This window comes from Mya arenaria, chromosome 1 (genome assembly GCF_026914265.1).
Source record: "Mya arenaria isolate MELC-2E11 chromosome 1, ASM2691426v1".
NCBI classification, from domain to species: domain Eukaryota; kingdom Metazoa; phylum Mollusca; class Bivalvia; order Myida; family Myidae; genus Mya; species Mya arenaria.
The window spans coordinates 14,232,585-14,520,942 of NC_069122.1; the positions used below are offsets into that span (position 1 = coordinate 14,232,585).

The 288,358-nt window shown below is 35.3% G+C and overlaps 8 protein-coding genes across 13 annotated transcripts; 4 read left to right on the forward strand and 4 right to left on the reverse strand.

Moving 5' to 3' along the window:
• Nucleotides 1-3,013: 3,013 nt before the first annotated feature.
• Nucleotides 3,014-49,365, forward strand: LOC128234323 (low-density lipoprotein receptor-related protein 2-like). Its single transcript, XM_052948500.1, has 11 exons — nucleotides 3,014-3,303; nucleotides 5,411-5,453; nucleotides 14,699-14,827; nucleotides 22,830-22,958; nucleotides 25,428-25,556; nucleotides 30,057-30,185; nucleotides 36,617-36,742; nucleotides 44,465-45,166; nucleotides 46,022-46,139; nucleotides 46,578-46,696; nucleotides 47,006-49,365. The coding sequence occupies exons 1-11, from the start codon at nucleotides 3,277-3,279 to the stop codon at nucleotides 47,884-47,886; spliced, it is 2,532 nt and encodes an 843-aa protein (XP_052804460.1). The 5' UTR covers nucleotides 3,014-3,276; the 3' UTR covers nucleotides 47,887-49,365.
• Nucleotides 32,663-61,983, reverse strand: LOC128234333 (uncharacterized). Of its 3 annotated transcripts, none has more exons than XM_052948520.1 (11): nucleotides 61,867-61,983; nucleotides 60,919-61,624; nucleotides 60,360-60,573; nucleotides 59,540-59,677; nucleotides 58,344-58,454; nucleotides 57,685-57,888; nucleotides 57,114-57,343; nucleotides 56,598-56,724; nucleotides 55,897-56,099; nucleotides 55,353-55,534; nucleotides 32,663-33,750 (listed from the first exon to the last, which is right to left on the reverse strand). In XM_052948520.1, the coding sequence occupies exons 2-11, from the start codon at nucleotides 61,621-61,623 to the stop codon at nucleotides 33,717-33,719; spliced, it is 2,148 nt and encodes a 715-aa protein (XP_052804480.1). In that variant the 5' UTR covers nucleotide 61,624; nucleotides 61,867-61,983; the 3' UTR covers nucleotides 32,663-33,716. The 3 variants fall into 3 exon arrangements, with proteins under 3 accessions (XP_052804480.1, XP_052804487.1, XP_052804471.1); XM_052948527.1 differs by lacking the exon at nucleotides 32,663-33,750 and adding an exon at nucleotides 49,640-50,527; XM_052948511.1 differs by lacking the exon at nucleotides 32,663-33,750 and adding an exon at nucleotides 50,537-51,602.
• A 7,816-nt stretch (nucleotides 61,984-69,799) lies between these two features.
• LOC128238310 (protein white-like) lies at nucleotides 69,800-111,668 on the forward strand. 4 transcript variants are annotated; one of them, XM_052954120.1, is made up of 18 exons: nucleotides 69,800-70,575; nucleotides 95,394-95,539; nucleotides 95,790-95,838; nucleotides 96,340-96,529; nucleotides 96,869-97,039; nucleotides 98,070-98,236; nucleotides 99,551-99,622; nucleotides 100,336-100,438; nucleotides 100,918-101,013; nucleotides 102,013-102,147; nucleotides 102,692-102,823; nucleotides 103,802-103,894; nucleotides 104,710-104,767; nucleotides 106,419-106,496; nucleotides 107,365-107,470; nucleotides 107,904-108,004; nucleotides 110,086-110,165; nucleotides 110,897-111,668. In XM_052954120.1, exons 1-18 carry the CDS (start codon nucleotides 70,370-70,372, stop codon nucleotides 110,999-111,001), a joined length of 2,088 nt encoding a protein of 695 aa, XP_052810080.1. In that variant the 5' UTR covers nucleotides 69,800-70,369; the 3' UTR covers nucleotides 111,002-111,668. The 4 variants fall into 4 exon arrangements, with proteins under 4 accessions (XP_052810080.1, XP_052810071.1, XP_052810063.1 ...); XM_052954111.1 differs by lacking the exon at nucleotides 69,800-70,575 and adding an exon at nucleotides 77,226-77,736; XM_052954103.1 differs by lacking the exon at nucleotides 69,800-70,575 and adding an exon at nucleotides 84,665-85,047.
• Nucleotides 111,669-118,149: 6,481 nt separating this feature from the next.
• On the forward strand, nucleotides 118,150-179,088 carry LOC128231151 (integrin beta-1-like). The gene is made up of 23 exons (XM_052943611.1): nucleotides 118,150-118,382; nucleotides 124,275-124,390; nucleotides 130,441-130,539; nucleotides 131,227-131,308; nucleotides 133,514-133,645; nucleotides 134,119-134,215; nucleotides 138,044-138,143; nucleotides 139,823-139,909; nucleotides 141,363-141,446; nucleotides 143,662-143,751; nucleotides 144,488-144,582; nucleotides 146,047-146,140; nucleotides 147,740-147,825; nucleotides 152,248-152,311; nucleotides 154,636-154,782; nucleotides 158,332-158,474; nucleotides 159,697-159,836; nucleotides 162,543-162,646; nucleotides 162,879-162,965; nucleotides 163,460-163,616; nucleotides 164,407-164,508; nucleotides 170,783-170,949; nucleotides 176,070-179,088. The coding sequence occupies exons 1-23, from the start codon at nucleotides 118,334-118,336 to the stop codon at nucleotides 176,142-176,144; spliced, it is 2,397 nt and encodes a 798-aa protein (XP_052799571.1). The 5' UTR covers nucleotides 118,150-118,333; the 3' UTR covers nucleotides 176,145-179,088.
• Nucleotides 179,089-197,154: 18,066 nt separating this feature from the next.
• On the reverse strand, nucleotides 197,155-216,995 carry LOC128207905 (integrin beta-like protein 1). Its single transcript, XM_052911132.1, has 16 exons — nucleotides 216,857-216,995; nucleotides 215,482-215,621; nucleotides 213,454-213,557; nucleotides 213,181-213,267; nucleotides 212,530-212,686; nucleotides 210,845-210,946; nucleotides 209,636-209,739; nucleotides 209,317-209,403; nucleotides 208,667-208,823; nucleotides 207,743-207,844; nucleotides 206,459-206,562; nucleotides 206,141-206,227; nucleotides 205,499-205,646; nucleotides 204,620-204,721; nucleotides 200,166-200,331; nucleotides 197,155-198,317 (listed from the first exon to the last, which is right to left on the reverse strand). Exons 2-15 carry the CDS (start codon nucleotides 215,516-215,518, stop codon nucleotides 200,171-200,173), a joined length of 1,539 nt encoding a protein of 512 aa, XP_052767092.1. The 5' UTR covers nucleotides 215,519-215,621; nucleotides 216,857-216,995; the 3' UTR covers nucleotides 197,155-198,317; nucleotides 200,166-200,170.
• A 1,492-nt stretch (nucleotides 216,996-218,487) lies between these two features.
• Nucleotides 218,488-227,313, reverse strand: LOC128223957 (integrin beta-7-like). The gene is made up of 4 exons (XM_052933527.1): nucleotides 227,078-227,313; nucleotides 224,293-224,408; nucleotides 219,266-219,364; nucleotides 218,488-218,568 (listed from the first exon to the last, which is right to left on the reverse strand). Exons 1-4 carry the CDS (start codon nucleotides 227,124-227,126, stop codon nucleotides 218,488-218,490), a joined length of 345 nt encoding a protein of 114 aa, XP_052789487.1. The 5' UTR covers nucleotides 227,127-227,313.
• A 31,519-nt stretch (nucleotides 227,314-258,832) lies between these two features.
• LOC128242497 (uncharacterized) lies at nucleotides 258,833-260,920 on the forward strand. Its single transcript, XM_052959699.1, has 3 exons — nucleotides 258,833-258,954; nucleotides 259,187-259,383; nucleotides 259,602-260,920. The coding sequence occupies exons 1-3, from the start codon at nucleotides 258,910-258,912 to the stop codon at nucleotides 260,653-260,655; spliced, it is 1,296 nt and encodes a 431-aa protein (XP_052815659.1). The 5' UTR covers nucleotides 258,833-258,909; the 3' UTR covers nucleotides 260,656-260,920.
• Nucleotides 260,921-262,519: 1,599 nt separating this feature from the next.
• LOC128224018 (uncharacterized) lies at nucleotides 262,520-264,915 on the reverse strand. Its single transcript, XM_052933655.1, has 3 exons — nucleotides 264,499-264,915; nucleotides 263,995-264,158; nucleotides 262,520-263,522 (listed from the first exon to the last, which is right to left on the reverse strand). The coding sequence occupies exons 1-3, from the start codon at nucleotides 264,913-264,915 to the stop codon at nucleotides 262,520-262,522; spliced, it is 1,584 nt and encodes a 527-aa protein (XP_052789615.1).
• Between the last annotated feature and the right edge of the window lie 23,443 nt (nucleotides 264,916-288,358).

Genomic DNA, 288,358 nt, shown 5'->3' on the forward strand with positions numbered 1-288,358 from the left:
ATGTTAACATTATGTTGAGGCATAACAAGTAATAGGCGAGGATTGTCATATGCCTTATCATGGATTAATGTTAACAATATGTTGAGACATAACAAGATATAGGCGGTTATTGTCATGTGCCTTATCATGGATTAATGTTAACAAGATGTTGAGACATAACAAGATATAGGCGGATATTGTCATGTGCCTTATCATGGATTAATGTTAACATTATGTTGAGGCATAACAAGATATAGGCGGATATTGTCATGTGCCTTTTCATTGATTAATATTAACATTATGTTGAGGCATAACAAGATATAGGCAGATATTGTCATGTGCCTTATCATGGATTAATGTTCACATTATGTTGAGGCATAACAAGATATAGGCGGATATTGTCATGTGCCTTATCATGGATTAATGTAAACATTATGTTGAGGCATTACAAGATATAGGCGGATATTGTCATGTGCCTTATCATGGATTAATGTTAACATTATGTTGAGGCATAACAAGCTATAGGCAGAAATTGTCATGTGCCTTATTATGGATTAATGTTAACATTATGTTGAGGCATTACAAGATATAGGTTGGTATTGCAAAGTGCCTTATTATGGATTAATGTTAACACTATGTTGTGGCATAACAAGATATAGGCAGATAATGTCATTTGCCTTGTTCTGGATTAATGTTAACATTATGTTGAGGCATTACAAGATATAGGTTGGTATTGCAAAGTGCCTTATCATGGATTAATGTGAACATTATGTTGAGGCATAACAAGATATAGGCGGATATTGTCACGTGCCTTATCATGTTTTAATGTTAACATTATGTTGAGGCAAAGCAAGATATAGGTTAGTATTGCAAAGTGCCTTATCATGGATTAATGTGAACATTATGTTGAGGCATAGCAAGATATAGGCGGATATTGTCATGTACCTTATCCTGGATTAAAGTGAACATTATGTTGAGGCATAACAAGTAACAGGCGAGTACTGACATGTTCCTTATCATGGGTTAATGCAAACATTATGTTGAGGCATAACAAGTTATAGGCGAGGATTGTCATATGCCTTATCATGGATTAATGTTAACAATATGTTGAGACATAACAAGATATAGGCGGATATTGTCATGTGCCTTATCATGGATTAATGTTAACAATATGTTGAGACATAACAAGATATAGGCGGATATTGTCATGTGCCTTATCATGGATTAATGTTAACAATATGTTGAGACATAGCAAGATATAGGCGGATATTGATATGTGCCTTATCATGGATTAATATTAACATTATGTTGAGGCATAACAAGTAATAGGCGAGGATTGTCATATGCCTTATCATGGATTAATGTTAACAATATGTTGAGACATAACAAGATATAGGCGGATATTGTCATGTGCCTTATCATGGATTAATGTTAACAATATGTTGAGACATAACAATATATAGGCGTATATTGTCATGTGCCTTATCATGGATTAATGTTAACAATATGTTGAGACATAACAAGATATAGGCGGATATTGTCATGTGCCTTATCATGTGTTAATGTTAACATTATGTTGAGGCATAACAAGATATAGGCGGATATTGTCATGTACCTTTTCATTGATTAATATTAACATTATGTTGAGGCATAACAAGATATAGGCAGATATCGTCATATGCCTTATTATGGATTAATGTTAACATTATGTTGAGGCATAACAAGATATAGGCGGATATTGTCATGTGCCTTATCATGGATTAATGTAAACATTATGTTGAGGCATTACAAGATATAGGCGGATATTGTCATGTGCCTTATCATGGATTAATGTTAACATAATGTTGAGGCATAACAAGATATAGGCAGATATTGTCATGTGCCTTATTATGGATTAATGTTAACATTATGTTGAGGCATTACAAGATATAGGTTGGTATTGCAAAGTGCCTTATCATGGATTAATGTTAACACTATGTTGTGGCATAACAAGATATAGGCAGATATTGTCATGTGCCTTGTTCTGGATTAATGTTAACATTATGTTGAGGCATTACAAGATATAGGTTGGTATTGCAAAGTGCCTTATCATGGATTAATGTGAACATTATGTTGAGGCATAACAAGATATAGGCGGATATTGTCATGTGCCTTATCATGTGTTAATGTTAACATTATGTTGAGGCAAAGCAAGATATAGGTTAGTATTGCAAAGTGCCTTATCATGGATTAATGTGAACATTATGTTGAGGCATAACAAGATATAGGCGGATATTGTCATGTACCTTATCCTGGATTAATGTGAACATTATGTTGAGGCATAACAAGTAACAGGCGAGTACTGACATTTTCCTTATCATGGGTTAATGTTAACATTATGTTGAGGCATAACAAGTAATAGACGAGTATTGACATGTTCATTATCATGGGTTAATGTGAACATTATGTTGAGGCATAACAAGATATAGGCGGATATTGTCATGTGCCTTATCTTGGATTGATGTTAACATTATGTTGAAGCACAACAAGTAATAGGCGGATATTGTCATGAGCCTTATCGTGGATTAATGTTAACATTATTTTGAAGCATAACAAGTAATAGGCGGATATTGTCATGAGCCTTATCGTGGATAAATGTGAACATTGAGTCAATGCATAACAAGCTATAGGTTGGTATTGCAATGTGCCTTACCGTGGGTTGATGTGAACATTGTGTCAAGTCATGAGAAGAAACAGGCGGGTATTCCAATGTGCATTATCTTTGGTAAATGTAAACATTGAGTTAAGGTATTCTAAGTAACAGAGGGGTATTGATTGATATATTTCTATCAATTTCATTTGACAAATTCTAGAAACACAAATGCAAAATGTCGCTGTTTTATGTCAAAATGGAGCAGTATAACATATGTAAACACATGAAATGTCTGTGTTATTTGTTAAGTCCTTCTTCGAAAGTATTCCTTTAAGAACGCTATTGATTAGTTTTAATATTGAAACATGTTAATCATCAGTGAAACCGGCTCTATTATTTTAGTCTTAAAATGGGAGCTTAACATTAAGTACATTTGTCTTAATACAATATTACATACTCTTAATGTTCTTCATTGAAATACGGATGTAAAAGCTAGATGAGAGCATCCTTTAATTGTTTGATTCATTTGCGTATTTAGTTCACTGTGCAACTCAGCTCTTTCAATAAACGGCTTGTGTTCGCTCTGCGCGTTCAAAGTGCCACAAAAGTTAAGATAATACAATTATTTTAAACTTGACAGGATTAGTGAAAGTTCATTCGTCACGATGGCTTGGATACAGTTTTGCCTCATTGTAAGTTAATTGACTATCACGTTTAAAACATTGTTTTACACAGGCACCTTAATGCTCCTGCATTACCGTCTAATTTTGCTTTACCCTGTATGTGTATGTGAATTGTAAGACTGAGATTAATGTATATGCATGGACGCCTCTATCGGTGGACGACTGTTGCCATGACTTTTCATGCAGACATCAAGTGCAGCGTAAAGCTATAGCAAAATTTGATGTATGTGGTCATTTTTGTACCACTTAGGCCACTTTGTGTTTAAAGTCATCTGCCTCATAGGTGTACGATCTATGACCATAAGAACACAAGCTATTTATAATAGGGAAAGAAGGACCTCATTTCGGGCAAAGTGCGGGTGTGTTTTAGGGCGTCATGCAATAGGTTTCTGCTCCATAACTTTAGTTAGAATTGATAAATAGTGATCGATATATAATAATTATTGGTTAGTAAGTATATGTTGCGACGTTGTTTGGGATTGCGTTTGCGTTCAGCATGCTTGATGTCAAGGTTGCCGTTGCTAAAAATATATAAACGCACCGCATAGTTATGAAACTCAGCGTGAAACAAGCCTATAAGAAAAGCTGGTGTCGTTTTTCGGATTGATGTGGCGAAAGTCAGGATCGGTGTAACTGAAAATAGGAAAACAGTTTCCGCTCAATAATTTGAATTTTGAAAAAAACGGTTAATGTTGAAACTTTTATTAAATAAGAAAAAATATTCGCTAAAAATTGGTTAGAATATACGTTTAGAAATTAAACTTATTGTACAGGTAACGTACGTGAAAACGTACGTTAGGCTTGATTATGGGGGTCAGTAGGGTAATGATCAAGGTCGGTTTTACAAAACATATCATTTTAAATATCATTATTGTATTGTGATGCAAGTTTCAATGCAGGTAAAACATATCACTGGATAACCTTTGTTTTTTGGCTTAAGAGTAAGGTCGGTGTTACTTAAAACGGAAATATATTTTCCGCACGATAACCTGAGCTTAGAATAACGTTTATCGACGGAATTGTATGTGAACAAATCTAATTGAAGACATACATAGGTAACTTAGGAATACTTTTGGAGTTTGTAGGTGCACGCAAAAAGATGTTACTAAAACATGGCTTCTGCTAGAGCTAGGAATATCTTACGGTGTTGAAATTTCTAAGCTTAAGTGCAGACGTACATTGGAATCGTAATTCGCGTTAGTAGACTCATGGTTAAGGTCGCTGTTACTGAAAGTAGAGAATGTGTTTAGCTTAATGAATTTTGTAAGAATTGACGTATAATGATGTTGTGTAGAAAGCATTTATGGAGACCTACTTTGTGATTGCATTAAGGTGGATGGGTTCAAGGTCGCTGTTTCCAAATACATAATATTGCTTCCATTCAATTACTTAAGACTATGCAATATGTGGAGTAAGAGTCAAGGTCAGGGATGATATACACTGGTTTACTTATGAACTGAGTTCAAACTTATATTAGGTAATAAAACTTACTGGCTTATATGGAAACGTACCCTGAGATCGGATTGTTTTCATGATTTGTTCAGGCTTTCACGAAACGTTACAGTCCCAATTATGAGATGATCGTTTTTGAAAATAGTAACAATAATACTATGTTTGAAAAGTTCACATTGAACACCGAAAACATAGATATGTATCAGGGTATTTTCTCATATTGTAGTAATGATTCTCATGATATTGTTGATAGATTAGTAAGAAGAGAGTATAACTTTGATGATAAAACTGATTCGTTTTCTAGTCTTTGATGATAAGGCATTTGCTGCAAGTGGTAAGAGTACAAACATTGGCGGTTCTAAATGTAATCGAAATTATTAAAATGTCAAAAGACATTCGTATTACATATAATAATAACCTCTTTTCGTCAATTCTGCATGAATAAAGCCGACACATTGTGAAACTATGATTTATTGTAATGATAATATCTGAATCTGTCAACATTGCAGCAAAACTTGCAAACATTGAAATGCTTTGTATAAAAGGTGATATGTGCATTCGTTGATAAAAATATCTTGTTGGAGACATTTTTGCTGTAAGGAACTTTTAAATATGGGGAATTTCGCTTCTTGTTTGTGACACTGTTATTTTTCTTCTGTTTCAGGTATTTCTTCTTCCCTGGATAGTGCAGCTATTTTACGACGCAGGTAAACTAAAGTTGCCTATGACATTTTTTTTGTTATTGATTCCGATATTTATCACAACGTTCTTAGGATAAGGCCATCAGTGTTTAATTAAATGATTTACAAACGCGCAGCCCTAAATTGATGCGAAAATAAATTAAAAAAGAGGTCATGAAATGTTTTAACTTCTAACTGATCCGCCGACATTGACAATTTGGAGCAAAAGAGAAAAAAATGTCACTATTTTTTTCCAATAAAATGAGTTAAAAATTATTTTTTTATTTGTATTTTTGGTCGTCCGCTCAAATTTATTCAAATATTGTAAATCATTTTATAAAATAAAGAAAGCATAAAAGATTTTTTTTGTTTTTATTTAATGTAGCGATAGTTGCAATAATACTTCGCTAATAAATTAACAGTGACGAGCCTAGTAGTGAATCATTTAACATTAAGTATACATCTTGTAGATTATATATGGTTATATTGTTTGTTTAAGGTAAGCTATTCATCATTAATACAAAATGTTAATGGTAAAGTTCTACTTTAACGTTACAAAATATTAAGTTTTTACTAAGACCTATTTTTGATACATTATGAAATTTAAGAAACAAAGTGATGCAAATGCGATATAATCATTAATCAAATTTGTTAAATCCTTCTTTCAAAAGTTCTCGGTCATGTTTTTTTTGTGCAAATTGAATGCACTTTTTTGTACCACGAAAAAAGTGTGGCAAATCATTAAAGTGTTAAAGCAACTGTGCACCAGATGACCAAATTGCAAGAAAAAAAAATGTTGAAAAATGACATAAACTTGATATTTTTGTGTACAATGTATTGAAACTTACTAACTGAAGTACCACATAGTTTACGATTTATATAAGATTAGCAGTTATTTCATACTTAAAAACGTTTACTGGGTATGTCTACCTAGTAGATTCATTCCTACTGCGTGATTGGCAAGTCGATGTTATTACGTGATATTACCAAGTTAGGTATATCAGCTTAAATATACCACTTGTTCAAAGTAATCCTTCGTAGCTCAGTGGATACAGCTCACGACTGCAATTTTGGCGACACGGGTTCGAACCCGGTTTCCGACACATTTTTGTTTTACATTTTGGTACTTTTTTACAATTATGATATCAAAGCGTAACACATTCTATTAAAGAATTGTCCTGAGATTCATTACAGAAAAAAAACTTTTTTGGTGCCAATCTGGTGTACAGTCCCTTTAAAACTAAGAACTCAAAGCTTGAAACTTTGAGCAAATGTTGATATTACTCCAATAACGTCTTTGAAGACCTAATCTTTCTCTAGCGTTAACATGTCACCTAATTTCAGCTTTTTTGTTGAATGATTGGTTGAGTGGCATTTTCTCGTAATGTTATCATTACATTGTTAAGAGATCAAATTAAGTACTATTTTTGTGGTTAAGTTTTGTGGTTGGTTTTCCATTTTTGTTTACTTAACTGGCGTGGGTTTTGCAACCCTCTAAAACAAAAATACTTGTTTATATTATAAATGTGTGTTTTCTGCAAAATCAATATCATACAGTAAACTAATGATAATATTAGTGCTTTCAGATGCATTACTGGGAGAACTAATCTGTGTCTCAAGAACATGAGCGAGTTCCTGTAATATATCGTCATAGTAGCGTCAATATGGTGTCATTCAGAAATGGTATCCATGCAAAAAAGATAAACAAATGTAATGGAAAACAATATAAAATAAAAAAAGAAGTAAACTTGACAAAAATGTGTAAAATTCGCTATCATATATTAGCATCCAAATGAAGGTTTGCAACTTTTATTTTCAAATTTAATATGTCGAATGCAAATTGGTAGGAAATGAACTACTGCAATTCAGTTGAGTGTGTATAATATGTGAATGATAACCACACAATAACATATTTGATCATTATAAGTTTCTTAATTAGTCAAAAGCGTTGAAATAAGAATTTTCTTAGAACATTCTTGATCAAAATCGAGGCTGGTATAAGTTGTGTTGAGTTGTTATAGTACCGTACAACCTGCTGCATGCGATATGTGGTGTGCGATGGATGGAAAATGTCGAACTTTTCTTCTTCATTGAACTTTTCTTGATGGTGATATCGTTATACGCATATAAGGTTATTGAACTTAAAATAAAAATTCTCTTAAGCCGTTTCACAATGAATATCATTGAAACCCGTCATGACCATTTGATCAGATGTGCAAGATATCGCCATTATTTTTAAAACGGTTAATTCTGGCGTTGAATTTATTGTTTCTATTTTTAAAATGGTTTATATTGGTTTGTTTAGTTTTATGTACCTTTTGGTTCAATATGATTGCTGAAATGTGAATGCATTATATTTTATTTTGCTCTTTTTTGTTGTTCGTTTATTTTTAATATGATTCATTTAATATTCGCATACGTATCAAAATAACTTGAAACGTTGCTTAGTCAAGCGGTTGTTGTTGCCGTTGTTGTTGTACGGAGTCAATTAAATATTAACCGTACGTAGTAAACAATCCTTTATGATTAGTAATACAATGATACCAACGTTTAGCTATAAATTTTATTGGTCAGCAGTTGGGTTTTCGCAATATGTTCGTCAAAGAAGGTAAATCAAACAACCTCCATAGTTATACACGAATCATTTTGAAACGTAGTATACATGATTACCATGGAGTTAACTAAAACAATTCAAACATAACGTGTCTTTTTATTTGTACTTAGACGCTATACATTAATATAATATTGCTTCGGTTTCCGACGGATGGCTCTGATATTAGTTTTACATGATCATCATGAAGCGAACTGTACGTACTATATGATTGGTGGCTCCGAAAAGTCGCTAAAAAGTGATACTCCGTTAAATCTCATACTTACCTGAGAGAAAGGTATCTGTATCAAACTAAATACAAGGTTTAAGGTGGCTTATCATGGAATTTAGTATGAATAAGACAGCAAATGTTTAGTCTTCGGTTTGTTAAGGAGGAATGTTTTAAGTGCAGAAAAATGTCAGTTTCAGAAGTAACCGTATATCATTCAAAATAATGAACGTTCCGTAAACGTCCGGATTGTAGTTGTACATATGCATACTTCAGACAGTTATTACCTGACATATGGTTGACACGACTTTAACACTTTAATCCGTTTTATACAGCTAGTCCAAAATATTAGATTTATATATCACAAATAATTTTCTTATCCGTTTTCGATCAATAGCAGAATGATACATGTGCCTAGGAGACTCAAAGCAGGTCTATTCATGTGCAGCGGATGACGCCTGTCGATTTTGAGGTCATATGGTCAAATGTTAGGGTCGTGGTGACATTGATCAGAAACAAGTTTTCGAAGAACGCTACGGCCCATACAACTTAAATTCGCAATTACCTTAAGCAGGAAAACGGAATCACCCTAACACCTGATAGAGAATAATGGATATGAGAATATTAATAATGTAGAACGTAGTAAATTATCAAAATCCGTTAAACAATTTACTGAATGCAGATCATTTATTTGATCATAGTTACCTTGGAAACATTCATATTCAGTACCATACTAACACTTTAAGGTGAAACGCCAGGATATTTAGTATGATAATAACTACGTGTATACGTTGCCAAGACAAAATATACCAATTATAATATTTACCGTTTTAAGTTTCGTTAACAAAAGACATATGTATAAATAGTGAACAGAAACAAGCAAACGTTGTCAAAAAATACTAAAATTTTCCTAAATGATCGACTTTAGAATACAAAATGTATTATAAAAAACAAATTGAACAGTTTCGTATGTAAATTGTGGTGTCTAGTAGAAAAAGACCAACAGCCTTTGAAGCGTTTCCGAGACATATGCCCGGAAATGACGGCACTATCCAAAGTCCCTTTTCAAAGAACCCCGTTAACCCACGACCGATGTCGCTAAATGTCAGCTGTCTGCGGTACAATAATATACCAGCATTGCCGGCTGTTTGCGGTTATCGGTTGTCCAGTGCCTGCTGTCTGCCGGAGCCCTCGGTATACAAACGACTGATGTCGTCAAATGCCGTCCGTCTGCCAGTGCTCTCGTATTTAAAGACTGATGTCGTCAAGGGCCAGCCGTCTGCCGATGCCTTCGAGTATCAACAACCGATATCCTCAAATGGCATTGCGGTGCGAGACATTGCTTTACTTTCCAACGTATTGATCTGAAATGTTGTTATACATGATCATTATGAAATGATCCGGAACGTAATATATGTTTGGTGGCTTCGACACAGTCGCACAAAAGTGATATTCCAGCTAACGTAAGATTTATCTGAGAGCAAAGTATCTGGAGCTGACTAAATATGCGAATTATGATGGCTTATCATGTAATTTAATTTTGACTAGAGCGCACAATGTCAGTTTTTTGGTATATTTTGTCGAATGTATTATGTGTAGAAACTGTTTATCATACAAATTATTAAATATGAACCGTATATCATTCAAAATTTTAAACGTTCCGTAAACGTTCAGATTTTGCAAATATGCATACTTGAAACTGTAATTACATTTATTATGGGAACACGATTTTAACCGTTGAATATTTTTTATATAGCCGGTCCATAATGATAGATATATATCACAAATAAAACTTTTTCTGTCCTCTTTAGAGTACAAAAATGTACTGTATAAAGCACTTATTAAACAGTTCCGTATGTAAATTGTGGTGTGTAGTAGTAATCGTCCAACTGTTTTCGAAGCTCTTCAGGGAAACATACCCGAAAATGACGCCACTATCCAAATTTTGGAAGTCAATGTTCAATGAACATCTTATATCCATGACCGATATCGCTAAATGTCAGCTGTCTGCCGGTGCACTCGTTTACCAACAGCCGATGCCGGCAAGTGCCGGCTGTCTGCCGATATCGGTTGTCAAGTGCCGGCTGTTCGCTGGATAACACGTATACAAACGACCGATGTCGTAAAGTGTCGGCCCTACGCCGGTGCCCTCGCTTACCAATGACCGATGTCGTCAAGTGTCGTCCGTCTGTCGGTGCCCACTTATATCATCGACCGATGTCGCCAACTGCCAGCCGACTGTCGGTGCCCTTTTATGCCAACGGCCTATATCGTCAAGTGCCGGACGTCTGCCGTTGCGCTGTTGGCATGCGATGTAACTCGATCTTGCGTCGGAGTTGTCAACGGGCATGTCTCGGTTTAGACCGGTCGTCGCTCTGATAACTATGGCATCACGCTCGCTGTGCGTGTTCATCCCGACGTCTACGTGCAGAACGTCTTACCCGACATAAAACGGCTACAGAATATGCTACATATTACTGCTATATTGTATATGTTCATCATGGTTTTTTTGATTTCCAACATCTTTAACCATGTTAATAACATAAGCAATACAATCAATATTAGCAAATACTTTGCACACACCACAGTATTTATAAGTACAATGTACCAAGTCTATAAAGCGGTATATAAATGATTTCCTGTATCTGGAACGAAAATATGCATTAAACTAACACTAATTCTTATATTATTTTGCCCTTAAACAATTTACAGTACCCTTATGAGTACAACCGTAAGATACCTGTAAATAGCAAAACACTGCCACTATCTGAAATTGTATTGTAAGCAAATACAGTATACCATTATCTTTTATGCTACCTACTCGCTTTTTAAATCTTATCAAAGACCGTATTTTTAAAGCAACAATTCATTTTTAAACCTCAACTAAAATTATTGTTCAACAGGACTTAATTACAACATTTTACATAAGAGTCCCCGTAAAGCTACACGCATAAAAAATATAATCAATACTAACAATGATTAAACCACGTCAATACTTATTGGAATTTAGTAAATTTAAAATTGAAATGCTTGAAATTATGAGTACAAAAATGATTAACAATCAATTATAAAAACAAGTCTCCTTTTTTGGATAATTTGAATTATCTACCAAAATTGTCCCAGATTAACATTACGTTTATTTGATGGTTATGCCCGAATGAGGCCCTGCAGTATAATTTACAAAAAAAACATAGTAATAAAGATTATCCGTGACACTGGGAATATGCCAATTTAGACTGACATCTTTTGTTTTTTCTTTTGTGTATTTATAATGATGATAATTCACTAGTACATCCCTGTCGACTATCGGATTTGTCGTCCTATTACTATTAATAATTCCGTGGATATTGCAAGTAATTTCAAATATACGAAGCAAAATAAATAATATCTTTTACAATTTTATTATTTTACTACTTAAGGTGTCACTGAATTTAAGACGGTACATTTGGGTTTTAACGATCGCACATAATGTTAAAAGTGAAGGGGTCATCTTGACCACGGTGAAGGTTGATTAAAATATAGTTATCATGACTTATCCTATACATAATATATGATTTTATATTCGACGGTTTGTAATTGTGACAAAATGTTTCAAAGCTGAAAGGTTTATCCTGAAACAATCAACGTGTTTAAGACTATCAGGGTCGTATATATGTAAAGACAATGTGTTTATTTGTGTTTTACATCACACAAGTATATTTCATACATTTGTGACATTCGATGGAACCATTTTCTTCTATATTACAGCCCTGGATGAATGCCTTGCAAAGGGCAGATTTTATTGCAATATTTCGCGGACATGTATATCAACGAATATCTGCCTTCTATCACTTATTTTATGGTGATAATAGTAATAATAATGTAGTGCGCATTGTAAACCGATTAAAAACAATAAGGAAGAAAAAATCCTATAGATTTATCTGATCATATATTATACTAGTATTTGCGACGGTAAATACGGTTTATAAATGGACGCAAAAAAATCAAGGTAAATGCTATATTTGATTATGCTTTTATATTGTTGTTCGTTTATTTTTAATATAAGGTATTTAATATTCGCATACGTATCAACATCCCTTGACATGTTGATTAGTGAAAATACACTCATTATGCAAGCAGCTGTTGTTGCTGTTGTTGTTGGTGTACGTTGTTATAAAAATATTAACTGTACAAAGCTCAAATCAAACACTCATGGACCATTTTTATGACTATTAATACAAAGTAACCATCTTTCAATGATCAAAATAGTACTAATATTATTGGCCGACAGTTTCTTTGTTCGTCAAAATAAGTGATGCAAACAACCTTTATAGTTATATACGAATCATTCTGAAACATTGTATACATAATAATCATGTAGTTTACTAATTCATACATAAACAATTGTAAGCTTAGGCAGAGATGTTAAATCGTAATGTGCCATTGAATTTGTTCTTGAAATCTATTAATTAATATGATATTGTGTAGCGAGCGATTGCTTTACATTCCAACGAATGGCTTTGAACATTTGTTTTTAATACGTCATCATCATGAAGTGAATTGGTACGTGATATATATTTGGTGACTCCGACAAAGTCGCCTAAAAGAGATGATCCCTTTAATCAAACACTTACATGAGAGAAAAGTATCAGGAGCAAACTAGATATACGGTTAAAGATGGCTTATTATCAAAATAAAATCACTAAAGCGCAAAATGCCAGTTTTGGGTATTTTATTGGAGAAATGTTTTAAGTGCAAAATAATGGCAATATCTATGGTATCAGTTTAAAACCTTAAATAATCACGGCAGGATACCAAAGCTGATTTTGTAAATCTTTTATAGGTTGTTCTTGAAAAATAGTACAGATTTTTCACCGCCTGCAGTTAGGATACCACTGCTTTAAATAAATGCTGGCCTGATCATCAGGCTAATGTTTCGAATCCGTTCAATATACAGTGAACATTATAAGGAAAAGTGAACCCGGTGCGGGACTCAAACCAAAAACCGCGAGACACTAGATGCTCAGCGCTCAAACAAATTGAGCTTTCAATATCTTATATCCTACCAAGATGTAGTTTATGTTGTTGAGAAACTTGTTTACACCACATTTTTTTAAACACGGAAATTATGGTGTTCCAAAAAGTGGATAAAATAGAACACTGTATACAAATGTTCATAATCTTCTACTTCATGGCAATATATGCATGAAGGACAGGTCATTTTTATCAGTAAACATATATGTTTTTGAAGTGAATCAAGGAATGGCTATTCAAGTATCTATGAAATAAATCAATAAAATGAAAACATGCATACACATTCTATAAAACATTATTAACCAATAGTATGAGCTAAAACTGAATCTTATATTATATTTATGGTCGTCAGCTCAATTCTATTCAAATATCGTAGATCGTTTAATAAACTAACGATAGCATTAAATTATCAAAGATTGAAAGCATTGCCTTCGTTCCTATTTAATGTAGCGAAAGTTCCAATAATACTTCGATTAAACAACTACAGGGACGAGCCTAGTAGTGAAATCTATATCAGTCGTGTAGATTAGATATGGTTATGTTCTTTGCTTAAGGTAAGCCATCACCCATTAATACAAAAAACTGTTAATGGTTTCATTTTAAAATTACAAAATGTTAAGTTTAAATGTGTTTAAAGTTTTTACCCGCTGCTTTTCTTGATAGACGCAATATGCTACTTATAAAAAACAAAGTAATAAAATTACGATAAAATCATCGATCGATTTTGCTAAATTCTCCCTTTAAAGGTACTTGCTCATTGGTTTTGGTGATATGCACTTTTTGGTATGACGAAAGAAAGTGTGGCAAATCATAAGAAGAATTAAAACTAAGATATTCAAAGCTGGAAACCTCCAGCAAATGTTGATACTTGCTGAAATGTCGTCTCTGAAGACCTTATCTTTCTCTAACGTTAACACGTTTAAAATCACTTTAATTCAGCTTTGTTGTTAAATGATTGGTTGAGGATTTTCTCGTGATGTTATCATTGCATTGTTAAGAGATCAAACTGTCTACAACTTTTGTGGTTAAGGTTTGTGGTAGGTTTTATAACTTGTTCTTGACTTAACCGGCGTGGGTTTTGAAACCCACTAAAAAAACTTGTTTTTATTAAAAATGTGTTTTCCTGCAAATAATGTAACAGAAACGGGGTAATCTTCAACACAGTCATGGTTAATTAAAATATATTAATCAAGACTAATCCTATACATAATATTTTATTGTATATTATACTGTATTTATGACGGTTCATACAGTTTGTAATTGTCACAAAATGTTTCAACGCTGAAGGGGTAATTCTGGAATGATCAAACTATTTAAAACCATTAAAATCATATACAAAATGTATGTCTAATGACACTGTGTTTTATTGTGTTAAAAATTGCATATGTATATTTAATACATTTTCAACATTCGATGCAGCTATTTTCTTCTTTATTACAGCCCCGGATAAATGTCTTCGAGGAGGACAATTTTATTGCAATAGTTCCCGGAGATGTATCCCCATAAGTTTTGTTTGTGACGGAGATGCTTACTGTGCAGGAGCTGAAGATGAATTACCTCCTGCCTGCTGTAAGTCATATCTGTCGACTATCACTTATGTGTTGGTGATAAAAACAATAATGTAGTGTGAATTGTAAACAGAATAATATTTATTAAGCAAGAACAGATCCTTTGCATGTATCTGATTATATATTATACTAGTATTTGCGACGGTGTATACGGTATGTATATGGACACAAAACGTTTCAACGTAGTGTGAATTTATTATATTTTATTTTGCTCTTTTATTGTTATCCGTCAATTTTTAATTTTAAATTTCTAAATATTCGCATCCGTATCAAAATCCCTTAAAATGTTGCTTAGTGATAACACACGCATGATTCAAGCGGATATTGTTGTTGTTGTTGTTATTGTTGTAGTTGTTGTTGTTGTTGTTGTGCAGAGTCATTTACATATTTACCGTACAAAATTCAAATCAAATACCTGTTGACCATCTGAATAATCAATTATACAAAGTATCCACCATCTTTCAACATGAACTCTAGAGATATATATTGATATGATATTGTGGCGCAGCGATTGCTTTACCTTCCAACGGATGGCTCTTAAAATTTGTTTTCCACCATCATGAAGTGTACTCGTGCATTAAATATGTTTGATGGCTCCGACAAAGTCACTCAAAAGTGACACTCCCTTCAATCTTACACTTGTAAAAGCAATATATCTGTAGCTAACTTAATACACGGCTTAATGAATTATAATGGAATTATTATGAATCAGAGCGCAAATAATCAGTGTTTTGTTTGTTATAGAGGAATGTTTTAAGTGTAAATTAATGGCAATTTCATTAGAAATCGTTTATTATACAAAATAATAAATGTCCCTTATACGGCCGGAATTTGTTTGTTTATATTCATATTCGGGACGGTATTTACCTGACATTAGATGAAGAGATTTCAACACTAGATTCGTTTTTTATACTGCCGGTCTAAAATTATTGATCATAACACAAGTTATTCATGACAAATGCCGCCTGTTGATTTTTGGTCATTAGGGTTAAAGTCAAGGTAGCTGTGACATTTATCTAATAAATTGTTTCCGACAAGTAAAATAAAAGCCGCTTCAGCCCATGAATCTCAAATTTGCGATGACCGTATGCTGAAAACTGGAATCACAGCTTTACCTGGCAGAGAGTTGATATGAGGATATGAGTAACTACGAGTATAACTTTTATTAAATCATTTATTGATTAAACTTTTCATTACAAAATATATAGTTAAAATAGTGAAAAGGAACAAGCAAACGTTGTCAATGATTACAAAAAAGGTTCTTAAAGGAGCCATATAAGGGTACATGATGTTTTAAATGAATCACAAATGAAACATTTCCGTTTGTAGATTGTGGTGTGTAATAGAAATAGACAAGCCGTCTTTTAAACAAGCGGCCTGGGACATTGAAATACTTTTTTTATATTATAAATGTGTTTGTTCTGCAAATTCGATATCATAGTGTAAAACGATTATAAAATTAGTGCGTTCAGATGCATTACAGGAAAAACTAACTTTTTTTCAAGAACATGAACGAGTTCCTTTACTATATCGTGATAGTAGCGTCAATATGGTATCATTCAGAAATGGCAACCATGCAAAAATAATACACAAATGTAATGGTAAACAATATAAAATAAGCATAGAAGTAATTTCGATAAAAATGTCTTAAATTCGCTATCATATATTTGCATCCAAATGAAGGATTCCGACCTTTATTTTCAAATTTAATATGTCGAATGCAAATTGGTAGGAAATGAACTACTGCAATTTAGTTGAGTGTGTATTATATGTGAATGCTTAGCACACAATAACATATTTAATCATTATAAGTTTCTTAATAAGTTAAAAGCGTTGAAATAAGTATTATTTTGTTAAAGCATTCTTGATCAAAACCGAGGCTGGTATAAGTTGTGTTGAGTTGTAATAGTATCGTACAACCTGCATGCGATATGTGATCCTAGACGGATGGAAAATGTCGACCCATTCTTTCACATTGAACTTTTCTTTTGCTGGTGATATCATTAAACGCATTAACGTTTCTTGAACTTTAAATAGAAAGCCTCTTAAGCCGTATCACAATGAATATCATTGAAACCCGTCATGACCATATGATAAGATGTGAAAGATATCGCAATTTTTTTAAACGATTAATGCAGGCGTTGAATTTATTGTTTCTATTTTTTAAAATGGTTTATATTGGTTTGTATAGTTTCATGTACCTTTTGGTGCAAAATGATTGCTGAAATGTGTTTGCATTATATCTTACTGTGCTCTTTTATTGTTGTTCGTTTTAGTTTTAATATGATTTATTTGATAATCGCATACGTATCAAAATTACTTGAAACAAACATTGCTTAGTCAAACGGTTGTTGTTGTCGTAGTTGTTGTACGGAGTCATTACAATATTAAAATATTAACCGTACAAGGTGGACCATCCTTCATGATTAGTAATACAATGTAACCAACTTTCAGCAATAAATATTATTGGTCTGCAGTTTGGTTTTCGCAATCTGTTCGTCAAAGTAGGTGAATCAAACAACCTTTATAGTTATATACGGATCATTTTGAAACATGGTAAACATGATTACCATGGAGTTAACTAATTATATTTTTCGAACATAACGTGCCATTTAATTTGTTCTTGAAAGCTATACATTAATATGACATATGGGTGACACGACTTGAACACTTTAATCAGTTTTATACAGCTGGTCCAAATTGATAGATTCATATATCACAAATAATACTTTGTCCATCCGTTTTTGATCAATATCAGAATGATACATGTGCCAATGAGACTCAAACGCAGGTTTATTCATGTCCATAAAACACAAACTTGCAGTTACCTTAAGCAGAAAAACGGAATCACCGTTACACCTGATAAAGAATAATGGTTATGATAATATTAGTCATGTAGAACGTAGTAAATTATCAAATTCAGTTAAACAATTTACTGAATGCAGATCATTTATCTGATGCTAGTTACCTTGGAAACATTCATATTAAGTGTAGTACTAACACTTTAAGGTGAAACGCCAGGGTATTTGAAGTATGAAGATAACTACGTGTATAACTTGCCAAGACAAAATTTATGAATTTCAATATATTTCAATATATACTGATTTAGGTTTTATTTACAGAAGACATATTTATTAATAGTGAATAGAAACAAGCAAATGTAGTCAAAAATTACTTAAAACTTTCCTAAAACATCGACTTCATGTGAGTACAAAATGTACTATATAAAATACTAGATTAACAGTTTCGTAGGTAGATTGTGGTGTGAAGTAAAAATCGACCCACCGTCTTTGAAGCGCTTCCGAGACATATGCCCGAAAATGACGACACTATCCAAAGTCACCGTTTAAAGTACCTCGTTAACCCTAGACCGATGAAATGTCAACTGTCTGCCGGTGCAATCATATACCAGCATTGCCGGCTGTTTTCCGGTATCGGTTGTTTAGTGCCGGTTGTCCGCCGGATCCCTCGGTATACAAACGACCGATGTCCTCAAATGCCTTTGCCGGTGCCCTCGTATTCAAAGACCGATGTCGCCAAGTGATGGCCGTCTGCCGATGCGTTCGTATATCAACGACCGATGTCCTCAAATGGCATTGCGGTGCGAGACATTGCTTTACTTTCCAACGGATGGATGTGAAATTGTGTTTTACATGATCATTATGAAATGATTCGGAACGTAATATATATTTGGTGGCTCCGACACAATCGCTCAAAAGGGACATTCCCTTTAACTTAACACTGAACCTGAGAGCAAGGTATCTAGAGCAGACTAAATATATGGTTTACGACGGCTTATCATGGAATTGAGTTTGACTAGAGCGCAAAATATCAGTTTTTGGTATTTTATTTTGGGATGTTTTATGTGTAAAATAATGGCAATATCGGCGGTAGAAACTGTTTATCATAGAAAATATTAAATTTTTTAACCTTCCTTAAACGTCCAGATTTTGCAAATATGTATACATGAAACTGTAATAACATTAATTATTTGGATTGATTGATTTTAACCGTTGAATAATGTTTATAAAAACCGGTCCAAAATTATAGATATATATATCACGAATCAAACTGCTTCCGTCCTCTTAAGAGTACAAAAATGTACTATATAAAGCACTTATGAAACAGTCCAGTATGTAAATTGTGGTGTGTATTAGAAATTGACCAAATGTCTTCGAAACGCTTCATTGAAATATGCCTGGAAATGATGCCACTATCCAAATTTCGGAAGTCAATATTCAATGAACATCGTATATCCGTGTCTCTAAATGCTAGCTTTCAAGTGCTGGCTGTCTGCCGATATCGGTTGTCAAGTGCCGGCTGTACGCCGGTTACTTCGTATACAAATGACCGATCTCGTAAAGTGCCGGCCGTCCGCCGATGCCTTCGTTTACCAATGACCGATGTCGTCAAGTGCCGTCCGTCTGTGGGTGCCCACTTGTATCAACGACCGATGTCGCCAACTGCCAGCCGTCAGCCGGTGCCCTTCTATGCCCAGGACCTACATCGTCAAGTGCCGGTCGTCTGTCGTTGCGCTGTAGGCATGCGCTGTAACTCGATCTTGCGTCGGAGTTTTCAACGGGCATGTCTCGGTGTAGACCGGCCGTTGCTCTGATAACTATGGCATCACGCTCGATGTGCGTGTTCATCCCGACGTCTGCATGCAGAATGTCTCACCCAACATAGAACGGCTACAGAATACGACACATATAACTGTTATATTGTATGTGTCCATCATGGACTTCTTGATTTCCAACATCTTTAACCATGTTAATAACATAAGCAATACAAGCAATATTAGCAAATACTTTGCACACACCACAGTATTTATAAGTACTATGTACCAAGTCTATATAGCGATATATAAATGATTTCCTGTGTCTGGAACGAAAATATGCATTAAACTAACACTAATTCTTATATTATTTTGCCCTTAAACAATTTACAGTACCCTTATGAGTACAACCGTAAGATATCTGTAAATAGCAAAACACTGCCACTATCTGAAATTGTATTTAAAGCAAATACAGTATACCATTATCTTTTATGCTACCTCCTCGCTTATTAAATCTTATCAAAGACTGTATTTTTAGAGCAACAATTCAATTTTAAACCTCAACTAAAATTTTCATATTGACCAATTATTGTTCAACAGGACTTAATTGCAACATTTTACATAAGAGGCCCCGTAAAGCTACATGTATGAAAAAATATAATCAATATTAACAATAATTAAACAACGTCAATACTTATCGGAATTTAATAAATTTAAAATTTAAATGCTTGAAATTATGAGTTCAAATATGATTAACAATCAATCATAAAAACAAGACTCCTTTTCGATAATTTGAATAATCTACCAAAATTGTCCCTGATTAACTTTAAGTTCATTAGATGGTTATGCCCGAATGAGGCCCTGCAGTATAATTTACAAAAACATAATAAAGGTTTATCCGTGACACTGGGAATATGCCAATTTAGATTGACATCTTTTGTTTTTCTTTTGTGTATTTATAATGATGATAATTCACTAGTACATCCCTGTCGACTATCGGATATGTCTTGCATATACTATTAATAATTCCGTGGATATTGCAAGTAATTTCAAATATACGAAGCAAAATAAATAATATCTTATACAATTCTATTATTTTACTACTTAAGGTGTCACTGTATTTACGACTGTACATTTGGGTTTTAACGATCGCAAATAATATATAGTTCTATACGAATCATTCTGAAACATGGTATACATAATAATCATGTAGTTTACTAGTTCATACATAAAAAATTGTAGGCGTAGGCAAAGTTGTTAAATCGTAATGTGCCATTGAATTTGTTCTTGAAAGCTATTAATTAGTATAATATTGTGTAGCGAGCGATTGCTTTACATTCCAACGGATGGCTTTGAAAATTTGTTTTTAATACATCATCATCATGAAGTGAAGTTGGTACGTGATATATGTTTGGTGACTCCGACAAAGTCGCCTAAAAGCGATGATCCCTTTAACCAAACACGTACATAAGAGCAAAGTATCAGGAGCAAACTAGATATACGGTTAAAGATGTCTTATTATCGACATAAAATTACTAAAGCGCAAAATGCCAGTTTTGGGTATTTTATTGGAAAAATGTATTAAGTGCAAAATAATGGCAATATCTATGGTATCAGTTTAAAACCTTAAATAATCACGGCAGGATACCAAAGCTGAATTTGTAAATCTTTTATAGGTTGTTGTTGAAAAATAGTAAAGAACAGATTTTTCACCGCCTGCAGTTAAGATACCACTGCTTTAAAAAAATGCTGGCCTGATCATCAGGCTAATGTTTCACATCTACGAATCCGTTCAATATACAATGAACATTATAAGAAAAAGTGCACCCGGTGCGGGACTCAAACCAAAAACCGCGAGACACTAGATGCTCAGCGCTCATACACATTGAGCTTTCCATGCTAGTTCTTACCCAAGGACATGACCAGCAAGGGTGCAGGCCAAAAAACAATGTGTTTTGCTCTCCCATCACAGATGCAGTATGTTTTATAAATAGAGTAGTAAATTTGACACAATTCAATATTGACGCAATAACATTTATTTTGGTAAATCTTATATCTTACCAAGATGTATTTTATATTGTTGAGAAACTTGTTTACACCACATTTTTTTAAACAGGGAAATTATGGTGTTCCAAAAGGTGGATAAAATAGAACACTGTATACAAATGTCATAATCTTCTACTTCATGGCAATATATGCATAAAGGACAGGTCATTTTTATCAGTAAACATGTATGTTTTTGAAGTGAATCAAGGACTGGCTATTCAATTATATATGAAATGAATCCATATAATGAAAACATGCATACGCATTCTATAAAAATTTATTAACCAATAGTATGAGCTTAAATTGAATCTTATATTATTGTTATGGTCGTCAGCTCAATTCTATTCAAATATCGTAGATCGTTTAATAAACTAACGATAGTATTAAATTATCAAAGATTGAATGCATTGCCTTTGTTCCTATTTAATGTAGCGATAGTTCCAATAATACTTCGATAAAACAACTACAGGGACGAGCCTAGTATATTAGATATGGTTATGTTCTTTGCTTAAGGTAAGCCATCACCCATTCATACAAAAAAATGTTAATGGTCTCATTTTAAAATTACAAAATGTTAAGTTTTAATGTGCTTAACGTTTTTACCCGCAGCTTTTCTTGATAGACGCAATATGCTACTTATAAAAAACAAAGTAATAAAAATATGATAAAATCATCGATCGATTTTGCTAAATTCTCCTTTTAAAAGTAATTGCTCATTGGTTTTGGTAATATGCACTTTTCGGTATGACGAAAGAAAGTGTGGCAAATCATAAGGAGTGTTAAAACTAAGATACTCAAAGAAGTAAGAAACCTCCAGCAAATTTTGATATTTGCTGAAATGTCGTCTCTGAAGACCTTATCTTTCTCTAACGTTAACACGTTTATAATCACCTTAATTCATTGTTCAATGATTGGTTCATGATTTTCTCGTGATGTTATCATTGCATTGTAAAGAGATCAAACTGTCTACAGCTTTAGTGGTTAAGGTTTGTGGTCGGTTTTATAACTTCTTATAGACTTAATCTGCGTGTGTTTTGCAACCCACTAAAACAAAATTACTTGTTTTTATTAAAAATGTGTTTTCCTGCAAATAATGTAGCAGAAGCGGGGTCATCTTCAACACAGTCATGGTTAATTAAAATATATTAATCAAGACTGATCCTATACATAATAGACACTTGTATGTTATACTAGCATTTGCGACGGTACATACGGTTTGTAATTGTCACAAAATGTTTCAACACTGAAGGGGTTATTCTGGAATGATCAAACTTTTTAAAACCATTAAAATCATATACAAAATGTATGTCTAATGACACTGTGTTTTATTGTGTTTTACATCGCATAAGCATATTTCATTCATTTTCGACATTCAATGCAGCCATTTTCTTCTTTATTACAGCCCCGGATGAATGCCTTCGAAGGAACCGATCTTATTGCAATAGTTCCCGGAAATGTATCCCCACACGTTTGGTTTGTAACGGAGATCCTAACTGTGCAGGAGGTGAAGATGAATCACCTCCTGTCTGCTGTAAGTCATATCTGTCGACTTTCACTGATGTGTTGGTGATGATAATAATAATGTAGTGTGCATTGTAAACAGATTAAATTTTATTAAGCATGAAAGCATCATTTACATGTATCTTATTATATATTATACTAGTATTTGCGACGGTATATACGGTGTGTGTATGGAAACGTTTCAACGTAGCTTTTGGTTTATCAAGTTTAATGAAATGTGAATGCATTATATTTTATTTTGCTCGTTCATTGTTAATCGTTTATTTATAATATAAAATATTTAATATTCGCATACATATCAAAATCCCTTGAAATATTGCTTAGTTTTAACACACCCATGTTTTAAGCAGTTGTTGTTGTTATTGTTGTTGTTCAACGTCATTTAAATATTAACCGTACATTGTTCGAATCAAATATCTGTTGGCCGTCTGTGTAATTAATAATACAATGTGTTCATCTTTCAACAAGATTATTTTTTAAATAGTATTGATCGGCAGTTTGGTTTCGCTACCAGTTTGTCAATATAAGTGACGCAAACAACCTCTATAAGTTTTATGGACCAGAGTGCAAATTATCAGTTTTCGGTTTGTTATAGAGAAATGTTTTAAGTGAGCATTAATGGCAAATTTGTTAGGAAGTGTTTGTTATACCAAATATTATCCGTATACGGCCGGATTTTGTTTGTTTATATTTATATTCAGGACGGTATTTTCCTGATTTATGATGACATCATTCAACACTTAATTCGCTTTTTTTCACAACCGGTCCGAATTACTGATTAATATATATATATATATATATATATATATATATATATATATATATATATATATATATATATATATATATATATATATATATATATATAAAACATTTTCCTTCCGTTTCCAATTACTAACGGAATAATACTTGGGACAAGGAAACTCAAACACGGGTTAATTATGACAAACAGATTGCGGCTGTTGATTCTGAAGTCATAAGGACTGAGGTCAAGGTAGCTGTGACATTTATCTAATAAACAGCTTACAACAGGTAAAATAAACGACGCTTCAGCCCATGAATCTCAGAAATACCTGACAGAGAGTTGTAGAGATGAGGATCTGAGTAACTACGGTTATAACTTGCAAAGACACATTATATCAATTAAAACACTTACTAATTTAAGTTTTCTTTACAAAATACATAGTTTTAATTAGTGAAAAGAAGAAAGCAAACGTTGTCAGTAATAACGAAACAGGTTCTTACAGGATCCACTTAACGGTACATAATGTTTTATATAAATCACAAATGAAACAGTTCCGTATGTAGATTCTGGTGTGTAGTAGAAATAGACAAGCCGTCTTTGAAGCGTTCCTAGACATTGAAACCCACTAAAACAAAACTATTTTTATTTATATTGTAAATGTCTTTATTCTGCACATTCGATATCATAGAGTAAAGTAATAAATTTATCATTATTAGTTTCTTAATAAGTTAAAAGCGTTGAAATAAGTATAATTGTCAAAAATTATTTTTGATCAAAAACCGAGGCTGGTATTAGTTGAGTTGAGTTGTAATAGTATCGTACATCCTAGAGCATGCGATATATGATGTGCAACGGATGGAACGTGTCAACCCATTCTTCCACATTGATTTTTTCTTTTTCTAGTGATATCGCTATACGCATTAAAAATTCTTGAACTTTAAATAGAAAGCCTCTTAAGCCGTGTCACAATAATTATCATTTAAACCCGTCATGACCATTTGATAAGATGACCAAGATATCGCCATTATTTATTAAACGATTAATGCAAACGTTGAATTAATTGTTCCTATTTTTAAAATGGTATATATTGGTTTGTAGTTTCATGTAGCTTTTGGTGCAAAATGACTTATGAAATGTGAATGCATTCTATTTTATTTTGCTCTTTCAACGTTGTTCGTTTATTTTTTAATATGATTTATTCGCATACGTATTAAAATTACTTGAAACGTTTCTTAGTGAAAATACACTAAACATGGAATTTATTATGAATCAGACCGCAATTTGTCAGTTTTCTGTTTGTAATGTAGGAATGTTTTAAGTGCAAAATAATGGCAATATCGGTAGAAACCGTATATACAGCCGGTCCAATATATCTATAATCTCTTAACATTAGTACCTCAAACCAAAGCATATATTGCACATATTATTAGCATAAAAGGGGTCATCTTCAAACAGTGATGATTAATTAAAATATATCAATCAAGACTAATACTATATATATAATAAATAATTGAATTTTATACTAGCATTTGCGACGGTTTATACGGTTTGTTATTGTCACAAAATGTTTTGACGCTAAACGGGTTATTCTGCAATGATCAAAATATTTATGACCATTGAAATCATATAAAAAATGTATGTATAATGGTATTGTGTTTTATTGTGTTTTACATCGCATAAGTATATTTCTTTTATTTTCGACATTTGATGCAGCCATTTTCTTCTTTATTACAGCCCCGGATGAATGCCTTCAACGAGGACAATTTTATTGCAATAGTTCCCGGAGATGTATCCGCAATGGTTTTGTTTGTAACGGAGATCTTGACTGTCAAGAAGGTGAAGATGAATCACCTCCTGTTTGCTGTAAGTCATATCTGTCGACTTTCACTTATGTGTTGGTGATGATAATAATAATGTAGTGTGCATTGTAAACAGATTAAATTTTATTAAGCATGAAAGCATCCTTTACATGTATCTTATTATATATTATACTAGTATTTGCGACGGTATATACAGTATGTGTATGGAAACGTTTCAACGTAGCTTTTGGTTTATCAAGTTTAATGAAATGTGAATGCATTATATTTTATTTTGCTCGTTCATTGTTAATCGTTTATTTATAATATAAAATATTAAATATTCGCATACGTATCAAAATCCCTTGAAATATTGCTTAGTTTTAACACACCCATGATTTAAGCAGTTGTTGTTTTTGTTATTGTTGTTGTTCAACGTCATTTAAATATTAACCGTACATTGTTCGAATCAAATATCTGTTGGCCGTCTGTGTAATTAATAATACAATGTGTCCATCTTTCAACAAGATTATTTTTTAAATAGTATTGATCGGCAGTTTGGTTTCGCTACCAGTTTGTCAATATCAGTGACGCAAACAACCTCTATAAGTTTTATGGACCAGAGTGCAAATTATCAGTTTTCGGTTTGTTATAGAGAAATGTTTTAAGTGAATATTAATGGAAATTGTGTTAGGAAGTGTTTGTTATACCAAATATTATCCCGTATACGGCCGGATTTTGTTTTGCTTATATTTATATTCAGGACGGTATTTTCCTGATTTATGATGGCATCATTCAACACTTAATTCGCTTTTTTCACAACCGTTCCGAATTACTGATGTATATATATATATATATATATAAATAAAACATTTTCCTTCCGTTTCCAATTACTAACGGAAGAATACTTGGGACAAGGAAACTCAAACACGGGTTAATTATGACAAACAGATTGCGCCTGTTGATTCTAAAGTCATAAGGTCTAAGGTCAAGGTAGCTGTGCCATTTATCTAATAAACAGCTTACGACTAGTAAAATAAACGACGCTTCAGCCCATGAATCTCAGAAATACCTGACAGAGAGTTGTTGAGATGAGGATCTGAGTAACTACGGTTTTAACTTGCAAAGACACATTATATCAATTAAAACACTTACTGATTTAAGTTTTCTTTACAAAATACATAGTTTTAATTAGTGAAAAGAAAAAAGCAAACGTTGTCAGTTATAACGAAAAGGTTCTTAATATAAAGGATCCACTTAACGGTACATAATGTTTTATATAAATCACAAATGAAACAGTTCCGTATGTAGATTGTGGTGTGTAGTAGAAATGGACAAGCCGTCTTTGAAGCGTCCCTAGACATTGAAACCCACTAAAACAAAAATATTGTTTTTTATGTTTTTAATGTTTTTATTCTGCAAATTCGAGATCATACAGTAGAGTAAAATAATGATAAAATTGGAGTTTTCAGATGCATTACTCGGAAAACTAATCTTTGTTTCAAGAACATGAGCGAGTTCCTTTAATATATCGTGGTAGTAGCGTCAATATTGTGTCATTCACAAATGGTATCCATGCAAAAGTGTATTTGCATCCAAATGAAGGATCTCAACTTTTATTTTCAAATTTAATATATCGAATGCAATTTGGTAAGAAATGAAGTACTACAATTCAGTCGAGTGTGTATCATATGTGAATGATAACCACACAATACTATATTTGATCAATATTAGTTTCTTAATTAGTTAAAAGTGTTGAAATAAGTATAATTGTCAAGAATTATTTTTGATCAAACACAAGGCTGGTATTAGTTGAGTTGAGTTGTAATAGTATCGTACAACCTAGAGCATGCGATATGTGATGTGCAACGGATGGAACATGTCAACCCATTCTTCCACATTGAATTTTTCTTTTGCTAGTGATATACGCATTAACGTTTCTTGAACTTTGAATAGAAAACCTCTTAAGCCGTGTCACAATAATTATCATTGAAACCCGTCATGATCATTTGATAAGATGTGCAGGATATCGTCATTATTTATTAAACGATTAATGCAAACGTTGAATTTATTGTTCCTATTTTTAAAATGGTATATATTGGTTTGTATAGTTTCATGTAGCTTTTGGTACAAAATTACTGATGAAATGTGAATGCATTCTATTTTATTTAGCTCTTTCAATGTTGTTCGTTTATTTTTTAATATGATTTATTAAATATACGCATACGTATCAAAAGTTCTTGAGACGTTGCTTAATAATAATACACTTATCATGGAATTTATTATGAATCAGAACGCAATTTGTCAGTTTTCTGTTTGTAATGGAGAAATGTTTTAAGTGCAAAATAATGGCAATATCGGTAGAAACTGTATATCATTCAAATAAACGTCCCGTAAACGTCCGGATTGTATTGATACATATACATACTTGGAACGGTAATTACCTGACATAAGGGTGACACAAGTTCAACACATGAATTAATTTTATACAGCAGGTCCAATATATATATATATATATATATATATATATACTTTCCCATCCGCTTTCGATCAGTAACGGAATAATACTTGGGCCAAGGAATCTCAAATACAGAGTATTCATGAGCAGCAGATGACGCCTGTCGATTTTAAGGTCATACGGTAAAAGATCAATGGCGCTGTGTCATTGATCTGAACTACAGTTTCCGACTCATAACGTGAAGACGGCTTCAGCCAATTAAACTCAAATTCGCGGTGACCTTAAGCTGAAAAACGGAATCACAGTAACAACTCACAGAGAGTAATCGATATAAGGATATTAATATGTTAAAAGATAGTTAATAGTCACATTTAATTAAACAATTTGCTGATCATTTATCTGATGTTAGTTCCCTTGGAAATATGCATATTTAGTGTTACACTGACATTTCGGAGTGAAACTCCAGGATATTTGAAGTATGATGATAACTTCGAGTATAACTTGCCAACACAAAATAAATCAAATGTTTACATTTACCATTTAAGGTTTTATTTACAAAAAGACATATTTAATAAATAGTAAAAAGAAACAAACAAACATTGTCAAAAAGTATTTAAAACTTTCCTGAATGATCGACTTAAGAGTACAAAATGTTCTATATAAATCGCTAATGAAACAGTTCCGTATGTAGATTGTGGTGTGTAGTAGAAATAGAAAAACCGTCATTGGAGTGGTTCCCGGACATTTGCTCGGAAATGTTTCGATCAAAACATCGGATGTCAAAGTTCAATGAACCTTGTATACCAACGACCGATGTCGCTGAATGCCAGCTGTCCGTCGGTGCACTCGCATACCAACAACCAATGTCGTCAAGTAAGTCTGTCTGCTAGTATAAGTTGTCAAGGGCCGGCTGTCTGTCAGTACCCCCGTAAACCAACGACCGATGGCGTAAAGTTGCGGCCGTCTGTCGGTGCCTTTAAAATCGAACGACCGATGCGGTCAACTGCAGGTGCCCTCGTATACCAACTACCGATGTCGTCAAGAACCGGCCGTCTACCGGTGTACTCTTATACCATCGACTTATGTCAACTACTGACGTCGCCAATGTCGGCAATCTGGCTGTTCCCTCAAATAAAAATGACCGATGACATGGAGTGCCTGCCGTCTTCCGGCTTAGATTAGAATAAATAGGCTTGAAATCATTAGCACAAAAACATGATGAATAAATATTTATAAAACAATAATTCTTTATCGATAATTAGAACAATCTAACAAAATGATCCATGGTTAACATAACGTTCGTTTTGTTGAGCATGCCCAAATGAGGCCCGGCAGTTAAACGTACACACCTATTATAATAAAGGTTCCATCCGTGACACGGGGCATATACCATTTAAGATTGGCATCATTCTTTTTCTTTTGTGCATTAATAATGATGATAATTCACCATCGACTATCGAATATGTCTTGCTAATACTAATATTAATTCATTGGACATTGTAAGTAATTAAAAATATACGAAGTAAAATATATAATGTATCATACAATGTTATTATTGTACTACTTAAGGTGTCACTGTATTTACGACTGTACATTCAGGTTTTAATGATCGCACATAAAGTTAACAGTAAAGGGGTCATCTTGAACACAGTTAAGGTTGATTGAAATATATTTATCATGAATAATCCTATACATAATAATATATGGTTTTGTTTTAAATTAGCATTTACGACGGTTTATACGGTTTGTAATTGTAAGAAAATACGCTGAAGAGGTTATTCTAAAAGATCAAAGTATTTAAGACCATTAATATAATATATATATATATATATATATATATATATATATATATATATATATATATATATATATATATATATTAATGGTCTTAAATACTTTGATCTTTTAGAATAACCTCTTCGGCGTATTTTCTGACATATATATATATATATATATATATATATATATATATATATATATATATATATATATATATATATATATATATATATATATCTAATGAAAATGTGTTTGTTTGCGTTTTATATGGCATAAGTATATTTCATACATTTGAGATATTCGATGCAGTCTTTTTCTTCTTTATTACAGCCCTGGATAAATGCCGTCAATCGGGTCATTTTTATTGCAATAGTTCCCGGAGATGTATCCTTACGGCTAATGTTTGTAACGGAATTAACAACTGTAAAGATGGTGAAGATGAGTCACCTCCGGCATGCAGTAAGTCATATCTGACGAATTAAACTTATTTGATGGTGATGATAATTATAATGTAGTGCATATTGCATACTAATTCAAATTAATTTAGCAAGAAAAATCCGGAACATTTATCTGATTTTATATTGTACAAGTTTTTGCGACGGTATATACGGTTTGAAGATGGACGAATAACGTTTCAACGTAGCTTTTGATCCAATATCATTGATAAAATGTGAATTTGCTTTATTTTATTGTGCTCTTTTATTGTTATTCGTTTATTTTATATATAAATTATTAAATATTCGCATACTTATCAAACTCCCTTGAAGTGTTGCTTAGTGAAAACACACTCATGAGTCAATCGGTTGCTGTTGCTGTTGTTGTTGTTTGGAGTCATTAAAATATAAACCGTCATAGTTCAAATCAAACACTCGTGGATCATCCTTTTTGATTAATACTATAAAGTAACCATCATTAGACCATTAACAATGTTGGCCAGCAGTTTGGTTTTGGAATCTGTTCGTCAAAGTAAGAGATGCAAACAACCTCTATATTTTATAGATTATTCTGAAACATGGTATACATGCTTATCATTGAGTTTACATATCATTTAAAATTTGGTAAGCTTCGGCTAATGACTTCAAAACGAATATGATTTTAAATTTTAACTTCAAAATTAAACATAAATATTTATGTGTTGCGAGAGCGATTGCTACACTTTCCAAAAGATGGCTCTAAAATTTTGTTTTACATCATCATCATGAAGTGAACCGTACGTAATATATGCTTAGTGGCTCCGACAAAGTCGCTCAAATGTGATACTCCCTTCTACCTTATACTTACCTGAGAGCAAAGTATCTGGAGCAAACTAAATGCAGACCGCAAATTTTAGTATTTCGGTTTGTTATGAAGGACTATTTTAAGTGCACAACTGGCAATAATGGTTTAAACCGTAGATCATTCAAAATTATAAACGTCCCTTAAACGTCCGGATTTTATATGTACATATGCATACTTGGGACGGTAATTACCTGTCATATGGGTGACACGATTTCAACACTTGAATATTTAATACTGCCAGTCAGAAATGATAGATACATATCACAAATAAGAACATTTGCCATCCGTTTGCGATCAATAATAGAATAATACATGAACCAAGGAAACTCAAACGCATGTTAATCTGTGTGCAGCAGATGACGCCTGTCAATTTGAAGTCATAAGGTCAAATGTTAATGGTGCGGTGACATTGATCGAAAAAAAACAGTTTCCGAAGAACGCCTCGGCCTATTAAAACTAAAATTCGAAGTAACCTTAAGCTGAAAAACGGAATGACCGTTATACATGATAGAGAGTCTTGGATATGAGGATATTACTATTGTAGAACGTTGTTATTAACAACATTTAGTTAAACAATTTAAGAATCATTTATCTGATGCTAGTAACCTTGGAAACATACATATTTAGTGCCATACTACACTTCAGGGTTCTACGAGTAGAACTTGCCAAGACAAAATATATAACTTTTAAAATATAGTGATTTAGGTTTTATTTACAAAATACATAATTATTTCTAATTAGTGAACAGATTCAATCAAACGTTACTAAAGACTTTTCTAAAGGATCGGCTTAAGAGTACAATTTTTTTATATAAATCACTAATAATACAGTTTCGTATGTAGATTGTGGTGTGTAGTAGAAATAGACCAGCTGTCGTTGAAGCGCTTCCGGGACATATGCCCAGAAGAGATTTCACAATCAAAACTTCGGAATTCTATGTTTAATTTACCTCGTATACCAACCGGCCAGCTGTCAGCCGGTGCACTAGTATACCAATGACGGGCGTAATTCAAGTGTTCGCTGTTTACCGCTATCGGTTCTGTAGTACCGACTCAGTACCGATTCCCTCGTAGAACAACGACATAATTATTAAGTGGTCAAAAGCTGGCCGTCTTCCGTTGCCCTCGTAAACCAACGATCGATGTCGTCAAATGACGAATGTCTTTCAGTTCCCTCCTATATAAATGACCGATGTAATCAAGTGGCAGCTGTCTGTCGGTTCCCTCTTACACCAAGTACCGGCCGACTTCCTATACCGCCGTATACCATGGTTCAATGTCTTCAAGGTTCGGCCTTCTGCCGATGCCCTTGTTTACTAACAACCGTTGTCGTTATATGACAGCCCCCTGCTGGTGCTATCGTATACCTTTGACCGATGAAGTCAAGTGCAGGCCGTCTGCCGGTACCGTCGTATACCAGCGACCACTGTTTTCGATCGCCAGCCTTCTTCCAGTTTCTTCGTATTCTAGAAACCGATGTTGTTAAGTGCGAGTCGTCACCAAGTGACCTCTTATATCAACGACCGATGTGGTTAAGTGTCGGCCGTTTGCCAGTACTCGAGTATCCAAACTAATGATGTCGTCAGCCGGTGCCCTCGTATACCACCGACCGATGTCGTCAAGTGCCGGGAAGCTGTAGATGCTCTGACATACCTACGATTGATGTCGTCAAATCCCGGCTGATTGTCGGTGCTCTCGTATTCGATCAACCGAAGTCGTCAAATACCGGCCGTCTTCCGATGCCTTTGTTTACCAGCGACCAATGTCGTCATGTGCCGGCCCTCTGACGGTGCCATTGTTTACCATTAACCTATGTCGTCAAGTGCTAGCCTTCTGCCGGTTCCCTTGTATACAAAAAAGATCTAGTTAAGTTCGGGACGTCACTCGGTGCCCTTTTATATCAACGACCGATGTCGTCAAGTGTAGGCCGTCTGCCATTGCCCTCGTTTGAGAATGACCGATGTCGTCAAGTGCCGGTCGTCTATCAGTTTCCTTGTATACGAAAGACAGATGTCGTTAAGTAAAGGCCGACTACGTATCCTACGTATACAACGAACGAGGTCTTCATATGCCGGCCGTCTGCCGGTTCCCTTGTATACAACGACAGATGTCGTCAGGTTTCCGTCGTCTGTAAGTGCCATCGTAAACCAAAGAACGATATCGTAGAGTGTCGGTCATCTGCCGTAGCCTTTGTATACTAACGACTGATGTCGTCAAATGCCGGCTGTCTGCCGGTTCCAACGTATTCAAACGACCGATGTTGTAAAGTGTCGGTCGTATGCTGGTGCATTCGTATACCCACGACCAAAGTCTTTAAGTTTTGATCGACTACCGCTACCCTCGTATTTCAACAACCGACGTCCTGAAGTGCCGGCTGCCTGCCGGTGCCCTCGTATTCCAACGACCGACGTCGTCAAGTGCCGGACGTATGGCGTTGCTCTCGTATACCGCACTGGTCAAGTGCCGGGCGTATGCCTGTTTGTATACAAAAGACATATGCTTGGACTTGTGTGTCGTTTGCCGGTGCCCACGAATACCAATGACCGAGTTCGTGGGCCGTGTATCGGCCGTCTGCTTGTGCGCTGTACCCATGCCCGGTAACTCGATATGGCCTTGGTAGTGTCGGCGTTGTCAACGGGCATGTCTCGGTGTAGACCGGCCGTTGCTCTGATAATAATGGTTTCATGCTCGATATGCGTGCTCGTCCCGATGTCTACCTGCCACACGTCTTACCCAATCCAGAACGGCTACAAAATATGACACATATTAACTACTCTATTTTATTTGGCCACCATGGACTACTTTCATCCCAACATATTTTTATTTCGTGAATAACATAAGCAAATACTTTGCACATACCCCGGTATTTGTCAGTACAATATAACATACCACGTCCATATAACGCTATAAAAATGATTTTCGTTGCCTACGACACCACAATTAACTGTCTTATGAGTATAACCGTTAGATATCTGGAAATAGCAAAAGAACTACCACTATTTTCAAAACAAATACAATATAAGATTATATTTTATGCTACCTCCTCGCTTATATAATTTTATCAAAAACCGTTATATTAAGCAACAATTCATTTTTGAACCTAAACAAAAAAACTTTCAATATTGACCAATAAGTGTTTACCAGGACATAATCACAGCGTGTTTCATAAGAGGCCCGTCAAGCTAGTAACATAGATCTTTTTAGTATAACAAGGTTAGCGTTAAACTTAACATCGTCAAAACTTAGGTCAAATGAAAATTAAAATGCTTGAAATTTTTAGTGCAACAAAATGATAAAAACAATACTCCTTTATCAATAACTATAACACTCTAGCAAAATAATCCCTGCTTAACATAACGTTTATTTTGATGAATATGCCCAAATGAGGCCCTGCAGTATATTATACGAAAATGTTATAATAAATAGGTTTCATCCGTGACACTAGAGCATATGTCAATTTAGAGTGACATCTTTTGTTTCTCTTTTGTGCATTAACAATGATGATAATTCACCAGTGAATCTCTGTCGACTATCGAATATGCCTTGTTTATACGAATAGTAATTCAATGGACATTGCAAGTAAATTGAAATATATCAAGCAAGAAGAAAAATGTATAATACAATTTTATTATTGTACCACTAAAGGTGAAACTGTATTTACGACCGTATATTTGGATTTTTACGAAAGCAATATTTACGGTTAAAGGGATAATCTTGAAAACAATGACGGTTGATTGAAATATATTTATATTGACAATTCATAACTTATGACATAGCATATGATTTTATTGCAAATTAATATTTGCGACGGTTTAGACGGTTGGTTATTGTCACAAAATGTCTTAACGCTTAAGGTGTTATTCTGACTACTACTTCTGCTGCTTCCACTACTACTACTACTACTACTACTACTACTACTACTACTACTACTACTACTACTACTTCTACTACTACTACTACTACTACTACTACTACTTCTACTACTACTACTACTACTACTACTACTACTACTACTACTACTACTACTACTACTACTACTACTACTACTACTACTACTACTACTACTACTACTACTACTAGTCCTACTACTACTAGTAGTAGTACTACTACTACTACTACTACTACTACTACTACTACTATTACTACTACTGCTACTAGAACTACTACTACTACTACTACTACTACTACTACTACTACTACTACTACTACTACTACTACTACTACTACTACTACTACTACTACTACTACTACTTCTACTACTACTACTACTACTACTACTACTACTACCACTACTACTACTATACTACTACTACTACTACTACTACTACAACTACTACTACTACTACTACTACTACTATACTACTACTACTACTACTACTTCTACTACTACTACTACTACTACTACTACTACTACTACTACTACTACTACTACTACTACTACTACTACTACTACTACTATACTACTACTACTACTACTACTACTATTACTACTACTACTACTACTACTACTACTACTACTACTACTACTACTACTACTACTACTACTACTACTACTATTACTACTACTACTACTACTACTACTACTACTACTACTACTACTACTACTATACTACTACTACTACTACTACTACTACTACTACTACTACTACTACTACTACTACTACTACTACTATACTACTACTACTACTACTACTACTACTATACTACTACTACTACTATACTACTACTACTACTACTACTACTACTACTACTACTACTACTACTACTATACTACTACTACTACTACTACTACTACTACTACTACTACTACTACTATACTACTACACTACTACTACTACTACTACTACTACTACTTCTACTACTACTACTACTACTACTACTACTACTACTACTACTACTACTACTACTACTAATGCTACTACTACTACTACTACTACTACTACTACTACTACTACTACTACTACTACTACTACTACTACTACTACTACTACTACTACTACTACTACAACTACTACTACTACTACTACTACTACTACTACTACTACTACTACTACTACTACTACTATACTACTACTACTACTACTACTACTACTACTACTACTACTATACTACTACTACTACTACTACTACTACTATACTACTACTACTACTACTACTATACTACTACTACTACTACTACTACTACTACTACTACTACTACTACTATACTACTACTACTACTACTACTACTACTACTACTACTACTACTACTACTACTATACTACTACTACTACTAATGCTACTACTACTACTACTACTACTACTACTACTACTACTACTACTACTACTACTACTACTACTACTACTACTACAACTACTACTACTACTACTACTACTACTACTACTACTACTACTACTACTACTACTACTACTACTACTACTACTACTAATAATAATAATAATAATAATAATAATAATAATAATAATAAATAAAGTAATAATAATAATAGGTGTGCAACGGATATTGCAGGTTGATTCATATTACTAGTATTTGCGACAGTGTAAACACATCGTATGTATCGAATGAAAATGATCTTTCTATTCTAACACATAAGTTTATTTCATGTATTACAGCCGTGGATGAATGTTTTCGAAGAGACCGGGCCTTATGTCCAAATGACAAGTGCATCTCCACTAGTTGGTTGTGTGACGGAGCTAGGAACTGTCCATTTGGTGAAGATGAGTTAGATTGGACCTGCGGTAAGTCGTGCTTGTATCGCATCTACTGTTTCTTGATGATGACAAAAATAGTGCAAATTATGATAACTAAGCTAAAATAAAGCAACACATATTCTTATAAAGTATACATAACATTATATTATACCAATACTACTATAGAAATTACTGTAGTATATGCGACGGAATATACAGTAACGGTGATTAATGGTCCCAAACATTTTGAGTAGAAATTGTAACCTTTATACATTCAATATTTACCTATATCCTCGCTGACTAAGATACATATTAAACTTTCTTGTTAAGATGTGGCCACAGAAACAATAATCGAACAAGACGAATACAACTTGTAGCTATTAGAAAAAGCTGAATTTATTTTACCCTCATGTTAAACGGATTTATACCTACATGTAATAACGATAACAAGACGATACTAACGAACAACTGATTTATGGGAATGAATTATCCCCCCCCCCCCTTAGAAAGATATTGGTTTTCTTTGTAGAAGAGCACCAATTCTTAATCATTAAATCACTTTAAGCGTATTCGAAAATATATCAAAATGATGTACGTTGTAAAAACTTCATAATAATTATTTATATATTAACAAAAACTAAAATTGGTGCTAATAAGGATAATATGGATCTTACTGATAATGATGATGATAATACTAATAATTGTACAATACTGGAAAGTTTTGCTCTTTCATTATTTCTCCCCAGAACGGTCACAAGAAGCAGAGCTCTGTAACGCCGCATAGCAGCATCGTCGCATGAACGTGTTTATTTCGTTTATGCGGTGATTGTCAACGCATAAACAGTGCGACCTCGTTTATGCGGCGACGCTCAACGCATAAAGCAGAAATTGCGTATATTGGGCGCAACTGTGCCTTTTGCCACAAGAGGATTAACTTAACCATTTATTATAAAGCTAAAAATAGTTTAAAGTATTTCAACAAAAACGATGGTGATGACGTCGTCGATGATGATGATGATAATGATGATGATGTCAAAATTGAGATATTCTTTTTTAAAAAAGTTAAGTGCTCGCATAGCTCTTTACCTACCAAACATAGATTCACCAAACTTTGCACAAATGTTCACTGGTATGTGAAGTTGTGCACACGAGTTTCCATTTATACATATATATCTATATATATATAAATGAAAGTGTTATGGTCCTTGACCTAGTCAGTAAAAAATTGTTTTATTGTTGTTTTGTGGCACACATTGCCCTTTTTTAATGTTGTGATGAAATATTTGGAAACAATATAACCTTCAAAAGTTTTCATTTCGTTGCCATGGTAACCAGAGATATACGCTAATGACCTAGACGTGAATAAATTTCACAATCGCACAGTGGTTCTTAGCTCATCTGAGCACAAAGAGCACATGTTGAGCTGTGAGGATTGTTGGATTTCTGTTGTTTGTACGCCGTTAACAATATACTTTTATAGAAACGTTTGAAAAGACGTTGAAAGTGCGCATTGTCAAGGGTACATGCCCGTCAGTCTGACAAAAAACGAGAATATATGTTACGTCATACGACGATTCAATTTTATGATTGTCCCAAATGACGGTGTTGTGCGTTGTGGTGACATATATTCCCGCCATTAGACGCTCGTTTATTTTTTTTTTAAATACAATCATGTATTCAATGTTTTATTACAAATCGCATGATATCAAGAAAAGGGTACCTCACCGAGTTCGTTTTTGCGCAGTATTAAATAATCTAACCACTATACCTGTTTCTTTTTCAATACGTAGTGTATTTAAACGTTTAGCATGACGTTAATCGAATTGTTTTTGTTTATTAAATGGAAAGATTAGATATCTTAGAGTGTCTGATCAGTTTTATGTTAGGGATATTTGTTATTGTTGTCGTACAAAGTATCTAATTCCACACAAGACGGGCGCTGAATAACCAGCTTTATAAATCAATGACTTAAATCTAGCGGCTATTTTAATGAGAGGCTTTCTTAATCATCAAGCAATCTCATTTGCCGAATTATAATATTTTGATAATGCACATCAATAATCGTTCCAATCACTATGCTATGAGCTGTGACTATGCTGATTAGTGCTTTGTTTTTTATATATACATCTAAAGTAATAACTCAACAATAAACGGTTCTATCACTTTATTAATTACCAATTTCTTTAATAAGTATCGGTAGAGATCTGCAGATAAGGCTCTAAACTAAGCAAAAGCATAGTAAATCCAGTGTGTGACACTCATTTCTTACACAAAATATAACTAACAAACCAAAAAATGATAATCGAGAAAAATCTGCATTGTATTAAGCACAAACGGATCTCGGCACTAGAGGGGGTGCAGCCCCCCCCCTTTAAATCATCCAAGTTTTCTTCTGTATGTCACTATCGTAGAAAAATGTAATAGTATACAGTTCTATAAATTACGCGACTATAGAGTTCAGTGTTTTAAATCTAAGTTTGATGTAGTCAATCGGTTATCGTTGAATAAAAACATATACAATTAATAAATTCCACTAATATTGGTAACCATATTATTGACTTAGTTTGGTAGTGAATATAACTCTTGAACATTTTCAACGAGGGTCATTTGTTACGCAACGGTTTGGAGAGGGGTGGGGGATGGTCAGTTCTTGGCGTTAAAAAATGTGGTCAATATAATTATAACGGGGTAAATCGGCGTTAATTTAAAACACACTAAAATTTTAAAGTGAAACTCTTATTCAAATCAATATTCCACATGTATAACAAACATTTATTTTGACTGATAAACCCTTACTTCTTATTAAATAATAAACTCATACAACATATCAATCACTGATTACAAGATTGTAACTGTTTATGTAATAGTAGAAAGCGAAAAAATGATTCATTTTTTGGTGAATGCTAAAGGGTTTACTATGGTCTCATATTTCTTTCAAATTAAACTCGGTATTCTTCATAAAAACCATTGTTTTCGAAATGTATTTATTCTTAAAGGCATATTAAAACAATAGTATTAGTTGTGGTAAATCGCATTTGTGTTTAATACTTGTGTTTGCACTGATTGTAAATGATCACATTGAATTGATTCTATTATCTCATCTTATTAAGGGTTGCTATAGTTCACACAAATGCACTCACATGAACGCACGTATACGCCCACATACTCGTACATGCACGCACGCCCATACACACGAACACGCACACACACACGCACACACACACTATGATAAAATATATGTTCCAAATTGCTCAAATGATGATCTTAAAGTTATGTTTTAGTGCATTAAAAGGTTTATGTTTGTTAATCAATGCATTGTTTGTTTTAATCCATAACGAGTTATTTTGTTTTCCTGACTTTACCACGCAATCAAAGCTTCTCGTGCGTACAAACAAATTCATGAGACAACTTTAGGCGATGCATTCAATGCCCATGATACAGAAGCCAACATAGCTACCTTATCCCGCACTCAATGTCCCTGCCGTGCGTATGGTACACGCGTGCGTGCGTGCGGGCGTGCGTGTGTGTGCGCGCGCGAGCGTGTGTACATACATGCCTGCGTGTGAGAGCGTACATGTGTGTGAGAGCGTGTGTGCGCGTTCGTGTGTGTGTGGGCGTGCGTATGATTGTTTGTGTGTGTGTGTGTGTGTGTGTGTGTGTGTGTGTGTGTGTGTGTGTGAGCGCGAGCGCGTGCGCAAATATGCATGCGTGTGCACGCGTGCTTGAGTGTGGGATGGTGTGTGGGGTGCGTTTTTACGCGTGCGGACGTAACTTTATTGTACGTCTTGTGCGTGTGTTTGTATGTAAGCTATAACAACCCTAAAAAAAATGAGCTTATAGTAATTATTTAAAGATGCACACTTACTCTCCCATCTCAACTCAACTCAATATCTTAATTTTCCCCATGGCTGGACATATTCATAATATATCCAATCATTGATAGACATAGAACATAAATAATATTATATACAATAATAGTACAGTTTAAAATTATAGCATATTGCAATCAAAATATTAGGTAGGATTTAGCTATATATAAGTATAAATAAAAAGCTTAAGTTCTACATGCAAATAAAATAAGTATATTTGACTTCCATGATAGTAAGGTCGTATGTGATCTGACGCTTGGATGCAGAAATCTTGTCGAAAACAAAGGTTCTTATGAGAAATACCGAGTTGATTTAAAAGCAATGAGCATAATACATGGTATTTTTACATTATGAGATTAGAGTAGACCACATTAAATATTTTAGCATTCACCAATAATTTAATGTTTTTCCTCATTCTGTTATAAAACACGCGGTTAAAATCTTGTAACCAGTAATTAATATTTTCCATAAATGCATAATTGAGTAAGAAGTTAAAGTTTTATTAGACTTAATTGATCTTGTTATACATGTTTATGCATGGATTTTGGATAAGCATGTCACTTTAACTATAGTTCATTTATAATCAGTGCTTTAATTATTTAATAATGTTAACTATTCGGTATTCAACAAAAGAAAACAATGTTGAATTATCAAATTAACTAAAATTAACAACAACTGTTATATAATATTGTTCAGTGGATTATTCAAAACTAAGCTCTTATTAGCGTAAATAATAGTTCGATTTACGTCATGCTAAACGTTTTATAACAATACGTAATGAAAAAGAACAGGTATAGGGGTTAGATTATTTGATACTGCGCAAAAACGAGCTCGGTGAGGTACCCTTTTTTTGGATAGCAGGCGATTTGTAATAAAACATTGAATACATGTATTTAAAAAAAATCAAAAATTAAACGCGCATTTTTTTCAAGAATTAAAGAAAGGCGCACTTTTTTCAGCGAAACACGCCGCCGTTTTTTTCCGCGAAAAATGACGTTAAAGACGAATTTTAAATAAATAACGTAAAACAAGTGAACGAAAAATATATGTGCGTGAACGTTTTCACAAGACGCACTTGAGGTTTAATTTTTTTAGCAGTAAACGGAGAATTCGTGAAACTATCCGTTATTGTAGCTGGAACGCAAAGATATGAGAGACGTCTCGAAATTTACGTCAGTGGTATATTTTGAGGAGTCATAGTTTCAAAACTGTTCCGAATATTGAAAATGTAAAAACAGTCCCTAATTGGGCATATGCTCTTCTATTCGTATACCAATTTTCAGACAGTAACTAGAAAAAAATTCAAAGTCGCGTTCCACCTTAACTCCCTCGCTTAAAATAACATGTATAGGATAATGATAACGTCATGTTTCTATATTAATCAACAGTGTATTGACCTAAACCGACTAATCAATCCCATGGTTTGATATTTACAGAGTTATAATGAATTAATAATTGTATTTTTCTCTAGACACCTGTGTGTATTGCATGCTGGATAACTTTAAAGGCATATTAATATGAGCACACGGACAATGCGATCGAACTCTGTTTATACACTTAAATACTTAAGTATCATGATTAGAGATGAGTACAATCTTCTGCAGCTGTCTTTTTATTGTTTGAGAAAGGCTATCGACAACATTCAGTAATAGCCAAACAATTATAACTTAGAACATCATCGGTTCAATGACCATCCAATTAGAGTGCATTATTGAAATAGAAAATGACGTCAATACCTTTTGCGTGTAATACAATATGAATATCAAGTATTCTCGAAGAAAAAAGTCTAGGCATAAATAAATATTTAGGTATTACACTGACTATTTGGTTTTGTATAATAATTTGTCATTAACAAATTAGACGTATTATCAAGCATCCGTTTATTTTTAGCAGCAATTTAATTTAAACACACAAAATTATTTTGTTGAATAACTGCAGTTATTTCCCAAACACCGTCATTTACCATAATATCAAAATAAATGATGTCAAGTTAAATTACTTTCTTAAACGATTTAGCACATACGTCTTATGCTGAATTCAGCAATTGACTATTAGTATCTTAAGTCCAACAAACGTTCAATGCAGTATATCAAATACAATATGTAAATAGGAGACCTTACCTTTACTTCTTTAACTATTTTTTTTTTCAAAGCGTCAGGGACAAAATAAGCCAGTATTTGTTTTCCTTTGCACGGACACATGCCCGAATTAAAATAAACTACGAGACAATTACCCCATGCATACACTTAATAATAGTTAAATACCCTAAAGGTTACAACCCCAACTGCCCATGTTATTGAAATTATTTACGAGTGTGGAATGTGAGTTATGTTTTATTGCAAATCATTGTGCACATATCATTCCCGTCAAATATATAGTCGTGACTAAACTGTACAAAGAACAAGGTAATGACCAGTAATTTATAGTTCTTTCCATCTGGTGGTCATTTAATGAACTGAATCCAAGAGCTTTCCGTTACTGCGAGCGATGTATCCTTACGCATGCAACGAGAAATGGTGATACAATATTCAATGGATCAACGACTACCAATATATTTATTTTTTATACCTTTTGACAGCCATTTTTCCGTTGTTGTTTTTTCTTAAGGATAGCAGAGAGATAAATTTGCCCATGCAGAGTAGGCTAATTCGTTAGAAAGAATCTTCAAAATATAGTGTGTAATTCAAATAGTTAGATGACATGAAGTTAAATCTTAATGATTAAGAATCGGCGGAATGAGAGTAGCGTGCGAACACTACTGGCACAAGCATAGTTGCCTTAAAGAAAAGACGCACGTGTTGTCACTAAAATAACAAGCCCAGTAGTCTAAAAGCTAGCACGCACGTGTCATCAGGAAAAAAGCCTTAAAGCTAACACGTGAATGCGTGTCGTCACTTCAGACACAAACCTAGTTTCATTAAAGCTAACATGTGCATGCATTATCACTTCTGGAACAAACCGAGAAGCTATAAATCTAGCACTTGCGTGAGTGTCAGCACTACAGGAACAAGCCGAGTAACCTTAAGGCTAACACGTACATGTGTTACTTCTAAAACAAGCCGAGTAGCCTTAAAGCGTGCACGTGCATGCGTGTCATCTCTATAGAAACAAGCCGAGTAGCCTTAAAGCGTGCACGTGCATGCGTGTCATCACAACAGGACCAAGCCCAGTGGCTTTAAAGCTAGCACGTGGATGTGTGTCATAATTACATGAACAAGCCGAGTAGCCTTAAAGCGTGCACGTGCATGCGTGTCATCACTATAGAAACAAGCCGAGTAGCTTTAAAGCTAACACGTGAATGCGTGTCATCACTACAGGACCACGCCTAGTAGCTTTAAAGCTAGCACGTGGATGCGTGTCATGATTACATGAACAAGCCGAGCAGCCTTAAGATGTAGTCTCAAGTAATCTGAATACAAACGTATTCCTCATTACAAAAGATTAATTCAATTATTCATTTTGAATGTGAGACACGACATGTATAAAATGATCACAAGTGATAATTAGTATTTTACACATTAATTTTGTATTAAATATTTTTTACATTTACATTGAGGATGGATAAACAAACGTTAAGCAAACGTTTTTGTTCTATTTGTCACGAATAAAGACATACAATATGACAAACATATACATTGTAGGAAATTATAATGTAGAAAGAAAGATATATATATATTATATAAATGGAGTGAAATTCAAAAAGTTAGCCAAAACAGTATTAACAATGCTATGACGACCTTTGAATCCTTTAGGAATACATTTGCATTCATTAAGTTGAATGGAATACCATTCAGAAAATTCCGTATTATACAATGTTGCGTTGAGCATTTTAATAGTATACACAGTCTTTCTTTATATATTTGATAAAATAGCATATTGCAAAACTTTTTTCCATTTACAGGTCTCAAACACCAATGTGAGTCGAATCGTTCTATGAGACACGGCTGTTTGGGTGAATGTAAACCCGGTTATTTTGGCAAATATTGCGAGATGAATTGTTTAAAAAAATGTTTGAATGGAATATGTGATAAATCAAGCGGAATTTGTAACGAGTGTGCATCTGGCTATACTGGCGATTATTGCAATAAACCATGTTCAAAAGAATGTTTGAATGGAATATGTGATAAATCAAATGGAATTTGTAACGAGTGTGTATCTGGCTATACTGGCGAGTATTGCAATAAAACATGTTCAAAAGAATGTTTGAATGGAAGATGTAATATATCAAGCGGACTTTGCAATAACTGTACTCGAACGTATTTAGAAAGTTGTTCACAAGAATGTGGCGAGGGATGTCGAGAAATAAACGGTTTCCCACAATGTGACAGGCAAAGTGGCAAATGCTTCAATGGCTGTAAGTTTTATCACTACGGATTCTACTGCAACAATACATGTAAAAACTGCAAACGAAATTCCTCAACTAGTCCATGTGATAACAACGGTGTATGTCAGTTTGGATGTGAGAACGATTATTGGGACAAGAAGTGCAACTCTAAATGCAGTGTCAACTGTCAAGGTGACGATAATGGAAAAAGGTGTAATTCATCCACAGGGGAGTGTAAAAACGGCTGTACTCGTGGATGGAGTGGGAAATTCTGTGGGGGTAAGATTAATGTTAAAAAAATCAACCGCCATTCAAATTAAAGATAAACGATTAGCGTTGATAATATATGTTTTATCCAATGGCTGATATACAACTGATTTAATAATGTACCGTTATGTTTATCGAAGCATTTAAGGGAGTGTTTAAATATTACATATGGCATCAACATACGTATTATGAATAATAATAAGTGTTTATTTTAAGAGTATTTGAACTGTCAAAAAGGACTACCTGGCCCAGTATTCACGAAATATCTTAAGTGTAACAATCTTTAGTATTTTAGCAAATGTAGCCAAACTTTAAGTTGGTTTTACAAAATAAAAGTTCCTTATGTTTATCGAAAAGATCATTTTATTTAAAAAATTACAACTTTTCTATTTATAAAAGATAATGTGCAAAACACGATCATGTTTTGAAATACTTATGATTAAATCCAACCCGCAAATAAGCTAGTTCTCTGTTAGGTCCACTAGCCTTAATCCTCATATTTGAGGCCTGGTGGCCCCATACGATATTGGTCTCAATTGAAAAGTATTTGCTTACAGATTACTTATATGTAGAATAAAATACCGAAAGTACATCGTACATAAAGTACCTACAGTTTGCAATCTTTAAAGGCAAAGCAAACGTGTTGGCTATTTCATTTTCTGTATGTTTTTATTTACATATTCTTTTTCTGTACACAAGACCTTTTCAAATAATACAAAAATAATTTAGGGTCACAAGTTATTCAAAATTTCCATATTTGTGGACCGGATATCTTATGATTGTTCGAGAAATTGTTGCTTGTTTAAATTCAAGTTTTGGTTATTAGGTTTCTCCAGCCATTTATATTATAACGCTCCATTTTTTTAGAATCCACCGATAAAGAGAACGTCAACTCTTTAAAGACAACCTTTATCGTCATACCAGTTATTGCCACTGTGGTTGTTGTTGTCGTCGGGATTATTTGCTGTTTTTGGGCTCGAAAAAGGTGAGAGAAGCGAAGTAGCGAATAAATGTATGGGTAACTAGATATGTGTTGTTATGTACGAACATATTAAATATTTATAAGTGCCATCCTTTAGATACACACATTTAGATTAAAGGTGCGCGTTAAAGAGGACGTTTTGATACGTTACAGTATACTCTGCTACTGCACGATAATATAACATGTTTTGATATATGCTTCTCTTTATAAGTATTTAAAAAGCGCTGGTTAAAAGAGAGCAATAAAATACAAAAGGCTTCATTTTTTGAGGTTCCAAAATGGGATTTGTCCTCAGAACATCATATTGCAAGTAATTTGTTTGAACATTTTATTTGGTGTATTGTGCGTTTTATAGGAAACTTAATGCTATTTAGTTAATGTCGGATCATTGGATGATGATTGAAAAGGTTGTATTATCCTTGATGTTGTTTAATTATGCAGGTTTAACCGCCAGCTGAATGAACGCATTGAGCCGCGCAGAGTATTTCGTGCACCAAGGCAACAACCCTCTAGGTCTCGGAGACGGCAAAGTTCTGCCCTGTATGCCGACATCAACGAAGGTAAATATTCATTTAATCAGCTTATTTAATTTCACATTAGACACTAAAATGTAAATTTGTGTGTTTATTGCTCATATAAATTTGGATCTTAGTATATTCACGTTGTAATAAACCGGATAATTAAATCATAATCATTTTAAATAATGTATTGCATTTTTGTAACAGTAATATACCGTTTTCCATAATGCACGAATATATGTGAAAAATACGAATGTTATGATTCTGTTTTCGTGATGCTGATCGCATATAATTGTCAGGAGTCTGTACTGAGCATGATTAGCAGTTTGTTATTGTTTTCAATTATTTTAGAAACCATGGATCATTATCATTACATCTGCAAGCAAAACCTTCCAGATCACTATGATAAAATCAAAGATCGAAAACCATGTATCTGTCCTCCATGCGTTAGGGAGAGGGTGGACCCTATTTTAAATAGAATTTCCTCGGGGTCTTCCAGTACGACTTTTGTGGAACCTTATGCTACCGGTGGTGGAAGTTTAAGGAGAAGCAGTATTCACAGCTACATAAGCAACAGAGAGTTAAACCCCCGACGCAGCGTCACGACAAATGAACGTGTTAGTGGAATCTTGCCTACAAAGGAACTAACGGACGATAGTTATTCCCGACGGAGCATCATAAAGTTTGACGGCAAAAATGGACTTGACAGTACCGTCGAATGTAAGCCCAGACGGAGTGTCTCATATTCGGACGGTGATCTTGGTCGAGTCGGTAAGACAGATAACACGAACGAAGTTAAACCCCGACCTTGCGGTTCAAAATCTAAAAGCAGTATTGAACTTGTGTGCACTCACGAATATTTGGACCTTGAAGAACTTTACCAAAAAGCCAAGGCTGAAGATAAGCGAAAGTTAGCTGCTAAATATTTCGACGAAGGGGAAGAAGTTTTTGGTGAAATAGGACAATTTCAAGCGAATTATATTCATGCTATTGAGAGGGAAGAATGTGAGGAGCTAAATATTGAACTTGATCATCTAAATCTCGGACAAAATGTAGAGTCTTCCGTAGAAATAGGTCAATCAGAACAAATTGAAGAAAGCTGTTTTGCAAATGATAAAGACTTCAGCGTTGAACAGCAACCTGCTCAATCACAAAACGATGAAAACTTAGACGACCCAAAGGACACTGATAGGCGAAGTGATGAAATAAAACAAACTGATACCCTCTTTTAAAGAAGACGATGCAGGTTTCATGATGACTAAAGCGTGTAATTGGAATAGCACACCAAAATATCTCGTGAGCGAAGAAAATATATTATCAATTCTTAGCAATATGTAGTATATACTATACAATGTAAATATTCACGTTTGTTTTATGAACGTAGAACAACTATGCAGCAATTTGTGCACTTACGATAAAGACGATTTGTTACGAACGCAAAGTTTACAACGCATTTAGTTAGATCAGCTTACATGATTTTGTCTTAAACAAGATCTTGGTATTAATTTTTAGTGCTTATGGACTTCAGTGGTACGTTTTAAACATATTGATGTCATTTTAGTTACCTGCTATGTTTATGAATATTACTTCATTCATGTACAGACGTATACATATAAATGATGCTGTACATATTAAACCTAAATTGTACATAAATTATATTTTTATTTTGTAAAATGCGACATTTCTTTGTATATTATCTCTTACCTGAAACAAATTCGATTTTAAAAATATACATGCTTCCTATAAATAGAAAATCATTAATTAAAATTATTAAATATAATATTGAATCGACTATATTTTGACTTATTATTTAATATAAGCTTTTTTAGCTGTTTGATTCAGGTAAGAATATTGTTTTATTCGGTAAGAGTATAATTTAATGAAATTCATTGATGTTCTTAAATTATTTTCCTAAGGCTCTCTATATTATTTACTAGCATACAATTGTAGTAGCTATCGTGTAACTATGTTAACTTAAAGTAATAAAAGACACAAACATACATGATGATGATGATGCTGATGATGATGACGTTGCTGATGGTGATGATGATAATGATGATGTTGCTGCTGATGATGATGATGATGATGATGATGATGTTGATAATGATGATGATGATGGTGGTGGCGGTGATGATGCCGATGATAATGATGGTGACGATGATAATGATGTTCTAATTTGTCAGGACTTAAAATAAAATAGCATTACTTTATCAATATAGTGTATCATACAGTGAGTATCTGATTTTGATTAACTATATAAAATTATGTATATATATATCACGCCTCCAACATGAATGATGCAACGCTATTGGTCCAGGACTGGTCACGCGGTGACCCCATATTAGTCTATATATGGTCACTTATCGTTATAACGTACAAAAATTGCGTATTTTTTCGCATTCCGATGAATAAATGAAACATTTCTCAGTTAGAGTTGGCGTCTAGATCAATGATTAACAGGTTGGAGACGTGATATATAAGTTACGGGGTTAGTAGGTGACCCAATATGGGATGTACGGGGCGCATTCAATCAACCGTATTCCGTTCACCTTAGTACTAACCTTGTAACTGATAGAGTATATAATAATACATACACGATATCAAATGAATCAACGTTACTTGTAATAGTAACAGTTTTATGAGGTAATTTATATTTGTATAAATCGTATTATTTTCTTAATCATTGTTTAATTAATTGTTCATTGCTTAAACTGTAAATACTTTACTGTATCTTGATAGTATGTAAATAAATCTTGAACTATCTTGTGTCCGAATTTTGGAAGCATACCCGAAATACATATTCACGTATATAAATCATTATTCCGGAAGTAAAAGAGGGCACGTGATTGGTGCAACTTTTTCAATACCAAGGATAATAATGCTTATGTATTGGAACGAAGTTTATAAATCCGTGACATTAATATTATACGTTAATTTCACGTTCAGCTGTAGACGGAATATCTTGCGTGACAGACATTATACTACAAACAATACGAAAGCATCTTTTCCAATTACATCCCGTCTCTATGGACATGACAAATTTATTGTAGTAAAGACGAATGCGTGACAACGGTCGGAAAAAAGTAGTTCCCTACACCCAGGTGTTTTATATTTACTCACGGGAATGGTTGAAATGACCCAAACATCCTGGCCCGGTATAGGAGGCAAATGTTTCATGTACTTATCCCAGTTTTCTATTAACCAATCAAAAGTTAAGTTTGCCGGACAGCGGGAAAAGTTTACTGGCCAGAGAATAATGATTCCAGCCAGAGTTTCCTGCCGGAGATTAAAACTATCTGGCCGCCATTTCCCACATTAATGTCAAATACACCTACCAGCCCATATATGTCAAATTACTAGGAACACTCGTTAACTCGTTAAACCATTCGCAAAGTTGGCCCAAATTCCACAAACAATCGAAACAAAACAAAAATTCCGGCTGGGTCTGAAACACACTTTAGTGACAAAGGAGGAGTACCTCCGAGTATGCATTGTCGGGAACACATACCACACGATATAGGCTACCATACTGAGAAAACCTCGTCAACTCGTTTATACCACTTGCAAAGTTGGCAAAAATTCCGCAAAAATCGACAAAAAAACGGTTTTCCAGCTGAGTCTGGTACTCACTAAAGCGAAGAAGGCAGAGTACCATCTCGAAGGCATTAACCTACCACTCCATATAGGTCACTATACTAGGAAAACTGGTTAATTCGTTTAAACCACTTGGAAAGTTGGCCAAAATCCAATAAAAGTCGACACAAAAACGTTTTCCAGCTGGGTCTGGTACTCACTTCAGAGACGTATGTGGAGTACCACCGAGTAGGCGTTGTAACGGACACATGCACCTACAAACCCATATAGGTCACCATACTGGAAAAAAATGGTTAATTCGTTAAGTCCTTTTGCAAAGTTGTTCAAGATCCAACACAAATTGACACAAAAACCGTTTTACGGCTGAGTCTGGTACTCACTAGAGTGACATAGGCGGAGTACCATCTAGGCATTGTAGGGAAGACATGCACTTTCCACCCCATATAGGTCACCATACTGGAAAAAAAACTGGTTAATTCGTTTAAACCACTTGGAAAGTTGGCAAAAATCCAACAAAATCGACACAAAAACCGTTTTCCAGCTGGGTCTGGAACTCACTAGAGTGACGTAGGCGGAGTACTACCTAGTAGGCGTTGTAACGGACACATGCACCCCCCACAAAGGTCACCATGCTGGAAAAAAACTCGTTGACTCGTTTAAACCACTTGCAAAGTTGGCCAAAAATCGACACAAAATCCGTTTTCCAGCTGGGTCTGGAACACACTACAGAGACGTACGACCAACCAACAAAACGATGGTCTCACTTTAATATGCCGAGTCAGCATTTTGTTTCTTTTCGGATTTTTTATAATTCACACATCATAAAGGCGTGCCGAGTAAGCAGTCCAATGAGAAAATGGTTTTGCATAATGTGATCAAAATATCAAGGAATGATTGGACATCTCACAGAGAAGCAAAAAAGCCGAACCTTCAGAAATTGTAGCTACAAAAATTGTAACATCGACATCTTTTAAGATAGAATGTGCTCAAAATACCAAGATTAAATACTAAACAAATGCTACTTAACGTTGGATTTTGTAGCTTCGACATTGGAAACGAGGCCATCGATAATTGTTTAGCGTACAACATAAAACAAACACATGAAGTGTTGTGTCATTGGAATGCATCAATATAAACATGTCACATATATAGTAAATGCAAGTGAAAATATGATTATTCGAGTTGTTCACGTTATACATGAAGTTCTCGGAGAGCTTTAATAACTTTGGCCAGTTTAACAGGGTCTCGAATTTTGTACATATTACAAAGGCACTTGTAGAAGAATTCCGGCGCTTCTTGTTTCATGTCCACCAGCATCGTCAGTTCATCGGCACAAATGGTTGAGGGAATGCAACTGCAAAAATAAAGTTTTTATCAAAGAAACCAATTTTCAAAATGTTGCTTAATTAGACATTTGTTTTGAAAGTATGTTTAATTATTATGTGAAGAAAGAAAAAAAGAAGAAAACAAATGAAGTTTAGATCGACAGCATGATTCGTTCTCGGAATCTCTGCGCTGGCAAGAGGAAAGCGAAACCACCGGATAGCAGAAACATCAATATTTTACGGGTGTTATGAGACAAGAAATTCCCAGCTCTTAGGTTTATCCGGATATTTAATCATTAAAGTAAAAATTGTAATTATCTTATTGACGGTGTTTATGATTTTCGGGTTAGGTGAACATTCTTTAGAATAAATATATCTTTCTGAAAAGGTACAGAGGCCCGATATATGCAATAGTGTGATTTTTAACTATATTGACCAAAACCGTTAAAGCTTTAAAGGTGCACTCTGACATATGGAACGTTTTGACATTTTCATTTCATTCTTTGTCTTCAAACGAGCCAATTTTTGCGCTAATGTATGGACGACGGTGATAAGACTGCTCACAAAAACGCAAATCGCAGGTTTCCATATTTATGTTCAAAAATTGATGTTGTATGCATTTTTCTTAAAGCGTTAGTAATCCTTTCAGTTATAAAACATTAATATTCGAACGGAAATATGAATATCTGCCATCTGATCTTTTGTCAGCAGTCTGATATCACTGGTTGTTAGATATTAACGCAAAGACATTAAATAAGATAAGTTTTCAAAACGGTTTAAGATGCACTCTTACTCCCAAATAAGATTTACCACAATTAATAAAATTGTTTGAATATTCCAAAAAGTATGAGTTAATGTCGAAAACAGTGGTTTTTATGAAGGATACCGAGTTTAATTTAAAATAAATGAGCATAAAAAGCGGTATTTCTACCATATGAGACTAAAGTAGACCACGGTAAATATTTTAGTGTTCACACATCATTTAATCATTTTGCACTTTCTGCTATTAAATACACGGTTACAATCTTGTTATCAGTAATTAATATTTTCCATAAATTCCATTCCATTATTCAGTAAGTAGTTAAAGATTTATTATATATATAATTAGTCAAAATTAATGTTTGTGATACATGTGTTAGTATTGATTTTGAATAAGAGTGTCACTTTAATCTGTGAGGGCACAGCTTTACCTGAATAAACTTTTTATTATACAGTGAAATAAAACTAAAAAGGCAAAACTTGTATAATTGTGATATGTGTACGTATTCCCACTCCTATGTGCAATACTGTGCAATGAGAGATGATCACCTTTAAATGCTTTACGTACTAGAATATAAATGTTTTGCAATAAAACATTTCATGGTTGTAGAACTGGTGTTGTTTTGTATACATAAGAATATGCATATTTAATTATATTTGTTAGGGTACTTTTAATCTTTAAATCATATTTTGAAATAATAGTAGGAGAGGGAACCATATGACATATGGTACCTTAATAATGCAGCATATTCATAATAACTGAATGCTAAAAGTTGAAATATGGAATATGGTTCCTTTATAATGAAGCGTATTCTTAATGCTAAAAGTTGAAGTATGACATATAGTACCTGTTAAATGAAGCGTATTCTTATTAACTGAATGCTTATAATTGCAATGTGACATATGGTACCTTTAAAATAAAGCGTATTCTTATTAACTGAATGCTAAAAGTTGAAGTATGACATATAGTACCTGTTTAATGAAGCGTATTCTTATTAACTGAATGCTTATAGTTGCAATGTGACATGTGGTACCTTATAATGAAGCGCATTCTTATTAACTGAATGCTAAAAGTTACAATATGACATATGGTACCTTTATAATAAAGCGTATTCTTATTAACTGAATGCTATAAGTTGCAATATGACATATGGTACCTTTATAATGAAGCGTATTCTTATTAACTGAATGCTTATAGTTGCAATGTGACATATGGTTCCTTATAATGAAGCGCATTCTTATTAACTGAATGCTAAAAGTTGCATTATGACATATGGTACCTTTATAATAAAGCGTATTCTTATTAACTGAATGCTAAAAGTTGCAATATGACATATGGTACCTTTATAATGAAGCGCATTCTTATTAACTGAATGCTAAAAGTTGCATTATGACATATGGTACCTTTATAATAAAGCGTATTCTTATTAACTGAATGCTAAAAGTTGCAATATGACATATGGTACCTTTATAATGAAGCGCATTCTTATTAACTGAATGCTAAAAGTTGCATTATGACATATGGTACCTTTATAATAAAGCGTATTCTTATTAATTGAATGTTAAATGTTGCATTATAACATATGGTACCTTTATAATGAAGCGTATTCTTATTAAGTGAATGATAAAAGTTGCAATATAACATATAGTAACTTTCTAATGAAGCGTATTGTTATTAACTGAATGCCTTAAGTTGAAATATGACATATGGTGACTCTATAATAAGGCGTATTCTTATTAACTGAATGCTTAAAGTTGCAATATGACATATGGTACCTTTATAATAAAGCGTATTCTTATTAACTGAATGCTAAAAGTTGAAATCGTACATATGGTACCTTTATAATAAAGCGTATTCTTATTAACTGAATGCTTAAAGTTGCAATATGACATATGGTACCTTTATAATAAAGCGTATTCTTATTAACTGAATGCTAAAAGTTGAAATCGTACATATGGCACCTTTATAATCAAGCGCATTCTTATTAACTGAATGCTAAAAGTTGAAATCGTACATATGGCACCTTTATAATAAGGCGTATTCTTATTAACTGAATGCTAAAAGTTGAAATCGTACATATGGTACCTTTATAATAAAGCTTATTCTTATTAACTGAATGCTTAAAGTTGAAATCGTACATATGGTACCTTTATAATAAAGCTTATTCTTATTAACTGAATGCTTAAAGTTGAAATCGTACATATGGTACCTTTATAATAAAGCGCATCCTTATTAAATGAATGCTTAAAATTGCAATATGACATATGGTACCTTTATAATAAAGGGCATTCTTATTAACTGAATGCTAAAAGTTGAAATCGTACATATGGTACCTTTATAATAAATCGTATTCTTGTTAACTGAATGCTAAAAGTTGCAATATGACATATGGTGCATTTATAATGAAGCGTATTCTTGTTAACTGAATGCTAAAAGTTGCAATATGACATATGGTACCTTTATAATGAATCGTATTCTTGTTAACTGAATGCTAAAAGTTGCAATATGACATAAATGGCCTCACTTCCAAATAACGAAGCTGCATATTTTCTGTTTCGGAGTTTTTTCATCACATAAATAATAACGGCGAGCAGCATCTAACTGCACAATGCCGAGTAAATAGACCAATGAGAAAATATTGTTGTATCATGTGATCAAAATGTCGAGCAATGATTGGACATCTCACTGAGAAGCAAAAATGCCGAACCTTCTGAAATTTGTAACTACAAAAATTGTAACTTCGTCATTTTGTAAAACAAATGTGTGATCAAAGTACCAAGATTAAATAAGTAAAACGTTGCTACCCAAATCATGGGATTGTGTAGCTTCGACATTTGGAAGTGTGGCCATCGATTATGATATCTTTATAACCTAAACATTTTGATTATTCTACAAACATATTGTTCTGTGCAAAAAGGTACCATATTTCATATCGGCTTCGTTTGTGCCATTGCGCTGTGCATTTAAGCTGACAATATACTTAAAAATTCACGGTAGTATTAATTTCTAATACACCTACCCGGTAAGCAAATGTGTTTTGTACCAAGAGTCAATGAATTCTCTTGTCAGATTGCATGCAATACCAGGATTCGATTGTCGCGCAGACGCGTATTCTGTTGGAGACCTCTGGTGACCAGCAGGAGCGGCCGCATCTACGCCGTCCACCACAACTACAGCCTGCAGTCGCTCTTCTTTGATTGGCTGAAACATATCATTTTCCAGAGAATCAAGAAGAAAACAGGAGCGGTCACATCTACGACGCCCACTGCAACCATTGTATGCAAAGGCACACTTGATATTGGTCAAGATCATGTTATTAAACTTAGCATGAATACACGACCGCCCCAAAGAACTATATATCATTTGCCTTTGTATGAAATTTCAATCTTTATATATATATATATATATATATACTTTCATACTTCAATATGCACTTCATGTTGCTAAATACGATAAATGTAGAATATACTTGAGGCAAACAGCTTGTAACACAGACACGACTATTTATGAAGTTCTTTTACATGCCATTGGACCATTATTCCTATAGAAGACATACAGCTTACCTGCACCTTTAAAAATGAATCTGGATACATTCTATCAATCTCGTTTTGCAAATCTCCCATTTTGTCTGAAAATTTATATTTGCCGCTGAAGTCAAAGAACAGCTTGGTACCGATCATGATCCCAAGCCAGCCATCAGGTTTGTAGTTCATATCCATGCACAATGGGATAATCTTCTTGTTCAGCTTGAAGGCATACTCGGCTTCTGCAATTAAATCAGGTAAGAGTTCGTTAAAACTGTAAAAAAACAAGTGGTACCATGGACATTGTTTTCCCAAGCTGAACATAATGTTAAATATAGTAGCAAAGGAAACCGCAGCAGTAAGTCTAGTCTTCATATCGTTGCAGTGAATCAGGCTAAATCACAGGTACCATTTGGTCAGATTAAGAACGGCCATACAGAAATACACAAGGGTTTCAAAATTAAACAATGAATGTCAATAACGAACAAAGACTATTAAGAAAATAGGAGGAACATAAGTTTAGTATATACTAATTTATTTAAGCTCGATTTAACGAAAGCTGATAGGTTATAAGGTCACGTTCGAGTCCTTGTCCTGGGCATAAACCAGTACTCTTGTCATTTTTGAGAGGATATGGGAAATTATCTCTGGTGGGGATCGAGCCCAAAACCTCTTAGGTAAGATGCGGATACCTATTCAACTTAACCACTCTTACACCTTTGCAACAGAAGTTACTGTACCAGCACGACAGTTATTGCTGTCCTTGTACATTTGCGACATGCAAATCAGTATAATTTCGGCCTCTTCTACAGCACAAGCCATTGCATCCAGGGTGGAGCCTGATATGTTGTCCACGTCCATCCATACCTAAATGAGAACGCACAATTATTCTGAGTGGCATCGAAAACAGTATTAGAACCTTTTCACTTTTACATCTTAAAAAATGGAATCATTAGACGAAAAGGTTAAACAATTACAAGAGTTTGGAGTCATCACTTAATCACTATCCCATTAAATACTCTTTATTTCTATGTTCGATCATAATATTTACACGATTATCCATAATACAGTCTACCCCATTGGCTCGCCAAGCGGGGATGCTTAACTTCAGTATATAAAAAATCGGTCCTTTGCACTTAGTTCGACCCAACGAGGAACTCGAGTCAAGCGAGTTTGAACCAACAAGGTTCGGTTGTTATCATAATAGTCATGGTTTTTAAATTGTATGGAATGAAGTGAAAGTTCTTTCTAGGTACCGTATAGCCATGTCGACATATTTCAGCTTTAATTTTCATCAGGATCTCTCTACTGTACTTGTTGTAGGATATCATGATATGTTTTCTCTCCTTTAAGCCATTAGGCAATTTTTCAGATGGATCCAAAACATGTCCTTTCGCTTTTGATTTCTGTGTTTCACATGCGTTACTGGCACCATCGTTCTGTTGACTGGAATGGTTGCTGTCAGCTGAGTGTTTATCTTTATAAGCTAAAGTCACAAAAAAGTTAACACACTTTGAAACTCGTTTAGTTTTTTAGAGCCATCATCATTTACTAATTAATTTGATACAGTCGACACCCATTCACTCGATATCGTTTTGGCTCAATTTATTCGATGGCTCGAACTAGTTGTAAAGGCCCGATTTATTTTTACTCTATGTAAGCATACCCGCTTGGCTCAATATTTGCGAGGCTCGAAAAAGAATATCGAGTTAACGGGTTTCGACTGTATATGATCAAATACCAATAAGTTTATGTAAGTGGCCGACGACGGATTATTAATTTTAGGAAAATCTTGATAGTTTGAACTGGAAATTTAATCTTACTGACCTTGTTCCCGGTATCGTTTGATTGTCGAGGTTGCCAATGCATCGCGTAATGTCCAAAGCACGTTTTTAGAAGCTCGAGCTATATCTTTGTCTTTGTGTCCTTGAAGGTCAGTAAGAAGATCCACAATGCCAAGTTCCTCTGTATTGACAGCTTCACGCTTGTTGTCTTTGTCAAAACACAGTACCCAAATTGATTGTATACTTTCTGAAATGTAAATGTGTTTGGTAGAGTGAGTAGCACACTGGATTTTAAGGCATTGCATTCGTAACGGTGAGGAGATGGAACTGTATGGTTTGTTTGCTGCTTGGGAAGCATGTCCATACTTCACCAGTTATGCATAGTTTCAGTCTATTCGAACCATTTCCTCGGCCAGTATCATTAGAATCTGCGGCAAAATTAAACAATGATCTCAACGAAAGTATACAAATTTACCAATACAGGGCATGTGTTATTTTAAAGCAAGTTCAACAAAAATGCTGTACCCACCTCTTTTTTGGCAAGTACGTTTTGATAATTGTCAAATTCAGTTATAAACAGAGTGGATACGGATCTTGGTATACTACAATATTTTCCCTGCCTTTTATGTCGAACAACTGGGTGAAAGTTACTTCACATTTCATTAATAGGAAATCGTGTGAGGTACAACAAAATGCACAAACCCATTTTTTCCTCCTTCTCTTCTGTCTTGGCAAGTGCAACCAAAGTCTTAAACGCACCCATTTCAACAAGCATCCGTTTGTTTGCATCGTTTCTTGCCAGTAAACGAACAGCTGAAAAGTGAAAGCATCAATTGTATTGGACATATGTGTTTATTACTTGATTTACAAATAAACACCCCGGGTGCATTGCTTCTTTATGCGATACTCGCATTGTGCTAGTATTACATATTGTCTTATTTAGTATTTCAAAATAAATGAGTTGACATTTGAATCGGTATTTGGTATATCTATCCAATTTGACGTACTGCTATATAATAATACATGCAATGCAAAATACTTTAGCACGACCAAATTAGGAAAGAAATGATGTAGCATGCGAACATGGAGATGTATTGACCTTGGTAATAATCCAGGGAACGTGTTCTTTAATATCCTTTCTTTCCGTTCTTTAAAATGCACGATACTTCATAGACAATCCTGCAGGCCAAGCAATCCAGTTCTAGTTCCAGGTAACACAATAATATAACCTTGTTTGAAAGTGCAATGAGCAACATAGTAGTATGTGTATATTGCCGTGTGATGTTGAGTGTTTCACGCTCAGTTTGTTGGGCCTAAAGTTGCGAGTTTGTTTTCATGTGGCGTTAAGTGCCTCTCGTTCAATATAATGGGCCTATAAGTGTGTTCGCGTATGCGTGTGCGCGTGTGCGTGTGTGCGTGCGCGCGTGTGTGCGTGCGCGCGTGCGTGCGTGCGTGTTGTGCCGTTGAGAGCCTCTCGATCTGTTTGATTAATATTCTTATTTGTTTTGGTGCTTGAAACAAGGCTTCTTCGATTGTAAAGTTAATGGTTTGATTTAATTATATCATTTATAACTGGTCGATACAACCATTTGTAAAAATGAATGTTGGTTGTTTGTTAAAGAGTTAATGAAAATTATTCTAGTACTTGATGATTAAAACAGTACATCCAAATGTTCATATTTCCCTCTGTCAGTGGTGTAAAAACATTGAAAAGATATCCACAAATTGTATATAGGTTAGCTTGAGCGATTAAATGATGTGGGTTTTTTGGGGTGTTTTTTAAGTTATTGAGTCAAATATATCATTTATTAAAGGTTTTCGCGGACATTGACCAACTATTAAAAATACCAAGACTTATACGACAAACGGCTGCATAATACAAGGCCAACACTTCTTACTATGAGCAATTTCCCGACAGGACCATCCCTCGTAACGTAATTCTTCTTCTTCTAAACCATGTTCTAACACGCTTAGTAACTCTTCTACTCGCTTGTGATTTGACTGAATAATATCGCATTCATCTTCTGTCACTAATGCTGAAAAAGTCAATTGGCAAGTTATTTTCTAAATATAATAAATATAAATAACGAACTTTGGTCGAATTGTTTTGGAAGCATTACAAAATGAATCAGAGCAAAAATAACACGTTACATGAACTAGTATTCAAGTCGATTTTTATTTCCATAGAAGTATCGTCATTTTTTGTCATAAGAATGGTTATTCATGATATAAGATATTAGAAATGTGCCATTTTCACTAGTTGTGCTCTATCGCTTTTGAAACTAATACCAATAATGTATTATAAAAGGGAGACACATCAAACTCTTTGTTGAACGCATTAATTTAATACAAAAGATACGGTCATTTAGGTGTCATTTGCAGACGTGAAGCAAGTATTAAGAATACATATAATTTGCAGGTATAAAAAATGTAAGGTGCAATATTTAAGGAGAAATAATAATAATCCTTTTGGATTCTGAAATTCGTGATACTGCAACGGTGAGATGTCCTGGTTAAAGGTCATCGCAGGCGATTTCGTGAGGTTTAAGATTCGAAACGCCTTCTTCTTCTCATCAGTCGGTAAACAGTTAAACATTTGGCTATTTTAGAAATTCGCAACCTGGTCGAATCAAAAGAAAGAAATAAGTTTTAAAACAATTTGCCAACTAGGTGCATTGTCTTTTCGCATTTATCGGTTTATAAAATGAGATTACTTACCTGCAAGTATTGCCAGAGCTTGCATCCAAATGTCTCTTTTGTCGTTGGACAGATGTAATTTTAGTTCGTTTGTAAAACCTATGTCCCGCATAGATGACGCCAATTCATCCCTTGATGCAATATTATGCAAAGGTGTCAGTAAACTATCTAGGAACTCATTGCCCGGATCATCACAGGTCAAAGAGTTTATGCCCTTTATTCTTTCACAAATACCCTGAAAACAAATTATGGTTACTGAAAATGGTATCATTAGTGTTATCAAAGCTTACTGATGCAGTACCCAATGCTATTTATAAAAGTTGATCAATAATTATAAATTAGGCTTCTTTGAACGTGTTCATTTACAACTCATAAGTTTTATTATTAACATTACTTAATTAGTGCCAGTTTATATTATTACAGCTAAAATTATTGTTGCCATAATGAGTGATATTATTTAAAAAAAAAAGGAAAAATAACGTGTTTTTCTATATCTATACTTAAACATTATGATAATATGCAATTATCTAGTTAAAACACCAATTAAAGAATGTAACAAAAAATGATTATTATGTTCAACCTTTAGAGCAAGAAATCGTGTACATGCTTCCAAATAAGAACTGTTGGCCGCTATTGTTTGACACAAACACACCGAGCCGTCAGTGTAGTTTCCAAGATTCATCAAAACGATTGTCAAGGTAAGTGTAACAGTTATATCACTGCTCTTTGATTCCATCATCTCGTTGAGAGCATTGATCACATAGACACAAAACTCTTCAGCCGCCCCTGTCTCTGCAATTACATCACCTAATTTCTCTTGAAATCTAGATAACGCTTTAACTGAAACGTTTCCCTCGTATTTAGTGTAAGCGCTGGCAAGATTCTTAGACAGCCGTTCTAAGTTCACTTTCTCTTTATTATGGCTTGTGGTATTTCTTTCATTACTTCCACCATTCCGACCAATCTTGTCATCAACAACTTTCAAAGAGTCCTTACCCTGATGTACAAACTGCTGTAACTGTACACGACATTTGTGAATAAGCATATTTTGATCAGCAGATAATTCCGAATCTTCCCCTTTCGCGCCTTCATTGCTTTGATTTGACATAACCTTTGATGTTTCAATGTTAGCTGTATTAGTTGCCATATCAAATCCTGATTCTTTCTCCGATTTTGAATAGTTCGTAGATACAATTTCCTTTATATTATTCGTGTGTACTAGCTCATTTATATCACTTCCCTTTGTTACAGTCTCTGGCTTGTTTACTGAAGAATTTGATCCCATTCTAAAAAAAAGAAGCAGGCGCATTAAAATATCGTTGTTGAATAATATATGATAAAGATAGCAAATTGTGAGAAATTTATTAAATATATACTCAAATGTTAATTTAGACTAAGTTAAAACAAATTCTAATTGTCTGTTTCATTTACGTTAGATATATATGGTTGGTTCATCAAATATACATACATGCAGATACTTTATATTAGAATACATACATAAATCTAAATAAAATGCTATAATTCCAACCTGTTTATTCCAAACGTTATAACGAATCACCTTATTGTGCCATTATCCGTATCGGAATGCCGCTAAATTGAAATCCTTTATACAAAATTAATGGACTCGAGGCTAATATCGATCAACTATAAATGCGGTCAATAATGTAAATAAAGACATGTTCATCGATAAAACTTCAAAAGAAGCAATGCGTTTTAGTAATCACAAGGATTCGACTCTATCATCTATTCATTGCAGGGTTTTAGCGATAGTTCTTGTCGATTACTAGTAATGTAGTAGACCAATGATTTGTAAAAAGACAGTCATGGTTTAACAAATTCAATTTAAAAAGGAAATCATTTTTTTAAATATATAATTGACACCATATAGGGAGATTTTGTATTAAAAACGAAGCATTAAATTCAATAAGAAATGGATAACAATTTAGTCCTATATAATCGTGCATCGCCCGCTACGGTAGGCGCACGTGGTACATTGCCTAATAGAGTATGCTGCACAGGGCTTTAACTAACTTAACTGTTAGTGTTAATGCATGTCTTATTAAATGAAAGCGGTCGCATAATTAACCATAAGACAAGTCGTTTCGTTGCACCAAAGAGAAAGATACTTGAAAGCTCTAAGAATATTTCAAAAATTCATTTCCAAATTGTAAACGTACTTTATCTTATATCTGTCGTATAATCTTAATTCTTCTTTTCAATTTTCGTACCTAGATATTACCAAATAATGAATACCACTTGAAATTAAAACCACTTCATTCTACCCTCTACCACATTAGCTGCACTGTATACATGTACACCCGTAATGCTATCTTAGACTTCAACTTGTTTCAAATTAAACCGACATAAATTACCAATTTTAGCAATTGAGCGAATGAAATCAAATGAATTGTAATGTATTCTTGGGACTTAAGTATTAATTAAACTTATTTTAAGTCAAATAATTTCGAAATGGGTATAGATTATATACATGAAACTGATTTAAATTGCCAATATCCGTCAAGCCCGTTGTAAATAAACAGAGTGGTTTCAGTCATGCTTGATTAGTAAACATTAAGATAGTGTCCTTACAATTACGCTTAAAAGGACACTTTAAATATTTACCTTGAGTATTATAAAAAAAGCATGCCACGACATGCGTTCACTAAACTTGTTTTCGGCGTATGTGTGCTGTTTGGTTCCCGCTTGCATTGTGCGCGTTGCGTTGCAACAGGGCTGGATACAAAACAAAACAGATCGCTTACGTTAGGGAAACGCTCGACCTACTGAACGCACTGCAGGTTTTATAATACAGTAAAACTGCGATCGCGCGAGGACGCCGGGGTCCGAGCTGAAACCTCGAGGGAATCGTTAGGCAAGCGCTCTCCCTACTGAACGCAATGCAGGTTTTATAATACTGTAAAACTGCGATCGCTCGAGGACGCCTGGGTCCGAGCTGAAACCTCGTGGTAACCGATGCTTCGATCGACCCGAGTGTAAATTTCCGAGTCTGTTATGAAGTACATTTATACATATATACAATTTTAGTGCTAACTCGGTTCAATATCATGCTATCTTACACTGAAAACATCATTTTCCTTCGATCGAGCTTTTAATATATTCAATATGTTTCTGTATTTTTTTACAGTTTAATGGAAAATGCTATTTTATGCTCCCAAATTGAGTCGCCACTGTGCCCGTCCGTCCTTCAGTCCGTCCAGTACATATTTGTGTGGAGAATTATATTAAAAACTGCTTAAAATATTATAAAGAAATTGGGGTCAATATGCACCAGCGCAGTGTGCAAGAACCGTAATCCTACTTTAAATCATTGCTGAATTATTTACTTTAAAACACGTTTGCTTGGTTACTAATTGGATGTTTTTGGAGAGGGCCGTAACTGATGTTGGTATAACTCAAGGCCCAATCCCTTTAAAGGCTTGGTATTCAATTATTTGTCTCCTATATGTAAACCTGTTTATGTGGTAATGATTATTTCATGGTATTAATATGTATGCACTACAAAAATATAAGAATTTAATTTGACGTTTACAGTACGCATTAGTCACGACACTGTTTGCTCGGACCATAATTCTAAATGTACGAAAAGTATTTAAATGATTTTCAACTTGAAATATAGATATCAATGCGAAGAAGAACAGAGCACATAACCTTTTTTCTCCCACCACAGATAAGTAGATCCAATAATTTAACCATGCTAGAAATTCTTATCTTGCCCACGGGCGAAGATAAAAATGTCCGTATGGAACTCCTTTTTAATGGTCAACACATTGTAATTACCTCCCTTGTTGAAGACTGTCGTCTGTAGCATCATGGAAACTTTGTCTTGTGGCAATATTTAGAACGCTAATTAATTATTTCTCGCTTCAAACGTCACCATAAAACATTTTTCACGCACATTTCAAAACATAATGCTTCACTCTCCTTAGAACTATTTAAAACCGATTTGACTATTAACATAATCACTGCGTGCATATCCATGACAACCACAAATTATCGCATATCAATACGCAATTATTTTCACTAAGCACAAAAGAGTTCGAGCAAAAAAAATACATTTTTACTTAATTTTGTTTAACTGAGGTAGGAGAAAAAGCATCTACCATAGCCGCCCGTGTAAGATAGGTTCATCCCGACCCTCGCACAGGGTGTTTTGCAGAATGAGCCTATCTTAAACTCTCGGCCATGGAAGATACTTTTAATCTACCTTCCACATTTTACAGGTTGATAAAGCTTCTTCAGATTGATGTTTTGTTAATGTCTGAGTGTTACACAGGACTTGTAGTTGCTATGCATTAATACACGCATTCAGAGCGAATTAGTTTATATATCTCATTGATTAAATATTTGTTGCTAGGACTAGAACTTGTTTTCTTCCGGCCTGATGCAAAATGGATTTCTTGAACAATACACGATGCAAAACTTTACTTTCAATTATTATGTAATAATAAAATAATTCCTTTTAGGATTTTATTTAGTATTTTCGCAAGTATTTTGTTCATTTACTGTTATTAAATGGAAAATATATTAAAAGAGTATTAGTATTTTCAGATGTACAACCGCTTGCATGTGTCATGTGATACTCTATGGATGCCATCATTTGCATCCGAACATTGCTTTTGTTCATGTAGTTCTACAAAATACTTATTTTATACAAAGCAGTGTCTGAGAGGCGCCGCTGTAGCTGGTGAAGACCTACACAATTATAACAAATTACAGCAGTGTCCGAGAGACGCCGTTGTATTAGATGAAGTCCTTCGTATACCCATCGTCGGCAATCACGGTTTGGTCCGTTAATTGAATTACAAAATATCGTTTTAATGAATATGCATGAATGATGCAGGGGAGACCACTCTTCTTCCAATGAATTCGCATGTTACAATACAATGTTCTTTAATAACACCATAGCCTACATAGCCCAGTGAACATGACTGCTGTCAAATAGTATTGTAGCCATCTATAGGGAATGCCGTTGCAGCTGATGAAAGCAACAATGCGTGGTGTACACCGCTGTAGTCGACCAAGTCCTTCATTGACCGCATGCACGAAAATGTCCGGAGTAGGATGCCAAAGTTGAACAGTTCGACCATATACATTGTACACAACCGTGGTCGTATCTCCACGCTATATTGAATTAAGTCCTTACTATAACTTATACATAATCGTGTCCGTATCACACCGCTATAGTGGAGTATGTCCTCAACACAACTTATACACAACCGTATCCGTATGACGCCGCTATAGTGGATTAAATCCTAAACATAACTTATACACAACCGTATCCGTATGACGCTGCTATAGTAGATTAAATCCTAAACATGGCTTATACACAACAGTATCCGTATCGCGTCGCTATATTGTTTTAAGCCCTAAGTATAACTTATACACAACCGTGCCTGTCTCAGGCCGCTATATTGGATTTAGTCCTACATGTAACTTATACACAACCGTGCCTGTCTCAGGCCGCTATATTGGATTTAGTCCTACATGTAACTTATACACAACCGTGCCTGTCTCAGGCCGCTATATTGGATTTAGTTCTACATGTAACTTATACACAACCGTGCCTGTCTTAGGCCGCTATATTGGATTTAGTCCTACATATAACTTATACACAACCGTGCTTGTCTCAGGCCGCTATATTGGATTTAGTCCTATATGTAACTTATACACAACCGTGTCTGTCTCAGGCCGCTATATTGGATTTAGTCCTACATATAACTTATACACAACCGTGCCTGTCTCAGGCCGCTATATTGGATTTAGTCCTACATATAACTTATACACAACCGTGCCTGTCTCAGGCCGCTATATTGGATTTAGTCCTACATATAACTTATACACAACCGTGTCTGTCTCAGGCCGCTATATTGGATTTAGTCCTACATATAACTTATACACAACCGTGCCTGTCTCAGGCCGCTATATTGGATTTAGTCCTACATATAACTTATACACAACCGTGTCTGTCTCAGGCCGCTATATTGGATTTAGTCCTATATGTAACTTATACACAACCGTGCTTGTCTCAGGCTGCTATATTGGATTTAGTCCTACATATAACTTATACACAACCGTGCCTGTCTCAGGCCGCTATATTGGATTTAGTCCTACATATAACTTATACACAACCGTGTCTGTCTCAGGCCGCTATATTGGATTTAGTTCTAAACATGACTTATACACAACCGTATCCATATCACGCCGCTATATTGTTTTAAGCCCTAAATATAACTTATAAACAACAGTATCCGTATCACGCCGCAAAAATGGATTTAGTCCTACGTATAACTTACACACAACCGTTTCCGTATCGCGCCGCTATATTGGATTAAGTCCTTTATATAACTTTTACACAACATTATCCGTATCACGCCGTTATATCGGATTCAGTCCTAAATATAACTTACACACAACCGTATCCGTATCATGCCTCTATATTGGATTAAGTACTTAATATAACTTATACACAACCGTATCCGTATCGCGCCGCTATATTGGATCAAGTCCTAAATATAACTTATACACAACCGTATCCGTATCATGCCTCTATATAGGATTAAGTACTTAATATAACTTATACACAACACTGTCCGTATCACGCTGCTATATTGGATTAAGTCCTAAATTTATTGTTGGATAAAGTCCACAGCAGCAACCGATTTACGCCGCTATATTGGATTAAGTCCTAAATATAACTATATATGCACAACGGTTTGCACGAACTTGCTTGGCTCGAACTGGATGTAAAAGACCGATTTCTTTCTTCTGAAGGTTAGCATTCCCGCTTGGCTCGAATTTTCCGAGGCTCGAGGTATTTTCGTTGGTCCATGGGAGTTCGAACCAATGAGGTTCGACTGTTCTACAGTGTCAGGCATTGTGTCATATCATCGCATTCATGTGTGTGTTAACGCCTGTACAGGAATATCATAGAGGACAAAGCGCACCTGTAATAAACCTAAAAACGGTGGTGGTGTGTAGTGCACATGCAAAATGTCACCCTGGTTAGATCTACCCTTGTTCCTTAACGTGCACCAGTGTATAGCACTGTCACGAGGGACCCACATTTAACGTCCCTTCCGGAAAACGATTAGCAATTATTTAGTTGTGCGGCGGGGAATCCAACCTGCACAGTATTGACAGTCAAGTCACTAGACCTCGAATCCGCCTAAAAATGAAAATAAATACATAATGTTTGTCAACATGTAATTTACAAATCAGATGTTAAATGAGGGTGTTTCACAAATGAATGATCACTACATAAGAATGACAGCAAATGTCAGGCTCTAGTTGGCAACGAATATATTTGACCGGTGATAATCAACGACTTGTTTCAGTCTAGAGTCCAGCATTCGTAACGGACATGATGTATGTATGTATGAAATCGGCTGCGTGGAATGTCCCCCCACTCTCCATAAACTATTAAAGAAGAAGGCTAACCTGTTTTTTTTTCTATTAACGGCCTAGTTTAAGCCTTCTTTAAGTGACCCCCCCCCCAAAAAAAAAGGGTATTAGTACACAACCTTAATCTTAATTGATCTTAATCTTATTGCCTGATAATTAGCTTATCAGATCTCCAATCTGAGTAACCTGTTATGCATTTTTCGCTGTTTGATTCTAAAATTGGACCATAAATGGCCCTGAGCCAATAAACCAATACACAGGAAAATGGCCCTTACTGCGATTACCAGTGAGATTAGCAGGAGATGCACAGCAGGGGATTAACATGCCAAACATTCCTTAAACTAGGCCGTTAAACAATCACTTACAGTTAGTTTCGTTCTTCCATGTTTCAGACTTTTGTTTATGAGGAATTTCTTAACTGCGTTAATAAGGACTCATCAGTATTGTTTCCAGAATTAGTATTGATTATTATTTTTGGCAATTGGTATTTTATCCATACACAATTAAAAAATAATGTGTGTTTTTCATAGATATGCATTGCAAACAAATGACAACTTTATAGTTATATTCTACAGCAAATATGCATTTCAAACACAGTGAAACAATATATCCGTAATAAAAAACAGTGAAATAATATTCTGTTTTTTTTTGTGTGTAGTGCATTTGTTTGTTGAACAGTATCGAAAATAAAGGTAAGTTTGAGGTGCGAAGAGATAATTAGTGATAATTTGTACGTGTAAAAATTAGCGGTTGGGAAAGTGGGAACAAGCCGTATCGTCGTATCTACTTGTTGACATTAATTGTTAAATCAATTAATGCGTCGGGGTTACAAAACGGGACGTATGTTGTTTTGCTGTTAGAAATAGTGTAAACAAAAACACACTTTTAATAAAATATATTTATAAGTGCAACGTTTATGAAAATCCAAAATTCAGTTTTGAAATTAATCTTAAATTAATCTTCGTGAGTAAACAAGGGGAATATGTAGTTATAGTAAACATGGAAATGTGTTGACTATTAACACTGCCTTACTATACTTTCTACAAATATTCACCGTCCTCCGCCATAATCGGGTTTCATTTAATAAACTTTACACTAGTAATGCACTTACTTGCGAGATAAAAGCAATATTCATATGTCCCTAGTACGTATTGGTTTATCAGTTACTGTTATGAAACTAGCTAATTGTTTTAAACATTCCTCAATTAAGATTACCTATTCTCAGGTATTGAAAGGCATTTATCGGTTAAAATTTGGGTCAACCCCAAAGATGTTTGGGTTCGATTGTTATTGCCAGTGGTCAGAATAATAAAAAGGTAAGCGTGCAAGCTTGTAGCGCCTACAGCCTTTCAACGCTTTCAGTGCTTTGATTATGATACATTATCAAGAGTTTTGATTGCTGATGATGAAGATATACTAAAGCATGATATAATCATGGAGTAAAGGACAAAAGAGATAATGATGATAAAAGTAACGAGGTTAGTAGGTGTAAGCGTCCCGTATATCCCATATATGGTCACCTACGTAAAGGACAAAAGAGATAATGATGATACAAGTAACGGGGTTAGTAGGTGTAAGCGTCCCGTATATCCCATATGGTCAACTACGTAAAGGACAAAAGAGATAATGATAATACAAGTAAAGAGGTTAGTAGGTGTAAGCGTCCCGTATATCCCATATATGGTCAACTACAAACCGGTGACGTATATTTATCACGTTGGCAAACTGTTTTTACATTGGTCAATTTATAGCAAATGTTTTTTGTTCATCAGAATCGGAAAAAAGAGGCCCTTTTGGAACGATATACAAATAAGTGACAAAATATGGGGTCACCGCGTGACCAGTTCTGGACCAATTGCGTCGCGTCATTCTTTATGCAGGCGTGATATAGATAATAAAGAAGATAAAGTCTAATTTAGTTTCATATGTACCTGGTATCATTAAGATCTAATCAGTATGATTTAATTGGAGGTTATTAACTATCACTTTTTAGCGGATACATTTAGTGTGGATATAAACTTTTACTTCATACATTTTCAACTTTTACAAGTTAGCCAAATAGATAATATGCTTTTATATAAGGCTCGGATATTATATTGAATTTGAATTGATTTGAATTTAAACATGTTAATCGCGTTTGAGATGTGTTTTGAATGAGAATTAAATATAAATTTGATTTTACTTTTTAAAGTTATATAATATAAACAAAATGATAGTATGCTTTGTGAAGAAAATGGGATATTATTTTGAATTTTGTATAAAGAATAATAGGATCAAACTTTGTTAAAAAGATTCAGGATGTGTTTAAATGAAAACTTTTGAATGTTTTCATCTAAGATTTTAAATTATACCTTATACAACACCATACATGTAAATGATAAAAAAACACAAATCGGATAAATAACTTTCAGTTGTATTGGTGTACGAAAAAGTTAGTTATTTCTGATATATCAAAAACGTGCCACAGATTATTCCAAAAAGTGTGACGGCTTATTCCACCGACTGATACAGTCTCGTCCTAACCGTTTGAAGACAACTGTAATTGACAATTTCTTCGACGAACGTGAAATTATTTCATTCTGTGTTTAATTTGTTCAAAACTCGCAAAAATGAGCGATGAACAAGAGCCGCTTCTTTCAAGATCAACTTCCGGTCAAACATGGTCAAGCGCCTCTTATCAGCGATCGGGACCAACAAACGCTTTAAACGGCGGGCAAACGGTTACATTCGGGTCAGATAAGACGGATGGGGAGAACCGTAGGCCTAGCTTTAGGTCACAGACGTCCCATGAGCAACGACAAAAGGCGTTTTACAAGTAGGGTTTATATGTTGTGGTGATTGATTGTAATCCTTCATTTTCTGATTATGTGTTTTGAAATATATCGATTTCAGTATTTATATGAAAAACTATAGAAGCAAGCTCAGTTGTCGAAAGTTTAAACATAAACCCCATTTAATGGCACAGGGTAAACGCCAACTACATAGAACACATTTTTTTTAAAAGATTAAGAAAGGACGTCGGTCACTATCTATATGAATCTGCCTATCATATATATGAGAAATGAAAGTTTACATATATGTATACGCTTTCAGGCGCGTAGCTGAATGTACGCAAATACGCAGTTGCTTAATGTGATATTGACAGGTCGAAGTTTTTGTCATGCCCAATTCCCCGAATTTGAAATAAAAAACGAATGGGGGGTCAGCCATCGATTTGCGTAATCCCAAATTGGCCCTAGCTACGCGCCTGGCTTCAATAGTATATGTTAAATAAAACAAGTATTGTACACGTTATTTAAAATATTGAACTCTAAAACAAATGAAATAACTTTAACTCTGTTGAGCGTCGATTCAAGCCGCCGGTGGATACAAATTTGGCTAATCGCTCACTTTTTCTTGTTATTTCTAAAATTAATAACAAGTTGTGTTTTGACAATTGTAATTATGATACAGCAACGAAATAATAGTTGTAATTATTTTAAGATATATGCATTATTACTAATAATACACCGTCCCACAAACATTTGATACAATGGGACCTGCAATACGTATGCTACTTTTGGACTTAAGTTATTTTAAAGCATTTTGAAATATTCTGATATTGGTAACATTTGCTTATGCACTAAAACCCCGTTCGCTCGAACTCCCAGGGAACTGCGAAAATACGTGAAGCTTTGGGAAAATCGAGCCAAGCAGGAATGTTATCCTTCAGTATAAAGAAATCAGTCCTTTTCTCTAGTTCGAGCCAACGAGGAATTCGAGCCTAGCGAGTTCGAGCCAACGAGGAATTTGAGCCTAGCGAGTTCGAGCCAACGGGCTTCGACTGTATATAAGATTATGATGATAGAAAGGACGTGGAAAACTTTTCCTTTGGTTCAAATGAATTATCACTATGATTTAATTCATCAAATAATGTTTGAAATCAAATTAATTTCCTCAACATCAGGACTGGTATTCAATATTGGTTTTAATTGTTGATGTTGATCAAAAACTCCATGAAGAGAATTGGATTGATTTAGGGGAAGTAAAAACATTGTTTAGTTAAAGTGATACGGTGTTTGAATCGTCTCCCTTTAGCATAGTCGCTTTACATGTTAATGCGTTTATGGAATACCGTTTCTTTCCCACGTGTTATTAGTTATATTTCAAAATCAGTCTTTGGAAATAAAAGTATGTGCACTTATGATAATGGAAGACGGAGAATAACTTCTTCCCCAATTTCTCGAAAGTTATAAAGTATAACAGGCTTAAATCCCTAGTATAATTTAGATAAATACATTGCTCGATTTCAAATATAAAAAAATGGTTTATAAGGATTATCTTTAAGCTTGCTTTCTGAAATGGGCTAAAAGCTTTTTTTAAATGAGAGAATCAAGGAAATTATACAAACAAATAGTTAGCTTAGCTTAATCTTGTTATAAGGGACTTAAAGCTGCTTTCTCACAGATGGACTGTTTTGACAACTTTTTTTGTCTTTGAATGAGACAAATTGTGCGTACATGTCTGAAAAACGGTGATATAACACTGCTGATAATAAAATCAAATTGCAGTTTTTAAAATTTACGCTCGAAAAATTAGGTTTTATGGCTAAAAGTGTTACTAACGCTTAAAAAATCGGCAGTTTTCGAAACAATAGAGATCTGTACTATTATAATATTATGTTATCATATATGACTGATTTGAATGCAATGATGTCAAAATTAGCTGATTCTGAGACAAAAAAACATAAACAGTTGTCGTATCGGTTAATCTGTGAGAGTGCAGCTCTAAAGATGCACTTTTATTCCCAAATGAAATGTACCACAATAAAGACGATAGTCTTACTTTACCAAAAAGGATGAATAAATGTCGAAAACAATGGTTCTTATGAAGGATACCGAGTTTAATTTGAAAGAAAGGTGCAAAAAATCATGGTATTTTACATTATGAGACGATAGTAGATCACACTAAATGGTGGTGTTGATGGTGGTGGTGTTAATGGTGGTGGTGATGGTGGGGGTGGTGGTGGTGGTGATGGTGGTGGTGATTGTGAGGGTGGTGGTGGTGATGGCAATGGTGGTGGTGGTGGTGGTGGTGGTGGTGAGGGTGATGATGGTGGTTGTGGTGATGGCGGTGGTGGTTGTGATAGTGGTGGTGATGGTGGGTGTGGGGGTGGTGGTGGTGGTGGTGGGGGTGGTGATGATGATGGTGGTGGTGATGGTGGTTCTGTTGCTTGTCGTGGAGGTGGTGGTGGTGGTGGGGATGGTGGTGGTGATGGTGGTGGTGATGGTGGTGGTGGTAGTGGTTATGGTGATGGTGGTGGTGATGGTGGTTCTGGTGCTTGTCGTGGAGGTGGTGGTGGTGGTGGGGATGGTGGTGGTGATGGTGGTGGTGGTGGTAGTGGTGGTGGTGATGGTGGTGGTGATAGTGGTGTTGGTGGTTGTTGTGGTGGTGGTTGTGGTGATGATGATAATGATGATGCAGTGAATGCAATTTGAGAAGTAGAAAAATACCTTTTAAATTAAGCTATCTCTTCTCTTAATAATACTAAACGTTTAATTTTACACTGTTCGAATATGAATACCTAAATAAAAAATATTAAGTATAAGAGAACATGTTTGTCCTTAAAGGGACTCGCTCATGTTTTGTCACAATTACAACATCATAAGTCGATATCAATATATATGGTAAAACACTATAACAATCAGTGACGGTCCAGAAATTTCTAAATGGGGGGGGGGGGGGGAACTAATTATAAACATATAAAACTTTTTTGAATATATTTTTTCCAGGTTATACATCTAAAAACGCTATAACAATATTATATTTATTTAACTCTTTGATACAGCAACTTGAGAAAAAATACACTTCAAGTATAAAATAATATTCTGGGTTTAGCTTGGATCGTACCCACGGCTGCACAGTCAGTGAAGAATTAGACAACTGAGATTAAAACCAAACGCCCACAGGGACTCATACACAAACATAAGGATCACTTAACCTTTAAGCCTTTGGTTAGAAAGCGTTACTAAAGCTATTCAAAATAGTGGACTTCAAAGACAATATTCGAGCATATATCAACATTTGCTGAAGGGATTCGGCCGTCAGTATCTTAGTTTTAACACTCCTAATGATCAGCCACAATTCATTTGTCATACAAAAAGGTGCATTTTACATACAAATGGGCGAGTCTCTTTAAGATAACATTGTTATTTTAGAATGGCTTATGAAAGTTTGGAGTATTATGATAATTATTTCTATTTCTGGTCTTAAATTGATGTAACTCGGTTTAAGATTTCATGTCATTATGCTTAGCTAATCACTTTTCCATGGTTATATAAAAATATAAACCCGTTCCATGTTTTAAACATTTTATAAAATGGAGTCCAATTTCAATAAAAAAATTCGTCTGCTTTATGGCGCTCAAATATCGTCCTTTGCGCAGTTCTTTAATATGTTCGCAAAATGACAATGCTGTTTTATTGCATGTGGCGTTTGGCGGTTGCTCAAATATTGTTCTTTATTCGTTAAATGACACAGCTATGAACTCGTCCGCAATCTGGAGAGTTTACGTTCCCGTATTATAAAAAAAACATGAGCATATGAGGCAGGCCCATCATAGCCGAACTGTTCGTTAACATGAGGCAGGCCCACCATAGCCGAACTGTTCGTTAACATGAGGCAGACCCATCATAGCCGAACTGTTCGTTAACATGAAGCAGGCCAACCATAGCCGAGTTGTTCGTTAACATGAGGCAGGCCCACCATAGCCGAACTGTTCGTTAACATGAGGCAGGCTCACCATAGCCGAGTTGTTCGTAAACATGAGGCAGACCCACCATAGCCGAAATGTTCGTTAACATGAGACAGGCCTACCATAGCCGAGTTGTTCGTTAACATAAGGCAGGCTCACCATAGCCGAGTTGTTCGTTAACATGAGGCAGGCCCACCATAGCCGAGTTGTTCGTTAACATGAGGCAGGCCCACCATAGCCAAGTTGTTTGAAAACATGAGGCAGGCCCACCATAGCCGAGTTGTTCGTAAACATAAGGCAGGCCCACCATAGCCAAGTTGTTCGTTAACATGAGGCAGGCCCACCATAGCCAAGTTGTTTGAAAACATGAGGCAGGCCCACCATAGCCGAGTTGTTCGTTAACATGAGGCAGGCCCACCATAGCCAAGTTGTTTGAAAACATGAGGCAGGCCCACCATAGCCGAGTTGTTCGTTAACATGAGACAGGCCCACCATAGCCGAACTGTTCGTTAACATGAGGCAGGCCCACCATAGCCGAGTTGTTTGAAAACATGAGGCAGGCCCACCATTGCCGAGTTGTTCGTAAACATAAGGCAGGCCAACCATAGCCGAGTTGTTCGTTAACATAAGGCAGGCCAACCATAGCCGAGTTGTTCGTTAACATAAGGCAGGCCAACCATAGCCGAGTTGTTCGTTAACATAAGGCAGGCCAATCATAGCCGAGTTGTTCGTTAACATAAGGCAGGCCAACCATAGCCGAGTTGTTCGTTAACATAAGGCAGGCCAACCATAGCCGAGTTGTTCGTTAACATAAGGCAGGCCAACCATAGCCGAGTTGTTCGTTAACATAAGGCAGGCCAACCATAGCCGAGTTGTTCGTTAACATGAGACAGGCCCACCATAGCCGAGTTGTTCGTTAACATGAGGCAGGCCCACCATAGCCGAGTTGTTTGAAAACATGAGGCAGGCCCACCATTACCGAGTTGTTCGTAAACATAAGGCAGGCCAACCATAGCCGAGTTGTTCGTTAACATAAGGCAGGCCAACCATAGCCGAGTTGTTCGTTAACATAAGGCAGGCCAACCATAGCCGAGTTGTTCGTTAACATAAGGCAGGCCAATCATAGCCGAGTTGTTCGTTAACATAAGGCAGGCCAACCATAGCCGAGTTGTTCGTTAACATAAGGCAGGCCAACCATAGCCGAGTTGTTCGTTAACATAAGGCAGGCCAACCATAGCCGAGTTGTTCGTTAACATAAGGCAGGCTCACCAGAGTCAAATTGTGTGTCAACATACATTGTTTCGGCCTTTTAATAATAAAGGATATCCTGATTGTTTTGACATCATAATTGACATAATTTTGTTATGTAGCTAGTAGACAAATATGTCAATGATTTTATCGATAAAGCAAATAATAACACTGTTTTTTACGAGACGTTTCAAAAAGTAAATTATAATAAATTCATGCAGTTTGTTTCGAGTGCAACACTCAGTATCATTATGAACATAACTTCTGTCAATCGATGATGTTTATTATCTGTAAATATCAAACTATTACAGTGTATTAGTATATACCATGGCTGTGAGTGTTGTTAGCTAGGTTCATCCGAAACGAGCGTAGGTTTTTTTGCGAAAACGAGGTTTAACGAGTTTCCTGTGAACAACCTGCGCGATGGGTTGCGCAAAACAAATCATTCACGATCGGCCATGGTACGTTCTTTTTCTCCCATTTCAGTTAAACAAAATATAGTAAAAATGTATATTTTCGGTGGAACCCCTTTGAGCGCATTGCAAAAAGTAGTTCCATGTGAGTATTTTTTTCTATCTTCTTTCCAGCATGGTCATTTTTTTGTATCTACTTCTGGGGTGGGAAGATATACAATATACTATATATTACACTCAAGACTAAACTGATTGCCAGGTTGTTCTAGTAAAACATGGGTTATTAAACATAGCACCACAATGATTAAATGTTATAAGCAGAAACTGAAATCCAGTGTTATAGCGCAGTTTATACCCAGCAATATTAAAGTGACACTCTCATTCAAAATCCATACATAAACATGTATAACAAACATCAATTATGTCTGATAAACATTTAACTACTAGTACTTAATTAATAATGCACTTATGGAAAACATTAATTACTGATGACAAGATTGTAACCGTGTATTTAATAGTAGAAAGCGCAACAATATTAAATGATTGGTGCCTGCTAAAAGAGTAACTGTGGTCTCATAAGGTGGAAATACCATGTTGTTTGCTCATTTCTTTCAAATTAAACTCGGTATCCTTCATAAGAACCATTGTTCTCGACATTTATTCATCCTTTTTTTAACATTAAAACAATATTATTAATTGTGGTAAATCTTATCTTGGAGTAAGAGTGCATCTTTAAATAAGTTATAAGCAAAACTCCTTGTGGATATGCCTGACATATAAACAGAATCTAACCCTCTAGCAGACATTGTAAGCCGTTATTTAATAACAGAAGTGCCGTTTCTTGATGTTCTAGATTATGGGTAAATTCTGGAACGGTGTCATTGGATATGATGAAATTTATGACCATACGACTAGAAATCCGATATGATGTCACCCTGTCTGAAATAAAATACCTTTAACTGAAACGGATATGTGACTTCACGGACCCATAAATATTGGAGGTTAAAAGGTAGAACTCGTTCGATTTATTGTTATTGTTATATAAAGGAATTGTGCACAATGTTATCTAAGGGCATACAGGCTGAAGTTGTTCAAATATTGAAAGTGAAACAGTTTAAAGACACGTAAATGATCCAGTTATTCATGAATTTGTTGATGTATTGAAGACTGTTTTAAAGTTGTATACTATTTACATCGATATGTTGACTTTTCTGGTCTTATCTCAAGAGGAACTAAATGGTTGACAGGGCGTAGAAGGACACATAGCTTTCATAAAACCTCCCTTATCATCATAACTGGTGATCACTTACTTAGGAATACTGGCTTCCGTAGTGAATAAAGCTCACCCGGGAAAGGAAAATATGGCGCAAACAGACACAGGAACAGACAATGCTGTGTTTGTTACGGACAATTCGTTTGCTGATAGTACCAAGAATGGTTGGCCAGGGGACGCCGCGAAAACTGCAAAGAATGGTTTAGTGCCAATTCCACATGAACAAGGGACGCCGACACATCAGAACCCTGCGTTTGACGATCAACATCATGAGAAGCATGGGGTTGGTCACCACAAATATAATTACACGTAGGACCTTTTGATTTGTTTTTATTATAAATGTTTATTTATGTCTTTTCCAAAATCGCAAAAACGGACAGATGTACGTAGCTCACGTGGCCTGACAATACGTACGCATTTTTGTGAACTATTATTTTGTCAAAACATTGCCCGATTGTTTAATAGAAATATGTGGGGTCTAAGGTCCTTCAACTTGGTAGGGTCGTTGGTTATTCGGGGTCAGTATGTCACAGACCTATAGCTAGGTTGCAGTGACATTGAACACAAAAAAGCTTCTCCGATTGATACCCATATCATGCTTGGCCCTGCGGTATCAAACTTAGTAGGGGCGTTGGGCATAACAGGTAGATGAGTCGCTATTGAATTTGAGGTCAGCAGGTCAATTTCACAGTGACCGTGAACATAAGAACCTTATCCGAACATTATAAATAAATCGTTTGGACGGTCTTCAGACTTGCTATAAACATCTTGGTGACCTTTAAGTAGCTCTCTGTATATAAGCATCACTTGCAGATTGCCCTTAAACCATTATTCTCCATTTAACTACTAGTAATTCACAAAGCAGATATGTTTAACTGGACATACCGCGGTAAACGGACATTTGCCCCCCCGGATGTTTGCCCCCCTTTTGGACCATGGCGGACATTTGCCCCCCGCCGTTTTCGAAAAAATAAAAGGATCAATTTGGATTAGTTGTATTATTACTAGCCATTTGTGATTTTATTTAGGACATTACTATAAATTTTAAATAGAAACAAAGATAAAACAGAAATGATTATGCCTTAAAGGCCTAGTTAAAGGAATGTTTGGCATGACAATCCCCTGCTGTGCATCTCCAGCTTATTGTATTGGTGTCACAGTAGGAGTCAATTTTCTGTTTCATTCGTTTATAGGCTCAGGGCCATTTAGGGTCCATTTCAGTAGATAAAACCTCTAAAACTGCACAGCAGGATATTCAGATCAGAGATATGATAAGACAATTAGGCAATTAGATTAAGATCAATGCACAGAGGTTGTGTACAAATACACGGTTTGGGGGGAGGGGGGTCACTCATAGAAGGATTAAACTAGGTCTTTAAAGCTGCACTCTCACAGATTGTCAGTTTTGACATTTTTATACATATTTGTCTAAGAATCGGCTGATATGGACAACAATGCCTTCAATTCAATAATATTAGATAACTCACAATAGAACTGATCGCAATTGTTTGGTACCCTGCCTAAATTTCATCTTTCTTCAAGCGTTAGTTACGCCTTTAGCCATAAAACATTAAACATCGATCCTAAATATGATAAAATGTCATCTGATATTTTGGCAGCAGTTTTATATCACTGTTTTCCAAGACATTTACGCCAAAATTGGCTCATTTAAGGAAAAATAATTTTAAAAAATGCCAAAACGATGAATCTGTGAGAGTGCAGCTTTTAAGTTGTCCTGCCCAACCGCTCCGTTTCTTGCAATTGGAACACCTCGGCCATCTTCGCCATACGACGAGTCACGGATGTATGACGATGCATAACTAAAAGCAGTTCATTAAGTTAATAATTATAATAATAATTATAGTAATAATAATAAAAATAATAATAATGTAATAATAATAATAGTAATAATAAAAATAATAATAATGATAATAATAATAATAATAATTATAATAATAATAATTATAATAATGATGATGATGATGATGATGATGATGATGATTATGATGATGATGATGATGATGATGATGATGATGATATTAAAAATAATAATAATAATAATAATAATAATAATAATAATAATAATAATAATAATAATAATTATTATATTTTTTATAATAATACTTATAATAATAATAACAATATTAATAAAAATAATAATTATAATAATAATGATAATCGAAGGAAAGTGGTCGAGGTGCTCAGATTGCATTTAATGACTCGGAAGCCGAAAAACGTTTATATTAACTTCCGAACTTAAGTACATAGGAACCTAATGGTATATTTGTTAGCACAATACTTAAAGATTAATATGTTCTATGGCTTGTGAACAAACACGCCAAGGATATTTGCCAATTTTACAAAACATGTTTATTTAAGGATTGATTTTATTTTTCGTGCGTCCATATGAACGCAAATCCATACAGCGCGCTTAAGTTTTACATCGATAAGCATAATGGTTAAATTCTGAAACTATTTCATTGTGGTTATTTTTTAGAACATGATGAAATTTATTGCTTTAGTTACATTATACACTGTTTATATTATTTTCCCTATATTTGAAAACGCGTTTGCATTGTTTGTTAAAGTGACACTCTTAATCAACATCAATACATACATGTATATCAATTTTGACTGATAAACCTTCAACTACTTACTAAATAATGCATTTATGGAAAATATTAATTACTAGTAACAAGATTGTAACTGTGCATTTAATAACAGAAAACGTAAAAATATTAAATGATTGGTGAATGCTAAAAGATTTACTGCGGTCTACAATAGTCTCATAAGGTGGAAATACAGTGTTTTATGCACATTTATTTCAAATTAAACTCGCTATCCTTCATAAGAACCATTGTTTTCGACATGTATACATCCATTTTGGAATATTAAAACAATGGTATTAATTGTGTTAAATCTTATTTGGGAGTAAGAGTGCATCTTTAATGTTACATCAACTCATGCCTTTGCCACGACTCTGTAGTTTGTAAATGTCGGCATCATTGAATAACTTACAATTAATCTATATTGGCCTTATATAGATATTGTCGGATATGCTTTGAAAACACAAGACTAGAGATGCTGGAGTAGCCGTCAATATTATTCCTTTCCTTATCTAAGTAATAGACACGGTACGAGTTTTTCTTCAAAAGTATCCTCTTACAATTGGTATTCGTCCTAGCAAAACGGTTTCTTACGTCTGTCAGAGGACACTTTTGAAGAAAAATCGAGTAACTGTATCTGACTTTAACGACGACAAGGGTATAAATTGCATATATTAGTGAGCAAATAAATGCATTAATAAATAGATAAATACATGTTTATAAACAGATACATACACATTAAGATAAACATTAGATTGTTATCATGGCCTTTCTAATTACAATGTATCAGCTAGTGGGATTACTCGAAATTCTCGTGCACGGTCAACTTACAACCTTACGAAGACACTTTTTATGCCCCCCTTCGAAGAAGAGGGGTATATTGCTTTGCACAGGCATGTCGGTATGTCGGTCGGTCGGTCGGTCGGTCGGTCGGTCCGTCGGTAGACCAAAGCTTGTCCGAGTGATAACTCAACAATTCCTGGACGTATGGTCATCAAACTTCACATGAAGGTTGGGCCTGACCAGTAGATGACCCCTATTGATTTTGGGGGTCATCGGGTCAAAGGTCAAGGTCACAGTGACCTTTAATGGTAATATAATTTTAAAGCTTGTCCGAGTGATAACTCAACAATGCTTGCACCCATGGCCCTCAAACTTGACATGGAGGTTGGGCCTGACCAGTAGATGACCCCTATGGTTTTTGGGGGTCATCAGGCCAAAGGTCAAGGTCACAGTGACCTTGAATGGTAAAAGGTTGTCCGATTGATAACTCAACAATGCCCGCACCCATGGCCCTCAAACTTGACTTGGAGAATTGGCCTGACCAGGACACGACCCCGATGTTTTTGGGGGTCATCTGGCCAAAGGTCAAGGTCACAGTGACCTGGAATGGTAAAAGATTGTCCGAGTGATAACTCGACAATGCCTGCACCCATGGCCCTCAAACTTGACTTGGAGGTTGGTCCTGGCCAGAAGATGGTCCCTATTGATTTAAGGGGTCATTGGGCCAAAGGTCAAGGTCACAGTGACCTGGAATGGTAAAAGGTTATCCGAGTGATAACTTGACAATGGCTGCACCCATGGCCCTCAAACTTGATTTGGAGGTTGAGCCTGGCCAGAAGATTGTCCCTATTAATTTTAGGGGTCATTGGGCCAAAGGTCAAGGTCACAGTGACCTGGAATGGTAAAAGGTTATCCGAGTGATAACTTGACAATGGCTGCACCCATGGCCCTCAAACTTGATTTGGAGGTTGAGCCTGGCCAGAAGATTGTCCCTATTAATTTTAGGGGTCATTGGGCCAAAGGTCAAGGTCACAGTGACCTTGAATGATAAAAGGTTGTCCAAGTGATAACTCAACAATGCCTGCACCCATGGCCCTCAAACTTGACATGGAGGTTGGGCCTGACCAGTAGATGACCCCTATTGATTTTAGGGGTCAAAGGTCAAGGTCACAGTGACCTTGAAAGCAAACTCGACAATTCTTGGACCTATGGTCATCAAACTTGACATGAAGTTTGGGCCTGCCAAGTAGATGACCCCTATCGACTTTGGGGGTCATCAGGCCAAGGTCAATGTCACAGTAACCTTTAATGCAAAAAAAGTTAACAAATCTTCCCCCAATGATATCTCGACAATGCCTGAACCTACGATCATTAAACTTGACATGGATGTTAAGCCTGACCAGTAGATCACCCTTATTGATTTTAGGATTCATAGAGCCAAAGGTCAAGGTCACAGTGATCTTGAATGGTAAAAGGTTGTCCGAGTGATAACTCAACAATGCCTGAACCCATGGCCTTCAAACTTGACTTGGAGTTGCATCTGACTTGTAGATGACCCCTTATGATTTAAGAGGTCATCGGGTCAAAGGTCAAGGTCACAGTGACCTTGAACGAAAAAAACTTGTCTTTTGATAACTTGACAATGCCTGCACCCATGGCCCTCAAACTTGACATTTAGGTTTCTGGTGACCAGCTAATGACTCTGGATTTTGAGTTCATAGAGTCAAAGGTCATGACGGTCATAACACACTTTATCCTCACACTTTAATGGTCATAATCTTAAAACAGCAACAAATCAGCTGTCATTTCGGTCAATGCATATTTCATTCAATTGTCCATATAATCCTGACAACATGGCGCTCAGGGGGGGGGGGGGGGGGGCATAATGTTTGACAAACATCTCTTGTTTCAATAGCTCTGCTAGGATTATTGTCGTATTAGGGTAAAAAGCAGTGCCGAGGCTTTTTTCGCTGACATAATGGACAGTTTGAGGCGTTTCACTTAACTCTTAAAACATGTAAACAACGCGGTCCAAATCATGAATTTCATGGCGCTGTATTGTCAACTTATTGGACACTGTCACATCCATTGAAAAGATACTTATCATGTGAATCTCTTAGACAAATCTAAATAATTTTGCGCGTATATACATATAAATTGTAAATAGTTTTTTTGTTAGTATTTAAAATAAACATCATTTAAATTAGACTTCTACGGGTACATGTATATACAGTGTGTGTATACCACGTGATAAATTGCGTCATAAATGCAACGTCGGAAGGCAATATTTTGCTTCGGATGAAGACTTTAAACAAGGATAACTTCACTTTTTCTTCACCATTTTAAATGAAATATAGCGCAGTCTATGCCGCTTACGGAGCCCCGCGAGAGTTTAGTTTTTTAAAACACTTCGACAAACCATTTCACAATACGGCCGTCTGACGGAGCACTGTCAAAACGTTATTTCAGAAAACAGGTTTGTCGAAGTGTTTAGATGAACTAATCACCTTATCAAACTTCTGTAATAACACGAAGGCGGGACTCTGTAAGCGGCATAGACTGTCTTTTGTTTTATTTAAATTGGTGTTGTTAAAGAAAAGTTATCTTTGATTTAAGTCTTTAATTGTTGCCTTCCGACGTAGCATATATGACGTAATTTATCACGTGGTATACACACACTGATATAGCAAGAGCGAAATGTGTTAACATTGTGCAATATTCGCTTAATACGTAAACTATTTTTTCTACTCTTAAAGGGACATATAACAAATTAACATGTTCATTTTCCCTAACGGCTGCACAAAACTCAGTCACATCTTCAATCGGCGTTGAGTTGGTACGACCTAAAAATGGTATTTTATAATAAAATCTTGATGCTGCACTCTCACAGATTTACCGTTTTGACAACTTTTTTATTTATTTTTTGTCTTGGAATGAGCAAATTTTTGCGTAAATATCTGCAAACCAGTAATACCATACTGCTGACAAAAAATCAAATCGCAGATTTTCATATTTCCGTTTAAAAAATAATGTTTTGTGGCTAAAACCTCACTAACGGTTAATAAGAAAAATACATAAAACATCATTTTTTAACTTAAATATGAAAATCTGCTCTTTGATCTTTTGTCAGCAGTCTTATATGACTGGTTTCCATGTAGTTTCGCATTGATTTGGATCGTTCCATGAAAACAAATATATAAAAGTTGTCAAAACGTTCAATCTGTGAGAGTGGAGCTTTAATGAAAAGGGGTTTTTAAGTTATTTTTCTTCAAATGAGTGCATAGTTGTACACAATTTGATATACTTTTATTTCTACTGTTTGACCATTATTTAAACACTGACGGTCCATTATTAAAGTATTGGACAGTCCATTCTTCAAATATTGGGCAGTTAAAGTAGAAATGAAGTATGGAACGCAGTCCGATAGCCCATATAGAGTACAAAAAGAACAATGGATGACGTCACAAACATGTTTTAACCTTAGATATGCTCCAATGATTCCATTTCATCTATTGGCTAGGTTTTTTTTTACACTTCAATCCAAACACTCAAATTCTTCTTGGATCGAATTCGGTTATTGGATACGGCCACAGGTGACCATAAAACGACTATGTAAACAGGTTAAAAGATGGAACTCGTTCGATTTATGACTTCTGGGTTACAACGGAATTTGCAATGTGACACCCACTGTCATGAAATTGTTACAAAACGGAATAGAAGCTTATACTTTTACATGGCAGATTTGTTAAAAAAAGGAAATTATATATCTTGATGGAAACCAGTGGCTTATGAATTACATAAAACATGGAATATTGTATTTTTGAAGTAGTATATCAACTATGATCGTGGGAGTATGAAATAGTTTGTGAAACCGTAAACATCGGTGAAATGGTATGCTCTTATCTTTAGCCGAACTTAGTGTGGTCCTTACACAAAGCTATAAACCTCCGCTTATCACCATAAGCAGTGAACACACACACACACAATTTCACCCGGAGAAGGAAAATATGGCACAAACATCCACTGGGACTGACAATGCTGTGTTTATTATGGACAATTCGTTTGCTAGCGACCATCGAGGCCAGAACGGTGGTCATATGGACGTCAAAACACCACAGAAAGACGTAGTGCCACTACCGCTTCCACCAGGGACGTCTACACACGGAAACGCTGCGTTTGACAGCCATCACCATGAGAAGAATGGATCTTTTAATCACACTCGCCACCACACGTAGGAACATTTTGTATTTTTTATAAAGTATTCGACTGTATGCCATACGACATAATATTGATAGCTCGCGACCATAGTCCATTTTGTCGTCTGTTAATGTGTTTGTTTGTTTTTCTTGATGTTCTTTGGGGTATTATATTCGTCTACACATCATGAGGGGGGCCATTGAGGGTGTGTTTGTTGGTTTTTCTTGATGTGCTTTGGGGTATTGTATTCGTCTACACATCATGAGGGCGGCCATTGAGGGTGTGTTTGTTGGTTTTTCTTGTTGCGCTTTGGGGTATTGTATTCGTCTACACATCATGAGGCGGGTCATTGAGGGTGTGTTTGTTGGTTTTTCTTGTTGCGCTTTGGGGTATTGTATTCGTCTACACACCATGAGGGGGGCCATTGAGGGTGTGTTTGTTGGTTTTTCTTGTTGCGCTTTGGGGTATTGTATTCGTCTACACACCATGAGGGGGGCCATTGAGGGTGTGTTTGTTGGTTTTTCTTGATGTGCTTTGGGGTATTGTATTCGTCTACACATCATGAGGCGGGCCATTGAGGGTGTGTTTGTTGGTTTTTCTTGTTGTGCTTTGGGGTATTGTATTCGTCTACACACCATGAGGGGGGCCATTGAGGGTGTGTTTGTTGGTTTTTCTTGTTGCGCTTTGGGGTATTGTATTCGTCTACACATCATGAGGCGGGTCATTGAGGGTGTGTTTGTTGGTTTTTCTTGTTGTGCTTTGGGGTATTGTATTCGTCTACAGATCATGAGTGGTTTCGTTGAGGGTGTGTTTGTTGGTACCTAACTTGTTTCAGTTTGGGTTTCAAAGGTTTCGGCGGTGTTGAAACGTGTTTTTAAAGTTTTGCTTGAAGTAACAAATTAAAAATGCATGGTTTTGTGTACAGTTTAAATATCATGGTTTAACCCTTATTTGCCATTATTTCTGAATGATGGTTGTCTGCCTGATTTAACTAAATGGTGTTTTCGCCATGTTGTTGTTTTTCAAAGTGAATTAGTTTTCGGATGTAACGAAACGATGAAACTGCCTCCGGAGGGATTTTCATTTTTTTTCAAAATTCATTGTAATATTTGAAACTGTTACAACATATACTCAGTTCATGAAACCGATATAAAATCAAAACTAGTTTATCCACAACAAATCGCCATAATACGTTCCCATAGTATTACTTTTTTCTAAGTGCCTTTGGTACATGGCTAATACGTAGTGATGACGTCATGAATAACTCGTCGTCATAACTACATTATGACTGCACTCTTGTTGCGTAAACAGTTTTTCATTTGTGGTTATATAAAGGTTATAAATATGCATTTCGAATTAAACGAATTGAATCGAAGGGAGGAGCAGTGACTGCAGAAATAAGTTTGTTTAATTTGTAATACAAGACCTATAACCGACTTATAGTTAATCGTTGAACTTAGTCATGTAGATCACTAATTATGACGTCACGGGTCAATAAACAAAATAGAAGACGTATAGCAGTGATAACATTCTTTGCTCTTATCGTTTTAAATCCTTCAAGTTCGAGTGACAACTACTGAACATGTGTCATTAAATAAACATACGTTTAAACTAAACAGATAACGCATTGATCTGCTTAGGGTGTTTAAATCTGGGACGCCATGTTATCAAATAAACGATCTATTAAAATTCATTTTGTTAGGCGACTATCATTTATTGCTAGATTTTTCATCCCCGCCCGTCCCTTATTTTTTTGTGCCGCCCCTGAAACGGTGTGAATTGTTACGATAGGGGCCTTGGTTCGTCAAGAAAAACATAAATATGCAATAAGAAAGAGTATGAAAACATTGGAACATTGGTGAAACAGTCATTCAAAAAAAAGAAGAACAAACTATTATTAAACGTAACCATCCCCCCCCCCCCCCCTCGACCGAATTTAAAAAGAGAATGATTTAAAATCTAGCAATTATTTTATATTGGCCTTAGCTTAAACAAATTATATTCTTATTTTTCAAAATCGTTGTGTTCAGTGTTGCGTAAGTACTTTATAAGACACTGTGATGTTTTATTATATATTCCTGTTATAACTTTGACGTGTGTAATCGGATACGCTATTTAAATACGTAAAGAACTAACAGCAAGTTAACATTTCAGATGTTCAAAACGTAATACCTTTAGTAACCTAGTCACTGAATGAAATATAACCATGACAAAAGTTTGCAATATATATATTTTTACATCATATCGTCAAGTAAAACCAGTAAAATCAGATACTTTTCACTATATTTATACATGTTTTTATCCATTATATATAATATTTTTTCATCTTAATGCACCAGTCAATTCAACCCCACCCCCACCCGGTCCGGGCAATATCGGGGACTTTGACTGTATCCACGCCCCCCAGGTCTGGGCAATATCGGGGACTTTGACTGTACCCACGCCCCCCAGGTCCGGTCAATATCGGGGACTTTGACTGTACTCACTCCCCCCAGGTCCGGTCAATAGCGGGGACTTTGACTGTACCCACGCCCCCCAGGTCCGGGCAATAGCGGGGACTTTGACTGTACCCACGCCCCCCAGGTCTAGCGAATGTCGGGGACTTTGACTGTACCCACGCCCCCCAGGTCTTGCGAATAGCGGTGACTTTGACTGTACCCACGCCCCCCAGGTCCGGTCAATAGCGGGGACTTTGACTGTACCCACACCCCCAGGTCTAGCGATTGGCGGGGACTTTGACTGTACCCACGCCCCCCAGGTCCGGGCAAATCGGGGACTTTGACTGTACCCACGCCCCCAGGTCCGGGCAAATCGGGGACTTTGACTGTACCCACGACCCCCCCAGGTCCGGGGAATAGCGGGGACTTTGACTGTACCCCCCCCCCCCCCGGTCCGGGCAATGTCGGGGACTTTGACTGTACCCACGCCCCCCAGGTCCGGGGAATAGCGGGGACTTTGACTGTACCCACGCCCCCCAGGTCCGGGGAATGGCGGGGACTTTGACTGTACCCCCCACCCGGTCCGGGCCATATCGGAGACTTTGACATTACCCACGCCCCCAGGTCCGGGCAATAGCGGGGACTTTGACTGTACCCACACACCCAGGTCCGGTAAATAGCGGGGACTTTGACTGTACCCACGCCCCCAGGTCCGTTAAATAGCGGGGACTTTGACTGTACCCGCGCCCAACAGGTCCAGAGAATAGCGGGGACTTTGACTGTACCCACGTCCCCCAGGTCAGGGCAATAGCGGGGACTTTGACTTTACCCACGCCCCCAGGTCTGGCGAATAGCGGGGACTTTGACTGTACCCACGATCCCAGGTCTGGCGAATAACGGGGACTTTGACTGTACCCACGCCCCCCAGGTCCGGGGAATAGCGGGGACTTTGACTGTACCCACGCCCCCAGGTCTGGCGAATAGCGGGGACTTTGACTGTACCCACGCCCCCAGGTCCGAGGAATAGCGGGGACTTTGACTGTACCCACTCCCCCCAAGTCCGGGGAATAGCGGTGACTTTGACTTTCCGTTCAGCCGAGTCCGGGTAAAGCCCCCGCCCTGTGGAGACGAACTGCAGGTCAAATCCCCGCCTAATGCCCCCGCACCCAAGAGACCCTAGGTAAGGCCCATTCCTCGCTATTTTGGGCGCGAAAACAAATCTACCGTATTCACCCTGAACTGCGAGGCCACCGCGAAGGTAAAAACACGGCCCATTTCCCCGGCTATCCCCGGTATACCCCTGGACTTACAAAGGGTGTGGGTGGGTGGGGGTGGTCGTGGTGACAATTGACAAGTGCACTTATAAGTCTGATTATCTGTACGTTTTAAAGTTTCTCGTAAGGGAGAAAACCGATGTTGCATCAACAAAACTATAGTAATGTTCCAGTTACTGCCCTTTGCGAACATAACATGGTGGTAGGGTGGGGTCTTCGATGTGTTTTAATTAAAGAAGATACGCCTTCACCCCCTGACCCCCTTCGGTTTTTATTTCAAATTAGGGGTTTTAGATATGACAAAAACTTCTTTACGGAATTGCGTATTTGCGTAAAGCGCCTAGTCGTTGTGTAGATTAAGTCAAACTTACCCACATATGTATATTTCTACGATTTAACACAAACGTATTTACGAATTAGTGAGAATATGGACGGTGAATCAAACAAACTGTAGTAATGTTTTATTTACTGCAGCTACTGCCCTTTGATAACACTTTATAAGGCCGTGCCAAATGTGTCATACTATAGGTGGTAGGTTTGGGGGGTAAGGGATATGTTAAATTTAGAAACACAAGCTAGGTCATGTAAATGAATGTATTTGCACCCATTCGGAGCTCCTCGGCCATATTTATCGAAAACAATCTGGGATTTATTTGGAGTTAAACTTAATGACTTTTAACTGTTGGAAATCTTAATTATTTTTGCAATAATACACTTTACTGGCAATCAATTATACTAAGATCAATTAATACAACTCTAAAACACTACTTATAATTAATGACATTATTAAAAAAAATACAAACTACTTCAACTGATGTACCGGCATACATCCGAGGTTGTTTTCGAAAAAAATGGCCGAGGAGCTCCGAATGATTTGCACCAAGTAATACGAACGCATTTTATGAGAAAGGGAGAATAACGATGATGCGTCAACAAAACTATAGTAATGTTATATTTACTGCCCTTTGCGAACATAATGGTATGGAAGAGAAAGGGAGAATACCGATGATGCGTCAACAGAACTATAGTAATGTTAGATTTACCCCCATTGCGAACATAACGGTATGTACGAGAAAGGGAGAATACCGATGATGCGTCAGCAGAACTATAGTAATGTTAGATTTACTGCCCTTAGTGATACTTTAATTAGGCCGTAGTGGCGACTCATGGAATGCATAACGGGGGCGAGGGGCGGGGGGATGCGTCAGACCCCTCAAAACTGTTATTTCAAGACGATCTTTATATATATCTTGAAAAGCTGACATACTTATGAAAACATATATTCACATATCAGCGTTTTATTGTAAAGGGGCCAATTTAAAGTTATAATTAGATGTTTGTATGGGTCATTTGTCGGCCAAATGGAATAGGGGTGGAGGGAGGAGGGGGTGAGTAAGCACGGGCCATTGTGTCCCATCCACACAAGATCCGCCACTGATCCGTGTCAAATGAGTGATCTAGGTAGTCGAATTGAGTCTTTAACTATTAACCTTAACTGGTTTAGATAGTTTAGAAAGTTGTAAGGCAAGGCTGCTCATGCCAGGTTCCACGCTAGTGATTTTTTTTTTAAAGCTGCACTCTCACAGATTAACCGTTTTTGCATATTTTTTTTTATTTTTGTCCCAGAATCAGCTGATTTTGGCACCAGTCCCTTCAATTTAGTTTTATAAAATAACCCACAATTGAAAAGATATCAATTGTTTGGTAAACTGACAAATATTTAATTTTACTAAAAGCGTGAGTAACACCTTTAGCAATAAAACATCAGTTTTCGAAGGTGTATATAAAAAAGCGCTATCTTTTCTCGGCATATTTATATCTCTCCAAAATCATCCCTTTTTGCCCCCCCCCCCCCCCCCCTTAAAAAGCGGGAAACATTGCTGTGAATGAAAGATCATAAAGCCAGATAAAAATGCAAATAATTTCGACGAAACTGTTGTCAACCGTACCAGTTTTTTTTATAAGCATTTTAATGAAAACTTGTATTTGATGTATGAGTTGGTGTTTTATATTTGGGTTGAATAAAACTAGGGTTTAAGCTTTAAGAAACATCATTTAGCATAAAGTCTATTTTTTTATTACGGTCTGAGTACAAACACTGTGTTTATATTTGGTGTGTTTCAATCTGAATAAACATCAATCAATCATCATTAACGAACATCTAACAAAAACAAAAGTCGATTAATAAAATAGCTCAGGGGTGGATCCATGATTCGATTCTATAGGGGCTAAACTTGGGTACATAACCTTTTATCTTGCGCCCCTCACTCAGAATGGAAATATATTTGGTTTAAAGAGTTGGCAGGGCGGTCATGGAGAACTCCCCCACGAAACTTTTAACAAATTCTAGTCCGAAATGGTGCATTTTTGAGCGTATTTTATTACTTTTTTCTTATATTGAAATAAAAAGTAATCTTGGATGATTATTTTTTACTTTATTTATTTTTTGTTGGGGGGGGGGGGGGGGCGGCTGCATCGCTCTTGGATGCGTTAGTGTATCATTTTATAATTCATGAGATGAGGAAGGATTATGAATATCAATAATCTAATAATTGTGTACGATAGAAGCGCATTTTTATGAATATGCTGAACTTTAAACACCGCATCGTCTATCTATTTCCAACAACAGGTGGTGTTAATCAATTAGTTCATTGATGTAGCATATGAATATTCTCGAAAATTGACTATTGATCATCAATATCCCTTCGGCCAAACAACAAGACAGTTCACGCCAGGTTAAAAGATGGAACGCCTATATTAAGGAACATGTGTTGCTGGCTGTAGGATGTTACTGTTGTATTGGTGTTTATATGTATACGTGTATTGCTAACATGGCTAAAAAGTAGGATGGTATCGCGACCTGTCAGTTTCAACAGTTTGTTTCTTATGGGAAGGATTTTTAACAGCGAGAGTTTCCTTACATATATAACAGGATATGTGATTGCTTCGCGGAAAATGAAAGACCATTGTACATAAGGTTGTGACGCTGCATGTAAAATATCTCATTTCATTCGCGCAGTGTTAATTAACTTTACGAGTTAAAGATTATTGCTTATCGGATAACGAAAACCTGTGTTTTATCATTTGATTCAATATTATACTACCAGTATCGTAAGCACGAATTTATACTAGCAACAAGTAGAAATCTCCTAGTGTGTGAGTAGTATTTTAGGTTAATTAATTCATTTAAACATGGATGAAAATCATGTTGAAGGGATTAACATGTATCATAATCCAGTTGAAAGAAAAGTGGAATGTTTTGCGGAATACCTTAACAAGCATGATGACAGAAATGGTACTGTTCCGGAAGTCGCTTCGTTGTTATGGTAACGGTCTTTGAAGTTATTGCTTAAACTCTTTCTGTTTTATGAGCTGAAGTTGACATTATTTTATTACACACTACACTATACAGTTAACGTTTTGAGAAATTGTTTTGTACTGTATACACACCATACTTTTGTTCAAGTTTTTATATCAACAACAAACGAACACCTTCATGCGTTATGCACCAGTCAATTGTAACCACGGATCCCCCATGGCCGGGGAATAGCGGGGACTTTTACTTTCGGTCCAGCAAAGCTCGGGTGAAAATCCCGGTCTGCGGGAACGAGCTGCTGGTAAAATCTCTGCCAAATGCCCACGCACCCCAGGGACCCTGATAAGGCCCATTGCCCGCTATTTTTGGCGCGAAGACTAAACCACCGCATTTACCCGACATTGTGGGGCCACCTGAGAGGTAAAAACACGACCCATTTCCCCCCGCTACCCCCGGGATACCCCCGGACCTGGGGGACCGTGGTTACAATTGACTGGTGCATTACATATTGATTATCGAGGGGTGTAAGGGAAAATGTTCTATCTGCTTGTTTATTTAATGTCACTTAGAACCTTTTCACATTCACCCCTTAACACAGTGGACAGTAACCTTCATTTACACGCGGATTAAGACAGTTATATTATTCTTAGTTGAACGTTAAGATGTTTATATACGGATGTATGGGTGAGAGAAACGCGCAGAAATCTGTTTCTTGTAATTTCCCGATAACAAGGTGAAATTCGAAGTAAACTCACGGTTTATAGGTCCGTGGTAACATATACAAGTACTAGCCAATTATCGATTGTTGGAAGATAATAGGACCGAGTGTTTCGAGGCAAAACGTAATCACTTCTTTGACAGACGGTGACTTTAAAGTTATTCAGCTTATCTCTCGCTCGCATGCATTATTGGGCGACTACTGAAATTAATTGCTTTATTTTCATCCCAGTACGCCCACTCTTTTTTCACCGCCCCTTAAATTTTAATTTCATTGACTTTGATGAAAATTATGAACTATGATCTGTACTTGAGTACCGGTCCGGTACTGACAGGGACCGGCGTTTATTCATACCTACATGTATCATTTACCTGCAAAAATGGAAGAATGGTTACGATCGTGTTCATGGTCCGTCAAGAAATTCGCGTATATGGTCTCCTATGCAATAAAAAAGAGCATGAAGACATATTCAATGTTGAACCAGTCTTCTAAGATAAATAAAAAATAAATAAGTCACCCCTCTCCCCGCTCTCATTTTTTAAAAATGGATGAAAATCTAGCATGTAAAACAGTGCACTGAATGTGTGAATCGACGCTATAGGGATACTTACAGCCCCCCCCCCCCCAACCCACCCCGCTTTTGGAAAGGAGGTTAAGGCCTCCCCTCCAAAACCTTTAGGCTAATGTTAGTCTTTTAAATGCCAATTCTTGTGTATTTTAGCTGGCGATGTTAAAAGCGGCTGTCTCTGAACAAAAATACCAATATATTCACGAAACTTTGCTACTATTCCAGCATTTGCTTTGAACATTTATAATCATTTTAGTTTGTAAACACGAACTATGCTTTGGACATAAAACATGCTTAGTGGTCGAAATTATATTTGGTCCTATGGTGATGGCACTATTTTTCAAATGGGCCGTACGGTTATTTTGATGTATCAGCGGTTTTCCGATTTAAACACAGGCTGCACCAGGGCAATGAATACGAACAGTCGCAAGTCTAGTGGCAAAACTGCAAACGTTCATTTTACTGTAACTTTCTATTTGAGGTGTGATGATCAATTTTGCTGATTTCCATTACCTTTCGAAATTATACAATATTTCACACTATTTATATGTTTGTAAAACGAATATAATAATTTAAAACATGATTCTTAGTTATTTGTTATTTAATATTAGTGTTTGTCTGTGTGTGTGTGTCTAAAGTTTGACTTTGGAAACAAACCATAATTAGGTATCCTATTAAATCATTTATTTTGGTAACCTTCTTAAACGTATTCTATGGGGAAATCCATGTATGTCTTGATAGGTTTTTAGGTTTGTTTAAAGTTATTCGCAAGTTTGTGCACAAAATGAAGACAAAAATGAGAATAAGTGGACGGCTATAATATAGCTACAACTAACAACAGCCTGACCTTTACTTAATAACGTGTGTGAACACAACACTTATTTACCTAACAGAGATAATTTTATTCACGGTATGCTCGTATGACAACTTGAAAAGCAAGCTATTGTTAAGGTGGCAGTCGCGATGGCTACGAAATAAAACAATACTGATAATATAAACATTCAGAAAGTTATGCATACCGTCAAATTGCTTCGTTTAAATACATAGTATAAAACCACACGGATTAAATCCATAATTATTATACATAATAACATGTATATACATACATTGTGTTCTGTATAATTATTCTAGACATTGTTTAAAATGAGGCATTTCCTGTGCTAAAGTAAAAAGTATTGTAGTACAAGTAAGCGAAAGTCTTCTGATTGTCAACGTGGATGTGGTTTAAATAAACATGTATACATGTAAACTGTTGGGTCAGTTTAGTGAATGCTAATAAACAGCAAGTAGGGAACCAGCTGGCAAAAAAATGTTTGTCACTTTTTGAGATGGGTCAAGGGAGACAATCAGAGTGACCGTTAAGAAATGGCCTCCAATTTGTAATGTCCCTTTGATTTAAGACTTGTATTTTACATTAAAAAAAGGTATAGGAATATTAAGTATCAATTTTAAGAGGTCTGAACCACTATGTTAACAATATATATGTATGTACGCCTCAACATCGGTCTATAATAAATATCCTTTTTTGTGACATTCGAACAGATTCTACGGAAAAAATAGGTAACAGAGTTTAAAATGGCGCGCTTCGACGCCGTACACGACGTGAACGTCTTTGACGTCACGTCTGGTCATTGTGTCTGTCACATCAAAAATGGATGCGCCCATAATGTAAGGAATCATATTGTTTTATTTATTTATAAAAATAAAGGTCTCTGCACTTCGCATTTTTTAAATGTGTTAAAGGAAATATGGGAAATTTTACCCTTTATCTTATTTAAAAATATGATGACATAATAAAAAAAATATACATCTAATTCTCAGCAGTCGATACGATTTTGGCCACGCTCTCCATCAATTTGATTTGGGCCATCGCTTATATTTTAAGTACGAATGGCAAGATGAAGATGTCGCAGTATTGCAGAAAATGGACTACAGTTTTACAGAAAACAGCATAAGGCGTCACAGAAAAGAAGAAAATATAATCTCAAGATCAGCAGTCAAGCAATTCATTTTAATAAAAAAAGTTCACCTAAATACTTTTCAGTTCTGTATCTGTCTATTTTCAGGAATGATGCGCACCATAGTATGGTTGATTCCATGGAGACAGTGACGTTATCCTGGAAGAACGTTAACGTTCACGTCAACCCCGTTAATCGCGCGTGCTGCCGGGGACCCGACCCTACCGTGACCCCTAAACACGTTCTTCGTGACGGTACGTTGTTTTAACATGTATCGACCCTTTATTTCGAATCTCATATAGAATAAGAAAGGTAATTTATAAAAGTATTCTGAATTTCCCTGTAAACTGTTATTTTCGGCGTTACTCCGGATTTTATTTTGGCGAAGATGACGTCACTAGATTTGTCCCAGCTACGACCGCGCTTACATATTGTTGTAATTTATTCAACGGGTACCAATTGAGCCGCTATTTATAGACCATGCATGCTTATTCTCTATTTCAGTGTACGGCATAGTGAAGCCAGGAACTCTCGTGGCCATTATCGGTGCCAGGTAAGTACCACGGCTATAACTTCTGTCAAGATCTGTCAAAAGATTTCTTAGAGGGACTACCTCATTTGGTATCGAAAAACATCATCCATTAAAGATGAACTCCCTTATAAGATTTACCACAATTTAAACATCATTAATTTGGATAAATAAATGTCAAAAACAATGGTTCTCATGAAGGATGCCGAGTTTAATTTGAAAACAAATATGTAGAAAACATGGTATTTCTACCTAATGAGACGATAGTAGATCACAGTAAATCCCGTATCACTCACCAATCGTATAATACGTTTGCATTTTCAGCCATAAAATACACGGTTCCAATCTTGTTTTCAATGATTAATATTTCCCATAAATGCATTATTTATTAAGTATTTAAAAGTTTAACACTCAAAATTTATGTTTGTTATACATGTGTGTGTATTGATTTTGAATAAAAGTGTCACTTTAAGCCAAAATGAAAACAGTTTACATAAAGAAAACAGAATATGTTCCACTTTTCAGTGGTTCAGGAAAAACAACACTCCTGAATACCATCACACAACGTATTAACAGTCAGTCCTTGACGGCTTCCGGTGATATAAGAGTGAACGGCGTCGACGTCGGTTCCGGCATTCGGAACATCTCGGCTTACGTTCAACAGGATGATCTATTTATAGCCACTATGACAGTTAAAGAGCACTTGACCTTCAGGGTATGTGATGTAAAACAGTATACAGTAACAGGCGCTATTTATTGATAGGTTATGCATTTATTTCGTTCGATCAAGAGTATCTTTAAAATACGCTTTGGCGACTTTAAGTTATTTGCTAGGTTATCATCCCCGCCCGCCTCTCTTTTTGCCACCGCCGCTTATTTTTTGTTGACTCAAATATAAATTTTCAACTGGGCTCTGTATATGCGTATCGGTCCGGTACTGACTGGGAACGGCGTTTATTCATACATTCGGTGTAGATATCTAACAACCTTTATATATTTCTAGATCTGTGTCATTAAAGCGTTTTTTTTATGAATCTACATGTGGGTATTTCAGGCGCTATTGCGGATGGAGAATGAGGTCTCGCGGTCGCGACGTCTGGAACGTGTGCAGGAAGTAATCAAGGAGCTTGGATTGACCAAGTGTCAGGACAACATGATTGGCGACCCCGGCCGCCTCAAGGGGATTTCCGGTGGGGAGATGCGACGCCTGTCATTTGCCTCCGAGGTAAATAACGTTTTTTTATGATGGTTATGGTGTTGATGTTTGACGAAAGCCGGCCAAGTTTCAGTGTAACATTGTTGGCTATTCAGTGCGCCGTAGGAGCATTTCCGGCTGGGTGATGCGTCGCCTTTCGTTTGTCTACAGCGGCGCATCCAGGATTTGATGTTAGAGGGGTGGGGCATAACCAAGGGGCGTAACTGACGTGCGCCCCTCCCCCAAAACCCAAAACGTATTTGGTTTAAAGTGTTTGAAAGAAAATGTTAACAATCCCAAGTCCGAAATGGTGCATTTTGGGCGTATTTTATTTCTCTTTCCCCCCAATATTTATTTTTAAAAAAGTAAACTTTGGGTCTGGGTGCGCACCCTGGATCTGCTATTGATGTAAAACAAGAAATCGTATTTGCAAGCGTTCTGATCAATGCATTATTGCCTATCCCATAAAGCGTTGGGGCATTTCCGGCGTAAAGATGCAGTTCGAGGGGTAAATGTGAAAAGGTCTAAGTGACATTAAATAAAGAAGAAGATAGAACCTTTTCGCTCTCACCCCTCGAGTTGGAATCGTTAACCTGAGACTTTAGTAAAAGAATAGCATTGACTGTGTGTTCCGTCATGTTATCTTTATTGTTGGCGTTTGCCGGTACATTAACTTGATACATGTATGCAAACATTTTTATTAACACGCGAGTGATATCCATGTCCCGATTTCACGAAACTTATAGCAGGATTAAGATAAGTTCACTATTTGTGTTTCAATAATTAGGGTTATATTTAATTCTTTAAGAGTTGTTATACTAAAGATAGGAATTATCATTATGATTTTCACAATAAACGATTTTTTATTTATCAAAATTCAATTTAAGTATGTATTAGGCTGATTGGGATAAGCTACTCAAGCCTGTTCAGCTTAAACAGTTTCGAGAAATTTGGTCATATTTTGACACAAACATTTTTATGCAAAATAAGAGTAATACAATTTACCAATCAGCCAACGATAAAACAATTGCCTAAAAGTGTTATCGATCCTTTTTTACAGTTTCTGACTAACCCACCTCTTCTGTTTTGTGACGAGCCGACTTCCGGTTTGGATTCGTTCATGGCGGAAAATATTGTGCAGACCCTTAAAGGCATGGCGGATAAGGGAAAGACCGTCGTCTGTACAATTCATCAACCTTCCTCTGAGGTGTTTGCGCTGTTTGACCAGTAAGTAATACGCTTGTGGTTATTTATCTGCACAATTCATCAACCCTAATATGAGGTGTTTGCGCTGTTTGACCAGAAAGTAATACGCTTGTGGTTATTTGTCTGCACAATTCATCAACCCTCATCTGAGGTGTTTATGCTGTTTGACTAGAAATGAATACGCTTGTGGTTGTCTGTCTGCACTATTCATCAATCCTAATCAGAGATGTTCATGCTGTTTGGCCAGTTAGTAATTCGCGTATGGAAGGCTGTCTTTACCATTTATCAATCCTCATCTGAGATGTTCGTGCTGTTTGACCAGTAAGTAATTCGCGTATGGTAGGCTGTTTTTACCATTTATCAACCCTAATCTGAGATGTTCATGCTGTTTAATGAGTAAGTAATTCGCGTATGGTAGGCTGTCTTTACCATTTATCAACCCTAATCTGAGGTGTTCATGCTGTTTGATCAGTAAGTAATTCGCGTATGGTAGGCTGTCTTTACCATCTATCAACCCTCATTTGAGGTGTTCATGCTGTTTGACCAGTAAGTAATTCGCGTATGGTAGGCTGTCTTTACCATCTATCAACCCTCATCTGAGGTGTTCATGCTGTTTGACCAGTAAGTAATTCGCGTATGGTAGGCTGTCTTAACCATGTATCAACCCTCATCTGAGGTGTGTATGCTGTTTGACCAGTACTAATACTCTTGAGGTAATCTGTCTGCACACTTGATCAACCCTTATCTGAGGTGTTCTTGCTGTTTGACCAGAAAGTAATACGCGTATGGTAGGCTGTTTGCACCATTAATAAACTTTTATCTGAAATTTTCATGCTGTTTGACCAGTAAGTAATACATGTTTGGTTAGGCTGTCTGCACTATTTATCAACCCTTACATGATATGTTCACGCTGTTGGCCAGTTAGTCATTCGCGTATGGTAGGCTGTCAGCACCATTTATCAACCCTCATCTGAGATGTTTGAGCTGTTTGACCACTAAGTAATACGCCTACCATCCCCTTCAGTACCTTAAGTACTTTGATTTCAACATACCCATGTTGATGCCAACCGTCCCTCGCAGTACCTTCAGCACTTTGATTTCAAGATGTCCATATTGTTGCTAACCGTCCCTCGCAGTACCTTCAGCACTTTGATTTCAACATACCCATGTTGTTTCCAACCGTCCCTCGCAGTACCTTCAGCACTTTGATTTCAGCATACCCATGTTGTTTCCAACCGTCCAACCGTTTTAACATTCCCTTGTACTCTCAGCTTGTTTCAACCCGTCCCCTGCAGTATCTTCAGTATTTTCAACATATCCGTATTGTACTTTCAGCTTGCTGATAATGGCTGAAGGCCGGGTGGCGTTTATGGGAGAAATGAAACATGCATTAGAGGTCTTCAAACGGTAAGAAATTGAATACAGTGGAACCCCGTTGGCTCGAACTCCTCGGTACCGGCGAAAACACCTCGAGCTTAGGTAAATGCGAGCCAAGCGGGAATGCTTACATTCAGTATAAAGAAATCGGTCATTTGTAAACATTCAGTTCGAGCCAACGAGGATTTCGTGTCAATCGAGTTCGAGCCAACAGGCTTCGAATGTATTTTTATCACTGATTATGATCATTACGCATAAGTTGCGCACCCAGAAATGAGCTATTTATAAAGAAACATTATAAATAGAATGAGTAAGGTTAATGAATTGTTACTTCACTTAGAGAATTATAAAATGCGCTACTAGATTCAGTGGGTCATGTTATGCCCGACTTCGCATGATGGCAACTTTTAATACAAATGTCCACACACTCATAATGAATTCATATTTTAACATTTAAAATAAGAATAATATATTTGTTGAATTTCGGTGTAAGATCGAAATGTATTTCACCGAATTGTCACAGAAAGTAAAAGCTGTAACGTCATTCTGGTGACGTCATTTAAGATGTGTCCCACCCGGCGGAAAGAACGCTACAATACGTTAATTTAGCAAAACGAAGACCAATTTCTAAAAGAGCAGTGAGAATATAAAGATGATATTTTCAGTGAAATTGTATGATATTTCACCGTAAAACATTACAGTGATAATTAATGATGTATACATGTAGATCTACCTTCTTCCAGGTCCGGATTCCCGTGTCCAGTAAACTTCAACCCCGCAGATTTCTACATCCACACGATGGCAGTAATTCCAGGCAAGGAAACAGAATGTAAAGCGCAAATCGAGGTAGGCTTATCAGTTCGAGTCAAGTTTTATCGGTATAAAATGAATATATATATATATATATATATATATATATATATATATATATATATATATATATATATATATATATATATATATATATATATATATATATATATATATATATATATTAAATGCTTTCCGGTGGCTAATAGAGATTTATCAGTGCAATAAAATTGATATTTCACTGTTTCAAATATTAAAAATATCAAATTGATATTTTTCACTGTTTTGAAAATTTAGCCCGCTCTCAGTTTAAAATCAAACGTCAGCCCGCACAGGGCTGGGACACAATTTCAACAACTTTATTTCCGAAATGAAATTTTACGTGCGCACAATCTTTTCCATAACATTTTGATTTTCGACCTGTTGCACGAAAACGATATTTATTATTTACCACGTCAATGTTCAAATATTGACATTTTACGTGAAACTGATATTTATTTTCTATATCATTTTAGTCCATATGTGACAAGTTCCAGTCCTCAGATGAAAGCAAGACTATGCTTACTGATATCAAGCGTATAGGAGAAAACCCCAAGGAAACTGGCATCATCGTAAGTACATTGAAATTATCATATTACAGTCGAACCCCGTTGGCTCGAACTCGCAGGGACCGCAAGAAATACCTCGAGCCTCGGAAAATTAAACTAAAGCGGGAATGCTCACAGTCAGTGTATAGAAATCAGTCCTTTACATCCAGTTCTATCCAACGAAGATTTCGAGCCAAGCGAGTTCGAACCAACGGGGTTCGACTGTAGATTTAATAATGAATATTTCATCTATTTATAGACTACGTTGTTAACTTAAAATCAGTTCTAAACAATCTGCCCAATGTCATGCAATATTGAAAGTGAATCACTCAAGAGAAGCTCATTGACGACTTACAGATTTGCACATTTAAAGCTGCACTCTCACAGTTTGAACGTTTTGACAACTTTTTTTATTTTTTGTCTTGGAACGAGTCAGTATTTGCGAAAATCCATGGAAACCAGTTATATAAGACTGCTGACAAAAAAAAAAATAGATCGCAGATTTTTTAATTTAAGTTCAAAAAATGATGATTTATGCATTTTTCTTAAACAAGCCATAAAACATAAATATCCGAACAGAAATATGAAAATATACGATCTGATTTTTTGTAAGCAATCTTATATCATTTGTTTCCAGATATTTACACAAAAAGTTGTAAAAATGGTATATCTGTGAGAGTGCAAGCTTTAAAAAAAATCCAAAACACATGTCCGCTCAACAGTTAGGTTAAACTTTATTTGATTTTACAACGATTGTGAAACAAGCTATTGCAACTTATATTAATCACTCTCGTTGGCACGATGTTGCGCGAGAGTGTGGTCTTGTGTTGTGGGGGAAACCGGAGTACCTAGAAAAAACCCACTTGTCCGGCTGGTGACCACTCACCAAACTCACATTCGCCCAGGCCGGGAATCAAACCCGGGTCGTCTTGGTGAGAAGCGAGTGCGCTAACCGCTCAACAGTTCATCAGATATTTATAAACTCTTTATTTTATGCGTTTTTCTGTTTGTTTTGAATTTCAGTTTGACGAAGCGTTTTCCAACACCTCGCGATATGAAGCCAGTTTTCTCACCCAGTTTCGCGCGGTGTTTGCGCGCTCCTGGAAGACCACTATCAGAGAACCTATGGTTGTCAGAGTCAGAGTCGCTCAAACGCTTGTGAGTATTTAGGATTTGAAAAACACTTGGATATGGCTTAATTCAAATTATACGAGTAGAACAAAAGAGTACTCTGTATTATGTTTAATATGAAGCAGTACCAAAAAGTATATGATGAATATTACAACGATTATACTTATATGATGATGAAGGTGATGATGATGATGATGATGATGATGATGATGATGATGATGATGATGATGATGATGATGATGATGATGATGATCTTGATGATGATCTTGATGATGATGATGATGATGATGATGATGATGATGATGATGATGATGATGATGGTGGTGGTGGTGGTGGTGGTGGTGGTGGTGGTGGTGGTGGTGGTGGTGGTGGTGGTGGTGGTGATGGGGATGGGTAGGAATTTTCGATTAGTTTTTCCATTTGAACATCAATCAAGAAGATGTCATGAACATCAATTTTAATATCTTCTCATTTCACTTGCAGATGTTGGGGCTTGATCTATCTACAGTTGGACGTCAATCAAGAAGGCGTTATGAACATCAATTTTAATATCTTCTCATTTCACTTGTAGATGTTGGGGCTGATCTTGGGCGTGATCTATCTACAGTTGGACATCAATCAAGAAGGCGTTATGAACATCAACGGTGTTCTCTTCCTGATGCTTACCAACATGACTTTTTCCAACGTTTTCGGCGTTCTAAATGTGAGTGTTTTTTTTCTGCTTATTTTAAAAATGTATAAAACCTAAAACTTTATCTCACATTTATCATATTTTATTATATATTTTTTATCCGGTGGTTTGTAGAGATTGATAAGTGAAATTAACTTGATATAACACACTATTTCGAACAGTGAAAATATCACTTTGATATTTTTCACTGTTTTAAAATTTAACCCGCTCTCGGTTCCAAATCAAACGTCAGCTCCGCACAGGGCTGGGATCCAATTTCAACGACGTCTTTTCCGAAATGACGTTACGTGCGCATAAACATTGGCGCTTTTTTCTAAAAAAATGTTTATAATTGACTTTTAATACCAATTTAAGGCATATAATAAAAGGAAGAATAATTGTTTGATTCAGTGTGAGATATAGAGGATATTTGTTTTTTTCAGTGTAAGATCGTATTTTATTTCATGAGTGTCATAGAAAAACATATGTCACGAGTGGCGACCTTTTCCATTGTATCGTTATTTGTTGACGTCTTTTATAAACTGTGTTTTATACCGAACAGAACAGAATAATATTTCGACTTAAGCATTACCAGCTCATCGTTATACAAACGAACATACAAACAAAAACATGGCATGTTAAACAAGTGAAGCAACTATTAGTTCGTATTAAGAAATCAAGGAAGATGTATAAACGAAACATTACGTCGTATATAACCATAAACGTTATTTGGTTGAAACCCGTTGGCTCGAACTCGCTTTGCTCGAATTCCTCGTTGGCTTGAACTATATGTAAATGACCGATTTATTTAAGTTGAGGGTAAATAATCCCCGCTTGGCTCGAATTTTCTTAGGCTCAAGGTATTTTTCGCCGGTCCCTTGGAGCTCGAGCAAACAGAGTTCGACTGCAACAATAAATGTTATATAAAGCTTTTTTGTTTTGTTTTATACTTCGATATTAAATATGCTGCAGTGATTTTTTATTAATAAATTCATGTCTTCCCCTTTTCAGTCGTTTCCACTTGAGATGCCGATTTTCCTGCGAGAATATGGTATCGGACTCTACCGTGTGGACATCTACTTCCTCTGCAAAACTTTCGCGGAGGTGAGCGACAAATAATGTATTGTGCATAGTTCAAAGTTCAAGTAGATAAAAAAAACCTATGTAAGCCTTTTATAAGTGACCCACCCTATCCGTGTATAGTAATCTGTATTGCCATCTGCTTTCTGTCATAGGCGATATTCAATATTGGTCTACATAGGATCTTAGAACGATGTAGTTAATCGGATTGTCCGATTTAAACAACTGACCTATACAGTGAATGAAGTCAATAATATATAACCATAAGATTGACTTAAGTTGGATATTGAATACCAACCCGGATCTCAGATCTTAGGGTCATGCAGTACTAGAGATTTTATTAAAGAAATGATCGAAACATCCTATCTTAAATGATATTAAAATTGTTTTTACAGTTTATAAGAATAAGAATAAGAGTTATGTTTGTACATAACATATATTTACACATTTATTTGATTCAACCATGATGCTTCCAAAATTAGGATATATCAAGAGTGACCAAGTTTTTTTTTAAATTGATTGAAATATATAATTATTTAACCACTTCTTATTCTTATTTGTTTATCATATATTTCTGCTTATGTGTATAAATTCTGAAGACTGACTCTATAACTGGTCAACAGATTCCTTACTAAGTTGAAATGAGCGACTCGTCAATTTTGCACAATTTCAATTAACATACAGTAAAAACTCATTATGTCGAACTCTGTTATCTCGATGTTCCGTGTATATCGAACCTTTTCGAATGTATTGGTGTAACATTTCGGTTATATCGAATGTTTCTTTTTAAACGAACCCAGCTCATTATAATGCTCAATTTTGTTGTTGTCTGTTTTCAGTTGCCGTCGTTCATCTTTATACCGATGATATTTTGTGCTATAACGTACTGGATGGTTGGTAAGACACGTTGAGTTTCTATGTTGTGGCTCGTCCGGTTAGCGAACTCGTTTTCCACCAATGCGTTAGTTTAGTTAAAACATATTCATTTTACAACGATTGTGAAACAAGTTAGTACATTATTATATTAATCACTCTCGTTGACACGATTTTACACGAGATTGTGGTCTTGTGTTGTGGGGGACACCGGAGAACCCGGAGAAAACCCACGTGTCCGGCTTGGTGATCACAAACCAAACTCACGTGCGCCCAAGCCGGGAATCAATGCGTTCCCGGCCTGGGCGCATGTACGTTTGGTTTGTGGTCACCAAGCGTCACAAGTGGGTTTCCTCCGGGTACCTCGAATTATCCCATTCGGAAGACTTCGGCCATTTTACAGCGAAAACATCCTTTGATATCTATGGACGGATTACAATATCAGAAATATTTATATTTAAGTACGCTGCAAGTAGATCGCGTAGTTATTTAAAGTTAGCAATTACACTTAAAAACTTAGGAGGAATCTTAATTATTTATGCACTCATACATTTCACTGGCAATCAGTTAAATCTTAGATAAACAAAATACACGTTAAAACACTACAATTAATTAATACTTTAATTTTACATTTTACGAACTACTTCTACTGATGTACCGACATACATCCGAGGTTGTTTTTGATGGAAAATGACCGAGAAGTTCCGTATGCCTGTTTCACTCACAACACAAGACCACAGTTTCGCTTTAAATCGTACTTTGCCAAATTTGAGAGATCAAAGCGAACGCCCTAAATACGGTGACATCACTTTAAAGCTGCACTATCACAGGTTTACCGTTTTGACACCTTTTCACTTTTGGTTTTGGAATGAGCCATTTTTACTTCAATATCAGACTGCTGACATAAAGATCAGATCACTGTTAATGATATTTACGTTTGGAAATTAATGAGTTATGGCTAAAATCGGCACAAACGCTTTAAGAAAAATGCATATTAAAACATTATTCACATAAATATTGAAACTTGCGATCTAATATTTTGTCAGCAGTCTTATATCACTGATTTCCATTCCGCAAAATGGGATCGTTCTAAGAAAAATAAAAATTAAATAAAAGTTGTCAAAACGTTCAATCTGTAAGAGTGCAGCTTTAAAGGGACTGTGTCACAGATTGGCACCAAAAATAGTTTTTTTTCTGTAACGAATCTCAGGACAATTATCTAATAGAATGTGTGACGCTTTGATATCATATTTGTAAAAAAAGTACCAAAATGAAAAAAAAAATGTGTCAGAGACCGAGTTCGAACCCGCGTCGCCAAAATTGATGTCCAGCGTCTTACTGACTGAGCTATTAAGGCTTATTCGAAACGGGTGACATAATTAAGCTATACACCTACCTCGGTAATTTCACGTGATAACACTGACTAGCCAATCACGCATAAGAAATGAATTCTACCTGGTGGACATACCCAGTAATCTTTTTTAATGGAAAAATACGAAATAACTGCTAAACTTAAATAAATCGTAAACTATGTGGTACTTCAGTTAGTAAGTTTCAATGCATTGTACACATCGATGCCAAGTTTATGTCATTTTTCGACAATTTTCTTTTTTCCCCGCTATTTTATCATCTGTGAGACAGCCCCTTTAAAATAATTGTGTGATTTCTATTTAAGGTCTATATTCGTCCTTCGAGGCGTTCTGTGTGTTTACGGGTGTTCTTCTCTTGGTGGCCAACATTGCTGTGTCTTTCGGTGAGTAATGTTTGTGTTATTGATTGTTAATATACATCAACGGTGAATAATGTTTACATCGCTTAAACACATACTATTGTGCTTAGGATTTATTTTTCATATAATGGTGTTTCCTTTGTTGTTGGTTTTTTTTTGTAATTAGCGCGTCTTTTTTTTTGATGAAAAACATCGAGGATTTATGATTTCCCTGGTGTTTTCGTTGTCGTCGTGCAAACAACTTGGTCATAGCTCAAATACCGTTAAAACTATTGAAACGAAACTTATCACCCATCCTACCATTGATTATATAAAACATTTCTAGCAAGGCACACACCTCTGACTTTAATTATTGTTATGTTAAGCTCTTTTTTATAAAACCCCCCAAGGCAAACCGAAAATTATGCCCATAACTCACAGAATGTTCAAGTTCTACGCACTTCTCATAAAACAATCTACAGACTCACGTTTGCTTTTCACTAAGATGCGCCCCTTTTTACAGTATTCTTCTCGTACCACTTGCTCGTGTGCGCATGACTGAAATATCTTTGCGGCGGCCAACTCAGTAACCACGGCGGCTCTGGCTATAGCTCCACCCCTTGTGTTTTCTCTCATTGTTCCCTCTCTATTTTAACACTGTAATCTCTCCTTTACATGCTACATTTTGTCAGCGGCGGTGAACACTTTAATCACAGTTCTGGCTATAGCTCCGCCCCTTATGATTCCCCTCATTGTACCCTCTCTATTTATAACACTGTCATTTCGCTTTTACAGGCTACATTGTTTCAGCGGCTGCCAACTCTGTAGCCACAGCTCTGGCTATAGTTCAGCCTCTTGTGTTTTATCTCATTGTTCCCTCTCTATTTATAACACTGTCATCTCTCATTTACAGGTTACATTGTGTCAGCGGCGGCCAACTCTGTAACCACAGCTCTGGCTATAGCTCCGCCTCTAATGATTCCGCTAATGATGTTCGGGGGCTTCTTCCTAAACTCCGAGTGAGTATATTTTGATATTATCAGACGGCAATTGGCAACTGTATATATTCATTTACCAACAGCAACAACATTTACCTGTTATCAACAATCTCTGATTTGACAATTTTTATAAGTAAGATATTTATTCCAATCATTATCCAATCAACTACACTGCAAATGCCTCTGGTACATTTGTGTTGCGTAAGACATGTGTGTGTGTGTGTGTGTGTGTTTGTGTATACCAGGTGATAATTTACGTTATTAATACTACGTCGGAAGGCAGCACTTTGGTTCGAAAGAAGACTTAAAACAAAGATAACTAACAAAGATAATGTTTTCCTCGGGCGTGACAATTGAGATCTCGTGCTGTTCACTCTGGCATAGACGTTCTTCGGGGGCGTCCGCACATGTTAACGCCCTCAACAAAGTGTGTATAGTACTTTATTTCTTTCAGTTCCATCCCGGTATATTTCATCTGGTTAGAGTACCTGTCCTGGTTTAAATACGCCAACGAAGTTCTTGCCGTTAACCAGTGGCAAAACATCGACAGTATTGGTGAGTGTAAGCTGTCACTAACATATTCTAAACTGGTGAGTGGAAGCAGGAACTAACATGCTCTAAACGCCCTTGTTGACCAATGGCAGAACATCGACAGAATTGGTGAGTGTAAGTATTGGTGAGTGTAAGCAGGAACTAACATGCTCTAAACGCCCTTGTTGACCAATGGTAGAACATCGACAGTATTGGTGAGTGTAAGCAGGAACTAACATGCTCTAAACGCCCTTGTTGACCAATGGTAGAACATCGGCAGTATTGGTGAGTGTGAGCAGTAACTAACATGCTCTAAACGCCCTTGTTGACCAATGGTAGAACATCGGCAGTATTGGTGAGTGTAAGCAGGAACTAACATGCTCTAAACGCCCTTGTTGACCAATGGCAGAACATCGCCAGTATTGGTGAGTGTAAGCAGTAACTCACATGCTCTAAACGCCATTGTTAACCAATGGCTGAACATCGGTAGAATTGGTGAGTGTGAGCAGTAACTAACATGCTCTAAACGCCATTGTTGACCAATGGTAGAACATCGGCAGTATTGGTGAGTGTAAGCAGGAACTAACATGCTGCTCTAAACGCCCTTGTTGACCAATGGCAGAACATCGGTAGAATTGGTGAGTGTAAGCATACACTAACATACTCTAAACGACCTTGTTAACCAATGGCAGAACAATGACAGTATTGGTGAGTGTAAGCAGTCACTAACATGCACTAAACGCCCTTGTTGACCAATGGCAGAGCATCGATAGTATTGGTGAGTGTAAGCAGTCACTAACATGCACTAAACGCCCTTGTTGACCAATGGCAGAGCATCGATAGTATTGGTGAGTGTAAGTATTGGTGAGTGTAAGCAGTCACTAACATGCTCTAAATGCCCTTGTTGACCAATTGCAGAGCATCGATAGTATTGGTGAGTGTAAGTTGTAACTAACTTGCTCTAAACGCCCTTGTTGACCAATGGCTGAACATCGATAGTATTGGTGAGTGTAAGTTGTAACTAACATGCTCTAAACGCCCTTGTTGACCAATGGCAGAACATCGACAGTATTGGTGAGTGTAAGCAGTCACTTACTTGCTCTAAACGCCCTTGTTGACCAATGGCAGAATATCGACAGTATTGGTGAGTGTAAGCAGTCACTAACATGCACTAAACGCCCTTGTTGACCAATGGCAGAACATCGACAGTATTGGTGAGTGTAAGCAGTAACTATCATGCTCTAAACGCCCTTGTTGGCCAATGGCAGAACATCGACAGTATTGGTGAGTGTAAGCTGTCACTAACATGCACTAAACGCCCTTGTTGACCAATGGCAGAACATCGACAGTATTGGTGAGTGTAAGCAGTAACTATCATGCTTTAAACGCCCTTGTTGACCAATGGCAGAACATCGACAGCATTGGTGAGTGTAAGCAGTAACTAACATGCACTAAACGCCCTTGTTGACCAATGGCAGAACATCGACAGCATTGGTGAGTGTAAGCAGTAACTAACATGCTCTAAACGCCCTTGTTGACCAATGGCAGAACATCGACAGTATTGGTGAGTGTAAGCAGTCACTAACATGCACTAAACGTCCTTGTTGACCAATGGCAGAACATCGGCAGTATTGGTGAGTGTAAGCAGTCACTAACATGCACTAAACGTCCTTGTTGACCAATGGCAGAGCATCGACAGCATTGGTGAGTGTAAGCAGTCACTAACATGCACTAAACGCCCTTGTTGACCAATGGCAGAATATCGGCAGTATTGGTGAGTGTAAGCAGTCACTAACATGCACTAAACGCCCTTGTTGACCAATGGCAGAGCATCGACAGCATTGGTGAGTGTAAGCAGTAACTTACATGCTCTAAACGCCCTTGTTGACCAATAGCAGAACATCGACAGCATTGGTGAGTATAAGCAGAAACTAATATGCACTAAACGCTCTTTGATTTGGTATTTGGTTTGGAATATGTCTAAGTGTATTCAATGTTTATGCTTGATATCAATCTTAGATACAAGAAGAGTATTTCAGAACTAAGACGGAATTGTCCTAGAACAATACAACGTGTTGTTGAAATGTTTAACCATTTTTTTCCAGAATGTTCTAGCAACGGGAACAACACAAAATGCCTGTACAAGGACGGCGACTCGGTTCTGAGCTATCTCAATTATGACCAGGTGAGCAACCTGTGTTTATTCCTGCTTGATGGTCGCTTAAAGTTTACGTAAAGTGGTTCTGTTATAAATTACATGAATTTTGATCTTGAAACTTCAAAGGTTTTATTATATTAGGCTCCATTTTAAAACAATTCATTCCATAATAATGTTATACTTAATGGTGACTTTATTTTTAATCCATTTTAATCAACTCGAACTGCTAAAACAATGCAGTGATGATTTTTGAATTAATTTACAATTTATTTTAATAATTGGATAAAAATAATTCTTGACAACTCATGGCGCTAACTGTTAATATATTGAATAAATTAACTTAAAACTTAATTCAACTTTAAAGTGACACGTTTATTCAAAATCAAAACATTCACATGTATAACAAACATCAATTCTCACTGATAAACCTTCATCTACTTACTAAATAATGCATTTGTGGAAAATATTAATAACTGGTAATAAGAGTGTAGCCATGCATTTAATAACGCAAAAATATTGAATGATTGGTGAAAGATTTACTGTGAGGTAGAAATACTGTGTTTTTTGCACATTTCTTTCAAATTAAAATCGGTATCCTTCATAAGAACCATTGTTTTTGACAATTATTCATATTTTTTAATATTAAAACAATAGTATTACTTGTGGTAAATCTTATTTAGGAGTAAGAGTGCATCTTTAAAGAAATAAATCAAACAAATTTGTTCTTATGACTCTTTTTATTTGTTTCTCCCCAAAAGGACAACGTCTTGCTGGATGTCAGCCTTTTGTGTGCAATGCTGGTGGCTTACAGACTCGTCGCTTTCATCATTTTGTTTGCCAAAGCCCGCAGTTCCAAGGGCTAGCTCATCTTAACACTTTTGGGATGATGCGTTGAGCATATTTACCTCGGTATGCCTATTTCCCAAGCAACAACAACAACCCATTTTCGTAACAACAACTACAACTGGTCTACCGAACCTCCAATCACTGACTGTGGGCGTTCCCTTAAGAACATAAAGGATGTTTTTGATTGGACAAGACAAAGACTTGAGAGCACGTGTGAACAAAGACGAATTGTGATTGGTCAAGAGATTTTGACTGGAAAGAAATCAGACATTTTCATGAAATACATTTAAAACATTAAATTATACTTTTAATGCAATTAAATATGTTGTTTCGCCATTTTATTGGTATCAGTATATATGTCGTCGGTGTTTTTTTTATAAATTGTTCTGACAATGAGTACCGGTACATTTATTTACTATTGTTAAAATTGTATTCTATTGCTATATATGATGTTCCTGTTAGAAATTTATTTTCACTATTTCCTCTGATCGACAATTTGTCCGTTATACAAAGGTCACAATAGAGACAACCGCCAAGTATCATTCCCTTCACGTGAATGGCACAACGCCATTGGTTGGACTGGTCACGTGGTGAATTTTAAATAGTTGGTCACTAATCTTTATATCCTACCAAAATGGCGTCTTTTATCCGATAACGATGCATAAATAAAACATTTTCAACAAGTTTTGGCGTCTTGATCATTAATGAAATGTTGCCGACGTGATGTATACGTTACAGGATAAGTAGATGACACGATATTGTATATATAGGACGCAGGAAACCATATATTCGGGTTCGAGCTGATAAGGGGAAACCAAATCCAAATATAATTTCCTGTGCACCATATCGGGTCACGTACTAACCCCGTAATTTATGGTGTATTACAGTCACGCGACACAAATCTTAAAACAAAAGCAATATACACATTAAAATATCGTTATCAATATATATAAGGGTTACCGTCTTAGATGATATTTAATACTGGTCTTTATTGGATATAAGAACGATGTAGCTAATCGGATTGCTCGATATAAATAACGGACCTATAAAATGAATTCAGTCAATGATGTATCACTGTAAGATTGACTTAACTTGCATAGTTAATACCACCCCCACTCCTTTCCAAACATATATATCAAAATCAGCATCATTAGAGCTACAGTGTATAAGCTATATCAGACCCAAATTTCAAGTCAAATCAAGTCACGTCAAAAACACTGCTCTGACTGTAATACGTCACATTAGACCGTTTATTTTGGAGTGTGCATTTTTATTACATTTAAATAACATTTAACCATTGGGCCATACCAAATTGTTTTAATGTTTTTATGAGCGTCAACCCTTAGTATAAGAAAATCCATCTTTTTACTGAATTGTCGTGGACGCGGAAGATGATATGTCGATTGACTGGCTCTCGTTTCATCTTCTTCCTCTGTATCGAAAAGGAGAGCCATTGCCATGGGAAGCAATTACGCGCGTATTGCTACCCCAAGGGAAGCAAGTCAGTCGATATTTCGGAAAATAGGGTAGTTTGTAACAAAACTACCAGCTTATAAAAATTAATTATACTTAAAAATACAGTCGAACCCCGTTCTCTCGAACTCCCAGGGACCGCCGAAAATTCGAAATTCGAGCCAAGCGGTAAAGCTTACATTCAATATAAAGAAACCGGTTATTTACATCCAGTTCGAGCAAACGAAGATTTCGATCAAAGCGAGTTCGAGCCAACGGGGTTCGACTGTATATTTATATTGTATTAAACTTGTAAATAAGGCCACACCACATTGATAACTTGTTCATCGGATTTTTTCCAAAAAAATAATGTGGCGAGCGAGAGAAATAATAATAAAAATATTTGTTTTGCATTTAGCAAAAAAGAGGAGCGAGCGAACAAATATATATATAGTCATTTAACTCACCTTTGCTCACATTTTATTCACTTACTAACTAAACAATGATATTGTAAACAGTACAAGGATAACATCCAGTGAAAAAATGATAACACTCAAATATATTTCTTTACAAATATTAATTTTGATATCATACAAATGCTATTTGAGATCAAGCAAATGTATTTCTTTAAACTATTTCATAAATGAGAGAACTCAAAACCAGTTTTCCAGTTTTTTAAACCTTTTTTTTAAGTTTTTTTTCAAAATACCCTATTCAATGCTAAGTTAAAGCCTGGACACAAGCACAAATGGTCACAGGCTTTTAGATATCTTGTTCAAATTTAGACAAATAATTAGGAAAACATAAACATATAGATAAAAAACACTTTTACTTCTGTTGTATTGCAAATACTGATTCTGTCAATTTTCATATATAGCAAAAAAATATTTCAAGAAAATACAAGAATATGCAATATTTTTTTCATAGAAAAAAACAATCAGCATAAATATATAACACTTGAATGATTTCCATATATAGTTTAAATATACACATGAACATCTAAAACATCTACAAACATTTATTCGCAGCACAAAGTGTGATTAAATACCTTTTTCCAATCACACAGTCTGACACCATTTTTTTATCCTATTTGACTAATATTTACAAAATATACACAATCTGGCTTGTTTGATGTTTTTTGTGTGAATGGTAACACTCATGGGATTGCATGAAGCACATATGAATGTCAGTGAGGTTAATTTTTAGCGTCATCCTACTGTCCACGAACATTGACTCATTGGTGACCAAGGCCTCCACCACAAGCACACCCTCGTTACCTCATGGGGACAGGAATTTCATGATTCGCTGCGTCGGAGGAATCTGAAATTTTAAAAGCAGTATTATACATAAATGTTCGTTGTAGTATAATGTAGTATGCATTACTGAAACAGTTTGATGATAACACAAGAAAGGTGGTGCTGTCTCTTGGCCAAACTTTATTTTTCTATTACTGTACATGCATTGCATATGAATGAAATAAACACTATATTCAGATCTGTAGCAAAATAAAAACAAACATGCATAAATCATAAAATGTATACTGTATTTTTGAAGGAAACAAATAATACAAAAATACATCATAAAAAAAATTGCTATATTAACAGCAAAACAACAAAGAAGTTAAAGTACACACCTGAGGTTTTTACCTGGACAGGTGAATTGGGTATAGATGACCGATTGGAAGCTGTCTTGTTACTGTAACGGTTAGTCCAAATAATTGTACGTTGACGGATTTTTTTAGATTTTTGATATGGCAAATCCTTCACGTACAAATTGTTTAGTATCAAAAGTGGGTAGTTGTTCCGATCAGGATTCCGGGTTAAAGCATATAGCGTCTATAAAATATCATAAAAACAAGAAATATTACCAGATAATGTTATTTTATATTAGTTCCGTACACAAAAAATAAATATCCAACTTATAATTATGAGTTTGACGACTTTTCTTCATTTCATTCTGTCAAAACATATATACATGACGGGCACCTGCAAGGCTTCAGGGCACAGTTTTAAATCGCTCGGAACATTTCGGCCATGGCCGAGTTGCTACGATTGTGTAACGAGGTCTATCTCGAAGCTTTGTCGGAGGAGGCCGAGTTATTACGATTGTATCGAGTTGTTCCCCTTCGCATAATTGTTTTCTGTGTCAGTCAACTTTCGTTTTATTGGAAAGGTAAACAACTTGTTTTAATGCATTAAATGCTTGTTAAGTGCAAAATAACATTTCACTTACATGGATAAATATGAATATAACTCTTTATGATCAATTTCAACCATAAAATACTTCATTTAAAACAATTTCAATATTTTTAAAACACCCCCGTTTTTGGCACATTCCCGTTTAGACGTTAGGGATTGGAAGAATCCTGTATAACACGTCTATTATTTTAGACTACTGTAACGGTCATCCGAATTCCCGTCAAACATGTCCGAACCAAATTCACTTTGGATAATCACTGTCATTCACGATATAATACAGCACTTCTTGTCCAGTATATTTACGTTTACTTTTGTCCAAAATTTAAACAAACTTTATATGGTGGTAGAATTGTCATTTGTTGACGAAATTTTCAAGAATCAGGAAGTGAAATGTTGCCAATTTAGTCTCGATCATCTAGACGCTTGTATCCAGGTATATATCGTTCATTGAGTCTAATTAGAGCGGCTGCATGATTGAGTCGGTGCTTTGATAATTGTAACGATTGAAAAACGCGGTTATCATTTGGAACTCCTCGGCCATTCTTTTAAAAACAACTTGTTTTGAAGAAAATGGCCGAGGAGTTCCGAATGCGCGGTTATAAGGGAAAAGGCTACATTCTACTAAACAAATGAGCGCTCTTAAAAAAACAACAACAATTTTTTTTAAGATGGTGCGGGCGCAAGTGATAAAAAATAAAAATGTTTTTTTTTTGGTTTTCTGAAGACATAGTTGCGGGAAATCCGATGAACAAGTTATTAATTTGGTGTGGCTTAATCAATCCTTTACATCGGCATGTAATAATCAGTTGACAAATATGATTCAGTTCTAGTTTAAACACTTGAATCACTAAGTTCATTTACAAGCAGTGATACATATGGAAGAGTCTAGTTGGGAGAAATACATGGAGAATATAAATCAAGGATGTTAAATGGAGGCTAGACTGGGAGTGTGGGAGCCAGATAACTGAGCGAAAGTGTTTTATATCACGATATGACATATCTCGTATCACGCACGGTCGGCCACTAGTGAACTGTATGATAATGGCTGAATATTTGTCCTAGGCCGTCCTCCCATCGTTTGTTAAAAAACATATCATTTTACATGTGTGATATGTATGTGTTGCTTACAATACGACACAATCAAATCATCCTGTTTGCTCGAATGCTCAGGGACCGGCAAAAATACCTCGGGGAGTTTGAGCCAAGCGGGAATAATCACCATCAGTGTTAACAAATCGGTCCTTTACATCCAGTTCGAGCCAACGAGAAAATCGAGACAAGCGAGCTCGAGCCAACGGGGTTCGACTGTATATGTGCCTTGTTAGTGTCCTGTGTGTGTGGGTGGGTGTGTGTGGGGGGGGGGGGGTAAATAAGGCGAGTTGTTGGATCGCGATGACCCTCATTGGATCCCGTAAATTTACCATTATATGTGTGTGATAAAACACATGCGTGATGTCAAATAAAAGGAGTCAGTGAAACATGGACTGGTTCAGTTACAAGCACAGGTTTGATTTTAAAACACAACGTTGCTTAATACGTCTTTGTCAACATCGGGTTAAACCCGTGCTGACCCATGTGAGAATCCCTTTTAGTCTCCCTGATAAAGCTAGATTTTCAAAGGTATAAACTTATTCGGCGCTGGTTGTCATAAGGTTAAGACATAATCATATTTTATCGCACAAATGAACATTGATAATAGTTTCATTTTTTCGTGAATTCAGCAACACCAGGTAGGTTTATAGTTAAAGTTTAGAATAATATTGAATTTAATTTCCATCCAAATGTGTATATGTTCTTTTATGCAATGAGTTCATTCAATGAAACATACTTCACTTCAAATTTATCGTGCTACTGTATGGTTTAATTCCTTGCAGTGTCATTAAATGATTTCAATTAATGTATATTTACTACATTCGAATATCGTTGGCTCGAAATCCCTGGTACCGGCGAAAATAACTCGAGCATAGGGCAGTTCGAGCCAAGCGGGAATGCTCTCCTTTAGTATAAAGAAAACGGTCCTTTACATCCACTTCGAGCCAACGAGGAAATCGAGCCAAGCAAGTTCGAGCCAACGGGATTCGGCTGCACTTAGCTCACATGTTTAAATAAAAATGCCGAAACACAAATGAAGTTCTATAAATAAAATACATACGTATATTATACATGCAGTAATATACTGCTTAATCCATAGTTTTTTTTCACAAAAGAAACAAAATTAATGAATATTTGCTAAACATTATAGAAAATACATTCGTGTTGAATTAACTCTATGTATATATTCGAGGATTCGAGGGGGAGGGGCGTAAACTTATGATTTGCGCACCTCCATCAGTACCTATTTTGTTTGTTTTAAAGTTTTAACCATTTTTTTCTTAAATGGTCCTTTATGGGAGTATTTTATTACTTGTCCCTACTATATTGAAATAAAAAGTAAACTAGGACGATTTTAGGGGTGTTTTGGCGCCGGGAGCGCCCCTGGATCCGCTTGTGTATAATACGTTATAAATGTAATACAGTTTATGATGCTTCAATACACTTATTCACCCATAGTCACCCAAGCCGACATGCTTACACTACTAGACCACATCATGTACGCAAGTGAAGGGGTTTCAAGTTTCAAGTTGACACTATACCCATTGTTATGGCGACCTGCCATCTTGAATTCTCATTGCTGTTTAATGACTCAGTTAAAACAGGAAACAGTATTTGATTGTGTTCGATCATAACATATGGTTGATATAAAATGTTAAATTGATGAAAATATTTAAAGGCCAACTTCATCTTACTTTTCGTCATTTTCTACCAAATTCGTTTTTATAAGCTCTAATTAATGGTAGGATTTGAAATGCGATAAGTACACGCCGGAGATAATTTTTGCAAATGTATGTTATGCATCAGTCAATTGTAACCACGCCCCACCCCCAGCTCCGGAGGTATACCGGGGAATAGCGGGGGGAAATGGGCCCAGCACTGCCGAGTGAACGCGGTTGTTGTTTTTTCCGCGCCAAAAAAAAGCGGGGAATAGGCCTTACCTAGGATGTCTCCGGGGAGCACGGACATTAGGCGGGGATTTTTTCCCAGCAGTTTGAACCCGCTGGGCGTAAATTTAACCTGGGATTGGCTGGACCGTAGGTCAAAGTCTCGCTATTCCCCGGACCTGGGGGGGGGGGGGTGTAGGGGGCGTGGTAACAATTGACTGGTGCATTATAAATGCTATTAACTTTACGTAATTTGTTATCAGTTTCATATCAAAACACTGAAAATCGCTTGACTCACCATAATGGGTAATTGCATTTCCGCCAAAAATATAACTTTTAATCAGATGACAAATTAAAAAATATACTTTTCCTGTTACTCAGTCAAATTTCAACGAAAATACTACAATAAAATTATTGTTTTCTCTTCGCCTCGACGCCTTCAGCTTGCTTTTATGAGATGTCACGTTGTGCCTTTAACACAAGTGGTAGCGAATAAAGCATTTCCGAAAACCATTCACAATAATCGCTATATTTAAAATCTTCCGCGTAATATACTCGAAACATTTTCTCTTACTTTTATAGAAACGGGATTTATAAGATATATAACCAAAATACATGACTGATATATACAGTAAAGTTTGAAATATTTATATCTTACGTGATACTTGGTTACTTTTGTATATTGTTTATAGTGATGTAAGATCAAACGTGACCTGAACATATGAAACACATTTATAAAATGGATTTCTTGTATACGATTGTGCTGCTTGGTAAGTTGTTTGCTTATACTTGGCATAACTAACATGTAGTTATATTTCCATTCTTTTATTACAATATCTGTAGTTTTCTATATGATGCGAACAAGACGTTGGCTGTCGTTTTTTTTTCTTTAACATCTGTGCCATCCCGGAGTTTACCTGTATCATGAAGCGGTGGTTAAGAATTTGACCTAGATTCGGCTGGTGGGCTGAGCTTATCAGACATGGATGGGTGATATCAATGTGAATATTTGTAAACAGAAACACGTTTCTGAAAAGCAAATACTTCACAAAACAAATATATCCTTTGTGTGAGAATCAGATCCCGGCGTTTCCATCTATAAAACCATTAAACGTTTTTGTGGAATACTGAATTGACTGCTATCCCGACTTGAGCATAACTACAGTCTAACCCCGTTGGCTCGATATCGCTTTGCTCGAAATCCCCGTTGGCTCGAACTTGATACAAAAAACCCGATTTCTTATCACTAAGTGTAAGCATTCCCACTTGGCTCGAATATTCGAGGCTCGATGTATTTTGTTGGTCCCTGGGAGTTCAAGCCAGCGAGGTTCGGCTGTACAGTAAGTCAGAGTAAAATGAGTATTTTTTACCGATGTCCTTGTTGATATATTATCTAAGTCTATATTCATATTTAGGCCAATATAATTAACTACTGGATTTCCATCCATTTTCAATGGGGACTGGATTGACTTAAATTTCCTTTTTGATGTATGTTTCATCGTTTAAATGTGTTCATGGTCTTTCTTATTGCATAAAATATCCTTTTCAGTTCTGACAACGGCCAATGGGATTTCTAGTATCCCTTTACAATCCCTACAATGGTCAATACGATTTCTAGTATCCCTTTACAATCCTTACAATGGTCAATATTATTTCTAGTGTCCCTTTACAATCCCTACAATGGTCAATATTATTTCTAGTGTCCCTTTACAATCCCTACAATGGTCAATACGATTTCTAGTATCCCTTTACAATCCTTACAATGGTCAATATGATTTCTAGTATCCCTTTACAATCCTTACAATGGTCAATACGATTTCTAGTATCCCTTTACAATCCCTACAATGGTCAATACGATTTCTAGTATCCCTTTACAATCCTTACAATGGTCAATATGATTTCTAGTATCCCTTTACAATCCCTACAGTGGTCAATACGATTTCTAGTATCCCTTTACAATCCTTACAATGGTCAATACGATTTCTAGTATCCCTTTACAATCCCTACAATGGTCAATACGATTTCTAGTATCCCTTTACAATCCCTACAATGGTCAATACGAATTCTAGTATCCCTTTACAATCCCTACAATGGTCAATACGATTTCTAGTATCCCTTTACAATCCTTACAATGGTCAATACGATTTCTAGTATCCCTTTACAATCCCTACAATGGTCAATACGATTTCTAGTATCCCTTTACAATCCCTACAATGGTCAATACGATTTCTAGTATCCCTTTACAATCCCTACAAAGGTCAATATGATTTCTAGTATCCCTTTACAATCCCTACAATGGTCAATACGATTTCTAGTATCCCTTTACAATCCCTACAATGGTCAATACGATTTCTAGTATCCCTTTACAATCCCTACAATGGTCAATACGATTTCTAGTATCCCTTTACAATCCCTACAATGGTCAATACGATTTCTAGTATCCCTTTACAATCCCTACAGTGGTCAATACGATTTCTAGTATCCCTTTACAATCCCTACAGTGGTCAATATTTCTAGTATCCCTTTACAATCCCTACAATGGTCAATACGATTTCTAGTATCCCTTTACAATCCCTACAATGGTCAATACGATTTCTAGTGTCCCTTTACAATCCTTACAATGGTCAATACGATTTCTAGTATCCCTTTACAATCCCTACAATGGTCAATATGATTTCTAGTGTCCTTTACAATCCCTACAATGGTCAATACGATTTCTAGTGTCCCTTTACAATCTCTACAATGGTCAATACGATTTCTAGTATATCTTTACAATCCCTACAATGGTCAATACGATTTCTAGTATCCCTTTACAATCCTTACAATGGTCAATACGATTTCTAGTATCCCTTTACAATCCCTACAATGGTCAATACGATTTCTAGTATCCCTTTACAATCCCTACAATGGTCAATATGATTTCTAGTATCCCTTTACAATCCCTACAATGGTCAATACGATTTCTAGTATCCCTTTACAATCCCTACAATGGTCAATACGATTTCTAGTATCCCTTTACAATCCTTACAATGGTCAATACGATTTCTAGTATCCCTTTACAATCCCTACAATGGTCAATACGATTTCTAGTATCCCTTTACAATCCTTACAATGGTCAATACGATTTCTAGTATCCCTTTACAATCCCTACAATGGTCAATACGATTTCTAGTTTCCTTTTACAATCCCTACAATGGTCAATACGATTTCTAGTATCCCTTTACAATCCCTACAATGGTCAATACGATTTCTAGTATCCCTTTACAATCCCTACAATGGTCAATACGATTTCTAGTATCCCTTTACAATCCCTACAATGGTCAATACGATTTCTAGTCTCCCTTTACAATCCTTACAATGGTCAATACGATTTCTAGTCTCCCTTTACAATCCTTACAATGGTCAATATGATTTCTAGTCTCCCTTTACAATCCTTACAATGGTCAATACGATATCTAGTCTCCCTTTACAATCCCTACAATGCTCAATACGATTTCTAGTGTCCCTTTACAATCCTTACAATGGTCAATACGATTTCTAGTGTCCCTTTACAATCCTTACAATGGTCAATACGATTTCTAGTGTCCATTTACAATCCTTACAATGGTCTATATGATTTCTAGTATCCCTTTACAATCCCTACAAAGGTCAATATGATTTCTAGTGTCCCTTTACAATCCCTACAATGGGCAATATGATTTTTAGTTTCCCTTTATAATCCCTACAATGGTCAATATGATTTCTAGTGTCCCTTTACAATCCCTACAATGGTCAATATGATTTCTAGTGTCCCGTATCCCTTTACAATCCTTACAATGGTCAATATGATTTTAAGTTTCCCTTTACAATCCCTACAATGGTCAATACGATTTCTAGTATCCCTTTACAATCCCTACAATGGTCAATACGATTTATAGTATCCCTTTACAATCCTTACAATGGTCAATACGATTTTAAGTTTCCCTTTACAATCCTTACAATGGTCAATACGATTTATAGTATCCCTTTACAATCCTTACAATGGTCAATATGATTTTAAGTTTCCCTTTACAATCCTTACAATGGTCAATACGATTTCTAGTATCCCTTTACAATCCCTACAATGGTCAATACGATTTATAGTATCCCTTTACAATCCCTACAATGGTCAATATGATTTCTAGTATCCCTTTACAATCCCTACAATGGTCAATACGATTTCTAGTATCCCTTTACAATCCCTACAATGGTCAATATGATTTCTAGTATCCCTTTACAATCCCTACAATGGTCAATACGATTTCTAGTATCCCTTTACAATCCCTACAATGGTCAATACGATTTCTAGTATCCCTTTACAATCCCTACAATGGTCAATATGATTTCTAGTGTCCCTTTACAATCCCTACAATGGTCAATATGATTTCTAGTATCCCTTTACAATCCCTACAATGGTCAATACGATTTCTAGTATCCCTTTACAATCCCTACAATGGTCAATACGATTTCTAGTATCCCTTTACAATCCCTACAATGGTCAATACGATTGTCCTTTACAATCCTTACAATGGTCTATATGATTTCTAGTATCCCTTTACAATCCCTACAATGGTCAATACGATTTCTAGTATCCCTTTACAATCCCTACAATGGTCAATATGATTTCTAGTGTCCCTTTACAATCCTTACAATGGTCAATATGATTTCTAGTATCCCTTTACAATCCCTACAATGGTCAATATGATTTCTAGTGTCCCTTTACAATCCTTACAATGGTCAATACGATTTCTAGTGTCCATTTACAATCCTTACAATGGTCTATATGATTTCTAGTATCCCTTTACAATCCCTACAAAGGTCAATATGATTTCTAGTTTCCCTTTACAATCCTTACAATGGTCTATATGATTTCTAGTATCCCTTTACAATCCCTACAATGGGCAATATATTTTTAAGTTTCCCTTTACAATCCCTACAATGGGCAATATGATTTCTAGTGTCCCTTTACAATCCCTACAAAGGTCTCTATGATTTCTAGTATCCCTTTACAATCCCTACAATGGGCAATATGATTTTAAGTTTCCCTTTACAATCCCTACAATGGGCAATATGATTTCTAGTGTCCCTTTACAATCCCTATAATGGGCAATATGATTTCTAGTCTCCCTTTACAATCCCTACAATTGGCAATATGATTTCTAGTATCCCTTTACAATCCCTACAATGGTCAATATGATTTCTAGTATCCCTTTACAATCCCTACAATTGGCAATATGATTTCTAGTGTCCCTTTACAATCCCTACAATGGTCAATATGATTTCTAGTATCCCTTTACAATCCCTACAATTGGCAATATGATTTCTAGTATCCCTTTACAATCCCTACAATGGTCAATATGATTTCTAGTGTCCCTTTACAATCCCTACAATGGTCAATATGATTTCTAGTGTCCCTTTACAATCCCTACAATGGTCAATATGATTTCTAGTGTCCCGTATCCCTTTACAATCCCTACAATGGGCAATATGATTTCTAGTGTCCCTTTACAATCTCTACAATGGGCAATATGATTTCTAGTGTCCCTTTACAATCCCTACAATGGGCAATATGATTTCTAGTGTCCCTTTACAATCCCTATAATGGGCAATATGATTTCTAGTGTCCCTTTACAATCCCTACAATTGGCAATATGATTTCTAGTGTCCCTTTACAATCCCTACAATGGTCAATATGATTTCTAGTATCCCTTTACAATTACAATCCTTACAATGGACAATTGGATTTCTAGTTCCACTTTACAATTTTTACAATGGACAATTGGATTTCTAGTTCCACTTTACAATCCTTATAATGGACAATTGGATTTCTAGTATACATTTCACAATCCTTACAATGGACAATTGGATTTCTAGTATACATTTCACAATCTTTACAATGGACAATTGGATTTCTTGTTTACATTTTACAATCCTTACAATGGACAATTGGATTTCTAGTTCCACTTTACAATCCTTACAATGGACAATTGGATTTCTAGTATACATTTCACAATCCTTACAATGGACAATTGGATTTCTAGTAAACATTTCACAATCCTTACAATGGACAATTGGATTTCTTGTTTACATTTTACAATTCTTACAATGGCCAATTGGATTTCTAGTTTCCCTTTACAATCCTTACAATGGCCAATGGGATTTCTAGTTTAACTTCACAATCCTTAAATAGCCAAATGGATTTCAAGTTTCACTTTACAATCTTTCAATGGCCAATACGATGTCTAGTTCCACTTTACAATGACTAATGGTCATTTTGATTATCTTCAGTTCATCTATGTTCATCTCACAGGAAGTCAGGGTGAATTCAGTCGGCCTAATGCCGAAAAAGAAAACAGTAGGTCATTATGAATATCAATGGGGAGTCCTACAGCAACTTTGTTGGTGTTATCGCGGATCCATTTTGTTTAAACACAAGCACAATGTTAGTTAATACATGTAGCCTAAATCCTATTGATTTAACTAGCATTGACATAGTTATTTTTTTCAAAATATGAATGAACTAAACAGTGGTTCCTTCAAATATATCTATAATTATGTATTTATTTAATAACAACTATGACCAAAATAAACATCGACGAATGACTGCAATCACTATAATCATGCCCTGATATTTATGCCTACAGCAACCTTGATGGGGTCCCAGATCCGCCAGGTTGAAGCGCAAACACAATGTGCAGAACAGAGGTTTTGCAGTGAATGTATTACTGCGCACCACGAGTGCGCATGGTGTAACGATGTGGTACGTATTGTTTTATTGACCGTGAATTGCTTTTTAGTTTCTACGAGTTGCTTTTAATTCGATTGTGACGAAATGTTTTTAATTATAGAATCGCGATTCGAGTCCAAATCCTGGGTCTAATATTATAAAAATACTGAAGTCAAATCTCAATCAAAATCATAGCTTCATTTACCATACAAAGGCATAGTATTGTTCAAAACCTTGCATGTATTTATACTTTTTTAAAACGTATTTTTTCATAGGATGAGTTGATTGAATTGTTTGTCAATACGTCAAGGAAAATTAATTCTGGAGCAAAACATACCGGAGTTATTGTTAAAAACAATATTTACATTCACCTAGTCATTTGTACAGAAAACGCCTGACGTTTGTATTGTATAACACGCAAGGAGTTATGACGTGATTGTTTATTTTAATATTGCGCTCCTATTGGATAAGCGGGACGTCATTAAACCAATTATATAAGACGTTACAAATAACAGCCATTCTTCTATACAAACGTATGTTGTCGGTTACATTTCTTTAAGAACAAATTCTTAATTGCAGAAGATACTTTTCACATTTTTAATAGTAATGAATATTTATTTAAAATGTTAATATTTGCGCTTCATTGAACTTGCTCGCGTGCCCTTCTGCGTTCATACAGCAACAGCGCAAGAAAAAAATACAATCAATCCTTGAATTAATTGTACCCAGATACATGGTTTGGCTGTTTTTCCCCTTAGAATCATGATCAAAGGCGTTACTCACTATCTCATATGATATTATGTTTTTAAAAGGTGTCAAAACATATATTTTCATTGATAATGTTTGATGATATATGGTCAAATGAGTTTGACTTAGGCTGAGATTTGACTTAAGTGTTTTCGTGATATTGTGTCCTGGGGCTGGATTCAATAAGTTACTTAGATTGAACTTAAATTTTAGCTTATAAACTAAGTGTTTTGATTGGCCTGTATTATTGACTGACCAATAGCCTGAATTGAATCACTGAGGTATGTCTAAGGATAAGGATAAGGTAAATATTTAATTTTGGCCCTGGATAGGTAATCCATATAAAACTTAAGTTAATCTTATGGTCTTACATCATTGACTCTATTCAATCTATTGGTCAGTTATTAATAAAAAGTAATCCGATAAGCTACATCTTTCTTAGATTCGATTAAGACCAATATTGAATACTGGCCCTGGTGACAGGAACTATTATTGTTGTGCGTTTTGAGAGTCCATGAGAAAGAATCCTTGGTTGGGATCGAACCAATTACCTCATTGGTGAGAGGCAGACACCTATTTCTCCCACCTCAGATAAGTAGATTCAATAATTTAACCATGCTAAATATGCTTATCTTGCCCACGGGCGAAGATAAAATGCCCGTATGGAACTCCTTTTACCACATAGTAATTACCTCCCTTGTTGAAGACTGTCGTCAGTAGCATCAAAGAAATCTTGTCGTATGGTAATATTTAGAACGCTAATTAATTATTTCTCGCTTCAAATGTCACCATAAAACAGTTTTCAGGCGCCATTCAAGAAATAATGCTTCATTCTCCTTAAAACAATTTAAAAAGACCGATTTGACTATTAACATTAACTGGATCACTGCGCGTATATCCATGACAACCACGTGCTATCGCATATCCATACGCAATTATTTTCACTAAGCAAAAAAGAGTTCCAGCAAAAAATACATTTTTACCTAATTTTGTTTAACTGAAGTGGGAGAAAAAGCATCTACCATAGCCGCTCGTATAAGATAGGTTCATCCCGACCCTCGCGCAGGGTGTTTTCATCTCGGTAAACCTCGTTTCCGCAAAACACCCTACGCTCGGGTCGGAATGAACCTTTCTAACACTCTCGGCCATGGAAGATACTTATAATCACTAGACCATATTAGAGATAAGACTAATATCTTTATTGAAGATAAAAAATGATAATGATCAATGATTTCAACACCGAATGGAAATTGGATTCAAGCAAAGTAGAAGCATACTAGGAAGTTGTAGATTTTGCCACATATATGCAATAACATTTTGACAGTTCATTCGACAAAATATGATTTGCAGCATTTTTGAAATGTTATCAAAATAACTAGTAGTAATCAAAGCAGGACTTTTAATACCAGGTAGATTAATTATAAGCTTCATGGAGAATAATGATAAAACACTCTAAAATGTATTACAACTTACAACTTTGTAAAATCATATTCAACAGTTCATTATTGTAAAGTTGGCAGAGTTAATGACTCAAAATGAAGTTTTTCACAAAGGCAGTTTGTTCACATTCCACATATTGAAAAGCTAAGGAAATTTAATTAAATATATGTTGCATGTATATATATTTCTTGTTTATTGAAGTACAATTGTTTAAACAAAAGCTTTGTGTTTTCGTTTACTTATGAGTTGAGTATACATGTTTCCGTTTTTTGAGTAGGAGTGCAAGTGGTGTATTTCCGTTTATTTGTGAAAGATAACAAATGATATTTTTCCTTACAGAGGAAGTTTGTACAATCGATATATTTTCTTGTCTTTGCCTAGCAGTACAAATAACATGTTTCCGTTATACATACGGTATGATTTTGTACCTTTGTGTCGGTGTATAGATGGTTTGCTTCCGTATCTTTGGGTAGGAGTACTGATGGTATGCTTCCGTATTTTGTGTAGGAGTACAAATGGTATGCGTCCGTATCTTTGTGTAGGAGTACTGATGGTATGCTTCCGTATCTTTGGGTAGGAGTACTGATGGTATGCTTCCGTATTTTACGTACAAGTAGAGATGCTGTCCTTCCGTATCTTTGCGTAGAAATACAGATGGTATGCTTCCGTATCATTGTGTAGAATCACAATTGGTATGCTTCGTTTATTCGTGTAAAAGTACAGATGGTATGCTTCCGTATCTTTGTGTAGAAGAACAAAAGGTGTGCTTCCGTGTCTTTGTGTACATATAGAATTCTTCCGTATTTTTGTGTATAAGTACATATGGTATGCTTCCGTATCTGTGTGGATAACTACAGACATAATTCTTTGGTATCTTTGTGTATGAGTACAGATATGGTATACTTCCATATTTTTGTGTAGGAGAACAGATGGTATGCTTCCGTATTTTTGTGCAGAAGTACAGATGGTATGCTTCCGTTTTTTTGTGTAGTAGTACAGATGGTATGCTTCCCTACCTTTGTGCAGGAATACATATGGTATGCTTCCTTATTTTTGTGTAGGAGTACAGATGGTATGTTCCTTATTATTGGGTAGGAATACAGATGGTATGCTTCCGTATCATTTTAAAGGAATACAGATAGTGTGCTTCGATATCTTTGTGTAGGAGTACAGATGGTATGCTTCTGTATTTTGCGTACACGTACAGGTGGTATGCTACCGTATTTTTGTGTAGGAGTACAAATGGTATGCTTCAGTATCTTTGTGTACGAGTATATATGGTATGTTTTCATACCTTTATGTAGGAGTACAAATGGTATGCTTCAATATCTTTGTGTACGAGTATAGATGGTATGTTTTCATATCTTTGTGTAGGAGTACATATGGTATGCTTCAGTATCTTTGTGTACGAGTATAGATGGTATATTTTCATATCTTTGTGTAGGAGTACAAATGGTATGCTTCCGTATCTTTGTGTACGAGTATAGATGGTATGTTTTCATATCTTTGTGTAGGAGTACATATGGTATGCTTAAGTATCTTTGTGTACGAGTATATATGGTATTTTTTTCATATCTTTAGGTTGATGTACAAATGATATACTTCAGTATCTTAGTGTACGAGTATAGATGGTATGTTTTCATATCTTTGTGTACAAGTATAGATGGTATGTTTTCATATCTTTAGGTAGGAGTACATATGGTATGCTTCAGTATCTTAGTGTACGAGTATAGATGGTATGTTTTCATATCTTTGTGTAGGTGTACAAATGATATGCTTCAGTATCTTTGTGTTCGAGTATAGATGGTATTTTTTCATATCTTTGTGTAAGAGTGCAAATGATATGCTTAAGTATCTTTGCGTACGAGTATAGATGGTGTTTTTTCATATCGTTAGGTAGGTGTACAAATGGTATGCTTAAGTATCTTTGTGTACGAGTATAGATGGTATTTTTTCATATCTTTAGGTTGATGTACAAATGATATACTTCAGTATCTTAGTGTACGAGTATAGATGGTATGTTTTCATATCTTTGTGTACAAGTATAGATGGTATGTTTTCATATCTTTAGGTAGGAGTTAATATGGTATGCTTCAGTATCTTAGTGTACGAGTATAGATGGTATGTTTTCATATCTTTGTGTAGGAGTGCAAATGTTATGCTTCAGTATCTTTGTGTACGAGTATAGATGTTTTTTTTTCATATCTTTAGTTAGGTGTACAAATGATATGCTTCAGTATCTTTGTGTTCGAGTATAGATGGTATTTTTTCATATCTTTGTGTAGGAGTACAAATGATATGCTTCAGTATCTTAGTGTACGAGTATAGATGGTATGTTTTCATATCTTTAGGTAGGTGTACAAATGGTATGCTTAAGTATCTTTGTGTACGAGTATAGATGGTATGTTTTCATATCTTTAGGTAGGTGTACAAATGATATGCTTCAGTATCTTTGTGTACGAGTATAGATGGTATGTTTTCATATCTTTCTGTAGGAGTACAAATGATATGCTTCTGTATCTTTGTGTACCAGTATAGATGGTATGTTTTCATATCTTTGTGTAGGAGTACAAATGATATGCTTAAGTATCTTAATGTACGAGTATAGATGGTATGTTTTCATATCTTTGTGTAGGAGTACAAATGATATGCTTCTGTATCTTTGTGTACGAGTATAGATGGTATGTTTTCATATCTTTGTGTAGGAGTACAAATGATATGCTTCAGTATCTTTGTGTACGAGTATAAATGGTATGTTTTCATATCTTTGTGTAGGAGTACAAATGATATGCTTAAGTATCTTTGTGTACGAGTATAGATGGTATGTTTTCATATCTTTGTTTAGGAGTACATATGGTATGCTTCAGTATCTTTGTGTACGAGTATAGATGGTATGTTTTCATATCTTTGTGTAGGAGTACAAATGATATACTTAAGTATCTTTGTGTACGAGTATAGATGGTATGTTTTCATATCTTTGTGTAGGTGTACAAATGGTATGCTTAAGTATCTTTGTGTACGAGTATAGATGGTATTTTTCAATATCTTTAGATATGCGTACAAATGGTATGCTTAAGTATCATTGTGTGGGAGTACATATGGAAAGCTTCCATATATAATTATTTTTCTTTAGGCATTAATATGTCTTTTAGCCATAAAACATCGATTTTCGAAGGTAAATATGAAAAAAAACTGCGACCTGATTCTTTTTCAGCAGTCTTGTGGCACTGGTTTCCAACCATTTGCACATAACTTGGCTCATTCCAAAACTAAAAAATAAGTTGTCAAAACGCTCAATATGTGAGAGTGTAGATTTACGTATACATTTTTCCGTTTCATCGAATTTAGATGTTATGCTTGCATATCTTTGTGCAGGAGTATAAATAATATGTTTCTGTTTTCGTTATTAAAGGGACTAGACACCAAATGATACAATTGTAACAGAAAAAGAGAATCTTACATAAAATTGACATCGTTGTGTACAACGTATTGAATCTTACTTACTGGTGTATCACAACGCTTACAACACATGCATCTCTCGCATTTTTTGCGCATTTTTCCAATTTGTAATTTACTACGGTTGTCTACCACGTAAATCCCAGCTATTTTCTGTTAAATTAGCGTCGGTATATTTATCTTTACTCATGATAAGATATGAATTAAACTTTGAAAGCGATATGCGCTATTTCAAACGGGGAAATACAGATGTGACAGCAACATGATTGTTGCGGTGTATTCGTTTAACCATGTAAAGCGACATTTCATCGGCCTCCTATAAGCTCGCATTGACACTTCAAGGTTTGTTTTGAGGAAAAACTGTTTTTGCTGATTTTTGTACCATCTGGTGTCTAGCTCCTTTAATAAGTACAAATAATATTTCTCCATTTTTTGTGTAGGAGTTTACGGATACTCGATGTGCAATGAACACCAGTATACTGACTTCGAAGGGTTGTCAAGAGATAAAGTCACCTACTAACAACGAAACTAAAACGCAGGTAACTTATTTATACAGTCGAAATCTGTTATGTCGAACTCTTTTATCTCGATATTCTGGCTAAATCGAACTGGAGCCGAATGTGTTGGGTGTGAAAATAACGGTTTAAGGAGCACAAACGGTAAAGAAAATAATGTATGCGTTACAAAAAAATCCCTTCTACTTATCAGGCATATAGCTTTTGTAAGTTAAATTATTGATATTTTGAAACATTTATGAATTCAGTTGTCTGACCCCGAACCTCAAAGTCAGACTTGCATTCAATATGCAACTTAAGTAAATTTTATTGGCATTCATCATTGACTCCATTCATTCTTTAGGCCAGTTATTTATATCAAGTAATCCGATTAGCTACTCCGTTCTTAGATCCAATTAATACCAATATTGAATATTACACCTAGAATCATGATTAGTTCCAAATACAAAGCTATGTTGGAATCGAAATACTCGTACAGTGAACACTGTCTATGTCGAACTCTTTTATCTCGATGTTCTGGTTAAGTCGAACATTTTTTCGAATATTTTGTGTTTTGTTATACACTGTTCGTATAACGGCTATCTCGAATGTCCGTTATCGCGAAGTTATTTTCATGAGGTCCAACGACTTCGAAAAAGCGAGTTTTGACTGTTTTCATGTTCAAACATTGTATTGACTGTATGGTAATATCTGCGGAATAAAACTTTCAAGGACAAGCCCGTCCAGGATGGTGGGGAAAACGTCGAACCGGTGCAACTTCAGCCCCAGAAGGTCAAACTTACACTCAGGCCAAGTAAGAATAGTTTGTTTGTTTTTATATCATGCTTTCCGGTGATATATAGAGATTTATCAGTGAAATGAAAATGATTCAAACAGTGAAATAACATTTTGATATTTTTCACTGTTTTAAAAGATTAGCCAGCTCTCACTTCCAAATCCAACGTCAGCCCGCGCACAGGGCTGGGACACAATTTCAAAGACGTCATTTCTATAATGACGTAACGTCTGAATTCTATTTTGCCCGCTTTTCTGTAAAAAACTGCAATCTAATGTCATCTTATATCCTTTTTGGGCATACAATAGAAAGAAAAACAATGTTTGTTTCAGTGTAAATTCGCAATCAGTCATGTCGTGGTCAGTCAAATTAAATATTTCGCTCGTAAAATAATGTTTTTGGTGCTCAATCGGTGAACGATATTATAAACTTACACGGAAGTATAGATTATTCTCTAAACAATAATATAAGTTACGGAGTAAGTAGGTGACCCGATATAGGATATACGGGGCAAAGGAAACCATATCGGGTGAAAGGGAAGCTCGAACCCGAATATGGTTTTCTGCGCCCCGTATATCCCATATCGGGTTACCTTCTAGCCCTGTAACGTATATATCTCGTCGGCAACCTGTTTACATGTTTAAAATATTCATTTTTTCATCGGAATTGGAAAAAAGACGCCATTTTGGTACGATATAAAATTGGTGACCAAATATGGAAAAAATATTGTGTCACCGCGTGACCAGGCCTGTACCAATGGCGTTGCGTCATTCATGTTCGAGGCGTGATATATTTTCATAATTATAGTCATATTTATTCTCTTCTAAAGAACTGACAGATGAAATGGACCGAACGTCGACAAAAATCTTCCGTTTGACATGCTATCTTTTCCTAGACTTGTAGTAAATACTGCAATAAGATCGTTAATATATATATATATTTATGATATATATTTCCTTTTTAGCACTAACTCCTAAAATTGAGCTAAACTCGCCAATTATATGCAAATTGACATGTTTTTTTCTCATAGACTTGTTAATTCTACACTTATAAATCTGTATCATATTTTTATCATAGTTATACTCTTTGTTAGAAGTAGTTTATGAAATTTGGCTTACGTCGCCGAGAATCTGCCGATTGCCTTGTTCTTTTGTCCTAGATGTATAATACTACAATTATAATTTTGCAATAAATTTTTGCATTTCTTATTATATTTATTCTTTTACTCACAATGGAGCTTACCTCACCAGCAGTCTGTGGTTTGACAATACGATGTCATAGACCTATAAATACTACAATTTTAATTCTGCAACATATATTTATTATCATTATAATATATTTTTTAAAGAAATCACACGTGATATGGTGCCTATGTCGCCAGCAATATGTGGCTTGAAATAGCTTGTCATAGACGTGTAAATACTACACTAATAAATCTACAACATATATTTATAATCATTATTATATCTCTTTTTCAGAACTCACACGTGATATGGTGCCTATGTCGCCAATAATATGTGGCTTGAAATAGCTTGTCATAGACGTGTAAATACCGCACTAATAAATCTACAACATATATTTATAATCATTATTATATCTCTTTTTCAGAACTCACACGTGATATGGTGCCTATGTCGCCAATAATATGTGGCTTGAAATAGCTTGTCATGGACGTTTAAATACTACACTTATACAGTGTGTGAATACCACGTGATAAATTACGTCATAAATGCTACGTCGGAAGGCAACATTCTGCTAAAAATAAAGACTTAAATCAAAGATAACTTTTCTTTTACTGCACCATTTTAAATAAAACAAAGGGCAGTATATGCAGCTTAAAGAGCCCCGCCTTCGTTTCATTACCGAAGTTTGATAAGGTGAGAACTTACATCAAACACTTCGACAAACCTGTTTCCAAAATAATGTTTTGACAGTTTTCCGTCAGACGGCCGTATTTTAAAAAGGTTTGTCGAAGTGTTTTAAGAAACTACACTCTCAATAAAACTTTGGCAAAAGACCGAATAAGTGGTTCCGTAAGCGACGTAGAATGCGCTATGTTTAATTTAGAATGGTGAAGAAATAGTGAAGTTATCTCTGTTTAAAGTCTTCTTTCGAAGCAAAATGTTGCCTTCCGTCGTAGCATTTATGACGCAATTTCTCCCGTGGTATACACACACTGTTATAATTCTATAACATTTCTGATCATTATGTTCTCTTTTTCAGAACTCACGCATGAAATGACGCTGAAGTATAAAGTGGCCAAGAATATTCCGCTCGACATGTACTTTGTGCTTGACTTCAGCACAACGATGAAACATCAACTTTCAACACTTGCTAATTTATCGAAAGAACTCAGTACAAACTTTTTTCCATTGTTTTGATTATATCATTTTACAACAACAACAACAACAACAACAACAACAACAACAGCAGCAGCAGCAACAACAATAACAACAACAACAGCAACAGCAACAACAACAACAACAACAACATCAACAACAACAACAGCAACAACAACAGCACCACCACTAACAACAACGGTACCATATCGACAGCAACCGCAATAACAACAACAACAATAATCTCCATTTAGTTAAAGGGCGATTTATATCAAACCAACCAACAAAATAGCAAAATGTAGAATAGGAATTCATAAATATATGTTCTAAAACTTAATGATAAATACATATCATTATAATAAATTTTGCAATGGTATACTCATGCCAAAACTAGGTACATGTATATCATATTAATATCATGTTCAATTAAATTTCGAAACACTTCTTCAAAGCCATTTTCTCAAATTATACATGGTATTTCGATTTCAGTTGAAGGACTTAAACGCTTCACGGAGAACATCCAGATCGGATTTGGGTCGTTTCTTGACAAGACCCTACAGCCGTTCACCATTACGACACCGGAATTGTAAGTGATTTTTGACTGATCATGAGGTGTAATATTGTTTGCATTAGTATTTAGTGTTTCTGCGGAACTCCTCGGCCATCTTCCCTGTACAACGAGCCTCGGATGTAAACCGGTGCATAAGTAAAAGTAGTTCGTAAAATGAAAGTGCCGGCGACGCCTACAGAGATTGTGTCTGCCTGTATTTTATGGTGGGTGTCGAATATTTTGCCTCAAATACTAAAACAGAACAGAGTCAGGTGTATTAAAGAATTGAATTGTTTGCATTTGCATAGCTTTCTTTTGTAGCGTTAATAAATATAAACATAATCTGGCATTGTTAACAGTCAATAAATAGTCGAGGTCAGAGACCACTAAATAAAATTCCGATATATCCATAGTAAACTGAACATATTGCCCCCATAATTAAGACATGTAACAGTAAGAAGTCATTTTCAGATTGATGAAATTCGCCCTTCAGTCTCCAAGAAAAATCTGAGGTGCTTCTATTTGTATTAGCTCTGCTTAAATCCACAAGACATTTGAGGTTTGCTGTGCATCAAACAGACATTCCATTGTTGCCTACAGAGTCGTTTGAGGTTCGCTGTATATCAAACAGACATTCCATTGTTGCCTACAGAGTCGTTTGAGGTTCGCTGTATATCAAACAGACATTCCATTGTTGCCTACTGAGTCGTTTGAGGTTCGATGTATATCAAACAGACATTCCATTACTGCCTGATGAGTCGTTTGAGGTTCGCTGTATATCAAACAGACATTCCGTTATTGCCTACTGAGTCATTTGAGGTTCACCATACATCAAAAAGACATTGGATTATTGCCTACTATTTCATTGGAGGTGCGCTGTTCATTAATAAAGACATTCTTTTATTGCTTGCTCTACGGCATTTGAGGTTTCCTATACATCAATAAAGACATTCCATTAATGACTGCGGAGACATTTGAGATTCGCTGTATAGCAAACAAACATTCCATTAATGCCTTATGTCATTTGAGGTTCGCTGTACATCAAAAAGACAATCCATTATTTCCTGCTGAGACATTTGGGGCTCACTGTACATCAAAAAGACATATCATTATTTTGTGCCGAATTATTTGAGGTTCGCTGTACATCAAAAAGACAATCCATTATTGCCTGCTGAGACATTTGAGGTTCGCTGTACATCAAAAAGACATATCATTATTTTGTGCCGAATCAATTGAGGTTCGCTGTACATCAAAAAGACAATCCATTATTGCCTGCTGAGACATTTTGGGTTCGCTGTACATCAAAAAGACATTCCGTTATTGCTTGCTTAGACATTTGAGGTTTGCTGTCAATCAAAAAGACATTTTATTTTTCCGGCTGAGACACAGATGTTAACGGTAACTCGATACTAAAGAATCGATCGCCATTGTAAAGAATTGGCAGAATTCTTGGCCTTGATTGTCAAGGTCAAGTTTTAGGATTGAAATCCACGCTGATTTTAAATGTAACGTAAATCTAAAATATAATGTTGATACTGTTTTCCGGAACATTAACGTTACAACCAATCTTCCTTAACACAATATTATATCCTATCTCAACATAGCTTATCATTATCTTCTTTTGCATTTTTTTTCATTATCTGATATTAAATTCCTTTAAATTTGAAATTTTACCACCGTTCTATCTAAAATCATCTTACTACTCTGAGAGCTATCATATTAATCCTTTATTTAGTAAAATCTTATTTAATACTATTGCAAATAACCATTCAAGGAAAGGAACTTTATTAGTTAATTCTACCGTTCCAATCCTTTATTTTATATGTTTGTAACAAATGCTGTATTGTTGTGTTTCTGCATAAGAAATATGTTTAAACTAACACAATATTGGTGGATTCAGTTACCTTAAATGTCATGTTTTTGACATTTTGTCACGGTAATGCATCTGAAAACACTAATATAAAATACTTAAAGTATAAAAACAGGTTGTAGTGGGGATCGAACCCACGCCGGAGCAGTCAAGAAACAAATTGAAAACTGTGACACTCCTCGGTCATTTTCATCGAAATGTATCGGTACATTAGTTAAAGTAGTTCGTAAGTTTTGGAATTATATCATTAATTAAATGTAGTGTTTTAGAGTTGTAATTATTGATCTGAGTTTAAATTAATTGCCAGTGAAGTGTATTGTTGCAAATATAATTAAGATTCCCAAGAGTTAAGTCATAAAGTTTAACTGCTAAATAAAATTACAACGCGATCTACTTGCAGCGGACTTAAACTAACCGCATTTTTAGTATGTTATCCGTCCAAATACATCCGAGGTTGTTTTCGATAAAAATGGCCGAGGGGCTCCGTATGCCTAGGGATGATTACACCTTTAAGACGTCGGTTGAATCGCCGTTACTAACGTTATTCAATTTTTGGACTTCAAAAACAACATTTTAGCCTAAATCAACATATGTTGAAGCGTTCCAGCCGTCAGTGTCTTCATTGTAACACTTCCAATGCTTTGCCACTTTATTTTGACATGAAAAGGTGCATTTTACAAAACACAAGGGATTCCTTTAAAAGAAACTTTTAAGAAATGTTGAGTCTGATTCTGCTAGTTTGGTTGGTATTATATAACTCAGTCATAAGGGATAACCAGTATTGTAAATGAGTTTAGTGGTTTGGGTTACAAGCATGTTTTTTGTTATATTGTGATGAATATAAAAACATTCAACGTTCAATTTTTGAAAATAATTGTGCAGTAGATTGCGTCTTGATAAAATACCTACTCGGGCAAGTTCCGATATAATAACATATTATGTATATCTTGTCAAATCAATTGTAATTTAAATGTAATTTGGTTTAAACATATTTATTTCATGAAAATATACAAATGACAACATATATTACATTGTAAATATTTAAGAATTTGATCAAAAGCTGAAATCTTATAAAGATCATTTTCTTCTGTAGAAAGCAGTTCAATATACTTATGTGGTTGTCTTTTAATGAAAAGTGCATTTGTAAATACTGCATTAAAATACATCATTAATGTATGCATTGCAATTGAACTTAACAAATGTTTTATATGTTAATGAAAAAAAACCCACATATATGGGGATCCATGAAATTTATAAATTATAGGATAATCATTGGGTGATAAAAAAATTGAAAAAATGTGTCTATGTCTTTCAATAAACAGATGAATTTTGAGTCACATGTAAATCAGCAAATACAATTGAACTTAGCGAAACCTTTAACTAGTAGAATCAATATAGGAGTATACGGACAAGAATATTTTTGATTTAGTACAATCAGAAAAAAAACGTACATTACCATTTAAGAGTAAACTTAATGTGATAACTGTCCCAGGAACCAGCGAGTGTATTGTTGTTAGCATAAGTGCTCTATTGATGTTAAATAGAGGACAAGTGAGCATAAAGTGACGAACAGATTCTACTTCCCCACAGAGACATGCTTGAGAGGGAACGATGTTCTTGCGAAATAGATCGTGATTTAATGAGCTGCAGCCAAGTCTTAACCTTGTATGAAGAATCTGTAGGTGCCTAGGGCCAGTATTAAAATTTCAGGAGTGTTGCAAAGTAAACTTTTAAATTGTTGTACCGAATCGGCAGATTGTAATGTAGGGGCAAGTGAATTCTCTGCCGGGATGGAGGAAGGAACAAGAGAATTGTAATACAACGACGTTTTACAATGTATAAGTGAGGTATCTCTGGAATTTCTTAGGTTGTATCTAGCATCTTGTGGACGGACAGGAATCAGATTTCGAAGGTATTGCGGCCTTATATTGGTTTTTATTTTAGACATAACAATAAGTTTTTTTTAAATAAGAAATGTAATTTACATACTTCAGTTTAAAGAATCCCTGCTATGGTATTGCGGACGAAACATGCGAAGCTCCATATGGATTCATTCACCACAGAAAACTCGACAGGGACATTGACCAATTTACTGTGAGTGCTATTTTCGAACTATTTCGTATCAGGTGCTACTGGATATTCCTACATTATGGGTCGGGTAATGCCATTTAATGAATCATTTATAGTGCACATTTCGAACTACATCGTATCGTGTGTTATCTGATATTCCTAGGCATTTGATTACTATTCAGTTTTCAAATCGGGGTAAAGTATTTTAAAAAAACCTGAGTGAGTGTAATTTTTAAACTATTTTGTTTCAGGTGTTATTGGATATTCCTACGAATTCAATGAGTATCCAGCATTTTGATTGGTGTTAGAAATTTAATCAAAGCGTTTAGAGAGTTGAAAGGCTTTCCGATTATGAAGCAAATAGATGCATTGTATAAAGATAGTATATGCTTAGTCATGAATTCCTTCGCAAATGCATTTACATTGTTTATGCTGATACTCAATTAAATAAATAAAAACATTGTAGTATCAGTCACTTTCAATACTTATACTTCAAATATGTGTAATACCCATATATTAATACATAAGGTATAGAGTAGAGACCTTAGCTGGAACTTTGCTTTCATAAACAATGCACTGCCTAGGCATTTTTAGCAAAATTTACTCTACACTTCAAACATGACTGGTTCGTATTTAATTTACTTTCAGGGTATGACCGCTAAAACAAATGCATACAACATAATGCATTAGACATGTTAATTAAGGTTATGTTTAAGGTTTCTCTTACGATGACAGGATCCTTGCGCAGAATTTCTCTTGGTCAAATCACCCACATACAATTTATACCCTGTATGTATTTGATGTATCTTAATATTGCCATCAACCTTTGTCACTCGTGGAAAAAATAACATATCCATATCATTGGATTATAAATATACAACATGCTCAAGACTCTTGATTGAAATTACTGAGACAAACTGAGAATTCTTCACACACTTTCTATTCCATTCGGCATAAAGATATACCTGACTATACTAAAAATTGTATTAGGCCGACAGCCTGTTAACGTTTTACGCGCTTTGATTTTAATTCGTCGTTTGAGTTCCAGACTGTTCTAACATCATATGTCAGTGTTTTGAGAAAATCAGTTTTAAGTTTAAAACTGTTATGACTTTTTTATTCATAAACGTAGTTTCACCAAATTTTCATAAACCATTTAAAATGCAATTTGTCGATGGTACATAAAAATCATTAACATGCAGTTATTTTTTTTTTAAATATTTACTTTTATCAAAACGAAGATGACCACAAATGTCACGCTATTGTAAAAAGTTCAATGTTTTTCATACTGTTCTTATTGAGATAAAACAGTTTGTGTATGTGATTACATGCATTTTTGTTATTAACTGTGTTTGTCAAGTGTTCCAAATTGTTGTAACTTTTAAGCATTCAGGATTTGTTAAAAAAAATCACGTGTCGTCGACACCTTGATTTTATTGGCTATTTTGGCTTAGTTACTTAGTCTGTAAGTTACGATAGCGGGAAATTTTGAAATAGAACGGAAACGAATGTAAACAAACTATCTAAACATAATTGATAACATATATTCTGTTTTAGCCCTAGGGCAAGGGCTTGAAATTTTTTTTTTAAATGATATAAAATCTAAACATAACCTCAAAATCGACTTAGAACAGTATGGAATCCAAGCGACGAATTGTAAAAGTGTAAAAATAACAAAAAATGCACCTATATTTTTCTAATAGGCTTTGCTACATTCGGGAAATACGTCGGCCAACTTCGATCCAATGGAAGGCGGTTTGGATGCATTGATACAGGCGGCTGTATGCCCGGTACGTTTTGTTTGTATGACCGCCACATATAGTCTGCATGTTGGGTACGCATACTTCGTATATCATGTATGTATAGCTTTTATGATTTGTTAGTACAGCCTGTAAACCCTGTATGTATAATATCTATGCACGGTACGTATATCATGTGTACCCGGTTCGTATAACCAGTATGCCCGATACGTATACCGTTTATGTTCGGTACGTTAAGGTTGCATGCCCGGTACACAAAGCTTATTTGCCTGGTACGTAAAGTTTTTTGGCCATTTAGTGTTGCCTGTATGCACGGTACGCATAGCAGATATACCCGGTAACACAGAATGCATGCTTGCTCTGTACGCTTCGCCTTATCCCAAGTGTGTTTAGCTTGCTCGCACGTAGTGTATAGTCTGTATGCCCGGTACGCATATTTTGCATGCTCGGTACTTATAGTCTAAATTCCCGGTACGCATAATTTGCATACTCGGTACGTATAGTCTAAATACCCGGTACGCATAATTTGCACACTCGGTACGTATAGTCTAAATACCCGGTACGCATAATTTGCACACTCGGTACGTATAGTCTAAATACCCGGTACGCATAATTTGCACACTCGGTACGTATAGTCTAAATACCCGGTACGCATAATTTGCACACTCGGTACGTTTAGTCTAAATTCCCGGTACGCATAATTTGCACACTCGGTACGTATAGTCTAAATACCCGGTACGCATAATTTGCACACTCGGTACGTTTAGTCTAAATACCCGGTACGCATAATTTGCACACTCGGTACGTATAGTCTAAATACCCGGTACGCATAATTTGCATACTCGGTACGTTTAGTCTAAATACCCGGTACGCATAATTTGCATACTCGGTACGTATAGTCTAAATACCCGGTACGCATAATTTGCATACTCGGTACGTATAGTCTAAATACCCGGTACGCATAATTTGCATACTCGGTACGTATAGTTTAAATACCCGGTACGCATAATTTGCATTCTCGGTAAGCACAGTCTGCTTATCCGGTACACATAACTTGTATGCTCGTATAGTAGGAACCATCCATTTAGGTATTCATGTCCATACTAGACAAGCAGGTTTTGATTGACAAAATTGCGTTTAAATGCATATTAATAATGCAGGGGAGGCAACTCACCTTTAAATGAAAATTTGTAGTGATATGGTGGACCGAGCTCATTTAGAACTTTCGCTAGAATATTTGTTTCTACAGGAAATCATAAACTAGCGGAACAAATGAAACTGCCTCTTTAAAAGTGGCACTCGCACTTAAAATCAGAATATACACATACATTAAGCATAAACTTTGAGTGATAAAATTTTACTAACTATTTTTACTGATGTACCGGCATACATCCGAGTTTTTTTTTATAGAAAATAGCCTAGAAGTTCCGAAAGATATCAGGATAACCAGACGAAGTTATTATCAACGTATTTATATTTTCAGGATATCATAGGCTGGCGGTCGCAATCAAGACGTGTTATTATCTACATTTCTGACAGCGGTTTTCACTTCGCAGGAGATGCAAAGGTAAGAGTGGTCACGCGTAATTGTTTGATATGGGACTACTAGATGTCATTTTTCGTAGGGCCCGCGGCATTTGGGGTTCAAATTACTCATTTGGCCCACAAAACGGTGGGAATAGAACTCCCCCTTTGGCATCAAAAATATGTTTCAGTCACACTAGTGGATGTGACGGGGTCAAGCCATAATGCAGCCACTATAGGGCGCCGGCAGATCTTTATAAACTTAACTCGCGTAATTGTTTGATATTAGAACGCGTGATTTTTTTTTATATTAGAACGCGTAATTGTTTGATATTTGAACGCGTGATTGTTTGATAATAGAACGCGTAATTGTTTGAAATTAGAACGCGTAATTGTTTGATATCAGAACACGTCATTTTTTATATTAGAACGCGTAATTGTTTTGATATAAGAACGCGTCATTGTTTGGTATAAGAACGCGTAATTGTTCGATAGTTGAACGCGTTGTTGTTTGATATTAGAATGCGTCATTGTTTGTTATAAGAACGCGTAATTGTTTGATACAATAACGCGTAATTGTTTTATATTAGAACGCGTAATTGTTTTGATACAAAAAAACGCGTCATTGTTTGTTATAAGAACGCGTAATTGTTTTATATTAGAACGGGTAATTGTTTGATATAAGAACGCGTTATTGTTTGATAGTTGAACGCGTCGTTGTTTGATATTAGAACGCGTCATTGTTTCTTATAAGAACGCGTAATTGTTTGATATTCGAACACGTCATTTTTTATATTAGAACGCGTAATTGTTTTGATATAAGAACGCGTCATTGTTTGGTATAAGAACGCGTAATTGTTCGATAGTTGAACGCGTCGTTGTTTGATATTAGAACGCGTCATTGTTTGTTATAAGAACGCGTAATTGTTTGATATTCGAACACGTCAATTTTTTTATATTAGAACGCGTAATTGTTTTGATATAAGAACGCGTCATTGTTTGGTATAAGAACGCGTAATTGTTCGATAGTTGAACGCGTCGTTGTTTGATATTAGAACGCGTCATTGTTTGTTATAAGAACGCGTAATTGTTTTATATTAGAACGGGTAATTGTTTGATATAAGAACGCGTTATTGTTTGATAGTTGAACGCGTCGTTGTTTGATATTAGAACGCGTCATTGTTTCTTATAAGGACGCGTAATTGTTTGATATTCGAACACGTCATTTTTTATATTAGAACGCGTAATTGTTTTGATATAAGAACGCGTCATTGTTTGGTATAAGAACGCGTAATTGTTCGATAGTTGAACGCGTCGTTGTTTGATATTAGAACGCGTCATTGTTTGTTATAAGAACGCGTAATTGTTTGATATTCGAACACGTCATTTGTTTTATATTAGAACGCGTAATTGTTTTGATATAAGAACGCGTCATTGTTTGGTATAAGAACGCGTAATTGTTCGATAGTTGAACGCGTCGTTGTTTGATATTAGAACGCGTCATTGTTTGTTATAAGAACGCGTAATTGTTTGATACAAGAACGCGTAATTGTTTTACATTAGAACGCGTAATTGTTTTGATATAAAAAAAACGCGTCATTGTTTGATATAAGAACGCCTAAATATTCGATAGTTGAACGCGTCGTTGTTTGATATTAGAACGCGTCATTGTTTGTTATAAGAACGCGTAATTGTTTGATACAAGAACGCGTAATTGTTTTACATTAGAACGCGTAATTGTTTTGATATAAAAAAACGCGTCATTGTTTGGTATAAGAACGCCTAAATATTCGATAGTTGAACGTGTCATTGTTTGATATTAGAACGCGTCATTGTTTGTTATAAGAACGCGTAATTGTTTTATATTAGAACGGGTAATTGTTTGATATAAGAACGCGTTATTGTTTGATACTAGACGGACGGACGGACGGACGGACGGACGGACGGATGGACGACCGAACGAACGAACGAACGAACGAACGAACGAACGAACGAACGAATGAATGAACGAATTAATCAATCGATCAAACAATAAATCAATCAGTCAATGAATCAATCAATTGATCAATAATTTAATAAATAAAAAAAGTAATATATGAATGTAAGGACGGACAAAGGGACGGGCGGACGGACAAATAAATTGTATAGAAAGAAATAAATATGATGTGATATAATGGATGATTAATAATGAAGAGAAAAGAAATGTATGTGAAAATGGTAGTTCTTAATTTGCTTTTTTTTATTTCTCCTCACCGCAGTTGGCAGGAATCGATCTCCCTAATGACGGACACTGTCACATGGTCAGCGCGGAAGCGGGAACATTCATCTACGACTATTCCAATAAAATGGTACGTAAACAATTGTCAACTAACTAATGAATGACTACAAGACGTGTAATAATGAACAGGTAGCACACTTTGTTTCACAAATAATGAGTGCGAATGGAAATAGATAAAACAGTAAATAAGCTTGACATTTATAACGTAATTGATCACGTGGTCTATTCATACTGAATTTATACGCTTGAAATTTATGACGTAAATTATCACGTGGTATACACACACTGAATTTATACCTTTGAAGTTGATGACGTAATTTATCACGTGGTCTATTCATACTGAATTTATACGCTTGAAACTATGACGTAAGTTATCGCGTGTTATACACACACTGAGTTTATACGTTTGATGTTAATGACGTTATTCATCACATGGTATACACACATTGAATTTATACGTTTGAAATTTATGACGTAAGTTATCACGAAGTATACGCACACTGAGTTTATACGTTTTAAGTGTATGACGTTATTTATCACGTGGTATACACACACTGAATTTATACTTTTGATGTTTATGGCATTATTTATCATGTAGTATACACACACTGAGTTTATACGTTTGATGTTTATGACGTAATTTATCACGTGGTATACACACACTGAATTTATACGTTTGATGTTTATGGCGTAATTTATCACGTGGTATACACACACTGAGTTTATACGTTTGATGTTTATGACGTAATTTATCACGTGATATATACACACTGAATTTATACGCTTGACATTATTCTCTCATACAGGACTACCCCTCATTCGGATTGCTGGCGAAGGCTCTCACGGACAACCGCATCAACACCTTCTTCGTCGTCAGCGATCTTGAAAAGCACATATACAAGTAAAGTCCATTCTGTTTTATCTATATCTAAGGCATTCGCAACTCCTCGGTCATATTCTATCTAAAACAACCTCCGATTATGCCGGTACATCAGTAAAAGTAGTTCGTAAAAAATAAATCATAGTATTAGTCAATTGTGGTGTTTTAACGTGTATTTCGTATTACAAAGTCTAAATCGATTGCCATTAAAGTGAATTATTGCATATGAATGATTATGAAACCCAGATTAAAGTAATTAAGTCTAACTGTTATATTAAAATTACTACGCGATCTACTGGCAGCGTATTTCTATGTTTATTTTTTAACATTGTAAACCGTCCATATATATCCGAGGTTGTTCGATGTAAAATGATCGAGGAGATCCGACTGTTGTAAGGGCGTTTTTTGTTGATACCAAACTAGTTTCAGCTTTTGTATGGAGGGTTTCGGTTGTTTGATAGCCTGGCCCCAATTTCCTGAAACTTCTTAATTCCCGTATACCAGGATTTAGCTAAGATCACTTTTTGTTTTCCTATAATATGCGTTACATTTACTTCTTTAAGAGGTTTTATACGTTATAAAGTAAATATTTGTATAATAATCACAATCAACTATTATTCATTTATCAAACTCAATTTTAAGTATGTATTTTGGCTAAATTTAAATAAGCTACTTAAGCCTGTTAAGCTTAAGAAGTTTCGAGAAATTGGGGCCCGTTTCGAAAGTGTTGCCTGAAGTAACAAATGCATGGTTGTTGTGTACAGCTGCCAACAGCATGATGGAGTTCCCGCATGTAGCCATTATTTCTAAGGTTCTTTAAAACGGTGATGCCGCAGATGGTCGTTAGCCTGTTTTAACTAAATGGTGTTTCAACACACGTGTCATTTGGAGCTCCTCGGCCATTTTAATCGAAAACAACCTCGGATGTATGCCAGTTTATCAGTAGAAGTAGTTCGTATTTATCATAAATTAAATGTAGTGTTTTAGGTTGTATAAATTGATCTAGGTTTAAATTGTTTGTCAGTGAAGTGTATTATTGCAAACATAATTAAGATTCCCCAGAGTGAAGTCAAGTTTTACTGCTCAATTAAATTACTAGGCGATCTACTTGCAGCGGACTTAAAAATACCGATTTCTGAGTACGTAATCCGTTCATATACATCCGAGGTTGTTTTCGATAAAAATGGCCGAGGAGCTCCGAATGTACACGTGTCACTGTCCGCCAAGATGCTTTTTCAAAGTGGGCTAGTCTTTGGATAGGGAGAGGAGGTTTCGAGGTGTTTCAAAATCCTATAGTGATACATGTATTTTAAGTATGACTGAATTAAAAGCATTGGTGCCAAATATTGCTGATTCTGGTACAAATGTTTTAAAAAGTGTCAAAACTGATAAATTCGCTGCGAGAGTGCCGTTTTAATGGCTGTGTATTCCAACCAGGCCATGTCGGCTTGCCTGTCAATTACATGTCGCATTATCATTGAACAGGGCCCTTACCGACATGATTGACCAGGCGGAAACCGTTACCATGGACACTGCAGGCGCTACGAGTATTGTTAAGCTGATCACGGACTACTACTCGGTTTGTTTCAAACAGATTATGTAATAGAGGAAAAGATTTAGGCCAAAGATAAGTCTCATGTCCAATCTAGACTGAGACACAAAAAACAAACGCTTTTATACCTTTTAAAAGAAAACTCTTTAGAACATTCGTTTTACAAAACCATGGCTCGATTGTTCAGAACTTTGTTAAAGTTAACAACGAGATTAATGACATCGTTGTTAACTTTTAAGGGTGAAATATTTGATGATGGTTCAAATATTAAAATCAAGTAAAGTACAGCTGAAACTGTTGTCTCAACTCTTGTTAGGACAACTGCAGATCATCAGTGTATCTATGGAACTTACAGAGGAATATTAATTTGAAAGTTAACAACGATGGCGTTAACAACGTTGTTAACTTTAACAAAGTTCTGAACGATCTGCCCAATGCTAGTTTCAAAAGAAATGATCTAGTTCAACTAATTCCATCATCATTATTTAACTAGCAGGACTATGTATGCTATTCGTCTAATAAATAAAGTTTCAACTAACTAGCAGGACATCAACGAAATGATAGTCTACAGTTTTGCCACATGTATTTATGGCCTGAGAAGTTTATGTACACATGATCAGAGGTGGTATTCAATATTGGTATTTGTTAGATGTAAGAACGACGTAGCTAAGCGGATTGCTCGATACAAATAACGTTGAATGGAGTCAATGATGTATGACCATAAGAATGGCTTAAGTTGCATACATTTGTATTGAATACCACCCATAGAAACACTTTTGGAAACAGGTCATGTTTTGGCTAAATTATTAACAAAATAAATTACCACTCCTACACTTTCTCATATGACACTTTTCAGAATAGAGTCATTAAATTTAACCAAGGTGCCTTTTTATGGACGTGTATTGAAGAACCTGAATTGTTTGAAGGCACAGTAACCTTTTCCGCTCGTAAAGAACATCATATTTGAATATTTTACGAAATAAATAGTTAAAATACATATTGCATAATATGGCAGTTGCAATACAGTCGAATCCCGTTGGCTAAAAGTCCTAGGGACCATCGAAAATACCTCAAGCCTCGGGGAGTTCCAGCCAATAGGAAACGTGTACCTTCAGTATAAAGAAATCGGTGCTTTAACTTCAGTTCGAGCCAACGAGAAAATCGAGCCAAGCGAGTTTGAGCCAACGAGAAAATCGAGCCAAGCGAGTTTGAGTCAACGAGAAAATCGAGCCAAGCGAGTTTGGGCCAATGGGTTTCGACTGTTGTTTATTGTGTGTTAAAATAATATATCACAATATTAAAGGATCGAGCGTGTGGAAAAAACGATGGATTGACACAATTGTCAATCCATATTACAAGTGTTTTACAAAATGTATATAATATACAGTCGAACTCCGTTGGCTCGAGCTCGCTTGGCTCGAATTTCCTCTTTGGCTCGAATCAGATGCATTGAACCGGTTTCTTTATATTGATAGTTAACAATCCTGCTTGGCTCGAATTTTTCGAGGCTCGAGGTATTTTCGCCCGTCGTGAGTTCGATCGAACGGGCTTCGACTGTGCTCTGATTTCTCATGCAAAACACGAATATCATACATTGTATACAGCAGCTATAGTGTATTATTTCAGGATCTTAATCGACAAGTCAAATTGACTGCGGAAAACTTACCAGATGAAATAGAAGTTAAAGTTGAAACCAGTTGTTTACACTCAAGGTAAGAGCTTTCATTTAGTATAATCAAACTTGTCTGCTGTTTTGATTAAAACAAGAATGTTCACATGTTTAACTTTAATGTTATTTATATATGTTTGAAGTAGAGATGTCAATACAAGTTCACCCTGAAACGGATAACGTCACGGTTATGACGTAAACGGGGTTTAGGACATTTTGATGATTTGTAGAAGTATCACGTGCCATCGTGTCACTGTCTAAATTACGTCACAGTACACGCTACACAGTATTCTTGTTTTGTTGTCCGGTTAGAGCAGTAGTGTTGTGGTTATCGTAGTAGCGTAGTGGTTAGCGTAGTAGCGTAGTGGTTATCGTAGTAGCGTAGTGGTTAGCGTAGTAGCGTGGTGGTTAGTGCAGTAGCGTAGTGGTTAGCGTAGTAGCGTAGTGGTAGCGTAGTAGCGTAGTGGTTAGGGAAGTAGCGTAGTGGTTAGCGTAGTAGCGTTGTGGTTAGCGAAGAAGCGTAGTGGTTAGCGTAGCAGCGTAGTGGTTAGCACAGTAGCGTAGTGGTTAGCGTAGTAGCGTAGTAGCGTAGTGGTTAGCGTAGAAGCGTAGTGGTTGCGTAGTAGAGTAGTGGTTAGCGTAGTAGCGTAGTGGCTAGCGTAGTAGCGAAGTGGTTAGTGCTGTAGCGTATTGGTTAGCGTAGTAGCGTAGTGGTTAGCGTAGTAGCGTAGTAGCGTGGTGGTAAGCGTAGTAGCGTAGTGGTTAGCGTAGTAGCGTAGTGGTTAGCGTAGTAGCGTAGTGGTTAGCGCAGTAGCGTAGTGGTTAGCATTGTAGCGTAGTGGTAGCGTAGTAGCGTAGTAGTTAGCGTAGTAGCGTATTGGTTAGCGTAGTAGCGTAGTGGTTAGTGCTGTAGCGTATTGATTAGCGTAGTAGCGTAGTGGTTAGCGTAGTAGCGTAGTGGTTAGCGTAGTAGCGTAGTGGTTTGCCCAGAAGCGTAGTGGTTAGCGTAGTAGCGTTGTGGAAAGCGAAGAAGCGTAGTGGTTACCGTAGTAGCGTAGTGGTTAGCACAGTAGCGTGGTAGCGTAGTGGTTAGCGCAGAAGCGTGTGGTTAGCGTAGTAGCGTTGTGGCTAGCGCAGAAGCGTAGTGGTTAGCGTAGTAGCGTAGTGGTTAGAACAGTAGCGTAGTGCTTAGCGTAGTAGATCAGTAGCGCAGTGGTATATGGAGTGGTTAGTGCAGTAGCGCAATGGTAAGCGCAGTGGTATATGGAGTGGTTAGTGCCATTGCGCAGTGGTATATGGAGTGGTTAGTGCAGTAGCGCAGTGGTAAGCGCAGTGTTATATGGATTGGTTAGTACAGTTGCGCAGTGGAATATGGAGTGGTTAGTACAGTTGAGCAGTGGTATATGGAGTGGTTAGTGCAGTAGCGCAGTGGTAAGCGCAGTGTTATATGGAGTGGTTAGTACAGTTGCGCAGTGGTATATTGAATGGTTAGTACAGTTGCGCAGTGGTATATTGAGTGGTTAGTACCGTTGCGCAGTGGTAAGCGCAGTGGTATATGGAGTGGTTAGTGCCGTTGCGCAGTGGTAAGCGCAGTGGTATATGGAGTGGTTAGTGCAGTAGCGCACTGGTAAACGCAGTGGTATATGGAGTGGTTAGTGCCGTTGCGCAGTGGTAAGCGCAGTGGTATATGGAGTGGTTAGTGCAGTAGCATAGTGGTATATAGAGTGGTTAGTGCAGTGGTATATGAAGTGGTTAGTGCAGTAGCGAAGTGGTATATGGAGTGGTTAGTGCCGTTGCGCAGTGGTAAGCGCAGTGGTATATGGAGTGGTTAGTGCAGTAGCGCAGTGGTAAGCGCAGTGGTATATGGAGTGGTTAGTGCAGTAGCGCAGTGGTAAGCGCAGTGGTATATGGAGTGGTTAGTGCCGTTGCGCAGTGGTAAGCGCAGTGGTATATGGAGTGGTTAATGCAGTAGCGCAGTGGTAAATGCATTGGTAAGCGCAGTGGCATATGCAGTGGTTAGCGCAGTAGCGAAGTGGTAAGCGTATCACGTGCCATCGTGTCACTGTCTAAATTACGTCACAGTACACGCTACACAGTATTCTTGTTTTGTTGTCCGGTTAGAGCAGTAGCGTTGTGGTTATCGTAGTAGCGTAGTGGTTAGCGTAGTAGCGTAGTGGTTATCGTAGTAGCGTAGTGGTTAGCGTAGTAGCGTAGTGGTTAGTGCAGTAGCGTAGTGGTTAGCGTAGTAGCGTAGTGGTAGCGTAGTAGCGTAGTGGTTAGGGAAGTAGCGTAGTGGTTAGCGTAGTAGCGTTGTGGTTAGCGAAGAAGCGTAGTGGTTAGCGTAGTAGCGTAGTGGTTAGCACAGTAGCGTAGTGGCTAGCGTAGTAGCGTAGTAGCGTAGTGGTTAGCGTAGTAGCGTAGTGGTTGCGTAGTAGAGTAGTGGTTAGCGTAGTAGCGTAGTGGCTAGCGTAGTAGCGTAGTGGTTAGTGCTGTAGCGTATTGGTTAGCGTAGTAGCGTAGTGGTTAGCGTAGTAGCGTAGTAGCGTGGTGGTAAGCGTAGTAGCGTAGTGGTTAGCGTAGTAGCGTAGTGGTTAGCGTAGTAGCGTAGTGGTTAGCGCAGTAGCGTAGTGGTTAGCATTGTAGCGTAGTGGTAGCGTAGTAGCGTAGTAGTTAGCGTAGTAGCGTATTGGTTAGTGTAGTAGCGTAGTGGTTAGTGCTGTAGCGTATTGGTTAGCGTAGTAGCGTAGTGGTTAGCGTAGTAGCGTAGTGGTTAGCGTAGTAGCGTAGTGGTTTGCGCAGAAGCGTAGTGGTTAGCGTAGTAGCGTTGTGGTTAGCGAAGAAGCGTAGTGGTTACCGTAGTAGCGTAGTGGTTAGCACAGTAGCGTGGTAGCGTAGTGGTTAGCGCAGAAGCGTGTGGTTAGCGTAGTAGCGTTGTGGCTAGCGCAGAAGCGTAGTGGTTAGCGTAGTAGCGTAGTGGTTAGAACAGTAGCGTAGTGCTTAGCGTAGTAGATCAGTAGCGCAGTGGTATATGGAGTGGTTAGTGCAGTAGCGCAATGGTAAGCGCAGTGGTATATGGAGTGGTTAGTGCCATTGCGCAGTGGTATATGGAGTGGTTAGTGCAGTAGCGCAGTGGTAAGCGCAGTGTTATATGGATTGGTTAGTACAGTTGCGCAGTGGAATATGGAGTGGTTAGTACAGTTGAGCAGTGGTATATGGAGTGGTTAGTGCAGTAGCGCAGTGGTAAGCGCAGTGTTATATGGAGTGGTTAGTACAGTTGCGCAGTGGTATATTGAATGGTTAGTACAGTTGCGCAGTGGTATATTGAGTGGTTAGTACCGTTGCGCAGTGGTAAGCGCAGTGGTATATGGAGTGGTTAGTGCCGTTGCGCAGTGGTAAGCGCAGTGGTATATGGAGTGGTTAGTGCAGTAGCGCACTGGTAAACGCAGTGGTATATGGAGTGGTTAGTGCCGTTGCGCAGTGGTAAGCGCAGTGGTATATGGAGTGGTTAGTGCAGTAGCATAGTGGTATATAGAGTGGTTAGTGCAGTGGTATATGAAGTGGTTAGTGCAGTAGCGAAGTGGTATATGGAGTGGTTAGTGCCGTTGCGCAGTGGTAAGCGCAGTGGTATATGGAGTGGTTAGTGCAGTAGCGCAGTGGTAAGCGCAGTGGTATATGGAGTGGTTAGTGCAGTAGCGCAGTGGTAAGCGCAGTGGTATATGGAGTGGTTAGTGCCGTTGCGCAGTGGTAAGCGCAGTGGTATATGGAGTGGTTAATGCAGTAGCGCAGTGGTAAATGCATTGGTAAGCGCAGTGGCATATGCAGTGGTTAGCGCAGTAGCGAAGTGGTAAGCGTATTTGTATATGGAGTGGTTAGCGCAGTAGCGCAGTGGTAAGCGCAGTGGTATTTGCTGTTGTTAGCGCAGTAGCACAGTGTTATACTAGTAGTATGCAGTGGTAAGCGCAGTGGTATATGTTAAGCTTCGCCTCGGTCAAAATTGGTGTTCGTTCTAGCGAAACGGCTTCTTACGTCTGTAATAGGACACTTTTTAAGAACACCTCGTACTGTATCTATAACATAGAAATTTGGTGAACAGCAAGTAATCACCAACTATTTCTAGGAAATACTTCTTCGAACGTTTTCCCTCTTATGCATAATGCACCAGTCAATTGTAACCACGGCCACCAGGTCAGGTGAATAGCTGGGACTTTGGCCATCGGTCCAGCCAATCCTGGGTAAAATCCTCGCCAAATGCCCCCGCACCCTGGGATACCTAGGTAAGGCCCCTTCCCAGATATTTTCGGAGCGAAAACAAAACCACCGCATTCACTCTACACTGCGGGGCCACCTGAAAGGTAAACACATGGCCCTTTCCCCCGCTATCCCCCGGACCTTGGGGGTGAGGTTACAATTGACTGGTGCATAATGACACAATTGTTTTAATTATTATTATTATTATTATTTTCAGTTTGGTGAACACCTACGATTTAAGAGAAGGTGTGGTCTGCAGAAACCTCAACGATGGCGACACGGTATGTATCAACATGTATTATTTCTTTCTTTTTTTCTTTCTTTTTAAATCGATTCAAGGAATGTGATTTATATAGACTACATTGATATGATGGGAGTTTTATAAGTGTACTCTAATTTTAGGTTCAGTATCTCATACGAAACAAAGCAAAATATAATAAAGTAATTGGTTTACTACTAAACGATTGTCAGAAATTGTATTCAATGTTCTTTGTTTCATGAACCGTAAAATTTAAAAAAAATCCTATTTTACAAACATATGCTGAAATGTGTCAAACCTGATCATGCCTTATGTGGCTAAAATGTGTCTGACCTAATCACGTTTCGTGTTGCTAAATACCTCTTCATGCTTCAAGTGGCTACAATGTGTCTCACCTGAAAATGGTTCATGTGGGTACAATGTGTCTGACTGATCATGCTTCATGCGGACAAAATGTGTCAAACCTAATCATGCTTCATGTGGATAAAATGTGTCAAACCTAATCATGCTTCATGCGGACAAAATGTGTCAAACCTAATCATGCTTCATGCGGACAAAATGTGTCAAACTAAATCATGCTTTATGCGGCTAAAATGTGTCAAACATAATCATGCTTCATGCGGCTAAAATGTGTCAAACCTTACCATGCTTCATGCGGCTAATATGTGTCAAACCTAATCATGCTCCATGCGGCTCAAATGTGTCAAACATAATCATGCTTCATGCGGCTCAAATGTGACCAACCTTATCGTTCTTCATGCGACTAAAATGTGTCAAACCTAATCATGCTCCATGCGGCTCAAATGTGTCAAACATAATCATGCTTCATGCGGTCAAAATTGGTCAAACTTAATAAAGCTTCATTATGTCTTAAATAAGTCAAACAAAATCATGCGGCCAAATTTCGTCACACTTTGACATGCTTTATGCGGATAAAATGTGTTAAACCTAATCATGCTTTATGCGAATAAAATGTGTCAAACCTAATCATGCTTCATGCGGCCCCAGTGTGTCAAACCTAGCCATGCTTCATGCGGCCAAAATGTGTCAAGCCTAATCATGTTTCATGTGAATAATAAAATTGAAAATAGATTTGTGTCGGAGTTCATCCACAGTTCTCATCCACAGCACACATCCACAGTACACATTCACTGTAAACATTGAAAATAGATTTGTGTCGGAGTTCATCCACATAACACATCCACAGTACACATCCACTGTACACATTAAAAATAGATTTGTGTCGGAACATCCACAGTACACATCCACAATTCACATGCACAGTACACATTGAAAATAGATTTGTGTCGGAGTACATCCACAGTACACATCCATAGTACACATTGAAAATAGATTTGTGTCGGAGTTCATCCACAGTACACATCCATAGTATACATCCACTGTACACATTGAAAATAGACTTGTGTCGGAGTTCATACACGGTGCACATCCACAGTACACATCCACAGTACACATTGAAAATATATTTGTGTCGGAGTTCATCCACGGTACACATCCACAGTACACATCCACAGTACACATTGAAAATAAATTTGTGTCGGAGTACAGCAACAGTACACAGCCACAGTACACAGCCACAGTACACACCCACTGAACGCATTGAAAATACATTTTAAGCTGAGTAAACCCGCATAACATATTGAAAATAGTTGTGTGTCGGAGTACATCCACTGTACATTAAAGATATATCTCAAAAACGAAAAATGTTCTTAATTTAATATGTACAACTTCGATTTTGAATGGTAAACCATAAAGTTTAACGATTTATTTTCAAAAATGTCACTAAAAATAAATGTTTTCAGAAATAATTATGTTATTATATCAAAGAAAAACATCATGAATACCGGTCCATCATGGTATAAGTGTTCTTTACAGGTGTTGTTCAAATTAAGAAATAATTATGTTATTATATCAAAGAAAAACATCATGTATACCGGTCCATCACGGTATAAGTGTTCTTTACAGGTGTTGTTCAAATTAAGAAATAATTATGTTATTATATCAAAGAAAAACATCATGAATACCGGTCCATCATGGTATAAGTGTTCTTTACAGTTGTTGTTCAAATTAAGAAATAATTATGTTATTAAATCAAAGAAAAACATCATGAATACCGGTCCATCACGGTATAAGTGTTCTTTACAGGTGTTGTTCAAATTAAGAAATAATTATGTTATTATATCAAAGAAAAACATCATGAATACCGGTCCATCACGGTATAAGTGTTCTTTACAGGTGTTGTTCAAATTAAGAAATAATTATGCTATTATATCAAAGAAAAACATCATGAATACCGGTCCATCACGGTATAAGTGTTCTTTACAGGTGTTGTTCAATCTAAGAATGACGCTGAAGACTTGTACAGCAGACAAGAATTGGAAGAAGACTTTCAAGGTAGTTCTGGCTGGCCTTCAGGAATCACTCGAGGTCGACGTTACCTACAAATGTGATTGTAACTGCGAACAATCTGAGGTCAGATTTTCTTGTTTTCTTGCGTATTAATTTTCTTTTCTTTACTTAATGCTGCATTCTCACAGATATATCGTTTTCACAACTTTCTTATTTTTTGTTTTGGAAAGAGCAAATTTTTGCGTTAATATCTGCAAACCAATGATAAAAGATTGCTGGCAAAAGATCAGATCGCAGATTTTCATATTTCTGTTCAAAAATTAATGTTATATGGCTTAAACCATTAAAAACGGTTTAAGAAAAAAACATTAAACATCGTTTTTTGTTCTTAAATATAACAATTTGCGATCTAATTCTTTTTCATCATTCTTATTAAACTGGTTTCCATAAGTTTTCGCAAAAATTGTCTAGTTGAAAAATAATAATAATAGAAGTTGTCAAAACGGTATATCTGTGAGAGTGCAGCTTTAAGTATTTAAAAATGAAATTAAACATTGGAAATGATGTTGAATTGCATTGAATTTGACATTGTCGGCGGATAAGAAATATTTATGGAAGCGATTTAATAAGGTATCCTAAGCATCGTGGTTGTAAGACCATAGATGGACAATGGGCCTCAATTTCTCGAATGATCTCAAGCCTAGAAGACTTAAGAAGCTAATTTTATTAAGCCAAATTGCTTACTCAATTTTTATTTTGCTAAATAAGAAAAAAAAAACTTGACAATCTTAAAAATAATTTTATGTAAAAGTCTTAAAGGGACTAGACACCAGATGATACAATTGCAAGAAAAAAAAAACACGTCAAAAACATGCTTAAAATTTATATGGTTTTGTACAACGCATTTAATCTAACTTACTCAGTGTGTGTATACCACGTGATAAATTGCGTACTAAATGCTACGTCGGAAGGAAATATTTTGCTTCGAATGAAGACTTTGAACAAAGATAACTTTCCTATTTTCCCACCATTTTAATGAAACATAGCGCAGTCTACGCCGCTTACGCGTCTGACGTAGCACTGTCAAAACAATATTTTGGAAAAAGGTTTGTCGTGTTTGATGAAAACTAATCACCTTATCAAACTCCGGTCATAAATCGAAGGCGGGACTCTTTAAGCGCCGTAGACTGTCCTTTGTTTCATTTAAAATGGTTTTGTAATAGAAAAGTTATCTTTGATTTAGGGTTCATTTTAAACAAAATGTTGCCTTCTGATGTAGCATGTATGACGTAATTTATCACGTGGTATACACACACTGTTACTGATATATCACATCGCTTACGACTTTTTAATTCTTTGCTGTTTTGCGCATTATTTTCAATTAGAAATTCACTGGATATATCTTTCCACTTAGTCCCTGTAAGCTTAAAAATAGCGTTGGTATACAACATATACAACGAAACAACGTAGACACAGAGCCCGACAGATTAACATCGGTGATGAAATTGACCCAGACCCATGGATTATTTTTTTGAAAGAGGTTAACACTGCGAGTTGACTAAAATGCTTTTCGACAGTTAAGTGTTTGAACTGTAGATATATGTTAATGAATACATTTTAAGATTTTTTTTATTGGGTCACGAGTTTTGCCAATGACATTCCCTGCTCATGAAATGTAGATATACGCAAATGAATACATTTAACACGAGTTTTGCCATGTAAGTGTATGTAGATAAATACATTTTGAGATACATTTTTTGAGTCACGAGTTTTGCCAACATCAATTACGGCTCTTGAAATGTAGTTATATGTAAATATTTACACCTCAACTTCCATTCCTTAAATGAACTGCCTTTCGTCAATTGCGTTCATCAATCGATGAACGCAACATCTTCGGATATGTTCGGATCGCAATTCATCGCATAACAATATACATGAAAATTATTGATCTTGTTATTGTTTGTATTGTGTTAGCAGGTCCCGTAAAATATAAATCACCATTTTAGAAAGTGCTAAGTTATTATATTTTAAACGTTTTGTTGCCCAAAGAGTTTCAATTTTACGTTTAAAAGTGATTTCAAGTGGTTGATCTTTTCTCGCGTTATTGTGACGTCAATTGAAAAAAAAATGTTTCCGGTAGCAGTCGGGTCGTCCTATTTACAGAATGGGTCAGAAAGGATTACTGAAAAGTAATCCGAAATGAAATGAAGTATGCTTTTTAACAAAATAATGAACTATTGGTGTAAATATAAGGAATGCATTGCGGGGTTGATGTCATTATCGGGGATATGAACGCAATTGTGCTGGTCAAAGTACGCGTGGAGTCCTTCGCCCAATTGCGTTCATTTTGAGATACATTTTTTTGAGTCACGAGTTTTGCCAACATCAGTTACGGGTCTTGAAATGTAGATATATGTAAATGAATACATTTTAAGATACATGGTCTTAAGTCACGAGTTTTACCATCTAAATGTATGTAAATGAAAACATTTTGAGATATAGTTTCTTAAGTCACGAGTTTTGCCATCTAAATGTATGTAAATGAAAACATTTTGAGATATAGTTTCTTAAGTCACGAGTTTTGCCATCTAAATGTATGTAAATGAATACATTTTGAGATATGGTTTCTTAATCCACGAGTTTTGCCATCTAAGTGTATGTAAATGAATACATTTTAAGATATATTTTCTTAATCCACGAGTTTTGCCATCTAAATGTATGTAAATGATTACATTTTAAGATATAGTTTCTTGAGTCACGAGTTTTGCCATCTAAATGTAATTAATGCATTTTAAGATATATTTTCTTAAGTCACGAGTTTTGCCATCTAAATGTATGTAAATCAATGCATTTTAAGATATATTTTCTTAAGTCACGAGTTTTGCCATCTAAATGTATGTAAATGAATACATTTTAAGATAAATTTTCTTGAGTCACGAGTTTTGCCATCTAAATGTATGTAAATGAATGCATTTTAAGATATATTTTCTTGAGTCACGAGTTTTGCCATCTAAATGTATGTAAATGAATGCATTTTGAGATATATTTTCTTGAGTCACGAGTTTTGCCATCTAAATGTATGTAAATGAATGCATTTTAAGATATATTTTCTTAAGTCACGAGTTTTGCCATCTAAATGTATGTAAATGAATACATTTTAAGATAAATTTTCTTGAGTCACGAGTTTTGCCATCTAAATGTATGTAAATGAATGCATTTTAAGATATATTTTCTTGAGTCACGAGTTTTGCCATCTAAATGTATGTAAATGAATGCATTTTAAGATATATTTTCTTGAGTCACGAGTTTTGCCATCTAAATGTATGTAAATGAATGCATTTTAAGATATATTTTCTTGAGTCACGAGTTTTGCCATCTATATGTATGTAAATGAATGCATTTTAAGATATATTTTCTTGAGTCACGAGTTTTGCCATCTAAATGTATGTAAATGAATGCATTTTAAGATATATTTTCTTGAGTCACGAGTTTTGTCATCTAAATGTATGTAAATGAATGCATTTTAAGATATATTTTCTTGAGTCACGAGTTTTGCCATCTAAATGTATGTAAATGAATGCATTTTAAGATACATTTTCGTGAAATTTAGGAGCTGGACCTACGGCCTTGAAATGCAGATGTATGATAATGATACATTTTCGTGAAATTTAGGAGCTGGACCAAGAAAAATGTACCCAAGGTAACGGGACTTACGAATGCGGGGTTTGTAAGTGTAGACCGGGACGAAGCGGCGAGTACTGTCAATGTGACAATAAGGAAGGGGATACTGTACAGCAAGAGGCGAAATGTAGAAAGTAACTATATTTGTTTTATGCTTTCTGTGGTGTATAGAGATTTATCAGTGAAATAAAATTGATATTTCACTGTTTCAAACATTGAAATAGCATTTGCATATTTTTCACTGTTTTGAAATTTAAGCCGGCGTTCATTTCCAAATTAAACGTTACCGTGCATAGAGCTTCGACACAATTTTCAAAATAAAGTTACGTTTGCACACAATTTGGTGCGCTTTTCTGTAAAGCTACATTAAACTGTCATTTAAAAATCCTTTTAAGGCATATAATAAAGAGACAAGTTTGTTTTGTTTTCAGTGTAAGATCGCATTATATTTCATCTCGTGAACAACACCAAAACTAAATATTCACTCGTGGCTATACCGCTCGTGAAATGTAGCTTCCGGTGCTCTTTCGTTAAAATATATTACGATCTTACACTGAAAAAAATCATCCTGCATTTATATCTACATAAAAGAAAAAAAATCAAACATGACTTGAATCATAAAATCACATCTACATCTTATATTATGGAACAGTTTGATGACATGAAGTAAACCATTTATGATTAAGAATGGGCGATGTGAGCGTAGCAAATGAACCTTTCTAAATTATTAAGATATTACTTCAGGTCTCTTAATGTATCAAACGTGTATAGATTGGCCATGCACAAGCAGACATAACATTAATCTTTAGCTCAAATAAGATATGTAAACGCACAGAATCATAGACAGTATTTACTGGTTTTTTTTAAAGCTTCACTCTCACAGATTGAAAGTTTTGATAACTTTATGATTTTTGACTTAGAACAAGTCAATGTATGCAAAACCAGTGATATAAGACTGGTGACAAAAAAAAGTAGATCGCATTTTTTTTTTATTTAAGTTCAAAAATTTATGTTTAATGCATTTTTCTTTAACCGTAAGTAACGCTTTTAGCCATAAAACATTATTTTTCGAACGGAAATATGAACATCTGCGATCTGATCTTTTGTCCGCTGTCTTTTACCACTGGTTTGCAGATTTACGCAACAATTTTCTCATTCGAAGACATAAAATAATAAAGTTGTAAAAACGGTAAATCTGTGAGAGTGCAGCTTTAAGCTAAGGTAAAAATATGTCATAGAGACAATAAAGCATTATAAACAAAACGCATCAAAACATAAAAAAATCTAAAAAAATAAAATAAATTATGAAAAAAATAATTATTAGATATTAATATGTTTTCTCTGCATTTTTTCAAGGGACAATGGTACAAAAGTTTGCGAGGACCAAGGTACATGTAAATGTGGCCAGTGTGTGTGCCTGAGGAACTACTTAGGTCCGTATTGTGAATGTAACAACAACATGTGCATCAAGCCAGGAAGCACGGAGAAATGCAGCAGTAAGTGTTAAAGAGGCATTCGTATTTAAAATCAATACATACACATGTAAAACACACGTACATTTTGAGTGATAAACCTTTAACTACTTACTAAATATGCATTTATGTAAAATAATTGGCAACACGATTGTAACCGTATATTTAATAGCTGAAAACTCACAAACATTAAATGACTGGTGGGTGCTAAAAGATTAACAGTGATCAACTATCGTGTTTTCTGCATCTTTCTTTCAAATTAAACACAGCATCTTTCATAAGAAGCATTGCTTTCGATATCTATTCATCCTTTTCGGTAAATTAAAACTATTGTATAAATTGTGGTACATCGTGATTTAGCCATTGGCTTACGATTTTTACTACTTTTTTCCGGTCAATACCATCAGCTCTGAAAACTAGATGTGTTTTCCCTTTATGCTCCATTTTTTGGTCTTCAAGCTGAGCTCTCACAGATTGAACATTTGCCTTTTTTATTTTTGTGCCTTGGAAAGAGCCAATTTTTGCGAAAATACATCGAAACCAGTGATATAAAACTGCTGACTAAAAATCAAGTTTTCATATGTACTTTCAAAAAACCAAGTTTTATGTATTTTTTCTTAAAGGGCTAGTAACGCTTTTAGCCATAAAACATTAATTTCCGAACGGAAATATGAAACACTGCGATCTAATATTTGTCTGCACTCCTATATTACTAGTTTTTAGATATTAACGCAAAAAAACTGGCTCATTCAAATGATAATCTGTAAGAGTGCAACTTTAAAGTGACCACATATTCAAAATCAACACATACACATGTATAACAAACATCAATTTTGACAGATAAACCTTTAACTAAAGCTACTTACTAAATAATGCATTTATGGAAATATTAATTACTGATAACAAGATTGTAACCGTGTATTTAATAGCAGAAAGCGCAAAAATATTAAATGATTGGTGAATGCTAAAAGATTTACTGTAATCTACTATAGTCTCATAAGGTAGAAATACAATGTTTTATTCTCATTTCTTTCAAATAAACTCGGTATCGTTCATAAGAACCATTGTTTCCGACATTAAAACAATATTATTAATTGTGGTAAATCTTATCTGGGAGTAAGAGTGCATCATTAAAGGGAGAGTAAGACAACAAGGCTAGAATATGACACTACTTTGTTCAAGTCAATATCAATACACACACGAAACACCAGCATCATTGAGACACCCAGCAACACATAGGGGGAGTATAAGTATCTTCCGTGGCCGAGAGTGTAAGATAGGTTCATCCCGACCTGAGCGTAGGGTGTTTTGCGGAAACGAGGTTTACCGAGTTTCCGCAAAACACCCTGCGCGAGGGTCGGGATGAACCTATCTTACACGAGCGGCTATGGTAGATGCTTTTTCTCCCACCTCAGTTAAATAAAATTAAGTAAAATATATTTTTTGCTGGAACTCTTTTGTGCTTAGTAAAAATAATTGCGCATGGATATGCGATAATTCGGGGTTGTCATGGATATGCGCGCAGCAATTCAGATAATGTTCAAATCGGTCGTTAAATAGTTCTAAGGAGAGTGAAGCATTATTTCTTGAAAGGTGCGTGATAACTGTTTTATGGTGACATTTGAAGCGAGAAATAATTAATTAGCGTTCTAAATATTACCTCAAGAAAATGTTTCCATAATTCTACAGACGAAAGTCTTTAACAAGGGAGGCAATTACAATGTGGAGACAATTAAAAAGAAGTTCCATACGGGATTTTTATCTCCATCAGAACTTCAGTTAATCAAATCAAAAATTTAATCAAATCACTATTTTCTGCGAAAATACACTTGCGTAAAACATTCATCGAACTTGACCTTGCACAAGCAATTCGAAGTGATAAAACATTAATTAAAACGACGAACATAGTATTTCTTATATACATGATAAGCCACGCCTACTCGACCACGAGTTAGGCTTAAATGTGTAATATCTGCACATCTGTGTAGTATTATGTTATAGAACTTCTACATTTGGTGGTCGATTTCCCTCTCTTCGCAACGCAAAATTATATATTCAAACATACTCAAATTCTATCTTTGGTGGCTATTTTCATTAATTCGCTTTTTTGCTGCGAAATGCAAGAATTCATAGATACTCAAATGGGTCATTGTGAAAATCCACCCCGTGTGAAGAGGAAAATATACGCTAATACGAACACACGCAAAATCGAGGGCGACAAAAATTAAATATTTATTGCGGCGCCGCGGTTTTTCGCCCTTTTCAACACAAATTTACGCAATCAAAATAACTGTTGTTTGTTTGCCTTCTGGTTGACATGCACATGACGTTATAAAAACGTATTATTTCATTGCTTTTTCAAACTTTGAGGCGACGTATCGAAATTGAAAAAAAAATTTTGTCGTCTTTTCTACCTTTTCGCGGATAAGCTTTTTTCAGATATTTGCATTTTCGCCATTAAAACGCGGACACTTGAAATGGCAGTATTCATCCATCATAATAAAATTTATTTCGTTTTCCCGCATCATTACCGATTTAAGGACTTTGGAATTGTTTTTTGGCAGAAAAATGCCCTTTTTGTTAAACTATTTTAGTCAGGGTCCATAATCAATAGTATTTATGTCCTTATCATTAGACATTCCTCATTAAATCATTCACTCAGTTGGCCATTTATTTTAACATTCTAATCAAAGGACCTGGAGTTTAACCTTTAAATGAAACACATTTCAGATCAAGGGCAATGTACTTGCGGAAGATGTCTATGTAAGGAGGATTATGATGGTCAACACTGTGAATGCCCTCCGAAACGCAATTGTAAACATCCGGAAACAGGGGTACGGCTATAATTAGTATTGAATCTCCATAACTTGGTGGTTAAGGGTTTATAGGAATCACTTTGTCCCGTCCGTACGTCCGGCCTCGGACACCTGCACTGGTTTACTTTTTTCCCCTTAACTTCAAATGGTTTTGACTTGAAATTGTATACACATATTGACGGTGTAAAGGAGAAGTATTTTGCATAATAATTTTATTTTGTGTGTGATATTTTTAGAGTTATTTTTTCAGATGGAGTGTAATGGCCATGGAACGTGTAAGTGCGGAAAGTGTGAATGCGAACCCGATTATGAGGGACCAACGTGCGGAGAGTGTCCTGTAAGTGACAAAATACATACGGGCTCAAAAAAGAAAACGCGGATGTGTTTTCTCCGTTTGTTTGCATTGCTGTTATATTGTTTATGAAGGCCATAAAGTAATTAAGTTTGATTACGTAGCTTACTGAGTTAACCTCAATAAATAATGTCATTTGTCAAACTAAGTAAAGTCAAACTTGGTTGGCTCGAACTCGCTTTGCTCAAATTCCTCGTTGGCTCGAACTGGATATAAAAGATAGATTTCTTTAAATTGAAGGCAATAAATAAAGTCATTTGTCAAACTTAGTACAGTCAAACTTCGTTGGCTCGAACTTGCTTTGCTCGAATTCCTCGTTGGCTCGAACTGGATAGCAACTCCGCTTGAGTCGAATTTTCCGTGGTTCGATGTCCATGGGAAGTCGAGTCAAAGGGGTTCATTTTTATGTCAATAACATTTTTATATTTTCAGTAAGTATATTATTTATTATTATTTTAACTGATGATTGGTCAATTCAGAAATGTGAAAGGTGTAGCAAATGCCGGTACAGAGACTGTGTCAAGTGTATCGTAGAAAATGAAAAGCAGACAGCCATGATCAACGAGACAGCTATTCCGCTCGCGTGTCAGTTAAAGTGCACGAATCTTCTAGTCACAATGGTCAACAAATTCAATGGTAGGTTATAACATAATGTCATCTCATCCTTGTGATTTCATGATTTAGACGATAATAGCGCGTGACTATATAAATTGTGGCAATCATTTGCTGATGCGATATTTTGATCGTCTACGCAAAAAGGTAAGTGTTGTTGTTGTTGTTGTTGCTGCTACTGTTGTTTTTGTTGTTGCTGTTGTTATTGTTTTTGTTGTTGTTACTGCTGCTGCTGTTGTTTTTGTTGTTGTTGTTGTGGTTAGTGTTGTTATTGTTGATGGTGTTGTTGCTTTTGTTGTTGCTGCTGTTGTTGTTGTTGTTGTTGCTGCTGCTGCTGTTGTTATTGTTGTTGTTGTCAGATCGCAATGAATTTCTCCGAGTGAGCACCAAAGGTTTTACATTAATTGTTGTTGTTCTCAAAGTGAAATTGATAACGATCGTTTACTTAACAAACATATTTTCCTTTTATCAAATGCTTTGAAAAAATATAAAACGACACTTTATAATATGTACCGTTTGTAATAAAGAGCCTCAAATTATATGCAAATCTTACGTCATTTCGGAGCTGACGACGTTCAAATTGTAGCACAGCCCTTTACACAGTGACGTTTGATTTGTACGAACTAAAATTTCAAAACAAATGTTGAAAGTGAGCCTTGAAATAAACGGGGTGTTTTTAAGTCCGTTCTTTGATCTAATGCCAACTAGCGCCGGGGAAAATGTTGTATTTCCCAAGTCCTTAATTAACAGACTGAAAGCAAATTGAGCTGACGCATGCGTATCACGCTAAACCCTTATCTCCTTCTGATTTAAGATTCCGATCCCTGTGGCTTCATTGAGTCGAAGGAATGTATACGCAACTACTTAGTGGAGTGTTCAAACGATACTGTCCGGCTCAACATCGCCAACCAGAAAGGTAAGTGACCTTATATATCTTTGTTTTGTGTGTATTAATAAAAGGTCGGTGTGTGTGTGTGTATGTGTGCGTGCTTGCGAACGTGCGTGCTGGCGTGCGTGCGTGCGTGCGTGCGTGCGTGCGTGAGTGTGTGTGTGTGTGCTAGCTTATCTATACTCGCACGAGTGCAGTGCACATTCGGCGAGTGTTCCGATTAGATTATTAGTCAATTTGGAGCAAAGTGCACAAACACAATGTTACCCTGATTAGAGCTACCCAGTGTTTATAGCACTGTCACACGAGACGAGACATATTATGTTTAACTCATTTGATTTTAATTATTAAAACTAATTTTCCCTTTTAACCTCTTATGCCAATTTAACTTAAAGAGTTCACCTCGTACCTATAGAGTGTCCCTTTAACCTATACTGCGTCCCTTTAACATATAGTGTGCGTTTTAACCTATATTGTGTCCTTTTTAACGTAAAGTGTGAACTTAAACATATAGTAATCCCCTTTAACTTATAGTGTGCCCTTTTAACCTATATTGGGCCTCTTTAACCTAAAATTCGCCTTATATCCTATATTGGGCCGCTTTGACCTAAAGTGTACCCTTTTAGCCTACATGGCTCCTTTTACCTATAGTGTGCCCCTTTAACCTATATTGGGCCCCTTAAACTTTTGCTCTAGCTCTTTAAGATATAGAATGTCCCTTTAACCTGTAGTGTGCCCCTTTAATCTATATTATAGCCTTTAACCCTAAATGTATTCCTTTAATGTATAGTGTGCCTTTTAAACCTATATTGGACCCTTTAACCTATTCTCTACCCTTTTAAGATATAGTATGTCCCTTTAACCTATAGTGTGCCTTTTTAACCTATATTGTACCCATTCAACCTATTGTGTGAAAGTTTAACCTAAAATGTGCCCTTTAATCTTTAGTATGCCCCTTTAACCCATAGTGTACCCCTTTAAGATATAGTTTTCCCCTTAAACCTTAATGTGTTCCATTAACCTATAATTGTGCCCCTTTGAACTAAAGAATGCCGTTTAAGCTATAGTATGCCCCTTTGACCCATAGGTTGCCCCTTTAACCTAAAGTGCGCCCTTTGAGCTACAGTATGCCACTTTGACCCATAGGTTTCCCCTTTAACCTAAAGTATGCCTATTGAACTTAAAATGTGCCACTTTTACATTAAGTGTGCCCTTTAACCAATATAATGCCACTCTAGCCAATAGTGAGCACTGTTAGTATGCCCGTTTAAACTGTACTTTGTCCCTTTAATCTAAATTGTGCCTCTTTAACCTATAGTGTGCCCTTTTAACCTATTCGTACACACTGATGAGTGGTAAACGGGGCAGTGGCGGGATAGTACCCACTGATTAGAGGTAGACGGGGCAGTGGCGGGATAGTACCGACTGATTAGAGGTAGACGGATCAGTGGCGGGATAGTACCCACTGATTAGAGGTAAACGGGGCAGTGGCGGGATAGTACCCACTGATAAAAGGTAGATGGGACAGTGGCGAGATAGTACCCACTGATAAAAGGTAGATGGGGCAGTGGCGGGATGGTACCCACTGATTAGAGGTAGATGGGGCAGTGGCGAGATAGTACCCACTGATTCAAGGTAGAATGGGCAGTGGCGGGATAGTACCCACTGATTAGAGGTAGATGGGGCAGTGGCGAGATAGTACACACTGATTAAAGGTAGATTGGGCAGTGGCGGGATAGTATCCACTGATTCGAGGTAGATGGGGCAGTGGCGAGATAGTACCCACTGATTCGAGGTAGATGGGACAGTGGCGAGATAGTACCCACTGATTAGAGGTAGATTGGGCAGTGGCGGGATAGTATCCACTGATTAGAGGTAGATTGGGCAGTGGCGTAATAGTTCCCACTGATAAAAGGTAGATGGTGCAGTGGTGGGATAGTACCCACTGATTCGAGGTAGATGGGGCAGTGGCGGGATAGTACACACTGATTAAAGGTAGATTGGGCAGTGGCGGGATAGTATCCACTGATTAGAGGTAGATTGGGCAGTGGCGTAATAGTTCCCACTGATAAAAGGTAGATGGTGCAGTGGTGGGATAGTACCCACTGATAAAAGGTAGATGGTGCAGTGGTGGGATAGTATCCACTGATTAGAGGTAGATGGTGCAGTGGTGGGATAGTTCCCACTGATAAAAGGTAGATGGTGCAGTGGTGGGATAGTACCCACTGATTCGAGGTAGATGGGGCAGTGGTGGGATAGTACCCACTGATTCGAGGTAGATGGGGCAGTGGCGGGATAGTATCCACTGATTAGAGGTAGATTGGGCAGTGGCGGGATAGTATCCACTGATTAGAGGTAGATTGGGCAGTGGCGTAATAGTTCCCACTGATAAAAGGTAGATGGTGCAGTGGTGGGATAGTACCCACTGATAAAAGGTAGATGGGGCAGTGGCGGAATGGTACCCACTATTAAAAGATAGTTAGGGCAGTGGTGGGATAGTACCCACTAATAAGAGGTAGACGGGGCATTGGCGGATACGTTCACACTGATAAGAGGTAATACAGGTTAAAGGGGTAAACTATAGGTTCAAGAGGCAAACTATAGGTATCCGATCCACAGTTCAGGTTAAAGGGACACACTTTAGGTTAAAATGGTACACTTTAAGTTAAAGAGGCGCGTTTTAGGTTAATGTGTACACTATAGTTTGAAGAGAACACTATAGGTTAAAGCGTACACTATAGGTTAAAGGGCACACTATAGGTTAAAGGGCACACTATAGGTTAAAGAAGCACAATATATGTTGAATGAGCCCATTATAGGTAAACGGGGCGCAATATAGGTTAAAGGGGCACTCTTTATGTTAAAGGGAATATCATAGGTTAAAACAGCATACTATAGTTTTGAAAGGCAAACTAAACATAAAAGGGGCACTGTACAAGTTAAAGGAGCACGTTATAGGTTGAAAAGGCACATTTTAGGTTAAAGGGACACTGTAAAAGTTAAAGTAGCAAACTAAAGGTTAAGAAGGCACACTATAGGTTAAAGGAGCACACTTTATGTTAAAGGGACACTCTATAGGTTAAAGGAGCACACTTTAGGTGATAGTAGCACACTTTAGGTTAAAATCACACTTTATGTTAAAGGTGTTGTTCACACAAAAGGTTGAATGGGTACAGTATAGGTTAAAAAGGCCAAAAATAGGTTACTGGAGCACACTATAGGTTAAAGGGACACACTCAATGTTAAAGGAGCACACTATAGATTAAAGGGGCACACTTTAGGTTAAAGGGGCACACTTTAGGTTAAAGGGGCACAATATAGGTTAAAGGGGCACAATATAGATTAAAGGGGCACACTTTAGGTTAAAGGGGCACAATATAGTTTAAAGGGGCACAATATAGGTTAAAGGGGCACACTTTAACGAGTTAAACGATCACATTCTAGGTTAAAAAGGCACAATATAGGTTAAAGGAGCACACTACGGGTTACAGGGGCAAACTTAAACGAGTTAAACGATCACATTCTAGGCTAAAAAGGCACAATATAGGTTAAAGGAGCACACTATGGGTTAAAGGGGCAAACTTAAACGAGTTAAACGATCACATTCTAGGCTTAAAAGGCACAATATAGGTTAAAGAAGCACACTATAGGTTAAAGGGGCACACTATAGGTTAAAGGGGGACATTATAGGTTAAAGGGGCACACTATAGGTTAAAGGGGCACATTATAGGTTAAAGGGGCACAATATAGGTTAAAGGGGGACAATATAGGTCAAATGAGCACACTTTATGTTAAATGGGCACATAAAAGATCAAAGGAGAACAATATAGGTTAAAGGGGCACACTTTAGGTTAAATGGGTACATTATAGGTCAATGGAGCACACTATTGGTTAAAGGGGAATACCATAGGTCAAATGAGCACACTTTAGGTTAAATGGGCACATCATAGGTCAATGGAGCACACTTTTGGTTAAATGGGCACACTATAGGTCAAAGGAGCACACTTTAGGTTAAATGGGTACATTATAGGTCAATGAAGCACACTTTTGGTTAAAGTGGTACACCATAGGTCAAATGAGCACACTTTAGGTTAAATGGGTACATTATAGGTCAAAGGAGCACACTATTAGTTAAAGGGGTACACCATAGGTCAAATGAGCACACTTTATCTTAAATGGGCACATTATAGGTCAAAGGAGCACACTATTGGTTAAAGGGGTACACCATAGGTCAAATGAGCACACTGTTGCTTAAATGGGCACACTATAGGTCAAAGGAGCACGCTTTAGGTTAAATCGGCACATTATAGGTCAAAGGAGCACACTATTAGGTAAAGGGGTACACCATAGGTCAAATGAGCACACTTTAGGTTAAATGGGCACATTATAAGTCAAAGGAGCACACAATCTGTTAAAGGGGTACACTATAGGTTAAAGGGGCACCATATAGGTGAAAAGAGCACATGTTAGGTCAAAGGAGCACAACATAGGTTAAATGAGCACAATATAGGTTAAAGAGGCACACTGTAGGTTAAAGGGGCACACTTTAGGTTAAAGGAGCACACAATCGGTTAAAGGGGGGCACTATAGGTCAAAGGAGCAGACTATAGGTTAAAGGGGCACACATAAGGTTAAAGGAGCACACTGTATGTTAAAAAAGGGGCACACTATAGATTAAATGAGCACACTTTTGGTTATAGGAGCACACATAAGGTTAAAGGGGCACACTTTATGCTAAAGGGGCACACTATCGGTTCAAGGGGCACACTTTATGTTAAAGGGGCACACTATAGGTAAAAGGGGCACACTTAAACGAGTAAAACGATCACATTATTGGTTAAACAGGCACTCTATAGAATAAAGGAGCACACTTTATGTTAAATGGGCACATTTTACGTTAAGAAGGCACACTACAGGTCAAAGGAACACAATATAGGTTAAAGGAAGGAGCACACTTTAGGTCAAAGGAACACAATATAGGATAAAGGAGCACACTTATGGTTACAGGGGTCACTATAGGTTGAAGGGGGCACGATTTAGATTTAATGGCCATAGTTTATTTTAAAGGAGCATACCCCAAAGCTCCGTTTCCCTCTTATCAGTGTATACGTCTCCCGCCAAATTTTCTGTTTACCTCCTTTTAGTGTGTACGTATCCCGCCAATGCTCCATTCACTTCTTTTCAATGTGTAAGTCTCTCGCCAATGCTACGTTTACTCTTATCAGTGTGTACAAATTGCGCCACGTCTCCCGCCAATGCTCCGTTGACCTCTAGTCAGTGTGTACGTCTCCCGCCATTTCTCCGTTCACCACTTTTCAGTGTGTAACTCTCCAGCCAGTACTTCGTTCCCCTACTTTTAGTGTGTACCTCTCCCGCAAATGCTCCATTTACCCTTTTTCAGTGTGTACGTACCCCGCCTATACTCCGTTACCTCTTTTAAGTGTGTACGTCTCCCGTCAATGCTACGTTTACCTCTAATCAGTGTTCCTCTCCCGCCAATGCCCAGTTCCCCTCTAATCAGTGTGTACGTATCCCGCCAATGCTACGTTTACCTCTAATCAGTGTTTACATCTCCCACCAAAGTTCCCTTAACCTTTTTACATAATGTACGTCTCCCGCCAATGCTCCGTTAACCTCTTATCAATGTGTACATATCCTGCTTAAGCTCTGTTTACGTCTTTTCAGTGTGTACATACCCCGCTTAAGCTCTGTTTACCTCTTTTCAGAGTGTACATATCCCGCTTAAGCTCTGTTTACCTCTTTTCAGTGTGTACATATTCCGCTAAAAGCTATGTTTACCTCTTTTCAGTGTGTACATATCCCGCTAAAGCTCTGTTGACCTCTTTTCAGTGTATACATATCCCGCTAAAGCTTTGTTTACCTCCTTTCAGAGTGTACATATCCCGCTTAAGCTCTGTTGACCTCTTTTCAGTGTGTACATATCCCGCTAAAGCCCTGTTGACCTCTTTTCAGTGTGTACATATCCCGCTTAAGCTCTGTTGACCTCTTTTCAGTGTGTACATATCCCGCTAAAGCTCTGTTTGCCTCTTTACAATGTGTACGTCTCCCGCCATTACTCGGTTAGCCTCTTATCAATGTGTACGTATCCCGGTAATGCTCTTTTTACATCTTTGCAGTGTGTACGTATCCCGCCATTGCTCCGTTAGCCTCTTATCAATGTGTACGTATCCCGGTAATGCTCTGTCTACCTTTTTTAAGTGTGTACGTATACCGCCAATGCTCCGTTAATCTCTTATCAATGTGTACGTATCCCGCCTATGCTCTGTTTATCTCTTTTCAGTGTGTACGTATCCCGCCGATGCCTTGTTTATCGTCCTCCCAATCCTTGCTGGCATTCTCGGAGTAGGGCTCTTGCTGATCATCATTTGGAAGATCTTGACTTCCTTCTATGACAAGATCGAATATGCGCGGCTTGAACATGAGATCCAGCACGCCAAATGGAGCAAGGTGAGGTCGATTATTGAATATATCGACACTCTTATTTGGAAATACAGTAAGATAACATTTTAAAGTCATTATGGTGGGACAGTTGTGAGGTTAAGGTCACACAAACCAGCTTATACCCCCAGTAGGACCGCATTTAAGTTAATTCGTGTTTTACTGACCGTTCCAAAATGGTGATCTCATCATTTATCCGTAAAGTTGTTTTGATGCGCGTATGATTAAAGGTCTATGGTGTTTGTATTTGTGTATTTTTGTCTCTATTTCATAGTCCGCAAGGCCTTTTCCAACTGATTCCAAACTGTTTCTATTTTTTGTTTTGATACAAGATACAAGAATCTTTATTTAAAGTAGGGTATGTGTTAACAAGAAACATTAGCTCAATGAGCTATTTTCCGATATGAATAACAAACATACATAACATCCCCAGTAAAAATGTCAGTGGAATACCACTGGAATACCAGCGGTATGCCGGTGGTATACCAATGGTATTTCAGTGGTATACCAGCGGTAAACTTTGGTGGTATTCCACTAAAAGTTTACCGCCGGTATTTCAGTGGAATTCCACTGGAATACCAGCGGTAATTTTTTAGTGGAATACCACCAAAATTTACCGCTGGTATTCCACTGGACCTCCACTGAAATACCAGCGGTAAATTTTGGTGGTATTCCACTAAAAGTTTACCGCTGGCATTCCAGTGGAATTCCACTGAAATACCAGCGGTAAGTTTTGGTGGTATTCCACTAAAAGTTTACCGCTGGTATTCCAATGGAATTCCACTGAAATACCAGCGGTAAACTTTTATCGGAATACCACTAGAATCTGTGATATTAATTTGAAACAATATCCATATTACATGTTACAACATATTTACTTCCAGGTCAGCTTAATCAACAGCATCTTAAAGAACAAAAACATTTGATATTAAAAAAACTAAGTAATGCAATTGAACACACATTAATTTATAATACTAATTCATTAAATTTTGTAATTGTTTAAGAAGTTATAATAAAACAAGTCTAATCATTAGAATCAGGAAGATGTCCATTTATAACACTTTCACTTTTTATGGCACATAACTCTGATGTGAGTATATACACATTGCAAAATGATGTAATCATTGTAGATGATGATGGTTCTTCTTCTTTAGGGTTGATGTAAAAGTTAGTAATTTATTTAATCACAGCAACTTGCCAAACTTTTTTAGCATCTAGTTAGTGTAAGCCAGTCCTTCACTATACAGGAACGGTTTTTACTTCTTCTTTAGTTAAGATAGTGTAACTCATATTTTTGAACAGTTTCCAAAATTGCATCTGTATCAATGTTGATGCCCACAGCAACTAACATGGAGTTGGTAGATGATATGATTCTATACTGCAGTGCAGTAATACATATCGCCCATGTACCCCTTTTCTTTCTGAAATGGCAGTTGCCTTCCTCTATTTAAAGTCTGTTTTCCCTGAAAAACATATGACATTGAATCTAGATTTTAATGATAAGAAGCAAGTTTAAAATAAAGTCTTCTTTCTTTCTTTTGTAAATTTTAACTCTTAGAGGATTATAGAATTGATGAGATTTCAAGTGTTTCACATTGAAGTTTTACTTTGCAGTTGAAACAAAAATCGTTTGTATTAATTGTAGGTACAGGCCGATTTACATAAGCCTCAAAGTAAAAGTAAACTATTTGCAATCTACTGTCAAGTTCTCAAGTCTTATGACAGTTAAGGGGCAATGACAGTTAAGGGGCATTGTTCTCGTAGAAGAAAGACTATGTTTGAGAAAATGGGTCCTCCATGGAAAAAAATAAATGTACGACTTTGTATTAACAGCTACACTCACTTCTGTCAAATATATATATATGGTTCCATTGAAATCCACTATGACGCTTTCATGAGTCGACAAGAAAAAACTTCATAAATTTTAAAATTATCTTAACTAAAATCCTTACCAATAACCCTAGTGTCGTAAACAAGTGAGCACCTGCAGAAATTGTACAGGACATGTTGGTGGATGGGGGCTCTGTACGGTGTCAAAGTGATCAGGGGTCAGGCGTACCGTACCGGTAACGGGGAAAGTTGACATCCTCACTTTAACTAACTGCATGACTGGTTGTGTATTACTTGTCTCCATTGAGTCTAAAATGGAAAATTATTTCAGTGAATATCATAAACAATTATGAGTAACACATGATTTCTTCACCCAATCACCCAAGAACATTAAACGAATGCAGTCACAAATCATAAATTCTAAAATGTCACATATTTTCGCGACTTCTTTTAATTGTCTCTTTTCGATCAATTGAAAGTATTACACAAGTAAAACCTTTTCAAAGCGATGAAGCGAAATTGCAATAAGTGCTTGTGTTGTTTTTTTGTAAAAAAAAATCATAATTTTTAATTATAAGAAATTAAATTAGTTAAAAGAAAATTCAAAATTAGTTAAAAAAAACTCAAACTGACGTTTCAAGAAATAACAGTCACTTAATATTTTCATTGAATAATTTTGTACATTTAGTAAGGAGTCAAAACCAATTTAGTTCAAAAATAATCTAAAAGTGATAGGTAAAAACTCACCAGTTTGCCATAGTGGTCAAATTATCTACTCAAAAATTGAAAGCTTCATCCATTATCGTCTGCAAAGTGTACTTCCGGTTCATTTCAAAATGGCGGCTTATTGTTGTTATTCGGTTGTGTGTGCAAATTTTTTCAGTAATAAAGACAATTAATGGACTTTGAATTGCTGTAGAGGATAGAAATCACATAGATTAATGATCTTACCAGCTATATAGATTAATGATCTTACCAGCTATCAGTCATTTTCACGCTGTCTAATAGTGGAGATTAACAACTACTGTTTGGCACATTGACGTCATGGCAAACCAAGGCAAACCAAAGACTCGACATTTTCTTAAACAAGACGTAAGTCAATTGTGAAGTTTAAACATCATATAAACGACTATGAATGCCTATCAATTATATATGTACAGCATGGTCACTAAAACAGAAGTTGTATGAGAAAATTATTTCTTAACCAATTCAATTTTTTTTTAGAACCAGTTGTTTGGGTTCATGAAAAAATCTTCTTTTGATTTTCAACACCTTGTTAAGAATATTTCTACAGCCACAAATCCATGACCATCTGTACACAAAGTTGATGAACAAGAAAGGTTAAAACATCCCCTCTCAATCCTTGGTGTACCCCAGCCCGAGGGTGGGGGGGTGTTGGTGGGTGTGGTTACAATTGTCTGACTGGTGCATCAACTAGAAAAGCTATGTTTAAATGCAATCTTGGAACATTAAAATGCATATTTCCCACAAGCTTCAAAGGGGCCAGCCACCCTTTGCCTATCACCAGAGTACATCCCTAATACCAAGGGGCCTACTGTGTCCCCCATCGACCCACAGAATAGCATGTATGAATAATGTAACCAGAATCCAAACTAACCCTTATATCTTATCTTACATTTAGCACAGCCTGATTTAATTTCATTTATTTTTTAATTTTCTTAATCCAGTCCACTGGAAATCCATTGGTATACAACTGAAATAAATTTGACCAGTGGCATACCACTACTGGTTATTGGTTACCAGTGGAATACCAGTGTTATTATGTTTACCACTGAAATGCATTTGTATTCCACTGGTATTATGTGGTATTTCATTGGAATACCAGTGTTTTTATGTAAACGACTGGAATACAGTGGTATTCCACTGGTATTCCACTGACTTTTTTACTGGGGATATCAAATAACAATAACAATGAGCTTGTGACTTGGAAATAAAAGTACATATGTTAAAATGAACACATATTTGAGCATGCATACCAATACAAATAAGAAAATAGGAGTAGAGCATCATGAACAGTGATAACACCAACAAGTTTTCCCGGCTGTACGGCCAGTCCACACGCGCACGGTTCCACTAGTTGATATACCACTGTAAAATGGTTAGTTGTTTCAACAGTATAGCTTAAAGGGTAATCATATACATTGAAGTAGCGAAATTGTAAGTAGCAAAATATACAAGGGAATAGCAGCTTTGTACATCGACGAGAAGTTTGTAAAAAAAAACAAAAAAAAACTTATAATTAATCTAGCATGATAGGAAAAATACTTTGCAAGTATTGCTTAGAGGCGGAATGATATGTATCATGTTATTTTTGTTATACTGTTGGGCTTGTCCCTGAAGTTTTCATTTGGCCGATTTTTTCAGAATTTTAACAAGTTAACAACGTTATTAGCGTCATCGTTGTCAATTTTCAAACCGTTACTTCTCTGGAAGTTTAATGGGTACCTTTTTGACCCGTTGTATTAATATTTATACTCTGAATATTCATACTATTGAATACTTATTAATTTAATCAACACATAAAACAATTGAAACTAGAGATACAAGCCAAGTAGCCTGAAACTTAAATATATCCCTGGACTCGTAATCAAAAAACGTCTTAAGACATTTCCTAACTTGAGTTATGTTTTTTTTTAATTACGCACTCACTTTTACTATTGTATAATAACTTATTAATACATGAAATACTTTATTGACACTGATTTGATTGAACATACGTAATGTTAAAAGCACTGGCAACTGATTTTCAAACTCCTTTTTTTTAAATAAAAAAAAATCTTATAATTCCAAACAAAAAATTGCAATACCAAAATTGTGAAAAAATATTGTTTGTTTTTGTCAAAAATGCATTTCGTACTGTGTATATGATATATATACTTGTATATAAAATGTATATTTTGAAAATATTTTTCAATATTTTTTTAGACAATTTTAGTATTGGTTTATTTTGTTTGGAATTATAAGAGTATTAAAAATATTATTATTATTAACAAAAAAAATAATTGAGTTTAAAAATCCGGCACAAGAGGTTAAAAAAAATTACAATTTTTGAGTAGGAAAAAAGGAGGTACACAAGCTCTGTAGATCGCCATAATTGAACTCCTTACATATAGAATATATACATAATATAGTTATTAATCTAAGCATAAAAGCATCCGAACAATTTAGTGTTATTATTGTGCGGGTGTTTTTAAATCTTTTAATTTAACTTTTAATACTTTATTCTCGAAATTATAATTTCATTTGCGAAAATAACAAAACACTTAAAATATTTTCAGGAGGACAATCCGATATACAGAACCCCGGTGACAACCAATCAAAATCCAGTATACAAAGGTGGCGCAGCGGAATAATCGAACTCAATAGACTGTTAGAAAAGGAAACGTATAAATACTCTGGCACCAATTTCGCGTAAAATGCTTCATAATCATAGTTCAATGAGCCGAATTACTTCCTGAAACTTGATTTAATATATCAAAGACGACTACAAATTAATTGGAAGATTTTCATCCCTGCCCACCCCCTTTTTACCCGCCACCCCTTAAATTTTATTGTCTCATATAAAAATGTTGAATTGGGGTCTGTAGGGGTGTATCGGTCCGGTTTTGTCCGGGAACGGCGTTTATTAATAAATATGGTGTAGATATATAACATTCACGTTTTTAAAAGATCATTGTAACGATCGTGTTTTTGGGTTCGTCTGGAAACACATGTATATGGTCCCTTATGCAATAAGAAAGAGAATGAACACATATTCAACGGTGAAACAGTCATCTTAGATAAAAAAAGAAATGTCCCCCAAGCCACAATTTAAATGGAAAATGGATACAAATCTAGCAATTAGTTAGTTTTAGTCCTAGACATATCTTATAAGTGTTATCCTAAAAATATGAGTTCCTTTAAAAAAAAGTCTCAAAACTGCCTAAATAGATGAAATTACACAATGTATTCCATAACAAAAATAGTCTGTTAAGCTTTATCATGGTTATTAATTAATTAACGTTGTTTTAAAACACAGGGAGAAATTAAAATTAAAAATATATATGAAAACCAATAAAGCTACACATACATATCGAAAACCTTTACAAAATAAAATAATCTTTGATGTGCTACGTTTTAAGGGGACTAGACACCAGATGATACAATTGCAAAAAAAAGAAAAAAACATGTAAAAAAAAAACTTGCATAAAATTGATATCGTTGCTTACAACGCATTGAATCTTACTTACTATTGTATTACATCGCTAACGTCACAAAAAATTATATATTTCGCGATGCATTATCGGCCTCATACTAGCTCATATTGACGATTCTAGACTTGTTTTGAGGATATTTTGCCGATTTGGGGGTCATCTGGTGTTTAGTCCCTTTGAAACCTGAGTATTGTTTTCTGTACATCATAAACACTTTGAAAAAACATCATGCGATACTGTGTGAAAAAGAAATCTGTAAATCGGTTCGGCCAAAAAACCCAAACACTTTTGTTATAAATCTTAATCAATTATCCAATTGAAATGGCATGCTATTTGTATATTACTTTTATTAGCATAAAACTGCTTCATAATTTATTTATTTTGTAGCAAAATCATTTGATAGTGCGCTTACTTCTGTAAATACATTTAACTTTATGCAAATGTATATATTTAAACTATTTCTCTGTTTTATAGTTCTTTGTTTCATAGTAACGTATCTTTTATTGATGTTTCACTTTCACTTATCTCAATCCATCATTCATTAAGTATATGTATTAGATATGTTCCATGCAATATTTTAGGACTGATCGCATTTCTAGTAATAAAAGTAATTCTATTTTAGTCGGTTGAAATGTGGTATTGTTTCTTGCGTAAAGATACATCGCACTCTAACTTTGGTCTCGTGCGATACGACATTTTCCAAAGCATCTCGGAGTGATACAACCGACTTATATTTCATCATTCGGAGGACCTCGGCTATTTTCCATCGAAACCAACCTCGGATGTATACCAATACTTCAGTTAAAGTAGTTCGTAAAATTTTAATTTCATTGTATTAATAAATTTAAGTGTTTAAACATGTATTTTATATGTATAAATTTACTTAATTTAAATTGATAGACAATGTAGTGTTATATCGCGTAACTGATTAAGATCCGATGCTGTTTCGGATGGAAAATAGCCGAGGTGCTCCGCATGACATAACATTCCCATATACCACGAAGAAATTGCGATTTACCTTTTTCTGTTTCGTTTTTCTGTTATTTCTTTTTTTGTTACAGTGTACTAAATATGTTGAATGTATAGTGTATGAAGTGTGTGTATAATTCATTGAAAGTAATCACATACAAAGTATTCTTGGCGAAAGCATGGAAGTTTTATCGTTCGTTATTAAACGAAACAAAAATACAGTTCACATCATTGCATTAAGTCATCTATAATGTCATCGGCACTATGTTTTGCATATTAAATATCCATTGATCCACACTCATTGTATTTCTCCTATGTTTATTCTAATTGATATTTTAAAATTAGTAAACTAAACGTACATAAATAGCTATTATTGTTTTTGTTTTTTTAAGTTTAAGACTAAACCTGTTATTTGTACTTATACGCTGTAATATTAACTTTCGAAACCTGCTTTTATTGTCATTCTAATATGTATATGAAATACTCCACCCCAATCCCACGTTTTGCATCACTTTGTAATATTAACTTCTTAAACCTGCTATAAGCTCGTCGGAAGGTCCTTCAAAAAGCTATGTCATATGGTAAATGTGCAAACCGCAGTAGATGCACGAAACCCTTTTATTGAAAGCTAAAAATGTATGCCTATTGTACAGATAAACGTTTTGTATTCTTACTACCGTTGGCTATAGCCATCAGAGTAGTCTTCACTTGGTATATGCATAAGACAATGACACATATTATATCGTTAACGGCTATTTCCGCCATTTATATATATATATATCCTAATCCACAGCACGTTTTAGAGCTTATGGCATAGGAAAAAGAATCAACAATCTTATGATAATAATACTTATCGAAGTTTAAGCATGATTTCATTTTTTGTCAACACCTAACATTTCCCAATCTTATTTTAATTGGCTAGGAAACAACTATATAACAATAGAGGTTTTGAGTACAGGTTTGAGAATAAACATGTTATATCATTCGTAACAAAACTTTTTGAAGTACATGTACTTTCTTATTGCTTCTTTTTAAATTAAATTTGCTAAAATATAAAATGTTACTTTGAATGCTTTTCATTTGCATTTTCAAGTATTTATATATCATATTCACTGAATAAAATTTATCCCTGTAATGGCAATTGTTTTATTATACTTGCTATAAGGTTTTTCGAAATCAATATACGTACGAATAAGCGACAAGACTCATCCGTAATTGGTAAGTTTACATCTTCGGAAATAACGATAACACCGAATCCTGAACAAACTTAAACCAGCCATGTGTTCAGTAGAGGGGGGGGGGGGTGCCTAACCGAAGCAAACTATATTGTTTTGTATTCCTGTTGCAGCGCAGCGCATACTCTGCAAGCGGGGAACCAAACAGCAAACATACGCCGCAAATGTGTTTACTAGTCGCATGGCTGTTTTGTGGCGTTGTGACGTATTGTGACGTTAAATTAAGGTGTTTGCGTGTGTGTGTCTATGCTGTATTTAGTGTCTGTGAGGCATTATTATTGTGCGTCTTAACAGTGTCTTCGTTAACTGTGGGGCTTCTGGGCATGACCCTTTAGTTTCCATTATTCATTTACAATATTACGGCCATATTAACCTCAACATATCCCTTAAGAATATTTTTTAAATCAGACAAATTATTGGTATTGACTCTGGTCATCAGTTTGTGGCAAATCAGCTATGAGTGTTGTTGCTTCTGCTATAGAGGGACATCCAGCCCTGCCGTTTGGCGACCAAACGAATGTCGAAATATTTCTATGACATTTGTTTCAAAACCCAGCCTATGGTTTCTGACAAAAAACTATTTTCAAAAGGTTCTTTTCTCTTGGCATGACAATAACCCTTTTGATTGAATAAACATTTTTAAGGAACTGAAAAAGGACGAAGTAAGTATAATTCCTGATTTATTAAGTTAAGTTGAAAATGGCTGTGTGCAAACGACGACAGAAGGACGGGCGATTTCACTCGGAACCTTTAAGTCGACCACGTATAGGTCATGCTCAAATGAGCTTTAATATCGTCCAAAATATTCCTCACTCATTATGTGTTAACCATCCGGAAAAATAGAATATATATTAGCAGACAAAGGAAATTGTGCATGATGAGAAATTTGTCTTAATAATAATCCGATGTTAGCATAAGTTTTCTCACACATCAGATAAGTAGATCCAATAATTTAGCTATGCTAGAAATCCTTATCTTGCCCACGGGCGAAGATAATATTCCAGTAGGGAACTTCTTTTTAATGGTCTCCACATTGTAGTTACCTCCCTTGTTCAAGACTGCCGTCTGTAGCATTATGGAAACATTTTCTTGTGATAATATCTAGAACGCTAATTAATTATTTCTCGCTTCAAATGTCACAACAAATCAGTTATCACGCACCTTTCAAGAAATAATGCTTCACTCTCCTTAGAACTATTTAAAGACCTATTTGACTAATAACATCATCTGAATCGCTGTGCGCATATCAATGACAACCACAATTATCGCATATTCATGCGCAATTATTTTTACTAAGCACAAAAGAGTTCCAGCAAAAAAAACATTTTTACCTAATTTTGTTTAACTGAGGTAGGAGAAAAAGCATCTACCATAGCCGCTCGGGTAAGATAGGTTCATCCCGACCCTCGTTTCCGCAAAACACCCTACGCTCAGGTCGGGATGAACCTATCTTACACTCTTGGCCATGGAAGATACTTATAATCTTTTTAAGTCCAATTATTTAAGTGACACGTGTATAACAAACACCAATTTTGACTTTTACTTTTACTTTTACTACTTACTTAATAATGCATTTATGGAAAATATTAATTACTGATAACAAGATTATACCATGTATCTAATAGCAGAAAGCGGAAACATATTAAATGATTGGCTTAAAGATTTACTGTGGTCTACTATAATAATCTCATCAGGTAGAAATACCGTGTTTTATGCTCATTTCTTTCAAATTAAACTCGGTATCCTTCATAAGAACTTTTGTTTTTCGACATTTATTCATCCTTTTTGGTATATGAAATCAAAAGTATAAATTGTCGTAAATCTTATTTGGGAGTAGGAGTGCATCTTTAAGCATATCAGTGCAACAGTGTAATCCACGGTCACTTCTACATGGCATCTGACAATTTTAAGAATTTGATTTGTCTTATTGTTTCTTTTTCTGGAATACTGTAAGAACCGGTAAGTTTTACCAAGGACATTTTCTTTATTTCGCCAGAATATAAGTTAACTATTCAAGAACACATATTTCCTCTGGCCATACATCGGAGTTTATTAATTGCCTCAGTGTTTCAATTTCATGTCAATTGTAAAGACATAAATAAAAAAATATTATGTATTTATCGTATTTTTCTGGATTTGTACAGATGTAAGAACTCAGATAGAAATGTTCAACTGAAAACGTTTAATCTTTTGCCTATGTTTAGATATATTATGGAGTTTTATCAGTGATATAACAGCAGTGCATGTTTTACCGCTTACTAAAGAGTGACCATATCAACGTTAAGAACTTTCAATCAAGTGTTGGCGTTTCCCTTTGATCAAACCTGAAGTCGCGTTTGGACCAGTGAATTATTTCAATATAATCATTTGATCTTAAAAAGCGCAAATCTTTCAATAAACATTTTTTTAAATAAACACAACTTACCGTTTACTAGGGAAATTGCAATCCCATCTTTCAAACGTTTCTTTTTTAAAGCTGAATGCTCTTTGACCTCCCAAGAACAACAACCTCGTTCCAATCCAGAGTTATCTTTGTAAGGTCAACATATTTCAGAAACTTATTTGCACAAACATCTTGGCGTGGTCCCTTCTACTGACTGTACATGACACGCGCACATTGGCTACATTAGAAGTAAAGCCCTTAAACGAATATGCATCATGCGAAAGCTCAATATCTACTTTTCATGCATTCGCCCCATTCTTGAATATGCTGATTCTATCTGGGATAATTCTACGAACTACAAAAAAAAATGAACTGCAATATGTCCAAAATAAGATACTAGGTAAAATTGTCTGTGGGGCTTCAAAATTAACATCAATTTCTGTTCTTCATAAAGCTAGCTCTCTCTGAAAGACAACTTAATCACATAGTATGTCTTTTCAATAAAATTGTACCTGATTATCTATCATTTATTCATTCCAAATCCAACTGTTAGTTCCCGGAATGATCCACTACACTATGCATCTAATACATGACCGATTACGTCACACTCAAATTCTTACTTTTCCTCTTTTCTTCCTGCTTCTATACTTGCATGAAATGAGCTTCCTCAGAATGTGCGGGATAGCCCTTCTATTGTTTCTTTCAGGTGATCTCGTTTTAGTCAATCTTCAGTTTGCCCGCGGTAGCCTTCGTTTGCAGATATTTCACACTTAACTGCGTCGAGTTATTTAGCCCTACACGTTTTCCTGTTCTGCAAAAAAACATCATTATAAATTATGCTCTATGCGAAAGTAAACAAGTTGAAACAGCACTCACTTCGCAAACACTGATTCGCGATATGTTCAGAATCACAGTATTTAACATTTTAAAAATTCGTTCCAATGCGGTACCTAACAATCCTTGATAAACATACCTAGTTTTTTATATAAAGTATGTATGCACTGTGCTGCTTGTGGAGTTTGGTGCTGTTCTTCCATGTTTCTTGTTTGTGATTACCCAGTGCCATTAAACCGGGTTTATGTTTAAACTTTTTGCTACTGAGCTTGTTTCTGTAGCTTTTCGCATAAATGTTCGTTGTCAATGCTGATCGCTACCTTAACAACGAGAGCAAGTCCAAAACCTTCAGAAGTGTTCAAAACTTTTTAAAAGACTCGAAAGGCTTCTGATCAAGCTCCATTCACTGACTCGACTCATGTCCATCACGTGGTATATGTACCCAAATATCATCAATCTTGCTATAAAAAATCGAAAGGCTTCTGATCATGCTATACTCACTGACCCGACTAATGTCCATCACGTGGTATATGTATCCAAATTTTCACCAATCTAACTATAATCAATCTCACATGTATTCTCACTCCCTCTATCTCGGCTTGCATACACTTTTTTCTCCATTCTTTTCTGCGTTTGTTACCTAAATCATAATAATTTTACATATGTGCACATGCCTTCTATTGTTCTGTTAAGATAATAATTTGCATGTTTAAACATTTTCATAAACAAAATATGTACTTATATATGAATTTTTCTACCAAACGTGTAATTTAAATCCCACAGATAGAAACTTTATAAGCTATGCTTTGTTTCAATCCGATTCAATGGAGTGTGTGGAAATTTTATAAGTATATTTAATGTGAATTTTATTATATATATATTTCCACATACTGTATTGAATCGGATTGAAACAAAAGCATAGCTTATAAAGTTTCTATCTGTGGGATTTAAATTAATATATATATATTTTTAATAAAAAAAAATCACCTTTTCAGTCTTGGAAACATTCACATTTCGAATTATCAGCAAAAGAAGAAAAAAGCATGACTGTATAGTAAAATGTTAAATTAAGCCGAAAACGATCCAAGAGCATTGGCCCGAAAGATAGTATCTACCGCTGCGGATATTATAACTCAAATGCTCCGCGCGGCCATATATTAATCTCTTAATAATAAACTTGCCCTTCTGCTTCCAATTTTCGGAATTTTGCGTTTATTCTGGAAATGAATACATAATGACTAAATGAAATTAACACAAATACCAACTGCTATAAAATGGATTATAGATGATGTCAAACCAAGTGATTGCAAACAATGTAAATGTTTTGGATATTCTGGATAATAATAATAAAATATGCATGAAAATATCGCACTGTTTTTTTTTTCCATTAAATGTCATATTCATTCAGATAAACATAACAATTTAATCTCATTACCAACCAGAACCGATAAGAAACCTTTCACTTTGTTACTATTTAGCCATAAGGTTATGACATTTAGCATTCACAATATGGGAATATAGGGATGGAATATGTTCGACAATGTTTATTTGGTCATAGGTTTCATTGCTATGTTAATTGAGTGAAGTTCGTGTAAAAAGTTATGTACATATTTTGTTTATGTTTGCTGGTTTATCTTAAAAAAAATATAATTTAAACAGTGTATTCATTAATGTGCTATGCATGTATAATTAACAAATATCTAACTATTTATATCAAAACGTAAAAAATAAGTAGCAACCATTTTTAAAGTTTAAAGTTTCCGGTATATTTCAACGTTAACTATATTAATATGACAGTATGAGACGAAGAAAAAATAAGAACGAGGATTATGTCAAAGAAAAAAAATGCAATATACAAACACGGTGGAGAACCCACGTGACGTAATTGGTAAAGTGCACGGCAACAAATGTCAACAAGTCTCGATTCAGGTAAGGTTTTTAAAGATAACTTTCTTAATAGTTGGAGAATTTTTGTGAAATAAAGACCATAAACCCTGCATTTAAGAGCTCTATCCACAGTAATAAAGAACTTTCTCTAATATTCTAAAGTTTTCCTGAAAATCTTGACCAACTGATTTCTCAGAGTTGAAATCTTAGGCAAAGTACACGGCTTTTGACAAATCTATCGCTTTACTTCATGCTAGCCGTAAATAATTTATACACAAATCTTATTTTAAGCAAATTTTATGTATTGTAAAGTTTTAAGCGTGTATTATTGAACTTCTTATAGTTATTTCAAAGGCGAAAATGAACTAAAATCATTATTTCACTGACTGGTGCTAAAACGAGTTATTATAAATTTATTTATTATTTCTATTCTTCAAATTCATTATTGAACATTGCTCCATGTTTGAAAAGACGCATTGTAATGGAGTGGCAAGGGAAGAATGAACGCGTTTTAACAGTTAGACCGACGGAGTCGCCTAAATGATGGGCTCATTTTCATGAATCATGGAAACATGTGTTATCACACTAAAATTCAGTCCCGTATTTTAACAATATATTCGCAATTGACATATAAAGGGCTTGAAGTTTTTGTAAAGGGTGTTCCACTTCTTTTTCGTATCGTATAATTATGTAAAACGTGTTTGTATTCATTATACATGGTAAACAGTAACACATATCAGCTTAATAACTCTTAATTTTGTCAATTTTGAGAAAGAAAAGTGTTCTTGTACTTTTAATGTCTTCGATTGCTAGCTGATTTGATAGACTTATGATTTTGTGACATTTGTTTCATTTCAGAATATGAAGACTCCGACTTTATGCAAAAAATGCGGAATGGCATTTCAAAATAATAAAAAAAAACATCTAGTAGACCACGATAGAAGGCATTCTGATCAATTGCCATCGTTTTTGCGGGAAAGTGTTTACACAGACACAGGTTAGTTTTTAGCTTTATTTTTTCGCAGAGAATTAAGAATATACTAACAGTTACACTTTTATTATGACTCCCCTCGTGTAGAGGTTAAGATTTGCCGTCGTCTGAATGTGTTTTCATCGTTTTTTAGGGGTTACGTTTTTCACATTATAATGTGGTCCGTGTTTCAGTGGATAGGGTCGTTTAGTTATATGATGCTGATAACACAATCAAACACTCATTGCGTGGCAGTAATATAGTGTTTTTTATAAATTATATTCAAATACTGACATTGCCAGCATTTCTCGCTAACTTGTGACAGTACATGTCTTTTTATAGGTGCAGCAATCACGTCGAGACAAAGTTGCACGTTTGCAAATATTGTGGCAAAACTGCTCTTGCAAGACTTGAAGATACACGAAAGACGCGAAAGTGGCCAATTGAAGCTAACGTGTGATGTGTGTGGGTTCAAATTGGGTGACACGACCAATCTCAGTGACCAGATCTCTACTAGACACAGGGGAATGACACGTCACAAATGTCTACAGTGTCGCTCAGCATTCAAGTTCAAATCTGGACTCAGCAGGCACGTTAAGGCGAAAAACACCTGATCAGGACACATTAAAAGATCACAATGGTCTAGTTAGAAATGCATTCCAGTATGTTGCCGAGTTAAAATAACGGTTTGATGAGTTTAGCATTTTATTAAGATAAATAGCAAAACGTACTTATACCAAATGGTGCTCTTTAAAAATGTTCGTTTGTCTTACAGTACTGAAAAAAATGCTGTGTAAAATTAGTATGAATACGGATTGAGCATAAAACATTCTCACAAGGTTTAGAGATGCATTTTTGTCATTTTCCCATTGATGTCCTATAAACTCTTAACTGCATGTATCTTATATAATTCAGCAAGCTTTGAAACACAATTATTTTGTAATCACATTTCAGCCTTTAGTCTAGAACATTCTAATGTTCCATGCTCAGCTCTTATCTAGATGTTCAAGTCTTAGTCCTAGCCTGTTAGTTGGTAATATAGTGTGCTCTCATTCCTCCTTGCTGTTTCCCATGTAACTCCGAGCCTCAATCTTTACAATGAGTTCCTGTCTGTATTGTTCGAACGACCGCAGTTTTACTGATGTAGATCAGATAATATTTGTTCAGACTGAACTAAATAAAAGATTCAGCGTTACCTGAAAGGTATGAACAATATGCTCTAAATGTGGACATATATATAAACTAATTGTGATGTGCCTATTTTATTGTTTTATATCACATATAGGAAATAGGAATAATCATGAAATTTATAATCACCACAAACAGGCCGCTAACTACAGAGATGTTTTATTCGCCGTCAGTCCAGATTATAATTTATAAGTAAAACTATCTGATTTTTGAAGAAATGTATGTATGGTTCTGTATTGACCTGCATATTTAAAAGTAATCGAACTTATAATGGCAGACTTTATCTTAAATTATCCCATAGACTATCTTTCAACTCCTCATTAAATACGATTGCTAAATATTTAGTTATTTAGGTGTGCGTTATAATGAAAAATGTATTGATACAACTTAAATGAAAACTAAACACTATACATTCTGACTTCACGAATAGAAAATGCTTATATAACTATTAGTTTGTAAACCGCACTCTTCTTTCAAACATAAACTAAAATGACCGTGTACTTTATCATCCTAAAATGTCCGTGTACATTATCAATTTGGTTTTAGTTCATTTTTACCTTTGAAATAACTAGAAGTTAAACAATACACGCTGAAAACTATAAAATTTGCTTAAAATAAGATTTGTGTATGAATCATTTACGGCTAACATGAAGTAAAGCGATATAGATTAGTCAAAAGCCGTGTACTTTGCCTTAGTTATCAACTCTGAGAAATCAGTTGGTCAAGTTTTTCAGGAAAACTTTAGGATATTAGAGAAAGTTCTTTATTACTGTGGATAGAGCTCTTAAATGCGGGGTTTATGGTCTTTATTTCACAAAAATTCTCCAACTATTAAGAAAGTTATCTTTAAAAACCTTACCTGAATCGAGACTTGTTGACATTTGTTGCCGTGCACTTTACCAAATAAGTCACGTGGGTTCTCCACTGTGACAAAGCAAACTGCGAGATAACTATACGATACATAGTATCGATTTCCAATAAACATTAAAACTTTAAAATATTATTATAATGTTGTTTTCATGTTAGTATATAATATGTGTGTCGACATGGTTGAAATATGTTTAATATTTCTTTAAAAAAAATGGCATACCTTTATATCTTTGGACAAATGGCGGTTCAATTTAAATTAACATAGTTAAGAACACTACATTTAAGCAGATAATGGTACTCGTCTCCAATTCTACTATAAGCTAGGCGCAACGGACATTTTCTTGAAAATAAATCCAGTCCAGTACGGCTGCAGGTTTCGATCCAAGGTTGATTTCTGGTTTGTAATTTATTATGTATTTTAACGATTTTTAAGGAGATGCTATCAGATAACTTCCTGTCTATTACTACCGCATTTACTACAAATTTTAAAAATGCATTGCAATCCATTCAAAAGGTAAATCTATGAGTTTCTGTTTTGCAATATGGGTCAACCATTGAATGCGATCAAAAATGCTTCGGAAATACTTAATAGTTTCATCATATTAGTGAGCGGCGTGTGTCACCTATAGAAGGGTTAAACTATGTTTTGATTTCTGACACTATCTGTTTTTGTTTGGCCGGTAATTGTATTTGGTTGGTCAATATTAGTTCACCTACTTTCAAGTAAATGTCAAAAAGCTTCTTCAATTTAGGAATAAATTGGGGGCATCATCATTATCGGGGTATGAACGCAATTTGGCTGGTCAAAGTGTGTGAAGTCCAAAGGACTCCACGCGTATTTGACCGGCCCAATTGCGTTCATATCTCCGATAATGACATCAACCACGCTATTCATTACTTATATTTACACCAATAGTTCATTATTTCATTCAATAATTGTTAAAAATATACTTTATTTCATTTAAGAAAACCTTTTAGTAACCCTTTTTTACCCATTCTGTAAATAGAACGACCCGACTGTAACCGGAAACATTTTTTTCAAATGAAGTCACAATAACGCGGGAAAAGATCAGCCAGTTGAAATGACTTTTTTTAAAAACGTAACATTAAAACATTTATGGTAACAATACATTTAAAACATTTAAAATTTAAAAAATTAACACTTTCTAAAAAGTTGATTCATATTTTACGGGACCTGCTGACACAATACAAACAATATCAAGATCAATAGTTTCCATGTACATTGTTATGCCATGAATTACGATTCGAACATATCCGAAGATGTTGCGTTGATCAATTGATAAACGCAATTGCCGAAATGCAGTTCATATAAGGAATGGAAATTATCGAATATCGAAGTATAAATGTTTTAATGAGGTGAAAATAAAACGGAAGTGATAGATCAATTATCATGAGCCCATCAGAGGTATCCAAAATTAAGACATCATTAGTCAGACACCTGACTGTTGTCATGTGTAAACTTGTATAAGTGTTTACCAGCTTTACTATTAAGCTTTAGCTGTTATTTATTTATAATTTGTTGATAAACATCCGTTGCCTTATTTTACTCATTTTGCTTTCGAGAGCAAAATAATATCTTATTTCGGATAAGAAAAACAAAATCATACTGGTTGAGAAACAGTTTCCGACAGTTTTTATACGTTTTTATTGAATTAATTATACGTGTTTAAGTACCTACTAAAATTGTTCACATTTAAGAAAACTACAGCTCAAGCTGCTATTGTCGATATATTTTTCACATGTGTGACGTCACATATAGTGTATCTAATAGGGTACTTACTCTGTTCTGATTAGCTTGTGATGAGAAGCAGTTTCCGACAAATCGAATGCGGGGCAGATTTAAGGTGCCTATTGTTAGTTTTTATTATCTGTTTATTTAATATACTAAATATAAGACTGTAATAAGATAAATATTTTTTATTTTTTCAGCATTTACGAAAAATTTAAACCCTAAAATTTACGACAGTCAATTCATACTCGAAATCAGGCAGACACTGAATATCAATGATATTTTGATTCATTTCTGATAGAAACTTGTGTTTGTATTCATTTAAATGAATGTGTGTGCAAAATAAGCATGACACCAGTGTTCACAAATATGTACACAATGATCATTATTTGTATAAGTCAATTTAGGAAAACCTTGTAGCTATTCATAGATATGCAAATTAGATTCACACGCATGCGCAATACGCTGCGCGTGCCGATCCCCCACGTGCAAGTTTGTGTACAAAATGGAAAATAAACATTAAACATCAAATAATAATAAAAGTTACTTACGTGTCTCGGAAATAATTTCAACTTTTGATTGCCTAGTTAGGATATAATTGAATTGCAGTACATTTTGTATGAAGATCTAAAGAAATTAGGCGAAAAAGCGATTTGTCGGAAACTGCTTTCCGTCGGAAACTGCTTCTCAACCAGTACGAGTACAATGTAAATTTTTATACTGATCTCAATCATTAAAAAGGCACGTTTGAAGTGCATTGTACCTGCTGCTATGCTTTTACCTCTTTTGCTTTCGAAGGTAAAAACATTTCAAACTCAGATTTATTAAACATAGGCAATATATAGTACTGCTACTCTAAATATCTAAACATTTTTGTCAAAACTGTAACTTTATAACTGCATGCACTTTGAATATTACTGTTTTTAAATGTTGTAAAGGCCCATGAGGATGGTCCCGACCCAATAGTCCCTATTAAGGGGCAAATAAAAGGGGTCCTCGAGACCTCAAAAAAAAGACATCATTAGTTTAAAAACATATTTAAACCAATCCAAATAATGTACGCTATATTGGTGATAAGCTCCTCTATTAACTGTATTCTTATCTATTTAGCCGTTTTTGAAACGAAATAATGCCTGCATTAATAAACAGATATCACAAACTCAAAAAAATTTGTTTTATTTCAATATCTTACTAAATTATCACCATAAAAAAACGCGTGAAAAATCAATTTTGTATTGTATATTTGCCAGTCACGCTTTGTGGTACTGTTTCTGACAAGAACATGTCCAAACAACCGTCAAACAACAGGTCGTCTGGATTTGCGAGATTTCAAGTATGTTCTCGAAATGATATCGCAGTTGTTAGAGCGCCATAAATGTGTATGCGGCATATTGTTTGGTCAGCTCAAATGGTAGAGCGCCCGATGTTACTGACAATTGTCTTAAAGCTGCACTCTCACAGATGGAACGTTTTGACAACTTTTTCTATTTTTTTTTGTCTTGGAACTAGCCATTTTTTTGCGAATATCCATGGACACCAGTGATATAAGACTGCACACAAAAAAAATTGATCGAACATTTTTATATTTAAGTTCAAAAATGATGGGTTTTTTTGCATTTTTTTTAAACCGTTAGTAACAGTTTAAGCCATAAAACATTAATTTTCGAACGGAAATATGAAAATCTACGATCTGACTTTTTGTTAGCAATCTAATATCATTCGCTTGCAGATATGTATGCAAAGAATTGCTCTTTCCAAGACAAAAAAATAAAAAAAGTTGTAAAAACGGTATATATGATGAGAGTGCAGCTTAAATGTGTGTAAAGTATTATATCAAAAATGCTTTTCTACTAAAATTAAGATGCAAAGTTTTCTTCTGTAATCAAATAATCTTCAATGTAAATACAAAATGAGAAATAAATGTATGACTTTGAAGAACATTGCCAATTAAGCAAACTTTAGCAGTTATTTTCCCAATTAATTTGTTTACGGATATCGGAGTGACCAATATAAATGAAGCAATTTTAAATCCCACATGAGTTATTTAAAACAAATGTGATGGCTTTATCTAACCGAATACGAGGAAAAGCCTGTGATTAAAAGAGATAACATTTTATTTTTTATTTCGAAATAACTATTGTATGTGTATCTGTAGTATTTAGTTTGTGTAATGTGACGATGCATATGCTTAAGTCAAAATAAAGGTTCTATCATGCTCTGTTCTATTTTGATATTAGCATAGATTATTGTCCACCAGTAGCGCCAATAAGAAACACTCAACAAATGTTCCATATAGTATTTAGCTCGTTGCGTCATACGTGCGTATACATTTTTGTGACGCACTACTACGTCTAATGTGGTTTTGCATAGAATAAAAAAAGTGTTTACATTAAATGATTTAATATTGAATGCCATGTATGCTTTTGTATGCTTATATGGATATATTGTATTGTTTCACTAAAACACGAGTTGCAACCATTGTTTGAAAAAAATAAATATTATATTTATAAACATAGTACTTAATTTGCTTCTATGAGTGTTCAGTATTAACATGAAACGTGCATATCTATGCCTTAAAGATGCACTCTTACTCCCAAATCAGATTTACCACAATTTATACAATTGTTTTAATATACCAAAAAGGATGAATAAATGACGAAAACAATGGTTTTTATGAAGGGTACCGAGTTTAATTTGGAAGAAAGGTGCAAACACATGGTAATACTACCTTATCAGACGATAATAGATCACAGTAAATATTGAGCACTCACCAATCTATTAATATTTTTGCGTTTTCAGCTATTAAATACACGGTTACAACATGATATCAGTAATTAATATTTTCCATAAATGCATTACTTAAAAAGTAGTTTAAAGGTTTTGATTTTGAATAAGAGCGTCACTTTAACATTTGAACTGCAATTACGAGTAAAGCAATATAACTCAACATTTCTCAAATGCTCACTGCGCATGTATTGAACTGCTTTATCGCTTCAGCACCAGTATGCGTGATATGATGGGAACAGTTATTATCTAGCACTAGTAGAAGGATTTATTGATTTATTTATGTAAACATTAATATATATTTGTTTTTTCTTTGGTATAATCTGAATGAAGTGCACTTTAACTATGTGAAATTTAACATTATGTTATATATTTGCTGCAATTAAAAAAGTAAGAATTTGAGTGTGATATTATCACTGTGTGGGAACGGACACCGGATAAAGCTCAAAAAGTGATAAGAAAACAGACAATTATGCAGTTGTTTTTCTTAACCAGAGGTAAGATCTTGCTGTGTAAACGCATATTTACCGTATCCACAAATGAAACAAGTGTTTTAATTAATAGCTGAATGCTTAATTTGGCCTATGGTATACTTTAAAGTGCTTACGATTTAGCAGACTTCGTAAAATGTTTCTTCAAATCTGAGCTGATTACCTCAAAACTTACAGAATTTCGACAAGTATTGTTATTTTTAGGAAATATATCGAATAAATAAAACATCTGAATCGAAGGATTTCACTAGCATAAGCTCAACTATTTTTATTGTGAGATATGGCAATGTAACTTTTAAACTGCTAAAGATATGCCCTTAGAAATGTTCACAGTACTGTACTGGGTATAGCCGAATTATGTACTGGGGATAGTTTCAAAGTTGAGAAATTTGTGTCCTGGTGATAACATATAAAATGGGACAAAAATTGATAGTGACACTGTTAATTTACAATATACATGTATATGTCTATTTCGAACTTTCAAATAATCTGCAAAAAGTGAGAGTACAATTTGATAAGAAATTATTAAGCAAACTTTAGTTAACGATGAGTTTGATCCATGCTCTCCTAAATGAACGTATATGCACGCTGCGTAAATATCAGGGTTGGTCACAATACATTCTTTCTCACTGAAATGAACGAACAGAGACCATTATTCTGATCTAAGTAATACCAAAATCGACCCAAGCTAAGAAAAACGCTTAACGTGTTTCAAATTTGATCACAATAGCTCATTCCCTACTGGTGACTTGCTGTGTACAAAAACATACATACTTGATTTACAAAGCAATACTATATATATGAAATGCTAACACCACAAACATTCTACAGACATATGTTTTGTGTTACTCAATAAATCAGATAACCGGCGTATTTCAAATATTTTGATATTGATGCTTGTGAAAAACACATCATGTTTAACTAATATATGTATGCATGAAACAGTTTTAAGTGCATACAGATACAAAAAAACAACATGTTTTTGCTCTCATCCCTCGATATGCACAACATCGAACAATTTCCCTCGAGCTCGCGTATAGATAAATAGCCGTAATCATTATCACAGTCTCGTTATTCTAAATACATCGTTACTATCCTCAGTCCACTTAAAAGCTATCCCCTGTGCAGTTATTTATTTTTTATGGTAAAATTAACAGTACCTAGCCATTTGTTTTCGAAATAGTTTTCAGTAAGGTTAAGGTAATTCGCGTTGAGTTTTGTTTCCGCAAGTAGTATGCATAACCAGCATAATTTTCAAACAATGATAAACATAGCAACTTTTGTATTCATTCCAAAAGCGTTTACTTTTTAAATTACATACGCAAAACATACTCGATAGCGCCACCACTAGGGCAACAGCGCCACCACTTTTATAAATATGTGCATTTTTCCTTTTTAAGAAGTGCTTATCAGTTTTGTTGAGTTCCGGCATAGGAACTATACATAACAGTTATGTCTGCATGCGTGAGAATGTTCAAACGGGGTGTGTAAGCACCGAAATGTACTTGCTATGCAATCAGATCTCAAAATATGCACAAGTCCGATTCGGGAGAAAAGCTCCTGACACCACAGTTTGCACAATATTGAAACGAAATAGTAACCAGACTACAGTAAAAGTGTTCTTACACGGTACCACATTCTCCGATTTTCGAAATATGTCCGTTAAATAAAGTTATCAAATAAAATATAAATCATACTCACGTTTGTTCATGTAAACATAGAGCACAGCTCAACCACAGAAGTGTCGACAGCTCTTTTTCTTTGCACCACCGTAAAGTGGTGGAGCTGGCGTTTAGAGGCCGTGAAAGATAGAAACGAGGTTGCCGTTTTCGGGAGAACAAAGAGCATTCAGCTTCGAAAAAAGACACATTTGAATTGCCATTTCCCTAGTAAACGGTAAGTTGTGTTTATTAAAAAAATCAAGATATATTTAAGATCAAATTAGTATTTAGACTTAATTTACTGGTTCAAATGGAAGCGATCAAAATAAAGTTCTTATAGTTGATATGATCACCCTTTAGTAAGCGGTAAATTTATACACTGCTGTTATTTCACTGATTAAACTCCATATTATACGAAAAGTATAAGCAATTGTCCACATTAGTTAAACACAGAGCCGAGAAAATACGAAAAAATACATATTAAATTTCCTATTTATGACTTGACAGTTCACATGAAATAAATACATTGAGGCAATTAATAAACCTAGGATGTATGGCCAGGGATAATATGTGTTCTTCAATAGCTTACTAATATTCTGACGAAATAAAGAAAATGTCCTTGGTAAAACTTACCGGTTCTTACAGGATTCCAGAAATAGAAATAATAAGACAAATCCAATTCTTATAATTGCCAGACGGCACGTGGGAGTGCCCGTGGGTGACGAGTTGACTTAATATGCTTTATAATTAAACTAAAGTACGTGAGTTATGTAAACAGCGGGTCCGAATTTCTCGAAACTTCTTAAGCTTAACAGGCTTAAGTCGCTTATTTCAATTAGCCAAAATTCATACTGAAAATGGATTTTGATAAATGAAAACTGGTTTATTCTGATAATTATACAGATTAATCCTACATAATTTCTAAATATTTTTGAAGAAATAAATATAACACATATTATAGAACAACAAAAATAGTGAGATTAGCTTAATCCTATTATAAGGGACTAATTTTCGAGAAATTGGGACCAGATTATCACTTCAGACAATTTCTTATCATGCACGATTTCCTTTGTCTGCTGGTTTATATTCTATAATTCCGAGTGATCAACACTTATGCAGTTTAAAACTGTTCTGGAAGTCAGGAATATATTGGAAGATATTGAAGCTCATCTTAGCATGACCTGTACATGGATGACTTTGATGTTCTGAGGGATGTCTTTCGTCAATAGTTTCATTAAAAAGCCTCCTTCATAGCACATAGCAATTTGCATCTAAACTAACCAGGAATTATACCAAGTTTTCTTGTTATTTTTGACGATGTTTAGGATTGATATAAATACCAATTATGGATGAGTCTTGCCGCTTCGTATGTGTATTGAATTTGATATACCTTAATACAAGTATAATAAAAAAACAACAATTGGCACTACATAGACAATTTTTTATTCAGTAAATATGAAGAAAATAAATACTCTTGAGACAGGAAAAATACAAATGAAAATCTTTCAAAGTAACATTTTAATATCAAAAGAAGAAATAAGAAGCTACTTTAAAAAGTTATGTTTGAAATGATACAATATATGAATATCCTATACACTGTTCTCAAATCATCTGTTGGAATATAATGGTATCTTTATATGGCTGTTCCCTAGCCAACAAAAGTAAAATGGGAAATGTAAGGTGTTGACAAAAAATGGAACCATGCTAAAACTTCAATTAGTATAATAAGATTGTTGACTCACTTTCCTATGCCATAAGCTCAAAAACGTGCTGTGGATTAGGATATATAATGCTGGAAATAGCCTTTAACAATATATGTGTTAGTGCCGCAAATATATACCAAGTGAAGACTACTCTGTATAAAGGAATACAAAATGTTTATGTGTACAAGGGGCATGTTTTGTTAGCTTAATGCATCTATTGGGATGTGCACGTTTGCCTTTTGAAGGACATTCGTAAGTGTATATAGCTTTCACAAGTTAATATTAAAATGTGAAGCAAAACATGGGGGTGGGGTGGAGTATTTTATATACATATTGGAATGACAATACTAGCAGGTTTCGGAAGTTAATATTACAGCGTATAGGCACAAATCTAAGATGTAACCTTAAGCTAAATAAAAACAAACAACTATTTATGTAAGTTTAGTTTACTAAATATAAAATATCAATCAGAATAAACATAAGAGAAATACAATAAGTGTGTATCAATGCATATTTAATATACAAAACAAAGTGCCGTTGACATTATAGATAACTTATTGCAATTATGTGAACTGTATTTTTGTTTCGTTTAATAACGAACGATTAAACTTCCATGCTTTCGCCAAGAATACTTTATATGTGATTACTTACAATAAATTGTATACACACTTCATAAACTACACATTTAGCATATTTAGTACACTGTTACAAAAAAACGAAACAGAATAAGGTAAATCGCCTTTTCTTCGTGTTAAATAGGGAATGTTATGTCATGCGGAACAACTCGGCTATTTTCCATCCGAAACAACCTCGGATGTATATGGACAGTTTACGATATCAGAAATCTTTAAAATTAACTACGCTGCAAATAGATCGTGTAGTAATTCAATCCAGCAGTTAAACTTACTGACATTACTCTAAAAAATCTTGATTATTTATGCAACATAACACTGCATTGGCAATCAGTAAAAAGGTATACATCCGAGGTTGTTTTCGATGGACAATAACCGAGGTCATCCGAATGTTAGTCGGTTGTATCACTTCGAGATGTTCGTATCGCACTAGACCAAAGTTCGAATGCGATGTATCTTTACGCACGAAACAATACCAAATTTCAACCGACTAAAATAGCATTACTTTTATTACTAGAAATGCGATCATTCCTAAAATATTGCATGGAACATATCTAATACATGTACTTAATGATTGATGGATTGAGATAAGTAAAAGTGAAATATTAACTAAAGCTGCGTTACTATGAAACAAAGAACTATAAAACAGAGAAATAGCTTAAATATATACATTTGCATAAAGGTAAATGTATTTACAGAAGTAAGCGCACTATCAAATGATTTTGCTACAATATAAATAAATTATGAAGCAGTTTTATGCTAATAAAAGTAATATACAAATATGCATGCTCGATTTATAACAAAAGTGTTTGGTTTTGTTTGACCGAACCGATTTACAGATTTCTTTTTCACACAGTATCGCATGATGTTTTTCAAATTGTTTATGATGTACAGAAAACAAGACTCAAGTTTCAAAGGGACTAAACACAGATGACCCCCAGATCGGCAAAATGTCCTCAAAACAAGTCTAGAATCGTCAATATGAGCTAGTATGAGGCCGATAATACATCGCGAAATATATATTTTTTATGACGTTAGCGATGTAATACAATAGTAAGAATGATTCAATGCATTGTACAAAACGATATCAATTTTATGCAAGTCTTTTGACATTTTTTTCCTGACATTGCATTATCTGGTGTCTAGTCCCCTTAAAACGTAAGATTATTTCATTTTGTAAAGGTTTTCGATATGTATGTGTAGCTTTATTGGTTTTCCGATATTTTTTTTTAATTTTAATTTCTCCCTTTGTTTTAAAACAACGTTTATTTATCAATAACCAAGCTTAGCAGACTTTTTTTGTTTTGGTATCAATTTCATCTATTTGGGCAGTTTTGAGACTTTTTTTAAAGGCACTCATTTTTTGAGGATAACTCTTATAAACTATGTTTAGGCCAACGAAAAAATGAATTGCTAGATTTTCATCATTTTTTTTTCTTTTAGATTGGGGCGTTGGGTGACATTTTATTTCTTACAGTTTTCTGAAATGAATGTTTCACCTTTGAATATGCATCCTTTATAACTGCATAGGGGACCATATACATGTGTTTCCAGACGAACCCAAAAACACGATCGTTACAATGATCTTTTAAAAACGTGATTGTTATACATCTACACCAAATTTATTAATAAACGCCGTTCCCGGACAGAACTGGACCGATACACTTCTACAGACCCCAATTCAACATTTTTATATGAGACAATAAAATTTAAGGAGTGGCGGGTAAAAAGGGGGTGGGCAGGGATGAAAATCTTCCAATTAATTTGTAGTCGCCTTTGATATATTAAATCAAGTTTCAGGAAGTAATTCGGCTCATTGAACTATGATTATGAGACATTTTACGCGAAATTGGTGCCAGGGTATTTATACGTTTCCTTTTCTAACAGTCTATTGATTTCGATTAGTCCGTTGCGCCGCCTTTGTATACTGGATTCTGATTGGTTGTCACCGGGGTTCTGTATATCGGATTGTCCTCCTGAAAATATTTTAAGTGTTTTGTTATTTTCGCAAATGAAATTATAATTTCGAGAATAAAGTATTAAAAGTTAAAATAAAAGATTAAAAACACACGCACAATAATAACACTAAATTGTTCGGATACTTTTATGCTTAGATTAATAACTATATTATGTATATATATATGTAAGGAGTTCAATTATGGCGATCTACAGAGCTTGTGTACCTCCTTTTTTCCTACTCAAAAATTGTAATTGTTTTTAACCTCTGGTGCCGGATTTTTAAAATCAATCATATTTTTTTGTTAATAATAATAATATTTTTTATACTCTTATAATTCCAAACAAAATAAACCAATACCAAAATTGTCTAAAAAATATCGAAATATATTTTCAAAATATACATTTTGTACTGTATATACAAGTATATATATATCATATACACAGTACAAAATGCAGTTTTGAAAAAAACAACAATATTTTTTCACAATTTTGGTATTGTAATTTTTCGTTTGGAATTATAAGATTTTTTTGATTTAAAAAAAAAGATTGAGTTTGAAAATCAGTTGCCAGTGCTTTTAACATTACGTATGTTCAATCAAATCAATGTCAATAGAGTAGTTCATGTATTAATATGTTATTATACAATAGTAAAAGTGAGTGCGTAATTAAAAAACATAACTCAAGTTAGGAAATGTCTTAAGACGTTTTTTTTAATTACGGGCCCAGGGATATATTTAAGTTTCAGGCTACTTGGCTTGTATCTTTAGTTTTAATTGATTTATGTGTTGAGTAAATCAATAAAAAAATCAATAGGATAATTGTTCAGAGTAAAAATATAAATACAACGGGTCAAAAAGGTACCCATTAAACTTCCAGAGAAGTAACGGTTTGAAAGTTGGCAACAATGTCGTTAACAACTTTGTTTGCTTTAATAAAATTCTGAAAAATTCGGCCAAATGAAAACTTCAGGGACAAGCCCAACAGTATAACAAAAATAACATGATACATATCATTCCTCCTCTAATCAATACTTGCAAAGTATTTTTCCTATCATGCTAGATTAATTATAAGTTTTTGTTGTATTTTTTTTTACAAACTACTCGTCGGTGTACAAAGCTGCTATTCCCTTGTATATTTTGCTACTTACAATTTTGCTACTTCAATGTATATGATTACCCATTAAGCTATACTGTTGAAACAACTAATCATTTTACAGTGGTATATCAACTAGTGGAACCGTGCGCGTGTGGACTGGCCGTACAGCCGGGAAAACTTGTTGGTGTTATCACTGTTCATGATGCTTATTAAATTTGTATTTGTATGCATGCTCCAATATGTGTTCATTTTAACATATGTACTTTTATTTTCAGGTCACAAGCTCATTGTTATTGTTATTTGATATGTTATGTATGTTTGTTATTAATGTCGGAAAATAGCTCATTGAGCTAATGTTTCTTGTTAACACATACACGACTTTAAATAAAGATTCTTGTATCTTGTATCAAAACAAAAAAATAGAAACAGTTTGGAATCAGTTGGAAAGGGCCTTACGGACTATGAAATAGAGACACAAATACACAAATACAAACACCATAGACCTTTAATCATACGCGCATCGAAATAACTGTACGGATAAATGATGAAATTACCACATTGGAACGGTCAGTAAAACACGAATTACCTTGAATGCGATGCTACTGGGGGCATAAGCTAGTTTGTGTGACCTTAACCCCACAACTGTCCCACCATTGGTCAAAAATTACAAAATTAAGAAAAAGCCAGCATCAGACCATAATGACTTAAAATGTTATCTTACTTTATTTCTAAATGAGAAATATGAGAATATATTCTATTATCGACCTCACCGTGTTCAATATGCCGTGCTGGGTCTCATATTCAAACCGCGGATATTCGATCTTGTCGTAGAAGAAGTCAAGATCCTCCAAATGATGATCATTAAGAGCCCTACTCCGAGAATGCAAGCAAGGATTGGGAGGACGATAAGCAAGGCATCGGAGGGATACGTACACACTGAAAAGAGGTAAACAGAGCATAAGCGGGATACGTACACATTGATTAGAGAGGAACGGGGCATTGGCGGGAGACGTACACACTTAAAAGAGGTGAACAGAGCATTGGCGGGAGACGTACATACTGATAAAAGGTAAAAGGAGCATATGCGGGATACGTACACACTGATAAGAGGTAAACGGAACACTGGCGGGAAAGGTGCACACTGCAAAAAGGTAAACGGAGCACTAGCGGGAGAGGTACACACTGATAAAAGGAAAACGGAACATTGTGCTCCTTCAACCTATATTGTGTTCCTTTGACCTATAGTGCGACCCTTTAACCTATAGTGTTCTCTTTTAACCTATAGTGTGCTCCTTTAACATAAAGTGTGCCCATTTAACCTAATGTGTGCTCCTATAACCTAAATGTGTGCTCATTTAACCTTTAGTGTGCCCCTTTAACATAAAGTGTGCTCCTTTGACCTATAGTGTGCCCATTTAACCTATAGCGTGCTCCTTTAATCTATAGTGTGCTCCTTTAACCTATAGTGTGCCTCTTTGACCTATAGTGTGGCCATTTAACCTATAGTATGTCCCTTTAACCTATACTGTGGCCCTTTAACATAAAATGAGCTCCTTTAACCTATAGTGTCCCTTCCTAACGTATAGAGTGCCCCTTTAACATAAAGTGTGCTCCTTTAACCTATTGTGTGCTCCTTTAACCTAAAGTGTGCTCCTTTAACCTATAGTGTGCTCCTTTAACCTATAGCGTGGCCCTTTAACCGATAGTGTGCTCCTTTGACCTATAGTGTCCCCCTTTAACCAATAGTGTGCTCCTTTGACCTAAAGTGCGCCTTAATAACCTTAAGTGTACATATTTAACCTATATAGTGCCCATTTAACCTATATAGTGCCCCTTTAACCTATGTCATGTTCATTTGACCTGTAGTGTGCCCGGTAACCTATAGTGCGCCCCTTTAACCTTAAGTGTGCCCCTTTAACCTTATGTGTGCCCCTATAACCTAAAGTTTGCTCATTTAACCTCTAGTGTACCCCTTTAACATAAAGTGTGCCCTTTAACCTATAGTGTTCCCTTCAACCTATAGTGTTCCCTTTAACCTATAGTGCTCCCCTCAACCTATAGAGTGTGCTTTAACCTATAGAGTTCCCTTTAATCTATAGTGCTCCCCTCAACCTATAGAGTGCGCTTTAACCTATAGTGTTTCATTCAACCTATAGTGTACCCTTCAACCTATAGTGTTCCCTTTAACCTATAGTATTCCCCTCAACCTATAGAGTGCGCTTTAACCTATAGTGTTTCCTTCAACCTATAGTGTACCCTTCAACCTATAGAGTTCCCTTTAACCTATAGTATTCCCCTCAACCTATAGAGTGCGCTTTAACCTATAGTGTTTCCTTCAACATATAGTGTACCCTTTAACCTATAGCGTGCCCTTTAACCTATAGTGTTCCCTTCAACCTATAGTGTGCTCCTTTAACCTATAGTGTTCCCTTCAACCTATAGTGAACCCTTTAACCTATAGTGTGCCCTTTACCCTAAAGTGTTCCCTTCATCCTATAGTGTACACTTTAACCTAACGTGTGCCCTTTAACCTATAGTGTACGCTTTAACCTATAGTGTGCCCTTTAATCTTTAGTGTACCCTTTAACCTATAGTGTACGCTTTAACCTATAGTGTACGCTTTAACCTATTGTGTTCTCTTCAACCTATAGTGTGCTTCTTTAACCTATAGTGTGCCCTTTTACCTATAGTGTACCCTTTAACCTATAGTGTACGCTTTAACCTATAGTGTACGCTTTAACCTATTGTGTTCTCTTCAACCTATAAAGTACCCTTTAACTTATAGTATACGATTTAACCTATAGTGTGCCCTTTAACCTATAGTTTACCCTATCACCTATAGTGTACCCTTTCACCTATAGTGTGCTTCTTTAACCTATAGTGTGACTTTTAACCTATCGTTTACCCTTTAACCTATAGTGTACCCTTTAACCTATAGTGTACGCTTTAACCTATTGTTCCCTTTAACCTATAGTGTACGCTTTAACCTATAGTATACCCTTTAACCTATATTGTACGTTTTAAACTATAGTGTACGCTTTAACCTATTGTGTACGCTTTAACCTGTATTGTACGCTTTAACCTATAGTGTGCCCTTTAACCTATAGTTTACCCTTTAACCTATAGTGTGCCCTTTAACCTAAAGTATGCCCTTCAACCTATAGTGTACCCTTTAACGTAAATTGCACCCATTTAACTTATATTGTGCCACTTCACTTTAACTTATATTGTACCATTTTAACCTAAAGTGTGTCCCTTTAACCTGAATTGTGGATCGGATACCTATAGATTGCCTCTTGAACCAATAGTGTGCCCCTTTAACCTGTATTAACTCTAATCAGTGTGTACGTATCCGCCAATGTCCCGTCTACCTCTAATCAGTGGGTACTATCCCGCCACTGCCCTAACTACCTTTTATCAGTGGGTACTATCTCGCCACTGCCCCATCTACCTTTTATCAGTGGGTGCTATCCCGCCACTGCCCCATTTACCACTCCTCAGTGGGTACTATCCCGCCACTGCCCCATTTACCACTCATCAGTGGGTACTATCCCGCCACTGCCCCATCTACCTTTTATCAGTGGGTGCTATCCCGCCACTGCCCCATTTACCACTCATCAGTGGGTACTATCCCGCCACTGCCCCATCTACCCTTTATCAGTTGGTACTATCCCGCCACTGCCCCATCTACCTTTTATCAGTGGGTGCTATCCCGCCACTGCCCCATCTACCTTTTATCAGTGGGTGCTATCCCGCCAATGCCCCATTCACCTCTTATCAGTTGGTGCTATCCCGCCAATTCCCCGTTTACCACTCATCAGTGTGTACGAATAGGTTAAAAAGGCAACCTTTAGGTTAAAGGGGCACAACTTATTTTTAAGGGACAAAGTACAGTTTAAAGGGGTATACTACAGGTTAAAAAAAGCTCACTATAGGTAAAAGGGGCACACTATATGTTAAAGGGGCACACTTTATGTTGAAGGACCAAAGTATAGGTTAAAGGAGCACACTGTAGGTTAAAATGGCATACTTTAGGTTAACAGTCCTCACTATTTGTTAGAGCGGCATAATATAGGTTAAACGGCACACTTAAGGTACAAGTAGCACAATTTCAGTTCAATAGGCACACTTTAGGTTAAAGGAGCAACCTATGGGTCAAAGGGACATACTATAGGTTAAAGGGCACACGTTCGGTTAAAGGGGTACACTAAATGTTGAATGGGTATAGAAAAGGTTAATGTTGCACATTGCAGGTTAGAAGAGCACAATTTAGGTTTAAACCATACTATATCTACAGGGGTTCACAATAGGTTAACTATAGGTTAAAGGGGCACTCTATAGGTTAAAGGGGCACACTATAGGTTAAAGGGCACATTTTAGGTTAAAGGATCACATAAAAGGTTAAATGATGCAGTTTAGGTTAATGGGGCACAATACAGGTCATATGGGGCATATAGGGCACACTATACCTTAAAGAAATACATTAAAGGTTAAAGGCCACAATATAGGTTATAGGTTAAAGGGGCACACTATAGATTGGCGGGACATTCTATATCTTAAAGGGCTAGAGAAAAGGTTAAAGGGGCCCAATATGGGTTAAAGGGCACACTATAGGTAAAAGGGGCCATATAGGTTAAAAGGGTAAACTTTAGGTTAAAGAGGCCCAATATAGGATAAAAGGCGAATTTTAGGTTGAAGAGGCCCAATATAGGTTAAAAGGGCACACTATATGTTAAAGGGGATTACTATAGGTTTAAGTTCACACTTAAAAATGGCCAATATAGGTTAAAAAGCACACTATATGTTAAAGGGACACAGTATAGGTTAAAGGGACACGCTATAGGTACGAGATGAACTCTTTAAGTTAAATTGGCATAAGAGGTTAAAGGGGCAAATTATAGTTTTAATAATTAAAATCAAATGAGTTAAACATAATATGTCTCGTCTCGTGTGACAGTGCTATAAAAACTGGGTAGCTCTAATCTGGGTAACATTCTGTTTGTGCACTTTGCTCCAAAAAAACTAAAATGACTAATGATCTAATCGGAACACTCGCCGAATGTGCACTGCACTCGTGCGAGTATAGATAAGCTTGCACACACATACACACGCACGCACGCACGCACGCACGCCAGCACGCACGTTCGCAAGCAAGCACACACGCACACACAGACACCGAGCTTTAACTAATACACGCAAAACAAAGATATATAAGGTCACTTACCTCTCTGGTTGGCGATGTTGAGCCAGACAGTATCGTTTGAACACTCCACTAAGTAGTTGCGTATACATTCCTTCGACTCAATGAAGCCACAGGGATCGGGATCTTAAATCAGAAGGAGACAAGGGTTAAGCGTGATACGCATGCGTCAGCCCAAATTTGCTTTTAAAACTGTTAATTAGGGACTTGAGAAAAACAACATTTTCCCCGGCGCTAGTTGGCATTAGATCAAAGAACGGACTTAAAAACACCACCGTTTATTTCAAGGCTCACTTTTAACATTTGTTTTGAAATTTTAGTTCGTACTTTTCGTCCAAATCAAACGTCACTGTGTAAAGGGCTGTGTCACTATTTGAACGTCGTCAGCTCCGAAATGACGTAAGATTTGCATATAATTTGAAGCTCTTTATTACAAACGGTACATATTATCAAGTGTCGTTTTATATTCTTTCAAAGCATTTGATAAAAGGAAAATATGTTTGTTAAGCAAATGATCGTTATCAATTTCAATTTGAGAACAACAACAATGAATGTAAAGCTTTTGGTGTTCACTCGGAGAAACTTATTGCGATCTGACAACAACAACAATAACAACAGCAGCAGCAGCAGCAGCAGCAATAACAAAAGCAACAACACCATCAAAAATAACAACACTAACAACAACAACAAAAACAAAAACAACAGCAGCAGCAGTAACAACAACAAAAAAATAACAACAACAATAACAACAAAAACAACAGTAGCAACAACAACACTTACCTTTTTGCGTAGACGATCAAAATATCGCATCAGCAAATGATTGCCACAATTTATATAGTCAGGCGCTATTATCGTCTAAATCATGAAATCACAAGGATGAGATGACATTATGTTATAACCTACCATTGAATTTGTTGACCATTGTGACAAGAAGATTCGGGCAGCTTGACTGACACGCGAGCGGAATAGCTGTCTCGTTGATCTGCTTTTCATTTTCTACGATACACTGGACACATTTTCTGTACCGGCATTTGCTACACCTTTCACATTTCTGAATTGACCAATCATCAGTTAAAATAATAATAAATAATATACTGACTGAAAATATAAAAATATTATCGACATAAAATTGAAGCCCGTTGACTCGACCTCCCAGGGACAACGAAACACGGAAAATTGGACCCAAGCGGAGTTGCTATCCAGTTCGAGCCATCGAGGAATTCGAGAAAAGCGAGTTCGAGCCAACGAAATTTGACTGTACTAAGTTTGACAAATAACTTTATTGATTGCCTTCAATTTAAAGAAATTGATCATTTATGTACAGTTCGAGCCAACGAGGAATTCGAGCAAAGCGAGTTCGAGCAAACGAAGTTTGACTGTACAAAGTTTGACAAATGACTTTATTTATTGAGGGTAACTCTTTAAGCTAAGTAATCAAACTTAATTACTTTATGGCCTTCATAAACAATATAACAGCAATGCAAACAAACGGAGAAAACACATCCGCGTTTTCTTTTTTGAGCGCATATGCATTTTGTCACTTACAGGACACTCTCCGCACGTTGGTCCTTCATAGTCGGGTTCGCATTCACACTTTCCGCAATTACACGTTCCATGGCCATTACACTCCATCTGAAAAAATAACTCTAAAAATATCACACACAAAATAAAATTATTATGCAAAATACTTCTCCCTTACACCGTTAATATGTATATACAATTTCAAGTCAAAAACATTTGAAGTTAAGGGGAAAAAATAAACCTGTCCTGGTGTCGGGGGCCGGACGTACAGACGGGACAAAGTGATTCCTATAAACCCTTAACCACCAAGTGATGGAGATTCAATACTAATCATAGCCGTACCCCTGTTTCCGGATGTTTACAATTGCGTTTCGGAGGGCATTCACAGTGATGGCCATCATAATCGTCCTTACATAGACATCTTCCGCAAGTACATTGCCCTTGATCTGAAATGTGTTTCATTTTAAGGTTAAACTCAAAGTCCTTTGATTAGAATGTTAAAATAAATGGCCAACTGAGTGAATGATTTAATGAGGAATGTCTAATGATAAGGACATAAATACTATTGATTATGGACCCTGACTAAAATAGTTTAACAAATAGGGCATTTTTCTGCCAAAAAGCAATTCCAAAGTCCTTATATCGGTAATGATTCGATAAAACGAAATAAATTTTATTATGATGGATGAATACTGCCATTTCAAGTTCACTATAGGTTAAAGGGGCACTCTATAGGTTAAAGGGGCACACTATAGGTTAAAGGGCACATTTTAGGTTAAAGGATCACGCAAAATGTTGAATGATGCAGTTTAGGTTAATGGAGCACAATACAGGTCATTTGGGCATGCTAAAGGTGTTTAAAGGGCACACTATACCTTAAAGAAATACATTAAAGGTTAAAGGCCACAATATAGGCTATAGGTTAAAGGGGCACACTATAGATTGGAGGGACATTCTATATCTTAAAGGGCTAGAGAAAAGGTTAAAGGGGCCCAATATAGGTTAAAGGGCACACTATAGGTAAAAGGGGCCATATAGGTTAAAAGGGTAAACTTTAGGCTAATGAGGCCCAATATAGGATAAAAGGCGAATTTTAGGTTAAAGAGGCCCAATATAGGTTAAAAGGGCACACTATATGTTAAAGGGGATTACTACAGGATTAAGTTCACACTTTACGTTAAAAAGGGCACACTATAGGTTAAAAAGCACTTTATATGTTAAAGGGACACAGTATAGGTTAAAGGGACACTCTATAGGTTCGAGGTGAACTCTTAAGTTAAATTGGCATAAGAGGTTAAAGGGGCAAATTATAGTTTTAATAATTAAAATCGAATGAGTTAAACATAATATGTCTCGTCTCGTGTGACAGTGCTATAAACACTGGGTAGCTCTAATCAGGGTAACATTCTGTTTGTGCACTTTGCTCCAAATTGACTAATAATCTAATCGGAACACTCGCCGAATGTGCACTGCACTCGTGCGAGTATAGATAAGCTAACTAAACACACACACGCACGCACGCACGCACGCACGCCAGCACGCATGTTCGAAAGCAAGCACACACGCACACACAGACACCGAGCTTTAATTAATACACGCAAAACAAAGAAATATAAGGTCACTTACCTCTCTGGTTGGCGATATTGAGCCGGACAGTATCGTTTGAACACTCCACTAAGTAGTTGCGTATACATTTCTTCGACACAATGAAACCACAGGGATCGGGATCTTAAATCAGAAGGAAATAAGGGTTTAGCGTGATACGCATGCGTCAGCTCAATTTGCTTTTGAAACTGTTAATTAGGGACTTGGGAAAAACAACATTTTCCCCGGCGCTAGTTGGCATTAGATCAAAGAACGGACTTACAAACACCACCGTTTATTTCAAGGCTCACTTTCAACATTTGTTTTGAAATTTTAGTTCGTACTTTTCTTCCAAATCAAACGTCACTGTGTAAAGGGCTGTGTCACAATTTGAACGTCGTCAGCTCCGAAATGAGGTAAGATTTGCATATAATTTGAGGCTCTTTATTACAAACGGTACATATTATCAAGTGTCGTTTTATATTCTTTCAAAGCATTTGATAAAAGGAAAATATGTTTGTTAAGTAAACGATCGTTATCAATTTCAATTTGAGAACAACAACAATGAATGAAAAGCTTTTGGTGTTTACTCGGAGGAACTTATTGCGATCTGACAACCACAACAATAACAACAACAGCAACAGCAGCAGCAGCAACAACAACAACAGAAGCAGCAACAACAAAAGCAACAACACCATTAACAATAACAACACTAACAACAACAACAACAAAAACAAAAACAGCAGCAGTAACAACAACAAAAACAATAACAACAACAACAAAAACAACAGTAGCAGCAACAAAAACAACAGTAGCAGCAACAACAACAACAACAACACTTACCTTTTTGCGTAGACGATCAAAATATCGCATCAGCAAATGATTGCCACAATTTATATAGTCACGCGCTATTATCGTCTAAATCATGAAATCACAAGGATGAGATGACATTATGTTATAACCTACCATTGAATTTGTTGACCATTGTGACAAGAAGATTCGGGCAGCTTGACTGACACGCGAGCGGAATAGCTGTCTCGTTGATCATGGCTGTCTGCTTTTCATTTTCTACGATACACTTGACACATTCTCTGTACCGGCATTTGCTACACCTTTCACATTTCTGAATTGACCAATCATCAGTTAAAATAATAATAAATAATATACTGACTGAAAATATAAAAATGTTATCGACATAAAGTTGAACCCCGTTGACTCGACCTCCCAGGGACATCGAAACACGGAAAATTGGACCCAAGCGGAGTTGCTATCCAGTTCGAGCCATCGAGGAATTCGAGAAAAGCGAGTTCGAGCCAACGAAATTTGAATATACTAATTTGACAAATAACTTTATTGATTGCTTTCAATTTAAAGAAATCGATCTTTTATATACAGTTCGAGCCAACGAGGAATTCGAGCAAAGCGAGTTCGAGCAAACGAAGTTTGACTGTACAAAGTTTGACAAATAACTTTATTTACTGAGGGTAACTCATTAAGCTACGTAATCAAACCTAATCACTTTATGGCCTTCATAAACAATATAACAGCAATGCAAACAAACGGAGAAAACACATTCGCGTTTTCTTTTTTGAGCGCAAATGCATTTTGTCACTTACAGGACACTCTCCGCACGTTGGTCCCTCATAGTCGGGTTCGCATTCACACTTTCCGCACTTACACGTTCCATGGCCATTACACTCCATCTGAAAAAAAAAACTCTAAAAATATCACACACAAAATAAAGTTATTATGCAAAATACTTCTCCTTTACACCGTCAATATGTGTATACAATTTCAAGTCAAAAACATTTGAAGTTAAGGGGAAAAAATAAACCTGTCCTGGTGTCCGAGGCCGGACGTACGGACGGGACAAAGTGATTCGTATAAACCCTTAACCACCAAGTGATGGAGATTCAATACTAATCATAGCCGTACCCCTGTTTCCGGATGTTTACAATTGCGTTTCGGAGGGCATTCACAGTGATGACCATCATAATCGTCCTTACATAGACATCTTCCGCAATTACATTGCCCATGATCTGAAATGTGTTTCATTTTAAGGTTAAACTCCAAGTCCTTTGATTAGAATGTTAAAATAAATGGCCAACTGAGTGAATGATTAAATGAGGAATGTCTAATGATAAGGACATAAATACTATTGATTATGGACCCTGACTAAAATAGTTTTACAAAAAGGTCATTTTTCTGCCAAAAAACAGTTCCAAAGTCCTTATATCGGTAATGATGCAGGAAAACGAAATAAATTTTATTATGGTTGATGAATACTGCCATTTCAAGTTCACTATAGGTTAAAGGGGCACTCGATAGGTTAAAGGGGCACACTATAGGTTAAAGGGCACATTTTAGGTTAAAGGATCACACAAAAGGTTGAATGATGCAGTTTAGGTTAATGGAGCACAATACAGGTCATATGGGCATGCTATAGGTGTTTAAAGGGCACACTATACCTTAAAGAAATACATTAAAGGTTAAAGGCCACAATATAGGTTATAGGTTAAAGGGGCACACTATAGATTGGAGGGACATTCTACATCTTAAAGGGCTAGAGAAAAGGTTAAAGGAGCCCAATATAGGTTAAAGGGCACACTATAGGTAAAAGGGGCCATATAGGTTAAAAGGGTAAACTTTAGGTTAAAGAGGCCCAATATAGGATAAAAGGCGAATTTTAGGTTAAAGAGGCCCAATATAGGTTAAAAGGGCACATTATATGTTAAAGGGACGCAGTATAGGTTAAAGGGACACTTTATAGGTACGAGGTGAACTCTTAAGTTAAATTGGCATAAGAGGTTAAAAGGGCAAATTATAGTTTTAATAATTAAAATCAAATGAGTTAAACATAATATGTCTCGTCTCGTGTGACAGTGCTATAAACACTGGGTAGCTCTAATCTGGGTAACATTCTGTTTGTGCACTTTGCTCCAAATTGACTAATAATCTAATCGGAACACTCGCCGAATGTGCACTGCACTCGTGCGAGTATAGATAAGCTAACTATACACACACACACACGCACGCACGCACGCACCCACACCAGCACGCACGTTCGCAAGCAAGCACACACGCACACACAGACACCGAGCTTTAATTAATACACGCAAAACAAAGAAATATAAGGTCACTTACCTCTCTGGTTGGCGATGTTGAGCCGGACAGTATCGTTTGAACACTCCACTAAGTAGTTGCGTATACATTTCTTCGACTCAACGAAGACACAGGGATCGGAATCTTAAATCAGAAGGAGATAAGGGTTTAGCGTGATACGCATGCGTCAGCTCAATTTGCTTTTAAAACTGTTAATTAGGGACTTGGGAAAAACAACATTTTCCCCGGCGCTAGTTGGCATTAGATCAAAGAACGGACTTAAAAACACCACCGTTTATTTCAAGGCTCACTTTTAACATTTGTTTTTAAATTTTAGTTCGCACTTTTCGTCCAAATCAAACGTCACTGTGTAAAGGGCTGTGTCACAATTTGAACGTCGTCAGCTCCGAAATGACGTAAGATTTGCATATAATTTGAGGCTCTTTATTACAAACGGTACATATTATCAAGTGTTGTTTTATATTCTTTCAAAGCATTTGATAAAAGGAAAATATGTTTGTTAAGTAAACGATCGTTATCAATTTCAATTTGAGAACAACAACAATTCATGTAAAGCTTTTGGTGGTCACTCGGAGAAACTCATTGCGATCTGACAACAACAACAATAATAATAACAACAGCAGCAGCAGCAGCAACAGCAACAACAACAAAAGCAACAACACCATTAACAATAACAACACTAACAACAACAACAAAACAACAGCAGCAGTAACAACAACAAAAACAATAACAACAACAACAACAGCAACAACAAAAACAACAGTTGCAGCAACAACAACAACAACACTTACCTTATATGCGTAGACGATCAAAATATAGCATCAGCAAATGATTGCCACAATTTATATAGTCACGCGCTATTATCGTCTATATTATGAAATCACAAGGATGAGATTGTAAGTATCTTCCATGGCCGAGAGTGTAAGATACGTTCATTCCGACCTGAGCGTAGGGTGTTTTGCGGAAACGAGGTTTACCGAGTTTCCGCAAAACACCCTGCGCGAGGGTTGGGATGAACCTATCTTACACGAGCGGCTATGGTAGATGCTTTTTCTCCCACCTCAGTTAAACAAAATTAAGTAAAAAAAAAATGTATTTTTTTGCCGAAACTCTTTGTGCTAAGTGAAAATAATTGCGTACGGATATGCGATAATTCGTGGTTGTCATGGATATTCGCGCAGTGATTCAGAGTATGTAAATGGTCTGATCGGTCTTTAAATAGTTCTAAGAAGAGTGAAGCATTATTTCTTGAAAGTTGCGTGAAAACTGTTTTCTGGTGACATTTGAAGCGAGAAATAATTAACTCGCGTTCTAAATATTGCCACCAGACAAGGTTTCCATGATGCGCTACAGACGACAGTCTTCAACAAGGGAGGTAATTACACTGTGGTGACCATTAAAAGATGTTCCATACGGGCATTTTATCTTCGCCCGTGGGCAAGATAAGAATTTCTAGCATGGTTAAATTAATGGATCTACTTATCTGAGGTGGGAGAAGACATTTTTACTTCATTTTGTTTAACTGAGATGGGAGAAAGAGCATCTACCATAGCCGCTCGTGTAAGATAGGTTCATCCCGACCCTAGCGCAGGGTGATTTGCGGAAACTCGGTAAACCTCGTTTCCACAAAACACCCTACGCTCGGGTCGGAATGAACGTATCTTACACTCTCGGCCATGGAAGATAGTTATAATGTTATAACCTACCATTGAATTTGTTGACCATTGTGACTAGAAGATTCGGGCAGCTTGACTGACACACGAACGGAATAGCTGTCTCGTTGATCATGGCTGTCTGCTTTTCATTTTCTACGATACACTTGACACAGTCTCTGTACCGGCATTTGCTACACCTTTCACATTTCTGAATTGACCAATCATCAGTTAAAATAATAATAAATAATATATTTACTGAAAATATAAAAATGTTATCGACATACAATTGAACCCCGTTGACTCGACCTCCCAGGGACAACGAAACACGGAAAATTGGACCCAAGCGGAGTTGCTATCCAGTTCGAGCCATCGAGGAATTCGAGAAAAGTGAGTTCAAGCCAACGAAATTTGACTGTACTAAGTTTGAAAAATAACTTTATTGATTGCCTTAAATTTAAAGAAATCGATCATTTATATACAGTTCGAGCCAACGAGGAATTCGAGCAAAGCGAGTTCGAGCAAACGAAGTTTGACTGTTCAAAGTTTGACAAATGACTTTATTTATTGAGGGTAACTCATTAAGCTACGTAATCAAACTTAATTACTTTATGGCCTTCATAAACAATATAACAGCAATGCAAACAAACAGAGAAAACACATCCGTGTTTTCTTTTTTGAGCGCATATACATTTTGTCACTTACAGGACACTCTCCGCACGTTGGTCCCTCATAGTCGGGTTCGCATTCACACTTTCCGCACTTACACGTTCCATGGCCATTACACTCCATCTGAAAAAATAACTCTATATATATCACACACAAAATAAAATTATTATGCAAAATACTTCTCCTTTACACCGTCAATATGTGTATACAAGTTCAAGTCAAAAACATTTGAAGTTAAGGGGAAAAATAAACCAGTCCTGGTATCCGAGGCCGGACGTACGGACCAAGATGGAGATTCAATACCCGTACCCCTGTTTCCGGATGTTTACAATTGCGTTTCGGAGGGCATTCACAGTGTTGACCATCATAATCGTCCTTACATAGACATCTTCCGCAAGTACATTGCCCTTGATCTGAAATGTGTTTCATTTTAAGGTTAAACTCCAAGTCCTTTTGTTAGAATGTTAAAATAAATGGCCAACTGAGTGAATGATTTAATGAGGAATGTCTAATGATAAGGACATAAATACTATTGATTATGGACCCTGACTAAAATAGTTTAACAAATAGGGCATTTTTCTACCAAAAAACAATTCCAAAGTCCTTATATCGGTAATGATGCGATGAAACGAAATAAATGTTTTTATGTTGGATGAATACTGCCATTTCAAGTGTCCGCGTTTTAATGGCGAAAATGCAAATATTTGACAAAAAGCTTATACGCGAAAAGGTAAAAAAGACGACAAAATTATTCTTTCAATTTCGATACGTCGCCTCAAAGTTTGAAAAAGCAATGAATTAATTTGTTTTATAACGTCATGTGCATGTCAACCAGAAGGCAAACAAACAACAGTTATTTTGATTGCGTAGATTTGTGTATATAAGAAATACTATGTCCGTCGTTTTAATTAATGTTTTATCACTTCGAATTGCTTGTGCACGGTCAAGTTCGATTAATGTTATACGCAAGTGTATTTTCGCAGAAAATAGTGATTTGATTAACTGAAGATCCGATGGAGCATTTAAAAGTCCAAATGGCATTCAATCAAAAATTATAGTTAATGTCAAAATTGCATTTTATGTATAGGGTTATCCCCCTATGTGTTGCTGGGTGTCTCAATGATGCTGGTGTTTCGTGTGTGTATTGATATTGACTTGAACAAAGTAGTGTCATATTCTAGCCTTGTTGTCTTACTCTCCCTTTAATAATGCACTCTTACGCCCAGATAAGATTTACCACAATTAATAATATTGTTTTAATGTTTCATAAAGAATGAATAAATGTCGGAAACAATGGTTCTTATGAAGGATACCGACTTTAGTTTGAAAGAAATGAGAATAAAACATGGTGTTTCTACCTTATGAGACTATAGTAGATCACAGTAAATCTTTTAGCATTCACCAATCATTTAATATTTTTGCACTTTTTGCTATTAAATACACGGTTACAATCTAATTATCAGTAATTTATATTTCCATAAATGCATTATTTAGTAAGTAGCTATAGTTAAAGGTTGATCAGTCAAAATTGATGTTTGTTATACATGTGTATATGTTAATTTTGAATAAGTGGTCACTTTAAAGTTGCACTCTTACAGATTATCATTTGAATGAGCCATTTTTTTGCGTTAATATCTAAAAACCAGTAATATAGTACTGCAGACAAATATTAGATCGCAGTGTTTCATATTTCCGTTCGGAAATTAATGTTTTAATGGCTAAAAGCGTTAATAGCCCTTTAAGAAAAAATACATAAAATATGATTTTTTATAAAGTACATATGAAAACTTGATTTTTTGACAGCAGTCTTATATCACTGGTTTTGATGTTTTTTCGCAAAACTTGGCTCTTTCCAAGGCACAAAAACAAAAAAAGTCAAATGTTCAATCTGTGAGAGCTCAACTAGAAGACCAAGAAATGGAGCATATAGGGAAAACAAATCTAGTTTTCAGAGCTGATGGTATTGACCGGAAAAAAGTAGTAAAAATCGTAAGCCAATGGCTAAATCACCATGTACCACAATTTATACAATACTTTTAATTTACCAAAAAGGATGAATAGATATCGAAAGCAATGCTTCTTATGAAAGATGCTGTGTTTATTTTGAAAGAAAGATGCAGAAAACACGATAGTTGATCACTGTTTATCTTTTAGCACTCACCAGTCATTTAATGTTTGTGCGTTTTCAGCTAATAAATATACGGTTACAATCGTGTTACCAATTATTTTACATAAATGCATATTTAGTAAGTAGTTAAAGGTTTATCACTCAAAATGTATGTGTGTTTTACATGTGTATGTATTGATTTTAAATACGAATGCCTCTTTAACACTTACTGCTGCATTTCTCCGTGCTTCCTGGCTTGATGCACATGTTGTTGTTACATTCACAATACGGACCTAAGTAGTTCCTCAGGCACACACACTGGCCACATTTACATGTACCTTGGTCCTCGCAAACTTTTGTACCATTGTCCCTTGAAAAAATGGAGAGAAAACATATTAATATCTAATAATTATTTTTTTCATAATTTATTTTAATTTTTTAGATTTTTTTTATGTTTTGATGCGTTTTGTTTGTAATGCTTTATTGTCTCTATGACATATTTTTACCTTAGCTTAAAGCTGCACTCTCACAGATTTACCGTTTTTACAGCATTATTTTTTGTCATCGAATGAGCAATTTATTGCGTAAATATCTGCAAACCAGGGAACAAATAAGGCAGCAGACAAAAGATCAGATCGCAGATGGCTTATTTCCGTTCGAAAAATAATGTTTTATGGCTAAAAGCGTTACTTACGGTTAAAGAAAAATGCATTAAACATCAATTTTTGAACTTAAAAAACAAAAATGCGATCTACTTTTTTTTGGCATCAGTCTTATATCATTGGTTTTCATGCATTTTTGCATACATTGACTTGTTCCAAGTCAAAAAATCAAAAAGTTATCAAAACGTTCAATCTGTGAGAGTGAAGCTTTAAAAAAGACAAACAGTAAATACTGTCTATGATTCTGTGCGTTTACATATCTTATTTGAGCTGAAGATAAATGTTATGTCTGCTTGTTCATGGCCAATCTATACACATTTGATTCATTAAGAGACCTGAAATAATATCTTAATGATTAAGAAAGGCTCATTCGCTACGCCAACATCACCCATTCTTAATCATAAAGGTTTTACTTCACGTCATCTTACAATTGCATAATTTAATTGTAGATGTGATTTTATGTTTCAAATCAGGTGTGACATTGTGTTCTGTTATGTAAATATAAATGCAGGATAATTGTTTGGTGCAGTGTAAGATCGTACTATATTTCATCGAAAGAGCACCGGAAGCCATATTTCACGAGCGGTATAGCCACGAGTGAATATTTAGTTTTGGTGTTCACCAGATGAAATATAATGCGATCTTAAACTGAAACAAACAAACTTGTCTCTTTATTATATGCCTTAAAAGGATTTTTAAATGACAGTTTAATGTAGTTTTACAGAAAAGCGCACCAAATTGTGTGCAAACGTAACTTTATTTTGAAAATTGTGTCGAAGCTCTATGCACGCTAACGTTAAATTTGGAAATGAATGCCGGCTTAAATTTCAAAGCAGTGAAAAATATGCAAATGTTATTTCAAATTTTGAAACAGTGAAATATCATTTTTATTTCACTCATAAATCTCTATAAACCACAGAAAGCATAAAACAAATATAGTTACTTTCTACATTTCGCCTCTTGCTGCACAGTATCCCCTTCCTTATTATCACATTGACAGAACTCGCCGCTTCGTCCCGGTCTACACTTACAAACCCCGCATTCGTAGGTCCCGTTACCTTGGGAACATTTTTCTTGGTCCAGCTCCTAAATTTCAAGAACATTTATCTTAAAAGATATTCATTTACATACATTAAGATGGCAAAACTTGTGATTCAAGAAAATACAATATATCTTAAAATGTATTAATTTACACACATTTAGATGGCTAAACTCGTGACTCAAGAAAATATATCTTAAAATGTATTCATTTATATACATTTAGATGGCAAAACTCGTGACTTAAGACCATGTATCTTAAAATGTATTCATTTACATATATCTACATTTCAAGAGCCGTAACTGATGTTGGCAAAACTCTACATTACTGTCATTGCCCGACTTTGTTTTATCATATAAACAATAATTCTGATTAAAATCTGCATTTATCCGCCCTTCGTATCTCTCTATTCGCTAACTAATTTTTTTTTTGCTCAAAAACGGAAAAAAATAGTTAGGGTCGGCGCATTTTTATAGGTACGGTCGGATTACCCGAAACGGACATATCTATTTCTAGGCCTAAGTGGAAAGATATAAAGAGTGAATTTCTAATTAAAAAAAATGCGCAAAACGGCGAAGAATTAAAAAGTCGTAAGCGATGTGATACATCAGTAAGTAAGATTAAATGCGTTGTACAAAACCATATAAATTTTAAGCAGGATTTTGACATTTTTTTCTTTCTTGCAATTGTATCATCTGGTGTCTAGTCCGTTTAAGACTTTTACATAAAATTATATATAAGATTGTCAATTTTTTTTCTTATTTAGCAAAATAAAGATTGAGTAAGGAATTTGACTTAATAAAATAAACTACTTAAGTCTGCTAGGCTTAAGATCATTCGAGAAATTTAGACCCATTGTCCATCTATCCTCTTACAAGCCCGATGCTTAGGATTCCTTGTTAATTTGCTTCCATAATCAGCTGTGTGAAGTTAGCTAAACATACGACATTGGACATTGGACATTCAAAATCGAATGTTGTGCTGTCACGACATTGGACATTGGACATTCAAAAGTGAAAGTCGTGCTAGCACGACATTGGACATTGGACATTCAAAATCGAACGTTGTGCTGGCACGACATTGGACATTGGACATTCAAAAGTGAATGTTGTGCTGGCACGACATTGGACATTGGACATTCAAAAGTGAAAGTCGTGCTAGCACGACATTGGACATTGGACATTCAAAATCGAATGTTGTGCTGGTACGACATTGGACATTGGACATTCAAAAGTGAAAGTGGTGCTAGCACGACATTGGACATTGGACATTCAAAATCGAATGTTGTGCTGGCACGACATTGGACATTGGACATTCAAAAGTGAAAGTCGTGCTAGCACGACATTGGACATTGGACATTCAAAATCGAATGTTGTGCTGGCACGACATTGGACATTGGACATTCAAAAGTGAAAGTCGTGCTAGCACGACATTGGGCATTGGACATTCAAAATCGAATGTTGTGCTGGCACGACATTGGACATTGGACATTCAAAAGTGAAAGTCGTGCTAGCACGACATTGGACATTGGACATTCAAAATCGTGTAAGTTTGACCTTCTGGGGCTGAAGTTGCACCGGTTCGACGTTTTCCCCACCATCCTGTACAGGCTTGTCCTTGAAAGTTTTATTCCGCAGATATTACCATACAGTTAATACAATGTTTGAACATGCAAACAGTCAAAACTCACTTTTTCGAAGTCGTTGGACCTCATGAAAAAATACTTCGAGATAACGGACATTCGAGATATCCGTAATACGAACATTGTATAACAAAACACAAAATATTCGAAAAAAGTTCAAATTAACAAGAACATCGAGATAAAAGAGTTCGACATAGACAGTGTTCACTGTACGAGTATTTCGATTCCAACCTGGCTTTGTATTTGGAACTAATCATGATTCTACGCGTAATATTCAATATTGATATTAATTGGATCTAAGAACGGAGTAGCTAATCGGATTACTTGATATAAACAACTGGCCTATAGAGTGAATGAAGTCAATGATGCATGCTTATAAAATAGCATATTGAATGCCACCCTAGGTCCGTTTTCATTAACGTCTTGAGTCTGAGTTTAGGGCTCGGGGTCAGACAACGGAATTCTTAAATGTTTCAAAATATCTATAATGTAACTTACAAAAGCTATATGCATGATTAATAAGTAGAACGGATTTTTTTTGTAACGCTTACATTATTTTTTTTTACCATTTTTGCTCCTAAAACAGTTTTTTTTACGCCCAAAAAAATCGGCTCCGAATTCAGAGACAAAAGAGTTCGACATAACGGATTTCGACTGTATAAATAAGTTACCTGCGTTTTAGTTTCGTTGTTAGTAGGTGACTTTATCTCTTGACAACCCTTCGAAGTCAGTATACTGGTGTTCATCGCACATCGAGTATCCGTAAACTCCTACACAAAAAATGGAGAAATATTATTTGTACTTATTAAAGGAGCTAGACACCAGATGGTCCAAAAATCAGCAAAAACAGTTTTTCCTCAAAACAAACCTTGAAGTGTCAATGCGAGCTAAAAGGAGGCCGATGAAATGTCGCTTTACATGGTTAAACGAATACACCGCAACAATCATGTTGCTGTCACATCTGTATTTCCCCGTTTGAAATAGCGCATATCGCTTTCAAAGTTTAATTCATATCTTATCATGAGTAAAGATGAATATACCGACGCTAATTTAACAGAAAATAGCTGAGATTTACGTGGTGGACAATCGTAGTAAATTACGAATGGAAAAAATGCGCAAAAATTGAGAAAGATGCATGTGTTGTAAGCGATGTGATACATCAGCAAGTAAGATTCAATACGTTGTACACAACGATGTCAATTTTATGTAAGATTCTCTTTTTCTGTTACAATTGTATCATTTGGTGTCTAGTCCCTTTAATAACGAAAACGGAAACATATTGTTTGTACTCCTGCACAACGATACGCAAGCATAACATCTAAATTCGATGAAACGGAAACGTGTATACGTAAATCTACACTCTCACATATTGAGCGTTTTGACAACTTATTTATTAGTTTTGAAATGAGCCAAGTTATGTGTAAATGGCTGGAAACCAGTACCACTGCTGAAAAAGAATCAGGTCGCAGTTTTTCATATTTACCTTCGAAAATCGATGCTTTATGACTAAAAGACATATTAATGCCTAACGAAAAATATATGGAAGCTTTCCATATGTACTCCTACACAAATATACGGAAGCATACCATCTGTACGCCTACACAAAGTTATGAAAAAATATCATCTATACTTGTACACAAATATACTGAAGCATACCATATGTACTCCTACACAAAGATATGAAAACATACCATCTATACTCCTACACAAAGATACTGAAGCATACCATATGTACTCCTACACAAAGTTATGAAAAAATATCATTTATACTCGTACACAAAGATACGGAAGCATACCATATGTACTCCTACACAAAGATATGAAAACATACCATCTATACTCCTACACAAAGATACTGAAGCATACCATATGTACTCCTACACAAAGTTATGAAAACATACCATCTATACTCGTACACAAAGATACTGAAGCATACCACATGTACTCCTACACAAAGATATGAAAACATACCATCAATACTCCTACACAAAGATACTGAAGCATACCATATGTACTCCTACACAAAGTTATGAAAACATACCATCTATACTCGTACACAAAGATACTGAAGCATACCATCTGTACGCCTACACAAAGTTATGAAAAAATATCATCTATACTTGTACACAAAGATACTGAAGCATACCATATGTACTCCTACACAAAGTTATGAAAACATACCCTCTATACTCGTACACAAAGATACTGAAGCATACCATATGTACTCCTACACAAAGATATGAAAACATACCATCTATACTCGTACACAAAGATACTGAAGCATACCATTTGTACTCCTACATAAAGTTATGAAAACATTCCATCTATACTCCTACACAAATATACTGAAGCATACCATCTGTACGCCTACACAAAGATATGAAAACATACCATCTATACTCCTACACAAAGATACTGAAGCATACCATTTGTACTCCTACACAAAAATACTGAAGCATACCACCTGTTCTCCTACATAAAGATACGGAAGCATACCATCTGTACGTGTACGCAAAATACAGAAGCATACCATCTGTACTCCTACACAAAAATAAGGAAGCATACCATCTGTATTCCTGCACAAAGATAGGGAAGCATACCATCTGTACTACTACACAAAAAACGGAGGCATACCATCTGTACTTCTGCACAAAAATACGGAAGCATACCATCTGTTCTCCTACACAAAAATATGGAAGCATACCATATCTGTACTCATACACAAAGATACGAAAGAATTATGTCTGTAGTTATCCACAAAGATACGGAAGCATACCATTTGTACATATACACAACAATACGGAAGAATTCTATATGTACTCCTACACAAAGACACGGAAGCACACCTTTTGTTCTCCTACACAAAGATACGGAAGCATACCATCTGTACTTTTACACGAAAAAACGAAGCATACCAATTGTGATTCTACACAATGATACGGAAGCATACCATCTGCATTTCTACGCAAAGATACGGAAGGACAGCATCTCTACTTGTACGTAAGATACGGAAACATACCATCAGTACTCCTACACAAAGATACGGAAGCATACCATTTGTACTCCTTCACAAAATACGAAAGCAAACCATCTATACACCGACACAAAGGTACAGAATAATACCGTATGAATAACGGAAACATGTTTTTGTACTGCTAGGCAAAGACAAGAAATATATCGATTGTACAAACTTCCTCTGTAAGGAAAAAATATCATTTGTTATCTTTCACAAATAAACGGAAGTACACCACTTGCACTCCTACTCAAAAAACGGAAACATGTATACTCAACTCATAAATAAACGAAAACACAAAGCTTTTGTTTAAACAATTGTACTTCAATAAACAAGAAAAATATATACATGCAACATATATTTAATTTTAATTTAATTTCCTTAGCTTTTCATTATGTGGAATGTGAACAAACTGCTTTTGTGAAAAAACTTCATTTTGAGTCATGAACTCTGCCAACTTTACAATAATGAACTGTTGAATATGATTTTATAAAGTTGTTAGTTGTAATACATTTTAGAGTGTTTTATCATTATTCTCAATGAAGCTTATAATTAATCTACCTGGTATTAAAAGTCCTGCTTTGATTACTACAAGTTATTTTGATAACATTTCAACAATGCTGCAAATCATATTTTGTCGAATGAACTGTCAAAATGTTATTACATATATGTGGCACAACTTCCTAGTATGCTTCTACTTTGCTTGAATCCAATTTCCATTCGGTGATGAAATCATTGATCATTATCATTTTTTATCTTCAATAAAGATATTAGTCATATCTCTAATATGGTCAAGTGATTATAAGTATCTTCCATGGCCGAGAGTGTTAGAAAGGTTCATTCCGACTCGAGCGTAGGGTGATTTGCGGAAACGAGGTTTACCGAGATGAAAACACGCTGCGCGAGGGTCGGGATGAACCTATCTTATACGAGCGGCTATGGTAGATGCGTTTTCTCCCACTTCAGTTAAACAAAATTAGGTAAAAATGTATTTTTGCTGGAACTCTTTTTTGCTTAGTGAAAATAATATTGCGTATGGATATGCGATAGCACGTGGTTGTCATGGATATACGCGCAGGTGATCCAGTTAATGTTAATAGTCAAATCGGTCTTTTTAAATTGTTCTAAGGAGAATGAAGCATTATTTCTTGAATGGCGCCTGAAAACTGTTTTATGGTGACATTTGAAGCGAGAAATAATTAATTAGCGTTCCAAATATTACCATACGACAAGATTTTCTTGATGCTACTGACGACAGTCTTCAACAAGAGAGGTAATTACAATGTGGTAAAAGGAGTTACATACGGGCATTCTATCTTCGCCCGCGGGCAAGATAAGCATATCTAGCATGGTTAAATTATTGGATCTACTTATCTGAGGTGGGAGAAATAGGTGTCTGCCTCTCACCAATGAGGTAATTGGTTCGATCCCAACCAAGGATTTTTTCTCATGGACTATCAAAACGCACAACAATAATAGTTCCTGTCACCAGGGCCAGTATTCAATATTGGTCCTAATCGGATCTAAGAAAGATGTAGCTAATCGGATTACTTTTTATTAATAACTGACCAATAGAGTGAATAGAGTCAATGATGTAAGACCATAAGATTAACTTAAGTTTTATATGGATTACCTATCCAGGGCCAAAATTAAATATTTACCTTATCCTTATCCTAAGACATACCTCAGTGATTCAATTCAGGCTATTGGTCAGCCAATAATACAGGCCAATCAAAACACTTAGTTTATAATCTTAAATTTAAGTTCAATCTAAGTAACTTATTGAATACAGCCCCAGGACACAATATCACGAAAACACTTAAGTCAAATATCAGCCTAAGTCAAACGCATTTGACCATATATCATCAAACATTATCAATGAAAATTTATGTTTTGACACCTTTTAAAAAACATTAAGATAGTGAGTAACGCCTTTGATTATGATTCCAAGGGGAAAATCTTCTACAGCCAAACAATGTATTTGGGTACAATTAATTCAAGGATTTATTGTATTTTTTTCTTGCGTTGTTGTTGTATGAACGCAGTAGGGCACGCGAGCAAGTTCCATGAAGCGCAAATATATCCATTTTAAATAAGTATTCATTACGATTTAAAATGTGTAAAGTATCTTCTGCAATTTAGAATTTGTTCTGAACGAAATGTAACCGACAACATACGTTTGTATAAAAGAATAACTGATATTTGCAACGACTTATATCATTGGTTTAATGACGTCCCGCTAATCCAATTGGAGCGCAATATTGAAATAAACAATGACGTCATAACTCCTTGCATGTTATACAATGTAAACGTCAAGCTTTTTCTATACAAATGACTAGGTGAATGTAAGTATTGTTTGTTAACAATAACTCCGGTATGTTTTGCTCCAAAATTAATTTTCCTTGACGTATTGACAAACAATTCAATCAACTCATCCTATGAGAAAATACGTTTTAAAAAAGTATAAATACATGCAAGGTTTTGAACAATACTATGCCTTTGTATGGTAAATGGAGCTATGATTTTGATTGAGATTTGACTTGAGTATTTTTATGATATTAGACCCAGGATTAGGACTCGAATGGCGATTCTATAATCAAAAACATTTCGTCACAATCGAATTAAAGGCAACTCGTAGAAACTAAAAAGCAATTCACGGTCAATTAAACAATACTATATACGTACCACATCGTTACACCATGCGCACTCGTTGTGCGCAGTAATACATTCGCTGCAAAACCTCTGTTCTGCACATTGTGTTTGCGCTTCAACCTGGCGGATCTGGGACCCGATCAAGGTTGCTGTAGGCATAAATATCAGGACATGATTATAGTGATTGCAGTCATTCGTCGATGTTTTTTTGGTCATAGTTGTTATTAAATAAATACATATAAATATATTTGAAGGAACCACTGTTTAGTTTATTCATATTTTGAAAAAAATAACTATGTCAATGCTAGTTAAATCAATAGGATTTAGCCTATTTGTATTAACTAAAAGTGTGCTTGTGTTTAAACAAAATGGATCCGCGATAACACCAACAATGTTGCTGTAGGCCTCCACATTGATATTCATAATGACCTACTGTTTACTTTTTCGGCATTAGGCCGACTGAATTCACCCTGACTTCCTGTGAGATTAACATAGATGAACTGAATATAATCAAAATGACCATTAGTCATTGTAAAGTGGAACTAGACATCGTATTGGCCATTGAAATAATGTAAATCCCTTTGGCCATTGTAAGGATTGTAAATCCTATTTGCTATTGTAAGGAGTGTAAAGTGACACTTGAAATCCCATTGGCCATTGTAAGGATTGTAAAGGGAAACTGGAAATGCCAATGGCCATTGTAAGGATTGTAAAGTGAAACTAGAAATCCCGTTGGCCATTGTAAGGATTGTAAAGGGAAACTGGAAATGCCATTGGCCATTGTAAGGATTGTAAAGTGAAACTAGAAATCCCATTGTCTATTGTAAGGATTGTAAAGGGAAACTAGAAATCCCGTTGGCCATTGTAAGGATTGTAAAGGGAAACTAGAAATCCCGTTGGCCATTGAAAGGATTGTAAAGGGAAACTAAAAATCCCAATGGCCATTGAAAGGATTGTAAAGGGAAACTAGAAATCCCGTTGGCCACTGAAAGGATTTAAAGGGAAACTAGAAATCCCGTTGGCCATTGTAAGGATTGTAAAGGGAAACTAGAAATCCCGTTGGCCATTGAAAGGATTGTAAAGGGAAACTAGAAATCCCGTTGGCCATTGAAAGGATTGTAAAGGGAAACTAGAAATCCCGTTTGCCATTGTAATGATTGTAAAGGGAAACTAGAAATCCCTTTGGCCGTTTTTAGGTTTGTAAAGGGAAACTAAATATCCCGTTGGCCATTGTAAGGATTGTAAAGGGAAACTAAAAAATCCCGTTGGCCATTGAAAGGATTGTAAAGAGAAACTAGAAATCCGGTTGGCCATTGTCAGGATTGTAAAGGGAAACTAGAAATCCCGTTGGCCATTGAAAGGATTGTAAAGGGAAACTAGAAATCCCGTTGGTCACTGAAAGGATTTAGAGGGAAACTAAAAATCCCGTTGGCCATTGAAAGGATTGTAAAGGGAAACTAGAAATCCCGTTGGTCACTGAAAGGATTTAGAGGGAAACTAAAAATCCCGTTGGCCATTGAAAGGATTGTAAAGGGAAACTAGAAATCCCGTTGGCCATTGTAAGGATTGTAAAGGGAAACTAGAAATCGTATTGGCCATTGTAAGGTTTGTAAAGGGAAACTAGAAATCGTATTGGCCATTGTAAGATGGTAAAGTGAAACTAGAAATCCCATTGACCATTGTAAGGATTGTAAAGGGAAACTTGAAATCGTATTGGCCAATGTAAGGTGTGTAAAGGGAAACTTGAAATCGTATTGGCCATTGTAAGGATTGTAAAGGGAAACTAGAAATCGTATTGCCATTGTAAGGATTGTTAAGTGAAACTAAAAATCGTAGTGACCATTTTAAGGTCTGTAAAGGGAAACTAGAAATCCGGTTGGCCATTGTAAGGATTGTAAAGAGAAACTAGAAATCCCATTGGCCATTGTCAGAATTGAAAAGGATACTTTATGCAATAAGAAAGACCATGAACAGATTTAAACGATGAAACGGACATCTAAAAGGAAGTCAACCCTGCCCCCATTAAAAAATGAATGAAAATCCAGTAATTAATTTATATTTGCCTAAATATGAATATAGAATTAATTCATAAATCAACAAGGACATCGGTAAAACTTTGTTTAAAATCGGCCTTCATGGGGTCTATAATTTTGCTTTCAAATTGTATAATTTCCGTAATCACACAATTTATAATCTTTTCATTATACTATGAATCACTGTGCAGTCGAACCTCGTTGGCTCGAACTCCCAGGGACCGGCGAAAATACCTCGAGCTTCGGTAATTTCGAGCCAAGCGGGAATGCTTACACTTAGTGTAAAAAAATCGGTCCTTTGTATCCAGTTCGAGCCAGCGGGGGTTTCGAGCCTTGCGATATCGAGCCAACGGGTGTTTCGAGCCAAGCGATATCGAGCCAACGGGGTTAGACTGTATTTGTGCTCAAGTCGGGATAGCAGTCAATTCAGTATTACACAAAAACGTTTAATGGTTTTATAGATGGAAACGCCGGGATCTGATTCTCAAACAAAGGATATATTTGTTTTGTAAAGTATTTTCTTTTCAGAAACGTGTTTCTGTTTACAAATATTCACATTAGATTCACCCATCCATGTCTGATAAGCTCAGCCGACCAGCCGAATCTAGGTCAAATTCTTAACCACCGTTTCATGATACAGGTAAACTCCGGGGTGACACAGATGTTAAAGAAAAAAACGACAGTCAACGTCTTGTTCGCATCATATAGCAAACTACAGATATTGTAATAAAATAATGGAAATATAACTACATGTAAGTTAAGCCAAGTATAAGCAAACAACTTACCAAGCAGAACAATTGTATACAAGAGATCCATTTTATAAATGTGTTTCATATGTTCAGGTCACGTTTGATCTTACATCACTATAAACAATATACAAAAGTAACCATATTATCACGTAAGATATAAATATTTCAAACTTTACTGTATATATCAGTCATGTATCTTGGTTATATTTGTTATAAATCCCGTTTCTATAAAAGTAAGAGAAAATGTTTCGAGTATATTGCCCGGAAGATTTTAAATACAGCTTTATTCGCTACCACGTGTGTTAAAGGCACAGCGTGACATCTCATAAAAGCAAGCTTAAGGCGTCGAGGCGTAAAGAATACAATATTTTTATTGTACTATTTTCGTTGAAATTTGGCTGAGTAACAGGAAAAGTATATTTTTTAATTTGTCATCTGATTAAAAGTTATATTTTTGGCGGAAATGCAATTACCCATTATGGTGAGTCAAGCGATTTTCAGTGTTTTGGTATGAAACTGATAACAAATTACGTAAAGTTTATAGCATTTATAATGCACCAGTCAATTGTTACCACGCCCCCTACACCCTCTCCCCCCAGGTCCGGGGAATAGCGAGACTTTGACCTACGGTCCAGCCAATCCCAGGTTAAATTTACGCCCAGCGGGTACAAACTGCTGGAAAAAAAATCCCCGCCTAATGCCCGTGCACCCCGGGGACATCCTAGGTAAGGCCTATTCCCCGCTTTTTTTTCGGCGCGGAAAAAAACAACCGCGTTCACTCGGCACTGCTGGGCCCATTTCCCCCTGTTATTCCCCGGTATACCTCCGGAGCTGGGGGTGGGGCGTGGTTACAATTGACTGATGCATAACATACATTTGCAAAAATCATCTCCGTATACTTATCGCATTCCAAATCCTTCCATTAGAGCTTATAGAAACGAATTCGGTAGAAAATGGCGAAAAGTAAAATTTAGCCTTTAAATATTTTCATCAATTTAACATTTTATATCAACCATTTGTTATGATCGAACACAATCAAATACTTTTTCCTGTTTTAACTGAGTCATTAAACAACAATGAGAATTCAAGATGACAGGTCGCCATAACAATGGGTATAGTGTCAACTTGGAACTTGAAACCCCTTCACTTGCGTACATGATGTGGTCTAGTACAGGGGCGTAGCCTTGGATGGAATCAATGTGTAGGCCGAATTCGAGGGGGGCTGGACGCATGCCCCCCCCCCCGATTTTATTTCACCCTAGAATGTCAGAGGTTCATTTTAACGTATATTTGGTACAAAAAATATTGTTTCATAGACCAGATATATCATAAAATATTACTTAGATTTAAGTCTCGTGACTATAATAAATTTGCCAGCAACTAAACGTTGATTTTATATTGTTAATTAATACACTAATTGCTGGCTATTTTCCACTTGAGGTTTGTTTTCTGCATACACATAATTATATTGATGACTTAAATATATGCTATGCCGTTATGTTAAACAATATGTTTTAACCGTCGAGTATTTTGTATAACTTATAAATGTTTTTGTTTTTTTAATTCATAAAATATTTAGTAATTATTGTAAAAGACAAGAGGAAAAACTAGCGATATCAACTTTCAACATCTAAATGCGTTTCAAGTCAATGTCAAAGTAACAATGAATCCAACGTCAAGTTTAGAAAAAAAGTATAGTTGTATGCATTTCTCTGAGGCAAACACGTTGATCACTTTGTCAACATCAATGTTCATGTTCTTGTGTACATGGATCAGGGCTAACGACGACAGCCTGTCAGACGTCATTGTTGTTCGCAATTAGTTCTTTATGCGTTTCATACCACTAAATGACCTTTCACATGTGACCGACGTCGGTAGCATGGTCAAAAGGACCCCGATGATGGTACAATTCCACGGATACAAGTCCTTGCACGTCTGCTGAAGGGTGTCTTGGAGTATTGAATTCTTAATGTCTGTCATACTCCATCTAGCAATTCTGTCTTGAATGTCTCGTATGTTTGAGGAAGGTCGGGGGCAAAGGCGGCATATATTGTCGGCGGCATATTATCCCGCAGGTCAGCCAGTTTGAAAGGCAATAAGTGTTGCACACAGTGCCGATCTTCATTACACAGAATACGAGTTTCAATTACCTGAACTAAATGGTGCAGGAATACATTATACAAAGTGACCCTTGTAGTAATCGGACACCGTTTGGACATCAGGGTTAGCTCTGTTCTGCTGTCGACCAGCACTTCTCGGCATTGATGGTTGAATGTCAAAATCAGCGCTTACGTCTACGACGTTGTCGAATAGCGCATCCCAAACATACTGATGAGCCCTTTCATCGTTTCACAGCTTAATAACTACGCGTGTTTCACTCACAGCATGCAACAAGTCGTTGTCCTGCTTTTGTAGATATGTCAGGGGAACGTTGTGTGTTCCACCACAAGGAGCGCAATTGTAAATTCGAAACGCAATATGGCGGCCAGATATTGCCCTGCCTTTTCATCGCCATCTGCCTGTAATGTCTCAAATGCGTGAACAACTACAGCGAACGCATTCTTGAATGTTTCAAGAGCGTCTGCCCGACTGGACCAACGTGTTTCACACAGAGTACGGAGCTTAGTGCGCTGGCTCATTTTCTCTTGGGTAGCAAAATCGTGTGACAGCTCGTCCTGGAATGCGAACAACCGTTTAGCAGAATTATCCAACAGGAAGCTTATGTCCTGAACAGTCGACATGACGGTTCTGACACAAGGAATGTTTGAACTATGGGCGAAAACCAGGTTCAAACAATGTGATTTACAATGCACGTAATTTGCATGTGGTTAGCGTTCACGGATAAGAGCTTGAAGTCCCCGAAATTTCCCAGACATGTTTGACGCACCGTCATAGCACTGAGTATCTAGTATAGTAGATCGAGATTTGCTTCTTGCAAGAACTCTACAATGTTTGCGCAAAGTGCGACTCCCTTGATCGATTCACACTCGATGAATCCAAGAAATTCTTCTCGGATTACGCAACTCCCATCGACGAAACGCACGCAAAAAGACCATTGTTCTTTTGACGATTTGTCTGTTGCTTTATCAACCATGATGCAATTAATAGGGGCACGACCGACAGTCTTCCAAAAGTTGTTTTCACCTGACTTGCGAAAATGCCAATTAATTCATTTTGGATTTCTGTTGAAGTGTATTTACTGTTAAAGTGTGCGTTGTCTAGATGATTCGCTAGGATTTGATCATTTTGTGCAAAGGTCCTCAGTATGACCATGAAATTGCCGTTAATTTTGGTGTGTCCGCGTAATGGTATATTTTTGCTTTGCACAAAGCACAATTACTTCAATAATTCTGGACAATATGTCGATTTTTGTTTACCGATTATTTTGATACGGTTTTGTTTATCGATTCACATTTTCCGGACAAGATATGCATATAGCCTTCGCCACGAACAGACGCATCAAGATGGGATTTATCAACTGCATGACGTTTAATTAGCATGGAAATATTCTTCCAATCCCATGTGACGGCCGTAAAGGCTTTCTCTCATCCGTCTATGCCTCCGAACAAACAGCAGTTCACACAAAAGACAGCATCCTTTGTCATGGAGTACCTCAACCATGGTGTTTCCATTAACCATTTTCCGCTGAGTTTTCGCAGCTTATTACTTGTTTCAAAAGCCCTGGAAAAGAAAACTGCAATAATAAATAATTGTATTTAAAATTAAAATTGTTACAAGAAAAAAAATAAGTTTAAAAAAATCAGCCGGACGGGGAATCTAACCCGATATGTTCGGATTCGAGCACTGATTCCCAGCGCTTTTGTCTCAGTACAGCATTAAATTTAAGTGTATTATATAATTTAAACCAATCAATTAAACTCTACTATTTGGAAACAATACGTGTACAAAAATAACTTATTTACATAGTAAATCTATCTTAATTGGTTTACATTTTAGTTTCTTACTGACAGGACAAATCCACTTTAACAACATACTGGTCTGTGAGTTATTGTACTAAGCACACAATTTAATACAATTTATTAATACTAAAGAAAAAGACTGACCGTGTTTGAAATGAGACACGATGGCCAGGTTCCATTTTTTGTTTGGTGTCTTCGTCTACAGGGGATAAGGTACGACATCCGATATCCGGATACTTAGGAACGTTTTCGGCCATGATGACCTCTGTCAAGCTCTTGGTCTGTTTACAAAAAAGCGCCTACCAAGCATTGTTTGAAAAGTTCAGAAGACGGAACTTAACAAAACGCGGCCGGTCCAAAACTTTACAATATGCGGGCTACAGTGGTTCGAACTCTTTCTTGGGGTGTATAGACTATAAATCATTTCATACGTGTAGATTCCGACAAATCAAGCACGGTCTGTTCTTGGCAAATTTTGTTTCTGGTGTTCCATTTATCCCTACCGTCCTACCCCCTCCAATTTTTATTGCATTTTTGGCATTTTTATTTTTCGACTTTCTGGGGAAATGTGTACGCCCCCCCCCCCTTCGAATCCTCAAAAATGATATTGTAAACAGTACAGGGATAACATCCAGTGAAAGAATGATAACACTAAAAGATAATTCTATACAAAATATAGTTATGAGATCAAACAAATGCTTTTTGAGATCAAGCAAATGTATTTCTTTAAACTATTTTATAAATGAGAGAACTCAAAACCACAGTTTTCCAGTTTTTTAAACCTTTTTGAAAAGTTTTTTCAAAAACCCTATGCATGGCTAAGTAAAAGCTTGGACACAAGCGCCAATGGTCACAGCCATCTGCCTGCACATGGCATATCCAAATCTATTAACTAAGTTTTCCACTTTTCCTTAGGAAAACTTGGTTAAAATTAATTCTCTATTAAAATACATTGTCATACCTCATGCCATGGAAATGACTAGACAAGGTGACTTGAAACATAACTCACAAAATGAATATAGGCATTTGCAGTCAAATATAAACTACAGCTATCACTCATGCTTTGACTACATGATTGGTCTTGGTAGCCATCTAAGTTCTGGAAGAGAATTTACAAAAAAATTACACCTTATTGTAAATAATTTCAGCTGAAAATATGTCACAGAAAATTCCAGACAGCGCCAGTTTGATTTTAGGCTTTCTCAGAATTTAATGCCTATCTTTTTTAAATTTGCAGATTTTCCGTAATTTTTTAGATATCTTATTCAAATTTAGACAAGTAATAGAAAACATAAACATAAATACAAAAGACACTTTTACTTCTTTTGTACTGCAAATACTGATTGTTTCAGTTTTCATATAAAGCAAAAAAAATATTTCAAGAAAATACAAAAGTATGCAATATTTTTTTCATAGACAAAAACCAATCAGCATAAATATTTAACACTTAATATATATAGTTTAAATATACACATGAACATCTAAAAAAATCTACAAACATTTATTCGCAACACGAAGCTTGATTAATACCTTTTTTCCAATCACACAGTCAGGCACCATTTTTTTTTCTTTTTTGACTAATATTTACAAAATATACACAATCCGGCTTGTTTGATGTTTTTGTTTGAATGGTAAAACTAATGGGATTGCATAAAGCACATATAAATGTCAGTCAGGTTAATTTTTAGCGTCATCCTACTGTCCACGAACATTGATTGACTCATCGGCGACCAAGGCCTCCACCACAAGCATGCCCTTGTTGCCTCATCGGGACAGGAATTTCATTATCCGCTGCGTCGGAGGAATCTGAAATTTTGACACAGTCAGGCACCATTTTTTATCCTTTTTGACTAATATTTACAAAATATACACAATCCAGCTTGTCTGATGTTTTTGTGTGAATTGTAAAATTCATGGGATTGCATGAAGCCCATATAAATGTCAGTTAGGTTAATTTTTAGAGTCATCCTACTGTCCGCGAACATTGACTCATCGGCGACCAAGGCCTCCACCACAAGCATGCCTTGTTGCCTCATCAGGACAGGAATTTCATGATCCGCTGCTAACGATTTAAACACCTGTAAAAGTTTTGTGTTTACAGATTGAGTCGATTTAATTACAATTTTCCAGTCGTTTGGGATAGCTTTTATTATTGTGTTTACCTCTGAAATCCAGTTAAATTTCAGTTTTAAAGTTTGCACAATTCTTCTCACGTCTATCTCACCAGATAATGAAATTACGCGTTTGGAAACATATATCCAGAGTCAATCCGATGTTTGAATAGAAAACATTAATTAAATTATTGAATTAAATATATTTATTTCCCCATAAAACTTCGAATTGAATAAAAGTCACTATTGATATTGTTTGACCGTGAAAATAATTTAAATTCTAATCACGTGTTGATCAAGTCTCGATAGTATGACCCGTTGTGATTTGGCCGTTTGAGATTTGGACGTTTTATTTATTGCTTTATTGTTATATTATAGGGAGGCGTTTTCGCTGTCACGCGCGATTGTGAAGAAAAAAATCACAACGTCAACGACGGTCGAAAGGAGAAAATCTCATCTAACTAATTCTATGAAATGATATAATTAATGTCAATTATTCATTACAGGTTTGTGTAACAGTTATTGGTTGTCTTGTTCCTCTGTGTCATGGAATTTTCATCATTCGTACTCTTTCTGCTTCGAACTATTTCTTCTGTAAATCTTTACGGGCTGACATTTACCATTTTATTCCCTGCACTTTATTGCAACATTGCATTTTGTTATCACAGTCTAACAGTCTGCAGTAAATGGAAGTGGAAGCTGAGTAGAGAGAGGTTTTGGGTTACATTTACCCATGTAAGTATGAAGAGATTATTTTAGTCATGTTTGATTCAAACACTTGGTTATACTCTGTTTCTAGTTTAGAATTTTGTAGGAATATATTAATATTTTAGATATGTATTCACTGTTTTAATACAAATGAGACACGAGCTGGGACGAACCATTTTCATTTAATGTGTCTAGAATATTGTGATTGATAGTTTTATATTAAACATTTGTATATTGTATAGTTAAACAATGTGATTTGCATGTCTCAGGGTATATATTTGCAGAACCTGTTATCCAGTCCGGTGGTGCCTGGCGATACAGATGCGTTTGAATATTATGTATAGATCTGAACAAATGAAGAATTATTATTATGTTGTGCAAACTTCACCCCGCCGACTGAGTAGCGAGGGTTACAGTAGAAAAAGAAAAGTTTAAGATTTGCCCAGATAGGGATTTAAGTGAGTCATAATTCATATTGAATACAAGATAATTGGTCTGAATTGATCAAGAACATATGATGCGAGTATTTTCCAATTTGCATTTTATTTTGATTTGAAGAAATTTACCCATTTAAGTTTCATACTTTTAGAATAGTATTTAAAGTCAGGAACTTGCAGAGCACCTTCGAGTTTATTTCCTATTCAAGTTGTAGGCTTGATTTTATCTCTTTTGTCATTTCAAATGAAATTAAATATTTATTTGATTGCGAGTTAAAATAGTTTGAGTAGATATGTAAGTTTGGGCAGCATCAATGATTTTATAACAGTGATTTTGCAAAAAAAAGATTAAGTTTCGTTTCTTCCAATTGCTTATTAGCCTTTGACATTGTTCATTTTTTTGCGCACAGTTTAACTTAATGCATTCAGTTTCGTTGTTTCTAAAAAAATACCTAAGGAATTTACATATTTTGGCATAAAATTGATATTGTACAATGTATCCATGCCATTGTTTTTCAACTACCTACCCATAGACCTTGTGTTTTAAGTATGTTGTGCTTTAACCCGGACAAAGTGCCGACTGTATGAAAAATCTCCAGGGCTACTGGAATTTCAGTTTCATTCTAAAAAATAGGGTTTTGTCGTCTGCGAGTTATTGAATTTTAAATGACGCAGGGACTTCTACAATTGTTTTTTTTTTTAAAAAGAGCGGACAGGGGACATCTTTGACGAACCTCTCGCATTATGCTAAAGCTATCAGATATCCAACTATTATTATAAATTCTAGAGGAAATATGTGTATAGTGTTTTACTCATTGCAAAAAAAGAATTTTTGAAACCAAACTTAGCAAGAATGTCAAACATAAAATCTCAAACAAACTGACTCCTTGCATTTTATATAAATCAGCGAAATCTATATTGTCTTATATCAAAGTTCATGATTCTACCTTAAGTTTTATGTACCCCTGTTGGTCATTATTAATTAGTGTCGGTAAAACAGATTGTAAACGTTTTGCAAGTTAGGATTTTCGCGGCACTTTTATAGTCTTAATTAAGAAAGGAGATTAGTCTCCAATTTTCTAGATTATCCGGATCTCCCTTTTTATACAGTAGAGAAAAAAACACCTTTTTGAGTATAAGAAAGACCACTTTTCTGATATCCTTCATTTAGAGAATCAATTACAAGACTGCCAATTTAATGTCATAATTGTTTATAGAACTCAGCTGTGAGACCATCTAACCCGGGGCTTTTAGTCGCATTTCTAGAAGAGCGTTTTGGCCTTCATTATGTGTTTCTATTATATGTAAACCGACCTTCACATGTGTTTGCCATTATATCATCTATAGTTTTTTCTTTCTAAATCAATCTCGTTAACATAAATTAAATAGTTCGTGTTAACCTTTAAGTGTACACATAAAAGTCTTTAAAGAATGTCTTTTCTGCTTTTAGAATTTCGTGTATATCGGTTACGCTTGCATTATCAACTTTCAGCGAATTTATAACTTTTCTAGTTTGCATCGACTTACTAATCCTAGGAAATAATTTGTATTTTGTTACACCTTGTTCAATGAAATCGACCATGGAGCGAATTTGTGCTTCAATGGTTTTAATTTGATATATATCATTTATCTCTGTTTCCATGTTTTGAACAGGTATCAATAGACTTTCGTCTTGATCTTAATCAAAAGTTTTATGAAGATGTTTAAGGTTTTTTTTCTAGTTGATTCAACCGATCCATGCAGTCATCTCACTGTCAGAGACCAGTCAGATTAGCTTAAAGATAGGTCGTCAAAGGATGTTAAAAGTAGCTCTAAAAGTTGATATTTTCACTCTTATTTTGCAGTGTAAATATTTTCACTAATGTTATTTCACTGATAACACTTCGTATTTCATCGAAAAGCATGAAAGAATAAATGATATATATAAATCTCTTCCGTGATGTTACTCAGTGGTTAAACATAATTTGCTACGCAATTTAAAGTAATTTCCCTTATGCATTACTGTATGTGTAAGTCTGTACCAGGTTATGACGTATATGCCTCATAATGTTTTTAACCTACTTGGTTTTCTGATATTTTATTAGATGAATATGGTTGCAATTCTCTCCTTAAAACATAGACTGCTTCACTATTCACTACTATACTACTATTGTATGACGTCATTCCATGTACAACGGCATACACTGTATGCAATTGTTAGAAGAATTCCTCGTTTGTATTTTGAGAGGCATTTAGGCCGCAGCGTCATAAGAGTTAATCTTGAGAACGTATATTGATAAAGATGTTTTAAGGTATAATGTTTTAGGTTTAATGTTTTTATGTATAATATTTTGAATGTATATTTAAACTTTTCCGTTACTTAAATTATTATGTATTTGGTTTAAGCAATATAATAATTTGGATGTGCTGTTATTCAGTCTGCATAATACGTAAACGTACCGAAAATACTGCAGTACTATCTTAGACACTGAGGTGTCAAAGTTGACATTTTATAGTATTCATTTTATTTATTATGCAGTGGGATTAACGATTCATTTTCCTTCAATTTCAAGTACGTTTTCGATGTAGCGTTTTCGATTTACTATTTTGTGTCGTCTTTCAAATCTGAAAGTATTGTTGCTTTTAGTTTTAGACGGCGGTTAAAAATATATATATCTGAGCTATACGAGTTCAGAAACGTGTTAGTCTGCTTAGAGTTACTAGTTAAGTGTGTTGGTAGTTTATGACCTAAATTAAATTTCTAAAGCGACAAGTTGATAATTGGTATTACGATTAAACGGACCACACAGACTATAATAATACCAAATTTGTTTATCAAAATAATATATGCAACCAAAGTACATGTGCATTTGACTCTTCATGGTTATCAAATGTTTGATATTTATATGGCACTGTTCTTATCGCTTGTATAGTGTAGTTGTTTATCATTCAAGTATGTTTGTGCATACAATGATTGAATGTCATTTACACATAAAAATCACACACAACGGCATACTTCTGTAGATCTTGCTATTAAAAAGAAAACATATTGAACTATTGTTCACTTATAATTTCAAAAAGGTGATATGTTTTATATTTGAAAAAAACACTCACCCTCATTTCTGTCCTATCGGTAACAGACTCCGCGGAAATTCGTGAAATGAATCTGTTCTTGTCTTTTTTCTTATATCCAAGAAGGGAATTACCAGTGGAACTTTTTCCGTGACCTGTATGTCCAACCAAAAGAATCCGGATCGTGTCTGAAATGAGTGGGGGGGGGGGAGGGTCAATTGAATCCAAAATTCAATAAATGTTTTAAAGGTGAAATTTCAATATGACTGCGATTACACATCAATAAAACTACTGATATGACAAGATTTGAAATAATACTATAACATTATTTGTATCTTCAATTAATTTGTGTTTGTTCCTTTCTTTGTAGAGTAAAAGTGAACAGTGTAATCTCAGGTATTGATGCTATTATGGCTCAAGACCACAGTTATCTGCCTCCCGTTGACCAAGATCCGGATAAGAATACAGAATAAAGAGTGCTTGTGTTCAAGTATCAATATTTTATTAAAATAGAATGAAAAAGAAGCAGAAAATGTTCTTTTTGCAGAGAACTTGACTGAATTTGACACTCCATTGCAGAAATTGATAGTTTTCAGTGTAAATATTGGGAACATCATAGCTTGTGGAAGTCTGAAAATAAGTTGTTTGTAGCCGATTGACTCCGAGGCGGAAGGGTTATGTATTTGAACTCAATTTTGACAGTCGGGTCAATGGTCAACATGGTTTTTCTTGTGATTGTATTTTGTGTCTTCAATTGTTCTAGAGATGCCATATCCTTGTTTTTCAATTGGGATGTGTATAAAGTCAAAAGCCAGGTTAGTGTCTAAATGAAACATATAGTAAAAATAACTGTGGTCTCACGCCTTATAAGTGTATTTTTATTCCCCCGAACGGCGGCAACAAGGAAACGGACCTGCTGCACGTCCATCTAACGATCTAGGCCCACATAGCATTGGCAATATGTCAAACTAGGCCTTTCGGGGTCATTTGTCACTTTCGTGTGACAGTTCTTGTGATTTTTTTTATGTTGTCCTCAATGTCCATACTTAAGGGACTGTGTCACAGATTGGCACCAAAAAAGTTGTTTTCTGTAACGAATCTCGGGACAATTATCTAATAGAATGTGTTACGCTTTGATATCATAATTGTAAAAGAAAGTACTTAAATGTGAAAAAAAATGTGTATTAATTATTAATAAATTTCTTTCCTTTTTCGTCATATTGTTCATCAAAAGCCAAAGCTCGGCCATAATCTTTGTTCCCTTTTTGTCGATACACTATTAAACTATTTTTCTGTACTCAACAACTATAGTTTAGAAATTTACACCTGTCCCAATATTAAGATGACATATTCGTTGCAACTAAATGAGGTAATCGTTCAGCGCCGACATTTATACGGTAAAGATCTAATTTTGCAAACTGATATGGTAAAGGTACACATATAACTGTCGTTAAAGGTACACATATAACTGTCAGCAAGTATCGTTCATACAAAAATGAACGAAACATTGTGTTATCAATGTCTTTATTTGACAATTTTATTCCAAAGAAATGTATATCAATAGCTTCCTGCAAAATTAATTTCATTAACCTTCATTAATTGTTTTATTATTTTCATTTCCAATATAGGTGTGAGTAAACATGCTTCTTTCACTAAGTTGGTCTTAAAAAAGCAAAATGTCATTTTCACGTTAGTCTAAACTTAAAAACGTTCTTGTTTGTTTCATTTATTACAACACACGATATCTTTGATTGTAACTGTCTGTTTTACAAAACATGGCAGGCATCTATTGTTTATATTTGTTTGCATGCTTATGTTCAAGAAAATTGTTGTAAATACAAAGCAACAGTCTCTACAACGCATTTTAACCTTACAAACTTTGGACACTGGAATATTGTTCTATTTCACTAATCATGTAACTATTAAACTTTTTTTTATCAGACCTTAACCGGGGAAGGTTAAGAGCACAATCGGTAAACGTTTTAACCACAAGCCATATACCTGATTAACTTGCATATTAATTGGACTTTGATTCAAAACTTTACCTTATATTTATCATAGTTTATGTTAAAATTTATGTCAGGTTAAATGTTGAAAGTTATTCAGCTTTACAATCAACCTGCTATTTGAATAACATTGACTTGATCTATTTTTTAATATATTATTTCAAGTGAGTAATGCCAATTTAGAAATAAATCGAATTGCTCGTACCGTATCTGGCTTATTTTAAAAAAAAAATTGCTGAACTTGTATAAACCATTAGGAACCGCAAACGATGTTAATTTGTTTGAAAATGATTCAAATGCCCATCAGATAGTCCATTAATTCGCTTGTTATTGTTGCTTTCAAGTCTCTCCTTCAACACTTCACACAAGTGTAAAATTTTCGTCGGAATTTCGCCAAAAGATCTTAAAATGAATAGTTGAGATATTTAAACATAAGAATGCATGAATTCAAAGTTCATGTGGTGTGTGACGATTTAGTGACAGAAATACGATCCCCTTTAGCAACTTCAAACGTTATGGTAGGTTTAAAATGCAAAAGCACGACCGCGGACTCCAAACATGTATACGTATAGCCGTAACAACGTTTAACTTTTCCCCTTTTGGAATTTAGATTAATTAAATTAACGCGATTTCAGAGGATCCAAAACTATTCTGTTAATTTTAGCAACATATTATGCATTCTGGTACATTCTAGCTTCGAAAACAAATCAGTTTTATCTAGGAAATTAAAAGAGGAGGGCTAAATCCGAAAGAAAATATGTAAAAAATATACAGTATTATTTTTACCTTTTTAATGCCGGAAGATAAGTATTGTCACATAAGTCAATGTATATAACCTGATAAACAACATAGGTACATGAAACATTCGTGTTATGATATGTTTAATCAATATCTATTTATTTGCTTGATTACTAAAACTATGCAATCTTCAATGAATCAGTCCTTTTCTTCGTTATTTTTCCCAGTATTGGTGTCGACTTTGAGAAGCGCAGTTAATTTTCTTGTATTTTGTTGTCTTTAGTTATCCATGATCTTGCCGATAAGCTTTTGATTTTAGTACCTAATGATGCGTTTTCTTATGCTAGTGGTTGTGACTATTACAATTGTTGTGATGATGATAAAATGAAAAAAATTTAGATAATGATGACTTGGCAACGATTGTTCGGCTTTCTGTCCTGTGCATGTGGTTTGATTTAAATGCTTTCAAACCATCCATAATATAGTTTTACTCTTATACTTTCAATATTATCTGATGAAGCCAACAAATGAAAGCTGCCTTCGTTCTACACAATAATATTTACATCTCAACTTCCATTCCTGAAATGAACTGCCTTTCAGCAATTGCGTTCATCAATCGATGAACGCAACATCTTCGGATATGTTCGGATCGTAATTTATTGCATAACAATATACATGAAAGCTATTGATCTTGTTATTGGTTGTATTGTGTCTGCAGGTCCCGTTAGATATTGATCAACATTTTTAAAAGTGTTAGTTTATTTTATTGTAAATATAATAGAACCAGAATTGTTTCAGTTTTAGGTTTTAAAGTGATTTCAAGTGGTTGATCTTTTCCCGCGTTATTGTGACGTCATTTGGTTATAGTCGGGTCGTTCTATTTACAGAATGGGTAAGAACGGATTACTTGAAGGTTTTCTTAAATGAAATGAAGAATTGTTTTTAACAATTCTTGAATGAAATAATGAACTATTGGTGTAAATAATAAGGAATGAATTGCGGGGTTGATGTCATTATCGGGGATATGAACGCAATTGGGTTGGTTAAAGTACGCGTGGAGTGCTTCGGACTCCACACACATTGACCAACCCAATTGCGTTCATACCCCGATAATGACATCAATCCCGCAATTCATTCCTGACATAACGCTAGTGACCCTTTAGATTTCCGAATTCGAGTTTTTCATAAAGCGTCATAAGTTTGGAACAGATGCAAAACTTTTTTTTTGACAGTTAAGGGATGAACTCAACGTTATGATTTCAAAATTTCGATACAATATTTTATAATTTCTTAGTTTTTCTTTGTCGGCTTTCTTAAAATGTTATTATAATGAAAAGAACCATTTCATCCCTATTGTATTGTTTTGGTGTGAGTTTAATATAGAGCGATTAACGTAATGTTGCGTCAGGCAGTTTAACTTGGTCCCTGCTGGAACAACCTAGAAAGCGGACGAGTTTGCAGAGTAAACAGGCTCAAAGGGCAATATATATTATGCATGGGAAAGATCTAGTACACTCGAAAAAGATAACAAGCCAGTTCTGTCATGCTTAAGTGATTTATAGTTATGTCTTTATTTGCTTTCGAAGGTGTTACCCTCTCGAGAGTCCAAAGAAACAATCCGAGCCATATATCTCGATCTTATACAATCTAAATTTTCTTTTCAAATATTGAATAGATTTGAATGTGCTGATTGTGTTTAAAATGAAAAACAAGTGCAGCACGACAAATGGATATAAGCAGAGCAATATAAATTATGAAATATATAATTTGACGAAGCGCGAACAAAATAGAGGAGAAAGTAATAGATGGGGGATAGAAAAATTCACCCTCAATTCAAAAGTCCCCCCACTAATGTTCACGTCTATAATATGATTTAATGATTTTGAAGATCTTCACAAAATAGTTAAACAATGTGCATTTGAACATTACGCCTCGAAAAAATACAATGTTATCTGAGTGTTGGAAAAACCATCATTTATACATAAAAAATATAGAAGAAATATAACACGTTACTACAAGAGATTGATGCGAATAATCAGAGTACGAAGTTGTATATCTAGAATAGCTGAGGGAAGAATCATACACGAATCAATCAAGAATCAAGAAGAGCACAAAAGAATAATTAAAAAAACAACAACAAGGTAATGAATCTACAGCTTTGTTTTCAACGCATTAGTTTTGTCTAACACTTTTGTTAACAAGTGCCATAAAAATTGCATAATGGTAAAGCAGATTTCTTTAAATGCATCCAAACGAATGCTTCGTGCTTATATTTTTATTGAATTACGATGTTACCTTTTCAAACAGTATTGTCATTTTCAAAGGGCCATATAACGCCAACTCCACCACTTATCGGTGGTGCAAAAAAATGAGCTATCAAAACTTACCTGGTGTTGTGCTCGTGTTCACGTCTACAAACGTGAGTAAGATTTATATTTTATTTTAAAATTTTGTTTAAAAGACATATTTCGAACACCTTAGAATGTGTTACCGTGTAAGAACTCTTTCACTGCAGGTTGCCCACGATTTGGTTTCAATATTGTGCGAACTGTGGTGCCAGGAGCGTTTCTCCCGAATCGGAATTGTGCAATTTTTGACATCTGCCAGCATTTAAAGTACACTTTGTTGCTTAACACACAGTAAAAAATATTCTGGCGCATGCAAATTGCAAAAAAAAATCTAATAAAAAACCTTATTGAAACGGGAATATGCAAATATTTATAAAAGTGGTGGAGTTGTTGCTCTAGTTATGCACTGTCGAGCAGGGGTGGCTCCATAAAGTATGTTTTGCGTCCGGAGTAATATAACTGTTGAACGTTTTTGGAAGAATACAATCTATAAGTAGCAATGTTAATTATACATCGTAAGATTCTTATGCCCACCAGTTGTCGAAACAGTACGCGAACTACTTTCATAGTAAAAACTATTTCAAAAACAGGCGGCTCGGTCCCATAAATTCTACCATAGAACTAATAGAAGAGCTATCCCGCACATTCTGAGGTTCAATGCATGCACGTATACAAAAAGGAAGGAAAAGGAAAATTAAGAACTTGTATGTGACATAATCGTTCTTGTATCAATGCATGGCGTAGTGTATAATTCCGGGAACTTACATTTGGAGGTGTACTAAATGGTAGATACTCTGGTAAAAGGCCGTTTTAAATTTATAGAAGAGACATAATTGCTATTGAGTTGCCTTTCAGAAAGGGAAGCCCAACAATACTGTTTTTGAACAACAGAAATTGATATTAACTTTGTTTTCCAGTAAACAACTATACTGGCCTCCTTTTGAATCTATTGCAGTTAACTTTAGTTCGTAGTCCGTAGAATTATCCAACACAAGGGCTTTACTTCGTATGTACTCAACGCGCGCGTGCCATGAACAGTCACTTGAAATGACCACACCAAGATGTTTGCGAGAATATATTTCTGAAATTTGTTGACCTTACAGGGTTCGACACTAACAGTAGTCCGGTAGTCCGAAACTACTAGATATATGGTCGGACTACAAGACATTTTAAGTCAATAGTCCGTCAGACTACTAGAAGAAAGTAAATATCACATCAGTTAATTGAGCATAAAATCTTTATTACGCTTAAACTTGCGTAAAACGTGATGTCAAGAAGCCGATTATCACCGGTAAAAACTCATTGTAAAGCTTGCCGAAGATGGCCGAGCAGTTCCGGACAACATGGACTGTTAACCGAATTTCGCGCGCATTTCGTATAGCCTTTGATTAATGTTTAAACCAGTCAGTAGAATGTCTTTATTTAGAAAGGGAAAAACCATTTTCACACGCTATGGTGTGTTTTAATCGTCAGACATGTGCACCTCTGCTTAAATGTTAGCAAGGTAGATTTGGGTCCAAGTGGCAGATTTTCTAAATCCCTTGCATTTTCAGTCAAAAACAATTGAAAGATACGATGCAGATAAACACTTGACGGTTGTTACTATTTTTAGATTTTCTGAAAATACGTCATGATTATTATGGTTTAGGGTATTGCCAAATGTCGGTGTTTATTTAAAGCAAACAGAAGGAACATTATGTCTGGCTTATGAAATCTTTTAAAGTGGCTTTTAGAAGAACAGCTGATAAATTAATCATACTGCCAAAATAGGTATAATGCAGAGTAAGGGCAGACGATGACAGAGTTGTGTGCTTTAATTTTCGCGTCAAAATGTAACATTTTATACATTGAAGCTAAGGCCAATAACAATTAGCACCACGCCGATAGCGATAAGGCTACACCTACAGTGTCACACGACCTCTTAATTAAGGACCTCCGTCAAATACCCAGAAGCAGACGATAATAATACAAAAGTTATAAATGACAATCAGTTAAAAAAGGCTTGGAACATGGTAAAACATAGCAATAAAATCAAGTATAACATTAAATAAGTTCATAATTATTAATTGTATGAATGTATAATTCAGGTAGAAAAAATGTCTAGACTTTAAAATAATTTATTTCTAAATAACATCGGAATTTTGTTACAGTACAATAACAGTCTCTATTTTAAAACTCAAATAAAGGGAAACAAAACATGTATTAATTTCCTATCCGAAAATCAACAAAAAAAGATGTTTGTATAGATCCATTGTCAAAACTCAATGGATTTCGCTGTTTTTCTTCCTTTTTCGATTCAGAATCATCTGTTTTATACAAGTGTAATGCATTATTATCATTATTGATATAACTACCTTATCGTTTCTCTCAATGAATAAATTTCCGTTATAAATGAAATGCAAAACTGTTCTAACAATCAGCATAGAAATTTTGAAACGACCATAGTTATTATACATACAAAGGTTTTTACTTTGATTTGCGTCATTTTAAAATATTATTTTGTTTTATCTATACGTATATACTTTTTGTGACCTTAAGCTATATATCAGATATTTAATTAAATTTAATAACAAATGTAACTCACATAAATTGAGGTGTCTTTTTCACTGATATGTCAAACAAACTTAAATGCAAATGTATATGCCTCGGTTTTAAAACTTTTCGCACAATAAGGAGACAAATTTCAAAATCAAACTAAATCGCAAGATATCATCAATATTGTACACTAATTCTCATAATGATATTTCTTATTTTAAGGCTATTAAAACGGAAATATATGTATATTATGTACGTTTACATTAAGACATTTTGAGAATTGAATTAGTCTACTAAACAGTCCCTTGTTATCAATTATAATTTTAGCAGCATAAAGGAATAATGTCAGTATTTCGGATTTCTTAAACTGTCTTTACTATCTCTCAATTATGAGACATAATTTGTGTTAAATATATATAACAGCGTAATTACACTACTGTTGATATGTGAGGATTGTCGGAGGTTATGGCGGATAGCAACGGCAACTGATAAGCCCTGCCTAATCTGGACGCTAGTTTGAGTGACAGGCAGAGTCATGTTGATTGTTATCTTACTCCCATACAAAAAATAATTAATAACACTTTCGGAATTTATTTCATCATGTTTTTTAAGTATTATATGATATGTTGTTTAGATTAACAAAGAATACTGAATAGTAGGATGCCAATAATCAAATATTGCTTATCAGTAGGATGTCTGTCATTTGTGCCATAACTAAGCAACGATCTCAGTCAAGGTGTTTTAGTGTCAAGTGATTTATTGCAACATTTTCCTGAAAGTGACAGATTATGGGGTATTTTAGCATGGTTTTTAGATTTTTAATCTTAGGTATTTAGCATAGTTTTTAGCATTTTGTTGGTTTTAAAATTAATTTTAAAGGCCAGAAATTGTTTTGATGAATGTGGAAATTTTAAGATTGAGACAGATAAAAATCATGACCAATCAAAGGGTTATACTGACAATGTTCTAAGAAGGCTAAGTCTCACAAAACACTGAAGGAATCCGTTGCAGGCTTTAAATTTTTATGGACTACCAGAGTTTTTGCTGGACTACCCAGATTTGGAATCCAGTAGTCCGAGGGACTACCTTGTGAAAAATGTTAGTGTCTAACACTGCCTTACATATAACTTTGGATAGATACGAGGATGTCGTTTTCGGGAAAACAAAATGTTCGAGCATTCAGCTTAAAACAACAACGTTTGAAAAATGGGATTGCGAATTCCCGATTTAAATTGATATAAAAGGTAATTTTACTGATCAAAAAGTCACTTAAATTTCAATTAAAGGGAAGCAAATACAATTGAACCAAAGTTATGAAACTTCATATGTTCAATCTTCAATTAAAATATTCATTTCTGTTATTTCACTGATAAAAATTCATATTTCACCGAAAAGTAAGAAGTTTCTTTCCGTGTGTGTTTTAACATATATTCAAAACGATAATACGAACAATACATATTGATAAATTCTGATGCATTTGCCAGGAGTAATCTGTGTTTTTGAATAGCTGGTTTAGACAACATATATTTCAAAAGAGCATTTTAAGATACACAAAGTTAATCAATATAAATGATTTTCTGAGGTAATAATATATGATAATTGATTAATAAACGAAATAAAGTTTGAGAATTGAGAAGGAAGCTTGCTTGCTTATTCTATGCATCGCTTCTCTCAGCCTTTTAACTGCCTGTAATGGTGTTAATGTTGTAATCAGTTGACCAGTTTTGTTTTCGTTTTAATTTGATGGAAAAGATGAAAGGCGAATAACAAATGTATGAAATGGTAGGTGATAAATTGCTATGGAAGCATGAAAGTAGCCAAAGAGAGAGAAATGTAAAGAAACCGGAAAACATGGGAGGGCATGTGTAGGTCAGTTGTGTAGAATCAATTTTGTTTTAATTGCTCTTAAGGATATCAAACGCGTATAGTTATGCGTATGTAGTGATGGACGTAAGTATATATTGTCCGTGGCTTTTCATAACAGTAGTAGTTGAAGTGACATAGGCCTAATAGCAGGCAGTTGATCTAATATGTGTTGCCTTTGCTATAGGGGGCTGGTGAAGAAGGTAGGTGTCCTCAGTTTCACCACATTGGTAATTTAAGCCACAGAAAATGTTTTTAGAGAGCAAAAGTTCATTAAGATTACTAAAGTGCATCCGCAGCCTTCCATGGGTGAAACTCAATTTGCGTTCACTCCCATAGTATTAATGAGGAAATGATTGTGTGTTCTTATTCTTGATATTGTACTTGAAGAAGGGAAAAGATGAGGAGAATCGAACGGTTTCTGAAAGTGAATTCCTTGAGGTATTGTAGTTGTCAGAAAGGATTTTGATAACAACTGAGTTTGACAAGAAATTTTACGAAGGTTAAAATACGATAATTGTGAAAGGTTGTATCATCAACTCCTGACGGAATAAATAAGTGTAGTGAAATAGACTGGCGTAAGAAAATAAAACATATTGTTAACAGAGAGATTTTATGTTTTCGTCCTCTTACTTGAGAGATTCAAGTCCTGTTTCAATATAAAGATTTGAAATGGAAACCCGTATTGCTCCGGAGATGATTCGCGCTGCCTCATGCTGAACTCTATGTCCTCGACGTCAGCCTACGTAAGATGGTCCCAAACAACATCTGCATATTCAAACATTGGCCTAATGTGTTTTATATATATATTTTAGCTATTTTCGATCCAAGATGTATTGATTGAGTGCATGAAGTAAATACGTTTCCAGGCCTAAAAATGTTCATGCCATGAGCAGTTACTGGATAGTGTGACTCCCAGATGTTTATGATTTGTTACTTCCGTTATGTGAACATTATCCATAAAGATAGTTGGATGTGTCAGTCTGTTTGTTATTCGAGCGATGCGAAGTGATTCGGTTTTCGCTAAGTTGAAAGAAATAAGCCACTTTTATGCCCACATATTTTTCCTTTTCATGTCACCATTTAGTAGCTGAGTATCAAAGGAGGGTCACCGACAATAATAAACATGGTCAACTGTACGATGTTTGGGTGATTTTATTTCATGAAAGATATAATTTATATAGACAAGAAAATGTAAGGGTCCAAGACTTGAACTTTGTGGAACTCTGGTAGATATTGAAACCGTATCGGAAATAGTAGCAGACGTTATGTTTTCTTCACTAAGATAATCAGTATGCCATAATTCTTGAAAATGTAAATACCGCTGTCTTGAAGCTTGAAAAGAAGACCTTTATGTGAACTGTGAAATTATTGCTACAAATTACATGGAGTTTATATCGAGGCTCGCAGCAAACGAAACGACCACTTTTTGAAATACCAACAGAAAAAAAATGACTGATATCAAATACTTAAAGATAAAAGATATTTATGGCGCAATTATTAATTATTAATAAAATTTTAAAGATGCACTCTTACTTCCAAATAAGATGTACCACGATACAATTGTTTTAATATACCAAAGAGGATGAATAAATGTCAAAAACACTGCTTCTTATGAAGGATACCGTGTTTAATTTGAAAGAAAGGTGCAGAAAACACGGTGTTTCTACCTTATGAGACGGTAGTAGATAACAGTAAATATTTTAGTATTCACCAATCATTTAATATTTTTGCGTTTCCAGATATAGAATACACGGTTACAATCTTGTTATCAGTAATTAATATTTTCCATTATTGCATTATTTAGTAAGTAGTGTAAGGGTTATCAGTCAAAATTGATGTTTGTTATACATGTGTATGTATTGATTTTAAATAAGAGTCTCACTTTAACCTAATGTTTACGGTTGCCTTATAATGGATAAGATAATAGTGTACTCAAAACGTTATGGTCTAAATGATACAACATATTCCACCTCGCAGTTTTACTTAAAACCTCTCTTCGAACATGTTGGTCAAACCTTTACCTGCATAACAAGAACATTCCGAAAAAATAATGAAGTTCTGATAAGGTTATTTAATTTTAAAGAATAATTATTATCTCATACACACTGGATAAGAATTGGACTTTTTGACGAAGTTAGATCATTAATCATAGACAATTGTGTCTATGAAGCATTGCTTGTATCTTGACAGATGATGATGATGATGATGATGATGATGATGATGATGATAATAATGATGATAATGATGATAATGATGATGATGATGATGATGATGATGATGATGATGATGATGATGATGATGATGATGATGAAACAAATTACGATATTTTAAACTGGTAATTTAAAAAAGCGATGGTCACCATGATGGAGATCAAACACCACTTTGACTGTCAAGAATGTTGTTGCTGTGAAGGAGATGGTAGAGAGTGATTAGAAATCAATGGATTTAGAGATCGCTTTTGACGTAAGAACAATTCAGAAAGGAGATAATTATAATTCTACTCATTCGAACATAAAAAGGGCATATTCCTGAAAGTCCCCAAGTCTATAAATATAAGGGGATGGTGATATTTCAGGATAAAAACAAATGAAATGAAATAAAACTTCAATCATTGTCACAAAAATTAGGTTGTACATACCTTTTCCTTTTTCTTAGTCAAATACTTGCTTATCACGTATACATATATTACTAGAAATTACCTATAAAGATAATTGTGTAAGTGCAATAAACATTTCAAAACGTTAGACTATCGTGATGGTTTTAGACAATGGTAAGAATAAGCCGTTTCGTGATTATATTGTGATTTGCATGATATTTGCAATGAAAACTTTTTAAAGATCGTATTTGTTTAACTAAATAGCTTGAAATGGAATGCATATTATATGCTCATATACGTTATATAGACATTTATCGTGTTCTCTAGGTTATGAGTTTCTTATTTTGTCTCAGAATATGCTGAGTTTGGCATCGATTAAGATAATCAAACTGACCTGAAATGTAAGAAAAACTACAGAAAAAATACATTTTTAAGCGTTAGTAATGCTCATAGCCAACATAGCCATAAACACAATTTTTCTTACATTGATATACAAAAATGCGATCTAGTGTTTTGTCAGCTGTCTTATATCACTTGTTTCCATACATTTACTCCAAAATTGGCTCGAGATAGGGCACAAAATGGGCCCATAAAATGAAACCTTCGAATATTGTAACGCCTATAAGACCATAGTTACAGTGGTTACACTGGCTTATTGTAAGGCGTGTATGCTGAAAATTGTGTTACAACCGGTTACATCGAAGATTTTCGAAGTTCAACTACAAAAAATCGAGTTTTCAGGTCGACATATGATTAGAGTTATGCGGTTGCATAAGTTACAATGAGTTACATCAAAGTTTTTGAAAAGTTTGAAAAAGTGTTTTTTTTCTATCTCAAATAGCGGGTTACGCGGTTACATTGGTTACAACTGGTTACATCGGTTACATCGAAAATTTTCATTAAAGATCGAGTTTTCAGTTCGACATATGATCAGAGTTATGCAGTTACATTAGTTACAATGAGTTACAGCAAAGTTTTTGAAAAGTTTGAAAAAGTGTTTTTTTCTATCTGAAATAGCGGGTTACGCGGTTACATTGGTTACAACTGGTTACATCGGTTACATCGAAAATTTTCATAAAAAATCGAGTTTTCAGGTCGACATATGATCAGAGTTATGCAGTTACATTAGTTACAATGAGTTACAGCAAAGTTTCTGAAAAGTTTGAAAAAGAGTTTGTTTTTTCTATCTGAAATAGCGGGTTACGCGGTTACATTGGTTACAACCGGTTACATCGGTTACATCGAAAATTTTCATAAAAAATCGAGTTTTCAGGTCGACATATGATCAGAGTTATGCAGTTACATTGGTTACAATGAGTTACAGCAAAGTTTCTGAAAAGTTTGAAAAAGTGTTTTTTTCTATCTGAAATAGCGGGTTACGCGGTTACATTGGTTACAACTGTTTACTTCGGTTACATCAAAAATTTTCATCAAAAATCGAGTTTTCAGGTCGACATATGATCAGAGTTATGCAGTTACATTAGTTACAATGTGTTACAGCAAAGTTTCTGAAAAGTTTGAAAAAGTGTTTTTTTCTATCTGAAATAGCGGGTTACGTGGATACATTGGTTACAACTGGTTACATCGAAAATTTTCAAAGTTCAACATCAAAAATCGAGTTTTCAGGTCGACATATGATCAGAGTTATGCAGTTACATTGGTTACAATGAGTTACAGCAAAGTTTCTGAAAAGTTTGAAAAAGTGTTTTTTTTCTATCTGAAATAGCGGGTTACGCGGTTACATTGGTTACAACTGGTTACTTCGGTTACATCGAAAATTTTCATCAAAAATCGAGTTTTCAGGTCGACATATGATAAGAGTTATGCAGTTACATTAGTTACAATGAGTTACAGCAAAGTTTTTGAAAAGTTTGAAAAAGTGTTTTTTCTATCTGAAATAGCGGGTTACGCGGTTACATTGGTTACAACTGGTTACATCGGTTACATCGAAAATTTTCAAAGTTCAACATCAAAAATGGGGTTTTCAGGTCGACATATAATTATAGTTATGCAGTTACATTGGTTACAATGAGTTACAGCAAAGTTTCTGAAAAGTTTGAAAAGTGTTTTTTTCTATCTGAAATAGCGGGTTACGCGGTTACATTGGTTACAACTGTTTACTTCGGTTACATCAAAAATTTTCATCATAAATCGAGTTTTCAGGTCGACATATGATCAGAGTTATGCAGTTACATTAGTTACAATGTGTTACAGCAAAGTTTCTGAAAAGTTTGAAAAAGTGTTTTTTTCTATCTGAAATAGCGGGTTACGCGGTTACATTGGTTACAACCGGTTACATCGGTTACATCGAAAATTTCAAAGTTCAACATCAAAAATCGAGTTTTCAGGTCGACATATGATCAGAGTTATGCAGTTACATTAGTTACAATGAGTTACAGCAAAGTTTTTGAAAAGTTTGAAAAAGTGTTTTTTCTATCTGAAATAGCGGGTTACGCGGTTACATTGGTTACAACTGGTTACATCGGTTACATCGAAAATTTTCAAAGTTCAACATCAAAAATGGGGTTTTCAGGTCGACATATAATTAGAGTTATGCAGTTACATTAGTTACAATGCGTTACAGCAAAGTTTCTGAAAAGTTTGGAAAAGTGTTTTTTCTATCTGAAATAGCAAGTTACGCGGTTACATTGGTTACAACCGGTTACATCGGTTACATCGAAAATTTTCATCAAAAATCGAGTTTTCAGGTCGACATATGATCAGAGTTATGCAGTTACATTAGTTACAATGTGTTACAGCAAAGTTTCTGAAAAGTTTGAAAAAGTGTTTTTTTCTATCTGAAATAGCGGGTTACGCGGTTACATTGGTTACAACCGGTTACATCGGTTACATCGAAAATTTCAAAGTTCAACATCAAAAATCGAGTTTTCAGGTCGACATATGATCAGAGTTATGCAGTTACATTAGTTACAATGAGTTACAGCAAAGTTTCTGAAAAGTTTGGAAAAGTGTTTTTTTTTTTCTATCTGAAATAGCGGGTTACACGGTTACATTGGTTACAACTGGTTACATCGGTTACATCGAAAATTTTCATCAAAAATCGAGTTTTCAGGTCGACATATGATCAGAGTTATGCAGTTACATTAGTTACAATGTGTTACAGCAAAGTTTCTGAAAAGTTTGAAAAAGTGTTTTTTTTCTATCTGAAATAGCGGGTTACGCGGTTACATTGGTTACAACTGGTTACATTGGTTACGACGAAAATTTTCAAAGTTCAACATCAAAAATCGAGTTCTCAGGTCGACATATGATCAGAGTTATGCAGTTACATTAGTTACAATGAGTTACAGCAAAGTTTTTGAAAAGTTTGAAAAAGTGTTTTTTTCTATCCCAAATAGCGGGTTACGCGGTTACATTGGTTACAACTGGTTACATCGGTTACATCGAAAATTTTCGAAGTTCAACATCAAAAATCGAGTTTTCAGGTCGACATATGATCAGAGTTATGCAGTTACATTAGTTACAATGAGTTACAGCAAAGTTTCTGAAAAGTTTGAAAAAGTGTTTTTTTTCTATCTGAAATGGCGGGTTACGCGGTTACATTGGTTACAACTGGTTACATCGGTTACATCGAAACTTTTCATCAAAAATCGAGTTTTCAGGTCGACATATGATCAGAGTTATGCAGTTACATTAGTTACAATGAGTTACAGCAAAGTTTTTGAAAAGTTTGAAAAAGTGTTTTTTCTATCTGAAATAGCGGGTTACGCGGTTACATTGGTACAACTGATTACATCGGTTACATCGAAAATTTTCAAAGTTCAACATCAAAAATCGGGTTTTCAGGTCGACATATAATTAGAGTTATGCAGTTACATTAGTTACAATGCGTTACAGAAAAGTTTCTGAAAAGTTTGGAAAAGTGTTTTTTTCTATCTGAAATAGGGGGTTACGCGGTTACATTGGTTACAACCGGTTACATCGAAAATTTTCAAAGTTCAACATCAAAAATCGAGTTTTCAGGTCGACATATGATCAGAGTTATGCAGTTACATTAGTTACAATGAGTTACAGCAAAGTTCCTGAAAAGTTTGAAAAAGTGTTTTTTTTCTATCTGAAATAGCGGGTTACGCGGTTACATTGGTTACAACCGGTTACATCTGTTACATCGAAAATTTTCAAAGTTCAACATCAAAAATCGAGTTTTCAGGTCGACATATAATTAGAGTTATGCAGTTACATTAGTTACAATGCGTTACAGCAAAGTTTCTGAAAAGTTTGAAAAAGTGTTTTTTCAATCTGAATTAGCGGGTTACGCGGTTACATTGGTTACAACCGGTTACATCGGTTACATCGAAAATTTTCATCAAAAATCGAGTTTTCAGGTCGACATATGATCAGAGTTATGCGGTTACATTAGTTACAATGAGTTACAGCAAAGTTTCTGAAAAGTTTGAAAAAGTGTTTTTTTCTATCCTCAATAGCGGGTTACGCGGTTACATTGGTTACATTGGTTACAACTGGTTACATCGGTTACATCCAAAATTTTCATCAAAAATCGAGTTTTCAGGTCGACATATGATCAGAGTTATGCAGTTACATTTGTTACAATGAGTTACAGCAAAGTTTCTGAAAAGTTTGAAAAAGTGTTTTTTTCTATCTGAAATAGCGGGTTACGCGGTTACATTGGTTACAACTGGTTACATCGGTTACATCGAAAATTTTCAAAGTTCAACATCAAAAATCGAGTTTTCAGGTCGATATATGATCAGAGTTATGCAGTTACATTAGTTACAATGAGGTACAGCAAAGTTTCTGAAAAATTTGAAAAAGTGTTCTTTTTTATCTGAAATAGCGGGTTACGCGGTTACATTGGTTACAACCGGTTACATCGGTTACATCGAAAATTTTCATCAAAAATCGAGTTTTCAGGTCGACATATGATCAGAGTTATGCAGTTACATTAGTTACAATGAGTTACAGCACAGTTTTTGAAAAGTTTAAAAAAGTGTTTTTTCTATCTCAAATAGCAGGTTACGCGGTTACATTGTTTACAACTGGTTACATTGGTTACATCAAATAATTTTCATCAAAAATCAATTTTCAGGTCGACATATGATTAGAGTTATGCATTTACATTAGTTACAATGAGTTACAGCACAGTTTTTGAAAAGTTAAAAAAGTGTTGTTTCTATCTCAAATAGCAGGTTACGCGGTTACATTGGTTACAACTGGTTACATCCGTATTATTTTGTATCAGTTGAAACGGTTTTAAGATGTTCATGAGAAGGGCAAGAATGGGCCGGGCAAGAATGTGTTAGAGGTATACAACCGAAAATTTTAAGAACACAATTATATACTGCAATAATAACCTTACATTTGATAGTGTTTGGTCATAAATTTAACATATCATTAATCAGTAAGCTATGATATCAAATGATAACAAAACTATATGAGTGACATTATGGGTATCATCATTTAACACAGTTACTAATGGCTCGATGAAATAACAAGCTAAGTTTGCATTGTTTGTACTTAGTATTTATTGTATATACTAAATATTTTATATACAGTTTCGGATACTTTAATATTTTTATTTTGTAACGTCATCAATTCTAATTCGTACCCAAGTAGTAGATGATAGAAATAGTAGCTGAAATATATTATATTAGAAAAGATGTGTGTTTATGGACTTCCATATGCTAATCTTGGCTCTATCATGCAACTAATCTGGCTCCAATTTTGAACACTATTATGACAGGATAAAGTCAAGCTGACTATTATTTGTTGTGTTTTAATTTGTTTTACATTATAAAAAGTTTGTGGACTTGAAAAGGAAATTATGACTACTACGATTACGTTAACCTAATTTTTATACAGTAAAATCAAGATTTAGAAAGAAATATGGTTTAATGAAATAAGCTACTTAAGCTACTTAAGCTTGTTATGGTTTAGAATTTTAGTGAAATTGGGGCCAGGTTTTTTGTATGAAATATGATTTTGGGGTGGAAAAAATACACTTCGTCTCAAATGGCGCGCGAATCCCATTGATTATACATGTCTTCGCGCCGTTAAAGACCGGTTTTGCTTTTTGGGGCATCCATGTAAAACACAAAAAAAATATGTTACATAGCCTAGCGTTTTAAGAGAAAAAGTTGTCAGATGCGCAATGATTAATCCCAGTAAAATATCAATTATGTTTGTACCAACATCAATCATTTTCGTAAATCCCGGGTAATAATAATAATAATAATAATAATAATAATAAACTACATTTTAGCAAAATAGTATATGAGACAATTATTGAATGTGTTAGTTTCTTTATATCAAGAATCTTTTTTTAAAGGGTCTTCTCAATTATTGGGGTTTCTCAATCCATGCCATTTTCTCGTATTTAAACGAAGATTTTACTATTATTGCTTTATGCTCATTTCAAGAAAAGCAATTTGATATCAAAGATCTTTACCAGTTTATCAGAAAAAAAAATCATCAAATTGGTATAAGTGGTGTTTTGATAAGGGAGAGTTACATCCTTCCTTTTAAAAACCCTTAGACAGTGCTTTGTCCGCCTTGTAGAAAAATGAGCTGGAGGTGTTTTAACCGGGGGGGGGGGTGCTGAGGGAGGGAGCGGTGGGGGGGGGGCAGTGCAATCCACCGCATTCCCTTTAGACTCAACTCAAATGATGACATTGAAGATGAGTTTCATTTTTTTTTGTTTAAATGTGCACCTTATGAAGAGCTTAGACGAAGACACATTAAAACTTTTTATTGGAGAAATCCAAGTGTTTTCAATATGCTTTTACTGCTTAATTCTAAAAGAAGAAACGAACTTAATAATCTTGCCACCTATATAAGAGATGCATATCGAATTAGAAATAACGTATTAAACAACACTGTATGATTTTTTTTCTTTGCATAATATATCCAGGATGTGATGAAATATTATAATTTGTTCTCTTGTTTTTTGATCGTTATGTGCGCATGCACTGCTTAATATTTAATTATCACTTTGTTAATATGTAGCAACTCATACTCTTGTATTGATTATTGTAAAACATTTGTATCTATCTATTTTGTATATTTGTATGATGAGAAACCGTAATTGTTTCAATCGAATAAATTCTGTTCTGCTCTGTTCCTTTAGAGACGTCTTCACTTCTTCAGCTGGTAGATTTAATCAAATATGTAAAATATAAGGCCCTCGATATCACCACACCTTCGACTCGGCATTAAATGAAAATCGCCCTGGGCTATCTTCTTTGTCCTGTTTTATGGCCCCAATTAGTGGTGACAATTATGCAGATGTCACCATGTCAATACAATCTGGGATTAGGATTTCGACTGTAAAACATTTTAACAAATTTATTGTGTTAATGAAATCGCAAAACGTCATCATAACAAGAATTCTAAGTAATTTTATATGTACCAAGCATTTCGTCTAAGGAATTATGTGATAAATAATTTTATTAATAGTATACAATTATTAATTGTATTAGCCTCGCAAATCCCTAGTCTGATACTTTAGTCACATACAAGTTTGGAGTGAGTGGATGGGTGAGTGAGTGAGTGAGTGAGTGAGTGAGTGAGTGAGTGAGTGAGTGAGTGAGTGAGTGAGTGAGTGAGTGAGTGAGTGAGTGAGTGAGTGAGTGAGTGAGTGAGTGAGTGAGTGAGTGAGTGAGTGAGTGAGTGAGTGAGTGAGTGAGTGAGTGAGTGAGTGAGTGAGTGAGTGAGTGAGTGAGTGAGTGAGTGAGTGAGTGAGGAGCGAGTGAGTGATACGAACAAAACGAATGAATGAATGAATGAACGAATGAATGAATGAAGATGGATAGATGGATGGATGGATGGATGAATGAATGACAGACGGCTGACACCAACGAAACATCGAACGAAATAATTGATTAATATATTAATTAATGTATAACATTGTACCTTGTTTGCTAGCACAAGTGCAATTAAAACCTTCAGGATTTTATTGTTGTAAATTGATGCCATTTCAAACAATACAAATCTCCATTTTTTTATTTAGACGCGATAATGATGCACAAGTTTTACAAGATTTCATTTGATTCATATCTGCCAATCGGAATGAAAAGCAGTACTTGCCATTTTATAGCTAAAAAGGACGTGTCTGGTATAAAAATTCTTAGAATGCGCTCAAGCTTTATATAATACTTGAATAAAACATGTGGTTTTTAATGATGTCCGATAAGTACAAAACTTGAAGTTTAAGTCGAAATGTGTCGGAAACTAAAGAGATTGGTAAGCCCCTCCCCCAATCGATCCGGCAGACCTTTCTCTTTTGAATCTTCTCTCTGATTGGCTGAAGGCAATATTCTGGCATATTGCGATTTAATTAGGTAGCCACGCCCACAAACTTATACGTTCTAGGCATATCCTGTCCCCTTATATTGCCCTTGTGACACCATATGCGCAATAAAAATACAATTATTGTATATTTTAGCTGACAACCTAAATATATAAATATGAGTTAAATTTCATATCTTTAATTGTAAAGGAAATATAGAAATATCAAGGAAATTATCAATATTTTTTCGCAAACAATACAAATTGAATGTTTAGCAGTAAAACAAACATATTCGTTTTTTGCATTAGAAAGAAAACCAAAATTTATGAGTTTCCGTCTGAACGTAAGATGGCAATGCAGTATACATCAGAGCCCCGAAATTAAAATTTATTGAATCCGGTTGAATCAAAATACTTCTATATGTTATAGAAGTATTTTGTTTTAATGAACATAAAGACTTCCAAATAAATAATAACTGATTCGTAAGAGAATGATTTTCTATTTCATAATATGTTTTTGCAAGCAGTTGAAAAATCGACGTATACAGAATTCATGTTTTACGATCATTTTATTTCTTTGTATTAAACTGATACAAGAAAATTAATATACTCTGTATAAAATGATGTTCACTAAGCCAATAATATATATAATCGCATGGATTGTGTACAAATTGAGGGTGTTAACTCTATGATTCTACGAGGATACAGCTTACTAAAGTTTGAATTACACACACTAACAACACATCATTCAAAGAAAACGTTGTACAATCAAAACAAACAATTTTCTATACTTGATATTACTTTAAACAACATTAACACCAACTTAAAAATTAAAATGGACAGAAACCTTAGCAAGCACGAATGAACATTTGAAATGAAAACGGATATGTAGTTATATTGTCCTTTCCGATAACTCGATTATCTTTCCCTGAATACTCTTCAAGTGGGCATGCGCAAAAAGCGGAAATTTACTTCCGGGGACTACACAAACCAGGAAGTAAACAGCAACAAGTGAAAATGGAAAGTAAAGATTCAAAACTAATAAAGAAAACGGGCAGGAAAACCCCTAAGTACTGTTGTATTTGTAAAGGAATTTACAGAGGAAAGGTTATTGATGGGAGAAAAGTGTCATTGCACCGTTTTCCTCAGAACAAACGTTTAAAACGTGTGTGGGTGCAGCGATGTAAAACGGTCATGAGATCGTTCCAGTGGAATGAACACAGACGATTGTGTAGTGAGCATTTTGTTGGCTTCAGAGGACCTTCATTCCAGCATACACTTCCATCTATGTTTCCAACTGAGACTGGTGCTACCAAAACCTTCCAGCCAACGGTATTTTTTATTTCTTATATTAGTTTAAGTTCTTCCTTACATGCACCTCAAAATGAATTATGTTATATCAACGGTGCTTAAAAACAATGTCACAGCACTTATTTGTAAATTTTGTAATTTAAGAAATGATTAAAGAATTTTTTCAAATACAGCCTGGAAAAATGTGTACCATATAGCCTGGCAGATTTTGTACTAAAACATTTATCTTATACAGTTTCATTTGCAATTTCAGCTCCTTGATGAAGACGTAGGTGATGATGATGATGGTGATACGGTCAATGACGATTTAGACCTAGAACTGTCAAATGATGATAGTATACAGCCACAACTGTCATTTGTATCCCCTTCCGGGCATGCCATTGATACCTCTGTCCACCTGCATGATTACTGCATGGGACCAGTACTACAGCCACAGAATCAGTCCTTTAGGTATTGTTCAATATATATATATATTGCTTCTTGTGCTATGAAATCGATCTGATAAGTTAATTACTTCTGATCATTTTTCTTCATTCTTTAACAAAAATAGGAAAATTTAAGTGTTTGTAAATGTTTAAGGCCAAAAAAACAAACATTTGGTTAGGGTTACCAGACTGTACATGTAAGATGTGGTAAATGGGTACATGATCAATTTGTATATGTTTCAGATGTTGTGACACACAGACTGAGAACAACTGTGCAGTGATGGAAGTACAAACTGAAGAAAGTTTCCTGGGAAAAACAGCAGACTTCAGTTCACAAACAGAACATTCTACTAGAGACTTTGGTGTACAATGTCAGCTACCTATGCTCACATATGATGACGTAAAATACAATGACGATTTGGTCAGTTTTTACACCGGAATCCCTAATCGAGTTGTGTTTGAAGCTTTGTTTGATGAAATCAAGGATGAAGCTGAAGTGCGGACATCAAGGCGGAAACTTAACTATAAAGATTCAGATGGAGGACGGCCAAGAACTCTAAGTGTTCTGGATGAATTTTTCATGGTGCTGATGCGCCTACGTCTAGGTCTGTTATTTGAAGATCTAGGTACTAGGTTTTGCATATCCACTTCACAATGTAGTGACATTGTTGAAAGATGGATCAACTATTTACATGTACAATTATCCTTTCTTGTTCAATGGCCATCTCGTGAGGTAGTGAAAAATAACATGCCTGAACAATTTAAAGAGAAATATTCTAACACTAGAATTATTATCGACTGCACTGAAATTTACAGTGAAACATCCAGTTCTCTTTCTTTGAAAAGTTTAATGTACAGTGATTACAAGTCTCACATGACTCATAAGATTTTGGTGGGTATAAGCCCAAATGGTGTTGTAACTTTTGTTTCTGACTGTTGGGTGGGCTGTACCAGTGACAAGAAACTCACAGAAAAATGTGGACTCTTGGACTTGCTTGAAGAAGGAGACGCCATAATGGTTGATAAGGGTTTCACTATTACAGACCTTACTACTCCAAGAGGCATTCATCTCATTATTCCACCATTTAAACAGAAAGGAAAACAATTCTCTAAACGTGAGGTTCTCCTTACAAAAGATATTGCAAGTTTACGAATACATGTTGAAAGGCAAATGGAGAGAATCAAGAACTTTCGAATATTGCATGGCAATATTCCTATAACACAGTCAAGGAGAATTTCTAAAGTGTTCAAAATATGCACATATTTGACAAATCTATGGCCACCACTTGTTCAATAATAACTCATGTGTCAATGAAAGCGTTTGTATATATCAAGCATTAGATTTAGGGATAAAAACTTGTATACTTCTAACTAGAACAATGAAATTACAATTTTGTTTTAAAATCATTTTTTCGAGCAAGTTATATGATAACATATGAGATTACACATTTGATTCAGGTTTGACAAAAATGGATAAGGAAATATGCTCATGTGAATGGATTTCAAGATTTGATTTGAAACATGTATGCATTAACTGATCAATTTATTGATATAATTTTTTGTTTGTGAAACATCTGCTTTGTATTTTGTGGTTTTATTATTTGTAACATTTCTAAGAATAAAAGTCAAAGATCACTTATTAAGTTTGGCTCTGAAATGAGTTTTTTTTTATTTGCCATGTGTAATTGATCTACCACGTACTTCAAATCATTAGTATTGAATTGCTTAAAGGATTTTTCAGTATGAACCATTTTCATATCAGTTTCATAATTGAACTAAGTGGAAATAAGAATAGGCAAGAGTGCCATAGATCAAACTGAAATGCCCGACAAATGTTAACTTTAAGATACATTAGATTAAAAAAACTAGCCCCATGCTAAATATGTCCCAATGTTTAAAGGGACTGTACACCAGATTGGCACCAATAAAGTTTTTTTCTGTAACAAATCTCAGGACAAATTATTTAATAAAATGTTTTACTCTTCTGATATGATAATGGTAAAGAAATACCAAAATGTAAAAGAAAATTGAGCTATGGATTGAACTAGTGTCACCAAAATAGCTGTCCAGTGTTGTATCCACTTTGCTACGAAGGCTTATCCGAAACCATATGAATGCTTAAGCTAATATACCTTACTTGGTTATATCCCATGATATCATCAACTAGCAAATCACGCATAAGAATGAATTCTACTAGGTATACATACCCAGTAAAAAAAAATTAATGGAGAAATATGGAAAAAATAATGCGAAAATAAATTAATTGTATACTACGGTATGTGGTACTTCAGTTAGTTAGTTTCAATGCATTGTACACATTGATACCAAGTTTATGTCAGTTTTTGACAAGTTTCTTTTTTTTTTCGATATTTCATCACACGGTGTATAGCCCCTTTAAGTTTTGCACCCTGCAAACATAAGAAAGTAACACTCATTTGTTGTTTTTAATTAGCAAGTCAGAAAAGGAGAACAACTCGACAGTCTTGAGTTATGGGCCGTGCAGTAGCTACATGCAAACCAATATTCAATTGAACATCTTCAATTGTTTTAGAGTAAAACTCAGCTACTTCTTTAAACAATGGCAATATAAACGCTATCACTATCCTGCACACAAAATGCAATAATAACACACTTGAAAGGTTAAACATATGTCCATTTATTAAGCTCAGAAATACATCCCTGAAAACTAGATAAATGGAAAGGAAAAGTAGAAAAGGTCAAACATAAAACAAGGAAATAATTAAAGTAGATTTACAGCATCGCATAATCACAATATGTTGACAAAAGTACACATACTTTCAAAATACTGCCCAAAATTTAGATTTACAACTTTTTTATTCATGGTTTCAAATTATAGTAACAATACAGTCATTTTGGAGTTTCATTTTGAATATAGTTATGAAAATAACTGAAAGCAAACAAGATATTCACATAAATTGCCATTATTGATCATTCAAATGTACATGTATAAACAACACATAACTAGACGATGTACAAATCAATTGAACAGACTCATTCCCCTTTTAACACGTTGTGCGTACAGTTCAGGAATGTATGATTCAAGGCAAAATCTGTCAAGTTGACACAACATTTTCAGCCAAAATGATTCACAAAATGCAATTCTCTGTATAGAAAGACCTACACATGTCCAAACTACAAAATCACACCATTTCCTCCCGGTGATTCCCATCTGCCCTTGGACCTGGTAGTAATATTTGTGTGTTTCCTTGAGTAACACCTGGCCATTCTCTAACTGACAAAAAAAAATCATTGTCTTCACAGCATTCCTCAGGCGTTTGCATCCTCCATTTCTTAGAGGCAGGACACTTAATCTCAACCAGACCAACACTTTCTGTACAATGTGAACAGAACACAAGCCCATCTGGACTGGCACCAAGGTAGGGTCTGTCGGCACATACAACTAGACCACTGTCTTTAACTGCTAGTCCTTTGTGGTCAGTTTGCATTGCTTTCGCATACATTCTCTTTGCAGCCTTCTCATGTTTAATTCCATATTCTGTGTACTTGCTTGTGAAATTGGAATACAACATCTGCCGCAGGAGTCCGTCAGGTTCAGTTGATTCTTTCCTACGACAGATGCTGCCAAAGTTTGAAGCTGTTAGGCGTTCTTTTCTGGCCTCTTGCCATTTCCCACTTTTTTGGCCCCTTGTTAAGATTTCAGTTAATTGAATTTCTTCAGCGCTTTGCTTCAAAGAGTCAAAATGATCCAAAAACACTGTCTTACTAGAACTGTCCCTCAAGTTTACACTATCATGGTAGTTGAATGGCACAGAATGTAACACAGGGAGATCTGGTTCATTTTCAGTTGTTTCAATTTCAAAGTTTTTTAACCAGCCTACATTCAACTTCGAACCAACCAGTTTCTGCCTAAATCTGTCAATGTTAACAGTGCATCCATTGATAGAGTTCAGTTCATGGTTTTTGTTTACAGAAACTTTACGTACTGACACGTTGTACAGTTTCTTCTTTGAGAACATAAGATCTTCAGATTTCCTAGGCGACAGCTTACGTTTCCGTGGTGCAGACAGCATGCTGAAGTTGTTCCAGGCACAGGGTTTGGATGTTGGAGCAAGGGTTTTTTTACGCGTCAGGTCTTCAAGTCCATACAGCAGGGCACCAATATGGTTGCAGCATTCACCTTCACTAGATGAAAATAAAAAAATTCATTTACATGTGTGCCTTTTTACTTGTTATACTTACATGTATATTCCAAAACATTAAAGTTTGAAAATGGAGGTGAATACACAGTATTTTACACTTAGTATTTCCTGGTAGGCCATGAACATACAAAACACAAACAGTGCCATAAGTAAACACCAACACGGTGAAGGGAGTTCATTGAATCAATACATAAGCTCGCCTGTTCTTTCATTCAGAAAAAAATAGCAAAACTCAGCTAACCATGAAAGCCAAAATTATGACAGTTATAACATGTGCTTTTTTGTCTCTTGTAACAAGTGTACCAAGTTTGATAAGAAGATATGAAATAGTTTGAAGAATGCCCCAAGTTTAAGTATTTGATAATACTGACAAAATAGCCTAGCGTGTGTGGGTTTGACACCTTTCATCAATGCAGATCAGAGACTTTGATTTATCACAAATTAATTCAACTTACCCAGCTGGACAGTTGCAGAACGCGGAGTGTATGCAGCCAGTCACTTTCGACAGAAGGATCCAGGGTTGGTACTCTGGTGACTTTCTTTTGTCTGCAGTTGGAAATGATGGCAGCACGGAAGCTTGAACATAACAGTGGCTGCACTCTTCGCTTATGAGATGGACCTGAAGAATAAATTATAAATAATATTTTAATTTAAATGACAATAAATAAACAACATACATCATAGAACATATGAAAATTGTACAAAATACATTATTTTTTTTAAAATTAAGATAAGTATATAGTCAGTGTGGTTCGACACATACATGTGCTTGCATCCACCACACCCCCCTTAATTGTGGCTAGCCCCGCCTACATAAAAATGTTGAGTACATTTTTCACACCAAATTATTTTTATGTCCAAGTCAAAATAGTCCCCTTGAGCTAATTATATAACTAGATGAAGTAAACATGGCAGAAAAAACAGCCTCAGACTTATTATAAACTCACTATTTGACATACCTCAACTTTCTGTACATGTCCGTCCACATAATAAGTCCTCGCCTTCAATTGACGTTTCGAGTCTCTTTTCAGTACAATGTAGTTGTATATATCCTTTTCCTCTACAGCAGGAAACAGATCAATAGTGGACTTCCATGCCTTCAGTGTTGATGGCGGTGGAAGACCCTCGCCACATGGGAGGATAAAGCGTTCGGTTGCTCTTCTCTCTCTTTCTTCCCGATCTCTCTCCTCCAGCACGCGTTTGTCAGTTATAGAAAGTCTATATGCGCCTTTTATCCTCTCAATCAATTCGCATTTAAGACCTGATACATTCAATTTCCGGTTCGCAAGGTATCTTTTCAAATCGACGACCTTAAATGGTGTCAACTCATTGTTATTCATACACGCCCCAGTGATCTCATTGTCTACGTCGGCCATCTTGCAAAATGTATTCCCCGGAAGTAGGAAATGGAGTAGCCTCCCTTAGAAATCAGGGGAAGTAACCAAGTTATCGGAAAGGACAATACATATACGAACCAACAATTGACAGCACCTTACGTAGTTTTTATTACAATTTCCTTTTGGGAATAATACCAACAAATACATTATTTTTTAAGTTCAAACTTGTCGATTTTTAGATTATGTACATTTTGCCATCCAAAGAACATTTATATTGGGTGTGCTTTGAAACACAACAGTTGTGGAACAAATTAAATAATTTTATAGCTTCAACAACAATTAGCATCGTAATCAATAAACGTGAGGCTTTATTGGGAATAGTATTTAAAAACAAATACAGTAATATTTGCAACCTCCGTATTGTTTTAATGAATTTTAATATAAACTCAACCAAGTGTAATAATAGGCATCTCTCCTGAAACGCATAAATGATGTATCTAAATTAAGAGAGCAAATAGCGTTAAAATGATAAGTACGAAGCCCAAAACAAAAATAGGAACTACTGAAATTAACGTAACAATTATTAAAAGACACTAATAGCCATAACATTTTTTTAAGTGTAAATAATATTTTTAGAATTCTATAACAAAAACATGTGTGTGCTTACATGTATGTGTTTATTTGTACTCCATGCAAGGTCTTATTTTTCTCAGATCATATGCGTAGTAGTGATATTATATGACATTGTGTTTGTTGTTGTTGGTGGGGTTGTTGTTGTTGTGAATTGTGTTGGTATGGATAGATGTTCTGGAAAAGTACTTCAACACTTTGAACGGCTAAATTTCGTGCAAGCAGTGAATACCGCAGTACCAGCAGAGCTTTGGTTTAAAGATTTTTCTGTTCCGAGCTTGCCTGATATGGTCGGGCATTAACAGAACAGAACAGAATTTATTACACGTAAACTATACATTTTTTTGTGTTTCATATACATAATAAATATATTACAATTACAATTATACAGTGTAGTGTGAACTATTAAATAAATATTATAATCAACTTTTTTGAAGGATGAACTGAAATTGTCAATTAACGATAGTGTAACAATTAACACACGGGGACACAATCCAACTATAAAAAAGAGAAAATTTTAGTTTTAAGAATTGTTGTTGTTGTTGTTAAAAGAATATTCATGTTCGGAACAGAGAAAACGATAGTATTATAACAATATATTAAAAATATGTTCTTTTCAACTAGCACTTTAACCTCAGTTACAATTGACTGGTGCAAAATAAGGTATTACAAAGCTTCTTCATTTTCTACTCAAAATCCCGTGTAAAAATATTCGGCAAATTGCGTACCGAATAACCTTAACAGTTTCATTGTACCACTCTATTGAGTGGGAGATTCAGAGAATTTCAGTGTAAATATGATATTGTCAATGTACTTCAGGAATTAGACTCTTAAGTGTTAAAACTAGTTCTCTGATAGTAATTACAGTGTTTTTTTTATGTTTTTTCTCTATTTCAACTGAAATTAGAAGTGAAATGACCTCTTTTACTATATTTAAGGCCACACAAACTGGTTAATGAGGGTTCACCATTCACCTGTGTTTGTCTTATATGTATATGTTTGTAGATAATGATTGTTTTGGGCCGGTGGCCTTTATCAAATAAATGATTTAAATTGCATTGAATAGATGTGTGCCGAAAATAAAATGATTTATTTCTCGCAATGAAAGTATTGTTAAAGAAGTTTTAGAATATATGAATATTTATGACAATAGTACAGAAATAACATCATGATAAGGTATGTTTCATTGTTTGTTTTTCCTTTATGATTTAAAATGATATTTTATTTGTAAATGTGGATGAGATCTCGGCGAATGGGTAGCATTAATTTAACACCGGTTTAACATGAAGGTCGGCAAGAGAAAGGTGTGCAGTGTCACGGCTATTTAACGAACTTGCCGGAGATGGACTAAAGGTTACGATTCTGTTGTGGCCGTGTCAGTGCTGACATTTTGTCATTTTAAATCTATCTTTATTTTAAATCTATGTTTATGTATGTTTATGTTAATATCTGTTTATGTATGTACGAAAATACGCGCGACCCCAGCTCATATACGCACCTCACACACAATGCACATGTGTGTTCAAATCCCCTTAATACGTGACAAAATCGGCAAGGTATGCACACATGTAACAACAAATAAGCTTCTTTAAGTAAGTAACTGCATATTCTGCACATGCTATTTTTATAAACAGTTAAAATGTTATATCCATAATTTTTATGTCAGTATAAATGTTCCTTAATGTTTAAGAGCTCTGTAAGCACTCTAGATGCCATTCATCGCAAAAACCGCGGCATTTTGGGTACACTGGTGGAATTAAAATTCCTCATCTGGCTTTATCTTTTTCAGATATTAAGTCATACGTAGGAATGTGTCGGGGTCAAGCCCTAATACAACCATTTAAGGGCGTGGGCTAAATTTATAAGCTCAGCACCACCAACAACAAGCACAACAACAACAACAACAACAACGACGACAACAACAACGACAACAGCAACAATTACAACAACATCACCAACGTAAATGTTTAAAAAATGTTAATGCTATCTCAACCTTCTGTTTGATCATATCAACCCATTTCCCCCGCACCAAACACTTTAAAACGATGAAGTTTCGCATAACAGGGATATAAAAACATATCTCTTCAATTTGTTAAAGTTTATGTAGTGTACTTGTTCTTTTACAGTGTGCTGCTAGAATACAATCGTTTCTTTCTGTGACTGAAGTGTCATTTTCATTTTATATGCATGAATGTTAGAATACCCTATGACTATTAAACAGATGTCCCATCATGGTATTGTTTGTTTGAGATATATATTGCATTCCATGGACTGAACACCGAAAAAAGGACCTATCAGGAATATTATTAAATATGTCAAGCCTATAAAATATATTGTTAACGTCACGTCATTCCAAAAATAACACCATTAAGTGTTCCACAGGCTAACTGCAGCCTGAAGTTTCATTTGGAAAGATCACAACGATGTACCCATTTCATGTAACCGATGTAACCAGTTGTAACAAATATAACCGCGTAACCCGCTATTTCAGATAGAAAAAAAACACTTTTTCAAACTTTTCAGAAACTTTGCTGTAACTCATTGTAACTAATGTAACCGCATAACTCTGATCATATGTCGACCTGAAAACCCGATTTTTGATGAAAATTTTCGATGTAACCGATGTAACCGGTTGTATCCAATGTAACCGCGTAACCCGCTAATTCAGATAGAAAAAAAAACACTTTTTCAAACTTTTCAGAAACTTTGCTGTAACGCATTGTAACTAATGTAACTGCATAACTCTAATTATATGTCGACCTGAAAATTCTATTTTTTTTATGTTGAACTTTGAAAATTTTCGATGTAACCGATGTAACCAGTTGTAACCAATGTAACCGCGTAACCACGTTATTTGGGATAGAAAAAAAACACTTTTTCAAACTTTTCAGAAACTTTGCTGTAACTCATTGTTACTAATGTAACTGCATAACTCTGATCATATGTCAAACTGAAAACTCGATAGTTTGTGGTTGAACTTTGACTTTGTTTTTATTGTATGTAATATGTTCTATTTATTTGGCTGTAACCCATGTAACTATAGCGTGAGAAGGGTTACAAAATTCGAAGCTCTCATTTTATGGGCCGATTTTAGGCGCTAATTGATTGGCTCATTTCAAGACAAAAAGAAGTCGTCTCAACAGTCAATCCGTGACAGTGCAGTTTAAAATTGCACACTTCCATATTAAGAAATAGTTGTCCGATAAGGTTTTGGGGTAAATACGTACAATATTACACTTGAACTGGCGTGGGATTCTACGCTTATTTACAAAACGATGAATACAATGTTTAAAAATTTAGTAATTTTACTTTGTTTACTTGTCAGAATTTGTTCAAGCAGACAGGAGGAGAAGCGCGTGCTGTTGCACACCGAAAGCGATTTGGCAGCTGAAATAGTGGCATTAAAGGCATAGATGGCTGATTTGTCGGCAAAACAGGATGCCAAGGAATCGAGTGGTATCATTCATTTTTTCTGTGTTGTGGTCGTTTGTTTCGATGCCTTCTTTGAAATGACTACGAACTACATACTAAATAGGCCAGCTACTGTACAAAAATATCGCTTCACATGTTCTAAACCAGTAGCGGCTGACTATAGTCAAACAGTTCATCAAATAGTTCTGAGGAGTGTGTAGCATTTTTTCTTGAATGCAGCATGAAAACTTGTTTTGAAGTTTGAAGCGAGATATTGTAATTTTTACTTTAAATATTGCCACAAAACAAGTTTCTATGTGAATACAGACGACTGTCTTCAACAATGATGAAGTGAGAAGTGATGACAATAAAAAGGTAGTTCCATGCGGGTACTTTCTTTATCTTTCCTGTGGGATTTCCAGCATGGCCAAAAATTTGTATCCACTTATCTTGGGTTGGAGAGATGGCTTTCGTCGTGCTTATAGGCCTAGTTTAATCCGTCTAAAAATGCGTCCCCACCCCTCCTCAAAAGAAAGCAAAAAACGTGTATTGTACACAACCTCTGTGTATTGATCTTAATCTTATTGCCTAAAAGTTTTATCAGATCTCCGATCTGAGTATCATGCTGTGAAGTTTTAGAGGTTATATTATAGAAATGGACCCTTAATCGCCCTGAGCCAATACACGAATAAACAAGAAACTGGCCCCTACTGTGACATCAGTGCAATTAGCAGGAGATGCACAGCAGGGGATTGTCATCCCAAACATTCCTTAAACTAGGCCTTCATATTTAAACTTTATTTCTACGTAGGTTCCGTGTACACAAGATGGGGCCGCAGAGTCTGTCCCGGAAACGGATCGGATCTGCTTTATACAGGTTTTGTTTAGTATATTAACTCACTTGTAGGACTTCATTTAACTACAGAGGCGTACATCGCCATGCAATCCATATGCTTGCGAACCATTTAATAGCACGGCGCTTTGCTTAATACATGCCGTTTGCACGGTTGAAGATATCTGCTAACTCAGTGTGTATATACCAAGTGAAAAAATACGTCATAAATGCTACGCCAGAAGGCAACTTTTTGCATAAAATGAAGACTTAAATCAAGGATAACTTTTCTTTTACTACACCATATTAAATTAAACTAAGTGCAGTCTAAGCCGCTTAAAGAGCAACGCCTTCTTTTTATTACCGGAGTTTGATAAGATGATTAGTTTCATCAAAAACTTCGACAAACATGTTTCCAAAATAGTGTATTGTCAGTGCTCCGTCAAACGGCCGTATTGTGAAAAGGTTTGTCGAAGTGTTTTACGAAACTAAACTCTCAATCAAATTCTGGTCAAATACCGAAAGCGAGGCTCCGTAAGCGGCGTATACTGCGCTATGTTTCCTTTGTGTAAAGTCTTCATTCGAAGCAAAATATTGACTTCCGACGTAGCATTTATGACGCAATTTATCACGTGATATAAACACACTGTAACTCGCACATTGCAACAAATATGACGGCAATACCTGTATCTATTCCGCCATTTTGTATCCCAGTCAACATTTTTTTCGTCATATCAGGGGTTGCTTCGGCGTACGCCGACATCGTATAGATGTTGTTTGCTCATAAACAGATGTGTAACTACACACGGGTTTATTCATTATTATTGTTGTATTGATATAACTCGTAGTTAGGTTGTACCAATGAATAAGGATAGTGTAAGTATTAAGTAACATATCTGCTGCTCAATGTTTCCATAATTAACATCCAACGTGTCTTGATTATATGAGTTCTGGCCTCACATGCATACCGATGTAGCGGATTTTTTGGGCGACAACGTGTTCGGCCATCAGGCTCCCTGTGCCGTTTGCAAAGTCAATAAAGGGACGGCTATCATGGTTCCCGGTAGAACGGAGTGCTATCCAGGATGGAAGATAGAGTACAGTGGCTACATCGTGATGGGATATCCTGAATACGATGACAGCTCCGAGTATGTTTGCCTCGACCGTAGGCCCGAAAGCGTTGTGGGAAGAGAGAAAAGGCGTTAACATGTTGTACTTTGTAGAGGCACATTGCTCCAGCGGGCTTAAATGTCCCCCCTACTACAATGGGCGCGAACTTGCATGTGTTGTCTGCGTTGTTTAGAGGAACGCATTTCAAGAATTAAATTATTGCAGAAATGCGTTAAAGGAAAATAATAATTATACGTTGGATAAGGTTTAAATTTGACATTTTTGCAAAAAGTAATTTATACTTTTAACCCCACGATGTGACTTTTCAAACAGTCACGTTCTAAAATGGACTACTAAAAAATATATGTTTGTGTAGCAATGAGTTGTGAATAAATTAGGGTGTTTGTAATTGCTGAGAGTGCTGTACTAAGCGCTTGTCTCGGGAAGCTTCAAAACGTGTGACTGTGATATGTGTCAAACAGTACGTGATTGAAACCTCTGCTTCAGCTAAGAGTGGCTGCTTTTTGAGTTGTGTTCTTGCTTCATGTACGCGATTGCCAATGGGGCAAGCATGCACATCCATTTAGCGAGCCAATTCTTCTTGGTTTTTATCTTGTTCTTATTATTAAGTAGTGTGTGTCGGTGTCGAAGGGGATCAATAAAATTGATTAAAAAAAGTTTTTACATTTAAATGCATTTTTATGTTTAACTCATTTGCCAATAATGATAAAAAAGCATTTGATTTGTGTACAGATTGTAGAATAGATTTGCCTTTCTTTACCGTTTTTTTATTAATAGCTACGTGGCCAAAATGATTCCAGTTAAAAAAGCGCCATATTATTGCAAAAATATGGGGTTTTAATGGGGGGGGGGGGGTGTTAGCATCAAAATGCATTTTTTGCATCAACCTTTTGTGCCCATGTCAAGTTCACACAATCCCCTCCACGGTCACGTTTACTTGTATTAAACTAGTACTGGGGCCGTACGCAATAACCACTTTAGATCTAACTTATATTTTAGAGTAGAATCTGAGTGTTTTGATTGGACAGTAAAAATAACTGGCCAATAGACTGAATGGAATCAATGAAGTATATCAAAGAATAAAGATACTAACTTTAGTGCATACTGCCCCTTTTGAAGACCCCTGGTGGGATTCATTTAAATAAACTCTTGGGTCAAAGTCGGGCACTTTATATCACAAAACCACTATCATTCTTAAAGTCAATACATTCTCCTCTCTATGATACACGCTAATATATTATGAAATAACATGATTATCAATTTGCGTATTATAAAGTTTGTTCATTCTTCAAATGTATACTTGTCTAAAACTATTTAAAGTTAAAATTGTATTCCGTAGAATACAATTGCGAAGCAGAAAATCAGCCTTCGAGAACATAACTCTTCGTTCAGTATTCCTAAACATGTGTTATAATCATATGGTCAATAGGAAGCCGAATTGTTATGAACAGGCAACGAAATTATAATTGATGCTTTATTTTGTATTTATTAAAATACAAACTTCATATATTTCAAATTAAAGCAAAATGAAAAGCTATACCTTGCGGGCTTAGTACAAGATAGTTAATGAATCAATGTTGAGACGTTTCATCGGTGCAAGCTGTTTTTAGCTCTAAGGGCAATGCTACTTGCCCCAGCGTCGGCGTCTGCATTGGCGCCGGCGTCGGCGTCCGCGTCGGCAACGGCATCTTGTTTACGTTAAAGGGAAAGTAGGCATTTCACGAAATATCCTTTATTCAATTCACTTCATACTTCACAAAGTTGTTTAGGACCATCACACAATTAGGTAAAGTAACTCCATAACATTCAAAATACAAAGTATGACCCCTGATTTACTTGGTAACTTAGATTAAAGTTCAAGGGGACATTACGTATCTTTTTTAATTCAACTTGGAATTTTCACTTATAACTCCCATACACTTCATCATATTGACTTAATACTTCGCACTTTAGTTTACGGCCATCACACAATTAGGTTATATAACTCCATATTATCATAAATAGAAATTATTGCGATAAATCGACTTCGAAAATTTGGTTTAAAATTTAGGGAAAACTCTGGGTTTTAACTCAAATCACCATTACCATTCATTCAATGGGCTTCATACTTCACACAGATGCTAAGAGCTATCAAACAATTATACAATGCAGCCTAATAGTCAGACGCACTGTCTGACAAAATTCTTGATGCCGTTCATTCCAGTGACATAATACCTCATACTGTTTTGTACAGATACATATAACATCATTAATGCATTCATTTCTAAAACAATGGGCGCTGTCTTAAGAGCTCTTGTTACTTTAATGAATCACATGTGGATAGAGTAAAGAAGCATTTCTTCCAAAGAAAATTGTATTGCAGATGCTATTTCTCGCTATCAGTGGGGCTGATTCAGAGCAGAAGCGCCATAGGCAAAAGACCAGCCAGATTGGATCCCCGAAGCTTTTCTTTCGACGATATACGAAGTGAAACTGCAAGGTGAAGTGATAAATCTCTATTTGCAAATACATTTCAATCGTATCAAGTAGGTCTTAATACATTTGATGGCTTGAGACCTATATATGGCATGTCCGAAACTTGGCAACCAAGATTAAACCAACTTTTTCAACAAGGTTTTCAACTGTGTTTAAAATATTTTTTGCAATGTTAGGGGTAAACTACAAAAAGTTCAGTACCAATTCGTTTCGCATTGGCGTGGCGTCATCAACAGCTATGTATAGCAACTGACGTTTGGGTGGTGGCTCATGCATCGTTAATGGGGCATTTACTTTTGCTGTACACCGTGGAATGAACTTGAACTTACGCCGGCACGTGAATGTACGCTGACAGGGATTTTGGGGCTTGAGTTTAAGTAATTTAGAAAACAAGATAAGATTAATGAAAGAAACAGCTTCAGATGATCCGGCAATACTTATAAATCACTATGGTGGAAATGGCACGGGAATGTTTAAAATTGTTAGCATCTCAAATATGCTTGTGAAAATGTTTGCCTGCTTTAAACTATTGTTTCCTTAACAAGAATAGATTATCGCTAAATACTACCAAGAACCCAATGACACTTAACAAAAAGTTTAACCTTTAAAATTACAACATCCCACTTGAAAGCGGATGGGTTGCATCTTTCAGACGCCGGCAAAGATCTTTTACCAACTCCCGAGTAAATGTTTGCATTTCTATTTTGATAACAGCATTTAGCTTTTATTCAAAGAGAGATTTATTTTCCTTGGAGCTAGTGAAATAGTATAAGACTATTATTAGTGTCTAGAAGAGTGAGCATTAGTAATTATCGAATATCCAGCGCTGAAAATTAAGTTAGGTATTTTTTGCTATTTGTTTTTTTTTTCCATCTCGTCCAGGAAGAATGTTAATAAGATTGTCAATGGCTCGCTTCTAAAAATAAAATTTTAATTTCTAGCGATCAAATATACTTACACCACGCTTAGTTTGATGGAGGCTGTTCGTTGATAAGACTAGCAACACTGACAATGAAACGATATACCTGCTCAAGCTGTTTAATATAATATTATGTTTATTCCGATGGATCAGAACAAAATAAACAACAATACCGATCAAATGTTTTGTACTTACCGTCTTTGTTTAAAACCAATTCCTACTGGGGAGGAATAATATACAGTGAAGTTATCACACACCCAATCTCCGTCTGTTGACATACGTACATGTACCGAATGTGAAACTATTCTGAAATACGTACAATACAAAACGATCAAATATGAAAACAACATACCTGGTTTTATTGCCAAGGTTAATTGGCAGCATAGGTAAGTGCAACACTGCCAACGGGACGTTACACATACTCAGATTGATTGCTATAATAATGAATACCCGAGCTGAAGTATCTTATCCCGAGATATAAAAAAACAAATAGCTATTAGGATGAAGTACTGATCGAAGTTTCATACATGCGCTAATATCGTGGTTGTCCTTAATGTGGAGGATTAATATATATGTTTGGACTCCAAACCTAATCACCGTCTTAAAGCATACGGTACATGTCCTTTATGTGTATCATTATATGAATTTCCCAAAGCTTATCTGTCATGGAACCAGGTTAAATCAGCTCGTCGACCTTCTATGTTAGTTATTTCTACAAAAAGCTTTACAGTTCTTTCGACAAGGTTGTGATATTAAATTATTTTATGGATTCTATGTCCATATTTCAGGCTTTGTTATTTACATCCAGGCCTTCTTTCTGCATTTTTTAAAAAACACACACTATATTCCATTATTCTATTAAACGTTAAGAACATCTATCGAAGTATTAAATGTTTAGTTCAATTGCAGAAAATATATAACATAATGTTAAATTTTACATAGTTAAAGTGCACTTCATTCAGATTATACCAAAGAAAAAACAAATATATATTAATGTTTATATAAATAAATCAATCAATCCTTCTACTAGTGCTAGATAATAACTGTTCCTATCATATCAAGCATACTGGTGCTGAAGCGATAAAGCAGTTCAATACATGCGCAGTGAGCATTTGAGAAATGTTAAGTTATATCGCTTTACTCGTAATTGCAGTTCAAATGTTTAAGTGAGGCTCTTATTCAAAATCAAAACCTTTAAACTACTTTTTAAATAATGCATTTATGGAAAATATTATTAATTACTGATATCCATGTTATAACCGTGTATTTAATAGCTGAAAACGCAAAAATATTAATAGATTGGTGAGTGCTCAATATCTACTGTGATCTATTATCGTCTGATAAGGTAAGTAGTACCATGTGTTTGCAACTTTCTTCCAAATTAAACTCGGTACCCTACATAAAAACCATTGTTTTCGTCATTTATTCATCCTTTTTGGTATATTAAAACAATTGTATAAATTGTGGTAAATCTGATTTGGGAGTAAGAGTGCATCTTTAAGGCATAGATATGCACGTTTCATGTTATTACTGAACACTCATAGAAGCAAATTAAGTAATATGTTTATATATATAATATTGTTTTCAAACAATGGGTGCAACTCGTGTTTTAGTGAAACAATACAATAATACGTATATCCATGTAAGCATACGAAAGCATACATGGCATTCAATATTAAATCATTTAATGTAAACACTTTTTTTATTCTATGCAAAACCACATTAGACGTAGTAGTGCGTCACCAAAATGTATACGCATGTATGACGAGCTAACGAGCTAAATACTATATGAAACATTTGTTGAGTGTTTCTTATTGGCGCTACTGGTGGACAATAAGCTATGCTAATATCAAAATAGAACAGAGCATAATAGAACATGTATTTTGACTTAAGCATATGCATCGTCAAATTACACAAACTAAATACTACAGATACACATACAATAATTGGTTTATACTAATGTATTTTAGCTCGATTGTGACGAAAGCTGATAGCTTATAGAATCACTCTCGAGTCCGTTTCCTGGGCAGTAACCAGTACTGTGTCCTCTTTGAGAGGCTATGAGAAAGTACCCCTGCTGGGGATCGAACCCACAACCTCTTGGGTGAGAGGCGGACACCTATACCACTAGACCACTCTCACCCGTTCAAAACATTTGGTTTATACTAATGTATTTTAGCTCGAATACACATACAATAGTTATTTCGAAATAAAAAATAAAATGTTTTCTTTCATGCTTTACGATGAAATATGGGGTTTTAACAGTGAGATAACAACAGTGAAAATATCAATTTGATATTTTCACTGCAAAATAAGGAGTGAAAATATCAATTTTCAGAACTACTTTTAAATTCCTTTGTTGTAACATGTACTTGCCTTGGTCAAAACAGAACACTGGACTTCAGTAAATTATGTCAAAAAAGGTTAAAAAAAAATATTTTATAAATTTAAATAAATATATAATTGGAAATTAACAACTTACCGTTTATTACCTGTTATCCCGTTTATCAAACATTTTACTGATCTTTGAAGCTGAATGTTCGAACATTTGCTTTCATTCCAAACAAATTACAGACAAAAACAACTGTTCGAACATAAATAAAATTTTATAGCATCGATCAAATGTATTTTGAACTGTTAACCGTTGTAGTACGTAAAATGAGCTTCCTGGAGAATTCACACAACAATTTACAGACAGATCCGATATTTTTTACCCCACCCACATCTCAAAATGTGTCAACAAACTAGCGTGGCATTTACTCTTCTGGAAAACAAACATTTTAAAGCGAAACAGACTGGTTTCTGACAGTAAGATGACTGTATATTAACTTACTAAAAAAACACGCGTATATGCAGTCTTAAACTAAGAAGAATGGTTAAAATCCAATGAGTATCCACATTTGTTTTGCTAACACATTTGACCTTCCAAATTTTCATTCTATAAATAGCGGCGTAGTAATTTGGTTAAAATAAAAAGTGTTTTCATTATTTTTTGGAACATTTGTGCACTAATAATACCTCATTTTTACTGTTCATAAAGCTTTGCAATAAAAAAACGAGCGAATATTAAGCTATAAGAATGAATAGCAGAGAAATATTTCTCAGCAAGCCGAAAGTAAAAAAGTTGACAGCTATAATTATGCATGAGGGGCGCGCCACGGGAAGCGGCGTAAAGCCCACCCTTTTCAAAAAGGGGGTAATTCAGAAATAAATTAAAAAAACAACAAATAAAACTCCGAAAATAAGCATAAAAGAAACAGAAAATTTGTTTATTTCAGTGTAAGATCGTATTTAATTTCACTCGTGATCATAAAAAACTACATTTTCTATGTGTTTTTCTATGACACTCGTGAAATAAAATACGATCTTACACTGAAATAAACAAATATCCTCTATATCTCTTTTAATCACAGGCTTTTCCTTGTATTCGGTTAGATAAAGCCATCACTTTTTTTAAATAACTCATGTGGGATTTAAAATTGCTTCATTTATATTGGTCACTCCGATATCCGTAAACAAATTAATTGGGAAAATAACTGCTTAATTTTGCTCAATTGGCAATGTTCTTCAAAGTCATACATTTATTTCTCATTTTGTATGTACATTGAAGATTATTTGATTACAGAAGAAAACTTTGCATCTTAATTTTAGTAGAAAAGCAATTTTTTATATAATTCTTTACACACATTTAAGCTGCACTCTCATCATATATACCGTTTTTTACAACTTTTTTTTTATTTTTTGTCTTGAAAAGAGCAATTCTTTGCATATATATCTGCAAGCGAATGATATTAGATTGCTAACAAAAAGTCAGATCGTAGATTTTCATATTTCCGTTCGAAGATTAATGTTTTAGGGCTTAAACCGTTACTAACGCTTTTTAAAAAAAATGCATAAAACATCATTTTTGAACTTAAATATAAAAATGTTCGATCAATTTTTTTTGTGTGCAGTCTTATATCACTGGTGTCCATGGATATTCGCAAAAAATGGCTAGTTCCAAGACAAAAAATAGAAAAAGTTGTCAAAACGTTCCATCTGTGAGAGTGCAGCTTTAAGACCATTGTCAGTAGCATCGGGCGCTCTACCATTTGAGCTGACCAAACAATATGCCGCATACACATATATGGCGCTCTAACAACTGCAATATCAATATGTCTTGCACACCGGATATGCATTTCCGGTGAATTCAGCCGTGCATGAAAACTCCATCTGGCATTCCCCCATGATGCCAGTTGAGTCACGCGCTATGACGTAATACTTTCAATTTCTTTTATTAAACACTTAATGTAATCATAGTTATGAAATTTCAATAGATGAGTTCAATTAACATTAACTTTACAAAAGTGGTCCTTAAAAACAAAACAAAATAACCCTTAAAAGACGTGATATCGAAGGTACTTATTGACGTATGCAGTGAATACAAATTACTGCGCGTCATGACGTCCGTAAACATCATCGCACGCGCTTTTTGGTGAAATGTACAAAAACGCGCTTTCTTATGTATTTTCTTCACACAAAAAAATGAAAGTATGCTAGAAAAAAAAAATGTATATCCTGTGTGTCCGTTCCGGATAGAAAAATCCGACCATCGGGCACGCTGCGTAGCCGGTAACTCGGCAAGCCTCGTTACCTGGCAACGCAAGGTACCTCACAAACATTTAGAAAAGAATAGAATGATAAACTGCGACTTGCATGGAATATTGCGGGTATTCTCGAAGACCGACGATGATATGGTATTATATCGCATGAGAGAAAATCTTAGTCGATGATGATGGAGTCAGTAAGTGTAAAAAGGTAAAATATTGTGAGTCTCTGATTAGGTCTCAACGAAAAGGTGATATTATTTCGAGAACATACTTGAAATCTCGCAAATCCAGATTTTTTTTTGAGTTTGTGATATATGTTTATTAATGCAGGCATTATTTCGTTTTAAAAACGGCTAAATAGATAAGAGTACAGTTAATAGAGGAGCTTATCACCAATATAGCGTACATTATTTGGTTGGTTAAAATATGTTTTTAAACTAATGATGTCTTAATTTTGAATACCTCTGATGGGTTAATGATAATTGATCTATCACTTCCGTTTTATTTTCATCTCACTCAAACTTTTATCCTTCGATATTTACACCTCAACTTCCATTCCTTAAATGAACTGCATTTCGGCAATTGCGTTTATCAATTGATCAACGCAACATCTTCGGAAATGTTCGGATCGCAATTCATGGCATAACAATGTACATGGAAACTATTGATCTTGTTATTGTTTTTATTGTGTCAGCAGGTCCCGTAAAATATGAATCAACATTTTAGAAAGTGTTTTGTTTTTTTTAAATTTTAAATGTATTGTTACCATAAATGTTTGAATATTACGTTTTTAAAAAAGTCATTTCAATTGGCTGATCTTTTCCCGCGTTACTGTGACTTCATTTGAAAAAAAAAATGTTTCCGGTTACAGTCGGGTCGTTCTATTTACAGAATAGGTAAAAAAGGGTTACTGAAAGGTTTTCTTAAATGAAATAAAGTATATTTTTAACAATTATTGAAAGAAATAATGAACTATTGGTGTAAATATAAGTAATGAATAGCGGGGTTGATGTCATTATCGGGGATATGAACGCAATTGGGCTGGTCAAGTACGCGTGGAGTCCAGCCCAATTGCGTTCATACCCCGATAATGACATCAAGCCCGCAATTCATTCCTTAATTGAAGAAGCGTTTTGACATTTACTTGAAAGTAGGTGAACTAATATTGACCAACCAATAACACTTATCAGCCAACCAAATGCATGTAGTGTCAGCAATCAAGCTTTCTATATGTGACACAAGCCCCTCACTAATATGATGAAACTATAAAGTATTTCCGAAGCATTTTTGGTCGCATTCAATGGTTTACCAATATTGCGAAACAGAAACTCATAGATTTACCTTTTGAATGGATTGCAATGCATTTTTAAAACTTGTAGTAAATGCGGTAGTAATAGACAGGAAGGATAGCATCTCCTTAAAAATCGTTAAAATACATAATAAGTTACAAACGAGAAATCAACCTTGGATCGAAACCTGCAGCCATACTGGACTGGATTTATTTTCAAGAAAATGTCCGTTGCGCCTAGCTTATAGTAGAATCGGAGACGAGTACCATTATCTGCTTAAATGTAGTGTTCTTAACTATGTTGATTCAAATTGAACCGCCATTTGTCCAAAAATAAAAAGGTATGCCATTTTTGAAAGAAACATTAAACACATTTCAACACTGTCGACACACATATATAAACTAACATGAAAACAACATTAATTATACTATTTTAAAATTTTAATGTTTATTGGAAATCGATACTATGAATCTTATTGTTATCTCGCATTTTGCTTTGCATATTGCATGCTCTTTTTTATTGAAATAGCCTCGTTCTTATTTGTTCTTCGTCTCATACTGTCATATTTATATAATGAACGTTGAAATATACCGGAAACTTTAAACTTTAAAAATGATTGCTCCATATTGTTTACATTTTGATATAAATATTTAGATATTTGTTAATTATACATGCATAGCACATTAATGAATTCAGTGTTTAAATTATATATTTTTTAAGATAAACCAGCAAACATAAACGAAATATGTAACTTACGTTTTACATGAACTTTACTTAGTCAACATATCATTAATGAAAACTATGACCAAAATAAGCGTTGTCGAACATATTCCATCCCTGTATATTGTGAATGCTAAATGTCATAACTATATGGCTAAATAGTAACAAAGTGAAGGGTTTGTTATCGGTTCTGGTTGGTAATGAGATTAAATTGTTATGTGAATCTTATTAGATATGACATTTAATGGGGAAAAAACAGTGCGATAATTCCATCCATATTTTTTTTATTATTATTATGATTATTATTATTATTATTATCCAGAATATCCATTTATAAACATTTACATTGTTTGTAATAACTTGATTTGACACCATATAGAATCCATTTTATAGCAGTTGGTATTTGGTATTTGGTTAATTTCATTTAATCATTATGTATTCATTTCAAGAATAAACGCAAAATTCCGAATATAATTGGAACGAGAAGGGCATGTTTATAATTTAGAGATTAATATATGGCCGCAAAGTACAAATGAGTGATAATATCCGTCCGCAGAGGTAAATAATATCCTTCAGACCAAAGCTTTTGAAACCTGTTCGGTCTGATTTAAGCGTTTACTTTTTTTTCTGTTTTTTTTTCTTCTTTTTTTTTCTTTTTTGTCATTGCTGATAATTTGAAATGTGAACGTTTCCAAGACTGAAAAGGGGAGAAACAGCCGTTCATGTTTGTGTTATTTTGGTTTAAACATTTTATTCAACATCCACTCGTATGAACATACTTATTAACAAAATTCACATAAAATACATTTACAACATGTCCAAATAATATATTGAATCGGATTAAACAAAAGCATATCTTATAAAGTTTTTATCTGTGGGAATTAGACTACACGTTTTGCAGAATAATGAGAAAGTTAGACGATTTCATATATAAGTATATATGCTCATTATGAAATTTGTTTACACATACGGAATGTTATCTTAAAAAAACTACAGAATGCAAGTGCATATATGTTAAAAAATATTATGATTTAGGCAACAAATACAGAGGAGAATGAAGAAAGAAATGTGTATGAAAGCCGAGATAGAGGGAGTGAGAATATATGTAAGATTGATTATAGTTTCATTGATGATGTTTGGGTACATAAAACCACTTGATGGGAATTAGTCGAGTCAGTGAATAAAGCATGATCAGAAGCCTTTCGAGTCTTTTATAGTTAGATTGATGCTAGTTGGGTACATATACCACTTGATTGGAATTAGTCGAGTCAGTGAATATAGCATGAGTCTTATAAGAAGTTTTGAACTATACTGAAGATTTAAACTTGCTCTCGTTGTTAAAGGTGGGGTCACCTGAAAGAAACAAAAGAAGGGATATCCCGCACATTCTGAGGAAGCTCATTCCATGCACGTATAGAAGGGGGAAGGAAAGAGAAAAAGTAAGAATTTGAGTGTGATATTATCATTGTGTGGGAACGGACACCGGATATAGCTCAAAAAGTGATAAGTAAACAGACAATTATGCAGTTGTTTTTCTTAACCAGAGGTAAGATCTTGCTGTGTAAACGCATATCTACCGTATCCACAAATGAAACAAGTGTTTGAATTAATAGCTGAATGCTTAATTTGGCCTATGGTATACTTTAAAGTGCTTACGATTTAGCAGACTTTGTAAAATGTTTCTTCAAATCTGAGCTAATTACCTCAAAACTTACAGAATTTCGAAAATTATTGTTATTTTTAGGAAATATATCGAATAAATAAAAAATCTGAATCGAAGGATTTCACTAGCACAAGCTCAACTATTTTTATTGGGAGATATGGCAATGTAACTTTTAAACTGCTAAAGATATGCCCTTAGAAATGTTCACAGTACTGTACTGGGGATAGCCGTATTATACACTGGGGATAGTTTCAAAGTTGAGAAATTTGTGTCCTGAGAATAACATATAAAATGGGACAAAAATTGATAGTGACACTGTTAATTTACAATATACATGTATATGTCTATTTCGAACTTTCAAATAATATGCAAAAAGTGAGAGTACAATTTGATAAGAAATTATTAAGCAAACTTTAGTTAACAATGAGTTTGATCCATGCTCTCCTAAATGAACGTATATGCACGCTGCGTAAATATCAGGGTTGGTCACAATACATTCTTTCTCACTGAAATGAACGAACAGAGACCATTATTCTGTTCTAAGTAATACCAAAATCGACCCAAGCTAAGAAAAAAGCTTTACGTGTTCCAAATTTGATCACAATATCTCATTCCCTACTGGTGACTTGCTGTGTACAAAAACGTACATACTTGATTTACAAAGCAATACTATATATATGAAATGCTAACACCACAAACATTCTACAGACATATGTTTTGTGTTACTCAATAAATCAGATAACCGGCGTATTTCAAATATTTTTATATTGATGCTTGTGAAAAACACATCATGTTTAACTAATATATGTATGCATGTAACAGTTTTAAGTGCATACAGATACAAAAAACAACAACATGTTTTGCTCTCATCCTTCGATATGGAGAACATCGAACAATTTCCCTCGAGCTCGCGTATAGATAAATAGCCGTAATCATTATCACAGTCTCGTTATTCTAAATATATCGTTACTATCCTCAGTCCACTTAAAAGCTATCCCCTGTGCAGTTATTTATTTTTTATGGTAAAATTAACAGCACCTAGCCATTTGTTTTCGAAATAGTTTTCAGTAAGATTAAGGTAATTCGCGCAGAGTTTTGTTTCCGCAAGTAGTATGCATAACCAGCATAATTTTTAAACAATGATAAACATAGCAACTTTTGTATTCATTCCAAAAGCGTTTACTTTTTAAATTACTTCAAGCGCAAAACATACTCGATAGAGCCACCAGAAGGGCAACAGCGCCACCACTTTTATAAATATGTGCATTTTTCCTTTTTAAGAAGTGCTTATCAGTTTTGTTGAGTTCCGGCATAGGTACTATACATAACAGTTATGTTTGCATGCGTGAGATTGTTCTTACGGGGTGTGTAAGCACCGAAATGTACTTGCTATACAATCAGATCTCAAAATATGCACAAGTCCGATTCGGGAGAAAAGCTCCTGACACCACAGTTTGCACACTATTGAAACGAAATAGTAACCAGCCTACAGTAAAAGTGTTCTTACACGGTACCACATTCTCCGATTTTCGAAATATGTCAGTTAAATAAAGTTATCAAATAAAATATAAATCATACTCACGTTTGTTCATGTAAACATAGGGCACAGCTCAACCACGGAAGTGTCGACAGCTCTTTTTCTTTGCACCACCGTAAAGTGGTGGAGCTGGCGTTTAGAGATAAAAACGAGATTGCCGTTTTCGGGAGAACAAAGAGCATTCAGCTTCGAAAAAACACACACATTTGAATTGCCATTTCCCTAGTAAACGGTAAGTTGTGTTTATTAAAAAATATTTCAAGATGTATTTAAGATCAAATTAGTATTTTATAGACTTAATTTACTGGTTCAAATGGAAGCGATCAAAATAAAGTTCTTATAGTTGATATGATCACCCTTTAGTAAGCGGTAAATTTATACACTGCTGTTATTTCACTGATTAAACTCCATATTACACGAAAAATATAAGCAATTGTCCACATTAGTTGAACACAGAGCCAAGAAAATACGAAAAAATACATATTAAATTTCCTATTTATGACTTGACAGTTCACATGAAATAAACACATTGAGGCAATTAATAAACCCAGGATGTATGGCCAGGGATAACATGTGTTCTTCAATAGCTTACTAATATTCTGACGAAATAAAGAAAATGTCCTTGGTAAAACTTACCGGTTCTTACAGGATTCCAGAAAAAAGAAATAATAAGACAAATCCAATTCTTATAATTGCCAGACGGCACGTGGGAGTGCCCGTGGGTGACGAGTTGACTTAATATGCTTTATAATTAAACTAAAGTACGTGAGTTATGTAAACAGCGGGTCCGAATTTCTCGAAACTTCTTAAGCTTAACAGGCTTAAGTCGCTTATTTCAATTAGCCAAAATTCATACTTAAAATGGATTTTGATAAATGAAAACTGGTTTATTCTGATAATTATACAGATTAATCCTACATAATTTCTAAATATTCTTGAAGAAATAAATATAACACATATTATAGAACAACAAAAATAGTGAGATTAGCTTAATCCTATTATAAGGGACTAATTTTCGAGAAATTGGGACCAGATTATCACTTCAGACAATTTCTTATCATGCACGATTTCCTTTGTCTGCTGGTTTATATTCTATAATTCCGAGTGATCAACACTTATGCAGTTTAAAACTGTTCTGGAAGTCAGGAATATATTGGAAGATATTGAAGCTCATCTTAGCATGACCTGTACATGGATGACTTTGATGTTCTGAGGGATGTCTTTCGTCAATAGTTTCATTAAAAAGCCTCCTTCATAGCACATAGCAATTTTCATCGAAACTAACCAGGAATTATACCAAGTTTTCTTGTTATTTTTGACGATGTTTAGGATTGATATAAATACCAATTATGAATGAGTCTTGCCGCTTCGTATGTGTATTGAATTTGATATACCTTAATACAAGTAAATAAAAAAACAACAATTGGCACTACATAGACAATTTTTTATTCAGTAAATATGAAGAAAATAAATACTCTTGAGACAGGAAAAATACAAATGAAAATCTTTCAAAGTAACATTTTAATATCAAAAGAAGAAATAAGAAGCTACTTTAAAAAGTTATGTTTGAAATGATACAATATATGAATATCCTATACACTGTTCTCAAAACATCTGTTGGAATATATTGGTATCTTTATATGGCTGTTCCCTAGCCAACAAAAGTAAAATGGGAAATGTAAGGTGTTGACAAAAAATGGAACCATGCTAAAACTTCGATTAGTATAATAAGTTTGTTGGCTCACTTTCCTATGCCATAAGCTCAAAAACGTGCTGTGGATTAGGATATATAATGCTGGAAATAGCCTTTAACAATATATGTGTTAGTGCCGCAAATATATACCAAGTGAAGACTACTCTGTATGAAGGAATACAAAATGTTTATGTGTACAAGGGGCATATATTGTTAGCTTAATGCATATATTGGGATGTGCACGTTTGCCTTTTGAAGGACATTCGTAAGTGTATATAGCTTTCAGAAGTTAATATTAAAATGTGAAGCAAAACGTGGGAATGGGGTGGAGTATTTCATATATATATTGGAATAACAATACTAGCAGGTTTCGGAAATTAATATTACAGCGTATAGGCACAAATCTAAGCTGCAACCTTAAGCTAAATAAAAACAAACAACTATTTATGTAAGCTTAGTTTACTAAATATAAAATATCAATCAGAATAAACATAAGAGAAATACAATAAGTGTATTAATGCATATTTAATATACAAAACATAGTGCCGTTGACATTATAGATAACTTATTGCAATGATGTGAACTGTATTTTTGTTTCGTTTAATAACGAACGATTAAACTTCCATGCTTTCGCCAAGAATACTTTATATGTGATTACTTACAATAAATTGTATACACACTTCATAAACTACACATTTAGCATATTTAGTACACTGTTACAAAAAAACCGAAACAGAATAAGGTAAATCGCCTTTTCTTCGTGTTATATAGGGAATGTTATGTCATGCGGAACAACTCGGCTATTTTCCATCCGAAACAACCTCGGATGTATATGGACAGTTTACGATATCAGAAATCTTTAAAATTAACTACGCTGCAAATAGATCGTGTAGTAATTCAATCCAGCAGTTAAACTTACTGACATTACTCTAAAAAATCTTGATTATTTATGCAACATAACACTGCATTGGCAATCAGTAAAAAGGTATACATCCGAGGATGTTTTCGATGGATAATAACCGAGGTCATCCGAATGTTAGTCGGTTGTATCACTTCGAGATGTTCGTATCGCACTAGACCAAAGTTCGAATGCGATGTATCTTTACGCACGAAACAATACCAAATTTCAACCGACTAAAATAGCATTACTTTTATTACTAGAAATGCGATCATTCCTAAAATATTGCATGGAACATATCTAATACATGTACTTAATGATTGATGGATTGAGATAAGTAAAAGTGAAATATTAACTAAAGCTGCGTTACTATGAAACAAAGAACTATAAAACAGAGAAATAGCTTAAATATATACATTTGCATAAAGGTAAATGTATTTACAGAAGTAAGCGCACTATCAAATGATTTTGCTACAATATAAATAAATTATGAAGCAGTTTTATGCTAATAAAAGTAATATACAAATATGCATGCAAGATTTATAACAAAAGTGTTTGGTTTTGTTTGACCGAACCGATTTACAGATTTCTTTTTCACACAGTATCGCATGATGTTTTTCAAATTGTTTATGATGTACAGAAAACAAGACTCAAGTTTCAAAGGGACTAAACACAGATGACCCCCAGATCGGCAAAATGTCCTCAAAACAAGTCTAGAATCGTCAATATGAGCTAGTATGAGGCCGATAATACATCGCGAAATATATATTTTTTATGACGTTAGCGATGTCAAACAATAGTAAAAATGATTCAATGCATTGTACAAAACGATATCAATTTTATGCAAGTCTTTTGACATTTTTTTTCCTGACATTGCATTATCTGGTGTCTAGTCCCCTTAAAACGTAAGATTATTTCATTTTGTAAAGGTTTTCGATATGTATGTGTAGCTTTATTGGTTTTCCGATATTTTTTTAATTTTAATTTCTCCCTTTGTTTTAAAACAACGTTTATTTATCAATAACCAAGCTTAGCAGACTTTTTTTTTTTGGTATCAATTTCATCTATTTGGGCAGTTTTGAGACTTTTTTTAAAGGCACTCATTTTTTGAGGATAACTCTTATAAACTATGTTTAGGCCAACGAAAAATGAATTGCTAGATTTTCATCATTTTTTTTTTCTTTTAGATTGGGGCGTTGGGTGACATTTTATTTCTTACAGTTTTCTGAAATGAATGTTTCACCTTTGAATATGCATCCTTTATAACTGCATAGGGGACCATATACATGTGTTTCCAGACGAACCCAAAAACACGATCGTTACAATGATCTTTTAAAAACGTGATTGTTATACATCTACACCATATTTATTTATAAACGCCGTTCCCGGACAGAACCGGACCGATACACCTCTACAGACCCCAATTCAACATTTTTATATGAGACAATAAAATTTAAGGAGTGGCGGGTAAAAAGGGGGTGGGCAGGGATGAAAATCTTCCAATTAATTTGTAGTCGCCTTTGATATATTAAATCAAGTTTCAGGAAGTAATTCGGCTCATTGAACTATGATTATGAGACATTTTACGCGAAATTGGTGCCAGGGTATTTATACGTTTCCTTTTCTAACAGTCTATTGATTTCGATTAGTCCGTTGCGCCGCCTTTGTATACTGGATTCTGATTGGTTGTCACCG

Excerpts from the sequence above, each read along its gene's own strand:
- LOC128234323 (XM_052948500.1), top strand. The coding sequence starts at position 3,277 with ATGGCTTGGATACAGTTTTGCCTCATT. Across the intron at positions 5,454-14,698 it reads GCAGCTATTTTACGACGCAG|CCCCGGATAAATGTCTTCGA; the intron begins GTAAACTAAAGT and ends TCTTTATTACAG. Across the intron at positions 45,167-46,021 it reads GAGTGGGAAATTCTGTGGGG|AATCCACCGATAAAGAGAAC; the intron begins GTAAGATTAATG and ends CCATTTTTTTAG.
- LOC128234333 (XM_052948511.1), bottom strand. The coding sequence starts at position 61,623 with ATGGGATCAAATTCTTCAGTAAACAAGCCAGAGACTGTAACAAAGGGA. Across the intron at positions 57,889-58,343 it reads AGAGAAGGAGGAAAAAATGG|AAAGTATACAATCAATTTGG; the intron begins GTTTGTGCATTT and ends TTTACATTTCAG. Across the intron at positions 56,725-57,113 it reads TATGTCGACATGGCTATACG|GTATGGATGGACGTGGACAA; the intron begins GTACCTAGAAAG and ends GTTCTCATTTAG.
- LOC128238310 (XM_052954103.1), top strand. The coding sequence starts at position 84,710 with ATGCTCTTATCTTTAGCCGAACTTAGTGTGGTCCTTACACAAAGCTAT. Across the intron at positions 98,237-99,550 it reads GTGTTTGCGCTGTTTGACCA|CTTGCTGATAATGGCTGAAG; the intron begins GTAAGTAATACG and ends TTGTACTTTCAG. Across the intron at positions 103,895-104,709 it reads TCTGCAAAACTTTCGCGGAG|TTGCCGTCGTTCATCTTTAT; the intron begins GTGAGCGACAAA and ends GTCTGTTTTCAG.
- LOC128231151 (XM_052943611.1), top strand. The coding sequence starts at position 118,334 with ATGAAACACATTTATAAAATGGATTTCTTGTATACGATTGTGCTGCTT. Across the intron at positions 134,216-138,043 it reads ACCATTACGACACCGGAATT|TTTAAAGAATCCCTGCTATG; the intron begins GTAAGTGATTTT and ends TACATACTTCAG. Across the intron at positions 162,647-162,878 it reads GTAAACATCCGGAAACAGGG|ATGGAGTGTAATGGCCATGG; the intron begins GTACGGCTATAA and ends TTATTTTTTCAG.
- LOC128207905 (XM_052911132.1), bottom strand. The coding sequence starts at position 215,518 with ATGTGCATCAAGCCAGGAAGCACGGAGAAATGCAGCA. Across the intron at positions 213,268-213,453 it reads GTAAACATCCGGAAACAGGG|ATGGAGTGTAATGGCCATGG; the intron begins GTACGGGTATTG and ends TTATTTTTTCAG. Across the intron at positions 212,687-213,180 it reads CAACGTGCGGAGAGTGTCCT|AAATGTGAAAGGTGTAGCAA; the intron begins GTAAGTGACAAA and ends TGGTCAATTCAG.
- LOC128223957 (XM_052933527.1), bottom strand. The coding sequence starts at position 227,126 with ATGAAACACATTTATAAAATGGATCTCTTGTATACAATTGTTCTGCTT. Across the intron at positions 219,365-224,292 it reads GCGCATGGTGTAACGATGTG|GAGTTTACGGATACTCGATG; the intron begins GTACGTATATAG and ends TTTTTTGTGTAG. Across the intron at positions 218,569-219,265 it reads ACAACGAAACTAAAACGCAG|GACAAGCCTGTACAGGATGG; the intron begins GTAACTTATTTA and ends AAAACTTTCAAG.
- LOC128242497 (XM_052959699.1), top strand. The coding sequence starts at position 258,910 with ATGTTTCCAACTGAGACTGGTGCTACCAAAACCTTCCAGCCAACG. Across the intron at positions 258,955-259,186 it reads CCAAAACCTTCCAGCCAACG|CTCCTTGATGAAGACGTAGG; the intron begins GTATTTTTTATT and ends TTGCAATTTCAG. Across the intron at positions 259,384-259,601 it reads CCACAGAATCAGTCCTTTAG|ATGTTGTGACACACAGACTG; the intron begins GTATTGTTCAAT and ends TATATGTTTCAG.
- LOC128224018 (XM_052933655.1), bottom strand. The coding sequence starts at position 264,915 with ATGGCCGACGTAGACAATGAGATCACTGGGGCGTGTATGAATAACAAT. Across the intron at positions 264,159-264,498 it reads GACATGTACAGAAAGTTGAG|GTCCATCTCATAAGCGAAGA; the intron begins GTATGTCAAATA and ends TTTATTCTTCAG. Across the intron at positions 263,523-263,994 it reads TTCTGCAACTGTCCAGCTGG|TGAAGGTGAATGCTGCAACC; the intron begins GTAAGTTGAATT and ends ATTTTCATCTAG.